General features: G+C 43.0%; 3 protein-coding genes and 1 long non-coding RNA gene across 6 annotated transcripts in view; 2 read left to right on the top strand and 2 right to left on the bottom strand.

Annotated features, from left to right (window-relative positions):
• WIPI1 (WD repeat domain, phosphoinositide interacting 1) overlaps positions 1-28,975 on the bottom strand; it is a 43,122-nt gene extending 14,147 nt beyond the window's left edge. The window contains exons 1-6 of one of the 2 annotated variants that reach the window (XM_044449516.1): positions 28,755-28,975; positions 18,610-18,692; positions 13,195-13,364; positions 10,807-10,903; positions 1,275-1,372; positions 557-649 (exon numbers count right to left, since the gene is read on the bottom strand). In XM_044449516.1, the coding sequence (XP_044305451.1) occupies positions 557-649; positions 1,275-1,372; positions 10,807-10,903; positions 13,195-13,364; positions 18,610-18,692; positions 28,755-28,822 (609 nt within the window). In that variant the 5' untranslated portion in view covers positions 28,823-28,975. The remainder of the gene's footprint in view (positions 1-556; positions 650-1,274; positions 1,373-10,806; positions 10,904-13,194; positions 13,365-18,609; positions 18,693-28,754) is intronic. The other variant, XM_044449517.1, reaches the window with a different exon arrangement.
• Positions 28,976-43,485: 14,510 nt separating this feature from the next.
• On the top strand, positions 43,486-68,561 carry PRKAR1A (protein kinase cAMP-dependent type I regulatory subunit alpha). Of its 2 annotated transcripts, XM_044449535.1 has the most exons (12): positions 43,486-43,614; positions 45,877-45,950; positions 46,433-46,621; positions 55,884-56,057; positions 57,069-57,160; positions 57,738-57,799; positions 60,029-60,075; positions 60,635-60,793; positions 63,221-63,281; positions 64,365-64,486; positions 64,991-65,072; positions 66,121-68,561. In XM_044449535.1, the coding sequence occupies exons 3-12, from the start codon at positions 46,442-46,444 to the stop codon at positions 66,291-66,293; spliced, it is 1,152 nt and encodes a 383-aa protein (XP_044305470.1). In that variant the 5' UTR covers positions 43,486-43,614; positions 45,877-45,950; positions 46,433-46,441; the 3' UTR covers positions 66,294-68,561. The 2 variants fall into 2 exon arrangements, with proteins under 2 accessions (XP_044305470.1, XP_044305471.1); XM_044449536.1 differs by lacking the exon at positions 45,877-45,950 and having other exon boundaries at positions 43,521-43,614.
• A 3,973-nt stretch (positions 68,562-72,534) lies between these two features.
• Positions 72,535-115,776, bottom strand: FAM20A (FAM20A golgi associated secretory pathway pseudokinase). The gene is made up of 11 exons (XM_044449576.1): positions 115,433-115,776; positions 98,583-98,764; positions 95,479-95,529; positions 93,242-93,320; positions 91,927-92,019; positions 88,080-88,195; positions 87,274-87,454; positions 84,131-84,240; positions 81,529-81,610; positions 79,258-79,317; positions 72,535-74,313 (listed from the first exon to the last, which is right to left on the bottom strand). The coding sequence occupies exons 1-11, from the start codon at positions 115,774-115,776 to the stop codon at positions 74,052-74,054; spliced, it is 1,560 nt and encodes a 519-aa protein (XP_044305511.1). The 3' UTR covers positions 72,535-74,051.
• A 502-nt stretch (positions 115,777-116,278) lies between these two features.
• Positions 116,279-205,409, top strand: LOC123033141. The gene is made up of 3 exons (XR_006416579.1): positions 116,279-116,636; positions 135,849-135,933; positions 204,221-205,409. It is a non-coding gene; the product is annotated as an uncharacterized LOC123033141 (long non-coding RNA).
• The last annotated feature ends 29,326 nt before the right edge of the window (positions 205,410-234,735 follow it).

Genomic DNA, 234,735 nt, shown 5'->3' on the forward strand with positions numbered 1-234,735 from the left:
GAAACTATTTCTAAGCATATTACTCCTGGCCATTTCCTGTGTTGCATATAGGGGATGGTTAATCCTTTGCCAGCTACCTCACAGAAATTAGCTTTTAATTCCTCCAAAGCCCCTTGAATTCCCCAAGCATTTCAAGTGAATGGGCTTGATAGTTAATCATCTCTCTCTCTCTCTCTCTCTCTCTCTCATACACACACACCATTTTATAACTGGTTTTCATACATATCTAACATCAAAACAACTCTGCTGCTTCATAATTTATAATAGGCTAGAAGATGACAAGAATTCATACTAACAGTTTTTTACATTCTCCAGATGAACCTTTTAAATATGCAGCACTGGAATACATTTCTCCATGCTGAGGGAAAGTCGAGGTGGCATAAAGCATAAAACAGAAAGAAATAAATGAAATTCTGGAGGCCTTTTCCTGGAGAAAAGGAAAATAATAACTTTGCCAACATATTGAAATGGAAATAATAACCCCTCTATTGCCCTGCACCCCTAGGAAAATCCAAGTACTACTTGTGATTCTCTCTGAGCCATTTTGCCTACTCACCTTTTCAGAAGCACTTGCTAGCTTTGATCCTGTGGAGTTGAAGGCTAGGGCAGCAAGGGGTCCATCATGGGCAGAAATTGAGCAGACATCTCTCTGTTAATGGGTGGGGGGATAAAATTAGTTTAAGAAGCCCAAAAATGTCTCAACCCATGGTTCAGAATTGTGTGGGCATGTGTCCACAGAAAAGCACTACCGCAGACCAAAACACGCACACACGCGCGTGCGCGCGCGCGCGCACACACACACACACACACGAACTTTCGATATTCTCCTAATTGGCCAAACATAACTTCCACTTTACTTTCTAGCAGCCCCTCATACAGAGGCAGCTTGGGAAGGGTGACATCAGCTATATTCTACCAGCATTTGCATTAAAAGGGTTTAGGAATGAGGAGACAACAGTCCCTTTAAAGAAGAGTCCTGCAATCTGGCTCTAGTCCTGCTCTTAGTCACAAAGAGGTTACATTTGTGCTTCTTCAGGTAGGCCTAAGAAAAATTCCTGCCCAGAACCCCGGAGAGTCATTCCCAATGCACCGTGGACAACACAGAACTGGATGTACTTGTTATCTGACTCCTAATTAAGCGGCTTCCTGCGTGCCTAAAACCGAGCAGGAGTTCAGCATGTGTTAATAAGTGGCAGGCTGTGTTGAAAGAGTTTTCACATGAAGTTGTCACTGAGTCTGTGACCCAGCTCATAATGAGCCACTTTTGCACTTACCAAATTGTTTCCGTCATATAACACAATCTCGCCGACAGTTGTGCTACCAGGGTATGCTAAGTAGGAATTGGAATGGTTGATAGAAAGTGCACATAAACCTAGCAAGGAGGAAAAAACAGCATGATCACACAGATGCTGAGCAGGCTGCTTAAGGGCAGCGGCATTAACATGGCTTCAACTGAGGAAGTGCAACCTGCACCATTTTGGCACTAGTCTGAGATGCCGGCTTCCAGCAGGAAATCCGTCAGACTCTGGTGACACCTACAGGTAAGTGAAGATTCAGCACCCGTCAGTGCTTTTGCCCTCACCCAGAATTCATAAGGCAAATTCTGTCCCAAAAAAGCATATTCCATTTTTCTCCTTTCACAAACTTACTAGCTCCTTGATATTACACACTTTAAAAAGAACACCCCATTTGGCAGAATGTCTGAGAGATGCCTCCTGAATTCTTTGGAGGCTGATATTATTATCTGATGCACAACATGCAAACTAAAAGGCAGGTGAGGACATTGGGGGCATTTTTGTTGCCATGTTGAAAAGAGCGTCATGATTTTCTTTGGACCTCTGAACCGCATGTCTGCTGCTGAAAAGCTTATTGCATGGGAGTCGTAGTCACATGGAGAGATGGTTACCTGTCCCGATCAAGCACGCAGTAAGAGCCAACACTACCACTTAGCTGGCCCTGCTTCTACAGATCTCTGAACAGCCACCTTGGGCTGGAATTGCTGGGCATATCACATCACCAGAAGAAACAGGCAAGAGTTTCTGTACACAGTTCCAACAACCATGCAGTAAGCTTTTAAGTGGAAACCATTTTGGTTTTCTAACACACTTTTAGACTTTTCTTTATTTTTATTGCACATTTTAGGTTGCTTTTAATCTTCAACATCCTCTTGTGTATCATTTTTCCAGAACTTTTCTAATTCAACAAGACAATGTGGGTTGAAATTAGGGTTGAATGAGAAGTAGGCCCCTCTTTCAAAGGTTCCTGTTTGATTCCCCTTCCTGAAAAAACAAAAGGAAACAAACTGAGCACTATACGCAGCCCAGCCTGCCACCTTTCTTTCTTCCAAATTAGACAAATTATTCTCCATTAGTCTAAATCACCGCACACAGTTGTTGAGAGGATACAAGTGCTAAGAAGGGAAAACAGAACTATGTATGTCACTCTGTGCTACTTAAGGAAGGACAGGAAGGAACTCAGGGGTGGGGAACATGAAGCTCTGTGGGACTACAACTCCCAGTAGCCAGCAGTTGGTGGTGAAGAGAGTTGCAGTTCTAACACACTGGAGGGGCCATATGTTCCCCTCGCCTAATGTACATAAAGAAATAAGGAGTCTCTCGGTGAGCTGCTGATATATATATAGAAACTGCAGATTCTGACCAGATATTTTTTTCCGATTTATATCCTGCCTTTTTCCTACAAAGGGCTCAAGGCAGCTTACATCATTTTCCTCCTCCATCTTCTCCCCACAACAACAACCCTGTGAGGTAGGTTGGGCTGAGAGTCTGTGACTGGCCCAAAGTCACCCAGTTGGCTCCATGGCCGAGTGGGGACTAGAACCCCAATCATCTGAGTCCCAGTCCCATGCTCTTAACCACTACACCACACTGGCTCTCTTTTTTTGGTCTAACTTCCAGCTGTGTTATCTAGGGCCTCAATTCAATTCCTTAGCCTACCTAACTACAGGGTAGATACCACACTCTTGGCTCCTTGCTGCATGTTTAGCTGGCTCGCAAGACAGTACACACATATATTTTCTCAGAACACCTATGCTCATGGCCTCCTTACCCTGGTTTCCTGGTCCCACAGACTTGCATGAATGGATGCATCAGCCGGTCCGCAAGACCAAGATCACTAGCACCCATGCCAACACAGAACAGAGCAAAGGGAATAATGTCAGGTCAGAGCCTGCTTGTGCGCAACTGTCACACTTGCAAGACTCGATGGGCCGGATGATTAGGGAAAGCAGAAGAGGTGAAGGGGAAAATAGGGGAACACAAACTGCCGCTCACCGGAACGGATCTCTGTAGTAGCCAAGTCAGATAACAACAATGAAAGAGTCAGGAAATAGCTTGAAAAGGAAGCTTGCAATCTGAGACAAAAAAAACCTCCGAAAGAATATTTTAGTAAAGGCTGTTTTCTATAACCAGTAGGAAAGATGACTTAGGATCTAGGGAATTCTGAAAATAAACAAAGCAAGTCAGCAGGATTGCAAGCCGGCTAGAAGAGTGGAAGGGTTAAGCAGGAGAAGAGGCTGTGAAGGGCCTGGGAAAGAATTCAGCTGGACACGGGTGATACAGTGAGAGCACAAGCGGCCCGAAAGCTGCAGCCCTGCCAAAAGAGAGCCCTCAAAGCTGAGGAGCTGCCCTCATCTGGCCTGTTATCAAGCTGTTTCCCAAAGGGCACTTTTCTTTTTAAACTGACTTTGCTGGCTGAATACCAGCATGACCCTTAGTCAAGTAGGACCATGCAGTCTCAAGGAGACGGAAATTTTCAGGGCAGCTCAAGAACAGTCACAAACTTGTCCACCAACCACTGAAGGGAGAACTCCTCTGCCCAGCTCCTCCATGTGTCCAGGCCACAGCCCTCAAAGCTCAGGGCAAGCCAAACCTAATATATATTAGTGGCTAGCCCAAGTCTTGAAAATCGGAGTGCTTGAGAATCAGCATGTCCTCCTGCGGAGTTGGCAGAGAGGATAGACAAAAAAGCTGAGCTACTTTTGAAAATAACTTGTTTTTTAATGAAATATATATATGTTAGATATTAACATGAAAAGGTTTTTCTCTGCTATGAATAGCTCTTGATATTGCTTGTTTACTGCATTTCTACATTGTAGATTTCCATTATTCACATGCATAAACATTTTTAAAGAACGTTCAGCTTATCTTAAAAGTAGCTATGACAACAAAAAATAGAGAAGTAGAGTCTCATGAAAAGTCTCCAAATTGAGTATCTTGAGGATTTAAAATCATAACCTCATATATCACTATTTTAAAAAAGAGCTTTCTTTGTTAAATTCACTTGCAAAGGTTTTCTTAACTCAATTTCTTCTTTAATGTTGAACAAAAAACCCACTTTAAGCCTCTGAATGATTAACATTGTTAGACATGTAATACAAGTTTTTATTACAACTCTTCTCCCCTTTTGAATTTTATCTTCATGGTATTACCACAATATAGCTCTCTTTCTCCCCTTCAGAGCCAAGATACTGCCTACTTAGGACTACGTTAATTAAAAATAACAAACAGTAGACTAATCATGATTCTCCCTTACCCCTAACTCACCAATTCAATGGCCCACAGCTCCTGGGCATGAAAAACATGCCTCAAGTGCAAGAAATGTGGCAGTCTAAAACAGAAAGCAAGCAGACTAGCCTTCTCCTTAGATAAACTTGGGGTGGGGGGTGAGAGAGAGAGGATGGGATGCTCTGCTTGCATTCCATACAGCTCCCTCAGGCTGAGCACCAGCCTGCAGCATCCTTGGATGGCTGCCAGTTCATGCAGGACCCATCACAGATACCATTGCCCTTTAAAAAAAAAAAAAAAAAGTATGAGCTTTGAGCACTGGCCAGCGTAAAGCCACGGGTATAGCTTCCCGTGAACCCCAGGCATCAAGCTGCTCTTGCAGATGCATTCTGTCTAGGATACTGTCAGCTGGTAAGCCACTAGAAGCATGGCCATTTGCTGCCTGCTGTGCCCCCATGGTGTCTGGGGTGCCGCCACAGTTGCTGCCAGGTTCCTACCTTCCTTGAGGCACCACGACTCTTGCAATGCTGCCCGGCCCTGCTGCAGCACAATGCTACGCTACTGTTGCCGCTTTTGCCTGACTACGGAGCCAGCTAAGCCCAGGGATGCCAGTACCTAGAGAGAAGGTTGCCAGAGACACTGAATACCAGCCCAGCAGAGGTGCCCACTAGGAACTGCCTGACATCTGGGGACAGCCCTGGCTAGGCAGAATGAGAATGGAATGGAAGGCACATTCAACTCGGCCTCTCTCTTCTTCCCCCAGCCACATTTCCTCTCCTTGCATCTTGCACACTGCCCTCAACTGCCATGGTTCATCCCTCAGAGTCCACATTTTCCCCTTCTGATATCTGGTGGAGAGGGGGCTTTCTTCCTCCCAAAGCACAGAAGATTTTCTTGTCTACCCCTCCATGTGGAACCAACTTCTATCCTCACCTTCTGCTAGCAGGTTTGCAAATTTACTAATGGCTGAGTGATGATAAACTCAGTTCTGAGACTAAGTTCACACCCCTATCCATTGCTAGAGAGTGCTGGGAATTGTACAAATCTTTTTCTGCCTAAACATGCATAGGATTGCACCCTAAGGGTTTGGTGTGTGAGGGATCTCCAAAGAGGACTATGCTTTGTATATAAATGATACAGAAGATAGAAAAGCAGAATATCTTAGGGTGCTGTCTTAAGATAACTGTGCATTCAAAACTTGTTTAGTCTATTACCAAAGAATTTCTCCAATAAGGAAAAACCTATGCTTTGCCAAGGAGGGGGCATAATGCTAGCAAGTGTCCCTTGTGAATGTCAGGTTGCTCCTGCTGCTACATGTCACAGTAGTCCTGCTACAGGTTAGAGGCAATGATGGCTTGTACTAGTACAGAATGTTCTGCCTGTATTAACAATATAACTTGGCACTGGGTCAGACCTAATTTGGGATTATCAGCAAATGGCAGTGGCAGTGTTGGCCCAGAAGCCTAAGTGATATAGAATCAGCATAGTGCCATCTTAGGACCAAAGCTGATCTAGCAGTATTCAAACTTTTCACAATTTTATGGAGCTTTTCTGCTTCCTATCATATACTGGAGATGCAACTGGAGAAGGACATTGGTGGGAGAGTTTGAAGCAAATGGGTTGAAGCATGAAGCCTCAGAAAGAACCAGGATTTCTCAGTTTCAGGTATTGTTTTGGGGAAGTAACGAAACCTTAACTGCTGGACAAAGGATGCGTTACAAAAGAGACACCTAGAAAGAGCCTCCCTGGAGAAGCAGAGTTGGCTTGCTAGTGTGAAGCTGGTACAAAGAGCTCTCTAAGCTAAACACTCCATCCACAGGGTGACCCATTCACTGCCATCGCTTTTCTGAAAAACGCAAATATGCAGGCCTGCAGTTTTCTCATGCCAGGATACACTATTGAGGACCTGAGTGACAGGAATGTATTTTGCCTCTCAGATACAGTTTGGCAGGCATATTAATGGCCTTGCCCCAACTTTTTCACTTCTGTGGAATAAGACCAGTGTTCTTGGTTGAGGGCAAAAGGACACTGCAGGGCAAGAGGCAAGCTAGCATCTCACCTCCTCTACACCACTTTGTGAAGCCCCAGTGGCTACCCTAATGCAGAAAGGTTGGTTCAGGTTTATGCAGAGCTGTATCCTATTGGATTGAAGTTGATAGTGTGCAGTCTAAATTAAGCCTGCATGGACCAGTCTTTCAGGAGCTTAATGAGTGATGTACTATATTCTGGTAAAAATAGAATAATTCATGCGAGACTTGCAGTTCAGAAATGCCTGCTTTTTTTCAAATACAGGCTTCATGCAAATCCCCACCTCAAAGTTCTGTGGGGGTGGAATTTGGTGATTTCCACTGGGACCGCAATAGGCTTTTTAAAGAATGGTTTCAAAAGGCCCTGCATTTACACCACAGTTCTATTCACTGTCCACTCCCCCAGGAACTTAAAATAAAGTTTAAATAAAATCCAGATAAAATGCAAGGCCAACCCGCACATTTAAGGTAACACATTTGAACTAAAGTGTTGAAGATGCCCAGGGCTGAGGGCTACTGAACCCTCCACCCACCTGTCCTGATCGCCATAGTCCTTCCTCCTGGCATCCTTTTCCCATGATCATGTCTAGCCTCAGCCTCACAGGGCAAGGGGAGAGAAAGGGCCCCTGTGGGCAGCCTGCAGGGGCCGAAAGAGTAGCAAGCAGGAGGAGATCAGCACGCTTTGCCTGCTTCATCCTCAGTGCTTTAAATTACAACCTTGGCCCTGCTGTTTAAAAGGGATTCGTGCAGAACCACATTTGAAGGCACAGGTTTGCCACCACTGGAGGAAGTTGGAGCCCAAGTACTAGTGAACTCAGCAAAGTTACTCTGAGTAAGCAGCCAAAGGATCAGGCTGCCATTCTAAAACTGGATGGCTCAAAAGTTAATCCTAATTAAATCAAATGGCTTTTAGTTCCAAGTGAATATGGTTAGGATTGGCCCAGGACCATCATCGCAGAGCTCCATAGAAACAGAATTGAGAAAAAAATATGATCAAGTTAGAGCCCTTTCAGTGAGCATTATTCACTTCTGTCAATAATTTTGAAACAGAGTTGGAGTTCATTTAAGGTTCAGTGCTCCAGCCACTGGTTGTCTATGCCTTTGTGAGCTGTAGTGGAGGGTTTTAAAAATATCATTTAATCATATCCAAAGCTTTCAATGGGCTTAATCTGCAGCTAGCAGCCATCTGTTAAGAGCCTGAAGTGGGTCAAAGAATAGTTTCCAAAGGAACCCACAAGGCATTCATTTTCTGCTTGTTAACTGTGCCACTGAATCAAGCATACAAGGGTTGGGAAAGGGTCCACTTAGTCTGGCTCACCTCTTATGGACTAACAGCAAGTCAGGTTCTGCTCACCAAGACGTCCTGGTTAGTTGCCCTCCTAGCAGGGCACCAGAAGCACACACAGCCTCCAATGTGGGCTTTCCAGAATCTAGTCTTCTCCTGATGCTGCCTTTACTGGATTCATAGTCTGCCTCTCATCTTCTCTATTAGGACTGGAGAGATTCAGGTTCAAATCCCCACTCAGCCATGAAGCTCACTGGGCAGCAACTACTTCTCAGCCTGATCTACCTCACAGTTACTGGTGTATTCACAATGTGCAACCCAACTTACCTCAGTTAAGTACCAAAGAGCCATGGGCTGGAAGCATAGCAATTGAGGAAAAATAGAAAGGAATGGGCAGGGATGGGGCAGGGAAGATAGCACTGTGGCCATTTCCTCTCCACTGTGACTTCTTGTACGATTTAGCTGAGACTGAAGCTGTGGTCAGGTTTTTCCTGAAAGGTCTTGGCCAAGGCTGCTTGAGGTTATGAAGCAAAAGGGTACGTTTAGCAACTGCTGAGGTTAAATAATCAGTGGTGGGGGACAATGACAGAAAGCTAGTTACTGCTCAATAAAGAAGGATTGCGGCATTTAAAATTGATGGCTACGACCATGATTTCAGGGGTTTCTCCACCAGAAGGTAGAACAACTGGGTGGCCTTGGGATGTAACCTTCAGTTATACCAGACTGATCCAGAGTGAGAGCCAGCTAAAGATTGCTCCTCAGTCACATAGTTGAAAATCCTGCTCTTAGACAGGATGAGCAGCCACACATGACCTTTTCCACACGTGTGCAGTGGGACTATGAGGAATCACGGAATGTGCACCGCACACACAGAAGCCTTCTCCCTCCCCTTCCCCAGGAAGAGCAGAAAAAGGGAGAATAGCTTGGGCGCTCAATTTAAGCGAGAGGCCAGTCATACAGAATGCCACAAAGGTATGCTTTTCTGCAGCCCAGCATCATGTTTATTAAATAAATAATGTATAAATCATGTCAAAGCTGTTCTTAGCAGTAAGCATGCTTCCTGAGCAGTATCTCTAAGGTATTTGCAAAACAATAACTCTAAAATAGTAACTCTGAAGAACATTCTGAATTGGAATACGGAGCTGCTCTGTAGGTTAAAACAGGCTGGAATCTGAACTACTATTCCCCCTTCCAGGGAGATTTCTTCCCATTAAGTATTAAATGTAGTATTAAATAGCCTTCCCCAACTAAGTGTAGCTGTTGACGTACAGCTCCCATAATTCCCATCCATTGACCATGCTGGCTGGAAATTATGGGTCCCAACACATGTGGGGGGAATAAGGTTTGGAAGCATAACAATAGCCAAATCCTAACCATATGAATTCAGTGACATATTCCACTGAACCTGCTTTTAAGAAAACTTGGGATGGATATCTCAATTTAGTAAAAGCAGTCCCTAAGATAGCCATATTCTTCATCCCAGTCTTTACCAACACAATCATGCATGAGGTACAAAGGGTATGTTACATCCTTTGCCACTAAGGATACAGACAGACATTCTACTATTTCACATTTGGGAAAGTATAATTCTCTAGAATCAAAGGACAATCCATATTCACTATCTCCATCATGCACTTGGCACATCAGGTTTTCCAGAATCTCATAAAACTAAAGCTTAACCCTGTGAAAACCCAGCATGTCCAGACAGAGCATGGAGCCTTGTTAGTATGTGTGCACCTGGTTGGGTGGGGAGCAGGAGCAAAGGGTCATGGATAGCAGCCTGGAGATGCAAATGCCTAACTCCTGCATTTTAAAAATGCATGGAAAGCAAAGGGAGGGCAAAAAAAACCACCAGTCACACCTTGGTATCAACTCAAATTGCTCCCTTTCTAAAGTTTACTGTTCATGGCAAATACCAAAGTGTAAGTAGTGATGCAAGATGGTATGTTATAACACCACCGACTTGTGGATAAGGCCAGCAGAGAAATATTGCTACACTCTCTCAAGAGGAAAAAGAAGAAAGAGGAACTTTCAAGCCACATACTGGAAGATATCCCAATATTATGCATAAATCAAAAAGCAAAAACCCTTGAAGGGTAAAGAGTAGAGTGGAAAATGAGACCATGAGGATGCTAGGACTGGGACATGGACAGCAGTAAAAGTTTCTCCCCACCTCACTCTGATCCATCTTGGCCCAAGATAAGTTTGCAGAAATGCAAGTACAAGATGCTAGCAAAATTTTCAGTGTGGGTGCTTCCAGATGAGGCTGTAATATTTCACCCTCAACTGCTGAAAAGCTTCATCATCCTAGGCTGGTGAAAGCATTAAAGCTGGATAAGGCATATGGAAGAAAAACAGAAGATCAGAGACAGAGACTGTAGTGGTTTCACTAGCAGCAGGGAGCATAGAGTGGAGGAGGGGGCCCAACAGTTCTCAGCACAAGGATAACTACCGCTGACAGGATTCCATTGCTTTTTTGGGGTGGAGGAGGGGTCAGAATAGGCCTAGGGCTATAATCTAATTGATTATCCACTTACACTTACACTTACACCTGCTGCAACTAACCTGAAGGAAAAGGAGGAGAAAGCAACCCTTAGAAGCACAGAACCAAATGAATACTTTCTTTTGGGTAACTGAATAAATGAGAAGACAACTTTCAATTTAAGAATGCAGCTAGAGGGGCTTCGACATGGCACTCTGTTGAAACGGGGGCCAGGAAAATAACAGCAGCGGCAACTTTTAGTATTTCTATACTGCACAATAGCTGAAGTCTTCTGGGCAGTTTACAGCAATAGATAAAAGGCAACAAGAATATCATAAAAATGCAGTAACAACAAAGCAACATAAGCTATAAGTAACAATAAATATAATCTTCCTTCTCCTTGAATAATCCCTCTAATGAGCTTCCAGACTTCCTGAACCAAATGCATCTCTCTCAACTTTTCTCTGAGAGAGATGTTTGCTCCCTTACCTGTTGAATTCAGAGGGGTGTCCAGGATTGTTTTCAGAAGTTTCATGTCTTTAATGTTATGAATATAAATAGATTCTTCTAAGCAAACAATCAGTCTCTGCAAGGAGGGGAAAAAACAGATTCAGAACTGAGCAGGTACTTTGACCCAGTGGCCTTCTGGGCCCTTCCAACTGTATGATTTTATGAAAAGGAAATGCCTGAAACATTCAAGAAGCCCATCAAGTCATATCAAGTGCCCTGGGAAGGTTTGTAGCTCAGCTATTCCTTCTATTCCATAGTTACAAATGTTATTTTCCCCCTCTTTTTCTCTCTTTAACTTCAGAGATATGCTTCACTACTTGAAACCACATAAAGATTACAGAACAGTCTTTATGCTTTCTGTCCATGGCATCCAAAACAGCATTGCTGAGTGGCCGCACTAGTCAGTTCAGTGGTGCCTTCCGAACAACATCACTTCAGCATTTTCCAGTGCCTCAGATTTAATACTAGGGTGGTAAAAAGGGTTCCCAATAAAAGGGCATTTCTCAGCCATCTTTATTGGCAACCATGAATTCTTTGAACTCAGAAATACAATTACATGGCATAAAGAACTTCCTATGATACTAAGTTCCTCAAAGAAAGTAGTACTTGTTTGGTCTTTTAAATCCTGCTATTAATTCGTCTTTTTAGAAATAAATCCCCAGTAGTCCTTGTGTGATAGCATAATCATTCCTTCTATTGAATGTTACCTTATTTCCTTACAACCATCTCCTTTCTAAGATAAGCACTCTAGCCTTTGTCTCAGCAAACCTGCTGCAATTCTATGGATTTTTTAAAGGTGGGTTGACCTTTAAAAAGCAGCATTACATACATATGAGGAAACCCTGGGCTGAGAAGCAACCCCACACTTGCTATCGCTCAGATTAGGTGCCAATTCCATGTGCCAACAATTACATCAGGAACAATAAGCTGTGCGTGCAGGAGTTCAAGCACATATATTTCCTCTACATGGCTTTAAGTAGTTGCAGCCTTCCAATATTTTTTCTGTACTATGGGAGCATCCCAGTAGTAAAGAAAGCTGAGCACCCACTTCCCCTACCCTGGTGTGACCATGGAAATCTGGGTATGCCAAAAGGAAGAGTCAAGTAAAATGATTAAAGAGCTTCGCTGCAGGAAAAGGTTTGAGAATATAGGGTGTTTCAGTTTGGAAAACCCATCACTAAGGTGGTGAGGCACCAGAGAGGATCAATACATTCTATATAGCATGGTGAGAGTAAAGAGAGACCTCTCAGGGTTACCCAGCTGCAGTGTAGCTATGGTTACCATATATCCAAGATAAGCAATTGAAAATCCAACACTTTCATGGTCTGCTGGCAAGCCTTCCAAAGGCATTTGTGTGACCACCATTCAAACAGGCAGTGTCCCCCCGCCATGTTTCTAATACAATTGTCCTGTCTTACAAGTGAGGCAGATATCACGGTCATCCACTTGTAATCCTCTTGTGAATTCCCACTTTTCCCATCCTTTTTCTAATCATTCAAGAATCCTGCATGGGTAGCAGAGAGCACTGAAACAGGATCTCAGTCCTTCAAATTAGAAGCACCTGCTCTTACTTCAAAAAAGCCAAGGATGTCATTGTCTGGAACCAGTGCTCAAGATACAACCCAACAAGGATAAGTAACAGCATCTCAGCTCTCAAGAAATAGGTTATATTGACATTTCAGTTCTCTCTCTAACCAACCATGCCCTTTCATAGCTAGAAGCCAAGATCTAGTATTGCCAACATGTGTAACTAATAACGATTCTGGAACCCAAGGGTCTCAGCAATTCAAATTAAAATGATTACTCCCTTTACAAAACTAAGATTTTCCACCAGGGTGTCCAATGCATAACATCAACAGCACAAAAGCTCTGCTGTTATGAAAAATTGAATAACATTGTTCATAAATTTCATGAAATTTAACTGTTAAGGCCTGGAACCATGCTGGATGAAGGCTGTTCCTAACCTACCAAGAGATGTGATGAGGCTACTGTATACAAAAGTTGCCACTACAGTGAAATACTTTATACTACGTATGCTGGGGTAATTTGAAAGGCTGCACCTCAGGTAAGGTTGCCCATTCCCATGCTAGAGGCTTGCCTTTGATTCTAAACAAATGACTATGATGACAGGGACAATATCACAATAATGAATGGCATATAAATATCTAAATAAATGCATATCCCTACAGACATACTTTGTTTTAGTTGTATTAATTCCACTAAGTCAAAGGGACTACTTTGCGCAAAAAAAAAAAAATCTGGATATGCAAGATGATGTCAAAAGGATGAAGTCTAACCAATACATGCAAGACAATTCCCATCACACTCCTTGATGACATAGGAGCAAGCAAAGCCCCTAACCCTTACCTGTCGATTGAGGCGGATGGAGAGGATATCACTAGAATAACTATAGTTACAGATTTCCGTCCCTTTCTTGAAATGGTAGACATTCATCTGCCGAGGCTTTGACCGACTCACCACCACCACCAGGCTGCTGGAAAAGAGGCGCTCTACAATGTAAACATCTGGAATTTCATCTGTGCAGAGCAGGGGAGGAAACAACAGCAACAACAAAAAGAATATGGTTTATCTCTGGCTTTATTAATATGAAGACCACTTAACTAATCTGCATTTCTGCTTTTCATCAATCAGGGAAACTGATTTGTCCAAGGTGGAGAGAGATGGATTTGAAATTTTCAAAAATGGAGGTTCACCATTTCTGATACTTTCTTCTTTTTAGTAGTCATAACAACATTACACCCTGAAATTATCATATTACCTGGCAGATCCCAATTATAATATCTACAATCCCTCCTCCTCCATAGTTTCTTAAAGCTCTGACCATGCAGACATCCCGACTAGACCACCTAATCAGCCCTTTCCACCACCATTTTCTCCTTGCAAACCAACTTTTTGTAACATGTTCTCTGATGAAAAAATCTGGAAATTCTGCAACTTCTGTGATCTTTGAGCTGGCCTAATAAAGATGGATTTCTACTGCATGGGTTTTCCTTTTTTCTTCTTACAAATAATTTGCTTTCTTAAGATTTTGTGTAAGGCAGCATTACTTTTCAAAAGAAGGGGGCAAACATATATGCATTATGCCAATTAAAAAGGACAAGGATGACTTATCAACTTAGTTGTAGCTTCAGTTGGTACAGCTTCTCACAGGCAATGTGCAGGGTTGGGCACTGGGCCAGAGAGCAGGGGTTAATGCATGGGTCCTCAAACTACGGCCTGGGGGCCAGATCCGGCCCACCATGCCCATTTGGACCTGCCGTGCACGCACTGGCACCCACGTGTGCACCCTCCACTGCCCACCTCGCCCTGCGTGTGGGGAGGCAGCGGTTTGCTCACTCGGAGGAAACGATCTCCAAGCGAGCAAGCCGCTGCCTTGCGCGCCCGCCTCACGGCGTGTGCCCCCCACACGCGTCTCCCCACGCACACCCACCTGTGCCTCACCTTACCTCACCACACACACCACTCCCGCCCCCACGCCGGCCCGCGCACATCGCTGGCACCCCCTTTCCGGCCCGCGCCCAGCACCGGCAGCTTTCAGCTGGCCCCTGGTGGAAAAGTTTGAGGACCCCTGGGTTAATGGCTCATTTCCAAAAGGAGTTGGCATCAGTTGCTTCCTACAGACCCAGAAAGCTACTGCTGTAAAGGAGGAGGAGGGGGTATAACAATCTCAAACTGAGCTTTTTGGTCCTCTTAGTAATGGGACATACATCCCAACAAAAAGACAGGCAGACTGATGATGAGACAAGACTGTGTTCTGGAAAAGGAAGGCTCTGTGGAGTGGGTGGAAACTAAATACGTTTTCCAGAGGAAGCAAACAAGATGTACAACACCTATCACCTCTCTGTTTGACAGCCTCAACAGGAAAGGATGACCCGGCCTTTCTGAGGAAAGGTCTCAGCTAAAACTAGAGAAAAGGGGAACATTTCCAGATCAGTTTACATAGGCGGTATTGGATGATAAGGTCTTCTTCCTGGCCACAATCCCAAAGTCTGCTTGCAACCAGGCTATCCTTCCTCACAGCTGCTTCCAGTAAAGCTCATTCACATGGGCCCACAAATTGCTTTTTACAAATGGGGCACTTTCAAAAGGGCTTTCATGTTTGGCAGCTAGTGCAAGCAGCATATGCTGGGGAGCATCATAAAGAAATTACAATATGCAGATGGATCTCTTGGGCATTCAGGCTTTGAACAATGAAATCATGTTCATTGACCCAGTGTAATTGTCATTTTCCTGAATTATCTATAAAAGGAGTTTCCTTCCATATAGGAACCACTTATGGCACAATACGCCACAAGAGAGGTCTGCTAATAGAATTTTAACTTTCTTCAGGAGCCACATGTGGGTTCCAATAGTTTGGCTTCCGCACAAAATCCATTATTGCGGCCTGCAAGACTGGGCCCTGCTAACAGCTTCCACTGGCTACTTCTGCTGAAAGACCTAAGGAAGATACACACAATGATTGACAGTTATTTACTGAGGGAGGTTCTTTAAGTCTCCTCTGAAAATAAGTAACACACCTGCTCAGTTTTCTTTGCTGAAATGGCAATAATTTCTGCAGCATTCAATTTGAAAGAAAATGCTAGAAGAAACATTTCACACTTAAGGTTATTATTTTTATCTGTATCCATTTGCTAATATCCCTTTTTTCACTGAGATCACAAAGAGCTGCTTCAGATGTATCACAAAACCATTGTTCAGTATTACAAAAATTAGCTGCACAGGCAGCCTTTTCTCCTCTGGCACAGGCACAAGAAGGAATTCAGAAGCTTTTAATGGTGGCTTCTCAGAACATCTGAATCCAGAAAAACTGTGGTTAATCTTAACTATGGTTGGTGGAAAGAAGGCAAACTCAAAAAAAATTTATGACGCTAGCTTACTTTCACTGACCATAGGCATCATTACCTACATACTACATTATGGTTAAATTAAATTAAAATGAAATGAGAAATGTCTAATTTCCTCCTCAGGGCTGTGTCAGAAGTAAATAGAGGAAAGCACACAAGCCCAAGGATCATTTGAACGTAGCTATTATGAAGACATACTTAATGTCTTCATAATGTCTTATGTAGGCAACATATGCATAAATATCATGAGCAAGCACCACTAAAGGCAATGGGATTTACATTTGAGTGTAAATGGATAGGACAGTACTAGAAATACATGTTTTCTTATATGTAAAGTTAAGAAAAGGTGAACACAAAATTAATGCTGTGGAAGGCAAAGTTGCATAATTTATTTGCATCTTACCAAATGGTGGCAGGTCAGATTATATTGAACTACAGTGCTACAGCAGGGTCACAACATGTTCCCTTAAGGACACACTTTGGCTGACAAATGTGTATCTTTGCATTTCTCAGTTGCATGATAGCAGGACAGTCAAATTTACAGCCTTTCTTAGGAAGTCTTTAAAATAAAATGGTATTGACAGCCACCATAACGCAGGACAAGCAAGCTTCTCATGGCAGTGAAAAACAACCTTTGTCCCTCTTAAAAAGTGTAAGCTCAAGGATCTCCTTCATTGTGTTTGCAACCCGGAACCAGCTGTGAGGATATGAGCTCTGTGATACACAAGTCAAAAACATTTTAGGTTTTTAACATAACAAACTTTCCAATAAGCCTAGCAGAAATATTGCTCCACTCCTTCCCATAACCTCATGGAAATGGTGGCCCTTGAGAAAGAAAAATTAAGTAATGCTATATGGACAATTTTGAAACAGAGAGATGAACAGTCTTGATCCAGGTAAGGTTAAACATTTGCAAGTCACTTCAATATTAGAGGGTTCTTAACTGATCGTTTAAATCAGGTGTGTATGGGAGGGGCAGGGGGAACTTCAGCTTCCTCATCATTAGCCATGCAGGCTAAGGCTGATGGAATCCAACACCTGGAGCGTCACAAGTTTTATCCCTGACTTAAGACTCAGCAGGCAAGTTGATGGTCCCCCATTTACTGGTTGTACTCATGGTCAAATCAAAGCAAAGCTAAGGGCAGGGTAAGGAGCAATGGTTATGAACTACATAAAGGTAAGCAAATGTAAGAAAGAGGTCCCATTCTAAGCTTTTCAACATTAGAGGAAGCAGGCTAAGAAAATTTTTCAAGGAAAAGATGGCTTTAGCAAAAGGCTGGCCTTGAGTCCTTACTGCTCTGTTATACTATAGCAGTGTTCCTCACTATGTTTTCAAGCAAGATCCACTCCAGGCACTGCCAACAAGGCCATGTAGGGTCTTTCCCAAGCTATTAAGTGGCTCCCCTTCACTTGGGTCAAGCTGTGTACCAGAGTCAGCTGCAAGATTTTTTGGGCCACTCCTGCTTGTCCTCTTCCACACTATCCAAGCAAGCCCTCAGCTAGTTCTCAGGCTCACTTGGCTTTGGACTGGAACACAAAAAGTTCCCACCATTGAAAGAGGGCTTAATGCTGCGAGGTTGCCTAGTATAGGTCCACACTGCACTCCATCACCCCTGCATTCTATTTCCCTCCCAGGCCTGGTGCTTCTGTGGTACATCAGTGCAGCTACCCAGTCCTCCACCACCAAAGCGACTTGGCTTATTGTTCCTGTATCCCCCCTCTTTCCTCACTGTCCCAGCTGACAAGGGGCAGGTCTCCTCACTCCCTACACACAGTAGAGCAGATCATAGCCGCCAGCTCACCACTAAAGCAAACAAGGCAAAGATAGAGAGCTCCTGCTGAAAGTCAGCACCTATCACTAAAAGAAAGAAAGCCGCAAAATGAGTGAATGAATGAAAGAAAAATGTGGACAGTCACACTTGCAACGATTGGGAGCTACCACTATGTAGGAATTGCCAGCTTCCCCTGGTGCCAGATAAGAGAAGGCTGATCTAGTGTTACATCCAAATGCAGCCACTCTGACTCTGCACATGCTTAGGTTACTCTAGATCCATTGGGTTGTATTTAGGGTCAAAAAGTCATGGCTTACATCTTAGCTACTCCTTTAAGTTATCCCCTTCTCTGCCCCATATACCAATAATAGGGAATTCACAAACTTCATGGCCCCAAGAGTCACTTGTCACACCCATACCAGTGATACTGATACATTCTTTCCTCAGCAGCAAGGAAAGAGTGATTGGTATGGGAAAGGAAGTGGAGGACATTCTGTCTAACCCCCTTCCCCCAGTAATCCTCACACAGAAGGCTTTCTAGTAGTTCCCAATGCTTACTGCTCTTTCTTCACTGTAAAGAGTGCTCTGTATGACAGGCAGCCATGACAGGATCAGCGGGAGACTGGTGGGGGAGAGAATGTAGGGGCAGGCTGGGGTCCGGGCACTCAGGGGGCCACAGTTACAGCTTACAAGCAAAGGGTGCAGGTTGTGCACCCCTGAACTACAGCAATATACAGCTGTAATTTCTCAGCAGCATCCATTCCTGCTTGCTAGGTAGGTAAAATTCTGGGAAATGTCATTTGATCCCTACAATTCAGTAAAGATTGCACAGATGTGCATTTAATCTATTCCTGCTTATTTCTGATTGGTCCTGAACTATTACATACTGAAGCTTACTTCAGATTAATACTGGTGTCACAGAGCCCTGTTCTCTGTTAGGCTTCTTTGCACACAACTGCCCCTTTAACACAGCTGCCTCCAGAATGGTTTGAATACAAACAAGGCTGCAGCCAAGAGATGCCATCTGCTTTCTAGCAAGAAGGATAAAATAAAATTGCTCCTTTGAGGCAAATTAAAGTGCTGTAATGCGGAATAAAGCCTGTTGGCAGCCAATAGTTTGTTCGAACAAAGCGGAACAGACTTACTGCTCTCATGGACCTGATCCAGCTGCTCCACAGAACTCAAGGAAAAAAGTTTGTATCCAGTTTTGGTTCCAATGGCCAAAGAACTGCAAAAGACAATATAGACATTAATGAAGTTCAGGATCAGGCACATTCCACACCAATTACTGCTGAAGGATTGTAATGTATTGTTTTCTTTTTTATAGGGAAATAGAGCTTGCAAAAGATCTGGGAAGACCAGCAGAAAATCCTACATATGCCACCTTATACTCTGTGAAGAAAGATGGGATATAATAAATTAAACACATGCTATGCTAATTTAGCTGGAGGTTGAACAAAGGTATATGGTGACAATAAAACTGGACCTACTGTTGTTGGGGGCAGGGATAGTGAGGAGTCTTACAGATTAGGGTAATCATTAAAAAGTGGCTAAGGTTACTGGTCTAATAATCTTATTTTCCATGTTCAAGCAGGGATGCAGAGCATCAGGCCCAAATGGTCATGCTCTCTTCCCCTTATCCCCTTTGCCCCAATAATGTAGTGGTTTCCAGCTTTTGTACACTTCCCCTCCCTGCATTTCTAAATGCTACTCCTAAGACTTCTTTACTGGCAGTGAGCTTTGGTCTAAAATATACTGGTATTTTTTTCTGGCCCTGCCCTTTGTCTTGGGCCTCACCCACCACTGGACAACAGCCCCCAAAAGCTTCTCTGAAGTTATGCATAAGGACCCACATTATCCATGGGGGATAGGTTCCAAGCCCCACACTGGATGTCTGAAAATGCAGACAGTAGTGAACACTACATTTGTGGGGGTCAGGGGCACAGGACCCCTGCAAAAGTGGAAAAACTTCTAATATCTCTAGAGTAGACACAATTGCACCTCTTCCCATGAACAGAGCCCACCATGGCACCATGGTATACAGCAGAACTGCAAGCAATGAAGCAATTGGGAAGGTGGCTTGAGAGCTGGTGGAAGAATATCCAGGCTAAATCTGACCAAACATGCGTAAGATCTCATTATTGAGCCTACTCCATGGTGGTGAAGAGAGCATTCTTCTCCGCTAGCATCACATCCTCTCAGTGCTGCTCAATGGAGCTGTTTTGAGTGGTCCATGGCTTTTATGAATTGGCCCTAAAGACCATCAAGGAGAACCCTTGGCAGCCTGCTGTTACAAGTTTGCACAGCACTTCAAGGATAACATCACTCAGATTCAACACAAATTGGACTCCATACTTGATGCAGTTTCTATAACAAAAGTACCCAGAGCCCCGTCTAGTCCCATTTTATTGGAAAAGCTTCAATTCTTGAGGCCTGATGATATGGACAGGGTGGTTGGACAAGTCTGGCCCTTGACCCTTGCCCGTCATGGCTAGTCATCAAAGCCAAGGAGGCAATGCGCTTCAGGGGCCTGGTGATGGAGAATGCCTCTCTGATGGAGGGTCAGGTCCTGTCTCTGTTAAAAGAGGTAGTGATCAAGCCTCTCCTGGAGGAGACTAGCCAGGAACCAGAAGATTTTAACAACTATAGGCATCTGACCAACACTCCCTTCTTGAGTAAGGTGCTCGAGTGGCTGGTGACTGGACATCTCCAGACATTCTTGGAGGAAATGGACCATCTTGATCAATTTCAGTCCAGTTTCAGGCCTGGTTATGGGTCAGAGACAGCCTTGGTCATCCTATGGGATTGCCTTTGACAGGAGAAAGACAGGGGAAGTGCATCCCTGTTAGCTCTCCTGGACCTCTCAGTGGCTTTCATTGCCATCAACCATAGTATCCTTCTGGATGGCCTGGCTGGATTAGGAGTTGGAGGCACTGCTTTGCAGCGATTCTGCTCTTACCTGGCTGGACAATTCCAGATGGTGTCACTGAGGGATAGCCTTTTAGCCACATGGCAGCTATGTCATGGAGTGCTGCAGGGTTCCACCCTATCCCCCATACTGTTTAATATATACATTAGACTTTTGGAAGAGGTCATCCAGAAGTTTGAGCTGAGGTGTCATCAGTACAGTGGTGACACTCAGCTCCACCTCTCATTCACATCTGATCCAAGTGAGGCAATTTTGACTCTGAACCAGTGCCTGACCAAGGTGATGGACAGGATGGGGGACAGCAAATTGAAACTTATTTCAGACAAGACAGAGGTGCTACTGATAAGTGGAACCTACCCCAATAGTGTTTTCCAAGCCATCCCATGGGTTCTGGCCATGGCAGGACAAGAAACTAGTGACTAAAGTGACTTTACCATGGAGTCCTCTACCCAGAGACTTCTCTGATAAAAGAGATTTTACCAAGGACTGCCCTTATACTGTCAAGCCATATTTATAGTTGTCACAGCTAAAAGGCCCCAATAAAAGGAAGGAAAAGTGCTCAGCAAGCTGGATTTGGCACACACTACTAAATTCTGCACTTGTACAGAATTGCAGACTACAGGAAACCCTTTTTATCTATTGCCTTGTGCAGTCTCCTAACATAGCATTTGTGAAAGCATTCCTGCATTTATTTATTATACAACATGTATGTACACGGAGATGTTCAGAATAAAGTAAGGAATAAATCAGCTTGTGTCCTAAGGGGCACACAAGCTTAATTTAAAGTGAAGCAAAGTGAAGGCAGTGGCAGTAGCAGAGGGAGACAAAAGGATGAACGCAAGCAGATGCAGCAGTGCACAGATGAGGAATGTGTGACTCTCCAGATATTTCTGGACTACAACTCCTATCACAGCTCACTACTGGCTATGCTGCTTAGGGTAGATTAGAGTTGCGATCCAAAAACATCTGAAGAACCACACATTTCTCACCCCATAGTAAACAAGAACTGAGACCAACTCCAACACCAACTCCCACTTTCTGCTCCCACACCACTGGGGACAAAGGGGCTTTGACCCTAGTAGAACTATTTTGGGGTCTTCTGCTCCCTACCTCCAGTGGAAACCCCACTGGCAATACATTTAGACTTTTCACTGGTATAAATGGAGCCTCCAGGGCTGATGCCTCCACATTGCAGGGATCTTCTTTACCACAAAATAATGTTAGCTCCTTTCAGACAATCATCCAAAGTGGTTAAGGTTTGTTCTGCTTGGGTTAAGCCACAGGGTGATTTGTTCAGAAGGTAATATTAGATCTATATCCTACCTTTCTTCCACAGAACTCGGCTGCACATAGAGTTCCCAAGTATATCAGGTTCCCAGGAGGAGTCCCCCCAGGTAACGCCCAGTTTCCAACCTGCTTCAGTTTAGCACAGCTGTACCATGTTCCAGCAACACAGCAATGCTCTTATAAGCTATATATTTTTGATGAATGGAACTATGGAACTATGGGATAACAGTTCTGCAACAGACAGAATGATTGTTCTGCTCTGTGCATACTACTAGGTAAAAAAAAAGCATTACGTCTACTGTTGTCTTGCTGGCTTTCTTACCTACATGACTGCACACTGTAAAGTTGGAAGTTGGCAGCCATGTTAAAATATGCTGACATGAAAACCAAAGAGAAATTTGCATGAAACATGGAAGCATCCTAGCATTTTCCACCAGCGCTCTTTTGTTCAGGTATTCAACAAGCACATTTTCACCACCCACAAGAAAGCAAACTAGTTGTCTACTTTGCCTTCCCTACCTGTCAGAAATATTAGCGTTTACAAGCTAGTCTTTCTATCTATGAATAAGACAGTAATTAGGAGACTGAAAACAAGAGCTGTAGTAAAATGTGCCTTAGGCTGCAATCCTAGAGAGCAAGAGAGAGCAGCAAAAACAGCATTAACTACTAAACTGATAAGCATTATCTATGCCTTGGTTAAATCACATTTAGACTGCTGCAATCTGCTCAATATAAGAGCACATGGAAGAGCATCCAGATGCTGCAATTGGTGCAAAATGCAACAGCAGAGCTGCTAACCTAAGCACAGTTTAGGGGTTACATTACATCACTACTAAAAGATCTGAACTGTTGCCAATTATTTTTCAGACTCAATTCAAAGTGCTGGCTCTAACCTTTAAAAGCTCTAAACAGCATAGTGCCAGGCTATCTAAAGAGCGGCTTGTCTTGTAACAAACCTGCTGGTTATTAAGACTTAGCTGTCTTGTATCTCTGCTTGTCAGATACATGGAATGAGGCCTGTAAAGTGTTTTTAAAGGTGCCAACATATCTCTTTAAACTGACCTTTTATTATACGTAAAACTGTAATACAGTTCTGTGGTTTTTAATATTTTTCTTGATAATTCTGTATGCCATCTTGATAGCTTTTAACAGACAGGCAACATAGTAATAATACATTAATTAAATAAGCCAGGGTTTCTCAGAGTTAGGTACAAGACTCCAAGGCAAGGTTTATGTTCAAAGCCTGGTCAGTTGCACTCTTGCCTTGCTAGGCAGCTGGCTGGCTACTGGACTACATGGGCCCTTAGTCTGCTCCAGCATGGTTCTTCCTATGTTCTTATGACAAGGGCATTATATTTGGTGAGATAATATCATACCTATCTAGCTCCCTGAAATAAATCTTGAATCTAGCTGCCTGCATTTTTGGACTTCCCTTGAGGATGTGGATATATGAATTATCATGATAAATGCCTGCTCTTCTTCATTATCACTACAAAATAGACATTACGCTGACTTTTAGTTTAGAGTAGCTGACTTCCTTATGTGACTTTCTCCCTACATGACACAGGACTTACAGTCAGAGTAGTTAACAGATTTTCTTCACATTCCTAGATTATCTCAATTTTTCTTTCCCAGTTGAAGTTAGTCTTTCTTATAACCTAACAATTCCTCATTTTGTTAAACATCCATCCTCCAGGGTCTATACATATGGTAATCACAGGGTTCAGTTTCTTTCTCTCCTCCTCCTGTATCTTCCAAATCTTCTCTGTACCCCCCCACCCCCAGTCAGACTTGGGATATGCACAAGGGGCTGCTAGTGTGTGTTTTGCACGCAGGACACTATTTCATACAATCCAATTGAATACATAAATAAACCCATGGACTTGCCTATTCACATTGGAAGCAGAGGTAGCTGTTAAAGTAGCTTCATTCCTTAAAATATACATGTACTTTACCAGTAAATGAGGCCTGAATCTTTTTAATATATCAGTAACCTAAACCTCAGGCAAATATTTCCACTACAATATGAACACTATTGTTTCACGGTACTTTCTAAATGTCAGTCTTCCAGAGGTATGCCGGATTTAAAACAAGAAAGCAAACCTGTAAAGCAGGAAATGTGACACAGAACAGAATGAAATACTTCAGTGGCCTTAAGTGTTGTGGGGCACATCCAGACCGAAATAGCTCTAAAGTGCCATAACAAGGAGGCTGCCAAATATCAGCAATACATTGGTCTATCAAGAAAAATGCAGCCATTAGTAGTCCTAAGAACTAATCATTCATTACTTATGGTGGCTTTCTCCTGTCACTCACCTTCCACAAGGACTCCCACCCCCCATGAAAGCCAAGCATCAGTCAAGTTTGGGTTCTTCATTATCCCAGTTCCATTAGTCAACATTTATAACAGATGCTATTTAAGTGCAAAGCACTAAGAGCAGATGCAGTATCATGGTCTACAGCATTTTAGACTGCAGGTGAACAACTTTTTGTCTGAATGTTTTCCTATATGCAGAAAACCTTTCCCAGCACTCTGAAAAAAGAGGTCTAAGTTTAGCCTTCTCAAGATGCTCCCATTCTAAGGGCAGCAGAATGTGCAATGGGAAAGTTCAAACGCCCAGTATTTTACTTGCAGCTTAAGGTGATACAGCCCAAGATGTACAGTGCCATAAGATATTTCTCAATGACAGCCAGTGTGGCACAGCAGTTAGAATGCTGGGCTGGGACTCAGGCGATCTGGGTTCTACTCCCTACTCAGGCATGGAGCCAACTGGGTCACTTTTGGCCAGTCAATGCCTCTCAGTCTAACCTTACCTCACAGGGTTGCTGTTGTGAGGATAAAATGAAGAGGAGGAGAATCTTGTAAACTGCCTTGAGTTCCTTGCAAGAGGAAGAAAGGCAAGATATAAACATAATATAGTAATAGACACACCTCTGCACTGAGTAGCCAGCCTACAGGAGGATTGGTAAAGTCAGCAACACTTATATTACTAGCTGAGAAAGATCAATAGTTACAAATCTGAATAAAATTTGAACCTTGCATTCATGACAAAAGTTTTGGAAGAGCAGAGCTGGGTACATCTCAGCCTCATATTAATTTACTGATTCTCAAATATGGCTGCAGGACCAGCAACATTTTGTACAAGAACCTGGAGTAAGACAAAAGCCTGCTCATTTGCTATTGGTCCTCACATGCAGTTTCCCAATTCTGCGCTTTCTGCCTGGCTTCTAGTTTATGCCTGCAACAACCTCTTCCTATTTTTGAAGCACTCTTCCCTGCATATTTCTTCCTCAAAATTCACTTCACCAAAGAACTTCCAACTTTCTAGACTGGTTTGCCCATTTTCAGCCAATTCCTCTTGGCCACTGGGCCACTCCCAGTGAAACACTACTAAGTTCGTGCAAAATAAGAGCTAAATCGTGGCAGCAATCTTGATGCTCTGATACAGCTTTGGAGTATGGAATGCCCAGGTTTCAGACACCTCTTTGTTCTGGATTTCATGAACAGCATGGGAAAAATCACTTCATAATAGTAGTATTACTTGTAGTATTGCTGAAGTGCCTAGTACAACAAAGACTGCATTAAACTCTGATCAACAGTAGTAGCAGTCACACTTTGGAGTCCCACATCTGTTCTGCAGTAACACTTGTTCTGCTAACAATGACCCAGACAAGTGCAACAATATAAAGCTGTCTCACTGGACTGCTCCATCCAAAGAGGAGTATATCCTGAAGATAAAAAAACACGGAATACTACCCTAATTTCCCAGACCATAATTCACGCTGGAAACTAGTTTGGCCAAAAGCAGGCACATCTGGGAGTCAGAAGGGCAGAAACAAGAGAGTCTTTGTTTATGGCAAATTACAGCTGTGGTGTCCTTATGCCATGGAGGAAAAAAAAACTTTTTCCCTTCAGAGGACAATATTTCCATTAATATTTTACCTGGAAGTCACTGAAATTGCTGGATCTATGCTTTGTCTTGCTTTAGAATAGCAACTGGGCTGAAGCGCAGCACCAGAGCATATGCTCTCCATGCAGAAGTCCAATCCATAGCAATTCTGAAATTCTTGAGAGCCACTGTTAGCTAAGGTAGACAACAGACTACTGGTCTGACTCATATAAGGTGACTTCCTATGCGGTTTTTCTTTTCTGAACCCCCATGCTCACAATAAATAAATGTCTGATTACCAAATTCTGAAGAGACTAGCCATTGTCTCTAGGACCTACTGTTTTTAAGGTTCTAGAAATACATTTATCTGACTACTGTTGGAGAAAGACTGCAGGACTTATGGTCCTTAAGTCCTTAATTCTACATCCTACTAACTTCACTATATGCCATGTTAAATCTTAACCCAATGGCAAGAACTAGATCATTCATATTCCCATTAATGTATTTCTAGCTCAAATGCTGCTTTCCCCTACCTGTTCATACTGGGTCAGTCCACAGGCACATATTGCTCCACAACCTTCCTCAGAAAATGCCCAGTTCCACAGAGTTTACAGCACCTTGCTCAGTATCAAGAACAGGTGTATTGTTCTTCTACCAAGTACAGATATATTGTGGAGTGGTGGCTTTTTACTCGTAAGTGCCTAAACTTCATGCAGTATGGATGGACATATAACTTTATAATCTGTTCAGTGGCAAATTGCACGTTGTTAGGTGCTGACAAGTCCTCTCCAACTTATATGGCAACACTATGAATTAATGCCCTCCAAAATGTCCTGATATTGACAGCCTGCTCTTGTAAACTCAAGGCTGTGGCTTCCTTTATGGAAGTGATTCATATCATTGCTGGTCTTCCTTTTCTGCCTTTGACTTTCCCTAGTGTGGAATCTTCTCCAGTGAGTCTGGGTGGAGTGTTATTTAGTGCACTTTGCTGGAAAATGTTAGCTTCAACCCTTGGAATAAATGAGATGAGAAATATGAGATGGGAGGAGGCAGAATGAATGAGTGTTTGTAATTGTCTGCATTCATTTTGATTCTTTTGCAGTGCTTGCCATTTGATATTCAAACTCAAGCCTGAAACCATGAGAACTTTAAACTTGTTTTTATATGGCTGCAGGGATTGTCAGAACCTCACCAAAATGCTAAGGGGAATGTCCCATAACAAACCCTGCACTAGGGGAATTATAATTTGCAACTGATAGCAAGATTACTAATATAGAACTTCAGACTCTGTCACTTCCAATTTCAGCAATAACAAAAACTGTTTCATATATTATATTAAAACCAAGCATGTCTTTAAGTTTTAGCATGTTCCTGACCTATTATGAGCAAAGTAGTACCTATGTTGATGTTTTTTATCTGTTTTTTTACAGAAAGTTGTGCATTTTCACAGCTTGCTTCTGAAATAGCCTGAAGTGCTTGGTCCTGCCTAATCTGGGAAGCTAAGTAGAATCAGGCCTGGTTGAAATCTGGATGGGTGACTTAAAATGTTGTGAACCACCCAGTGTTATGGGCTGTATAGAAATGTACTACTAAAAAGAAGTTGTCTTTAAACATGTACTTAAATTAGTGTTTGAGCCAGTGTGGTGTAGTGGTTAAAAGCATGGGACTGGAACTCAGAGGATCTGGGTTCTAGTCCCCGCTCAGCCATGGAGCCAACTGGGTGACTTTGGGCCAGTCACAGACTCTCAGCCCAACCTACCTCACAGAGTTGTTGTTGTGGGGATAAGATGGAGGAGGAGAGATGATGTAAGCTGCCTTGAGCCCTTTGTAGGAAAAAGGCAGGATATAGATAGCAATATAAATAAAATAAATAAATAAATATATGCAACCACCTCACATTCCAGGTTAAAAGCAGGAGCACAGTTTTATTATGCTGCATTATGTTACCAGAACCACAAGAGCTTTAGCTCAGAGGAGCAGATTGTAAATTAAAGTTATTATTCCTTTTATTTATAAAATGTACTGCCTGTTCTTTATAAAAATACAAAATAAGTATATTTTAGATTAAATAATGTCTTTGTTTAATGCCTCCTTTATCCAATAGGTGTCCATTACAGTTATTTTAGAGGCATCTTTGCAATTAGATTTTTAAGACATCAACTAGAAGACACTTAGCGTTTAACTTATGAGCACACCATGACAACATTTCCTCTTAAACAAGGCTTCCCTTCCCTTCCCTTGACATTGCATTCACAGCATAAGCTAGAAAAGGTAACCACAGGACAGAAGCGAAGAAGAAAATTAGGACATAACACACTGCAGCCAACATTTAAAGCTGGAGAGTAATGAAAGGAAAACACAGGGCCTTTGAGGTTGGTGGACTCAGATTTCTGAAAATGTTGACCTATTCATAAGATAGTGGAAGGCCAGCTCATACAGAAAAAGAAGAAGTAAGGTGAACTCAAAGGGCTAAGTTACACTCCATATACTGTGGGAAGGACAGGGATACAGAAAACCCCATTAGCTACACTAATCCCTACAGCAGTCTTCCTCAACCTGGTGGCCTCCAGATATGTGGGATGGCGGGCTAAGGGATGCTGGGAGTTGTACTCCCACACATCTGGAGGGCACCAAGTTAATGAAGGCTGCTCCACAGTACAAAACGCGTATCGCGCTGGTTTTAATGCACTAGGCAATGAGACCCTGCTCCAGTGCATTAAGAACTCAAATAGTGTTTGGTCTTCTGTAGATTCGCAACCTAAAGCAGCGGCCAATTAATTTTGTTTACAGTTCTCTGGATCGCCCACACCATCCCTTCTCCAGCCCAGACTCTTTCGGTTAGCCTTACATATCCCCACCCGTTTTCTCCTCCCAAAACCTGATTCCCTCCAGCATGGGGCTGCCTGGAGAGGAGGGCGGCTTTCTTTCGTGGGCTGTGCTCCTTGCCAGAAGGCGGAGGGAGAGAAGGACGGGCAGAGGAGCTGACACTGCTTGGTCCTGCCCCCACCTTACGTATTTATTTATTTAATTTCTATACCTCCCAACAGCTCTGGGCGGTACACAAAGCACATTAAAAAAAACCCAGTAAAATATACCTTGTATAAAAACATAAAACATCATTAAAAGTTTATATTACAAAATGTAAAAGCACATATTAAACAGGTTTAGATAGGTATAAACGTACGTGCAGTCCTGATTGTAGGAGAAGCAGGTCAGCGCCTCCGGCTCCCCCGCTCCGCCGGCGGCCTCCATGGGCCGCGGTTAGCGCCGAAGCCCCGGCCTCGCTCTGGCCTCCCCGCCCCGCGGCCCGGGGCTCGCTGTCCTCAGCCGGCCTTCGCTCCCCGGGCCGAGCAGCGCCCCAGCTCCGGACCACAACAGAAGCGACAAGAAGTCTCCTAGCCACCGCCGGCCCGGGGGTGGAGCCATCTGCCTCGCCGAGCTCTCCGATTGGGTGGCGCGGATTCGAACTGGCCGCCTCGTCCTGTCCCCGCGGCGGCTGGGTGCAGGCCTTGTGTCACGAGAAGGGGCCAGCCCTCCCAGGCCGCGCCCACGACGCCAACAGGGCCGGCCGCGATTGGCCGAGGCGGTGGAAACAGCTGATGGTGGCCACGTGGTTGTGTTGTGGTGGTTGCATCAGACGGGAAGGGTGACAGCCGTGGGCGGCAGGTGGGCCGAGAGGTCTGAGGTGGCAGCCGCAGCCGCGGCCTCCGGTGCCAGCTCTTGCCCAGTGCCGCTTGCAGGCAAGCTAACTTCCGCTAGCAGCTGCATTCTTTGTTATTCCAATAACGACGGCGTGGGAGGTTTTTTATTATTTTGTTGGAGGCTAAAGGTGCAATCTTCGACCTGTCTAAAACTTAGCTTGGTTTAAAGAGCGCGATGACTCCATAATAAAGACTTTAACCATAATCTGGAACAATGTAAGGGTATAATCCTATGCATTCTTTCAGGTAACTCAATCCGGCGTTTCTTCGAGTAAACATGCACAAAACCACGCTGGTGGGCCATCGTCTTTTCTGCACTGATGCGGATTTAGGGTAGCCAATCAATCAACTATTTTCCTTCACTAATGTGGAAGAACCCACTCATGGCTGGAGAGGAGAGAGACAAAAAACATGCAGAAGCAAGTGAACTTGGGGATGGCTTGAACAACCTACTCACAGAATATGTTAATAAAGGTCTTCATGACTATTAATATTGGAATTTTCATGACAAGAGACTTCCTAATTTTTTCAGCTGCCACTCAAAACAGCCCTGTAGAATACACTGGCCCATATCAAACAGGAGGCAGTAAATATTTTGAGAATCTGCAAACTACAGCAGACTAGTATGCTGTAGTCATGACAGGAAACTATTTCTGGGATGGAGCACTATACAAGATGCAGGTTTAGAAAAGCACAGAGTTCCACTGTTTACTAATCATATGTTGCTAAGTAAGCAAGGGTTGGAGCTAAATAACTTTATTCCACAATAGTGGGAGTTTGCTGACTGGAAAACCTTATCAATTTGTGTCTTTTGCAGAAATGGCAAACTATGGTAAACATTTAAAAGTTTTCTTTCTTTTTTTTCCTGCCCCTCTTTTGCACTATCTATACTATCTAACTCCTTCATGGATCACTGCCTTGTCATGGCGAAGGGGCTTGTGTAGCTCAATGAAGCTATGAGTTATGCCATGCAGGGCCACCCAAGACGGACAGGTCATAGCAGAGAGCTCTGACAAAACGTGATCCACTGGAGAAGGAAATGGCAAGCCGCTCCAGTATCTTTGCCATGAAAACCCCATGGACAGTACCAAAAGGCAAAAAGATATGACGCTGGAAGACGAGCCCCTCAGGTCAGAAGGTGTCCAAAATGCTACTGGGGAAGAGCAGAGGGCTAGTACTAGAAGCAAATGTAAGATCCATGAATCAAGGCAAGCTGGATGTGGTCAAACAAGAGATGACAAGACTGAACATTGACATCTTAGGAATCAGTGAACTAAAATGGACAGGAATGGGTGAATTTAATTCAGATGACCATCAGGTATACTACTACGGGCAAGAATCCCTCAGAAGAAATGGAGTAGCCTTCATAGTCAAAAAAAAAAAAAAAGCAGGAAAAGCTGTACTGGGATACAATCTCCAGAATGACAGAATGATCTCAGTTCATATCCAAGGAAAACCATTCAACATCACAGTAGTTCAAGTCTGTGCCCCTACCGCTGGTGCTGAAGAGGCTGAAGTTGACAGGTTCTATGAAGGCCTACAACACCTTCTAGAATTAACACCAAGAAATGATGTCCTTATCATCATGGGGGATTGGAATGCTAAAGGAGGAAGCCAAAAGATAACTGGAATAACAGGCAGGTTTGGCCTTGGAGTACAAAATGAAGCAGGGCACAGGCTGGTAAAATTTTGCCAAGAGAATACAATGGTCATAGCAAACACTCTTTTCCAACAACCCTAGAGACGACTCTACACATGGACATCACCAGACGGTCAACACAGAAATCAGATCGACTATGTTCTCTGCAGCCAAAGATGGAGAAGCTCTATTCAGTCAGTAAAAACTAGACCAGGAGCTGACTGTGGCTCAGATCATGAGCTTCTTGTTGCAAAATTTAGGCTTAAATTGAAGAAAGTAGGGAAAAGCACTAGGCCACTCAGGTATGACCTAAATCATATCCCTAATGAATATACAGTAGAGGGGACAAATAGATTTAAGGAATTATATCTGATAGAGTGCCTGAAGAACTATGGGTGGAGGTTTGCAACATTGTACAAGAAGTAGTAACTAAAACCATCCCAAAGAAAAAGAAATGCAAGAAAGCAAAATGGCTGTCTGAGGAAGCTTTACAAATAGCTGAGGAAAGAATGGAAGCAAAAGACAAGGGAGAAAGAGAAATATACAAACAATTGAATGCAGAATTCCAGAGAATATCTAGAAGAGATAAGAATGCCTTCTTAAATGAACAGTGCAAAGAAATAGAAGAAAACAATAGAATAGAGGGGACCAGAGATCTCTTCAAGAAAATTGGAGATATGAAGGGAACATTTCATGCAAAGATGGGCATGATAAAGGACAAAAATGTCAGGGACCTAACAGAGGCAGAAGAGATTAAGAAGAGGCAAGATTACACAGAGGAACTATACAAGAAAGGGCTTAACGTCCCTGATAACAACGATGGGCTGGTCACTGACCTCGAGCCAGACACCCTGGAATGTGAAGTCAAAGGGGCCTTAGGAAATCTGAGCAACAACAAAGCTAGTGGAGGTGACAGTATTCCAGCTGAGCTATTCAAAATCATAAAAGATGATGCAGTAAAAGTACTACACTCAATATGCCAGCAAATTTGGAAAACTCAACAGTGGCCACAGGATTGGAAAAGGTCAGTTTACATTCCCATCCCAAAGAAGGGCAATGCCAAAGAATGGTCAAACTACCGCACCGTTGCACTCATTTCACATGCTAGCAAAGTGATGCTCAAAATCCTACAAGCTAGGCTCCAGCAGTATGTGGACCGAGAACTACCAGAAGTACAGGCAGGATTTCGAAGAGGGAGAGGAACTAGAGATCAAATTGCCAACTTACGTTGGATCATGGAGAAAGCTAGGGAGTTCCACAAAAAAATCTACCTCTGCTTCATTGACTATGCTAAAGCCTTTGATTGTGTGGATCACAACAAATTGTGGCAAGTTCTTAAAGAGATGGGAGTACCAGGCCATCTTATTTGTCTCTTGAGAAACCTATATGTAGGTCAAGAAGCAACAGTGAGAACTGGACACGGAACTACTGATTGGTTCAAAATTGAGAAAGGAGTTCGGCAAGGCTGTATACTGGCGCCCTGCCTATTTAACTTATATGCAGAGCACATCATGAGAAAGGCGGGGCTAGATGAATCACCAGTTGGAATTAAGATTGCTGGGAGAAATATCAACAACCTCAGATATGCAGATGATACCACTCTAATGGCAGAAAGTGAAGAGGAACTAAAGAACCTCTTGATGTGGGTGAAGGAGGAGAACGCAAAAGTTGGCTTGAAACTCGACATTAAGAAAACTAAGATCATGGCATCTGGCCCTCTCACTTCCTGGCAAATAGATGGGGAAGAAATGGAGGTAGTGACAGGTTTTATTTTTCTGGGCTCCATGATCACCGCAGATGGGGACTGCAGCCAAGAAATTAAAAGACGCTTGCTCCTGGGAAGGAAAGCTATGGCAAATTTAGACAGCATACTAAAAAGCAGAGACATCACCCTACCAACAAAAGTGCGTATAGTCAAGGCTATGGTTTTCCCAGTTGCAATGTATGGCTGTGAAAGTTGGACCATAAGGAAGGCTGAGTGCCGAAGAATTGAGGCCTTTGAATTGTGGTGCTGGAGGAGAGTCCTGCAAGTCCCTTGGACTGCAAGGCAATCAAACTGGTCAGTCGTAGAGGAGATCAATTCTGACTGCTCTTCAGAAGGCCAGATACTGAAGATGAAACTCAAATACTCTGGCCACCTAATGAGAAGGAAGGACTCCCTGGAGAAGAGCCTAATGTTGGGAACAATTGATGGCAAAAGAAGAAGGGGGCGGCAGAGAATGAGGTGGCTGGATGGAGTCACTGAAGCTGTCGGTGTGAGCTTGAGTGGACTCCGGGGGATGGTGGAGGACAGGAAGGCCTGGAGGAATGTTGTCCATGGGGTCTCGATGAGTCAGACATGACTTCATGACTAACAACAGCAATACTATCTAAATATTCTATACTATCCTATGAAATATAAGATACATATACAGTACCACAATGAAAGCTTACCAAACCCAAATCTATGAAAATCACAGCATATCTTCTATGCAGACTTACATTCCTACCCCTCACCTGAGCCCTGATCCCAGTCTGTAAGGAGACTGCTCCCATCCTGCAAGTTTATTTTATAATCTGGAAAAGGCAGAAAGTGAACAAGACTCTTACAGATTTTATTTTCACCAAGGGATTATGAGTGATACACTGGCAATCAGTTGTGAATGGAAGCAGCATTGTTTATAAATTTAAGAATCAAGCAGTAAATCTTGCTTCAAATCAAAAGACTCAAGGGTTAAGGATTTTCCTGGAGTATAACACATATCTGGGTTGGAAAATGGCATGCTAGGAGAAAGGCTACCTGAGCCCTTCTCCCTGACAGGCCAGTTTTCAGTGTGCAAAGGGTCCCTCCAAGGGGCTGCCCCCTGTGTTAAGATGCAACCCTCATCTGCCGCTAATAAGTAAAAGCTTCAGGAAAAGCTTTATCACTGAATTCTGGAACTTGCCTATATAGTTTGATCTCACACATGACACAGAAGATGTCTACTGAATTTAATTAGGCTTATTCCCACAAAGGGGTGCATAGCTATGCAGTGCAGTGCTTACATGCCTACTCAGAAGCAAGCCCCACTGAGTCCAAAGGAACTTATTCCCAAATAAGTGAGATAGGCTAGCAGCCTTTATCAAGATTAGGTGAAAAGCTTAGCAGAAATTGCACCCGGCAGGTCTGACTATAAGTCTGATCTGTTACTAAGATAGAGTCAAATCTATGATATTATCTATTAATCCTTATTGTGTTTTATTGTTATTTATTAAGAATTTACAATGCACAGAATCCTTTACTGCAGTCTTAACAACAAATAGTTCTGTGCATGAAGACAATTTTTATGCATCTTCATATCAATGAAGGCAGATGCACAGGATTCTTTGTCTTGCTCTATCAGGATATTAAGAATGACTCCCCTCTGAAATTTCTCGAGTGATCTTTTTGATGTTCACAGAGGTACTATGAAATAAGATGTGCTAATGTATGACACAAAACCTTCTGTACATTTATCTGTTACCCAGTTGGAGTGAGATTAATGTCAGTGCATTGGCATAATTATTTTTTGGAACTGCTGCCTTGATTTGAAGGTAAAGTAAAAACTGCAACTTTTGAAGAGGGAGGTTTGTTCAGTGTTGTTGTTTACAAGAAAGAATAGTTCAGTTGGTGCAGGAATTGGTAGGAAGAGGTGTGTGTGATTCACAGTTTATGTTTAGTAGCAATGACTAGAGATTTGTGTGGGTTGGTCCATACCTGGAACGAACATGGAACCATGGCTAAAGCTTCAGTTCTCACTTCATTTAGCTGAAAGCAAATCACACTGAATCCAGAGGAGTATACTTCTGAGTGAACATGTGCCAGTTTAGACTGTATAACACCAAAACATAGGATGCTTTCAAGACAGATGGCTCCCACTTCAATCAATTAAATAGATTATAACAACTGTTCTCTCTTCCCCTCCTTAAGTGGATTTTCTGTGATAAGAAAGAAAATGAAAGAAGCGATAGGAAATTACAAATCGAAGGCAGAAAATACTGCACCCCTAGCTAAATTTTTGTGTTAAGGCACACTGATTGCAAAATAAAAGTCTATCAGAAGTACCCAGAGTGAGAGAACTAAAAACATCTTGAAAGCCTTGCTTTAGCAACAGGAATTGTTACAGTTTTCATCACATTTATTCAGTCAAGAGAGTTACAGTGTGTAAGACCTTTATCCAGTGCTTTTCATGTAAGGGTCTCTTGCACATTGCAAGAGAACTAGCCACCACAAACTAGATAAGCATCAACATGTGAGAAGCCAGAGTAATCTGACCTGCAAATCTCAAATTCTGCAACTGCATTGTTATATGCAAGCTGGCTAATATTTAACTTGTTTATCATGTTCAGAGTACAAAACTTGAATAGAGCATAGAGGTGGGGAATAGCAGGAGGACAATTTTTTTTCCGATTTATACCCTGCCTTTTTCCTACAAAGGGCTCAAGGCAGCTTACATCATTCTCCCCCTCCATCTTATCCCCACAACAACAACCCTGTGAGGGAGGTTGGGCTGAGAGTCTGTGCCTGGCCCAAAGTCACCCAGTTGGCTCCATGGCTGAGCGGGGACTAGAACCCAGATCATCTGAGTCCCAGTCCCACACTCTTAACCACAACACCACACTGGCTCACAATTTGGAATGTATTTCTTTTGCCATAAACTTGGGAGTGACCAAGGGAAGACCAGGGCCTAATTCTGACTAGCAACAAATAATAAACCTCAGAATGTGTGTGAATATCCGTATACTCCCTCATACACTTCTTTAAAATCCTCACACACAGAAAACCTCATGCCAGGAAGCTGGATTATAGCCCAGGCTTCTCCCTTACATCCTTCGCTTTTTATGTGTAGGAAACTGCTTTGATAATAAAACAATAAATTGCGCAAGCTCTTCTCTGTAGTCTGAAGTGGTAGTGTCACACGTTCACCACCACATCTGCTATTTCTGGAAACCTGATCTGGGATTGCAGGGTGAAAAACAGAAGTCGTTCCGAAATATTGATAATGGAGGTCTAAGGTGACCTTCCCCAACAGGGCACCCTCCAGATACGTTAGCCTACAGCTCGCATCATTGCTAGTCAGCACAGCCAATGGCCTTGTCATATTAGGGGCCCAAGTGGCCGTCCAACACATTCGAAAGGTGCCATGATGAGGAAGGCTGACCGTGGTTCATGTTACTTACGTCAAGCCATTGCAGGGCCAGTGGCAGAGTGGACTGGCAACCATGAGGTTCATAAATTCGCAGGGGATCCATTGCTTGGCCCCAAGGGCCTTGCTCCTTGCTGTCCATAACTCCTGACTTGCATGCAAGCTGCAACCAGAGCAAAGAGACAGGATATCTTCTTCCACTGACAGCACTGACCCGATCAATGGCTGCGGGGAGAGGTCCAGGGAATGAGAAGTGGTACCTGTGGAAGTGGATTCACTGAGCTGGCATGCAGCCCTAAAGGAACCTTGCCCAAGCCACCCCAAAAGCTAGAGACAGCACTGAAGAAATACTTCCTCTGTCTAATGCTCTTCTCCTTCTAAACTCAAAGCAGCAGTTAGGGGGCTGAAGTCAGATGTGGAGGACTGCTAGTGAAAAGGGAGGGTTGAATCCAGGCTTCCCCAATGTGGAACTCTTGAAATGTGTTGCATTAGAACCCAATTTTTCTTCAGCTATTCATGTTGGAAGTTACTGCAGGTTGTGAAATGCTGGCTTAACCCAGTTGTTTCCAACCATTTCTTTACCAAAAGTAAGCCATGGCCCTCCCAATGGCTTTGGTAGGAAGCTAATTAGGAAGATGCTTGGAGCAGACCTTCTCTGTTACTGCTTGGCCACTCCTGATTTGAACTTTCTGCTGCATTGAAAATCAAAAGAAAAGCATATGATTGGAAAACTAACCATGAATAAAAATCACTCAGCCACCATCAAGTATCACATTGGTTTGAGTGGACATAACAAATGCTTAGTGCAGTCGAGCCCAAACTGGGGGTACCCAAATATTCTTCAGAACTGCAGCTCCCAGTGTGGATTGCAGTTATGCTTCATGTATGAATCTAAGACTGCTTCTAGTGTATAATCTGGTGATAGAATACTTTTACAAATTCTGCGGCAAGAAAGCCATCTTTTCCATTAAACACGCTTTTGTCAGGAAACGCAACCAATCCCACCTGTATGACCTTTTTATTTAAACAATATTTTAACCATTTTTAATATCATTTATAGGTTTTAATTTGCAGCCAGGGTGAATCTGGATTTAATTTGCACTATTTGCATCATGTTTATTTATTGTATGTAAGCCATCCTGAGGCTCATGCGATGGGACTGCATACAAACATTCTAAATAAATAAATAAATAAATGACACATGTCCTTGCCTCATATGTGAGTTTCTAAACACACATTTTTAATATTTGCACTTTGTATTTATGATTTTACACTTTTAAATCCTTGGGGTACACTCAAAGCTAGCTTGTACCAACTTGGAATGCATAGATTGTCAGCTAATTATCAAAAGAGCTATTTTGTGACTTGTAAAGCAAAGATGGGCAGGAAATAGATATTGAGATGCTTTGGATTTCAACTTGGCCTTTGGTCAGGATGGTTGTAGCTTCTGGAAGTTAGGAATACAGTATCTGGCAATTCGGCTTCTGCCCACTCCAGCTGTGAAAGGCTTTACTAATACATGCTGCCACCTAGTGACATCTCAACCTCACAACCAACCTCTCTGAAAATGAAGTCCAGAAACTAAGAGGCCAACAGTATAACTCTCACTGAACTACATTTACTTGATAGTAAACCCCGTGATAAACAATGAAGTGTTTCCCCAGTTGGTAAGATTAGGACTGTGGAACTTACATGCAACCCACCTTTGGCTGGCATGCCTATATAATGTGATTTAATGGCATCCCCAAAACCTTTTGAGCCATGACAATAAACAACTAGAGACTTGAGCAAAATAAACCAGCAGGCAAAATAGTGCCCAAAAAGTAAGAAAAAGAATTATAGCTTGGTCACTTTCTTTGTTTCCATCCACCAGTCCTTCTAGCATCAGCATCATCAATTTCTTTATATAATTCAAGACTGATCTCCTTCCCAAGTGTGGTTTTTAGTAAATCTATATTGATTAGTTGATGGGAGTATCAGGGTGTTACATGTGATTGCTAAGAACACACAGAGAATTTTTATCCATTTGTTTCATTTTTATAACACCCAATAGCTGAGGCTTTCTGGGGAGTTAACAAAAGTTTTAAAAACACACGTTCACACAAACATGTTGGTTATGACCTATAAAGCCCTAAACGGCTTGGGACCTGGATATCTAAAGGAACGCTTGCGCCCATATATGCCCTCCAGCCCCTTGAGATCAGCAACAGATGCCCTTCTCCGGGAACCCTCTGTGAATGATATTAGGAGGGTGAGTACCCGGAGGAGGGCTTTCTCTGCGGTGGCGCCCCATCTATGGAATGCGCTTCCCAGAGAGGTCCGCCTGGCGCCGGCGTTATTTGTTTTGCGGCGCCAGGCTAAGACCTTTTTATTTAAAACTTATTTTAATTGTTAAATTATTGAATTAATTAGGATTTTAAAACTTTTAGCCGAGAATGCATCGGGGGTTTTTTTAATGTTTTTTTAATTGTTATAGTATTATTATTTATGTATGTTTTTATGTATTCTTTGTGAGCCGCCCCGAGGCTTTGTTGCGATGGGGGCAGCATAGAAATGTTCTAAATAAATAATAAATAAAACAAACAAGACTGAACACAATAAAACCACAATAGCAATTGCAACTGAATCAGCAAAGAGGTATAGTAGCAGTATGAGCAAAAATGCAGTATTAAAACTGAAGTTAAAAAGTTAACTGTTAACTGTCAAAGTATTGGGAAAATAAAAGGGTTTTCCTGTCACCAACAGAATACAGAGTAGGCACCAGGCTCATTAGAGAGCTCATAGCTAGGGTGCCAAAACCAAAAAGGCCCTTCTCTTGGAAGCCACTAGAGGGGGCTCCCAGAGAAGGACTCCCAAAGATGACCTCAGTGTCCAGATACAGTGGTACCTTGGCTCACGATCTGTTTCAGGACTCTGGTCATGACCCAAATTTCCCCATGAGGTTCAATGTAAATAAGGTTAATCCATTCTGTGACTATTTTTTTTTAATCAGAAACATTTGAAGCAAAGTGACAAAAACAACAAAAATCACGGCCATCTCCCCTGCACCCCGAGCATGAGCATGGTCATCTCCCCCTGCCCCAGCACAACTGCGATTGCGCCCATCATCCCTGCATGCCCAGGGATGGGGGAGATGGGGGTGATTGTGCTGGAGTGGGGAGATGGCCGAGATTGTGGTTGTGCTCGTGCAGGAAAGACAGGCGTGATCTATGCCATCTCCCCCCCCCCCCCCCCCCCAGCACAACCATGATCGCGCCCATCTTCCCTGCATGAGCGAACCCGTGATCATGGCCCTCTCCCCACTTGGGGGGTGGGGAGAGGGCCATGATTGTGGTTGCCACCCAATGCAGGGATGGCGACTTGTGTCAAATTTTTTATGAAATTTTTGTTTGTGACCCAATCTGGTCGTAAACTGAGGCGTTCGTGAGCCAAGGTACCACTGTACATACATGTAAGATGAGGCTTTCCTTGAGATAACCTGGCCACAAACCATTTAGGGATTTGAATGTTAATACTAGCACTCTGAATCAGGCCCAGACTTCAACTGGCTGTCAATGCAGCTGGAAGGGGACAGGCGTAATATGTTCTCGAAAAATACATTCTTTTAAATCTTTTCTTTAACACAGTGCTAACAAAATTGTGTTTTATGGTTCAGAAAGCCAATCCACACTGAGTTCTATATGTCACCATTTGAATTCAGGATGAAATCTAACTTATGTGTTGCATGCATTGATAAAAATATAGTGATTATTCAATATTAAAAGTTTTCAGGCATTGTATGTTCTATTCCATGCATATCCTTTGGTGTTTTCAAAAGGAGTTTAAGGGTGCATTCCTATGCTGAAGGATGCTGGGAGAGGTAGGCCTTTTCTGTCTCAATGTACACAGGATGGCACCATAAACGAGAAAAGAATTGTTAAATGTCAATTACAAATATCAGGTAGTGCATTTTGCACGGGAGAGGCAATGACATTCATATCTATTTCCTCAATGTGACTAGTCATGCATAGTAAAACCACAAGAGTAGGTCTCATCTTCCTTCCTCTGCTGAATCAGTTAGTATTTTACAAATGAAAATGGATAACTTTCCAGCACTCATAATATGGTACTAAGAATTACTGCTCAGTCGCCCTCCCATTACAAAATTTCAGGGGGAGCTCTACTGTGTCCACTGCATAGTTGTTTTAAGTGTTGTTTTAAAAAATCTCACTGACCCAGAGGACTCTTAGAGGAGCTTGGAAATTTGTTGTTGTTAGTAGCAAAGTGATCCATCGTGACCCCACGGACAACATTCCTCCAGGCCTTCCTGTCCTCCACCATCCCCCAGAGTCCACTGAAGCTCACACCGACTGCTTCAGTGACTCCGTCCAGCCACCTCATCCTCTGCCGTCCCCTTCTTCTTTTGCCATCTATTGTTCCCAGCATTAGGCTCCTCTCCAGGGAGTCCTTCCTTCTCATTAGATGGCCAGAGTATTTGACAGTAAAAAGCAGAGACATCACCCTGCTGACAAAAGTGCGTATAGTCAAGGCTATGGTTTCCCCAGTTGCAATGTAGGGCTGTGAAAGTTGGACCATAAGGAAGGCTGAGTGCCGAAGAATTGAGGCTTTTGAACTGTGGTGCTGGAGGAGACTCCTGCGAGTTCCTTGGACTGCAAGGCAATCAGACCATTCAGTCCTAGAGGAGATCAACCCTGACTGCTCTTTAGAAGGCCAGATACTGAAGATGAAACTCAACTACTTTGGCCACCTAATGAGAAGGAAGGACTCCCTGGGGAAGAGTCTAATGCTGGGAACAATAGATGGCAAAAGAAGAAGGGGTCGGCAGAGAATGAGGTGGCTGGATGGAGTCACTGAAGCAGTTGGTGTGAGCTTAGGTGCACTCCGGGAGATGGTGGAGGTCAGGATGGCCTGGAGGAATGTTGTCCGTGGGGTCGTGACGGGTCGGACACAACTTCACGAGTAGTATAACATAACCTAAAGAGAGAAACAGTTCTCTATATATGAGCATAATCCTGCTTCTAAAATTACCAAAAGTTATGTGCATTTGAACAGCTTTTTTTTAAGTTGTTTAATTTCACATGCACCAAATGCTAAGTTATATCAAGTTCAATAGGATTTACTCCCAGGTATGTATAGGATTGCAGATTTACTGCTTTCTCCTATGCTTGTTTAGGTTTGCTGCCAATCCCCCGCCCCCCCGACACTTTAGACCTTAAGTTCATAGGATGGCCCTCCACAATAATTTTCACTCATTATATCATCAACCATGCTTTTTATTTCAATCTTAATATTTTAAGACTATATGAGTGCTGTAGTCGGATGGTATAGAAAAACTTTAAATAAATAAATAAATAAATAAATATACAGAGTAAACTCTAGTTTTTTCCATATAAGTTATTTTCTCCAGAATGGACACAACTCAATTTTATGATGAATCCAGATGGCGTATCTATTGAGTTTATTTATTTCTAAGCTTCAACTAGCCCCAAAAAGCTCTCTAGGTGGTGTACAACAAGCAATATTCACAATTACACAATAAAACATTAAAAAACATAATTACACTATAAATAACAATAGTAATAATAGTTTAACAGGGATCATTCTAAAAACATGTCAAGGTGAGACAGGCAATCATACTACTATACTAAAATCCCACTAAAATTAATAAACATCTGCAATCAGTTATTAAAATAGGTGAAGGAATGTTTTCACCTGGCACCAGGCAAACTTCTCTGGGGAGTCTATTCCATTCCAAAGATGGGGTGCACACACTTCCTTGAGAGATGGCTCTTTTAGAAGGGCCTCCCACCCAGATCTTATGAGTTGGGAAGATACATATGGGTTTTTCAGGTAACAAGGTCCTAAGTTGTTAAGGGCCTTATATGTTACAACAAGCACTTTAAATTGGGCCCAGGCTTCAACTGTTAGCCAGTGTAGTTTGTACAGAATTGCTGTAATATGGGCCAGTGAGGTGGCACCAGATGCTAATCGTGCAGTCCTGAACCACTTGAAGTCTCTGGACCATAAGGAAGCCCCATGTAGAGTGCATTACAGTAATCTAACCTGGATGTTACCAGTGCTGGAGTGACTGTGCCCAGCTCTATCTATCCCGGTAGGGGCATAGTTGGTATATTTGCCACAACTGAAAGAAGGCATTCCTAACCACCAATTTTCACTGGTTTTTAAAAGTTTTAATTGGCACCAATTCCCCCAGCTCTAGAACAAGTCTTCCTCTTCCTAGCCTTGTAATTCACTGTTGCCTCTTTGCCCCATTCTTTAAATAGTACTTCTTGGCTAGTTAGTTGCTTCCTGGCATTCCTGAATTGGCCATTTAAACAATCAGCTTCTGTTCAGAGGTGGGGCTTAATTACTTAGCTGCTGTTGGCTCTTTTCCCCCTTACTTTTTTAAGCATTTCATCCAATGGATGGCGGAAAGAGAAGACAAAAGAAAGAGCGGTAATGTTACTTTTTCTGTCTGATGCAGCATCACATGTTCCCTCCCCTGATCAATAGTCACTTAAAAATTAAGGTGTAAAAACAGGGTGAAAAAGTACATCTGGCCACTTCTTCCATCAGTTCAGTACTTGTTACTGTGGCAAGGAACCAGGAGGTGGTATAATTAGAGCAGGTATGTTATTTCTGAGCACAGGATATATGAAACACGGAGCAGTTAATAACTATGCCTTCTAGCTCCGTATAAGCCCACACATCACGCGCTTGACGTGTACTGTGCTCCAGGGAAAGCTTTTGCCACCAAAGTGAGATCGTAGATTAGTCTACTCAGAAGTAAGCCCACTGAGTTTACTGGAATTTACTTCCAGGTAGTGAATGTGTCTAGCACTATAGCTTTACAGCACAATCCTATCCATGTCTACTTTAAAGCCCCGCTGAATTAAAACGATCTTCCTCCCGGAAAAGTATGGGATGCCAGCCTCGAAAGGCAATCGCAGGCACTTATCCGAGAGTAAGCCCTACTGGAAACAAGAGACTTATTTCTGAGTAGACATGCATTGGATTGCACGGTTGGTCTCCAAAACCTCCCAGGCATCACAAGGCTCGCCCTGCTTCTGGCAACAAAATAACGGCGATGGCTGGTAGAGTAGTAGGACCGACATTCTGCGGATCCGCGCTTCTAAATCCGTATTTCACGATCTCGCCTAGGACGCCCCGCCCTCGCGGGTTTTGTGCACGGCAAGGGCGGAAGGGACTGGGGGGACGTCGGCAGCTCCGTTTCACCAAGCGGTCTGGCGTCAGCGGATGCTTTAAAGGGAAAGGCCGCATTTGTATGTGGAGGTTATTTTTCGTCTCCCCTTGGGCGGGGCGGGGAGTGAGACGTAGACAAAACGTAGCGCGTCTCCTTTAAGGTTGCCACGGTGACGGTTCAGCAAGTGAGAGCGAGGCTCATTGACGTCAGGCCGGGCGGCGATTGGCGGAGGGCGCTGGGTTTCCGGTGGGGGCGACTGCTGAGGCGGAGGAGGAGGAGGCCCCAAGTCGGGACAGGGGGTGGAGAAGGGGGCCCGAGGAGAGGCCCAGGCAGGGAGTCGTCGCTCGGACCCTGCGGTAAGTCTCGGTTGGGCCTCAAGCCGGAGGGGAGCCCCAGCGGAGCCTTGCGCGAGTGGCGGGAGGAAGGGCGGCGCGCTAAGCTGAGGAGCCTGGCGCGCCGCGGGAGGAGGAGGAGGAGGCGGCGGTGGCGGTGGCGGTAGCAGCAGCAACAGCAGCAGAGGCCTCCACCTCAGGTGAGGCTGGGGCGAAGCGAAAGAAGGGAATTTTCTGTCGAGCTATGGATGGAAATCCTTGAGAGGGGGCCCAGCCAGGCTGGAAACGGGTACCTGAGGTGCCTAGGAGAAAAAACAAGGTGACGAGCGCAGCTTTAGTGGGCGCGATGCTGAAGGAGGGAGGCTTATGTTTAAAAGGGAGGACTCTTGCTGGGCGCGTTATGACTATAATATACTAAAAGCGCAGCGCCAAGAGGGAAGGCAGAACGTTTGATGGGGGCAGTTTTCTTCAAGGAGGGTGAAGGGGGGCGGGGGACAGCAAATCTTAGGTTGCAATAGGGGCAGACTTTTGGGGTGTCAAAGCATGTGACAGTGCTAACGCCAGAGTTGCTGGGGAGTGCGTGCAGAATGATGCCGGATAGGCAAAGAGAGAGCGGGAGGACCTTATGACAAAGCTGTTTGCTTTAATGGTGTTGAGGCCTTTATTTATTCCTGGAAGCAGAAACGACTGAAACATAGCTTGGAAAAACATATTCTGTGTTTCTAATGATCGAGGCAAGGGAGGCCTGCAGGGTTGTAGGAAGAAATACTCTGTTAGAAAAAATAGATTTATATCTTGGGGAGAACTATAGTTGACAACCATTGGAAATGTAACTACTTAATAAAAGCCTTTTTGTGTGAGTATGTGAATGAGAGATGTATTGGATCTGTATTCATAATTGTGGAGGCATGACTGTTCAAAAATGTTTGAAGCAGGAGTACTCTTCGAACTATTTCTCATCTTAAAAACATTTATTATTTGGCAATTTCATGGTCCCACCAGGATGCGTTATATTATCAATGAGGGAAGGGCTAGAAGGAACCTGTATCATTTCATACCCTGTGGTAGTGAATAATCCTTGGCTGGAGTGGCATTTTTTCTTTATAGTAAAAATAGTGCTACCTTTGAAGCAGCCTGTAGCTGCTGAGCTGTTGAGTTTCTCAGTTTTCTTATGCTGTATCAATTAGTGCCAAATGAATTGCACTACCTTCTGGCCGGAAGGAAGCATCTTAAGGGCTTCCCTGTTGTTTCTCTTTATGGAAGCCACATGCAGATATCTTGAAAGAAGATTAGGGTAAGTGATCCAAGGCTGTTATGTTACAAATGCCTTTCTGTGATAGGCTGTTCCTCAGCTATGCAACATTTGTTACATTTGATAGATCAACAAAAAGGTAGGACCCCTTTCACCCATCACCAGCTTCAACATTTTCCCCACCTTCCCATACAATTGCTCATTGTTCAGCGCTTAACTTAAACGAGATTGCAACAGAATTCTACGAGGAATTTTAGGTACTACTTCTGTTTTCTCTGTTAGAAAGGCAAAAACCTCCCAGATTTCTGAAATGATCCTGAAACTTCTAAGAGTCCTTAGAATCCATGTAAAAAATATGTGTTCACATTGGAAATACTTATAAAAACCAAAAATTCTTTCATATTTGTCAATTTCCAATTGTTTAGGGTATATAGAAGCAAAATGTTTTGGCCATTTTTAACAGGAGTTCTCCTTGAAGCTCTATAAACTTTTATTCCACTAAGTAGCATGTTTTTAGAGAACTTATTCATTTCAGAAGTTTCTTGGGGGGTTTTTTTGTGTGTTTTTACAGTTGCGTTTGAGTGCTGGTGTCTGATGCTGTCTGTCAGCAGTGTGAATGCTTTTTCCACAGACTAATTTGCAGGCTGTCATGGGGCCATGGATTTACTCTTGGACAGTTAATTAAAGCATTTATTACTGACCTTCGTTATGCAAGTTGTCCAAACAAAGGGGTAGCTATAGAACTTCAAGGCTATGTGATATGAATGCTGCATCTACACATGTGTACTATATAAACATAAATATGTGTTCTTTAACCTTTAGACTTGTTGCAGGGATTATAGATGACAAGAATGCAATGTGTTTGGAGTTGAAACAATTCAGCATTATCTTTAGGCTGCATAATTCTCAGCAAGAGAAATCAGAGGCATATGTTTATCACAAGTATATTGCCATATGTGCAGTGTATTAATAGGACAGTAACATTTGGGAGTTTGAGTTATTCATTTTCTTACTACTTACTTCCTTCTTGAAAGGTGATACTGGGATCAGCACCCTCTCCTGTAAATTCTGTGCATACCTGTATTTGTTGCTGTTAGCTACAACTCAAGTAAGTGTTCAACAAGTGGAAGATGCTCTTATTTGTTTAAAGCCTATTTTACTAAATATTTTTAATTATCAATTTATTTTATTTTCAATAAATTTGTGGCTTCAAACTGGTGTTACTTGCAGAGAGCTTCAGCTATTGGATGGTATGAAATTTAATAAATATTGCTATAGTAAAAATCTTTTATTTTTACAATAGGTTACTCTAATATATGACTGAACTTGTGAGATTCCTAAGACAAACAAGTTTTTGTTTGTTTCTGCTGCTATGATTTTCTCAAGTAGTGTTGGTTCAGAGTACAGGCAAAGGAAGTGAGCACTGCTTCAGTTTGGAAGCATATAATATTTCTACTGCTGCTGATTGGCTGCGCCTACAAATATTAATGTCTAGTTGCTGAGTTTGTTGAAGAACATTATTGCAAAACAGTGCAAGCAAGGCAGCAGAACACCTTTCTTGGAGAGGTTTAAAATATGCTTTTCTTTCAGATACCAGCCATGGCAGCCTCTAGCAGCAGTACCGCCAGTGAAGAGGAGCGTAGCCTCCGTGAATGTGAACACTATGTCCAAAAACACAACATCCAGCAACTCCTGAAGGATTGCATTGTCCAGTTATGCACAGTGCGACCTGAGAGACCCATGGGGTTCCTTCGGGAATACTTTGAAAGACTGGAGAAGGTAAAAATAAGCCTTTGGGAATGGGGGGGCATAGCAGAACCATTTGTAGTATGCCTCAAAATAACTCAGAATGAATGCTGATTTTGGCCTGCAATATGTCAACATCTTAGCTGCTCGAAAATGAAAATGTCAAAGTGCATTTTGAGTGTATTTGCAATTTGCTTGTTATGAAAACCTTATTGTTTAGTTTTTCTAAGTGGTGATTCAAAAATTAATAGTGGAATAAGCTTCAGGGAAAGTACATAGACAAGTTGTTTCAGTTTGTAAGATACACATGTGTGGGCAAATTTTACCTTCATTTATCTTTAAGAGGTTATAATATATTTTAACTCAATAGTTTTCACAAACACCCATAAAACTGGGCAAAGTTTTTGAATCAGTAGTTTCTGAACTGGGTATAAAAAGGCTCAGGCATAAATGAAAGCAGTACTTTTGTTCTAAAAATCTTACTTTCAGAAAGAAAATAATAGGTTTAATGAATATTTCCATTAAAATAATGGAAGGTGATTGTATGGGATCAGGCTGGCTCATGACATAGAAATGTTTAATGAACTTTTTGATGTGATTTGGTTTAGGCATAGGCAAGGGGCAGCATAGAAATGTTTTAATAAATAAATAAATAAAATAATTATATCTTTTTTCTTGTTCATAAATTAGAAATTCTAGTGTCCAACTTTTTATAAAGGCAATATAGCAATATTGCTGTAACATTGCAGGAATTCTAATTATGCACTTAGTAAAAATGGTTTAATGAATGGAGAGGTAGTTACAATCTAGCTTGAGTATCTGTTCTGTAGCCTTAAAACATGGGGAAGGGCAGTGGCTCGGGGGATTTCATGCTTATGTATGCAGTCTCTCTAGGTAGGGCTGGCTATAGTCCTACCTGAAAAATTGGAGCCAATGCATCCTGTCAGTGTTGAAAACACTGGTCTAGATGGTACTGTGGTCTGACTCAGTACAAGAAAGCTTCTTACGTTACTTTCTCCTTTCAGTTCACATACTTAATAAGAAATAAACTTTTTGCCAATTTAAGGAGGATGCATTTTAAAGAAAAGCAGGGTTAAATTCAGTATTACATAAATGGGCTTCTACCAGTGAACTGGAGGTTCCCTGTGCCCTCCTTTCCTTACATCTCCTGGCATATTCTCTTCTGATCTCCTCCACCTGTCTGGAGCAGTTCCTGTTCCACCTGTGAGGGCACAACCCTGGACCCCTATTTCATTTTCATTTTGAGGGAAATTGAGGAGTACAAAAATTAACAGTACTCTTGGGGGATTTCATGTAATCATGTAAGGACAGAATGGTTGCTATTTGGGTTGAGGTAGTATTGTGTGTAGAGAAATCTAGCACCTGTATTTGTTTTAGTTATGTTTCAAGAGTATCTAATTGGGTTCAAACCTGCTTGATTCTTTGTATTGAGGATTCTTAATTGCATGAAAGCAGGTGCTGCCATAATATAATTCTCAAAACTATATGAGCAATAGATTGAAGCAATCTGTAAGGCATTGATACACTATCAAGAAAAGTAAAATGTGTATTAATTGCCAATAATTAGACACTTTTATGAAGTTTTGCAATTCAAATATGGTGATCTTGTTTACACAGAATGCTATGTATTCATTACAAGTATTTTTGCTTTTGGGGTACCTTATAGAAGGATGATCTCAAATCATTTTTGGGTTGCTAACATACTAGTTGCTTTTTCTTTTAAAATGCCTGATGCGGTGACCCAATTGATCTATGTGGCTGTGCAGCAAGATCAAAAATATTTTTTCCTCTTGTTCTTTGACTGCTCTGTCACTAACAGCTTCTCCCATCACTGTGTCAACATTTTGTGGAAGGAGAGAAGGTCACTAGCATTCATTGCATGGCAGCTGACAACTTAAAGGCAAAACATAAGAGCAATATTTAGTGATTGCTATACTTACTGCTATTTGTTAGATTATTTTTTCTCCCATAGAACACTGTCTTGTGTAGAAGAATTCTGTTCAGATGCTCAGTTTTGTCATTTATGTGCTTGCACTTTCAGTTCAGCCTTTAAGGATGTACATATGAGTGCACAACTACTATGATCAGGAAGACTCTTGTGATCTATCTGGCTTTGCATTTTGGCTTGATCCAAATGTCGAGCTGTGCAGTTTTCTAAAAGCAGTCCAGTGATTGTGCGCACATTTAAGTTCCTGGCTTGGATCCAAAGGTGTCTTGTGCCAGCAGAAAGGACCTTCCGCTCATGCAAGGCAGTATCCTCAGATTCTGGCAAATCCCCTGTCACATTGTAATTCCTTGTGTCCTATCCCACACTGTTGCAGAGGATTCCTCAACCTGAAGAATATGGTGGCCACGGCGGCAGCAGCAGCACAAAAAAATGCTTCATTCTCTGGTTCCAACCCACTGTTGTTATGGACAGTTCTCCATTTTAGTCTAGTGTTGTATGTGTAAAAGGTTGAATTGGTAAATTACTCAGCTGAAGTTTTAGTTGACTAATGGATGTCTATTTGAGTAAAAGAAGTGAAGGATATGCATATTTATTTTAGTCTGTTTTCATTGAATTGAGTGAAAATGATAAAATATGGTCTGGTCTTTGAATAATGTGTGGTGGTAGTTTTTATTTAACTGAAAAGTGATTCACAGAGCTCTAAGTGCATTTTTAAATTTTTATTTAAGAAAGCTTATATCCCACACTTCTACCACAGCTACCTTGTTTGTCAGCTCTCAGCAATTTAAAATTACAAGATTGGTAATGTTGTGTAAACTTAGTTGATTTAGCTTCTAACCAGTATGATCACAAATAGTTCTTCAATTGATTAGATACTCCTCTTTTAAGTAGTTGGGCCAGAACTCTAATAACATTCAGATAGAACCTTACTACAAGATGCATTCAACTTTACATTACCTGTTTAAATAAAGTGAAAACTTGTTCTGGATTGCTTTTACAAGCATTTTGAATAAAGGAATAATAGAGGCAAAACAAAATCTCCAAATAATAAAATAGACTAAAAATTAAAACACTGCCTTTAAGCTTTTAGAAGTCTGTCTTTGCTGCCTTATCTTACAGCATAAAATTATATGAAATATTTGTATCCACCTTTGAGTGCCTCATGATCTAACAGACTTAAAAAAATTGTAATATTGACAGTTTTGCATGTCTTACTAAATTCTGTTGCATCTGATAAGATTGAATAGTGTGGAAATATTGGCAAAAACATCCCTGTGTAATAAGAACATTATCTTCCTTATTCCTTTAATAATGCACAAAATACAAGTATACAATTGAAGGGGCTCACAAATTTAACTTGCCTTAAATGCATGAGAACTTGGGGGAAGCCAGTCTTGTGAATTGTCCTGGGTACTGGAGCAGGCAAAAACTGCAATCACATTACTTTGCTTCTGTCCATCCCAAATCTCAGGTGCATAATATAGCTAGGTGTCCCATGTGGAACTGTGCAAGGTTCCTTGCCTCTGATGAGTGAGTTTTGAGGAGCCTATGGATAAATTAACCTTGACTTACACTATTCTATGCTAGAAGATTCAGGAAATGAAAAGTAGCTTATTAACGATAATTCAAACATTTTCAAGCGAATGTATGTCTGTAATGTATGTGTGGCAGATGAACCACCCACAAACAATATTGTCTTGTCTGGCTTCAGTCTCAATTTATTGGCTGTCATCTACCTTATCTCTCAGTTACACTGCCTAAACTCTGTTTCAGAACTTCAACTGCCTCACCTGTATTAGATGAAAAGGAGAAGAATTTTCTGTGGCTGCTGTTGATTCTTTTATTCATGTCATTTCCAATCATCCAATTTCAGAAAAGAGCTAATATCATGCCTGTTCTCTCTGTATCTGATAAAATGAATGTTAATGCTGCATTCTCCCTGGAGAATGCTTCCCATTGATTTTATGCAGATGTTGAAAAGCATGTTTCATAAGCTAGAGCCCTGGGGATCCCTGCAGCATAGTGCTGTGCTGCAGAGCAAAAATCACCCAGCACTGCTTCCAAGAATTGGGCATGCAAGTAGTAGCAGAACCTCTGTGATACAGCTCCCTCACATCCCAACCCAGGCAACCTATCCAGAAGAATACTGTGATAAATAGGATTAAAAGCCAATTCAGGCCCAAGGAAACACCCAGTGGTGTTGCACTAGCACCGATCCCTCTTCTGGCACAGGTCATTTCACACTGTGGCCAAGGCACTTTCTGTCCCAAAACCAGGGCTAAAATTGATGACTTGTCTGTATTATTTTAGGAGGCCAGTAACACATAAGAATTTATCTAGCAAATTGCATCAATTCTGTATATTGGACTCTACATTCAGCAGTTAGTAAATGCTAACAAGTTTTTAGGTTTTTAATTTTGCATGTAGGATGCATAACAGAAGCATTTAGAAGCTTCAAACATATTCCTGTGCTGGATATCAGTAAATATATTCTGCTATTTACAAATGTTTGAAATAGTACCAGTATTTCCCTTTCCCCAAACTCAGTTTCAGCAATAATTGGATTAGAAATTCAGAAATGTTACAAACCTAAATCCAGTGTTGTCTGCTCCCTTGTTTGCAGTTTTTTAGGACATACTGTTTTCTAATTAGCAAGCTTATCATTCCTAGTTTTGTATGCAGGGTAACTTCTAAAAAAGATGTTATGCTGAACTTAATAGGTCTGCAGGCTCTTGACAAGATTTTAAAGGTCATTATTGCCTCATCACCTATTTATGAGGTGCTAATATGTAGAAAGCATAAGGGAGTTTCCTCAACAGGTATAAGAATGTATTTCTTATGCATGCTTTATTATATAGCCTGAAGAGAAGATGGATGCATTAACTGCTTCAACAAGTCAGTGTATCTTTTCTAGCCAATTAAAATTCAGTTTCTCATATGCAGTTGGAGCAGGTCTGTTATTAGCTATTGTCTGGAGTTGGTTGGAAATGAGATGACTAAAAAAGTCAATAGCAGCCATAGAAAAATCCAAGAACCAAAAATAAAAAGGCTGTACAAATAGATATAGTTCCAGTGTATTTCAAGGAAAAACTCTGTTGGCGGTTATTATCATCTTTGTTTAATGTATTAGAATAAAATCACTTTCCTTGAAATGTGTTGCAAACCATATCTGAATGTGCAGCTATTCTTGTTCAATTTGGTGTTACTCTACTGTTTGAAAAGAATGTACAAGCAATATTTTAATCAACCTTTCCACTAACTTATAATTGGTCTTTGAAGTCCTGACCCAGAGATTCAGTGCTATAAGCTATTTTGAGCAAGTTTTTTTTTAAAGACTTTGAGAATGAACTGTGATAGACTGCATTGCTACCTTTAGACCAGGAGAGGGCAATGTCTAGCACTTGGATGCTGTCTGACCCATTCAGAGATAACAGCATGGATTCCCCTGTGCTTAAGCACTGATCAGAAAATCCATGCTGTTACCACCAGTAATAGATTTGGCAGTAAGAGCAGGATGTGAGTGGGGGATTCATCCATGTGGTGCCTTTCCCAGCTGTTGTGCAGATGATCCTTCTGATACAAAGCTGTTGGGTGGAGCTAAGCACTCCTCTAGCCACTGACTCATTCAAGTAACTTTGCCTGCTTTCTGTCTTTTTCCCATTGGGACAAGATACAGTGTGGGTGAAGTGGCTTAGCTGTGAGTTTCTTCTTAAAGAAACAAGGCCTATATGCATCAGAAATAGTTTCTGGTAGAAATAATGGGACTGTCGTCCTTTTGATGCATCTGCCAGGATCTAAATGTTAGGGACCATGGTCATGTCCTATTATAATTCATGGAGGGCTGGTGGGGAGTGGTAATCCAACCTGCTTGTCCATGGTTGGTTCTCTCTCCTGTTCTAGACCTATGTTTCAGACAGTTATTCATCCTGAAGTTGTGATATGACTTTAGCCAATGTAACTTGTCTGATCCACTGCAAGTTTTTTTGTTTTCTCTTTGGGTACTCTCCTTGATGCTTTATTACCTATCATACAATGTAGATACTGAGAAGATACAGAAATGACCTACTACTCCAATAGGTATCTGTGCTTGGGTGTAATATGATTGGTTGCTTTACATAGCTACTTTAATAGGTGAAGTCATCACAGCATGACTGTAAATTATCTGTAGACAGACCAATATCTCACTTTAGTTTCAGTGATAGGCTAATTAAAAGTATGGCAAATATGAATGTTGTATTTTAAAAAACTCATACCCTGCCACACTTAGCTACAATACCCATATTCAGTGATCTTCTCAGTTATTTTTTCCTAAATTTAGTCAATAGTTTTAATTTTAATAACTTTTGTTCATTTGAATGACTTGCCTAGTTTATAAGGAAGTAAATTAAACCTCTAATAACCCCAAATGCTTAAAATATTGGATTTCTTTTTCTACATCTGATGAACACAAATCATTTTCACAAGTCGTTAACAGAACCACCACAATGTATAAACATTATCAGTGTGTATATACTTATAAGTTTGAAAATACACAATTAAAAGGTTGCCAGATAGGTAATGCTAAGATTAGTACTAAGATTAGGATCATAGAAAGCATTAATCTTAGCACTATTTATCCACTCCAATGGGTTAGTGGCCTGTACCCTTAGAATAATTTTCATTGTAGATAAATAGAAAAAAAAATCTGATATAGTAGATAATGTTGCATTTGGTCTTCAGTGACTGGTATACTTGCCTGGTACTGTTTTGCATAACATGATTTCTTGGATGTACAGTTTAAAAATTTAAATTTTGGATAAGAAATGCATTTGAAGAACTTAGTCTGGCATATCTGTCTATCAGGGTTGTCATGTGCAGACCTTGTGACAGACCTGTACTTGTGTAGTAGCTCTTGGGCATGAGACTGGCCTTCCATGGGTCAGACTTGCAATTTGGTCTATCTTAGACTTATTAGGAGATCAGTGAGAGCACTCTGAGCAACTTGGAGGATGGTTGGGCCATAGTTCTTATATAATGAGGTTGCCTTCTTGAGCTTTGAGGGTGGTGGGAAGCACACAGTGTCAGTAGAACTCAGTGGTACTTTGAAATCTGAAACCCATAGTTATTTAAACACTGCTGGTACTTAGTGTTTAAAAGAAGCTTTTCATCACTTTTGCCCCTTTATCCAAGCCTCCGAATAGTAATGCTTAAGCGCAAGCCAAGTCACTAACCTTTCCAGTTCTGCAAAATTACATCCATTTTAAAATGAAAGCCATCTATAAATAAGCATAATTGTGGTTTAAGTAGATGCCCTTGTTCAGATGTGTGCATGTATGGCTTTTTCTTTTTAAAATGCCTTTTCTTCAAAGTCTGACATGAGGAAGATTTTTTTGTAATTCAGCAAACTTAAATACTATATAGGGACATATTTATCACATCGATTTCACCATTATATCCAATTACAGAATTAGAACGATTCCCAGAGAATCTGAGTAAGCAGTTTGAGGGGGAAGTACAGAAGAGTAAACAAGAGTTATAAGGTTGAAAGATTGGTTAGAGAAAATGAAGAGTAAAGAAATGATACAAGCAATACTGGGACAGGGTAAAGTAACTTTGTATAATCTACTTCAATTAGATTACTGTACTAAAGATTGGTTGAAGAAAATGGTAAATGTAGAGAATATACTAAATTTTAAAACAGAATTTTACAGAAAGAAAACTAAGATAATATGTGGATGAGAGGAAGGACAAGTAAAATTCACAACATATTACTCGAAGGGGAAGATCATTATGATCCTCTTAAAGAGTCTTGGGAAATAGATTTAAAAATAAATATTGGTACTGAAGAATGAAATAATATGTGGGATAAAAGGAATTTTAAAATTTGTGTCAATAAGAATTAAAGAGAATCTTTATAAATTAGTTTGGAAATACTTAACTCTGGTACTTAACTCAGGTTAAATTGAATTATATGAATAATGAATATTCCAGTGTATGTGGGAGTGAGTACATATTTCCATATGTGGTGGGAGTGTAAATATCTAAATTTGTTTTGGGAAGTGATTTTCAAAAAATTAGTAAAATACTGAATTTCAATATTGATGCAGATCTTGGGCTAGCATTATTGTCATTATTTAGAGAACAAATGGGACAAAATACTAAATAATTTATGACAAATTTATTAACATCAGTAAGATTAATAATAGCAAGGAATTGGAAAATAAAAGGTGATTATCAAATAGTTGAATGGTATAAAGAAGTCTGGGATATAGCTATTAATGATAAGTTAACTTGTGATATTAAAAGGAAAAAATGTTTGACAGCAAAAATAATTTTGAAAATATTTGGAGACTGTTTATTGAATATGTCTTAATAAAAGGAAAGGAGTGTGAACCATCACAAGAGTCACTACAGTTCTGGAAAGGAAGTGGGAGCAGGCCAACCTGAATGAATAAATGGTCTTGCATTAAAAGTCATGATTTATTGGTCTGCTGGAGGGAGCACTGATGTTATTGTATTGTTTAATTATGTTTATTAGTAATGGTTAACTAGTAATTGTTTAATTATTGTTTTAGTAATGTTTATGTTGGTTATTATGATATATTAATTGTATTGTTTATGTAAGTTTAAAGGAACGCGGTGGTTAAACCACTGAGCTGTCAAGCAAAAGGTTGGAAGTTCGAAGCCGCTTGACAGGGTGGGCTTTTGCTGCCTTGTCCCCAGCTCTTGCCAACCTAGCAATTCAAAAGCATGTAATGAGAGTAGGTAATTGGTACCACTTTGGTGGGGAGGAAACAGTGCCCCATGACATCATACTGATCACATGACCACTGGCATGTCTTCAGACAGTGCTGGCTCACGGCCTTTGGAATGGAGATGAGTGCCGCCCCCCGATAGCCATTTTGGCTAGTGGAGTAAAATCCTCAGGGACTCCTTTCCTTATGCAAGTTTAATTAATTTAAAAGAGGAAAAACAAAAAAAAAAACTTAAATACTTTGATTTGAATTCTTGTCCTAGTAAAAGGTAGTATTTAATGTACTTATTTTTCAATAGCCATTCTGTAATGTGTCTTTACATAATCATACTTATAAACAGATACTTTCACAGTTTTCCACAAATGTTGTGCATTTGTTCTCTTAAAAATTTGTTCTTGGTTCTCTTAAAACTTAAAAGTGGCGTGCTTCTTTTCACAGGCATTATGAAAGGGGCAGTACTAGTATGGAAGGCATAATACAAAATTTCAAAATGCACCTCAACTTGATGACAACTATTTAACTAGCATAGCTGCAAGAGTGGGAGATGTTTTTCCATGGGTTATTAACATACAGCTGTTTTCTTCTCTTGCAGGAAGAAACCAAACAGTTAATGAGTCAGCAGAAATCAAGCTCCCGTACGGATTCCCGTGAAGATGAGATTTCTCCACCCCCACCCATGAACCCAGTGGTAAAGGGCCGCAGAAGGCGTGGTGCAATCAGTGCAGAAGTTTACACAGAAGAGGATGCTGCCTCTTATGTTAGAAAGGTATTACATCCAGCTGATGATCAGACAAGCAAGCTATACTTCATGGTTTATATGTGCCATTTCCTAGGAAGGTGCCATTAAGTACTTCTATAGGCACATTGTGGTAATGCATACCTAGCTTGGGTGACTCTTGACAGTTCTCACAGAAACCTGGTTTTTTGCATAGTTGGGCTTGCTGATTAATGGATTGAAGGATGGGCAAGAAAAGCAATTCATTAGAAAGAATAGGGTTAGAAAAAACAGAATAATCTTTCCCTGATTATGATATAAGGTCTCCTAAGATATCTACTTTATAATCCTTCCAGCTTGGGTCTAGTTCCAGCAAGCCAAGCACTATGGAGGGTGACCTCCAGGAGACCTATAAGCAAATTTACAAAATCCTTAAAAACCAGTGAGAGTAGAGAGTAAAACGTAAGATGAAAATATAGCCCACAAGATTAGTTATGTGTAAGAAGATGGTTTGCTGGGTGGGTTCTATGAATCTTAGTACCTGTGTTATTGTAAAAATTGTTTATTCTGTATTTTTAAAAACCATTTCTGGTGACAGTGGATCCATGGACTTGACCTAGATTATGAAGTAGTTTCTCAGAAACTTAAAGCTTTCCACATCTTGAGCCTTCTGGCAGTAGTGCCATATTTGGAAAAAAATGGTATATCTATCACCCAGTGAGAAAGAATAAACCTAATTCCAGACAGTCTCTGCTTTCTTGGCTTATGTTTTCTCCCTCAAAACAATTATTGTTTCTTGATTTGTATTGCTTTAATAAAAATTCTTGCCAAGAAGGAAGCACATGTCAAATGAAATTATATGCTCCTTTTTTAATTTTGAAAAACACCTTGAGGGGATCCTTGCTTAGAAAGGTAATACATAAATATTTAAAATAAAATAAAAACTGGGTGAGAAAGGAATAATAACAGAATTCTGGCTTGTTTTTAAAAGTGGATTTGCTTAAACAGCATCTGCTTCAGAGGTCTTTAGTCAAAATGGTTTGGCTGTTTTCCATGCTGCAGGTTATTCCAAAAGATTATAAGACTATGGCTGCCTTGGCAAAAGCCATAGAGAAGAATGTGCTTTTTGCTCATCTTGATGACAATGAACGAAGGTAGGAAAACTTTTTAGAATTGAATTCTCTGATCGTGTATTTAATGCTGAACACAATCTAGAAGGGATGTCTTTAAATATTACATTAACTAGCCATGACGCATGCTGTAGTACCCTATATATAACTTCTAATATAAATAAGTATATTTATATACTGATATCACCAGCAATTTCCTGGACCGTTTAGTTGCACTGAAAATATTTAGAAGATCCACATCAGCACCTTTAGAACTTGAGGGTGGCGAAATGCCATGTAATGGGGCTCTACATGCATATAATACTTTGTATTAGTATCTAAGAATTGGCGGAAGGAAGACTAGGGTACAAATAGTCCCTGCTGACAGCAACAGCTTTACATAGACTCCGTCTGAATATGGCAAGAGGTAGAAAATAAACATAGCCAGTTTAATTCCGCAAACCAAATATTTGTGTGAGTATTTTAGGTTTTTGTCCTCATTCCACAACATACTGAGCAAATCTAGACATTCAGCATCTCTGATAATTACATACTGAATTATCTGTATGCTACTTTCTCTAATATTTGGTTATCTTTTGAGTAATTCTGAAATCTTTTTCAGTGATATATTTGATGCCATGTTTCCAGTCACCTATATTGCTGGTGAGACTGTAATACAACAAGGCAAGTGATACCTGTTTGTAAGCTACTTGGTCGAAAACTGCTTAACCCTGAATGTGTGCAGTTATTTACTACTTGTCTAATCCATACAGTTTGTTTAAAAGTCATCAGACTATATCCCCAGTTTAGAGTTTAACAACTAGATTTCCTTCCTGAGTAGCTGCTTCAGTGTCCTCCTTGACTCACTTGTGTGGCTATGTTAAAAATATCTTTCAGCATTAGTCTTTGTGGAAGGCTCTCTCAAGAGCACTTTACATAGACTAATTTTATTTTTTTAATTTTTCATCTAAATTACAACTAAAATACAATTAAAATAGACTCATTTAAAATATACAATTGCAGTAATTCTTTAAAATACTGTGCCTCCCATCACTGGTTCCTCAAGAAACATGTTACAGATATAAAAACTCATTCAAACATTCTTTCAAGACATTTCCCCTTTCCCAAACTAGTGATTCTTTTGACAGTTCAAATCCTTTCCCTTGTTTTATCACATACACAATAAATGAACCCCAAATCTCATTAAACTTATTTTTCTTTATATGTCCATTTCTCACTTTAATATCACAAGTTAATTTATCATTAATAGCTATGTTCCAAACATCTCTATACCAATCACACAACTGATAATCATATTTTACTTTTCCATTCTTAACTGTAATCTTACAGAATCTATTAAATTTGTTATTAATGCCTTATTACAGCTTGTTTCTTACCAAAAATGGAAAATAAAGCAATCTCAGAGCATATCTTCATAACTGATGCTCTTCTCAAATCTTTCTCATATTGATCCTGTTCTTTTAGCAGTATCTTATGAAATTTATGTACTATTCCTTGCATCCACATATTCTCTTGTTTTTCCTTTTCTACAATCATCAAATTTTGTATAATCCCTGCATCTGCCTCTTTTCTTTATCCGCTCTCTAGTGCAGCATTCTGAATCACATTATACCAAGTTATTTTTCCTTTCCTAACATTGCTTTTATCTCCCCATTTTTAGTCATTTTCTCTAGCCAATAGTTGACTAATTATTTGATTGTTCTTTAATATTTTCTCTAAAATCTCTCTCAAATCTGAAACCCTTTTAATTCAGTAATTGGTGAGATTGATGGCATAAATTTTTCCTTATACTTATTACAAATTTGTAATGTATTTTTAAGGAAATGATTTTCTACCTTTTTAATAATGTTTTTTGTTATCATATTTGAAAAAAAGATTTATCAAGGATCCTTCTAGTTGATAAAATTCTAATTTTAACCATATTACCTTACAGGGTTGTAATATGATATCCAGTCTGTGCCTAAATTGATTTGCTATATAGTATATATCAGAGATACCCAATCCTCCTATCATTTGTAATCGATACCATCTTTTTTATTTATCCTCACTATTTTATCCCCATTCCAAAACTTATTAATTATATCTTGTCATTCTTTTAATTCTTTGTCTGTTATCTTAATTGGTAACATCCGAAATAAGAAAAATATTAGGCAATATTTTCATCTTACATAGCACTATTCTGCCAAACCAAGATAATCTAATCTTTGTTAATTCATCCATTTTCTCTTTTATTTCATTTCACAACTTATCAACATTATTTTTAAACATTCTGACTTTTTAGTAATATTAATACCTAAATAACTTTTGATATCTTAATGCTACATTTACTCCTAATTTTTTCTTTTTCTTCCTTATCACTATTTAATAACTTCATCTCTGTTTTATCTCATTTTATCCTCAAACCTACTATCTCTTCAAATTCTTCCAAATGTAATTTGACCTGATCTAAAGCTTCCTTATTGTTAACATGGTATCATTGGCAGATAGGCTATTCTTAATCTAATTCTTGAAATTATACCTTTTATTTTATTATTCCTAATACTGTTTGCTAGTAATTCTATGACTAAAGCAAACAATACTGGGGAAAGGGGACATCCTTGTCTAGTACCTTGGCCTAGGTATGTGTGCTCCATTATACTATCATTTACTGTTATTTGCTACATTACCTCACTTAACATAGACTAATTAGCATAGTTGTGGTGAAATTGAATTGATCTTTTAAGTAATACATAGGGGTGCAGTGGAAATTTCAATTAATATCTTTGAATATAAAGCTGAAGAACAGTGTGGATATTCCAAATTATTGCGAATGCAAATGTTTGTGGGTGTGTTTATTTTGAGGATGGGTCTCTTCTATATAGCTTCCTGAAGCTTTACTTTTATTTTTTATAGGTGATGAAGGGGATAACTTCTATGTTGTGGATCAAGGAGAAATGGATGTAAGGGTTTTCCTAAACTATATTAATCCATTGCCCTTTTATGCTTTTAGTACTTGTACTACAGACAGGTAATAAAAGGGAAAAGATACAAATCCATGCTGCTAGACTCGAGGGGTGGGGGGATATTATGGGCTGATTTCTCACTCTTGTTCTTGCTTCTTACTCCTAGTTATTTTTTTGTCCTTGCATCATAAATGAGCCTTCTGATATTTGGTTGACAGACCAAAAGTTTCCGGTCAGTCTAAACCGAAACACTGAAATAAGTTGTGTACTGGTAAAAGCTTTCCAGAATTCTTTTCTGGTTGTAGTATTTTATTTACTTTAAAACATACATGGATTGATTTTCTAGTGATTAAAGTAATGTAGAAGTTAAGAGACATATTAATGGTCTAATCCTATACATGACCACTCAGAAGTCAGTTCCATTGAGTTAAATGATATTTGCCCCCATTTAATCAGGTCTAGGATAGATATGAACATCAGCATGTGAGACTTGCAAGCTCTGTTTCCAAAAACATCAATTTCTGCGTGTCTTTAGCTGTGTGTATTGCTTCATTAGGTATATGTAAACAATGAATGGGCCACCAGTGTTGGGGAAGGGGGCAGCTTTGGAGAACTTGCACTGATCTATGGAACACCTCGAGCAGCCACTGTCAAAGCAAAAACTAATGTGAAACTATGGGGTATTGATAGAGACAGCTATAGAAGGATCCTTATGGTGAGTATGTTAACGTTTTGAAAGAAAATACTTTCAGAGATATTATGGCTTTCCTCTTACTGTGTAATAATGTGCTTACGTATTTCACCTGTTTTTTTATTTGTTGCTTTTGGGAGTGTTGTCCTCTACATGTTTAGACAAAAAAAAAAAAAGACCAACAATTAATTGTTAGCATGCCCCAAGCAGCTATATTGGCTGGGGAATGCTGGGAGTTGCAAGAGCTTTTTTCTGTCTAAACTTGAATGGGATTGTGCCCTTAAGCATTTAACAAAGTTATGCGGGGGAGGAGGGGAGTGAAAGTAAGATTCATCACAGTTTTTTAAAAAGTTGAATTCCATTTATTTTAATTATAGAAACCCAGTCATGGCTCTCATTGTTACATTTGCCTGCGCTGTGTCCTGGATGTATAAAATTTACTGCTGGGTAAATGATTACTAGTTTCAGCCATGACTGAAAATCACAAGGAAATCATGTAAATTCTTCGATCATTGTATTGTTTTCTTTATGGCAAAGCAAGATTACATTTGCAAATTATTGTTCATGCAAGTTTTTTCTTAGCTGCTAATAGATGTTGGCTTCTGCACAAAATACACATATGCAACAGTATAATATTCTATTGAAGTCCTTATTTTTCCATTACCTAGAGTTTTTAGATTAGATACTAAAATGTACAACCTCAAAGTAGCATAAAATTAGTTTAAAATTAGAGTTTATAGGTATAATAGATGATAGATATGGAAAAAGAGGCACAGCTTCTACTTTTGCATACTTAAAGTGGAACCTATTATGTTTTTAGTTTGTTAAATCCCAGCTAGATATTTTATTAACTTTCATGCAAGAGGGAAAGCTTCCACATGTGAAGCTGTACGTTCTGACAAATCAGTAAAATATTTTGACAACTCAGTAAAAACTTTCACTTACTGTAATGAAAGTGCCAAAATCAACATCAAAAATTATGGACTGATGGATTTCCCAGAGATATTGGCCAGACATGTTAATAGTGCTATAGTTACATGTATACTGGTTAAGAGAGGCTATAAACAATTAAGACATTTAGGTGGAACCCAAGTCTAGTGGCCTGGACTAATTATTTATTTCTATAGTGTCCCCATAGTCAAAAATGTTTTATGAGTTACTGCAACCCATAAAAACAAGACGATAAAATGCAATAAAATTATCATAAAATAAGAAATTAAAGTTTAAAACAGTTTAAAAAACAGCAAAAATGACCTGTTATGAGTAGTCTATCTTCTTGCTATTTGACCCAGTAGGCTGCATTTGAAACATACAAAAACTTACTTTATGAATTGGATTGCCTATGTCTACCCTTCGTTCTGTGTTGCTTTTAACACAGTGAAACCTTTAAAACTAATTGAAATTGAAATTAAGAATAACAGAAGGCAATGTGAACAAGCTTTAGAAAACAGTTGTCTAAAAAGGAAGAAGAAAGAAAATCATTAATTGTAGTCAAACAGTTCAAATTTCTTCAGGCCCTTTGACCCTCTGGGCTGCCATCTGCTTGCAGAATAGAAACCACTGGTGGAACAGATTTACCTTCCCCCATGCCACCCCCTCCAGTCATCAATGGGTTGGAAGACCTGGTGCAGCAGAATGAAGGAGGGAAAAAAGAAGGGAGATCCACTTGTGTGACCTTGGATTGAACCCTGTTTTATTCAGTATTGGTTTCTCTGTGCTTACGTGTCTCAGTTCTTCCTAGGTATAATAGTTTTCAGTGGCTACTTACACTGATAAGCAGATTTATCTTTGGCTGAAAGGGAAAAAAATGTTTCTACAGACAGGAATGCTTAGGGCCTTGCCAGTGAAACTAAACATTTCTGTTATGCAGAAAGCTTACCTTTAAAAAGACAGTACAGGATGTGTATTTTGATTGGCCATAGATTGCAGATGTACAAAAGACCCATGTGATTAAACCAACAAACTTACTCAACTGGCGATTATGACTCTCTAATATGTATTTGGGTGGGGAACATGATCAGAGTTCACAGGCAACATACCCTGTCTGCTTGGTGAAAGGACTGGTATCAGATCTGCAGAGATGTGCTTTTTAAAGGCTGTGACCTTCTGCACGCTTATCTGTGACCTGTTCAATCATTTATTTAGTAAGAAGCTTTATACATTGCTTTTGCTGCATCAGCATTTGCAGGGTGATGAACAATTAAACAATATAACAATGCATAGCCAAGCACTGTTAAGGGCTATGCAAGGACAACTTTCAAACCAAAACGAGAGAGCAACATTAAAATTAATCAAAAGCAAGGAAGAATCGAACACTTTATTGCTCATCCTCAGCAAGACAGGATTGGGGCATTCTAACCACCTTTGGGATGCTTTGATTTTCTTCAGTGTATTTCGAAAATACTGAACAGAGGAATAATTTTCATATGTGCATGTGGTTTTTTCCTTCAGGGTAGCACATTGAGAAAGAGAAAGATGTATGAAGAATTTCTTAGTAAAGTGTCAATACTAGGTGAGTGACATGTCAGTATTAGACAACTGAGTCTGGCCTTTCTGGTACTACATAGAAGAAAGTAAATATTGTGGCACAATGACAAAAACCTCTGCGACTTAGTTACCATTGGTGACTTAACTGAATCTGGTGAAGAGAACAAGGTACAGGTATATTCTTGTATGTAGGACATGGTTACTGTTTCCTCTTAAGTTCATTTCCCCACAGTCTCAATTTTTATTCTTCTTTTCTCCTTTATTTTCTTCAACTCTTTCATGCATGTTCCTCAGCCCCAAATTTTCTCCCTATTATGCTGTTTTCCCCCCCCAGTTCCTGTTCTTTATCCCTTTTCTCTTTCAAATAACTTGTGCAAGCAGGACTTAATTTGAGCCAAAGCTCTGCTCTAGTGCTTCTTCCAATACTGTGTCTTAAGGGTTTTCCCCCAAATGCTTTGTTGCTCTAACTATTGATGGAAAATGTGTGTTGTGCCTTATTTGCTTGTAAGGATCCCTGGCCCTCTCCGTTAATCAGCTTGCAAATACATGTTAGTATTATTTCAGTATTCTATAAAATGCTGTATATGGCATTTTTAAAGGTAGAAGTTTACCTTGTTTGTATTGATTAGATGATACGAAGGATTATATATGAACCCCTCACTCCAAAATAAACTGTTCTCAAATAATTTGGCCTTTTTTCAGGGAAAGTTTTTCAGAAATCCTGGGAAGTATATAGGTGGAGGAGTTCAACCAAGCCTTTTTCCCCCTTCACTCATGCTGGTTTGCTTCTGAATATTTTCTGTAGTTTTTTACAATGAGCAAGATAATTTTTTGATTCTATGTCTTGCAATTAATAGGGATTGTTCCGTGTTATTGCTAACACCTACTGCCTGGTTGTAGCTACCCAGAGTGCTTTAAAGACTCTTGTCTGAATTGAAGTGATCTGAACTGTAAAATTGTAAAATATGGCACAATGTGAAATCCTTGAAGATCAGGTTGCCATATGCATATTGGTTGGAGCAGTATATCCCTTTGTGAAGTTAACAGGTGATCTAATACTAAGCCTTTATAATAGAAAGTATGCTAAACAGCTGACCTTTTTGTCTAGAATCGCTTGACAAGTGGGAGCGTCTCACAGTAGCTGATGCTTTAGAGCCAGTACAATTTGAGGATGGGCAAAAGATTGTGGTGCAAGGAGAACCAGGAGATGAATTCTTCATTATATTAGAGGTAAGAAGTAGTAGTAACAGTGTTTTATTGTATATTTGGCTGCATTTGTTATCATTTTGGTCATGCATTTTTATTACTTTAGAATCCAAAAAATAAGTGTGAATTGTGAATTCTTTTTTTTAAAATCCTTTTACATACCGTTTGCCTAAATACTGGTTCTAAGAACTTAAATCCATGGTGCAGCAGCAGGTTAAACTGACTCATTCTTTCTGCGGTAGATTTGATTATACATTGAGAATGCCTTTTAAAACAGACCAGAGATCCTGAGTTGGCAGTGTCTGTATATGAATGAATGCTTTCTTTAATTGTGAAATGTGCTTTTGAATGGGAGATAATATCACTAAACTCCCTTTCTGAGCAGGCTTTTTTTAGGGCTAATGGCACAGATTAAACCTAGCTATTTAATAGGGGTGCTTCTGCTTTCTAAATCTGTTATGAAAGAGTTGCTTTTGCATATGGCAGGGAAAGTAAACTTAGTGAACTAACCTTCTAATCCATTTAAAGGGTACAGCTGCTGTGTTACAGCGCAGGTCAGAACATGAAGAATTTGTTGAAGTGGGTAGACTGGCACCCTCTGATTATTTTGGTGAGTTTTCTTGCTTTTTTGAGTTGAGTATTCTTCTGAGGCTTAACACTTAAGGCATTGCAGATTATACAGTATTTCTGAACCCCCACCCCACCCTGTCCATTAATTACTGGCTTCTTTCCTCTTTCTGTCCCATCTCATGAGACAGAGACCTCCCTACCATCCTTCCTAGAGCTGTGCTTGGGTCAGAGAACACATTGTGCCATTGGAAGAAATTGCTCTCAACATGATATGACAATCTGTGAAATTAAAGCCACTGAGGAGAAAAAAAGAATTCAATCTTACATCCTTCATTTTGTAGTTGTGAACAGGGTTTTGACATAGACCACTAATATCCCTGCATCCTTAATTGCCTAGGAAAATTTGGGACTAGACCTTCTACAGTGTGTCTGATGCATCAGAAATACAGTTGCATTATTAAACCTGCATAAACAGATTGTTATTATTATGTGCTTTAAGATAATTTGGATGGGGGATATAATTCATTTCAAAAGAAAGCTGAGAATGGGAAATAGTATTCATAACACCAAAATAGGAACTTAGTCTTCATTCTTGCTTTTAAGCGTGTCTCTGCAAAGATATAACACTTCTCAGTTTTGAAGGCATTTTACTCATGGTGAAAAAGAAAAAGCTTTCTGGATTTCCCTAGTTTCTATTTGCATAGCAGTCCTGGTGGGAAATGGCAGGGGTCTCTGGCAGAGGAGCCCACTAAACCTACCAGTTCTTCAGTTGGTATGGGCAGAAGTGTGGGCTGACTTGTTTTCTGCCCCACCAACACTGAGTCCAACTGGAAGAACAAGAACTATGCCAGCTTCTTCCCCTGTTCCGGAAGTGTGTTTGACTTCCCCGATTTACCCTCATGTGCACTCCAATCACACTTTGCTGATCAAAGGAGAACCTCCACTTCTCTGCCTGGAGGTTTGCAGTATCTAATGGGCCCTTGGATTTCTTCTCCGGAAACAGGCTAATGTGGGACTCTGTTGCTTGGCTTGAAACTACTTTGCTTTGTATTTAGTCCACTTTGAAATCTTCTCTTTTGTTCCATTAGGTGAAATAGCTCTACTCATGAATCGACCTCGTGCTGCCACTGTTGTTGCTCGTGGCCCGCTGAAATGTGTAAAGCTTGACCGTCCCCGATTTGAGCGTGTTTTGGGTCCGTGCTCAGATATTCTTAAAAGGAACATCCAGCAGTACAACAGCTTTGTGTCTCTGTCTGTCTGAAATTTCCCTCCTCCTGCGATACATGCTTCACAAGTGCAGACTGCTTCATTATTCTTGTGCAGAGCCACATGGCCACTGGCTATTGCAGCTTCCTGTCTGTCTGAGGGAGGAAAAAAGATACCAGTTGCTTTTCATGGCATCAGTTTAAATTTTAAGAGCGTTATTTTGGTGCTCCTGATCCCATTTAAAATAAATAGAAAATTGTATGGAGACATTTGCTGTTACTGCTTCTCTCTGTGCAATGTACACTGTCCAACTTAGGCAGTGACTGCCATTCCTTTTGTTGGGAAAATTTCCTAGCACCAAGGTTATTGCTATAGAGTTAAGGCTGTAACAGTAGAAAATTCTTACAGGGCACACATTTCTCATTTGGTGAGTCCTATATTTCTTAGGTTGTGGTCACTTTCTACTCCTTTTAGACAGAGACACTTATCTTCTCAGCTCTACTTCTTGGCATAAATGTTCAGGATATGGGTTACTTTCAGATTGATTTACTGAGATTAACTCCCAGTAAAACCACAAGTACAGTTTGATAGGTTGGTGCACCTGTATCCATATCAGTTGGTTCAAGATGGCTTGGTGATTGTGTGTGGGGTTTTTCTGTACAAGCTTTCGCATTGGCAGATGCTGCCACTGCTGCTGGATCTTTTGCCTGTTCTCAGTTGTGAATATTCATATTTGCCCTTCCTGTTTTTCTCTGTACAAATTCTCAATACCCAACCAATGGGTTGAACCCCTGAATATTGGTGTTGATCCTGGCATGAGAATTGCACTGCTGCTTAGCTAGTGCCAAATAGTGACACCCCATGCAGTGAATGTAGAACAGCAAACTGAAGGGTATGTCCTGCATGTCCAGTCTTTTGCCTGCCACTTGCAATCTTTGCCCTCCCTGTTAATGGTGGAACCAGAGAATTCAGTGGCTCTGTTAAAGTAGCTGGCATTCAGTGTGGACTGAAATATGCAATCACCTTTCGGAGGATGACCTGACTGGCTCATTTGAAAGACAGGAAGCAAAAACCAGTGTCTTGTGTCCTGTCAAACTCTTCTTTCTAAGAGTAACTTTTGTCCAAACAGAAGTTTTGTTAACTTTTAAATGTTCAAAGATACTCAGTCTGAGCAGCTCACTTAGGTCTTTGTTTTGCCCCAGATTCTCATATCACTCTGACAGAATAACTATTTTTGGAAAGTTAACCTTGTTGTCAAGTCTGAAATGTGTTTCAGTATTTACCAGGTTTGTGTTAACAATATTCTGTGTGCACCAAGTGCTGCCCACTAGCTTTATGGAATTTCACAGTTGGATAATGTAGGCAATTCAGTTTCATTATAACATGTAAATTATCTAAAAGAAATTAGTATAGGGTTTTATTTGGGAGTGACAGCAAGTATTTTCCATTAGTTAAGCAACTATTTTTTATGAATCTCATGCACCCAAGCCTTCCACCCACCCTAATGGACAATTGGACCTGGTATATGCCTTTCTGATTTGTTGGCTGTTGAGAAAAGTTTGCTAATCATATTTAGAGTTCAAGGAATAGGAGCCTTAGTATAAAAAAAAACCTGTGGGGAGCTCTTGATAGGTCCACATTTCTAGATATGGATTAAATGTAACATATATATTGTGAATTCCTTCTGTATTTCCTAAAGACATTGGTGAGATAAGGATATCCACCTCTCATCTTCAGGAGTCAGTACATGCTATTTTTTCCTCTAAAACTCTATTCAGTTTGAACCTATCCAGGGATTATTTTCTTTATATTTTTGTTACTTTTGAAGCTTGATCTGATCCTTGTTGAAGTACCAAAAAGATTTTAAATCTTATGTAAGCTAGTTAGAGCACCACAAAAATGCACATTTTTTATATAAGGCTTTCTAATCAAGTTTCACTACTGCGTCTTTTTAGCTTGCTGTTTACTCCCTTTTGTAGTTTTACCAACAAGATTTTAAGATGAACCAGCTATGTCTGAGTTAAATATTAATCACAGTTAAAGCTTTACCTTTGTGTGCAATTTAAACATGTTTGAATCCACAGTTGGTATAGTTTGCCTTAGCTAACATTCAGGGCATTAGAGATAATCTTTTGTTTGTTTGTTTGCTAGGTCACCTTAGCAAATTAAACTCTACTGCCCTAGAGTGCTATAGTAAACCAGAGGACCATTTTTGTATTGTTACCAGACTGTAAGTCTGACTTACTGTATGTGCTAATATATTCCTTTTGTTATAGATTGTCCTAATGGCAGGTAAAGCAATAAAACGATTTAAATTCTTAAATGTAATCAGTGTTTTATTTTGTTCTACAGTATGCTTCAGGGCCATAGTATGCAGGCTGGGGATAGGCTGCATGATTGATCATGCCCTTTCCCCACACAGGCTTGGTGTTACTACTTAAGTTTTATTTACCATAATTTAGGTGCATGCTCATAACCTTGCATTTAAATTCAGTTCACAGCTGTTTTGATTTTTTTTGTAAGCCAAGTAGTTAGGTCTGCGCTGCTCGTTTAATGCGTTCTGAACAAGTTATGGCATCTTTCCTATTCAAGTCAACTTCTGAAGAATATTACTGGCTCCTTTACCAAATTAATTTCAGCTTGTTGGTACTTGAAGCCACTGGGGAAAATGTCTGTTAGATTTGCTTTTATCTTACTAACAAACTCTTCTAAATGTGTCACGCTTGGGTATGATTCATACACCTTGGGCATGTCACTATCATATTGCTTCTCTGGCGGAGAGCTCCATGGGTTACTTCCCACATCACTTTTCTCGTAGGCATAGGCATGGTCTGTGGGTTAAATAATTGTAATATGGAATGCAGTCTTTTTCATGTGATTGTAGATCTTTCTGGAAGTATCTGTACAGTGTGTATTCATGCAGAACTTTTTATTAATGATTCTGCGAGCAGTCTCTGCCTTCATTCTGACTCAACTAGCCAGTATCATGTTCATGTGGGATACATGCCAACAGAAACTCTAGACATGTTGCTTAAGTTAGGTAAAGTTAGGTTCTAATACTGCTACAAGGATTTCCCTTAACAGTCTTCTAGATCACAGCTGCATGCTAACAGAGTGCTTTTGGGACTGGATAAGAATGATCTTAGAATGTCTACCAGACTAGGCCTACGCAGACCTAACCAGAGGCCTGGATGAAGTCCAATGCAAGAGCAGGATATATTCACAAACAAAAAAGCAATGTGTTATTTTTGACCTACATTATGAATAGGATTCAGAGAAGCATAAATGAATCCATGTTAGTAGGATTTAGAGCAGCAAAACGTGTGTGGATAGAGTGTTGTACTGGGGATCCAGGAGATCCAGCTTCTAGTCCCCACTCTGCCATGAAGCTCACTGGGTGACTTTGGGCCAGGCACAGACTCTCAGCCCAGCTTAGCTCAGGGGTGTTCTGAGGATAAAATGGAGTTATGGAAACCAACTTGAGTTCCTTACAAGAGGAAAAATGGCAGGATATAAAAGCAACGTAACAACAACAAAGTGTGAATCTTTAGTCATGCATACATCTTGCTGCTCAACCGGTGAATAGCAAAAATAATACTGAGCTTTGTTTTAAAAAGCCATGTATAAGGCCAGGGCTTTTTTTGTCATAGAATGCACCGGAACAGCGTTCCGGCACCTTTTTTTGACGGATTTTTCCAAGTGATTGTGAATCGCCCTGTTGGGCGCAGCAGGTCGGCGGCAAAAATCATTAACATTGTGCCTGCAGGCTGCTTGTGTGTCAGTGCTGATTGTGAGGGCGCTGCTCGGCTTGGGATCGGTCGTGTAGTCACGCGCTGAGTGCTTACTGCCGGCGGTGACCATTATGTTTATGTGTGTGTAGGGTGACTGGCTACGTGCAAAAGATAAATAAGTTCTTTATTTCAAAAAAAGTGGGTGAATTGAAAATCCTTTTTAGCGTAAAAGTGTGACCCCAAGATGTGAGTTCTGGCACTTTTTTTTTTTTTTTTTTTTTACAAAAAAAGCAATGTATAAGGCTGAAATGGGTTCGTCATTTGGACCAAAAGCACTAAGCATTTCAAAGATAGTGCATTTTTTATGGCTGGCAGTTTACTAAGAGATATAACATTGTATGGGATTGCTGCTTTTCATGTAACTTGCTTAAAAACAGATGTTACAAGTTACAATATTTGTTTAAATATTTGACATATCCAGGGAGTTCAGAGTTTTCTTCAGCCATTTATATGGAGGACTGTATTACACAAAGCCAGGAATGGTGTTTTCTGCAACAGGATAGTCCTCTGGTATCAAATATGGTGTACTCAACCTCAGAATTGAAGAGGAAATCACAGTACATCAAAAATGTATTTTACTTGAGCCCAGTGAATTCTGAGTCAGTGACTCAACACAAGTCTTTCATCCTGCCCAAGTCACAAAGTGACTGTACAGGGAATCCTTTAACCTTTGCTTCACAAATGGGCAAATCTTTGCCTTAAAAACTTAGCGTACTACCAGCAGATTATCAGCAGAGGGAGCTGTAATACAGTGTTAAATAAATAATATTCTATTTGCTCTATTTCATAATTGTATGTTGAGAAATGAAATTCCAGTGCTTGGAGGCCAGCATGAAAATGAAAAGTAGATCACATAATTCATGGGAAACCCTGAGCAGATTGAATACAAATGAAGAATTTGCAATTGGCTTGGACTATTTTGCTGGATGGCTGACAGGATCTCCTTGCTGTTTGGCCTAAGTTGCTGAAAGAGCTGGATTGGTGTCTTTTCACTGGTGTAAAATATTTAACTTGGTAGCATCTCAGGTAGACATGTGCAAATGTTGCCTGCAGTCCCAAGGAGTTACAGCATAAATAGGGCTTTTTGGGAGGTTTACTGATGTCCATAATGTCAAAAATGCATCAGCAATTAACCTAAATTTTCCAAATGTGAAAATATTAGTTTTAAAGTATACTACTATACTTAAGGTGGATGGGATTCAATTACTGGTGGATCTGAAGGGGGGATGCAGTAGGTGGCATGGAGCAATTCTTCTTAACTGTGATAGATTTAATACAAAATGTGGTGCAGATGGGAAAGCAGTTAAAGCAAATGGCCTGACTTTCACAACCATTGCTTTCTTCATAGCCTCATAAGTTAGATACCTGGGCTGAAAGAACTGATAATGCTTGGGTCATTAGGTAGTTCTGTTCAAAGAGCAGCCAAACAGATAAGCAACTGTACAGTCATTATTCATGCTGACAATTCTCAACGCTCCCAAGCTAACCTAAATTGTGGAAATTCTCTGCTCTGGAGTCTGTTTTCAACACCAGGTTTCAACTTTGGGACACTGAAAGTAGTATAGACTGTTGCATTAGCTGCTGCTTCTGGGTTCCTGAGCACATTCAGTAGGTCTCTTACCAGGTTTAAAGCAGGGGGTGTGCAGGATGTCCTCCAAGGTGGGGGCAAGCAAGCCCTTCCAGATGGATTGCAATTCAGAGAAGCTTTTGAGGGAGCATGCATTTCTGAGGTGGGTGGAACCAAGGCAAGAGAGATGGGGCCCGTATACAAGGAAGGTCAGCATACATTCACCTAAACTAATTCTGAGGGCGGGCAGTTCAATTGTTTAGAATGAGGAAAAGACTGTGCAAAAGCCAGGAAGCCATCAAATAATTGGTGGGGGAAGAAGGTGGGACCATCTGGGACTGTAGGCAGGTTGGATTAGGACCCTGTGCCTGAGGTTTCCCAGTCTTCCCCCATCTGGAGGAACGATCGAGATGCCCACTCCCTCTCCACTCAACAGCTGGCCTTTCAAGTAGTTTTAACTGCTGGTGTCTGCTTCAGTAGGCCTTCTGGGAGCCTGGCACTTGGCTGTCTATGCTGATGCAGGGCTTCATATTCAGAATTGCCTTCTTTCACCGAGTAACTTTAGCCACCACTTACATAGGATCAGGAGGCATGGTTCTGATCCAAGGATAGCTTCTATGGAACACTGAAAGATGGCACTTCTTAGATTTTCTTAGCTGTTAACCATGCTCCAGGTCATGCCATAAACTCTTGCATAAGAGAACATGCACCATCTCCTTCAGATCCTTCATACTTTCCATAAACAGTGGGCAACCACACAATGATCTTTTGAAGAGTCACCAGGAGCCAAAGATGAATGACACAGAGAGAAAGCACTTGGGAAACCGCTGGAGGAAAGGACTTTGAAAACATATTTTGCTAAAACATGGCCATAGTACCAGCCATTTTGCCCTATAGCTATTGCCTTCTGTAAATGATTCCAGGCTCCTTGGGCTATGTCAGATTAAATTGTTGCAGCTTCATTCCTATGCATCTTTTCTGAACATACATATGATCAGATTTACAAGAGTATCTGATCCAAGTAGCCCTCATATCGAAATATACTCAACAAGTTCTGCTTCCTGGAGCTATCACTTCTCCTAAGAGCAAACTCATTTGAGTTCCAGCAGGATTGCAGCCAAAATGGGGCCACTGAGAAATGAAAAGGAGGTCTCAGAATGCTTGAGGAACTCCAAGGTTTGCAGAAGTTTAAAAAAGGGGTGGGGAAGACCCTAAGGAGGCATCTTAGGGTCAATGTTTATTGCTATGAATCAGTCCAATGAACACTGATCGTGCTCAGTGGCCATGGATCGCTAAACATTTGGGTGGGAGAAATGGAGAATTAGAAGGGATAGTAGTGATTGGCTGGCACTATGAACAAGACCATTCCATGCTGCAACACTTTGTTGCAGCCCCATCCCTGGACCCTGCAATTCAGATGGTTCTTTAGACTTTGAGCCATTTTATGGGCTTTCTGTGCTTGCTCTTTCACAGACCAGGCTTTCTTGTTTTATAGTTACTATGACAGTGGCTGTTCAGAAGACTCCTGCATGAAAAGCTAGCTCTTTTTGCACTCTAATATCAATGGAGGCTTGCTAGCAGTGGTCATGAAACACCTCTTAAGGGACTGCTCTTCTAATCCAGTTCCTGTGTTGGGAATGCGGTGAGGGGCTGCAAAGATTCAACCGGGGCAGCTGCAATAACTTAGCAGGATAATTAAACGATTGCCTGCCCACTTCCATGCCACTGCTGCCCATTGTCTTCTTTCTTTGCTATGAACCTGAGAGTCAAGTGAAGTACGCAGTGCTACACATTATGAATTGTACCAGAGAAATTTGCCTCCACTTAGCAGCCTAGATGGATGTTTCTTCTTAGGTTCTGTTCTTCAAAACAGTCTTTGCTCCCATTGTTCCCTCCAAAATGGTTGCCACATCAGGAGCAGGATCTGAACTCTCAATATTCTAACACATCATCTCCCACTTTTTTTGCCTTGCTAGTCTTCCTACTATGGTTCTCCACCAGTTCAGCATCCCTGCGAGCTTCCTTACTGGTGCTGTCCTAGAACTGGATGCACGTGTACATGCGCACACACATGTGTCAAGCATGTTTCCCTTATAGTGGTTCCTTTTTATTCCATCCACTGGTTAAAAGGCCAGTGCCCAAGACTGTATAGCAGTGAGAGCCCAGACAGATCCCACAAGCTGCACAGATGCCCCATGATTGTGTGGCTACAGAGTGCTTCATTTCTTCAGGTCTCTTGGAAAAGAGGTGCAAAGTTCACTGGCTGTGATGGAGATGAAGTTCCAGTAAACAGTATACAAACAGGCCAACCATGTAGTTTTTGCTACTACCGCCATCCTAGCAGCTTGCTTAGCCCGGCCTGCTCAAGACCTTCCCCCACAGCCATGCCAACTGTCCAGGGATAGGGGACCATGATCAGCCATTAAGGTCCAGATGCAGAGTCCCTACTAGGCCTCTAGCTTGACTGGGTCATTCTGTCAAAGGCTGGCAACTCCAGCAGCTCAGCATCAGACACAACGGTCTCTTCTCCATTGGCCTCTATGCACTTGTCCACAGCCTTCAGGATGATCTGTAACCTCCTGTCCAGGGCCAAGAGGTGCAGCTCTGTGAGCACAGGAGCCAGGCGGTCCTGAAGCAAGGACTCCCGCATGATATCGCTGAGCCTATAATCCGGCTGAGCTAAGAGCTGCAGCCGCAACAATGTTGTCTTCTTTATTCTGGAGAAAGAAGGGAAAACAGATTTGAGCCAAGCTCTTCATGCAAGCGAGAAAGCTAACCACTCCCTCCCCTGCTTAGCTTCTCCTGTATGGAATTATAAAGTGTCTCATTTTTAATAATACAGACGTTAGGGATGTTTGTATGCTTCTTGTATGTCTGAAGAACTTTTGTGTCCCTCTTTGGGTTCGATTTCACTTGGCACTTAACATCCGAGCTTGCGGAAGTGACTAATGTAATTAGACTGCTCTTTGGCTAACCGAACATACATACTGAGTGATGCTGAAAGGGCAGTATCACGTATTTTGGGAGTAGTTGGAAGGGGGTGAGGGAATAGTGTGCAATAAATAACCCTCAGCATGGCTCTTGGCTGGAATGCAGACTTCAAGTGTGTGTAGGAAGGCACCCCCAATAGGTGAATTTCTCCTTGGTGCTCAAATCCTATTGGCATTCACAACGCTCACAACATCTCTCTCCCTCTGCCGCTCAAATGATCATTTCCTCTGCTGCTCTTCAAAAATGGCAAAGTATTTGGAACACATGCCAAGGCAACGTCATCTGTTTGTGTGTTCTTGCATGTGTGCTTTGGGCTTTTGTTGAAATACATTTGATCAGAAGCTAAGATCTGAGCTGCCATTTTGCTGTACAAGTGGAGAGTGTGTTAGGGGAACAGACATGGAGGGTTTTTTGGAAGGTGATTTCTTGTACTTCCCAGCTGTGAGTTTCTCATTCAGGGGCTGAAAGTGCAGGGTACAAAACTATGCCCGGAGCAGTATTATGCAGAAGACAAGATCAGATGAAAGTTCAGCATTCTGTTCAGACAGTTGCCTGCAGGAAACCCACAGGCAGGACCGCAATGCAACAGCTCACATCTCCCTGCAACAGGTCTAAAGGGGGCTGCAGCCTCTGACACTGGTGGCAATAGGCAGCCATCATGATTCATAGCCATTGACAGTCTTCTCCTTTTCCGGGTGACCTGGGTTTTATTTGGCCACATGGCACAACCCAAGCACTGCTTGATAACTTTGGTTTAACATTTGGTGGCTCTCTAGTCCTTAGAGATGCATGCAATACATGGCTAAACGTGTCTCCCTGTGGTAGCCAGCCTATGTAGTGAGTGATCCTGTCTGTCCAGGGTCACTACACAGATGGATCAGTCCCCACCGTGTGGGTTATCCCTGGGCTGCCAGCAAACCCTTCCCAGTGACAGGCTGTGGCATCATGGGACCAACTCAGGGGAGTGGAGCCACATGACATGGTGTGGGCTTCTAGTCAGGTGGGACATTGCCCACTGATCACCTGCCTGCTGGGAAATAAAGGCCATTTCTACATTCTCTGCCTAGTGCACGCTTGTCCTTAGCGACGATAGTTGCAACTAGACATCTGTTCCCATTTCTGATTTACTCTTCTCAGAAGCGGTAAAGTATGACAAGAATATGTATAATGTATTTAGTAAAATCAGACCAAGTACAAAGCGTATGTTGAAACTGCACGTGCCACAAAAGCTGACTTGCTGCCGCTAGAATATACCTGGGTTATGTATTCCAGCATCGCATGGAAGTGTAAATTGAGTGCAGAGCAGCTGGGTTGTGCCAACTAGCTTTCTTTCTGCTTCTGAGCCAACCATCTACCTTGCATGGTTGCAAATGTGTGGGCAATGAGTGGCGAATCCCCAGAAATTAGATGGAAGGGCATGCAGGATCTTGTTCATTAGCCCCTCCCCAAAGTGGAAGAAGCACTAATTCGAACTGGTTACAGCGCTTCAGGCCCAGTGTCCCTCAATGCAGAAATGTGTGTGAATGTGTGACGTCTACTCCACTCTCTGAATTGCATCTTTTTCTTACAGCCTCATTCAGCTGGATGGAATAATTGAAATTGATAGTATCTGGTTCAGTCAATTTATTCTTAAGCTTTTTTTTTTAAATCCTGTTCTTACAAATCAGGAACATTGCAGAGTATGAAAAATATTACTACATTCATGGTCCCTTCTTTGAAATGCTACATGAGCATACTTATGGATAGGCACCCATTATTTTACATGCTAAAAATAAGCATTTTATATTTAAACAAATTCTAGATATAATCCAGGTATATGTGAGGATGTGATTGCAGTAGTATTGACCACATTTCTGAATTTAGCATCAGCTTTTTCAGGCATAGCTTGCAAAGCTATAAAATCAATTTGACTGGAGGCCAACATAAAAGACGCAAATCCAGTGTGTGGTGCCATCAGCAATGCCAGTTTTGCGACATGACATTTAAGTCTCTGAAAATCTGTCATCCAGACAAAGTCTGGAAGTAATCAGACTGGACAGGGCAATACATAGTCTGCAACTCAACGTTTCCTGACACCAGTAATTCTGACCAAATTGAAGCTGTCTTGACTTTCGATCCTCTAGCATGGAGATGGAGAACCTGTAGTTCTCCAGATGTTGTTGGACCAGCACCAGCCATCACTGGCTTCTCAACACTGCTTTTGCACTTGCCACATGCATATTTCTCAATGTAACTTAGAGGCATGGCATCTAGAATCTTGACTGCCTACACAATTACTTATTATATTTATATTCCACCATTTTTCCTTTCAAGGAACTCAAGGCAGCTTACATGACCCTCATTCTCTCAATTTTCTCCTCACAAGAACCGTGCAACCGAGAGTCTGTGACTGGTGCAAGGTCTCCCAGTGAACTCCATGGCTGAGTGTGGATTAGCATCTAAGGCTCCCAGATCCATATTCCAGCACTCTAACGACTACGCCATACTGGCCCTCCATGTGCCCTCAGATGTGGTAGTTTGGGTGGCGATCCCAGTGGATTCACATGGCTGTATGACCTATCACAGGATATCAAACTTGGGATCAAACAGTTCTTCCCATTTCCAGCAGAAGCTGGTTGGTTGTGCAGGATCCTAATTCTATTTCGCATAACACAAAACACAGTGAAGCACAAGCACCCTCTTCCCCCACCTGAAGCAAAGTTTCATGGTGCATCCATTTGAATGGCAAACAGTTGAACTGAAGAAACATGCCAGAAACTTTCCCAAAGAGGAGCATGAATCCATTCTGGCTTTGCAGCCAGAGGCTGGAAGAAGCACTAACCCCACAAAGACCTGTCTATTACCAGCTCCTCCTGAAGACATCCGTATCTGCGAATGCCTTTGCAGGTTTTTTCTGGAAATGCGAAAGCTGAAACGGGCCCCTGTGCCTAAATTCTAAGTGCATGAAAGTCTGCGTTACTTTCCCTATTTGCTAGGGGTAAAATAAATGCTGCATGCTGTTGGAATGCTTGATGCTGCCATGGCTTGCACACCCCCCCTGAATTTAAAATACTGATTCAGTAAAAGTTTGTGGCTGGCTGACAGGAGGTGGCTATTTCAGGTTAGGCACTAGCAACAGCCAATTTAAATCATGGAGACCTGGAGTTCATTGAAAGGATTTATTGGCAACCATGCAATTATAAGTTAGAAGTCTCACAAAGTGTGAATAATGGCTTCTGAAATTTGACCTAGAGGCTCAATAGAGCTGTATGACGGGAGAGGATGCTTTTGACACCAGGTAGCACAGAAATACAGGGTATATCATGGAAACAGTCAGGTGGAGGGAGAAACCTGGAGGATGAATAGCCCTTTGCTGCAGCTCTTTAAAGGCCTGGCTCTGCTGTTATGCATGGTAATAAAGGAGCAGCCTGGAGAGGATGCAGGCAGCAAGACTTATGAGCATCTCTCCCATCGCTGCAGGGGGACACCATCGTCACAGATGGCGTTCACGTTCTTTCACTCCCTTTAGAAGCCGCTGAAGTCTGGACATGTTTGACAGGGATCAAAAGAAACGCCACTATTTCCTTAAGTGATGACAAATGGCACGTTCGAAGGAGAATGGATGTGCATGCAGGAGCACCTCCGAAGCCTGATGTTTGCATGCAGCTGGGATTTTGCTGTGCCCTGCTGTAGAAATAACTCAGCAAAATGGAATTATCTTGTCAAAGCTATCAAACATTTGAAACTTGTTCCAGAGCTGGGCTCCAGCATGGGGTGCTGGGTGCCAGTGGGGAGATCTGAGAGCTTTGGGCTCTACTACAGTGCTTCCCGGGAGACATCCCCACTGTCCCAAAGGTATCAAGGTGGGGGTACAGGGTGATGCTGGAGAGAGGCAGGGTGCCTGCGACATGGCCTGGATGTGAATGTTGGCTGCTGTGGCGGAGTGGAACCAGGGCTCACTTAGGGGGATGCTGTGCCGGCACGTTTTAATTTCCAGGATCTTGATCTTGTTGGCAACCCTATTCAGCATTTCCAGTATTCCTGTGCCTGGCTGCAATTCCCACTGCAACTGGAGGTGTGTGGATGGGAGATGACTTCTCAGCAGCAGTACATTCTGTTGTAAACTATTTTGGGGTCTTGGATAGGCAATTCAAACCCATGACCTGCTAATGGGCAAGGGAAAATGGCAGCTAGACCCAGTCTGTTTATTCAGCTCAAGGTAGCTGTCTGCATTTTTTGGGCTTTGCTGGGGGGCACAGCTAAGGGGAGTGCCATAAGGAGCACCTTGACTTTTACTTCTACATCCCTGGTTGACTGCAGAAGTGCTACAGCTCAGAGGGTGCTCTGGGGACAGGCCTTTTCCATGGTGGGCAGCATCCGTTAATGATGCCACAAGCATGTGCAGTAGCCCAGCATGGGCTTGGGCATGCACATGTCCAAGATCAGAGCCTCCACTTTTCCAAGTCCCATGTTCCCCCACCATCCCTACTAAACCAGTACATTTGGGAGGCTGGGAGCACTTTCTGGAGCTGCCTCAGGCTGAAACTAAGTATTTCTGTGGGATGGTGCCTGGCAAAGGCATCTCACTACAACCCCTCAGGTGAATCGAGTGCTCACTCGCTTGTTCTGGCTCAGAGAGCTCTTGCTTAGCCTTCTGCTGAATCAAAAGACTCCGAATTGCAAGTACTTACATGCAACACTGTTCAAGTGGAGCCAGGATGGAGACCTCGTCATGGGAGTGCTTCCCAAAGCTATCAGGGCAACAGACAAACAAGTTGAAATGCCAGCTGTGTAAAGTTGCACCCAAGCCCATTTTAGAGACTTCAACTCCCAGCAGCCTCTGTGGGACTGGAATGCCTGGAAAACCCATCTAGCCATCTCAAGGATGCCGAGCACAACAGCATATTGCTGATCTTGCCAGCTTTGGCTTTGGAAACCCCAGTCGGCACTCCTCAACATCTCTCTCATTGTCTTAGCCTACAACTCCCCGCATTCTTGGCCACTGGCCCTGTTGGGTGGGACTGGCAGGAGCTGAGGGCTAAAACTTCAGGGGTCAGCAGTTCTTGAAAGGCAGCCTTAAAAAAAGAGACTGTCCGTACTGGACCATGTATGTCATTCCTGACCTCAGTGGACTACAGCTTAAGGCCAAACTGCAGAAGATGATGGAGATCTATGATCAGGTCTCCCGCTTCTTTAAGTTCTTTGAAAAACCTATTTTAAGTCCTTCTAACAACACTTGCAACCCTCCTTCCCGAACTGGAGCCAGTTGATGGTCCTGGGAATGGTAGGCTTCTCTTCCCCCAATTTTTCCACCTCCCTAAGCTGCTATTTGCCCAGTTAGTGAGACCCAGACCATTTCCGTAAAGGGCAAATAGGAGTTGGGAAGTGGGATTCTCCCTGGGAAAATGTCCCAGTCCCCAGCCAACTCGGAGGCTCCCTGGACTTGCTTTGGGAAGAAATGCAAAAGAAATGGGAGGTCCAGACACGGTTCTCCAGTATCTTGTCTAGTCCTCGCACCAACCCGGCACCACGAGGAACGCACACGGGAGCCTAAGGTCCAGCTGTTCTGTCACCCGGTTCCTCCTCATTTAGAGAAGGTTTCTAATGTGGGGTTTGCCTGCTTGAGAGGGTTTTTGCTGTATTTAGCACTCAGCCAAGGCAAAGGTTCTTGCTTCTCTTTCAGTTTCAGACACTGAGGAATACAACCATACAGAGCTGGCTTTCCAGTCATTTTCTTTGCTTTCTGGGCAAAATAAATTGACACTCGTTTGCCCCAGTTTGTGGTTCCGGAGCTCATGACCTGCTTCCCCCAGTGTGGGTGGTGGGTGGCTGTGCAGCACCCTTCTCCAATCTGATGTCCTCCAGAATTGTTGGGCTGCAATTGCCATCCTGCCAGCTGGGAATGATGGGAGCTGTAGTATAACAACTGCGGGGGGAGCAGGATGGGGGAGGCTGCTGTGCACAATGCCTGTCCGCAATAAAAGAAGTTGTGCTTTTTCATGTTTCACTTATTGAACATTGCTGTGCACGAGCTCTCCCCAAGCTACGCAGTACGATTCTCCCTATGCATTCAATAAGATGACAGCCTTAGCTTTATTTTCCAATATGTCTGAGGCTGAATTTATAGTTCATCACAAACTTACTGTGACTTTATACCTCTTAAGCTGCCCTGGATTTACAGCAAAATCCTGCGAATCCCAGCTTGATGAACATGTATGGGATTTCATAGCAGAGGCCCTCCCAGCACTCAAATTTCCTAAATTCCCTAGTGAGAGCTGTTCAGTCACTTTAGGTTCAACTCAGTTTTTTGTCCAATTTTCTCTGATGCTTACCAAAGACACCCAGATTCCCATTTTCACCTGAGAGTTAGCATGGCATAATACTGCTCTGTTGGGCTGATACCTGGGGGATGCAGGCGCTTGCCCCCACTGTGGGCCAGTCACTGCCTTCAGCCCAACCAACCTCGCAGGGCTCTTGTGAGGATAAAATGGAGAGGAGGAAGACCATGTAAGCCACCTTCAGTTCTCTGCAGAGCACAAGGAAAAAGCGGGATGGAAATGCAACAACAACATTGCATTTATATCCCACCTTTTTTTTTCCTTATGTGGGGAACCCCGGGCAGCTTGCACAGCTCCATTTTATCCCCTCAACAACAACCCTGTGGTGTAGGTTGGGCTGATAGTGAGTGGCTGGCTCAAGGTCACCCAGTGAGCTTCATGGCTGAGTGCGGGGTAGAACCCGGCTCTCTCAGATCCCCTTCCAACACCACACTGGCTCCCCCAGGATCTTTATTATATTTCTTTATTATAATAAATAGGACTTGGAACCCAGCTCAGCATGTATCTCCATATGCAAGCCCTATCCTACATGGGGCATTCTGAGGTTGCATTCGTGAGGCCCAGGAGAAGCCCTTCCTTCCCATCGCTCCTCCTGGCCTACAGGGGGTTTGGTGACTGCCTTACCCTCTTGCATTGTCCAAGTGGAGCAAAAAACCATCATCTCCAAACTTGGTGAACATCTCATAATGATGCCGGTCCATGTTGCCTTTCAAAAGAGAGAAGGAAGTTCACTTAGTAGTCCCTGGAGACTAATGGGGGCTCATGAAGGGGCACAATATTCCAGGTATTTCCATGTTTTATAGCAGGGTTGATTGCACAGAATGGGAGAGTCCAGCCTCTTTCAGCCCAAGAGCCAAAGTCCATTTCAGGTAAGCTCTCGGGAGTTGCATCCCAAAGGTAGGCAGAGCAGAACGAACGGGTACAGCCTTCATATTTTCCCTCTTACTGCAAGTCATTAGGTAACAGAAGAGGCATTTCAACTGTTTCAAATATGTAGAGGGAAAAAACTGCACAGAAATGGGGAAGCCACCAGAGACAGGTGACTAGGAGGAGGATATGAAACCAGAGGAAGGGGCAATGGCTGTGTGGGGATCCCCAGAAGACTCTAGGTGAACAGAGGCGCCCCAAGGCTTTGCATCCCCTGATGCACTATATCTTCTCTCTGCACAAAACAGCTGTTTCGGGGTCACACAGGATTCTTCCTGAGGCATGATGCAGCTACGCAGTTGGTATAGTGAACATGTAACAAATCATGGGCCAGGAAAAAAGTCATCCTCAGCCACCAGTGCCTTCCAGACATGTCGGCTTCCATCTCCCATCACCCCAGCCAGCATACGCATGGCAGGATCTGGCTGGCAATGGTGGATTTGTGCTCTAACACCTGGGGGGTGCCAGGTTGAGGGAGGCTGGCCTAGAATGCCTGCCAGTGCCATCTCATGCATGGCCGTTCAGAAGTGGGCCCCACTGGGTTCTGTTATATTCACTTCCAAGCGAGTGTGCAGATGATGACTGCTTTGTTCTTACTGTGCTGGCAGAATTGCAGTTTGCAGCCAGGGTACTGCCGCTATTCTGCAAACCTGCAGAAAAGCACCATGACAGGGAGGCTATTAATCCTGACGGCATGATGGATACGGGAGTCTTTGTCGGGACTCTAGAATCCGCAACTGTTTTATGGTTATGCAGGGGCTAATGAGGGCAAATCCTCTCTTCCTTCGCATGAAGCCTGCAGAAAGGGAAATCTATTGCCTCGTGACAAGGCCATGGCTTTTATTGGCACTGGAAGACTGATAAAGTGCAGCGCACCACTTGGCCAGCAGGACTGGAATAGGGTGCTTTCTGTAAAATGCTATTAAATATGTAGCAGCCTTCCCCAACTAGCAGAGCTAGCAGGGGGATTCTGGAAGTTGTAGTCCAGTAGAGCTAGAGGGCACCTGGCTGAGGAAGCCTGGCTGGCTTATAAGGGAAGGCTGTGTGTGTGTGAGAAAGTGGTTGTTCCTTTCCTGCCCCCAAATTCTGGAATGATGCACAATGGGATATGGCAAAAAATATGAAAAAGAATAGAGATATGGCAAAAAGTTAAAAAAAAAAACCCAACCCCAAAAAGCTCCCTTGTAGTCTGAAGTGCCTAAGCCTGTATAATCTTGGAAGATAAGCAGGGTCAGGCCTGGTTAGAATCCGGATGGGTGGCTTGAGTGTATAATTCTATGATTACTGCTGTAAACTACCCAGAGAGCTTCAGCTACTGGCAGTATAGAAATGTAATGATAATAAATAGTTCAAGAGAGTTACTTTTGAAGAGGCATGTTCTTATATGTGCGTTCATGTGGTCTTATAGCTAGATTAACATGGGGACAAAATATAACACATGCTGGAAATGTCAACAACTCAGCATGGTAATGAACGCTTCTGTAGGTGCATAAATGACTTTTCAAAGAAGTATATAGCAGGCAAGGATCAGGGGACAGAAACCAGGTTGGGACCCTGGTGGGAAGAAGGGGATTTAATCTGATGCCTCTGTCAGGACAAGCATGGCTGGGCATTTGCCACATGTCCAGACCCTGTGAAGAGCTCCCTGTCACCAGCCCCCTGGCCTTGCTCCGCCTCTTCACTCTTGCAGCCAGGGTGTTCACCTGCCTTTCCCTTTGGCCCAGGCACTGGTGGTGATGGGATGGAGGAGCAGCGACGGCATGGCCTGCCCGCCCACTGGCAAGCTGGCAAGTGGTAGCAGCAATGAGAAAGCGCATAAGGAGCAAGAGCGGCTGGTGGGAATGCCACGAGAAGGTGGACTCCCTGGGGGAGAAGGCCCAAGGGAGCTGCCTTGTCCAAGGGCCCCCAAAAACCTGTACCTGGCATTGGCTGCCATGATCCCATGCCGGACCAGCCCTCCCATTCCATGCCAGATCTCCTTGATTCTAGCAGCTACAGGTGAGAAGAAAAGAGCAGGCAAGGAGGACGCAGAGACAAGTCGAAGCTAGGTCTCTGGTGTACTTGCCATCCATCAAAAGATGCCTGTTTTGTAAGACTTTAGCCAAATCTGTGTACATGTTTAAATTTCTGCATAAGGGCTAAAACCAAGATCATCTAAAAACAACACCATGACACTGCCTGAATTTGCCAGATTATCCCTGAGCCATCAGCATTCCATGTCATAAGAGACATTTGCAACCTTGATGAGGTAGCATGTCAGATCAATGAGATTAATTATTACTTAGCTGTTTCCATTTACCTATTAAGAAGTCAAATACGGCCATGTCAATGATATTGAGTAGCCGGCTGCCAGTGCTGTAAGGATAAATCTCCTTCACTGTATTGCAGTAAAGTGGATTGACTTCCCACCTGTGAGAAATATCAAAGAGGTTAGGGCTGAATGGGAAAAAAGAAGATCCAAAACTTCTGTTCCAAATATACACATTGCTCTGAGCAGTCTGTATGTCCAAATATGCATCCAAATGATACTGAGGAGATACGTTCAAATATAGCGAGTGCTACTAAGGCCCTTGGACCATCAAGCAGAGAGCGGTAGATGTTTATCCTTCCCAGCTTGAAATCTGAGTCTCTTTGCAACTGTCACAGGGAGGATTGTGGGTGTGACACAGCAAGAGAAGAGACGGCCTTCAGCCCAGTGCTCTCCAGTCCCAACTCGACCCCAGACCTGGGGGAATTTTAATGATCTTCCTCCCATTGCTTACAAAGCCCCTTGCCCCTTGAAAATGTCCGAATGCCACAATAGAAAGATAAGAGTGAGTCCTAAATAAGTACCAATTTGCTGTCCTTTCCTGAGACTTGAAACCAGTGGCCTGAGGGGGCCACCTCACTGGGCCTAAATGTTGGGCTATTTTTTTAGGCAGACAGGACTTTGCAAAGACAGACCATGTCAGGGTTTTGCAGAAAAGGAGACACCCAGAAGCCCTGCTCAGGCCTTGGCCTGAAGGCACAGGCCTTAAAGTGGCTGGAGTGACCAGACTGTGCATGCTCACCCCACCGCTTACCTCTCGCGGCTCACAGGCCCCCTTGCTGGACTGGCGAGGTGTGAAAGGGAGCTCTGCTTGTGTTCATCTGAACATGAGGAGGCCTCTCTGTATGAACATGGATCCTACCTTACTGGGGCTGGGGGTAGCATGCCAGGGGTTGTCGCCTGCAGGGCCAGTGTGCATGGCCCTGTCACTAGCCCACTTTAAATCCCCATGCCTGCCCAGGGCTAGAGAGCAGGCTAGTTCTGGGTGCCTCTGGTCTTGTGTACCTTCAGCAGCAACTTCCCCACTCACCTGACCTCTTGGCCCTCCTGGAACACAAAGGGTTCTAAAAACAATTGCATATTCCACTGGGTAAGGGAGGAAAAAAACCCCACCGGCTGCTCCAAGACATTTTTCCAAATCCCGTTCTGATCATACAGCTGACAAGGAGATTCCTAGGAACTGGGACTTCTTGCCCTTCTATATCTGTGTTTGCTTAACCTTTCAGGGGGTGGATTTCTTTGTGACTCTGCAGATTAGGTGCCATCACCTGACAAGTCACACTGTGAAATTCAAAACACCTGGAGGCTTTAGCAAAAGCTTCAAGGTGTGTTGGAGCACAGTATCATCCACACTGGATTTGCTAAAGCCATCCCCAGCCAGATGCCATTCCAATGCCTTGGACTACAACGCCCATTTCTCAGCCAATGCCCATGGTGTCTGGGTATGATTGGAATTGTAGCCAAACATCTGAATAACATCAGAAATAAACAGAATTAACTCTTTCACCAGTACCCAAGGTTTCCACAAACCCGTATTCTACTGCATTCTATTTATGACAGCCCTCATCACCTTTTCACAATTCATCCCTGATGGTGTAACTTAAGTATGTGAAACGCAGATCTTTGCTCTGAGTTTAGGTAACTGTTTCCCAAAGGTTCAGTCGAAGGGATAATCATGATGCAGGAATATCTGACTCTGCTCTCCAAGTGAACTCTTTCCCAAATAATCAACAACCACTTTAATTATTTCACACGCTGGAAAATGGCCCACTGAGACCATGACATGGAAGAAGCTCCATATTTGCGTCATCAAAGATCTCCAGGGCCAGATAAATTGGAAATTGGTTCTGTCTGAGTATTTAAAATCTGCTTCTGCCTAACCAATAGGCAAAGTAGATACAGAGTTGTCCATGCTATATATAGTTGCCTACTTAGAAAAAAAGCACACACCAATGCACAAATCGCAGAAAGTGCACACACACTCTGTATAATTCAGCTGCACCCAATAGTGAAAATAACACAGAAATAAAATCGGTACCTTAGCAAAAGTGTGCAGAAAAAGGCACATATTTGGAAAAAGGAAACACAAAAATATGTATATTGGAAGAGCTGTGTGCAAGAAGACAACTATTTTTGCATAGACTTTGAAAAATAAAATTTGTACATTGATGTGGAATTGGATCAAACACAAGGTTGGAAAAATGCGAAATTAAAGTTATGAGTCTATTTAAAATTTATTACATTTATATCCCACCTTTTCTCCTGCAAGGAACTCAAGACAGCTTACATAATCCTCTCCATGTTATCCTCACAACAACCCTGTGAAGTAGGTTAGGCTGTGAGTCAGAGTATGGCCCAAGGTCACCCAGTGACCTTCATGGCCCAAAAGGAGATTAGAACCCAGATCTTCCAGATCAAAGTCCAGCCACTGCATCACACTTGCTCCCAGGACTGCCCTGAAATCCATAGATTCGCCCATCACTGGCTCCAGGATCTAAGCCCGAGCAGTCCAATCTTGTGTGGAGTTATCTGTAATCTGGGAGACTAGGGCTCAGTTCTCTTCTCTGGCTTTGCCTCTTTGGACTAATGTGATGCCAGGCAATTAGTCCGAGGCACAGGATAAATCTCCAAGTTTTAAAGAAATGTAACTAGCAACTGCAGGGAAGCCTGAAGTTAATTTTCAGGGAAGGGGGAACTTAACTCTCTCCTTGCTATGTTCCTGACAAAAATCATCTCTTCAATGTGGGTTACTAGCTCCACCAGGAATAGCAAATAGCAGCCAGGAGCTGTTTTGTCCAGCATGATGAGAAAGAGTTAAACTCCCCATCTCTGCTCACCCTGGTCAAAGGCTGCTTAGACCTCCTCAAAGACATGCATGTTGGTAGCTTCTGCCCCTAGTTTGGCAGACAGTGAGGCCAAAAAGAGGAGCAAACTAAGCCCAATGGGTTCCATGGGATTTACACTCAGCTAGGGATGAGGGAGAAATTAATGGCTGAAGGTATCTGTAATTTGGAAATGGCACTGACTTCCATTGCAACACCCACAGAATATTGCACACCATGCCCTGCAAAGTGGTTTAGCAGACATGCCAGTTGCAGCAGAAGACAAAGAGAGAGGTCCATTTACCCACTTACTCCTCTTTTCCAGTAAAGGTGTAAGATCGTATCCATGGGTTTGGAATGGAGATCCTTGGCGCCAAGTTGAGCGAAGGGAGGAACACGGAGAGGGATCCTTCTAGCAGGTGAGGGTTCCCACATACGGCGTATTCTGTTTTGCACATATAAGGACACTTGGCAAAGAAACAGACGTTGCTGGCTATGGAGGGAGTAAGATGTATGAGCAACATGGCCAATGCAGGGCTGCACAGTTTCTACAAAGTGGGAAGCCAATTTATGAAACAATAATTGTAGTAAAATCATGAGATTGGCTATGGTTTCAAAAAGGGATACATTGCTAATCCCTGTGACTGTGGAGTGCCAAATCTTGTGCTGTCTAAGTACAAGGCAGTATTTTGAGCATAGATTTATTCTGAATCATTATAAAATACAATTGTTTGTGACTTTTGGTATATGGGAGTAGGAAGCAGAGCAGGCATTAAATGACTGCATTTCTTAGGCCACTTCAGGTGGTCTTTATTGGGGAAAAAGCATACAGAATGTGTGCGGATGATCACACATGGAAATCACTTTTCTTGTGATTGTTTCATGCACTTTGTCTGGGAAGCCCTTTCTTTCTCATAGATTTTCCAAATAAAGAAATATTCACAGCCTTCCAGCACGTGCAGCTTCCACATAATAGATGCATGTGTGATCACTACATGATGGTCTCTGTTGTGGCTCACACACTTTTTTCTAGACAGAAGTTTGATTTGGTTCTTGCACTGCAACATCAGGAAAGTACAGAAAGCTTTACTTTGGAGGCCAGTGCAGGTGAAACTTACCTGGTGAAATAAAAAAGACACTTTGCAGGATTTCATTCTTGGTGATCTCCCAAATTTCCTTTGTGATGTTAATCATTCTCCCAACCACAGGAGGAACCCGCCGGAAATCCAGGATTCTGGAATGTTGGGGGTAACACATGAGAGTAAATAGAAGAAGCGGAGGCCTTTTGCTAATCTATAGGAAGGAGATTCCACTTAATACACTTCCTGAACCGGATCTGGTCAACTTATCCATTTCATTTTGCAAACTCTAGCACAGGACTCTGGCCAAATAGGGCTGCCCACTATGATGTCATTTTCCGTATTCTCTATGTGGAGAACGTCCTTGTTCTGTTTCCTGCAAGGAATTCTTTGCAAGTCACTTGCACTTCATAACATCATCCGGATTACTTTATCATAGTTGGTGAGGCAGTGACGGTTTTCCCAGCTGTAGATAATTTGGAAGGATGACAGCCAGCCAAGACCAGGGTGCAGAATGGCCAGTCTTGCACTGTAGCCTCATGTGGTCTCATCAGTTAAGTCTGGGCTGGAGTAACCCTAGCAGCCAGCAGTCCACAGAGTTTGGTCCCTGTGCAATGGGGAGAAGCTTTGCTTCTGACGCCGGGCTTAAGATCCCTGCCCTGTGTCATGGAAAATGGCAGCAGCTTCCCTATTGGCAGGACAAGACAGCTGTTCTCAGGGTCAGGAAATTTTAGAATAAATGATCATGATTCTTTTTTAAAGGTGGATGGTGGGAGGCCAGAATACTCACTGAGACAAGATTTTAGGGTAAGAAGAGAGCGGACACTCTCCCCTGTGAATATAGGTAGAGGCAGACAAGAATGTCTGACTCTTGACTCATATTCTTAGAACCATCCTCAACTTCCTTTCATTTACTGACACATTTCTGCCATAGATTTGGGGACAGGAGTATTATCTGCCGTTTAAAATCTCTGAATAAATGGTTTTCTTTGTTGGTTAGGGACACGGTATGTACTCTACAGAACTTTCCAGTTTCAGTCCTGGGATCAATGGAAAGAGTTAGGAATGGAAATTATCTGCAACACGCCACTAGAGCCACTACCAGTCAGCATATGACATGAGGGTTGGGGACAATGGGAATTGTAGTCCAACCCACCTTGAGGGCACTAAGTTGGGGAAGGCTGATGTAGAGAATACTGAGCAAGCTGTTCCAATGGTGTGACTCAAACCAAGACAAATTCCTCTATTCCAAATATTCAAGACATGTTCATGAGAACTAGGATGACTAAATGCACAGGAGCATAAGGCTTCTGTAACTGTAGTGTAATTGAGGGAATTGCACCAAGGGTGTGAAGTTTTTTGCACCTTGCATCTGCTGAACCTCTGGACACCAGTTAAAAGCAGAGAAACTCTCTCCTTTGCATGAACCCACTCCTTGAAATAAATGCTTCATATATCCAGAGCATGCTAAATGCGACAGAGAAAAGGAAATATTCAACATGAGTCTCCTAACTCAGATAATGATAGTGTCCAAATCCTGTGCCATAAAGTAAAATATTTGCTGTCACTGTCAATATTTAAGTTGGCAGAACCTCTTCAGATAGTTTATCACCAGTCTCCAGAGCTCATGTATGTTTGAAACTCAATCTTCCTTCTTTTGATCTGTAGTCAGCATAACTAAATCAATCAACTCCCAGATGGTCTTCATTCATTTGACCTCCACTGAGTGAGATGTGCTTTTGACCACTCTCAACAGGACCGTTGTCCGTGTTCCAGCACATCCCCGCATGTTCCTGCTGAAAGCATTAAGTGCAAACGTGCAGAATGGCTGCAGTTGCCCACACGGTTGTACACTTCCACAACTATCATCTACATCAAGGACCATGCTCACTAATAAGTTACCCTGATGCTCTGGTGAAGAAGAAAGCAACTGGATGGCCTCTATATCATTTGAACTACAACTCCCATCAGCTCCAGCTAGCATGGTCAATAAGTGAGCATGAGAGTTGCATTTCAGCACATCTGGAGAACATCAGGTGGCACAATCCTTGCTCTGTAGAGTTTAGAGCAGGGCTGGCTGGGGGATACTGGGAACTGTAGTCTAACACAAGGGATCAGACTGGGGAAGGCTGATGTAGTCTATAAAGGTGCGCCCTGCTGACATGCACTCTCCTGTTAAACCTGGAAGATGGTTCCTATCGGGCAATATCAAGGCTGATTCATTCCACAGAAATGGCACGGAGCTTCAGGGTTTGGTGGTGTCTTGTCAGCAAAACAAAACATTCCTGGTTAGTGAGTCAGTAACCACCAGGCAGACTAATACTGGCAACAAAAGTCTCCGAAAATGCCCCCAGGATAGCTGGAACCGGCTTTTTCGCTTTTCCCTTGTGGAACATAAACACGAATGAACAAACACGGGCTTGGTGCAGCTCAGGCCTTCTGTTACAGCAGGCCAGACACAGCCATTCGCTGTGGCCTGCAGCAGAAACAGGAGACTGACGGATGCCACGGTAGGCTGCCACGTGCTGTGCAGGGCTAATCCACTTCTCAAGATTAGTCGGCTTATTTTTCCAGAGGCAGGGTGTTCCAGGAAAAGCGACGCCTACCTGCACTATGGGGCGATGTTATCTAAGAACTATAAAAGACGTCTCAACAGCAGGTGAGATTTGCCTTACATGTGCGGGGAGCTGTGGGATCTCACAGGAATAGTAATACTACTAATACTACCACTAATACTAGATGCTTACTTCTAAAATACTGTGGCCGCTACACCACCAGCACCATCATCTTGAATTGATGAAGCTCTCAGGATTTTAGAAGGAAAACAATCACATATCAGATCATCCTTATAATGCTTTGGACTTTCTAGGGAAATTGATTCCCTCTCTCCTTCTGCGCTGGTGGCAAATGAGAGCTCCTCTGGCCTGTCCAGGTAAACGGATAATATCCTCTCTCTTTCCTTCTCCAGTCGAGTGCTGATCTCACCTCCCTTCTAAGCCAGGTGAATTAACCCTTTCTCCCCCTAGTGGGACTCAGAATGTGTCACCAGTGTGCAGGTGTGCTTTTATTTTCACATTACATTTCCTTTCATCCCTCTGCTGCGAATGCAGAGGTGCCTGTGACAGAAAGACCTGAAGCTGCCCCGGGGTCTCCCCCTGTGCTCCCTTCGGAAGACACATTGTTCTGTACGATGATCCCAGCCGGCTGGAGTTGAAGAACCTCAAACACAGTCCGTACAGAGGTGTTGTCCTGGCAGAAGTATAAGGAAAGAAGCTGGGAAACTGCCCTATGCTGGATTAGGCCACTGGGACATTACTGTTTGTTTATGTATTTATTTCCTTTACTTAAACAAGGTTGTCCACTGGCCCTCCACATTCATGGCGGCTTGAGGCACAGGACACCCACGAAAGTAGAAAAGCCATGACTATCTCTAGGGAAAAATTGCTACTATCTCTGGGGAACTACACTCTTTGTTTGGGGACACCGTGCTCTTTGTCTCAGTACTCGCCAGCCTCACTCATGTGATTTGTCTCCCTGTGGGCATGAAGACGCTAGAGAGAGTCATGATTTTTCCACTTTTGTGGGGGTCCTGCACCCCTAACTTCCATGAATGTAATGATCGCTATGATCCGCAGTTTCAGACATCTGCTGGGGAGCTTGGAGCCTCTCCCCTGTGAATATGGGGGTCCTGCAGTACTGCCGAAATCTGGATACACCTTCCTGAATCCTGGATCCCAAGCAATCTCTTGCCCTGTGGAAACCCTATCATTCCTCGGACTTTGGCCGTTGCAGCAATTTTTCGGTCCATCAGGAGATATAATAAAGTTTATTTCTAGCAATACCATAAAGAAAGCAGGGAGGAAATTGTCATGTCACTTGGAATTACCTGTCCAGGTGGAAGGCAGCTATTTCTGCATTGTGTCTTTGAAAGTCAACAAAATAGAAAAAATCTTCTGGCGTCTCCTCATCTCGTTTCTGTCTGAAGAAAAGGTAGGGGTTACAAATGGAAAAGAGATTCTCAGTAACAGTTGACATCATTCTTGAGTTTGAGAAACATAGCTGACAGTACATATGGAACCCTGTTTCCTTCCTTTGACCTGATCCCATTTGTTGTGGTAGCCAGAGCTAGCAATTCTGAAATAGCCTCTTCCAGCTCTGACTTAGGGCCAAACTAGACGTGACACCATTTGTGCCATTGCCAAGCGCATGAACTTCTTTTTTTCAGAATAAATGCAGCAGCAGTGGGGAGAAGGGAGTCAGGATGTGGCCCTGGTAATGGTGCAGATGGGAACAAAGTTTAAGCCGGGGTGGGCAACTTGTTTTGACCTACCAGCCCTCACCTTTGGCTATGCTGGCTAGGGCTGATGGGAATAATAAGCCAAAACATCTGGAGGGCTACAAGGTGCCTGCCCAGGTGAACTCCCCCCCCCCCCCGATTGAGCTTACTTCATTGCCCAGCCACTACCTGCTATTTGCACAGGGAGAAAAGCTCCTACCAGTGGTACCTTTCTTGCCAACACAAATAATCGGACCTGACCTGGATTGGGCCTGCAGCACAGGAAAAGTGTTTAAGCTCCTCACAGCTGCTTCAACCAGGGTTCTGATTTGGATGACTCCTATGCCATCTGTTTACCTTGAAACAAGCCAACAACCTTATCCAGGATTAGGAAAACTTTTTGCTTCATGGACACATTTGCTCATTTGAGAAATGGTCCCAGGCACCACCACAAAACGGCTGCCATGAAAAGCATGACAAAGAACAAAGACCCTGCATAAAACTCCATGTGCAAGGAGATGCAGGGCCTGAGCCCCAGGACACTCAACTTCTCCTTCAAGCACATTTTTCCAGTACCAACAGAATCCTATTTCACAGTGCACCTGGCTGCCAGTAAGAAATTGTGTTAATTATTATTTTCTTGAAGAAGGAGCAGTAGGGTATGGTAGAAACCGCCACCGGTTCCTCCACCAGAAACCGAAAAGAGGTTTCTGGGTGTGCATTAGTGCCTGCAGGTGCCACAGTGCCAACCTGTGAGATGATAGTTAATTGTGTGACTGTTGAGCTTGACTCTTAGTTGGGCTGCTTCAAGGAGCCGGCCAGCTGTGGGAATCTATTGACTAACTGTTCAGAGTTGAGATCCCAGAAAATGCCTTTGCACCATTTGACCCTGTAGCTTAAATATAGTCAGGAGGAGCAAGCTTACCTCATAGGTTTAAACATGGCTTTTCCAAAGTCTTGGAACCGTAGAACCAGTTTCAAATGTACTCCGCTGGGCTTAACAACTGAGAAACGAAAGAAAGGCTTACCTCGTCACATTGAGAACAAATGTGGGTTTTTATTTTTGTTCTAAAAATTTGGTTTAGTAATAACCTGATAAGGAATATAACAGTTGCCTCAGCAAAGAAAGAAAACCAGCAGAACTGTTTTGCTTCTCACACCCTCTTGGTAACAGCACGTGAAGGGATATACACTGTGCTAGAAGTAATGCATTTGCCATGGGTTCCATCCTATGTTCATAAGTCCCATTCAAGTCAATGGATCTCTCCCGGGCAGGACTAGCATTGCATAGAACCCTAAGCTTGTGAGCCCGTCAGGTTGGCCTCCTGCTAGGGAGGTCACTTTGGCCTCCCACAACATCTAAGCTCTTTGGGGGAGCTGGCTGCAGTGCTAATACAGATCCAAATAACTAAGCTCTATCTAATCTATATTTACATATTTTAAAGCTGCAGCTGTTTGCTTACCTGAGGTGGGTAGAAGTTTATCATTTCTGGTATGGAAAGAAATGTTAGTGCTCCCTCATCCAGTAATATTTAGATGTGCTGAAAAGCTAAGAGTCTAAGTAGTTTAATGACCACTGGATATTTCCAATTATGTGGCAATCAGGCCATTATTTGGTTTAATGTACATTGTTTTCTCACTGATGAGGACCTTCAAGTATGAAACACCCTGGGAAAGGGCTTTCTAAATGTGTACAGCCTGAAATAGAAACCAGTTTTAACGATGTATGTATGAGTCATTATTGGACTGTTCATGTAATTTTAAACTGCATAATTGTAGTATAATTGTGTTGGTAGCATTTCAGTAAATGTATTCGATACTTATGGGCATGGAGATGTAATCTCTTGACTGTGTAAGTTTTGGATCCAGGATTGGTTTAGGGAAGAATGTTATACCTTGTGTGTCCCATCAGCCCTGCCAGGATGACCAATTGATGATGGGAGCCATAGGGGAAAAGAGCCAGAAGGAGCCAGGCTGGGAAATGAGCTCTAGCACCTGCACTATTACTGAAAGCAAGCAATGTTCTGTATGGGTAGGTTTTCATGTTTCTTATTTTAGATATTTCTACCCAACCTGTCTCTTTTCCATGATTGCTCTGAACTTTCTGCAGCCCTCCTGTCACTCATTCCATTTTTCTGGAGGAGATATTCTAACCCCAGGACTATTCCCAGCACAGTGCCATCATGGCCTATTGGAAGGCATTGCAGATTTCCAATAGCACATGGCTGAACTTCTTTAGGGGTTGCCAAATCTAGCATTTCTATGCCCTTGTGGGCCTGTGGGCAAACACCAGAGAAAGTCTCGGATGGAACAGGTGGGGAATAGCATTTTTTTAAAACTTAGCCATCAGGAACAGATCACAGCACACACATTGTCTCTTTGGTTGGTTTAGGAAAGAATGTCATTATATTTATTATACTGCTTTTTATCCGGCTTTTCCCCCCTCTTGTGAGGAACCATATGAGAGCCAGCTTATATAGCTCCATTTTATCCTCACAACAGCCCTGTGATGAAGGTCAGGCTCAGAGTCTGTGACTGGCCCACAGGCACCCAATGAGCTTTATAGCCAAGTGAGGACTTGAACCTGGATGTCCTGGGTCTCTAGTCCAACCCTCTCACCACCGAGCCACACTAGCATACATACATACACTAAAAAGGCGCAGGGGCAAGGAGAGGCAGGCATCCATTATTTTTTGACATCTGGCCAAAAAGCAAGAAAAGCCCTAGGAGAATGAGAGGAAGTATAGAGTACCGATTAGAGTACAGGACCAGGCAGACTCAAGTGGGGCACTGGCAAAGATTGCAGGAATCCGCCATTGGACCCTTCTGTGAAAGGCCATTCACATGGAATGTGATTCATGGAGTGAGCACTCTGGATCCAACTCAAGAAAGACTTGTACATACAGGGATTAAAGAAATGCAAAAATAAAAACTTGAATGTCCGTGAAACAAGATAGGAAAAAGGCACCATCACAGAAGTACAGTGGTGCTTAAATGTTTAGCCTCACATGAAATGCAAACTAGAATATGCCCCAGGAACAATAATAATGGTGATGGTAACAGCTGACCCTGTCGTTAAAAGGTCTTCATTCTTCTCAATACAAGTCCTGACGTGACACATCGATCAAGAAAGATAATCGAAATAAAATACATTTCACCTACTCTGTGTGCAGTCACAGGTTCCTAACAATGCTTTCTCGTCCTGGCTGTAATCTGGAATGAAAAAGAAAAGCAATGAGATTCATTGCACCGAGGAGGGCTATTGTCTAGTGCATGTAGTACACGGTACCATTCATGTGACTGGCCTGGTAAGAGGCACGATGCTTTTCAGACCCTCACAGAGTGAACAGGGACTATCAGGATAATCTGAGGAAAAAATGGAGGATCAGAGAACAGCAGCTCTCCTTTATTCATGCCAAGGGAGCCCCTGGAGATTTTGGCTAAGAGATTTCAGTGAGAGAAAATCATTGTAAATCACAATTTCCATCAAATTTCAGAGGTCTTGGATATACTGAAGATTAAACTGCACCCAAAAGCAAAACACCCCCTGCAGTGAATTTTAGGAGGAGGAGTCTGCTTTGTTATGTGATCAAAACGTTTTGTAACTCAAAAGCACTTTCTGATAATCTTAAGGTATGGCAGGGGAGTTTGTGTATGTGTGAGCTAAAAATCCCTTTTGGCAAATGTGCCAGAAGCGTCTCCTTGCATCTTGGAGTGGCCAGAAGGGATGCCTGGGGACTGCTTTCTATTTGAAAGCATCCTCAGGTTGAATGGAAGCCCATCACATGCAGGATGCCCCTAAACAGAGAACCGTTCCACTATAAAGAGAAAAAACCGCCAGAACTGTATCCCATCAACATGTGGGTGGCATGATGCTGAGCAGAGCACACATACCAGTTGCGTGCTGGCCATGGGCCTCCACACTCTACTGGGATGGGCCGCACGTCTCTTTCAAGCATAATCAGCATTTTAAAATTCAAACCCATATAATTAAACCAACACATGCAAGTGTGCTGCAAACAGGCGTCCTTTTTTGCCCTCTCGTATGCCTATGTGCTCGCCACTATTATCAAATGGGACTTGGTGGCAGTGGGAACGTTTTTAACGAAAGCAAAGGGATTCGTGCCTTTGCCTTTGACCCACTGAAGTGTTTATAACCATAACTGAGCGCAACTGCAGGAAACTGCCCAAAGCAATCAGGACTCCTGGAAAATGATCAGAGGTGGGGAGAGTCAGGTGGAGCCATTGCATTCCTTTCTCCCTCCCCCGCCAACTGCAGCTCTTCATGGCATTCCTCTACTCATGGTCCTCATTCCCAGGGAACATGAACATGGCAAGCTGCCCATTGGCCTGTTTAGCTCAGGGCTGCCAGTTGTGCCTGGAAGCAGCTCTTCCTCTCTGCCTCTCTGAGAGTCAAGATCCCCTTCTTGTTGGGGGATGGGGGACAGGTGATCCTCCAGATGTTGCACTGCAGCTCCTGTCAGCCCTAGCCTGCACAGCCAGTACTGAGGCATGATGGGAGCTGCAGTCCAAGCACACTGGGGAGACCCATCTTAACGTGAGATTCAACTAGTAACTTTGTGCACGCACTCTTGGGTTGTTTTCCAAGTGTAGTAGCAGCACTGGCCTTCCACCGCATTGTGGCTGGGACTTGCCAGTCTTCTGAGAAGGGAATAAGGCAAAAGGGGATGAAATCAGGTGAGCAGCTCCGCATTGCAGCGCCTGGGCTATTACTGAGGCTGGATGTGCATGCTGGATTTCATTAACTGGACATGCTGCACTCAAATTTATCCTCCTGGTCTTTCATGTGTTCTGTGCAATAAAGGCTGGGTTATGGAACCATGATGGCCTATCTGGAAGCTTTCCCTTGTAAAGGATGCTGTGCCCACGCTGTTGCATTTGTGGTGTCCTTTACAAATCTCCCACAGCAGCTACTCCTGCATCACAAGATAGGGAAGCAGCAGCAGCCACATCCCCATCAAAAATGTCATATTCCTGTTACACGATTTGCTTGCAAGTGGTGTGCAAATTATAAACTGTGTTCTTAGCAAACTCCATGGGCAGAACAGATGGTAAGGACAGGATGGCTGAAGGATTTTTGCACGTGCGTTTCATGTTTGGGCTTGTGCCTGCCACTGGCCTGGGCAGGCCTGCCCATGTAAAGACCATCAGGAGAGAACATGCAGCTGGGAAGTCGATCCTGGGTAATGCCCGGGCTGCCGCAGCAGGAACAGCTGGAAGTACATGTCTCTGTTAACAAAGCCAACAGAACACCAACCGATGTTCCAGTAAATGCCTGAGTGACTGAGAAGTCAATGGGTCCCCTTTTAAGGCTGCTTCCCCCATAGCCCTTTTCTCAGGTGTCACACCAGACGACCCTGTAGTCATTCCAGTGCTCTCTGTGTTACCCGCCCATGCTTTGTTTTCCACATTCGACTTGTGTTGACATTTTTGTAATAATGCAATTGCTGCCACAGACTCTCATGTGGACAGGCAAAGAGCTGTTGGAGCTCTGAAGGGCTCTTTAACCTTCACCTAACACTTTCTGTTTGCATGTTAAGCCCCTTTTACTGAAAGTGAGCAGTAGGGAAGCCAAGTGTCCTGCTTTATAGATGACAGTTCTCTGGTTGGAGGGCTGGCTAGTTCAAGCACAGCCTTCTGATGAAGAATCGTAAGAAGGGAGGGCAGTGGCCTCAAACTGGCCCAACAACACTTTCCCCTTGGACAGCAGAGCAAGCAAGTCCACAGGTCACTGAGTCTTTCTTTTCCACTATAGGGATACGCATTTCTATTTAAATTAGAGTTGTTCCTTCCAAATTTGAACCTACACACACACATTTGCTTACCCAAAGGTAAGACAAACTGGCATCTTCTCTTGTCCTCTTCTTGCGGGATGCAATTCCTACTTTTTGGAAAGGAGTAAATGGCCGTGCTAGAGAGCAGGGGATGAGAGAGGGCTTGGCAGCGTGCCGACGTGCAGCAGCTGCTGGGAACTTGGGTGGGAGGCTGGTGCTGCACTCGTGTCCTGCTAATGCATTTTCCATGGGCAGCTGCTGCGGACACAGGATGCTGGGCTATGCGGACCTGCCGTCTCATCCAGCAGGTCTCTTCTTAGGTCTGTATAGACTGGGAGAGGCTTCTGAAGGTGCAGTGAATAGACTGTGAATCACTAGTCCCACTTGCAGCCTCCCAGCGACCTGCTTCTATGTTTACAGTTCAAGAACAGCCGTGGCTCCTGGGAAAGCCTATTCAGGAAATCAACTTACCTGCACTGATGGTGTCAAAATTTTGCGTATCCAGGAGGAGCTGGTCAATGGCAGGACTGGATCGAGGGTACAAGGCGTGGCGGTCGATGCCCAGGTGGAACTGGAGCCAGCTTGCTTCCTGCTCGAGCTGCATCGCTGAGCCCAAAGTCAGATTGCGCTCCTCCCTGTAAATCTTGTGTCTCCTGAAACAGACATGGCAAAGAAGGTCTCAGTTCTTCCAAAGGGCATGCGCTGAATTCCTTCCCCTCGAGTCGTTCAGTGTGAGTGGCGGCCATCATTCGTAAGGCTCGCTCGCACCAGAGTGACGCACTTCCTGGGGGCAGTGCCCGAAATGAGGAGAGACAAAGATCTCACTCTTCATGAGGGGCAGCGTCAAAAACTGTTCCAGCCCCTCCAAGGGTTGCACGGCATCAGCAAGACCTGCTGCTGGTGCAGCAGGAAACAAGCGTTTTCTAAAGTGATCCTAGAGATGAGCTGAAATGCACACTTTTGGAATGGGGTGGGCCAGTATTCTGTTTCTAGCTGCTTTGGGAAACACTACTGGTAGGTTCTGCTAGTATACAAGCAGCACTGCATGCTGCCTGTAACAAGGCAACGTGAATGTCAGGGCAGAGCGGAGAGCAGCAGGATCACGGTGGCAGGTTGCAAACCGAAGCAGGCTTCTTTGGTTGTGTGAACTGTGCATTGTCCTGGTGCAATTCCAGGTTTCAGCTTTGTAGGGTGGATGGCTTGACTAGGCTGACAATGACCCTACCCAAGAGACCCCATTGACTGCCTGGCCCAGGATGAAATGTGCTGCGTCTGTCTTCTCCCGATTTCTACAGACAGCGGCTACTCACATAAAGGAGGGGCAGAGAACCAGTGCCCTTCCTCATCTGCCTTCATCATTGGCTATGCTGGCTTGGGCTAATGGGAACTGGGGCCACAGCCCCTTCCATTTCTATCACAGCACCAAATCTGCACATCATCTTTAATAGTGACCCAATGTATTGAAATCCCTCCAAATTTTAAAGAGCAATCTTTGCCTTTTTCTGTTTCTGCATTGCTGAATTTTGGCAACAAATTTGGTAGTGACCGCAAAGGGAGAGAGAGGCTGTGCAAGCGAAAGCTCTCTCGGGGTATGTGTTGCTCTGGCTGAGCAGTGGTCACAAGAGGGCCTAGATGTCAGTGGCCAAGCAGACATTATACTGGCAGGCTGGGCTCCAGACCTGAGAAATTATTGCATTTGCTGCCAAGATCTGTACTCTTCTATCTTTGCTTGGCAATTTTAATTATAATTGCCAATTGCTGGCAGCAGCGGCAGTTCCTAGAAGTCTGCTTTATCAGTCGGGGTAATCAAGTTTAAGCTCAGCAGAACAGAGTTGTGCCAGTCTCCAAATCCGCCGGCTGCCCTCTCAACTGCCCTTGCAGGACAATGCACTTTCTGTATGCTTACTAGAAATGTTGCCTGGCCATAAGACAAACAGGATGAGGAAAACCGGCATTTCCTGTATAAACAAATGCCGGGCAAAATTACATCTGGAAAAGCCCGAATCTGCTTTGTGTGGTAAGGAGATGCTGAGGCTCTCCAGTTCTGAGGCTGAGAAAGGTCTTGAACATTTTCATATGCAATGCTGCAGGATACTTTGTGGTTTCGACGAGTAGTGAACCATCATGGGACACCGGATCTTTTCAGACCATAATAACTTGCCAACCTCTTATAAAGATATATATCTAGAAATTGCACACTCGGGTCCACCAATGTTCGTAAATGCACAAGTCATATTGAAAATGCAACGTTGCTCATATTGTTCCTCAAACATGGAATGGAGAAAGCCTATGTTGAGGTTGTTTGATAATACAGTGATGACAGAGTCACGTGAGACTATGGCATCGCCACCAGGTTGTGGAAGGCTGCTGTGGTATATTTATATATTATTGTAATCTGTTTAGAGAGTCTTTGGGCCACTAATGAGGAATATAAATTTAATAATAAATAAAAAACATTTAGCACACTCACTGACTGTACCCCTACACTTGGGTGATGAACAGTGATTTGTTTTGTCCAAGAAGATCCAGTATTATTTTATGGCCAAAGAAATTGGACTTGTTTAGAAATATAGAAACAGAGCGAGTCAGAAGGGGTCTCCTGGGCCATCTAGTCTGACCCCTGGCTCCAGCCAGCTTTGCTCATGACATGCCTATCATGTGCATGTCTGTGTTGGAGCTCCACTTGAGTAAATCTCATCCACAAAGCAGCATTCACAAATAACGCTGCTGAACCGAGAATGGCACTGGTCTCCAGCCTATCCAGTAGGTTAACCAGAAACTCTGTTCCTTCATTCCAGATGTGTTTGTGTGTGTGTGTGGGGGGGGGGAGGCAGAGTCATTGTGATCACTTGAGAAGTGAGGGGAAATCACTCTGCACATGCACATGAATACTCTCAGCCACTTTGTCCAGGGCTAAACTCTGGCTCCATGGAACCCAGGGGAAGGAGGACCATTGCCTTTCTTTCCCTTTCCTTAACAGGGAGTGTGTCCCATGCTTTCCACAATATATAGGATCTAATAATGGCTGTCATTCCAAGTAGCACATGCAAATAGCAGCACGTCGTCAACAACGCAATGGAGATGCTCAGTTTATTTTTGTATTGTGGATTTGGCCCCATAGTTCTTGCGCTGTCAGAAGCATAATAGGAATATATTGACAAAGCACTAACACATGGCCTGACTTGCCAAACAGGCAACATAGTATTGACAAACTAAAATGGCCTAAATTATATGGTGCCTTTCTGTTTGCTTCAGCTGTCAAACCAACCAGACCATTTTTCATGTCGACCTCATTCGCCATCTTCTGAGTCTTGCCAGACAAAATTACACAAGACATGAGACTGTTGAAATGAACAAGAAAGTTTTGCTTGGGTTCTAATGGGCAGTTTTCTGAGAATTAATGCAGAGGACAAAGGAAATGGAAGGATGAAACTCTGGAGGAGTACAATTTTGTTCTTTCAGAGTATCTCATGGTAAACCTCATGGTTTATGTGTCAACTTCCTAGCAATGGATGAATCTGTCAGTCTTGGTTTCTTGTTTTTCTAATTTTAAGTCAATCAGCTTCAAACTTTAAGAATTTATCTACTCTTAAGTTCAGTTTGTGCCAAATTTGGGGATTTTTTTAAAATTAACATGACAGTTCATACATGTTTTATACATTTCTCCTAACACATACATTTTTGCCTGAGCTTTTGTCTACTATGCAGATCTTTTTCCTAATTTAACTTTCTTAATGTAGTACATTAATAACATCCTTTTCTCCAAAATACATATTTTAATGTGTATCTGTAGTTTGCAAAAATGGTCCATTTGCAACCTGTGAATTCTGGGCAATTGTGGCTCCTTTGTACTGACTACCCTTCAAGGTGAGGAGCAGATGTTCACCTATAAAGCCCCGCACAGCTTGGAACAACAACACCTGCGGGAACACCTGTCCCACTACCCCCTTCAGCTGAAGCCTTCCTCAAAGTGACATCTCCAAGGCATGCCTGGAAGAGAGCAATGGAGAAGGGAGCCGCCAGCCTCTGGGTGAACTCACGGAGTTCCACCCAGCACCAACTTTGCCACCTTTTCAGCACCAGCCCAAAGTTAAGCCTGCCCTCTGCTCCCAGGCATTTAGCAGCATATGATGGGAAAAGTTTGCCATTTTAGCAGGTTTAGGTTTTACTGAATTTTTGAAAACTGTTTTAAATGTTGCTTTAGAATTTTATATTGTATTTCATTGCATCAGTATTTTCTTATGTATACCGCATGTGTTGTATGAATCACTGCAGACTACCGAGAGCTTTGGCTATTGGGCAATATAGAAATGAAAAAGCAACAATATTTCCCGAAGGCAGAAAGTTTGAAAATTGCTGTGCTGACACAAAACAATAATGCTTTGCTCAGATGCTTTATCCAATAGGTCCTGTGGTGCTGAAGAATACGATAAGTGGTGCAGCTGCTCATTAAGGGATTAAAATAAGTTCTGGGGTCTGTTGCTGAATGTGAGAGGAAGCATAACAACAACCACAACAACAGATCAACATCCCTCTTTATCCCCTTTTTGCATTTTATGAGCTTCTCCAGCTGATTTCTACATCCTGCAATCAATGCCTAGCTTCCTGATGGAAGCGCTGAAAATATTTGGTGCCTGCAAGAGAGCTCATTGGAAATGCCGTCCAAAGGGCTCCGCTGGGTTACCAGGTGTGATCCAAATGCTGGATGGGTTCAGACAACATGGCAAGCCATCTTCGTTTATAAGTTTATTGTGCTGTGTGAGCCCACCCAGTTTTTCTGTGGAGAACATTTGGAGGGCACGTACATGCTGAACTGCAGCTTGTCTCAGGCTACAGGAGCCTTGCTGGCTGTCTAAGATGCCGTCTTCTGCAGGAAGCATTCAGCTCCCAATTCTTCTGAGAGATCAAGGTCACTGAAATGCAGACCGTTCAAATTCCTCCTGGTGCATTTGCATGTATGCTTATTTGAATGCTCATTGAAATGAGATATCCTTGAAACTGGCATCTTTCAGAGAAGACTGAAAGATCCCTTTGCCTGGGAGGTGGAAGTATCCACCTACTGAATGGCTGGGTTGCCTGGGGAGCAAAAACCCAATGAACACAAGTAAGGGAAACAGTGCAGAACTCCAATCTGCACTGGATTGATCCCGACATAGCCATACTCTGAGCGACACCAGTTGGACAGAAGGCTGCTTTTGCACTCACGTCCTGCTTATGCTATCCTGGGGGCAGCGAGGCTGGAGAACAGAATGTCGGCCGAAAGGGACCCTCGGCTGCATCCAGCAGGGCTCTTAGAGGTGTTGAAAGCAGTGGGACTTCAGCGAGTAAGACCAACCTATGCACCTTTGGTTCTGTATGCACTCTAAACAGAGCTAGCCGGTCATGGTCAGTTGGGGTTGATGAGGAATTTGTGTCTCCCAGGATCCAGGATAAGCCATGTGGGGGCGGCGCTAGGTAACAAAAAGATATAGGGGTCAGGCTGAGAAGAAGTGTGCAGTTTGCATGTGCTAATTTACAAAGGCTCTCTGTGTGTTTTAAGGACTCACGTATTTGTGAAAAGAAAGGTATGCACAGGGGAGAAATTTGGCTTCAGAAAAAGACCTGAGGCAGAAAAAGTCAGATGGAAGGCAACAGGAGGTGAAACACACGTGGACAAAAAGCTACTTATTTGGGGATCTGATGCAGGATGGAACATCGGGGCTCCCGCACCTTTATCTTAGCAAGTGCCCATGGGCAGCAGGATGCTGGGGCAGATGGTCTCCTGGAGATCTGGGGCTTCAAAGAGAAGATCCAGAAGATTCAAAGAGAACATCCCTCCCAGCCTAGTAGGCCATTGCTGAACACCAGCTCTGAGGCAGCACGTGGCATGTAGCCCACGTGTGAATCTCTACAGCCCTTTTGGTGGTCCCTGCTCACTGTCTGCTAAATTGGCCATGGCGGCAGCAAAAAAGCAGCAACTGAGGACCACACGCTTTGTTGCAATCAGAATCACAATCGCAACACCTTCCTGGGAGCACAACTCTTCTAGCAAACAAGCTTTCTGCTTCCTGTGTACTTGACTTCCTTGCAAGATCACCTGAGGTGAACCCAGGAATTGTTCTATAGGCTTTCATAGATTAGCACCTACTTTGTCAGATGGATGAAGCACAGTGATGATGATGCAATGAATATGTGTGGGAAAGACACTGCTTTGCAAGGCGAGCATGAAAGCTTAACAGACGCAAAGTAACAGCAGAGACACTGCATCTGAGTCAGCCAGCTGAGGTTAATGCATCTCAGTCCTGAAAGGCGGATGAACTTACAGGCTTAGGGAGGTCCAGAAGCATCTAACCTTAGCAGTGTTGCACTCACTTTGCAGGGTGCCATGTGCAACATCACTCCCATTCACAGAGGCTTAACAACCCCACACACTGATTCAATCTAAATGAAATTACGTTGCTTCTGTTTACTCTGGGGATTGCTTTGAATCTGTCAAGGATATAAGGGCATTTTCATGACTTCCGCTGATAAATTCACTTAATATCCTGGCATGTTTCACTTGCAGATGTTACTGTGGTTCAGAATCTTAGAAAGCAACAGTGAGCAGACAGATCTATTTGCATCAAATATACACTTGTCCATTTTGGAGTATTTGCATTATAGATACTGGAAATGCAAAACATATGAGTGTGACTTATATGCAAGGCTGTTACTTAGTTAAAACGTGTGGCTGATTAATTTCAGAAACATAGTGATTAACTGATTATACTTGCATAGGGATATATTCTAGGTTTCTAATGAACCTAGATTGTAATAGTACATCACACTATAAAGCCATATTTTGTTCTTTCACTAGAGAGCAACGCCAGACTTATACAGACAGAAGTGAGAGGTACACTTCCTCTGTACATACCAGTTCTGTCTGATAAGGAACAGGAGAACAAGATCACACAGATATTCACCATCCGTAGCACCTTGTTTCAACCAGATGCAATTGGCTCCCCCATGATGGAACTCTTTTGAACCCAAAGAGGACATTCCTCCAGGAGCAAGCTCTCAGAGGCTGCACTCCTCCACTGTGTAGGACTGCAGTCAGATGGGGCCATGCTCCGGAGCAAAAGTGGGCAAACATTCACACACAAACAAGCCACTGCTCAATGGGAGGGCACACACTTTGCAGGAAGGAAGTCCCAGGTTCAAACCCTAGCATTTTCATGAATGGCTGGAAGATGTCTGCCTGAAAACCTAGGCAGCTGCTGCCAGCGTGTGTCAGCAATAGGGCGTTAGGTAGGTCATGGACCTGGCTCAGTATAAGGAACAAAAGGCATTTGGCGAGCAAGACAGCCTGGTCTTCCCAAGCTCTGAAAGGAAAGACTGGGAATGGCGCATGTGGCCAGAAACCTCTCTTGACCCTCTTCTTTCTACTCTGGCAAAGTCGGGTGTGTGGCAAGTGGGAACTTCACACCCTGTACCACTCACAAGACCAACACACTCCTTGTACACGGGTCCTCATTATAGCAGAGTTTGGTTTTCTTCTAGCTGGGCCGGGAGAGCCAAAAAGCACCAAAAGTGAGCCCTGATGGGCAAATGAAAGGGGCTGGTGTGAGCACCATGCCTCATTTAATTAGGCCTCCATCTTTAATGAATCAACCCAAATACTTCCAATTGATGTGGGCTGCAAGCTCATCTATTTCATTTTGAGGGTGAACCCCACTGGAGACTGTGGGACTTACTTCTTGGTAGAGATGCATCAGCCTTCACTGTAGACGTGACCCACTTTGCTTTGAAAGGATGTCAGTTCAGCCCTATACCTGTTTATTTCAAGAGCGAAATATGCACATCAAATGGCACCCTTAATTCTACCACGGTGCATCAATGGACGTCATAGCCTTGCACTCTCATCCACATGATCTTGCAAAGAGCATCCCAGCAGAGAGGTCCTTTCGCAAGGACAAGGGCACTGCATCAGGCGGCTCTAGGATGCAGGTTCAGAGGCAGAGAGTAGGGGGCGCCTGGATACATAGGAGGGCCGCCTCGGCTCAGCAAAGGATCCCTGTGCATTCTTTGCCTCTCTTTCCCCGTCTTCGGTGGGCTGGATGTACACTCCAGAGCACATTTTTCATTTCTTTTCCCTTTGCTCAAGCATGGACTGAACTCTGCCAATTTCTCCCCTGCTAGCAAAAGTAGGAAAGGGGAAATTTACAACTCTTATTTTTGGCATGACACAAAATTGTGGAAGTTCACCCATGGGCAACTGCAGAAGTAACCGTTGGCCATTTTCAGAAGTGAGACTTTTAACTCAGCTCCGTTTGAAATCACTTCCTGATATAAATGTCCAACTGTACATGGACTGGAGGGTCACCTGATTGCTTTACCTTCATCCTACTGATCTAGACATCATTTTCATTTGGCAGTTTGTCTCCAGCTACCCTTCTGGAGCGCCATCTAAAATTTTCTGTGTCCTGTTGGTCTCTCCTTCTCTTTCATATCCTCTTTTGAATATTTTTAAGCTACAGTTTCATTACCCTATATCTGAGGCCAGCTTTTCGCCCTTGACTTCCTACCTGTGAAATGAATTAAAATGTCCCCAAATGTCACCCCTAAATCATTAAATGAACTGGACTCAATAGGGGAAGAATTCTGGTTTTGTTTTGTTTCTAAGGAAATTGCTCTGTTTCCCTTGGATTCATTTGCATTTTGACACCAAAGCAGAGTCAAATTTAGTGTCAGCGCAACCTGCAGAATGGTCCCTGTATTTATGAGTACCATATACTTGCACTTGAAAATGGCTGTAGAATAATCAATACTGTCTCTGTCTTCCCATCATAAGATGCAATGCTAAGTCAATGCAAGGGCAAATGGCTTGTCCGGAGAGCACCGATGCAATTGTGGTAGTAAACAAGCAAAGTTTTTATTTTAAAAAGGACAAGTAGCAAAGGGCAGATAAACTGCAGCAGACAGAAAACATGCACAGTCCTGTTTCCCAGGGTGGTTGGAGTCTGGGTACAATAAGTTTTTATTTCATCTTGTGCAGCCAGCTGGACTAGGTAATCTTCAAGGTCTCTTTCAATGCTGTGATTTGATGTTTCTGCTAAGTGCCAGGGTTAAGCATCATGACAAGCTCTCTCACCCGCTATTTTTTCCTTTTGCGAGCAGTGATGTAAAATGCCACCCTATGAAATCTAATTCCTACTATGGCATTCCCAGGGCTACTTGTTTAAGGAATGTCTGTCCCAGCACTGGAATTTGAATGTGCTCCACATATATTGTCCAGTTGCTGAAACTGTGGACACTTATTCCAAGCGCTTTGTTTAACAGACTTGGGAGGGTGAATCATTGGTGGTATGGAATGCCTGAAATTCAGAAATCTATGGGATCACCTTACTCACTCCTTTTATAGTATCTTAGTTGCCAGGCACCAAGCCAATATAGGGACTCCTCATGCAGTAGCCCGGGGAGTGTTTGTAAGCCTTGGCCTCTTATGTGTCCCATCGCCACCGCGCAGAGAATATACTGCAGGACTGAATCCCAGTTCTGTGCAATGGTGAGAGCACATTCTTCCACCCAAAGCACTGGAGCAGAATTCTGAAATTCTGAAAGTGAGGGGTATACATAAGCCAGAGATTTGTTCCTATACCTTGCTGTGCATAAACTCTCCACATTTGAGGCTTGGGGATCAAGTTCATACATTCACCTGTTTGCTATCCCTCCAACACTTGGTTTTAATTTTAATGTCTGAGTGGTTTGGGCAGTTGTCCAATCCCCTTTTACAGCTACCTAAATTGCTGGCCATCACAATGTCTTGTGCAATTGAATTCCATAATTAACTACGCACTTTGTGAAGATGGACTTCTTTTTATCTGTCCTGATTCTCCCACCAATCAACTTCAGCATTAAATCAGTCTCCACGAGTTCATTTATAATATCAGGTAAAGAACATTTTGAGTGAAGGGGCTATATTGGCTCATGTGTAATTTTGTTGGGGGGGGGCGGGTTGTGTGTCCCTGAGGTGGGGCAAAGTCTCTCTCTCTCCTGCCCCTTCTCTATCCCCTAGCTTTTTGTGGAAGAAGGTCAAATATATTTTGGGGAGGGGTCACAGCTCAGCAATAGAGCACCAGCTCTGCATGCAGAAGGTTCTGGGTGCAATCCCTGCAATTCCAGTTAAAACAGATCAGGCAATGAGGGATGTGAATGTGAATTCCTGTGCTATGTGAATCGTGCTATGTGACTCCCTGGGGAACTGTTGCCAGTCAAAGCAGGTAAACTCGGCTGACTTGGTACGAGGCAGAGGCAGTCTGTCCTAATATAAAATATAAAAAGCGTACCTTTGCAACCAAATCAAACCATGAATCACAGGCAGTCCAGACCACACACACACATACTTTAACTGGGACCCTGAGAGATTCAGAGGTCTGCTGTAATACCTGTTCACACTCGCCATCAGCCTTGCGGTCTGCAGCTATCTGCCATGTGCTCGTGTAATGGCAGCCACAACTTGGCTTAGACTGGTACTTCTGCAACTTCTAAATCAATACCCATTTGCAGGAACTCTGGCATAAACTCATGCTGCTTAAACACTTGCTACTTAGCCAGCCTTGAATATTTCACTCACTCTTATTGTGATTAAGTACAGCATTGACTGCACTTCGAGCACCGTGCCGGATGAACCGTGTGCAAACTCCAGAATGATATGAAAATGAAAACACATCCCTGGGTAAAGTCTATTGGTCTCAGTCTATTTTAGGGCAACCTGAATGCTGGAAATTGCTTTTGCATCACTAGGGAGATCCTCTTGTTAGCATTTTAGTGCTTCGGGATGAATTTTTGTATTTCATTTGCCAGGTTGCAAAGGAGTGGGACATGGGACTCCTATACCTTTCAACAGTGCATAGAAGGGAGAATTTCAGCCCATGTATCTTTTCTGACTCCTGCACAACAAACTGACCAGCCACAATTCCCTCCTGTGTAACTATTAATAGATAAAGGAGCCTAATTTCTGGGACATCCTTTCAGAACGATACTTCTTCTTAAAAAGAGCACAGACAGCATAATCCAGTGTGGCAGCCTCTGAACTCGGAGGATTATGGGCAAGCCATGGAGGTCACTTCCATGTCTCTCCTGACCTGCACGATTTCTAAGCCGTAGAAGTTTTTTTTCCTCAGGCATACAAATAGGAGAGGCTGAGATGCCACCAGATACATTGCAGTGTGGTGGCCCATCACATCGCCCTCCTTGTACCTCCAAACATGCACAAATCTTCAGTGGTGAATGAGGTCCATCTTCAGACCTTGCATGGAGGAACTGCACCCACTGTGCGGTTGTGCCTGGATTGGCATCTGAGTTTCAACCACAGATCACATTTCTGATGTCAGAGCTTGAGCTCCAGCCTTTTGAGACAGGGTCTATATCCACAGGATTGGACCCCAAACCCTCAGATCAAACCTATTAGGATAAGTGGTGAAGAGCCTCAGCTCAAACGTCAGATTCAAAATCAATCCATTTTCCACATTCAATTATAGTCTTTCATGTCTGGCCTTTTGTCCTCTGTAACTTCATGATTTCTATGCTTTGTTTCATTCAGTTATTTGTACAGGGATTTTTTTCCCTTGCCTGGATGTCCTGGAATAAATTATGAGTAATCTAGGTCGCAGGTAAAATTGCCAACATTTTTTTTTCCCCTGGCAGAGCTTCCATGTTCCCAAAGATATTCTGCAAACAATGTTTTCCCCACCACATTTTTATTTATACTAGGGAAAAGCTTTAATTGTTTACAGGATTCTACAACCATCTCTCTCCCTTGAATTTTAGTTCATCCAATCATTAGCTCACTCAAAATGTGGCTGTACTCATTTTTGCTGGCAGAGGTTGGATATTTTGAACTGTTATGTGACAGAAGGAAATTCCATGGGCATAGCCCCTGTGTAATTGCTGTGCTACAACCTGCACCTGATGGACCTCCTCCCGTCACCCAACTGTTAGAGTGCCAGTATTAGAAAAGATTGAGGTGTCAGTCCTCTATCAAACAGTATTTCATAGTAAGTCAGAGAGCATTTAATATGGTAAAGTGTGCCTCAAGTGTACTTCCCCTTGGAGGATGTATAGCTTTTGATTGCACAGGAGCCAAGTGTAGAATTAATGCGTTGCAACAACTGGTGAAGAAATCAAGACTTTGGAAACAATCCTGTGTCAGACTGGCCAAGAGACTTCCATTAGTTAGTCTAAATATACAGAGCTGTTTTCAGTGGGATACCCCAGCACAAAAACCTCTTCCAGTGTGCCATGGCTAGTTTTTCTATGCTTGTTCATCGGTTACTAGTTAAAGACTGCTAATGAGTCCCTTTTGTTGCAGGGCTTCCTTTAGACTGAACTCAAAATAGTGCAGATTCTGACAAGCTTCAGTTAGCATTTGGAAAAACAAGAAATCAGGAAGCTTTGGACACAGAAGGCAATCCATCAGTCAGCTGCAAACAATCTGCACTCACTGGCTAGCTGGTTGCTGTATGACAGCGACCTAATTGGCTAATTTCAAAGATCTCCAGGACATTTTCTCTCCAACATTCATTTCTTTCCCATGGTCTCATTTAACTTTTGCCTCGCCTCTTCCAGCTTGCACTCCCCTCTTTTCTTCTCCTACAAAACCTTTTCAGAGTTGCTCCAGGCATCAGCTAGTGCAAACCCTTGCCAGCACGCTCCCTCTTCTCTTTCTGAAATGGTTGGCTTAAAAAACATGTCCAGAGGCATTATGCTGAGTCCACAGCCTTCAGTTTTGGCTGTAATGTACAGGAGTGATGGGTAGCTCTGAAACTTATAAAGGAAAGCTAGATCAAAGTGCTCCTGAGCATGTACAGAACAAATTTTCCTCAACAGAGGAATACAAGAAGAGCCCTGCTGGATCAGATGAAAGGCCCATTTAGTCCAGCATCCTGTTCACACAATGGCCAACTGACTGCCCATCACTACATCTTGTGGAAGTGAATTCCATACTTTGCCAAGTATGTACTTTGTGAAGAAGGACTTCCTTCTATTTGTCCTGAATTTCTTACCCATCAACTTCATGACCTTGGGTTCTACTTGATGTGACAGAGAGAGAGAGAGAGAGAGAGAGAGAGAGAGAGAGAGAGAGAGAGAGAGGCCTCCCTCTCTACTTTTTCCATTCCATGTATAATTCTCTGTCATGACTCTCCTAACTCGCCTTCTTTCTTGAGTTTGAGTTTCAACATTTTTTATTATTTTCTACTATCTAAACAAATGATTATTCCAAAGACTTCAGACATACTGAGTTCACAATCTTATTGTCTCTACAATTACTATATATTTCAGCCCTAAATGAGCTTCCATTTCCCTAAGATAAACAATCCCAGCTTTTGTAACCTATCTTCTTTGATCAGTTCCCTTTTCCTGCCCCTTTTCCAACTCTATTTTATCCCTTTGAATGTGTGGCAACTAGAACAGCATTCTAAATATGGTTGCACTAAGATTTTGTGTAAGGACAGTATATTTTATTTTCCTAGCTATGCGGGACATGGAGTTGACCTTTTTCACTGAGTCCTGCTATGGAGTCCCAGCAGAGTCTAGGGAAGGGACCACAACTGAGTGGGAAAACATCTACTTTGCATCCAGAAGGTCCTAAATTTAATCTCCAGGTAGGCCTGGAAAATATTCTGGACCCCTGGAGAGCCATTGTCCCTCTCTGCTGACAGTACTGGACCCAACGAATCAATGGTTGGACTTGGCCTAAGGTGGCTTCCTATGTCCCATTCTAAAGAGAGACAGCTGGTCCAACTTTTGCTATAGCCTCCATCTCACACCCTGGTCCTGCCCCTGATTGGCATCTACCTCCTCAGCTTCCGACTCTTCCCTTATCTTCAGCTCTGATCCTCAGGAGAATGGACAAACCTGTCAAGAGGTTATCCTGAATTCAGTGCAGCCTTGTAGAGTGAACAGTGCAGCCGTTTCAGTCGCAAGTCCTATAGAGCAGGGCTGGGCACATGCAGCCCTTGCCTAGCCTTCTTTAACTCTTTCCCTCCCCACATATTTTCCCAGTGAACCCTCCTCACTGAAGCTCCCATTTATCCTAGCAAGAAAAATCTCCCACCACCTCCCAGTTTAAAGAGACCAAAGAGCTTCTGTCACATCTCCACCATTTAGTTTGGCCCCAAGCTACAGTCTTATTTATCTTTATTGTCACATCTCAGTGGTTTAAAGAGAAGTACAGCTATTCCATTCAACTGGAGCAAGGTCATATGCTCTCATTGATTCACTCTTTGGAACTCACACCAGCTCCTGTTCTTACCTTATTATTATTATTTAGTGACACGTAAGCTTTACCGATTAGGGACTAAGTGCAAAATAAACTCGTGGCAGGTTTCTGATAAAGATTTCTGGCTCCCATGCCAAAGTGTTCAGCTTGACTTTTCCTGCAGGGCAATAGTGACCCTGTTCGGTTGAAAGACTGCCGTAAGTTGGCAAACAAGCTCAGTCATTGCACTGTTTAAATGCTCCCCGACACAGCGTCCACTTGCCCCCAGTTAAATGTGGGTTCACCATGCATTTTAAAGGCCAGTGACTGCAGCCTGAAATGCGCATGGACCTGGATGGGCAAGCCAGAGCAATCAGCAGGACTTGCTTGCAAGGAGAAGTGGATAAGCCTGCAGTGCAAAGAGCCGCTTCTTTCCCTTAGAGCTGCTTCTCCCATCTTCATTTCACTCTGCTGGTGAGGTCATACATGCAACCTGGGATAAGGGACTCGCAGACATCACATTTCAAATAAAACCTCACCCAGGTCCCTGATGCTGTGTTGCTTTCAGATATACAGAGAGAGATGCCTAATACTTAGGGCTATAATGTTCCATTAATCGGGTAGATCAGTTTTAAAAGTCCACCCCCCTGCCTCCCTCTCTTTATACACACACGCATGGCTTGTTAATACTAGTACTTTCATAGAGTTGCTAGTTCTACTTAGAGTAGACCCCCCAGTGTGGTGTAGTGGTGAAGAGCATGGGACTGGGACTCAGATGACCTGGGTTCGAGTCCCCGCTCAGCCATGGAGCCAACTGGGTGACTTTGGGCCAGTCACAGACTCTCAGCCCAACCTACCTCACAGGGTTGTTGTTGTGGGGATAAGATGGAGGAGGAGAATGATGTAAGCTGCCTTGAGCCCTTTGTAGGAAAAAGGCAGGATATAAATAGAAAAATAAATAAATAAATAAAATAACTTTGGATACAATTCATAACCTGCATGTGGCAAGGGCCTTGTCAAAAGATAAATTCTTCTTTGCTCTCACCCAGCAAGACTGCCTTGCTCAGGATGACGCCTACTATAATGTGCAAATCAAGGAAAGGGTGCTTCTTGTTTCAGAGTGGTGGTCTAAAACAGTCAACAGATATGCAATCGATCTATTGATTAAACAACTAAAACTAATCTGATTAATCAGCTAAGGTTTTTTTTAAACTGAGGTTGGAAGAGCTAAAAGCACCACTCAGCATCTCTATTATGCTTTAGACAGAGTGAATACTGTAGGTTGAAAAACACATATTGGTCAACTTATAATCTCAAGGAGTAAGAGAGAGCAGCTGCCTTCCCCAACCCAGTGCCTTTCAGATACTTTGTACCATAACTCCTTGTAATCCTCATCACTGGCTATGCCGACTGGGGCTGATAAGAACTGAAGTCCAAAGCATCCTGAGGGCACCAGGCTGGGCAAGTACGGAGTACAGAGGTCGTCACATTCTGCAAGGTCACCTCATCAAACTTACTCTGAACAGCGTGACAGACTCTCAGAACTGCCCACTCCATCCATTTTAGCAAACATGTCTATCCCACTGCAATTTTGATCTGCACCAAATATTCCAGCAAGAAAAGCATTGGCTTTAATCCTGCACAGACAATGGAGAAGCACGACTCCCTCGGGACAATTGTAATCCCTAATCTCAGAACAATGAAGCCCAGCTAATGAACAGGGTTTATGAAATGAGGTGTTATATATGGATGGTGCCTGTGCTTAGCCTGCTGCTATGCTATGCTATGCTGCCCCGTGGGAGGCTCAGGCAGGCTTCTTCGGGTGGTAGAGAAACCAACTAAACGCCCTGCTGCTTATAGTGGTGACATCACGTCAGAGGAAGGAGCTTCTGCCGTGCCTCAAGGAATTGTGCTTTACTGTTAATGTTGTTGCAGTAGGCCAATCTGGGGTCAGAAGAGAGGTGACAGGAATCTCCTGATCTGTTCCCTACTTTAAAGCATCCCTGAGTTACCTCCTTCAAGCTGGCCTCTCTGGACGCATTGGGCCACAACTCCCGTAGATTTACACGGTGTGTTGGATCAATGAAGTCTAGGGAAATAGTTTATGGAGGATTAGCCTGCTCTACAAGCACCACTGCCAAAATTGGGCTCCCCTGTCCACAGCAGCAACACCATGTGGATCCCCTCAGGTCGCATCATGGTGATTTTAGGTGATGCACACCTGTCCTTAAGGCTTCCCACCAGCCAGACAGAGGACCTCTTAACTTCGTGGCCCTCCATCTCCCGGACTGTTGTATTTTGCAGCCCATCCTCAGGACCACCACCTCAGGATGCTGCACTGTTTCGAAAACAGCCAGCAAGGAAGGCAGGGCCCTCCCTAGTTTTGCGGGGAGAATCACTCTCATCCTAGCAAAGTAGGAGATGCGAGGAGAACAGAACTAAGGAGTCGAGGGGGACAGAACACAGCGGACTGTCTTTTTGGTGCAATGCCAACAGGTGAGAAAAGGCCAATCAGCAGTTTCCCACTGAGATGCCCTCCAGGGGTGTTGGACCACAACTCCCACCATCCTCAGCCAGCATGGCCAATGGCTGTTCTGACTGGGGATTATGGGGATTGTGATCTAACACATCTGGAGGGCACTGGGCTGGGGAAAGATGCTCCTGGGACTGTTTAAAGTGGGGAAAAGAGCAGGGGACCCAACCTCCAGTCTCTTTTCCATATGGCCAGCAGCTGTTACCTATGGAAATAGTGCCCCACTAGTAATCTGCTGAAAATCTCTTAAGGCAGCCAACGCCAGCGTTAAAATACGTATTTAATAAAATAAAACATTTCACTTTGCAATTAACTCCTCCACTCCCTCCATATCTACCCACATACACACACACAACCCGTTGTAAAATAAACTGAGAGCCCATCCTATTTCACTTTTGAAGAAATGGAACGCGTTTCTAGCCCTCATGACTGACACACCCGCCCGTTCCCCGCTTAGGGCTGTAGGGAGGGAGGGGGGGAGCCACAGAGAGAAATGGTCACCACCACGTTACTTGTCCCAGGCACGGCGCCGAGCAGCGGCGGGTCACCCACCCCGCCAGGACGACGCACCTGTTCCAGCGAGCCACTTTCCGACGGTAGTAGCGCAGCGCCTCCTGCGCGCTGAGCAGCTTCTCGGCGGGGCCCTCGGGGGCGCTGTACAGCGGGTGAGCGAAGAGCCTCCGCAGCTTGGAGCCCGCTCCGACGGCCTGGCTGCTCTCCTCCCGCTCCGGCGGCCGCGTCCGGGGCTGCGGGCTGGGGGCGGCCGCGGGCGCGCAGGGGCAGCCCGGGGCGCCCGCGTGGGCCCGGGCCAGGCGGCGCCGCACTTGCGGCCAGAGGTGGAAGTAGAGATCGGCGCTGAGCAGCGTCCCGAGCAGCAGCAGGGCGAGCAGCCGGTCGCGGCGGAGCCCCGGCATGGCCAGCCCGGCGCTCGCGGGTGGGGCGCGATCCACGCTCGGGCGGAGCCGCGCGCGCCCCGGAGCGGGGATCCCCGGAGACTGGAGACTGGGGGATCGGGCCGCCGGGATCGTGGCCTCTGGGGAGGGAAGAGAGGCAAAGATCCCGCGGCGGGGCCAAGCCCAGGCAGGGCCTCTGCCCCGCTGCGGCCGCAGGAGCAGGTGAGCCGGGAGGGCAGGCTCCCTCTTCTCGGAAGAGCGGCGAGGCGAGGCGAGGCGAGGCGGCCGGCGGCACCTTTGCCAAATCGCTTCTCCGGGTCTGCCCTCCCCAGACGGGGGGGGGGGGGGGGGGGGGGGGGGGGGGGGGGCAGGCAGGCAGTCTCTGGAAGGATGGAGCTGCGCGGGTGGGGAGAGAGGGAGGGGAAGAGGCACGACTAACCTTACCTACCCTCCTCCTCTCCTCCGCCTCCCAGCCGCGTTCAGCTCGGCGGCGGGGCTGCTGCTCCAGAGGCCGGCGGCCGGGAGCTGGACCTCCTGCCCCCCTCTCCTCGCTCGGCAGCCCCGCGGCGCGGCCGAAATGTCCTGGGCGAGGATGACAGCGCGCACACACGCTGGCCAAGGACCCGGGGCGCGTGTGCCCGGCCTTGGTCGGCGGCAGGGGAGAAGACGGGGCTCGCCCCCGGAGGAGCCGCGCCAAGTTCTCTCGCTGCGGGGAGGCTGGGGCTGGCGCTCTCTCGGACCGGGCTAAGACAGCCGCCACCGCCGCTCTGTGAGGGAGCCAGAGGCGATAGCCTGGACGACTGGCAGAACGCGTGGCTTGCCCGCTCCCTCCGCTCCACATATGATTACCACAAGAGAAAGCCAGGTGTCACTTTTAAAAGGTGGGCATGCTTCCAGTCCTCAGGACGGGGCTTTGATGGGGTTTGAAGGTGGGTTAACCCCTGGCTCTGTCTTTTCAACTCTTTCCCTTGGCATGGGGTATATAATCGTGTGCTTTTACGGATTACTTTTGTGCAAACTTTGGGCTGTTGCTTAGATGTTAGAAATACTGAAAGAATGTTAGAAACACCTGGAGAGTGGCAACCAGAGTTTCATCTTCTTAGTTTCAGTCACGGACAGTTTTACCATTAAGCATAAGCATTATCAGGAAATGGGGCAGGGTATGAGTGTGAAATGGCTGGCTGATTTTATAAGAAAGTGCACAAGGTTAAGAAAAAAAAATTTATTTTGGCCCATGTTTGTCCTTTCATTTTGCCTTCTTATGTTGCAACAATTCTTTGGAATAAGTATGACAACTTACTTCCCAAACCAATTTTCTTAGAAACATTTTGGGATGGGCTCTAGCTGAATGATAGCACACATGTCTTGCATCCAGAAGGGCAACTTCTGCATCTCCAGGCATTTTTAAAGGTCCAGGTAGAAGGCAAGGTGAAGAAGCCTTCCTTGCCTTGGACCCTGGAGAGCTTCCATGTTCTTACTGGGGATTCCGGCAGCAGAACATGCACCAAAGGCACGTTCTGGTCCCTTCCTTCACTTTCTGTAGGAAGATCATTCCAGATGCGCCTCTCCCCTGTTCCATTCCCATGGTCTTAGTTAGGCTCACTAGAGCTCTTTGAGGTCAGAACCGGTGACAGGCTCCTGCTGCCCTGAGAGAACATCCTGGGTTCAGTCCCTGACATCCCCAGGTGGGCCTATGAAAAGAAACCCTGGAGAGCTGCTGCCAGTCGGTGTTGGCAATAGTGGGCTAGAGCAGAGAAGCAGAACATCTGTCCTATGGAGGTTCTAGATCCTTCCCAGGCCCTGCCTCCTTGGCTCTACAAGCCTCCGTCTTCCATCCCTGGAGGCTTCCTAGAAACTTGGGAAGGAAGCAGGAAGGGATCCTTGCTGTGATTGGAGAGAAAAGCAGAGATGCCATTGTGCAGTCACAGGGGAATCTCATGTTGAGGTGCTGGGTAGAGAACTGATCTTCTGGGCTTTCTCCTGAAGTCCTACAGGTGGAGGGAGCATTTGGTCTCTACCCTAAATGGTTCTGCTGCTCTGAGTTAGAAGGGCCAGTATTGAAAATGCAATTTCCTAAGTTTATCACTAACATCAAATAAATAAATAAATAAATAAATTTGGCCCGTTCTCTTCCCTAATGCAGAGTTAAGTATCTTGCACTTGAGTTGTTAGTGGTAAATCAAATCTTAAAAAAGAAAGGATGGGTTATAAGGCTTTAGTTCAGAACAGGAGACAATAAAGGTCTGTTTGAGGGATTGTCTTTAAAGTGTAATCAGTAAGATATTGTGGGGGGGGGGAAGAGGGGCATGGTAATAAAAACTGTGATTACTATGAGAGATTTATGTTCAATCAGTTATTTGCCCCCAGAGAAAGAGGTTAAAGATGGCTTGGAAAGACAGTCAGTTAAAAAGATTTCTTGACTAGATGAAATATCTTCAATTAACATGACTATCTTGGCAAGATTTATGCTTTTCCTTTAATCTTTGTCTATTTGGAATATCACAAATTAAACTGAAAGGTTGGGGAGATTTGGCAATTGCCTTTATTTGGACAAATGTGCATCACAGAATTACAAGGCATCTCATTTGAAGGTATATCAGAGAACAGGGCTTAGCTGCTCCTTCTGCCACAAGGTATTGGCATTCCTGTCTGTCATGTTTGTCACAGGGGGTCTCTAGAGGAGTTAATCACTGGCACAGTTTGAACAGAGATATTTCAAAACCCCATTAAAATATGTATTATGGATGTCCAGGAATATGCTAATTATATAGCATTAAATGCAATCCTGGTCTTTGGGGAATTTAAAGGACTGGAAGATATTTTAATCCAGAGTAAGTCTTTCAATACCTTTTTCTGCAGTGTTGCCCCTGCCCCACTCCATACCTCAAAAATTTTAATTTTGAGGGTGACTTTTCAAGATGATCAGTAATAAGATATCAAGGTTTTCTTCAAAATGACCAGTTAACTGTAATGACCTCCTCTTGGATGCACACCTTACTGAAGCGAGGATTTTTAGAGTGTCTCTTGCAAGTCTGTTCTCCTAGCAGGGTCACCCAAGGTGGAATGGTCAAAGCTGTGGCCCCACACTAAGATGCAGCCAGTCTCTTCATGAGTAATGGTGACACCAGCAGAAGGAATGGACATCTCTGGTAGCCATGGGGTGGAAAACTCCTGAAAGGCAGCTACTGGCCAGTAGTGGTAGCTGAAGGCAACAATCGCAGTGATGTTCAAGCTAACTCTGCCCAGAAGACGGCAATGATACACCCTTACACCCTTTCCGAGTATGAAAACCATATGATCAAACCGTCTAAAATGAAACAAAAGATAGTGCCAGGAGATAAGACTCCCAGGATGGAAGGCACCCAACTAGCTACTAGGGAACAGCAAAGGACAAGCAGGAATTATGCTTTTGTGAATGATTTAACTAGATCAAAGGCAAGAGGAAATCTAGTGGCTGACGTACTCGTACAGAGGCAAAAGGAAAATGTGATGCTGTACAACACATAGAGTTGGAACATGGAACATGGGAAGTATGAATCAAGGCAAACTGGAAAATATAAAGCAAGGAAGGAGATGGTTAAATATCATAGTACTTGGTGTGAACAAATAAAAGTAGGCAGGAATGGGCCATTTCCAGTCAGACAAACACAGTGTGTTTTACTCTGGAAACTGAGTGGCTCTAATACTGAGGCAGACAGTGGGTGATTAAAATGTAAATTCTGACTGAATCATAGCAATTAGAATTCGTGGAAAACCTATCAATATAACTATCATTTAAGTCTATGCTCCAGTAACTTCTATGCTGGAGTAATTGAAAACATATATGCAACATTTATGCTGCATCATTTAAAATGTTTATGGAAGCATCAAAGAGGAAATTGATAACATACCAGAATAAGGCATGCTGATCTTCCTAGGCGACTGAATTCATCCAATGCTGTGGGAGAATTGGTGTAGTAATCAGAAGCAAAACAAAAGAATTCTAGAATTTTGTGACGTCAGTGAGCAATTTATTGCAAATATATACTTCAGGCAATCAAGCAGATGACTGTACACACGGACAGCACCAGATGGCAAATACAGAAATCAAGTGGACTATATAATTTAAAGTAAGAGATGAAGAAGTTGTATTCTCAGTGCCAAAATTATACCATGAGCAGATTGTGCTAGTGACTATCAACTGTAAATATAAAAATCAGAGTCAAGCTGAAAAAGATCACTAACAAAATATAGTGCTGAAATACATTTTAAATAATATTACTAAGAATTAAAAGTGCACATAAAGAACAAATTTTCATTACTGATCTCAACTGACTGCGAGTCAGAAGAAATGTGCACCAAAAACAGGGACTTTATTAGGAAAGAATGTAAAAAGACAATTCCTGTAGCCAAAAAGAAAAAGAAAAAAGCCTAAATGGAAGAAAGAGGAAGCATTCACAATTGTTAAGGACTGGAGAGAAGCAAAAACAAAAGGTGACAGAAATAGGGTCAGAATCCTGAATGCAACTTTTCAGTAACTATCATGTAGAGACAAAAAGAACTGTTACAATGGCCAGTGCAAAAAATGGAAGAGAACAACAAACGAGGAAGAACAAAAGACCTCTTCTAGAAGATCCAAGCAATCAAAGGAATATTTAAACCTAGATTAGGAATGCTGAAAGACCAAGAGTTAACATACTATCTGATCAGGACAAAATAAAGGGAAGGTGGAAACAATATATGGAGGAATTATACAGAAGAGATAAAAAGATGACCAACTTCTTCAAAGAAAATTCTTATGAGGAAGAACATGCAATATTAGAAAGTGTAGTGAAAGCTGATCTGAAAGCACTTGGAAAGAATAAAACATGCAGAGTAATTAGGGTAGCAACAGAACTATTGCAAGCTGCAGAAATGAATCAGACCCAGTCCTGACAGGAATATGCCAACAAATATGGCAAAAAACAAAAAACCATGGTCCACTGCCTGGAAACATCAATATAAATTCCAGTTACCAAGAAAGTAGGTGCTAAGGAGTGCAGCAACCATAGGGCCATTGGACTAATTTCCCATTCAAGTGAAGTGATGCTCAAGGTACAGCAAAAAAGATGTTTGCCCTGTACGGAGTGAGAAATGTCTGTCATCCAAGCTGGATTCTGAAAAGGAAAAGGTGCTTGCAATCATATTGTGAATATATGTTGGCTACTGCAGCACACCAAAGAATTTTGAAAGAAGATCTGTCTGTGCTTTGTAGAATGCAGGAGGGCCGTTGTGCAGAACACAAGAAGTGATTGATAGTTCTGAAATAAATGTTCTGAAAGAAATTCTTTTAGATAGTTCTGAAAGAATTCAGCACTTAATTGTCCTGATGCATAACCTGAATTGTGAACAAGAAGGACATGGACAAAAATCATGTTAGGACAGAATATGAAGAAACAGCCATGTGGCTAATGGGGCGGGTTAGAAATCTATTGGATGCATGCATGCATACATGGATGGATGGATGGATTCTTATAGGCAAAGACAATGGGCACGGGTATATTTTATCTCCCTCTCTGCTCATTCTATATGCAGAGCATATCATAAAGAAAGCTAGATTAGGATTAGAGGAAGAAGAAGCAAAAACTGCAGAAGATACACTAATACGTGAGGCTCTGCAGATGATATCATATTACTGGCGGAAGGCAGCAACAAATTGAAAAGACTCTTGATGAAAGTGAAAGAAGAAATTGCAACAGCAGGACTGCAGCAGAACATCTCTGCCTGCATAGCTATACATGGAGCTAGCATGTTGGGTCACCTTTGCTAAACTGGAAAGGTGTGGGCATGCAGCTGGACGGGTGACCACATACGGAAGTGCATCGGGGGTTGGGCTCAATAGCCTTCTAGGCCCCTTCCAATTCTTCTATTTTGAAAACAAAAAGCATGACTACAGATGAAGTAGTCCGCCTGGCGCCGTCGTTATTTGTTTTTCGGCGCCAGGCGAAGACCTTTTTATTCAAACGACATTTTAATTGCTAATATTATTTGCTTAATTCTTCGGCCAGGGCAACTTATTTTATAATGTTAATGTGTTTTATATTTTTAGTGTTTTATATTTTAACTGATGTTTTGTAAGCCGCCCCGAGGCTTCAGCGAATGGGGCGGCATAGAAATTTTAAATAAATAAATAAAATTATGCAACCCTATTGTCAGCAATGAAGAAATTGAAATTATGAAGAATTTTGCATATTTTGGCTCAGTCATCAAAGGGACACTGCAACCAAGAAATTAGAAGACTGAGACTCGGAAAAGAAGCGATGAAGGAACTAGAAATGATAAAGTGTATGGACCTTTTGCTGGAGACCAAGGCCAAGATCATCCACACTATTATATTCCCCATCCCTACATATGAGTGTGAAAGCTGGACAGTGAAGAAAGCTGACAGTGAAGAAAATTGATGCATTTGAAATGTGGTGCTGGAGGACAGTTTTGCAAGTATCGTGGACTGACACAAAGACAAAGGAACGGGTCCTATATCCCATCAAGCCAGAACATTCCCTGGAAGCAAAACTGATGAAACTGAAACTATCATACTTTGGGCATGAGAAGGTAAGTCATACTAGAGAGGACAATAATGCTAGGGAAAGTTGAAGGTAGAAGAAGAAAAGAAAGACCCAGTATGAGATGGCTTGATTTCATAAAGGGTGCAACAGGCTTGAGTTTATAGGAGCTGAGCAGGGCTGTGATGGATGGGACATTTTGGAGGGCACTCATTCATAGGGTTGCCATAAATTGGAGACAATTTGGTGCATGTAACAACAACAATAAACTGTAATGAAATGCAATTACATGATAATGGAAATAGATTACCATTCTTTCAGTTTCTTCAGCTGAGACATTATATTAATGAAACTTCAAAACAATCAGTTGAGAACAGAAGGTTATGGGAGAAACAACTGCTGGAGAAAATTGGACTAAAAGAGAAAATCTGCAAATCCTGTAATATTATAATGGGAATTAAACAGTGTATGAGCAGTTATTAAACTATTAATTAAATGAACTTTCATACATCTTCATTGCAACTACATTATGAGAGCAGTTAAATTCTGTAGCTGAACTACTTTGTTGGTGGCTAGCTACAATATAACAATATTCTTTATGTAATCCAGTAGAGAAAACTAGTTAGACAAGTCATTATTATTATTCTGAAATGTATGTATAAAATATATCTATAGAAACACCAAATCAGAGGCCTGTCTGCTATATATGTCTTCTCAAAAGCAAATTAAATTGAATTAAACTGCACTTACTTCCATTGTATAAGATTGCAGCCAGAGGGTCAAAATAACATCACCTTAAAAGTATAATGAGGTCTTTCCCCCGTAACTTTTCCTTGTAGAATTGGTGCAGCAGCCCAATCCAAGTTAGAATCCTAGCATAGGGTAGGTTTAAGGGTCTGCACTAGGCCCACCTTATCTACTCTAGAGTGAAAATGAAAAATGGCATAGCTGCTAGACACAAATTTAAATGTTTGCTTTGACCCTAAGAAGAATATAATGTTGCCTGCGATTACTAGAAGAGGCTGTGGTAACCCGCTCCATTTCCCTTCCTACTGCCAGTTGCCGATATATACTAGACAGCATTTCTAAGGAGGCTGGCTGTACCCAGAAGAAGCCGTTCAGCCTGGCCCAGGAAGAGAACCATGGCATCAGAGGATCTGGCGAAGCCTTTGCAGAGGGCTTTAGCTGCAGGTTTGCTTTGACTGCTTGAAAGGTTTATGCTGGATCAGGGCATGGTGGCCTGGAAATCAGTCTGGAAAAAATGACATGAGAAGAAGGTATGCATGCATGAATACTTGATGCAACTTGATAGCAGTTGTAAAAAAGTTATCTAAAAGTTGACCAAAGAAGGAGAGGGAGATGCTTTCATCATGATTCCAAATGGGTCTGCTATTACTGTATTGCTGAAGGCTAGATATCAGTCTTCCGTTGAACCAAATTAAGTCTGTAGGATGCCTGATGGATACAGAACTCTGCATTTTGAGGTGATGAGCAGGGCTCTGTTAAAGAAAGGGAAACTCTCTTGTTAGTTTTAGTGAGGCTTGGGCTACATGCTGTAGGAACCAGTGTAGTGGCAGCACAGGAGAATATCCAGAAATACTCTACTTCAGGGTAAAAAGACGACTCTGCCCTAGGGGGAAGCTTTTGCAGTTGGAGTGAGACTGAAGCAGTCCCCCCACCCCAAGAATGCAAGAGAAGAGTTTGTGTGTTGGTAGGCATAGTTCAGAGTTCCATCATTTTCACTGTGGACATCTAAGCCTACTGAGGAAGGCATCTAATAACTTAAATATTTAATTATTAGAAGACCTCTGGTAGTTTTGCAAGCCATGTTACGTCATCAGCTGAGTCATAAGATGGCCATCACGCTGGAGTGTACCACTTCAGGCTGCTGCCTGTGGGCTTGCATTTTTGCATGTGCCCATATATAAAATTGCCCTGTTAGAGATAACTAGCATGTCAGGGGAAAGGTTCTTGTAGATTTCTTCCTGATATTCCATTTTTGAATCTGTAGGGATTTATTTTATTTTGTAGGGCAGGGGGACAATCCAGTAACAGATGTGTCATTTGATGTTGCTGCTCACAAGTTTCTGTTTATCTGAGCCATGCTACTACACTTATATTCCAGTCTTGTATTTAACTCCCTGACTGGTCACTACAGGTGACCTAGAATCCCATATAGGTGAGTAAACTGCTGTTGAGAGGAGGATAGATTGTTATTTCCCTCTGTCACATGCCAACCTGTTTTATGTGCTGGCTGTGGAGGAAGGAGAACCTTTTCCTCTGTGACCAGCATGGGGACGCAGGCTTTTAATAGGCTAATCATCTTTTTCCCTCATAACTTTTGTGGATCTGTTTACAAGGATGCCACATTCACCTAGAAGCTGCAATTGTGGGTCCTCTTTCCCTATCTACTTTATTTGTGAACTCTCCGGCATTTTAAAGGTCTTTGCATCAGTGAGCAGAGCAATCTTCACAGGGTAGGCTTTGTTAAAACCACAGCAAGTAATTCAGTCTCTAGAGCTTTTCTCCTCATCTTAATAGTTAATCCAGAGTTGATTGTGCAAACTTCATAACCATTTCATTGGAACTTGCCCCTTTGGTGTCTCCCAAGCTGGACTCCTTCCAGTTATATATTTAAATAGATTTTGCAATGGAAAATTTGGTGGCAGGTTTCCTCAGATCCAATTACACACAGAATGAGATATTTTTTCAAAGGAAGGATTAGTTATCAGGATTTAGCAAGATATCGAGGAATCTCATGTAAAATGAATCACAAACTGTAAAAACAGCATGGGTTTTAAAGCATTTATTATTGTGCTGGAAGCCAAGAAGGGGCTCTTTTGAAACAGCCTCCACCCAAAGGCTGAACTTAGCAGTGGATTAAATTGTCATTCTCTCTGGTGCTCTTGTGTCCTTGTCCCTGAATGGTGCCATTGTTGAATCGTTTCTTCACACAGCACTAACACTGAAACAAACAAACAACCACCAGAAAATTGTAAGGAGCAATATAGATGGTCAATCTTTCATTCTTCATAAATCTCAGTACTAAAGATTCATTTTAATAAGTTAATTGAGGAAAATCTAGCTTAAATCTTCAGATATAAATGTCCTGTCACCCTAAGTTTTCTTAAAAGCAGTGCACACAATCCAGTGTGAAATCCTCCCATGCACAACTGATGGAAAGGAAGAGAGGCTGCTGAAGAGCATTCCCACATGCTCTCAAGAGGCTTGTCTTCGATGAAGCTCTCCACTGGACTGCACCCGTGCCATTTTGCTGAGATGCTTCCAATCCAATGAATAAATGGGCAATGTGCTGCTGTGCACTGCTGGGCAGGAATTTTTACAGGGACCCTGTGATACTGCATGTGAACAGAGGCTTTGCTTCAATCCGTCGCTGGTAAATTCATCACAATGGTGCAATCCTAAGCATGCCTTTTCAAGAAGTGAACCCCAGTGAAACACTGTGAGACTTACTCTAGGCGGCCTAAGAGCACACAGCTCCTTTTACTTATGTGCCGGTGGAGACTCTGGCCTTAAGCACATGCTGGGGTTTTCCATTGGCAAGATAAACGCAGAAACAAGGCTCACTCAGAGACGGTTATGCAAAACCAGCCAGTCCACCTTTTCCTGCACTGCAGAACTTTAACCTGCGCATTGCCTGAACATTCTCCCATGAAAACTGCCAATGAGGTGGGTGAGTGAATCTTACTTTTCCCCTACCTTTCTAAAATTATGTTTGCAGAGCTGATTTTTTCTCTCTCCAGGAGAGACATTTGCAAAATCAACACGCCCTCACCTCTGGCCTATAGCACTAAACTGGTGGTCTCCAGAGGTTTGGATCAAGAACTCCCAGGATTCCTGGTGACTGGCCACCCTGCCGGGGACTAATGGGAGCTGATGTTTGAAAAACCGGGAGGGCATCTAGTGGGGGAAGGCTGCTCTCATGGGACCCTACAGCTAGGTGATTTGATTCTGCTGATTGTATAAACTAGACTTGATGTGACTTATCAGTTTTCAAGGCCTTGCCAGCAATGTCTCCTTCTGAGGGTCAAAATCCATGTGATGCTAATTGCATGATTTGCCCCTGGGTGCACTGCCTATTTTTCACAGCCAATCAGTGTGTCCTCTGCCCCTGCCAATCCAGATTGGGATCTAGCAATGGGAGAAGGGAAGATTTAGTTTTTTACCTCCACATATTTCAGTCTTAATTCAAATCAGCCCCTTAGTTGCTCTGGTGGGAGCTTTCCCTCCCATTCAGATAGGAGGCACAGGACTACGGTGGGTGTGTGCGGGAGAGTCACAACCCCTTACCTGCCCTGCCAGTTTCCTGATACAGATGGGCTCCCCTGTGTTGGCTATTTGTGAAAGAAAGATCTTGCACACAATTAACAGGACATGGAGTTTCATGCTGAGTGATCCAGTTCTTTCACACAGAGAGCTAGATACCTGAAAAGAAAACATTTACAAGCTCACTCTTTGTTAGCATGGTGAACCATGTTTGGAGCTTGTGTTTGGACGGGAGGGAAGAGAAACACTTGGGATATGGAATGTTTGGGAGATGAAGAAAGCAGGAATATATTAGGGGTGGCAGTGGGGAGAAGGCATTCACTGGGCAGGAACTGCTCCAGAGATGACTAGTTCTAATTTCACTTATCCCAGATTTCATTTTAGTATACATTGTTTTAATCCTCCCTCAAATAAATCCTTTGTCTATTCTTAACTCTTGGATTAATATCCACACTTAAAGGGTTTGAACACCTGTCTTGCTATCTGTATATTCACAAGCTTGTAGCAGAGTAAGACTCACAGTCTTCTTCAGCAGTGCTTTTCAGTTTCCATGGTGCCAACAGTGGGCAAGTTGCCCATCACGCTAAGCCAGTCTGAGAATAAGCCAGGGTGGGTAAGTGGTTTGCTCCTCACTCCTAAGCTGCAGCTTGCCATGGCTTGTTATGCTCTCAGTCTTCCTGCTAACTCTTGGCACCTAACCTGGGGGCCTTTGTGGAAGAAGTCCTTGTTCCCAGTAACATCAGTAACCATTCTGCAGACTTAATAGGCATGCCTCTAGTCAGGCTTCTCCATTAGGACTTTTCTGTTGTGGGTGTTTTGGAAATAGTAGATATTATTTCTACACTTGTCTCTATAAATTGGTTTGTGGGGTTACTGCCACACAAGGAAACTGCCCCCCTCCTGCATTTGCTTGGCAAATACATATATTTTTGAGCAATTATGAATCTGGCAAAGTGTTTGCAAACTTTTCACTTGGGGGGGCTGGGTTGTGGAATCTTTTGCAAGACTGACTGCCAGTTATTTAGCTCAGTGTTTGATAACCCCACCCTTGATGATGATGTCTTTATCAATTTCATCCTGCTTTTCCAAGCTTGCCTTGTTAGTGAACACTTAAAAAAAAGGGGGGGAGGGTTCATATACTACTGAAGCAATTACACCCACCTGAAAATATGCTTCCCCTTTGTGCTCGTCATTTCCTTCTACCATTCTCCATTGAAAGGTGGCAGATCTATAAAGAGCAGTGATGGGAATTGATAAAAATAAGCAAATTTCATGGCTAAACAGTAATGCAGAGAGGGAAATTGCAAAAACAAAACAATAAAACAGACAAGCAAAAAATACACAAACCCAAAACAACAACAAAACCAAACCATAGCTGTAGATTTTAAATGTGCACACTGATGCAAGGTTGAAAAAAAATAAAGGTTGGAAATGAATTCCAGACACTCTCCAGTGTCCTTTCTTCTTTTTAGGCCTACAGGCAGAGGACACTGACAAGGGATGAGAAAGGATGGCAGTGGCACCAGTGAGGCTGTGAGGAGCAGCAGCGGTTTTTGCTGCTCCTGCTGGGGAGCTCCCTAGCGATTCCTGACAACCCATGAGGCAAACATCCTGCCAGGTTTGGTTATGACAACATTCACTCTTCAATGCAAGCTGCCTTTTAGAAGCCAACAACAAACCATGGGTTTTCAGGGTGGCTTCTTTGTGGAAAACAACCCACGTTGAAAAAGAATGCTCCCGCTTAGATGTTGTGACAAGCTACCTTGAAATAACCCACAGTGACAACTCATGGTGGCCTAGAATGTGAGGCAAGCCAGGCCAATATGGCACCATCTGTTCCCCCTCCTGCCTTCTGTCTGCTTTAACAGTTTAGAAAAGCTTAAGGGGAGATTCAGTGGGGGGGGGGTTAGAGAGAGTGGGAGGAGGGGGGTGTCATACTTTGTCCTCCAATTGTTTGTACGAAGCAGACAACATGAAAACCTAAGAGGAACTGTCCAGATGTGAACAGCTGGAGAACAGAAGAGAAAAGAAATGGCTAAATGAACAGAAGGCGATGAAGTCTGCTGTGCCTCTTCATTATAAGCATCTATGAGAGAAATGCATGGATTTCATGATGGATGAAACACAAGAAAATGAACACCCTTGTGCAATTTTGGGGCTGCATAATGACATGCAGTGAATAAGAGCCTGGGCTGTTTTCTTAGTTTGTTTTAGTGTCAGCTTGCAAGTTCTATGTTGGAATCAATTCAGTGCATGTGATCTGTACAGCTTGTAACTTAGCAAGCCAAACACAGCTCATCAGGCAAATACAGCAGACTACCAGGCACCCGATTAATCTTGAGCTGAATCCAGAGTTCATCATACTTGAGGGAGATCCATTGAATCAGTGAGCCTTATGTTATGACTTACATGAGTCCCACTGATTTCATGTCTTCTACTCCAAGTATGGCAAACTGGATACAAACCTTCCTGTGTTTGCTAGGCTTGCTGGGGCTTAGGGAAGGAAAAAGGGACTGGGTAGGCCATACTAAAAGTCTATATGGTTAGTGAATTTCTAAGATGGCCGGGTGTCCTACTTTACAGAGGACAGTCCTCTGGTTTGGACATCTGGCAGAAGACAGTTCTCCGTTTAGAGGTGTTCTCTATTTGATGGGCCATCCAATCTGAGTTTGGGTTGAAATCAACCTGAAGAAGAACAACTGCAAGGACCTTAAAGTGGCCCATTCGCACCCGGCCCTGGGCAGCAGTCTGAGCAGCCCCACCACTCGTCAGTCTTCTTTATTATGGGTTCCTTGCCCTTCTATTGAAAAAGTAGTTATTATTTTAAAATTTGCACCTACATATGCAAGTGTTATGCAATTGGTTTCCTCTTTTTTATGGTGTACCAATGGCCGTCCTGGTTTCATCCACTTAGTGGGCCATAGAGCAGACCCATGATGCTCTTCCCATACAGCACCTGTTCCTGCCACTTGGGCTCCATCCCTGCATTGAACAGTTATCCTTGTAAGCTTTGTGCATCTCATCACCTTCTTCAGCATGGTCCAGGTGACCTTGACATGGTGCAGGAAAACTGCAGCACACGACTTCTGACAGGGCAATTGAAGCCTGACACCAAAGACTTGGCTGGATTGGACAAACCAGCAGGTGTGGCTCAAGTCACCCCACATTACTTCTTGACTCTTCTTGTGCTGCTTAGGGTTTTGCCGTGCCGAAGTGCTGGAGAGTAGGCCTCTGGGCTCCTGGCCCATGCCCACCAGCCACCCAAGCATCCTTCACTGGCCCGCCTGCCTCCTGCTGCTGCGGGTGCACTTGCCTCTCTGTGCTTTAGGCCAGGTGTGCAGCCTCACTTGGCTTAATTTTGCCTTCAGTCACATAGCCGGCTCTGGCTGCTGATGCGGCATGGCTTGGCCCTATTCACTGCCCGATCCCTGACTGGAGGGCATGAATGCTGGAAGAAGATGGAGATCTCCAACCATTGCCTGAAAGCAGCAGCCATTCAGGGAATGCGCAGGCGGCAGACAAGGTGAGCAAGGTAGCATTTGGGTTCTGTTTTGCTCTTCAAGAGGGAAAGGGATATGTATTATACCTCCTGACAGCACTACATTGATCCCAACATACCAAAACAGAAGGCTTGGTGTAGCCTTGGTCAGAATGTGAATCAAGACAAAAGCAAACCTTTTGACTAGGATCAACCAAACAGTTAACTTTAGATTGCAAAAAGTGACTTGGACAGTGCCAATTATCAGTGTGTTTTCTATTTCCCAACTACTGAATGCCTTTGAACATCTGCAGTGTCATGCCCACCTGCCCCTCTGCATCTGTGAATCAGTAAAAATCTATAAGGCTTCTGTGAGTCATCAGCCAAGTCTTTCACAGAACTTCCATAACCATGAAAAAGAAGCCTTTTGCTGTATCAAGCCTGCCACCTCCCGTTTAATTAACACTAATCTAGCCCCATCCCCTAGCGCAAAAGATGCAAAGAGACTAATATTTCATTCCTCTGACTAGTGAAACTGTTGGGCAGTCGCCCCTATCCAGTTCAGCCAAACATAGTAAAAGCTGAGTATGGTTCTTTATCCTTTTGTTCCTCTGGTCACCCTCTCCATGGGCCACCCATAGAAGCTGTTCATATTGCAACTCTCCAGGTGACCCCTGTGCAGTCAATATTTACTTCTGAGGGTGTTGCATAAATTTTACCACTTGTTAATTTTCAAGAATGTTCCTGTTTGACTTTTCTGTTTTGTCTCCCACAGTCCTTTAATACATATTTTTGTTTTGTTTGAACCTGCCTGAGGTTTGAACAAGAGTTTCTAATAAGCTCGAAAGGGGCATTTCTTTTCCCATCTGTTTAGCCACTCAGATTCACCTTCTTGTGTTTGCCAATTTCTGTTTATTACATTTTATTCCACCCAATAGCCCAAAGGCTCTCTGGGCAGTTGACAAGAACATAATACAAACACAATACAATAAAATAATAAGCCCAATAAAAGCACTAAAGCAACCAATAACAGCAAAGCTGATATTGCCATATCAAGTTACAAACACTGGCACAATAATACAATCCAGCAAGACCAGTGCCGCTATAAAGCACGAGAAAAATACAAGCACGGTAAGAATGTAAATACAATATTAAAACTAAAGTTTAACTATTAAAATATCTGGAGAATTAAAAGGCTTTCACCTGGCACCAGAAGGAGAAAAGGGGAGTCAGTAGGAGTACTCTTTGGAGAGCTGATTCTATAAATGGGATGCCACAGCCAAGAAGGCCCTTACTCTGTGTTGCCCTCCTTGCTTTCCTCAGAGGGCCTCAAGGATGATCTTAAGGCCTGGGTAGGTACGTACAGGAGGAGGTATTTCTTCAAACAGCCTGGTGCCAAGCCATTTAGGGGTTTCTATGTTAACACATGTACTTTGTATTGGGCTTGGACCTCAGGAGCCAGTGCAGCTGAAAGAAGACTGCAGTAATATGATCTTGAGGCCTGGTCACCAAGAACAATCTTGCCATCCTGTTTTGAATCATTTGAAGTTTATGGACTGCTTACAATTGCAGCTGCCCATAGAGTGCATCACAGTAGCCCAGACGAGAGGTTACTGGAGCATTGATTACTGTAGCTAGGATCTATTTTACCAGGTAAGGTCATTGTTGGTAGATCAGCCTACGTGCCACTGAGTCCACGTGTGTCTCTAGGGATAGTTCTGGATCCAAGAGCACCCCCAAGCAACAAACCTTGTTCTTTAGAGGGAGTTCAACCCCAGCCAGAACAGGCTGAATGGCTCCCAACTGGACAGACAACCCACCCACCAACAGCACCTCTGTCTTGTCTGGATTGAGTCTCAGTTTATTGACCCCCATCCACCTGTTACTGAGCTCAGGCACTGATTCAGAACACCTTCCGCCTCACCTGGGCTCGATGAAAAGGACAGGTGAGTGTCATCTGCTCTCTGCTAAAAGGAAAGCTCACTGCTTGCACAAAGTAATGGGATGTCTTAGCTGCTTATCACCTCCTGCAGGCAGAGAACTAGTTCCTAACTCAAGGGAACTCAAGAATCTCTCTATCCAGCTTTAGAAGAAAGGGTGTATTGGAGAGGCAGCAACCTACCAATCAGACAGAGGCATGCATGCACAATTGACCTGCCTCACAAGGCTGTTGTGGCATGGCGAGCTTTACAATCAAGTCCTGTGTTTGTAATGCAGAAAGCAGTTTGCGTTCTCATGGGAACCTATTAGACCTTTTTTTCCCCCCCATGTCCAGTTATTCTTCTACTGTTTGAGTTGGGAGAATAATTACTGTGGAAACTTCAAATGTGCAGACTTGGTAGAACACATGTCAGTGATAATCTCTGCACGTTTCTACTTTCCCCTGACTGAAAACCTGGAGTGGGACTGCCTTGCCTGTGGATTTAGTGCGGAAAGAGTTTTGGCTTGGTTTATGGCTGTGCACGGAGGTGCACCATTGTGCAGCTTCGGAGCTTCTCACCGTGCATATGCTGGGATGACTCCATAGTCGAGCACAGGTCTGTCTGGACAGCCTTTGCCGGTGAGCCTGTGCTGGCTTGCGCGGCAGAAGTGCCTCAGGCAGCATTGGGCAGAGGGTTTAGCTGCCATTATAATCTCCCCTCCATGTGGCGTGGTTACAGGGAATTGTGGGAAATTAAGCAGGTGGCCCTGCCTTGTTTTTGTTTTTCTTTTTAATGAAAGGCCAGGGTGTTCTGGTGGATCCTCTTGTGGCCCTGACAGCTGCCCAAGGTGGCAGTGCAAGTTGTAGTATGATGGCTTTGTGTATTCTGGAGCACAGAATTATTAAGATTGGTATTTTGATAGTAATTTGCTCCTTGGTCTGGGGAGGAGTGGAAACCATACTGAAATTCTCCAGACAGTTCTGTCGCAACCCTCTTTTTAAGACTGTGAAATAGCTGACGTTTTCACAGGCATTCCTAAGATGCAGCTGAATGTTTTAAATCATTAAATTGTTTTTCTGAGTCTGGGATGTAGAATTTTGGCTGCTCCTTTTCTCATTCAGATGAGTGTGCAGCCAAGGTTTGATACACTGTCCTAATATTCCCTAACACTGCCTTCCTATTACTAACATGCCTTCAGGGTTTGGCTGGAATGAAAACCTTGAAGAACTCTTCTCTTTAGGCTCAGAGAAATTATTTTTCGGGTTTCATAGCACTCTAATTCATCCCTGGCATTACATGCAGATGCCTCTGCCATCCTTCCTTCTGGGTGACCTTTTAAGAGTCTGTAATTAGAATTCAGGAAGCAAAACCTCTGGCACAGGCTCCAGATGTGACGTTAGGAAGTGAAAACAACGGCATCCAACCAAGGTGCTTGGCAACTGAACAAGAAATCAGATTTAGTACAGATGTGTTACCCACTCCTCTGCATTATGTGGCGGGCGCCTCTAGTCTGCTTTTATGGCAGTTTTTGAAAGTAGGAATTTTCTTATTCATCCAGAACCATGCTTTCCACATCTGGGGAGGGGGCTCTGAAAGCAGTCTCGAGCTCTGGAGCATGGTCCAGTCGTATTTGGAGCCTCTTTGTGCAGCAAGTTCTCAGGTCAGCACTTCCATGCCAAACCAAATTTCAGGAGCGCGTTCTGAGCAAGTGATGTCTTTAGTATGCGTGTGTGTGTAAATGTGAGTGCATGCCTTCCTACATCTGAAACTAAGGAAGTCAGGGCAGGTGGAAGCAGAATTCTCTGTTCTATCTTCCCCATAGAAGACCCTCCACTCTCCTGAAAGTGCTAGATAGAGGGCCCAAAGACCCTGTTGCATGGGGTGAGCCATGGTGTACAGGGAGAATGGGAGATCCATCCCCTCAAATTGGGCAGAGATGTATTCCATGAGTGCAGCCTTCAGTACTCAGAAGGAAGATCCTGGGTGCAACGCAACACAAACAAGAACATTTGTGCAGGTGCTGTTTTACCGCGCAAGCCTGTGGGGAAAGCTAAAGCAACTTTTCCAGGTTCAACAATCCCGCCCTTCTTTGTGTCTGAATCACTTGCTCCTTGTGTGGGCAGGTTATGGATTTGATTGGGATCCTGCTGAGCAAAAGGAGTTGTATTGGCGAGTTTTAACTGATCACGTTTCATTACACTTTCAGCGGGATGTTGTGTGAAAAGGAGTGTCATTATGCTGGGACCAAGTCCAGCTTTTCTTTTCACATCTCTGCTGACAGCTAGAGAGCAGTTTCATGGCCACCGTGACTGTGCAGTCTGGTGTGGAAATGAATCAGCAACATTCTCAGTCAATAATAATTTCCATAGTAAAAGATGACTGACAGGCGCGACTGTGATCAATATTCTATCAGCAGCGGGCTCTTGGTCTTCACGTTAGGCACTGCCAGGCACTACTTTTTGATTAAGTAGCAGTCATGTTGATTAAGCTTGGAGCAGGCAGGAGCAGGCTAGGGAGGTGTCTTGGGACTGGGACAGGCATCCTTGCTTTCTGTATGTATAGCTGCTCTGATGTGCCTCTACATTTTGCTTTCCCTTTGAAGGTTCATTTTATTTTAAAACATTTGTAGCTTGTTTCAGCAAAACCGAGGTCTGGCCAATGTGATAACTTTTGCAGTAGACATTTCAATTTAGAGGGAGGACCAGACTTGATGGAGTGGACCGAGTTTTGCTCGAGTTAGCTTAATGCAAAGAAAGAAACAGAATGAATGAAACAAACAAACAAAACAAAACAAACATCCAAATAAACCCTGGAGTGAACATAGAATGGATCTACCTAGAATTAAAACAAATTGTTCAGTCTGGTACCACAACAGCAGTTATATCTGTGTCAAGCAGCAGTGATGGTGGTATTTTAACATGTATTTTATATTTTAAATCATTTTAAAGTTTGTTTTAAAATCTGCATTGCTGCTGTTCATCAAAGTCACCATGGTATCTTTACAATTTAAAACTGAGAAGAACAAAGCCTTCTGAACTCCATGAAATCAATGGAGGCTTCCAATAGAGGGCAGAGTATCTCCACAGTGTATTTTGTGAGTGCTGGAAGCCAAGCCCCGTGTGTAGCCCAGGACAAACAGCATGGGCCTGGGACTCCCGCAATCTGGGTTCTAGTCCCTGCTTGGCCATGGGTGACTTTGAGTCTCTACCCAACCTCCCTCGCAGGGTTTTTTGGAGGGATAAGATTGAGAGTAGGAGGAGGACAATGATGTAAGCCACTTTGAGTTCATTGGAAAAGTGGGATAGAAATCTAAGAACTAAGTAACTAATCATCCAGTGGGAAACCCACCATGGCACATGGTTTTCACCCTAGCTGGGGCCTTGCCATTGCTATCTAAATTTTACAGCTCAGATAGGTCAAATATGTTTATACATTTTACATGTTGTCTTTTTGGGACCTCAACATATTTTCTTTTCAGCAAACATAAATTGCTGAATTGGATTTAGGATTGGCTAAAAGTCATGATTACCTTTATCAGAATGGTGATCATTCCCTATGTATAAGTGACAAAATTTCTATCAATATCTGCAAATGTGGCTTTTATGGGGCAAACCTGCATAAAACTGTCATGCACAGTAGAGTCTATTTTCAGAGCATTGTTTAATTCAGTCCTCAACTTCTCAGGAGAATTTGCTTTAAAGTACAGTTTGGCTGTTTTCTAGAACAGCTGCCGCAAATATTTTGCACTTATTCCCCCTTGCACTTTCTGTCATATGAACAAATGTCCTGAAATTGTCAAGGGATCTATAGAAGCAGCACACATTTCTGATGATGATGATGATGATGATGATGATGATGATGATGATGATGTTTTTGCTTTTACAGATATGGTATGCTGGTATGCTGTTTTCAGTACAGAAAGCTTAAATAAGGGTTTTGGCCTGGGATTCTACTCAGGATCTGCTTAGTGGTAAGCAGTTAATGATGTTTCACCCTTCAAACTCAGCTCCCGAGCCCTTTAGACAATCTGTGCAGGAAATATGGAAGAGGGTTGGGGTGAGGCAGGGACAAAGTATCAGTTTACCACACAGTGCCACTTTGTCATGGCCTCAGGACAATGCCAACAGGGTCCCTTTTGATAATGAAACCAGATGCCCGGAGCAAACATTCTTTGGAGACTTTCCTTGGGGAAATGGTCAAGTCCAATCCTGCAAGACAATGAATCCCATAGTTCTGTATGAGTTGATGTGCTAGTTGCTTAAGATCATAGTTATATTACAAGAAAAATAAATGTCAGGGAAGGGCTGGCCACATGAAAACAAAACAAAACTGTTGACTTTCTAAGGGCAGTTCCTATGTATGCGTGCATGTTTTTATGGACAGTTTGGTTAATGAGGATCAATGGGGGTCTTCATTCCTTGTGGTATTTTAAAGAACGCCTAACTATCCCTGGAGGTGCTTTCTACTGGAACAAGCACTTCTCTCTCTGAGAATCAATGCCAGACAGTTCATGGTCCATTTAATGGGTCATGTGTCATGCCACATCTTTGCAGCATCAAGCAGATAGCATTGAGAATGGCAATTTCATCAATCCCATGTCCTCAGAGCATGGAGGGACAGAAGCTCTACATGTGAGCGTGTTTGTCCTGGAAATCGCACAGGGCATTTTTCAGAGACAGACAACACACTATGCATAACGTGCAGGTCAGGGCTTGGCATTATTAGGCAGTTGTAGAGGGCTCACAAATCACTGGGGCTCAAGAGCCCTCCTCAGCCTGCTTCCCCACTTCACCACTGCAACTGGCTTGCTCACCCACCTTTTACTCTGGCCCAGAGGGTTGTGAGCAAATGAGCAAGTAAACAGGAATGGTGAGAAAAAGGAGCTGCTGGCTGCTGCCAGCTCACTTCTTCTCAGCATGGAGAAGGCCTTGTTGTATCTGCCTGCACCGGAGCAGTTAAAGAGGAAGAGCCTGTCATAGAGAGTGAGGTGGCAATCCTGACTAAGTCCTAACATGGTGGAATGCACAGTGGACATACTGTAAGTCCAGATGCTAAAGAGCAAGGCATCCAAAGCCATAGGCCTGGGTTGACGAATCCATCCATTTTGATTTCTTGCAAAAGAAAGAAAAAACCCTCAAGTTCTTTTTCACCTAGACATAGAGAATGTTGTGCTTTTTAGTAAATTTCTAGCAAATGAAGCTACATTCTCATCCATGCTTAGCTAGGAGCTGCCCCCTGGAAACATCCCGGGACTCTGAGTTCATCTTTGAAAACTTACAACCTGAGCAGGGGGCCCTTCTGTTGGAGACAGCCCATGCCCTGCCTGGATGGACAGAGTCGCTCCAATATCTGGGTCTCCTTCTCTGTCTCTGTCCAGGGACATGCTGCAAACAGTCACCCTGCTATCTCAGCCCTCGGGACAGCTGCACAGGGACCATGGCAGCTTCTGCCAATCAACAACTAAAGCAAACGAGCCAAAGCATCTGGTCACTAATATATCTGTTTAATGTCACTGGGATTCACTTAAAAGCGCAAAGGTATCTGTGGGCTGTTATCACTGCTGTCCTGGCTGCATGCCAGAGCTCTTGCCAATGTGGTCAAAGGCCATCCTTGGGGCAATCTGGCCTGGTGTCTATATACCCTGAACTGGCACCCATTTTTGGGAAGAGCCAACTTGGAAGAGGCCTCTGCTCCTCCCACTCAGCTGTTCTCCCATCTTAGAGTCACCCGCAACTTTCATATCAAATGAATGTTGGTTGGTTTAGGCTATAGTAGCTACTCCTTAGGATTAAATCACAGAAACAAACTGGCTGAAGTGAGCAAAATGTTTACCTTACTCTGGCATATGGAAACTGCAATAATGTCTTTCTTTTCAGGGCCAATAAGTGCTATTACTGAAATAGCTACATTTGCAAGACCAAAAGCAGCCTTTAATTTCACAATTCTCAGCCTATGTCAAATTATGAACCTCTTGATAGTATTTTGGTGGGCTATATTTAACTTCTATCTAAGGAAAGAAGAAGGAGAATGGGTAATTCATCTTTCAGTCAGAGAGCTTGATTCTCCCAGCTTTTGAAAAAACGCTAAAGAAGTGTTGTCATTTTGGAACAAGTCACATGATCAAGGATGCTTGCAAACCTCAAAGTGGAGCAACAGCATCATAAAAGAGACAGATTATCTGGTGGCATGCATATTTATGACATCTCCGGTCATAAGGCAGTGCCGGAAACACAGTAAATTTTGTTGATCCACGCAGCTAGGTTTGAAAGAGTTTGTAACTATGCCCTTGAATATGCAAACTTGACAACATATTAAAGCATTTATGTGAGTGAAATTAAAAACCCCATCTTTACATGTTGATCATCACTCATATTAGGATAACCAAAACCCTGTTACAGAAACTAACAGGGTCCCCATCAGATCTGGAGGCCAGAACGCCTTCCTTGTGAGTATTCTGCTGCTATACTGTAGCCCATCCTCACCCTCTGGAACACTGCGATGTTCCAAGAAGGACCAGGAGAATTCACTGGCCCACCTTCTCCCTCTGGAAAATAGCAGTGTGGAACATCCCACCCCACTCCACTCCACTCACAGCCCCTGCAAGAGATAGAGGTCATGAACTGGATTATCTGCCTGACTGTCTGATATGATTCACTATTTAAAAGGCCAGACAATTGTACTTGATTCTTCTGGGAGCCCCTTGTAGCTTGTGATTCTCCATGAACTCAGTTCTATTATCAAGTCACGATTCTCAAAACAGATACAGGAAAAATATGAGCCTAGGCAGTATGTTTATTTGAAGACGCATGCATTGCATAAAAACGCTCTACTCCTGTTTGCAGTTGTATCAGCCCCATGTCCAAATGTAAATAACACTGCTGTCATAGATGGTGGTGGCCATGTGTAAAGGAAATTGGTAGAATGCAGAGCTGAAAAAGTCATTCCGATTGTGAGCATTTCTGAGCATATCAGATAAACATCAGAATTTTGCGCAGCAAGGAACTGATTGCCATGCAATTCCACTGAGTGCTGATTCCACTGAAGTAGTTTCAGAACAACTATTTCAATCAGCACCACACCCTAAAGAGCCTTTTCTCCCTTATATTAAGACACATTGCAAACAGAGGTAATCTGAATATGCTGACAGTGTTCTTCATGGGAATGAGCTCCAGCTTTCTTGGATGGGGTAAACCAAAGAGAGCCTGTCATTTGGATCAAGATGGTCTATTCTGATCCAGCACAGCTACAAAAACACTGCACTGGATGTTTAAGGGTGATATTTAATGGGAATAACAGTAAGCCTCTGAACTCAGGGCATTCTGGGCAGCCAATGCAGGGTGGAGGAGCACGGAAGTGAAGTTTGGCTCTCCACTCCTCCTGCCCTGCAAATCAGCTAGAGGGCTGATTTCAACCATCTAGCCACATTGCTTCAGAGGGGGAGGAAAGGAGGCTGGAGCACCTCCGTGAGATGTTGTATCCTGGTGGCTCCGATTCATGCCTTTCCCTGTCCTCTGAAACCCTTCCCAGAGGTTACTGATATAAGCCCAGAGAAGCAGCTGGAGCAGCTCTTTCCATGCTGGCTGTGAGGCAGAGAGGGAGACCTGAGGATGGATTCCCCAGTCCAAAGTTGGAGCTCTTTTCTGCCCTTGGATCTGGGAATCCAGAGCATCCTGTGGCCCTGTAGACACTGTCCAGGGGCCCTGGGATTGCCCTTCCCATCTAGTTGTTGTGTGCTTATCCAATTGATTTCCCAGTTCTATGAACCCTAAATAAAATCTCTTGGGAAAGATTTGACACAGTGTGATGGTCAGGTGAGCAATGCACTGAAAGGTGCAAAAGCGGATTGTTCTGGCATTACTTGGATCCAGTCTGGATCCAGTCCTCTGATTTTATGAAGTGACACACTGTTAAGTATCCAGATGTCTCACACTGAAGAATTGCCAGAACTGTACTATGATTGTCCTGTGTGCTCTGCATGTACAAGTGATACAATGAATGGGGCAATCCCAAATTAGACATGGGATTACGTGTTCCCTTAAGTAATAGCTGCGTGGCCCTCCAGTCAGGGCTGTGGTGCCAAGGTCAGGGCAGTCAGCCACCCCCACACATTAGTCCTGAAAAAAATCCCCCCACCCACTCCCATATTGCTATTGGCGACATTAAGAACTGGAAGAGCAGGAGGCGGCAGGCTCAGTTTAATATATGAGGCCATCTTCAAAACGTCTGTGCAGAGGAAGTCTACAGAATCATTTCTGTTTATATTGGGAAAGCTCCCAGTCTCTCTTTTCTGTCTCTTCCCTGCCTCAGTCCTGTTTTGCTCTTGCTTTTACTGATATGTAGCTTCTTGTCTGATTTTTTCACCCATCTTGGCTGAGCAATAAGGCAAGTCATTTCTGGAGCCCTTTATATTAGTTGATATGGGTAGCCCACGTTTTAACACCTGACATAACCAGGACTTAATGGCATGGCTTTTTTGGAGGCAAGTACTACTTATAACAGCTTGAGACCTGTGTTGTTTTAAATCCCATTTAAAAGTGCTAGTTCTGGAAAGAATCCAGTAGAAGTTTTGAAAGCAGGAGATATTTTGGTATATTTTTCATAATCTGTATGTCTGGTTTGGATTAAACCATTTTCCACCACACAGAAACAAGCAGCTAGCTTTTATAATAGCAAATGAAACATTCTGAAGAGTAAAAAGTTACTTTCTTAAAACTTTTGGGTGTGGTGCCAGAACTCTCTTGGGTGAGATATAGGAAAGCATATCCCATTATTTATTTGAAGTAATTAATTATTAGAGTGTCTTTAGCCACATACCAATGTTTAACTTAAGCTTCCTTATCAGCTAATCTAGTCACCATGGCTGGAATCCAGCCACAGACATTTGCTAGCATGGCAGGACTATCTTTCCCTCCCTGCTACTCCAGTTTCCTAGCCCTCCTGAGCAAGGTTTGAGGGCGTGTAGAGCGGGGGAGCCTGCAAGATGGAGGGGCAGTTCTCTCTCCCTGTTCTGCTGATGGAAACAGTTCTGTTCATGGAATGCCAGTTCTGGATCCTATCCATTATCTGTATTCTCACCTTCTCTAAGGAGTGCTGGGAGTGAACACAGGGCCTATCCTATTCTATACTCACAATCACCCTTTGAAGCAAATTAAGTTGAGAGAGGAGGAGCAGAAAACGATGAGAATGGAACAGCAGAAGTCTGAAGTCTAATGGACTGTTACTACTTTAGAAGACAGGTGAGAAGGAGAATCTCAGATTGAAATTTTCCTTTTAGGTAAGAAATTCCCTCCAAGTAGAAAATTAGTGGAGCAAGGAACAGGTTAGGCACAGCATTTTCTTTTACTTGCGGAGAAATCCAGGTAGCAATTGGATATTCAGTTTATAAATGGTTATAACAAAAACAGGACAAGCCACATTTTAAAATCTGATTGTTTGTTTAAAAAAAGATTTAAAATGGGATGCACAATTTCAGGTGATTTATTACGGTTTGAAGTAGCAAGTCATGGTGCATCACATTGCCTACATACCAATTTCCTTGCAGAGAATAGTTTTACATATGGGAGCATTCCAAAATGACATCCTCCATCTTCAGCAAGAAGTGATACAGTCTGCTCTGTACTTTGATATGTTGAAATACAGCAAATGCTTTTTAAGTACACTGATGACTTCAATTATCCATTCATTAACTGGATAAGAACATGTTCCAATGACATCAAAGAGGCGACCCTGGTTGGTGGGTGTTTCAGGACAGATGAAAGGAAGCCCTTTTTCACACAGCTAGACCATGGAATTGGCTACCACAGGACGGAGAGATGGCCACTGCCTTGGATGGCTTCCAAAAGGAATTTGACAGATTCATGGAGCATAAGACTATCAATGACTACTATCCCTGATGGCCATATGCTTACTTCCAGTATCAGAGTTACTGTGCCCATAAACACATGATTGTGGGGGGAACATGATTGGGAGGGTTGCTCTCATGGCCTGCTTGAGAGTTTCCTTTACACAGCTGGCTGGTCACTGTGTGAACTAGATGGGCTCTTAGTCTGATCCAGTAGGGCTCTTCTGATTTCGTAACCAAAAAATGTATGCAAGAACAGACATTTGGTCTTGAATGTATGCAAGAACAGGCCACTGAATCTTGTGGAGAGTCTTGCCCTGGACCCCTGAAGTCCCTCCCTAGTAGTGCTGTGACAGATCCAAGTGACCTGCTTCATGTAGCACCATGGAGCGGTTGTGGGTGGTGGTGGTGTGCCGAGCCAGTCAGGAACTCATGTCTGAATGATGCAGCCTGGCTTTTAAAAATGTTGATCTTGTTGTGTGTTTATGTGAGTGTATCTGTGGGTGTGACATCTGGAAATTGGCCTGTCCCCATCTGCTCCAGAAGTGGGGGCCAAATGTGGAGTAACCTTTGCCAGATTGGGGATTTTTAAATAAATTTTATAACCAAGATTTCTGTGGTTCTCCAAGTTTTTGGCTATATGACCCCATAATGATGAGGTGCAAGGCATGCTGACAGCATAAGCAGCAGGAAAAAGGAGTAAAGGGAAAGGAATTGCTTTGTGAGGAATCAGAAGCCTGATAATTCCGACATCGTCACCCTGCGAGCCACCTGAAGAATTTGAAGGAAACATAGCTTGATGACCAAGCTACATTTGAGGTAGTTTAAAACATGCTGCTAATGACCAACCAAAGTCTAGGAAAACATCACAGATACATTACAGGCTATACAAACATGCACAAGCTGGTTAACTACCATGAGCCATCAACCTTTCCTTGAAGGATATGATAAAGGCTTCTCATCTCTGAGAACAATTTTACTAGAGCATATTATCAGTGCCTGTAAAAAGGAAAAGAAGTGATTTGGTATGTTCTCTGAGAAAGCAGGGATGAGTCTGTGTTTCATCCCACAGAAGGAGAATATCAAAGCCAAACAGCATGTCACTCAATGGGGAAGAAGGAAAAATTGATTTTCTGAGCGGAGGTTTGAATGCTCAAGACCCTGGTTATTTTTCGCTCCTTTGGCTGCAGAGAGGTCAAAATTCAGACTTCTATGTATTGGTTTCTTCCTATCCACCACTTACAAAGCACAATGGCTGAAACTGTGGTTTTTGTTTTTCCTAAGCAGATTTGGATTTCTTCGAACACATTAAGCAAAGACCTCCCAGCATCACTAAGAATTAGAGGCAGGGGTTGTGATGACCACTTTCCTGTTCTGTTGAGTTGTAGGCTTAGAGTAGTCCTATTGGAATCATTGAATAACTTAAGTCCCATTCTTTTTGATAGGTCTACTTGAAGTGGAACTAAATCTGGATTTGACCCCATATGTTGATAGCACCAGTACTTTGCAAGGATCTTACAGACATCACTTACATCAGGGGTGGGCAGAATGCATATCTCTGGATGCACTGGACCTCATTTCCCAATATTCCTGATGAGTGGCCATGCTGGCAGGGATTTCTAGGAGTCAATGTCCCAAACATCTGGAGATCTACCTTCTGCCCATTCTTGAGCTAGATAGCAGCAGAATCCATATTACTAGCAAAGGTCAGCCACAAGCATTGGTCTTTCATATTTATCCTGGAGAGAGCAGATAGGCAGAAGCATTAGACCTGGTAGAAACTGTTTATATCAGATCTGGTGCTAAGTGAAGATCTTCCTATCTAGCACTCCTACCAAACTCCTTATGCCATCCTTGTTGTTTCATATGTTCTTGCAACCTGTTGTCTATACACAAGACTCATAGTTATTCTCTGTTCATAAGAATAACATCCTATGCATACCACATTCACTGCAGCTTTCACTATGTTAATATATGTAGGATTGCCACAGCCTAGGGATTGCATGGTGATTGGGAATGACTGATGAGAGAACACTGCAGATTTGATGGAAAAAGCACCATGTTCATCAACCTTCTGGCTCATTTGCAAGATATCCATCTCTAACTGTAGCATCTAGTTTATGGGCCAGAGAAGAAGCTGATAGCAAAGACTGAACTAGATTGAAGTTTCTAATTCAGTTTCAAGCTTGGTCCTGCACAGAGCACCAGTCCTCTTCAGAAAATAGGAATGCAGGACAGAAAAGGGTCACGGGAAGCCATAAAATGGATAAGTATGTATGTATGTATGAAAAGGCTCAGTAAAAACCATTCTGCATATCATCTTTAGAAAGAGCTGACATATGTGCATGTTTGTTGGTAAAACACCTTCCCAAAACAGTGAATAAACTTGTGGTCTGTTGCTATGGGCAAATTTAAGAGATGACATAAACATTTATTCCAAACTATCCCCCACCCCCACCTAGGTTACTGAAAGTTTAACTTTTGTTTTCTGTTCCACACAAACAGGATGTGGCTACTTAAGCACTAAAAAAAAAATCAGAATAGTTTTTTTCCCTCCAGATTCATCACATCATCATTGTTTGTACGCCTTAGCTGCTGTTTGAAGCATGTCTTCATGTTTTAGGGGCTCTGATGCACATCAACTCAGAACAGAAAGTGGTGTCATGGGGAGAAAAGGAAGAGTCAAAGAAATACAGAACATTTCAATGAGTCTAGATCTTAAACAAACAAAACTCAGTACTCAAAGAAACAGAGGCATAGCTCTTACATTTAAAAGAAGGCAGTAATGAAGGCGAGGGGAGAACCAAGTAGTGTCAAAATAATACATTTTATAGGAGTTCTCGCAAACCTGGTGCCCTGCAGATATGTTGGACTACAATGCCCATCATCGCCAGGCATGCTGGCTGGGGATGATGGAGATTGCAGTCCAACACATCTGAAGGAAATCGGTTTGGGGAAGGCTGTGCTTTAGTGTAATCCTTAATTCCTCTCTCTCACACACACCCAACAACAACAAGAACGATGTGGCTGCATTTCTAAACAAAAGTATGAAAACTAAGCCTCTCAGAATATTGTGGGACTTATATCTGAACAAGCAAGCCGTGTATCACCATCGCTTTCTAAATGCCGCTGTATAGTAACACATCAACTTTAGCTCACTGCAGTCATTTTGAGGAGCTATAGTACATTTCTTTGGTCTCTCATATGCCATCTATTTGCCTCAATTTACTTGTGGCAAATTGAGAGGAATCAATGTGTCCAGATAGAAGTTCCTGTTAAAATATTGACACTAGATGGCTACTGGATGCCATTGGAATGCATTGATTCCTTTCCATATTTGTTGTCCAATTATTTTAATATCTTAGGTACAGTGAAGTTTGTCATTAGGTGTTTGTGGAACATGTAAAGGTATCAGCTGAGCATATTAACTAGAAAAGAAAGAAGAAATAAAAGAAATACAGAATTTTCACTGAATCTAAAACAGGTCCTTACAAAAAAGTAACTCAGTGAGTTTAAAACAGTAACTCCCCCGTCCAGCATAAGCAGAAACATTGCCTTGATTTTCAAAAAAATACTTTAAAATATGCAAATTACAAATTTATGTTCCTGTCTTCAGAAAAACTCATTCCTATGCATGGGAGATATGGGGAAGAATGATGTCCTCTCTGAATATTTGTTAATTTGTGTCTGAACTGGAGGTCTGCTTATGATTTTAAAATCTCTCTCTCAGGGTGTGTGTAAATTTTGACTACTGGTTCTTTAAACATTTTCCCTAGTGAATAGTCCTAACTCCCATCCCCAGATACTTTGAGAAATGGCAGCTTGAAAAAAATAGTCTAACATGGAATTTAATGAGCTGAAGCATGGTGGTAGAATGGATCTGGGAGAAGCCTTTTTTAGGCAGAAGGCTAACAGGTAAACATGGGGAAATATAAATGCAACACCAAAAGAGTTCTCATATGTATGCAGAGAGCTTCAGTGAAATCTTAGTAAATTATACCTCTGATTAAGCTACTCATTAAAGTACTGTGGAGAAATTCCAGTATATTTAGGAGCATGGCAGGAGACAGGTAGAAAATTATAGTAATTTAAGAAGCATTTGAAAAGAGGACTGTAGATCACCCCATGTGTCTAGATGAGGGCATTCTACGTGTAAAATCACGGGGCAATGAATAAGTCCATGTATAATGCAAGATGTCTTATTTCTGCTGAAGTTCGCAAGGTGTCAAAGGGACATGATTTCATAGATGACATCATTATTTCATCACCTGATTATATGTTGTTGGAGATCTTTTATGCTCTTGTCATCCTTTTGATATAGATGTACACAGCCCACCCATGAAAGGCTTAACCTTAACTATGTGACGCACATAAAGTATAGAATTTGATACTGCAAGATGTGGTGATGGTCACCTACCTGGTTGGTTTTAAAAGGGGACTATACAAATTCAGGGTGCAGAAAGCGTCCTTGTCTTGGTGGCTACAGGCTAAGCACAGCATCAGAGCCAGCATATCTCTAAACAGCTGGGGAGGACTATCGTCCCGCTTCTGGGCTTCCTATTAGGGCACCTCATCAACCATTAAGGGAAGCAGGCCTTAACCATTAGGGCCTTAACCATTAGGGCACCTCATCAACCATTAAGGGAATGCCTGCTGACCTGGGCAGGCATTTGGGCTGATCCAGTAACACTCTTCTTGCACTCCTATTCATGGTTGTCTGTTCCCAAATCAGGAGACTCCAATCAGTGCTTTTGCAAAGATGGTATGTTCACAGCAGCTAACACAAAGGAAAGGGCTCTTCCCTATTTATTCTTGCATTTGTCAATCTGTACTAAAGGTTGGCAACTTCTGGCCCTCCAGACATTCTGGCCTGCAAATTCTAGCATAGCCAGGAGTTATGGTATGTCTTTAGCCAGATGATCAAGCTGACTGAGATCTGTTTGATCTTAGGAGAGGGTGGATGATGGAGACTCCACAAGTAGCTGCAGTGTAATTTAGTTTATTATAGCAGGTTGAGAGATGTTATAGTCAAGTCCCTAAGCTCTGCTTACAAACACATGTATGTTATGGTGGCCAGTCAGAGTAATAGTGTCTGTCTGGAAGGCAACACATTATCTAACTCTGATCTATTTTGTGGTGAAGGAAGAACAGGGACACTTATGTTATGGTGAGGCAATAAAAGGCACGAAGCTTTCCCACAGCAGGAGAAAGGAAGGTTTAATTTATTTATTTACTTAGACAGAATAGGTAGAGATAATGAGGTTTAGGTGATGACCAGAGGGAACTGGGAAGGAGAACTCTCTTTGACTGTGGAAAGGGTAAGAGGAATTTTGCCAGGGTCAATCCAATTTTGCCATTTGAGATAAAGGAATAGTTTCCCCAGACTGCAAGGAATCCATACAAAATTGATCAATAATTTGAATTCAAGACATGCAGAGGGAGGGAAACATACAGTATCTTCCATGCAGTGAATAAACATATTGTTTGCTTTGCAATGGCGATACCACTTCGGCTCATGGGCCTCATAGCTCTGGGCTGGGAAGTTCAGCATCACCACAAAAAGGTCTCTGAGCCCAGTAAGGTGGTAGTCACCTGAATCTCAGGAGAACCCAATACTCTCACATAAACCTTTTGGGTTCAAGGACTTGGCTTTCCCCTCAGTTTCCAAGGCTGGCCCTCCCCAAATCTCTCTAGTCCCTCAGCCACATAGGAGCACAAGGCTACCAAAGTGAGCATGAGCTCTTTAAAGTCTGCAGTTGCTATGCAGTGGGAGCAAAGCATCTGAAGGGACTGAGTGAGCCAGCCTACTTCAGCCTTTAGTTGCTGATTCCCTTTGCTGGGACAACTTCTCTTTTTAGGAAAGTAGTTTCTACTGTGCAGCACCTGAAGTTGTCTGGATTTTGTCCCCTGCTATGCTCTTGCATACCTGACATTGTTGCAAAAATGCCATTGTCTTTTTCCGGGAGGGTCTCAATTATCAGAATAAAGGGAAGCAACACCCAGTAGAGACTTAATCCATTTATTTTGCATGCAGAAGAGGTCAGCAGCACGACCCATGTCCAAAAGCGAAGCTGACAAAAAGCAAAGGTTTGGGCATGGTCTTTATAGGTTATAGATTGGCAAGTAGTTTGGACTGTAGATGCCCAAGTGCTCTCCAGTTCCAGATTGGCCAATCCTGGCTTCCCACCTCATGGCACCTTTAGAGAGTTATTAGTGGGGTTATGTAGCTAGGTGTTTTTCTGGCATTTTCTAAGAATTGTTTCTTGTGACATCTAGGGTCTTGCTAGATGTCTCCTAGACCTAGTTTGTGGTTAGAGTTAAAGTTTTCTGATAACTGCTTCCCCTTAACACTTGCAATTGTGCCAGGTGTTCCTTTCCAAGCATCTAAGTGTCTTAATTTAGCTTCTAACTAACTGATCTGCAGCCCTAGACATGTAAAGCTTTCACTGATTAATTGATCTACAGCTTTAAACACACAGAGCCTAAATCAGGAGCCACTGTCAGCAGCCCCAGAACTATTGCTAAGGCTACCCAGAGGCCTTTGGCCCATGGCCTGGCCGAGGTCATGGTTGCTGAGTCACAGAAACAGTCTGTGTATGGTGTTCTTGCAAGTTACAGTAAGCAAGCATCATTACAGAATGGCTGGCCTTTTCTAACAATATGATTTGCCTTACTAGACATGACTTGGCCCGCTGAAGGCAACCCCAGCTTCACCACACGATTCTTCTTTACACCAAAACACGTCCATGAGCATCTGAATAATTGGCCTCATTTTCAAGGTACCAGACAACAGGCCCAGATCATCTTCCAGTTCCCAGACCTCTGGAATCCAGAACAGAGAACAGTTTTGCAGGCCGGACATTTTCTCCAGCACGACTGGCCTGCTTGCAGCTGCACAGACAGATTACCCTGAAAGCTCGGAAGCATGGCAGGATGCACCATGGAGTGGCCATCTGCCATGCATTCTTCTGGTCCGAGGGCCAGTTCTATGAGAACTGAGTCATTCTCTCGGTCATTGCTTTTTTCCATTTTAAAAATAGGTTCAGAGGCCTCTAAATTTCACTGGAGCAGTCGTGTGGCATGCGGGTGGGGGAGGCTGTGGTGGTGACAGAAGCCTGTGGGAGGGGAGACCATTTTGACTGGGATAAACACTGCTCCAATCAGTCTGGCAGCCGCCATGCCATCCCACACCCCCAGAGCTGCATTTCAATTAAAAAAAAGAAAGAAAGAGGGGAAGTCAGGAAATCCAATTATTGATCTCCTGCATAACATGTTGTCTGGCCCACTGCCATGAAGTTTACCGCCAGGTTTACCATTCATCTCATCCCAAGTTACCCACAGGGCTTTTATGAAGCAGCAATGGGCTATGTATGGCATCAGATATGCCACCCTTAGCTCCTTGTATACCAAAGGACAATAAATAATAATCTTCAAAGCATTTTGTTGGAACAAGCCTGTGGAAAATGATGGGACTAATGCTTCAGGAGTGGTTTGAAGGCTGAGGCCTACTGTGAGGAAGTGGTTTTGAGTATATGGCTTGAAACACAAAAGGTCGAGCCTTGTCAATGTTTGAGAATCTTCCCAATGAAACTAAAGAAGATGGTTTGCAGATAAAAAGTTCTGCCTTTTTAACAGCAATAGAACAAGCCAGTTTAATTGGCATGCAGGCAAGCCACTGCTATTTCTGCAAACTGTGTAAAGTGACTGATTTTTTTTTTTTTTTAATATTGTGAGCAAACTAATTTTTCTTTTCAGAGTCCCCTGCTGAATCAACTTTCTTCTTAGGCACACAAAACCTTGAGTGACAGCCAAGGTGTCCTTCAGTACAGGGGAAAATTAGTTAATGAAAAATCAGGACAGATAATTTTCTTGAGTGCATTGCCTTTTGCTACCAATTATTCTGCGCTACCACCAAGACAATGATGATGAAGAAGAAGATAGTAGTAGTAGTAAGCAGCAGGAAGGTGCTATGTGTCCTCCTTTAATTAACCCAACACGCTTTACTAGTTCAGTCTGCTGGAGAGCCCAGAGCTCTGGGTTTCACCCCATCATCAGGGGCCATGGCTTTCCTGCAGTTATTCCTGCCAACAAGGTGGCTGCTGCACAGGTGGGCTGGCTGCAGGCAAGTCACAGCAGCCAGAGGCCAGAAGGTGGCAGGATGACCACAGAATGAAGCTTCAGGAACCACTGGAATAACAGAAAGGCCAGGAGGGATAGCCAAAGGGAAGTGGTGGTACCTATCTACTTCCTGCCAGAGGGCCAGTGCATGAGGCACCGATATAAGCCCATTCGGCCTTGGTGAGTACATTTCCCATCAAATTCTCCACCTCAGACCCCCTCCAGATGGCATGGGGACTTGTATGACTGACAACAGGGCTGAGCTCTGAAGGGACCAAAGCTTCCTGTGTGCCTTTAAGATTATGTAGTTATGGTTATTGTAAGCCGTCCAGAGATGCATAGTGATTGGACGGGTTAGAAATATTCCAAATAGATAGATAGATAGATAGATAGATAGATAAATAAATAAATGTTCTCTTCAGGCACGTGCTGTTAACATTTACCTCAGTATTTTCAGTTTCCCATTTTAATTAGATTACCTCCTTGCAAGCAGAGGTTTTATTCCGGCTGAAAATGTTGCCATATCCACCAGTGGAGGAGAGAAAACCCAATGAGGGTTATGGTTAGGGTTCAGGCTAGGCCTATGGTAAAGAACCCAGAGGACTCCCTCTCTACTTGTGGGATGGGGAAAGGTCCTGGTGCAATCCCCATTACAAAAACAAATCTTTCCCAAAGATGTGTATCTCTGCACAGGAGGTCTAATAGGATTCTCTTTGTTTCTCTGAGGTATTTAGGCTTTCCACAAACATAAACTGGTTGAATTCTGTTCTCTTGCCTCAGGGAATCCTTGGATCTGTAGTTCTTTCAGGGGAGATATGGCTTTCTAACAGAAAATTCTCAGTAACCTCAGGAAAATACATTTCTCAAGCTTTTTGTTATGTTTGTGGGGGAAAACAAAAAGTAAATCACCTGATCTAAGGTTGTGTTTGTTTATTTATTTCTATACTGCCACACAGCCAAAGTTCTCTGGGCAGTTTACACAATCCATAAAAACAGATGATGAAAGTGCAATAAATATTATAAAATCAGAACAAAAATATTTAAAAGTTTAAAAACAGATAATAAAAACAGTCAATAACAAGAAAAAACAGAAGTGGGGGGAAGAGAGAGCGAGTGTAACTCTGAGAGAGAGTGACTCAGAGGTTTGATTCTCCTCAAGCCTCTGGGTGGCTGAGTAAGTTGTTAGAAGCCTCAGAAAAGAGGGGCATCTCAGCCTGGTGCCAAAAAGAAGACAGATTTAACACCAGCTGAGCCACAGTGGGAAGGTTATTCCATCGATGGGGGGGGCACCACTGAAAAAACCCTCCTCTTTGTTGCTACCTCCTCACCTGCCTTGGAGTTGGCACTAAGAGGAAGGCCCCAGCGATTGAGTGTAGTGTCCCATTAGATCACAGTTTGGAGATACACTCTGATAGGTATTGTGGTCCTAAGCCAAGTAAGGCTTTGTAGGTTAAAATGAGGACCTTGAATTGGGACCAAAAGCATACAGGTAGCCAATGCAAGGGGGACCAGAACCAGTCTTTTTTGTTTGGACCTGCGGGTCCCCGTTGTTAATCCAGCCGCTGCATTCTGCACCAGCTGCATCTTCTGAACCACCTTCAAGGCCAGCCCCATGGAGAGTGCGTTATAATCCAGTTTAGAGATCACCAGAGTGTAGACTACTGAAGCCAGGCCATTCCTGTCCAGATAGGGGTACAGGGGAGCCAAAGCTGATAGAGGGTGCTCTGAGCTCCTGATGCCGTCCAAGCCTCAAGTGACAAAGGTGGATCAAAGAGCACCCCTAAGTGACGAACCTGTTCCTGCAAGGGAGTGCGACCCCGTCTAGAATAGGCTGAACATCCCCCATCTGGTCAAAAGATTCACCCATCAACAGCATCTCAGTCTTGGCTAGATTGAGTTTGAGTTGGTTGGGCCTCATCCAGTCCACTATCATAGCCAGGCACTGGTTTAGCACCCACAGTCTCACCTACTGTTGATGAACGGGGAGATATTGCTATGCGTCATCAACATACTGATGGCAGCGCACTCCAGAACTCCAGATGGACCTAGTCAGCGGTCCATGTCAGTAGAGGTTGAATAGCATGGGGGACAGAGCAGACCCCTGAGGAATTCCATGCTGGAGAATCCACAAGGCTGAGCAGCATTCCCCGAGCACCACCTTCTGGAGGCAGCCCTTCATGGAAGTGGGACTCCTGCAATGCAGTGCCTCCCACTCCCAACTCCAGGAGGATACCATGGTTGATGGTATGGCAACTGCCAAGAGGTCCTGCCGTATTAACAGGGCTGCACTTCCATCTCCTTTTTGGCATAGGTAATCATACAGGGTGACCAAGGTTGTTTCTGGGCCAAACCCAGGCCTGAACCCCGACCAAAATGGACCCAGATGATCAGTCTCATCCAAGAGTGCCTGGAGTTGACTGGCAAACACCCTCCATAGAACCTTGCCCAGGAAAGGAATGTTCTTGGGGATGAGGTTTATGCAGTTTTAACTAATTATTTCCTTTTCACCTTCATCTCTGATGTAAGGACATGTCAGTCAAGGTGTTCTGTAATTCAAAATGAGCTATGTCAGCAGTGGGTGAGCATGAATTGTTAGTCTTTCTGTATGAAAATAAAATTTTAAAAAGATGAAGATTATCTTTGCTGCAAGCTTATACCCAATTATCTGGGACTAAGACTCACTTAATTCAGTTGGACATGTTCTGAATAGACATGCATAGGATTGCATTGTTAAAGGCTGGAAAACCACAAGTGACAGAAGTGTAGATCTGATGTTAATAACTGATAAGCCAGTTTAATCATTTTGTGGACTATGTCATGATTTTGAGACAGGCAAGACTATTTTGGATACATTCCCCTCGGGTTTAATGTGTGCAAGTAGAGACTGATGCACTTTTCCTTTAATGAGGAATAGTTTCCATAAAGTGAACAAGTACGGGGAGAACTTGGATTCTGCGAAGTAACACGGGTTGTTTAAGAATCTATTTTGCTGGAACCGAACAGTGCTTAGAAATTTGTTTTATGTAATGAAATGCACTCATTCTTGTCAAGAAGACTTGCATATGTGAACAAAGTCACCATCAGTGGATACTAAGGAGCATGAACTGAGTTCTGAGGGACTGGTGGTAGCTACAGTTTGCATCACTGGTCATTATGAACTTTGAGGAAGCTTAGATCAGAAAATGTGTTTTTGTGTTGTTCGTTTTTGTTACTGGCACAGTTCTATCAGATAAGGCCTGTCAGAAATCCTCATGGGATTGTCTATGAGATATAGAATGAATAACATATGATTGATTCTAAGGAAATTTATATGCTTTCATGGGGCAAATGTACTATTAATACATTGCATTTATAGCTCACTTTTTTTCTCTTGTGAGGAACCCAAGGTGGCTTCCATAGCTCCATTTTATCCTGACAACAACAGCACTGTGAGATGGGTTAGGCTGAGAGTGAGTGATTGGCCCAAAGTCACCCAGTGAGCTTCATAGCCAAGTGGGGATTAGAATCCCAGTCTCCAGAATTCCCAGTCCAGCACTCTCACCACTATACCACACTAGTTCTCCAGTGTGGATTAGTATTTATACAAGTCAGCCACCCCGCTGCCAAAGATCTTTGGCTGCCAAATCTTTGTCAAAGATTTATTCACTGGCACACTGAAAGTGGGGTCATCTTCAGAACTCCAGAAGAGCTTTTTTTTTTTTCTTTTTAGATGGGACACAGAGAGCTGTATTTTCCATCTGGTCATTGCAATGACTGCACGGAAGTCTGATTTCTGAAACTTCCATTCTGCGTGGAAACTTCCATTCTTCCATACACTCATGCTTTAGCAGGGAAGAGAATTCCCATTCGATGAACTCATCATAGTGTGAGCAAAGATCCCTGAGAATTGCCCATCCCTCCGGACTGCCTCTGCAACTGTTGCCCCTTTGCGCCTTATACTGAGTGCTATTAACTGAGCATGTGCAAGCTGCGGCATTTTCTGACCCCTCATAGAGCGCTGCTAACTGAGCATGTGCAAATCACAGTATCTTCTCACCAATCAGGGAACAATGAGTTATCTAGTGATTGCTGGTTGTATAAAGGCTATGGCTCTTCCCATTTCTCTTTGTCCCCTCTCGGCACCCACGAGCTTGTGATCTATTTTCTCAATTTTGGAATAAATCTTACCTTGTTTCTCAAGAAACTTCCTGCCTCTGCAAATCACCCCTCCTTCTTTTGGGGTGACAATAGGACTGGCCCAAGAGAGTTTCTGCCTGATGCAAAGCAATCAATGACACCTTCCTTTTGCCTTTCAAATCAAGAACAAGAGATATTTGGCCCCAGAGGCAGAAAATCTCATAAGCATGTCTCCCTGCAATAAACATGCAATAATAAATAAACAAATTGCTGTTCTTTTATGATACCTAAAACCAGCCGCTGGAGGCTACTGCATCACTTTGCCTAACAGTAGGCTTGCCCTGACTTATGTAGAGATAATAATGCAAATCAGTTGAAGGAATCTCCTCATATCTTGCATGATACTATCAAAGAAGAAATGCAACCTGTCCATTATAGTGGACCATAAATTTGATACACTATTTTTTATTTTGAAAACAAGAAAGCTGATGCCGCACTTCCCTCAATTCATGGCAACTTTTCAGGCCACTTCCATTGCTGTGTGAAACAGATTGTAGCCCTTTGAAGCAAATTCTCCTTGACGTATTTTTATAGCACTTCTTTGCTCAGGGGCTTAAGCTTCTCCATAGTTCTGCAGTGCAGCAATGTCATCAGGAGCAACATCTCTGGGGGAATGTTTAGACATCGCTAATGTCTGTTTGATTCAGAAGACATTTCTATTTAACTTCTGTCCTTATAAAGACTTAAATCCTAGCACAGCTTTGATTGTCAGTGCCAAAAGCTGTCTCAGTGTACAACCAAATGGGTTATGCTTGTCTGGAAAAGGCTCAACATGTGACAACTTTCCCATTAAAAAAAGAAGTCTGAACTGCCTCTCCCTGGTGTTTACAATGTCCTCATCATGCTGGCAGGTAGCCACTAGTTTTTATTTAATTTTTAAGGACTATAACTAACTAAATTGCAAAGCAAAGTAGCTTTGGAGAGAGACAAACATTGTTTTTATCTTGCAAAACAAATTTTGGAGTGGTAGAACATGACCACATTGAAATACCTTCCCCCCCTCCCCCTTTTGGCTTTCAGAAGGTATGGCAGGTGGTACAGTGGATTCTCTAGTTTAAAGAGTCTTGCTGCAAAAGGATGCTTTTAAGCTTTTCCATGTCATCCTCCAAGGCTCTCTGTGTTCCTCTTTCTCATGTATCTGGATGTGCACCATCCATTCAACACAAGATGGAGAGTGGTTGTGTTGGAAGGACAAGTACCATTCTGAACAATGCAACCAGGGGGAAGGATGTCTCTCAAGTGTATGTGATCCACAGTACAAAGATAATAAACTAGCTTAATTGTCCTTGCAGTTCCACAGGAAACCCTGGGAACTATAGTCTCTGATGGAGAGAAGAGTAGACATCTGTCAAATGGATTTTTTAGCATCTTCATTATAATATAATACTCAGATGCTCTTGAAATAAACCGTGACAGTGTGGTTACATTCTGAAAGCAGTGATGGGTACCCTCATGTTTGCAAACAGAAGGCATCTAGGGAAGCTTCTCCCCCTATGCATTCACTAGGAAGTGTCAGCTCCAAGGTGCTCAGAGCAGCTTCAAGCAGTGCTTTTCCAGGCCTTCATTTCTCCAAAATGGAGGGCTGAGTGAAGCTGATTCTCTGAGGAGCTCCTGCTACAGGGGGCTCCTGGTGTCTGGAAGCCTTTCCCCCAGGGTTTTGCTCATCCTTTGCCAGTAAGAAAGGTAAGGGGCAATAAATTCAGCTCTCTCTGTGTTCCTGGCAGCATCTGTGAATGTGTATTTGTGGCAGCATGCACACAGTGGCTCCACCTACTGCTGGCAGATGGTCTTGCTCTCTCCTGGTACACGGTCCCAGGAGTCCTTACCTGGGGCGGGGGGGTCAGTTCATTACCTCAAAAACTTATCCACCCCTGTTTTTAAGAGATAGGTGAGGAAACCAGGGCTATTTCAAAGTTGGGAATCCAACCCAATCCATGGCTTGTTGTTTATTCACTTTAGTGGATTGTGCATTGTGTAAGCCAGTCCTAAAGCAATACTCACCATGTGATCCCCTATAACTCCACCATTCTTTGATATCAAATGATTTAAGCAACATCAGATACTATATTCTAATATTTAGAGCTACTCCCAAACCTCAGAAAGTATATGAAACCAAACCTGAAGACAGAATTTAGCATAAACAAAGTGTTTCCAATGTGATTTCCTCCTTCCTTTGCTAAAAAGCAGGATTGAAAACCCGGGGTGATTACTGCTGTTACTGAGATAGGAATGAGGTAAAGATTACAGGGCAATTATACCTGTCAATGCTGTGATTTTGCTTCATAACTCGTTATTAATGTCTTTTAAACTGCAGGATTTTTTAACATAGATGGCAACATTTTGCTTTATTTAGAGGCATAATTAAATAAAGTACTATAAAACTGACAAAACAACTCTTAAAGCTGTAGCTCTTAATCTCTCATGCATCCAAAGTTGTCTAGTCCTTTCTTCATCAAACCAGTCCAAAAATGTATCTCATTTTAGACAGTACTGGAAGCAGCACAAGAGCTAACTAGATGCTTCTGATTATTTAGACTCCCCAGTGTTTCCCCAGCCTGACATCTTCCAGATGAGCAACTCCCATAATTCCTAACTGGTAATGGCCATTCTGTCTGACCTCTGAGGGTTAAAGCCCAACACTACTGGAAGGAAACAAGATGGGGGAACACTGTTTGTGCAAAATGAGGTTGGGGTTAGACTGCATTAGAACAAGCTCCAACCTACATTACAAACTCAAGACCTACTTAGACATATTCTTCTGCCTCCTTTAGTTTACCTGTTTTAGGCTAATCCATAAATATGGAAAGCCACCAAAGTGGAGGTCTTCAAAATGCAGGTACCTTTTTTAGTATGAGTTCTATGTCATCTTCTAGTTGCTGCCACCCGTGGGGCAGGAATAGTTGGAAAATCATCCAGAAATGTGTAGGCTGTAACAGATGCCTCTTCATGCATCCACCCATTGCACTGCCTTCTGGAGGTTCCCCTAGAGCAATCCTGGGTCAGTATTTTGAACATAAGAATAGTCATGCTGAATCAGGCCAAAGGGCTACTTAGTCCAGCATGTTGTTCTCATAGTGGCAAGCGGGGGAGGTCTACAAGACACGCTGTCTGCTGCTGCTGTTTCCAGCAACTCCAATTGGGAGTAATACTGCCTGGAGGTAGCAAACAGCCTTCCAAACAAGGGGCCATTGACTAATCATGACTAGTCATTGTGATGGATTGTTTGTGGACACTATCCAATTCTGATCAAAAGTTTCCTGATTAAAAGCTTTGTTTGAATACAGAAAATTGTGTATTGAAGCTCTTCCTGTAGAATCAACTCTCATAATCCTTTAATACAAATATGTTTAGAGCTGATCCAAGAATTATCTGTAGACATGACATTAAATCTCAAGCTGTTTTGACAAGTGATGCTTAAATGGCTTTTAATATTTCCCAAGACTATAATTCAAAAATAAAACATATTAGCTAGTATGTACTTTCAATTTAAAAATCAGTGCTCTTCTGTTTTGTACCACTTCTTGACAACACTCATCAGTGCCACATTCAGACTAAGAGGTGTGCTTAGGCTCCTTGGTAAAAACATCCTTGCTTTATTTAGGGGGCATATGCAATGGATTCAGCTGGTTTCAGTTTGGCCCACAGCACTTGTTTTAAGGGATGATTTAGAAGTTTATGCAGTGGTGTTACAATAGAGATCAAAATTCTTTCCTTGTATCAAATAAGTGCTTACTTCAGAGTGATTGAAAGTTCATAGTCCATATGCAAATCCACAAACCAGAGCAGTTGGAAACCCTTGATAGCAACCATTTGGGCTCTTTTAAGATGATGTTAGTACTTTCCCCATTTTAAGGATGTAGAGGCAATCACTGTGGGAACTGCGGGAAGACGGCAACCTGAAGTCTTCTTATTTTCAGAGAGACGAGATCTTGAGGGTTTAATCAATGGGGGCAACTTAGGCTTTTTTGTTTGGTCCAGGGGTTTCTTTTTCTCATTTGGCATGTGTTCTTCTGCCAACTCTTCTTCAAATTCTGGGAATGCCAGCTGCATAGATTTTAAGTCAGACTCTGTGGTACAAACGATTCCCTTGCTCATCATCCGTGAAGTCATGGGTAAGTTGCTAGGTAAAGTTAATGTTTCTATCTCCTATATGAATATGGGAAGGAAACACCATAATCACAGGTGCCATCCTTGAAGGAATGATCATGATTAAGGACAGAATATTACCAATATATATGATGACTTGCACAGGAAAAAGGACACAAGTTCCTTTTATGAGTTGCTTATACTCTGTTAGGGCCAAACTAGACTTGGTTAATTGCTTGTATGCTTTTTGTTATGCAACTGTTAGTAGTGGAGAAGCCTGCTCTTCCCTGCAAATGCAAATAGCAGCATCAGAGAGGTAATTTTGTCAGGACTGTGGCAAACATTTCCTTCCACTCTACCATGCTTTCTTACCCAGCAAAAAAGTGTGTGCTGATTGCATTCATGAGATTAACATCATATCTAGTTTGGCCTTACTTAGGAAAATCTAGGCATGGGGATACAGGGTATGGGTACAGGAACAGAGGAGATGGGTGGCGCTGCAAGCAAATGCATGTTTACATACACAAAGAGTAGTTCCCAGTGACCAGCTGTTGGCTCATTTCAGAAAAGCAGTGTTTAGAAGAGCATTCTACTTGTGTGAGCAGAGTAACTGTTGTGCTGAAAACACTTGGGAGAGCATGACTCCTTTTCTGTACATTGAGGGAAATTATTGTTTGCTGGCTTATAGAACTGGAGGTGCAAGCCTGCAGATCTGATGTTATTACCCTGTTCACACAGCTAGACTGCCCACATCAGCAGGGATTCCTGGAAGTGAGCAGTGTGTGGGAAGCAGATTTCAAGCATAAGATCACCAACTTAAAATGAAGGGCCATTGAAATAAATTGGTCTTGGTTTTCACACGAATGCAGCAAGCGTGCTGTGGTCATTTAATAAGTGGATACAGGTATAGGAGTAAGCAGAAAGGAAGAACATCATTTTTGTGAGATACCTAAACAGGGACAGATAATATAAGACTGGTGTTATGGAAAAGGATGAGCTTCTATTCAGTTTAAGTAAGGATTACTGTGTAGCTAGGCACACCTTCTTTGGTCATAGTCTAGCAAGTTAAGCACCAATGATTCATGATGATTAGTCACATGATAACATGATGCATGAAGTTTGACTTATTCAGACTATCAAGAATTACAGTGATTGTGCATGTGTTAATGTAAACATACAGAGAGAAACATGAAGGGTAAGCAGAGGGGAACAGTCAATGGCTGTTGCAGGAGCAGACAACCGGGTGTACCCTACAAGCATTAATATGAGTGTCCATGTCTTACGCACTGTAGTTGCCAATGCATGAAAAGGTGAACAGGCTGTTCCAAACTGGTTGACTATTTTGCTATTAATTTCTCCAAACATACGCCGACGAAACTTTCGCCTTGCTATCCTTTTCAGGAGTCCTTCTTCTAGATTGTGTTTGAAAAGGCTCTAGTAATTGAAATCAAACATAGAAAGAACATTAAAGCTGTTGTACTTTTTGCTATCCAATTTAAGAGTGGTCAGTTACAGATATATCAGAGGCACCTATTTGCAGGGGTTGATGGAATCCTCAGGTGGAAGAGTGACTGGAGGAATGAGCCTGGAGGGAAGGGTGACAGAGGCTGCATGCTGGGCAGTAGCCCGAGTTCTTTGGGCCATGTGGCCCACTGCCCCAAAGCTATCCTGCTGCTTTGGGGTGCAGTGAAAGATGCTGTCCAGTGAGATTCAACTGCCAGTCCAGGTAGCTTCTGCACATTTTTTGTGCTGGTGGTGGGGAAGCCATTGGCCGCCATGTTTTGGAATGATGGCAACACATCTGGAGAGCACTGGGTAGGGGATGCCTGCAATAGAATGCCACAAGCCCAGCAATACATCATACCCATCTGTATTCTTTGGTCACGGCCTATTCTTTTGCACGTGTTTCTGGGCTATCAATTGATTCTGACTTACTGCATACCCTAAATAAGAGGAAGCAAATATGATAAGAGGAGGCAGACACAGTGTAAACCTAAAAGAAATCAGAAGGGCATGGCAGCAACTGTCTCACATCAATTATTGTTCAGATTTTTTTGGCCCACACAATGAAGAAGTAAAGAATCATCTAGAGGATGAGTTACTGTTATTGGTTAAAGCAAGAACACATCAAACTTCCTAAACACATCTACAGAATTTCACAAGGTTAGATTTGTTTTTCAGCTTAACCCATATGTTGTCCATTTTACAAGTTAGGATGTTTCATAAAACAAGGATGGGCAAATCAATGAAATGTCACTGCTGTTGCTATGAAATGCACTTAATAGACCACAGTGGGCCCCAGAGCAGCAAATCTGGGAAACAGGAAAAGATCCTTTTCTCCATCTTTCTCATAATGGAAATGTTGCCCACATGTAGGGTGAACATGATCCATAGTCCTTTCTCCTTGGCACTCCAAATTTGTCACTCTGTATGCACGCAAAGGAGATATTGATATCTTAAGAGCAAAAGTCCTCACCTCTACTGTCTTTCTAATAGCTCAATCTCAAGTGAGACAAGGCTTTATAAGTCCTAAGCAGCACTTTGGATAATACCTGGAAACAGACCAAAAGCCAAGGATGCTGTTGTTAACAAAAGCATCACATGCTTCCTACAATTGGCCCTGGTCAACTGTCTGGTCGCAGCATTTTGGACCAGCAGAAGCTCCAAAAGAACCTGTTTCAAAAGGAGCCTCATATACAGCATGATACACTAGGCCACATGGGTGGAACTGAGGCATGGCTATATTCAATATCTACAGGAATGGAAATGGTTTACATATCAGCTGTGGCTGTGTGAACACACTGTTGTGCATTTAATGCTGTCCTTGTGGATAAATTGTGGATCTGTGAAGTTTTACCATGGTGTTGCTTTGGATCATTGGTTTGTTGGATTTTATTGTCCTATTAATTGTTATTTTAATAGTACTTTTATTGTATATTTTTAAAATCTGTAACCTGCTGAGAGAACCTTATTGGTAATATGACAGGATACAAATCCAATCAATAAATAAAGAAGACTGCATAGCTGCATCCAACATAGGCTGAAAGCTTATTTTCTGATCTCTCTTTTGACTCCCCAGGAGCATCTTTGGGGATCATTGCTGAATCTCTTTCAGCAAAATTCCTTTATCCAGACAAGATGGAGGTACTGTTAGTGGGTGCTTTGTCTGTGCAACTGACTGGTGTTCAACCTTTTTGGGATGAGGATGCACATCCTCTAAAAGAGCAGGTTTTAGGTGCTCTTGGACCAGCTTTAGCTCTTGGAAATATTATTTATTGGTTTGTTTATTTCATTTCTAAATCTCCCCACAGCTGAAGGACTCTGGACAGTTTACAACAATCCATCAATGAGATAATAAAATGCAATAAAATATATCATAAAATGTGTAAAAGCAGAAATAGATTAAACAATTAAAACAAATAAAACTGAACAGTAACAAGGAAAGACTGTAAAACACCCAGGATGGATAATCCTCCTCAGACCCCTTGGGTATCCACATAAGTCTTTATAAGCCTTAGCATCAAGGGCCGTATTAGAAACATAGAAACAGAGTGAGCCTTCCGGGTCATCTAGTCTGACTCCCGGCTCCAGCCAGCTCAGCTCACGACATGCCCACCATGTGCATGTCCAGCCTATCTTTGAACACCCTCACCAATGGGGCCTCAACCACCTCCCGTGGAAGCCTATTCCATACCCTCGGGTCCTGACGGTCAGGAAGTGCTTCCTGGCATCTAAATGGAACCTTGGTTCCCTGAGTTTTGCTCTGTTGAAGTGCGTCCTGCCTTCCTCTGCAGGGGAAACAGGTCTCTGCCCACCTCCATGTGACATCCCCTCACATACCTGTGTGTCGCCAACAGATCCCCTCTGAGTCTCCTCTTCTCCAGGCTGAAGAGACCCAGTTCCCTCATTCTCGCCTCATATGGCATCCCCTGCAAACTGGCCACCAACCTTGTGACCCTGCGCTGCACTGACTCTAACCTGGCTATATCCTTTCTGTAATAAGGGGCCCAAAACTGAGCACAATACTCCAGTTGCGGGCACACGAGAGTCGTATAGAGTGGTAGTAATACCTCTCTCGATTTAGAAGCCACCCTTCTGGCTATGCAACCAAGGCGTGCAAGAGGCGTGGCGTTTGCCCTCTTGACCACCGCATCACACTGCTGGCTCATGTTCAGCCTGCAGTCAACCAGCACCCCGAGGTCCCTTTCATAAGTGCTACTCTCCAGCCACTTGTCCCCTAACCTGTACTTATGACACCTATTCCTATGCCCCAAGTGCAAGACCTTGCTCTTATCCACATTGAATGCCATCCTGTTGTCTCCTGCCCACTTCCATTGTCTGTCCAGATCCATATATGCCCTCCTGCTCCTTGAGATCAGCAACAGATGCCCTTCTCCCAGAACCCTCCGTGAATGATATTAGGAGGGTGAGGACCCAGAGGAGGGCTTTCTCTGCGGTGGTGCCCCATCTATGGAATGCGCTCCCCAGAGAGGTCCGCCTGGCGCCATCTTTATTTGTTTTTTGGCGCCAGGCTAAGAACTTTTTATTTAAAACTTATTTTAATTGTTAAATTATTTGTATTTATAGGATTTTAAATTTTTAGCCGAGATGCACCGGGGGTTTTAAATAATTTTTTTATTTTTATATTGTTATTTATTTATGTATTTTGTTTCTGTTGTGAGCTGCCCCGAAGCTTTGTTGCAATGGGGGCGGCATAAAAATGTTTTTAATAAATAAAATAAATATTGGATCTGGAGTACCTGCTCCTCAGTTGTGGCCACTGCTCCAGTTTTAGTGTTGTCTGCGAATTTGATCAGCAGACTGTTCACCTCTTCTTCCATGTCATTTATGAAAAGATTAAACAGGATCGGCCCCAGGAAAGAACCCTGGGGGACCCCGCTTGTCACTGGCCGCCATCCCGATGATTCCCCACTAATGGTTACCCTCTGTTTCTGGTCAGTCAACCATGCCCTAATCCACTGGACAGTGCTTTGGTGTATCCCTAAACTCCTCAGTTTCTCAGCCAGGATAGCATGGGGCACTTTGTCAAAGGCCTTGCTGAAATCCAGGTATACCACATGCACTGCATCCCCGCCATCTAGCCATCTCAAAACCTTGTCATAGAATTCCACCAGGTTTGTCTGGCAGGACCTGTTTTTGCGGAAGCCATATTGTGTGGCTGTCAGTCTCCCTTCCCTATCTAGCATCTCTAGATCTCTCTCTATTATGAGCCTTTCCATTGTTATTCCTACAATGGACGTAAGGCTAACTGGTCTGTAATTCCCCATGTCCCTTCTACTACCCTTTTGAAAGATGGCAAACTTGGTGCCATTTGGGCCACAGTGGGGAGGTTATTCTGTAAGTACTTTCGAGATACTCTTGAATCCAGCATTGTGACTGGAGGTCACAATTCACTAGCTGGTCCCAAGTCTGAAAAAGCTCTTGTGAGCTGATATACTGGTTATGAACCTATATGAATAGCAATAGTCTACATACAATGATCTATGTTCTAGTAACCTTGGGTGGATTTCTACAATCGGTTTGCTTTTGAAAACTGTCCAGAAACTTCTGTTGGTTGCACTCTACTTGTGGTTTCCCCAGCAAGGCTTAACTGGTGCTTATAATATTTGCAATGCCATATGAAGACCCCCTTTTTTTTAATTCTCCATGACATTCTAGTTCTTCAGGGCATTTGTTTTTATTTTTAAACTATGTTATATGCTTTTTAGATACTAACACTACTGCTGGTTCAATTTTAGTTTTGACTTTCTGCTCCTCTGTTAAACCTTTAAAGATTATGTGCTTATCTTTTATGGCTTTCTACTTTAGTTTGTGAACCATTCAGGCAGCTATGACTACTGGGTGATATAGAAAAGTAATACATACATAGCAACTAGAAGCCCTTTTAAACTAACCAGTGCTCACATCAGAAGCACTAGATCTCCAAATCAACCTGAACCCACCCTGAACAACCAGTTCAGAGTCATTGACAGCAGGAAGGGCCAATGTGTTGTTGCTGTTGTTGTTACCTCGTGGTTCCTTTGTGCTAGGAGACTGTTCAGTTGTGGAGTTGTCAGACGGCTCTGCACCATGTCCTCTGAAGGAGCCTGAGTGGGAGATGCTCTCTGACTTGGATCAATTCTGGGTAACTGAGTCTCTGAGGAATGAAAATAACCTGGAATGTGATAGGAGGCCTGCACATATATTTTACTGTTACCATAAAATTTGCTGCCACCTTTAGGAATCAAGCAATTCTTGGACAAAGGTGATCAGACAACAACCACCTCCACGTCTCTCATTCTGTTTGTGACAACTTAGAGAATCCACTCCTCCATCCATATCTAGAATCTCAATTATCTTTATTTATAATGCTTGCTCCTTCATTCTGCCATGATACCCTGATGGCTCCTACTGTGGCTGCACAGGAAATGCTGGCAGGGTGTAAGGAATTCTTGGCTGTTGCTTGATGAAAAGAGTGGCTTTATGCTGCACAATCATTCATCCTGGGTTATTGTGTCAGGCAAACCCAGACTGATTCTTACAGGGTGGCTTGTTCACTGTGAACAACACACCAGCTGTCACAACTCTGGATCCTTCTAAAAACCTTCCACTTCCCCCACACAGGGATACATATGGTTTCTTCACAGTAGCGTATGCAGGCATGCATGCATATATCCCTGTGAAAAAACTGGTCAGAAATCCCTTTTAAAAGTAGCAGGAGTTGTGACACCTAGCTGTCAGTTTTGACAGCTCCCCAAGAGGGAGTTACCTCACAGTTTCCACCTTCCTGAGGACCTAGAATCTCAAGAAAGTGTGGAAGAGTGATAGGATCCTCAGGGGCACCAGTTCCAAAACAAAGCAACCAGAGGATCTTGCTGCAAAGGGGATGATCAACACTGCCTTCAGCATCAGAGCATCTTGCTGCATACACCAGCTGTGGAGAAGCCTGGGCACGAGGAACTCCTGTGGATCCTGTGGGCAGCTGGCTTGCCACCATGTGAATAGACTGCTGGACTGGATGGACCTTTGGTCTAATCCAGCATGGCTTTCCCTATGTTCTTATCTAATGGTCACTCTCTTTTCACGAGCATGGATGACTCACAGCGTTGGTTTCAGTTGACAGTTATCAAAGTGAAAAATAAAGCTTGTGGCCACCCCTCTGAGACAGTGCCTATGAAGGGTGCCTGTTGCACTTTGCCCAGGTGAGTTATGTCATTTCAGTCCAAACACAGAAGTCTGACTAAAAGAATAAAAGAAAAAAAATGCACATATCTAGGGTACATTTTTTAAAGGAATGAAAAATCAGTGACAGATCCTCAAATGTGTCGCTTGGGCATTTTGAGGGGGCTGACACTAGCTGGCAAATCTGAGATAGCTTTTTGACATCTCTGAAAAGGAAGAAAGGGGACAAAAGCCACAGCAAACTCAAAAGGTCTCTCAATCAAGTCATGGAGGCCAGACAAGACAATCCTGCTGCAGACTCCCATGGAATACCTGTGGGAAGACTAAGGGAGTATGAGAAGGTGACAAACCATATTGAGCCTAATTGCCTGTTGGATTTACTGTGGGTTGTTTAATGAACAGCCCATCCGGCATAGCTTATTTGGAGGGTGAGTTGTGATGTGTGAACATGCCTAAAGATGAATAGATTCCCATTTCGGTGATACAGGCAGGAATTTTATTTTTTTGATCTGATCTGATTTGTGTATAGGTTACAGTAAAGTGTATAGCTTTAGAAATACTTCAAAGTGGTTTACAGGAAAATATTAAATGCTTTAAAATGCACCATACAAATTATATGAAATATATATAAAATCATTAAAACTAAATAGTATGCCATAATTCACAAACCATCTTGGCAGCACACTTGAAGAAGGGCCAGGTAAAGAGATGGGTCTTTAAGGGGTGCCTAAAGCACACCAAAATTGGTGCCTCCTAAATACTAGTTGGGGGACATTTCCAAAGCTTTGCAAAAGGGTTCATTAAAAACTGCTCAGAGAATTGTAGAACTGGAAGAGATCTGGGAGATAATTAGTCCAACTCCCGGCACAGTGCAGGATCTACAATTCAGGATGCAGTTCAGGGTCCGTTTATTGATTTTTGTTTCCTCATTTTCGTCTTGCAAGGAACCTAAGGCAGCTTAGATTATCCTCTTCCTGCTCTCCATTTTATCCTTATCCCTGACAAATGGCCATCCTGTCTGTGCTTAAATAGGTCCAGCAGAGTTCATAAGAGAGTTTGTTCCAGTGTTGAACAGGTAGGAAGTTTCTCCTCATGTTCAGCCAACATCTCCCTGCAATTTGCACCCATTCATTTTTTTCAGTGAGGAAGGGGCACCATGAGTTGCACTGATGAGCTGCATTCTTCCACTGGCACATGCTAGCCACACAAATGGCCACATTAAAAGGCCATTTGTGCTTCCAGAGGTACGTATGTAGGGCTTCTCCAACTCAGGAGCTATCCTGTGCCAGTCAGGACCCCGCTTAACAATTGAGAGCCCTATATACATATATCTGTATGCACTTATGGCAGCTTCATGTACAGTGAACAGGTTGTGTTATAAGCGTGTATTCTAGTGACGGGGTGAGGCTAGCCAATATGACCTTGAAGCCCTGTGATCTCCTCATGCCTTTAAAGAGCTCTCTCAAGAACTACACCTATATTCTTTTAAGAGCCATACAGCCTACAGTTTTTGGTACACATTCTCACTGCCTCTCTATCCCTCCCTTAAACATCCCATCCCTGTGTCCTGCCCTTGCCCTGGGCTGTTGCATGTGCTGTCCTGCTTATTGGGTCTGCCAAACAGTACAGCAAAAATCTGGACAGCTCATATGGAATTGCAAGATCTACAGTTTGGCCCTATTTCCCCCAATTAAGGACTGTAGCCCAGCAACCTTTGCCCCCAATGTGTCTCTGTGAAGGGCCTGGCTCTTCCTGCTGCAATCTTTCAGTTCCTTGCAATATTAGGCCAAAACCCGAAAAAATATCTATCAGACACTATTGTTCTTAAAAGGAGAGGTAAATCCCCCACAAAACCCCGAAGAAGAAAATCACAACACTGCTTGTAATGACCTGGCCCTGAACAGTGGGATGTCAGTTGCAGTGACATGTTCTATGGCTTATGGGGAAAGAAAATTGGGGTAGGGTGGGGAGAAATTCACACCTCTATGCTATATTGATTAATCTGTCTGGCAGCTGAGAAATATTCCTCATACCAATTGCCTTGTTGACTTCTGGGACATCATTATTTTTGCTGCAGGTGGGGAATTATTCACCAGCCTCTGCATGTGTTAATACTGATTCAAGCTGTTATACCATCCTAATGAAGGAAAGAAGAGATGGTCTTGGTCCAGCCTTTAGAGAGGTTCACCTTGGTGAATTCAGAATCCTGCATGTGGTGGGCACTCTTGTGACTGCCTGCTGCCCATCCAGATTCCATGCGGATTGGCATTGACTTATGGCAGACTGAAGGGATCTCTTTTCTCCTTCTTGTCTCCCACTCCACCCTCCTCAAGAGGCTGAACATTTCACTTGATTTTCTAGATTCTGGGCCTAAAAATGATATTTGATTAATACTATGACAGAAACCGCTGTGCTGCTGGGCTGGTTGATCGAAAGGTCGCCGGTTCGAATCTGCACAATGGAGTGAGTTCCCGTTGCTCCGTCCCAGCTCCTGCCAACCTTGCAGTTTGAAAGCATGCAAATGCAAGTAGATGAAAAGGTACCACTTCGGCGGGAAGGTAACAGCGTTCCGTGCACTTCGGTGTATAGTCATGCCGGCCACATGACCAAGGAGACTGTCTGCGTACAAATGCTGGCTCCCTCGGCTAGGAAACGGAGATGAGCACCGCCCCCTAGAGCAGGCATGACTGGACGTAACGTCAAGGGAAAACTTTACCTTTACCTTTTACCAGCCTGGAGTTTAATTTGAAATGTGAATTTCAGTGTTTCCATTCTCCTTAGCCCATCTTGAGTCAGTCCTAGACCACTCTGAATTTTGAACCCAATATTGCAGGCCCTTATTTTGGTCACAAGATCTTCCTTTCTCCTGATTCACACCTCTCAGTGGTACAGAGCCTGTCTATAATAGTTTATTGCCTGGGGTGGGAGGTGGGGGAGAGAATAAAATGGCTTCCTGCTTTGCATTCCATGTTCAAAAGTCAACTGGGCTGGCATTAGAGCCACTATTAAGGTTCTGGCAAGTGGACAACATCCTCTATTGCACCCAAAAAAAGGACTGCTTAGGAGAGCAGAGGCAAGTTATGTGGCACTCAAAGCACCTTCTGTTTACTATCTGGGGCACCCTCCATACTTGGGCTAATGATTGTGCTGGACCTGCATTCGCAGGTGCTTTTAGTTGTGGCTTCCAGCAGGACCACATGAGGAAGGCTATGAGGAACCATGATAAATGTAGGTCCCGTGGTCTTTGGTTGTGCTCAGCAAAGTATAAGGCTTAATGGAGGGCCCAGATATGAGGCCTCAATGCTCCTTGTCAAAGTGGCTCAGAGAGAAAAAGGGGTTTAAGGAGGACTTCTGGTGTGTTGGTGTGTGAAGGCCTCTAGATGAAATCACTAGGCGCATGTTGAGGCTTCAGAGTGGGCCATATATGACTATTCATTTCTAATTTATTTGGAAAACTTATTCTAATGAGTCTGGTGGGAGTTCATTCATCAGTCCTTGACGGAGAACATTCTGCCACATCTTCAAGGGATGCAGTCAGAATATCCATGAGACAATGGTTTAAATAGTCTATTCTTGAAAATCTTAGCCTCAGGAATTCGATATTCCTGAATTCAGTATTGCAGAATTCCCCTAATTTTCCCAATTTAATCCAGTCATATCAGTTAGCTGAGAGATAAGAAAGTTCACCTCTGTTTAGGTCTACTGAAGATACTATACAGTTTATAGGAGGTGTTGGTTCCTTGATTGCACAATTCAAGTGTAATTTACCTGATTTTGTCAGACTGACTTTAAAGACTTCCAGCTTTGTAATTCCTTTGCTGAAATAACTTCCAAGTGAATTAATTTTCACATACTGGGAAGTTGTGGGAAAGGAAACATTAATAACTTGTGATTCCTCTGTACAATGGAAAGAAAAATATGCACTGATACCTGTAAGCTCTTTCTGCATCTGGAGCAACTCTGCTGAAGCCACCACAAGATTGTAGTTCAAACATACCTGGGAAGAAGAGCTTCTTACTGGGTGGCAAGGATTCACATGCAAAGTCTCAGCGGCCTCCAAATGTAGCTCCTGCCACAGACATTGCAATTGCCTGCATTTTGATTTCCTATATAAATTGGCCAAGTTTGTTGACAAATTATTTAGGATGACTAAATAAAAGGGATAGCCAGTGAACGTTAAAATGGCAAAGGCAGTTCAATGTAAGCCAGTTTAGAGCGATGTGCGCTGAGGTGAAATCCCACTTTCAGATAAACATTGATGGGATCAGAATCCGCATGATTGTGCAAGAAGAGGATCTTTGAGCTATCGCGGATAACTCAGTGAAACACTGGGTAGGTTTGGACAACATGACAAGCAATAGTGTGTGTGTGTGTGTGTGTTTGTGGGGAGGGTAACCTTTTTTGGTTTGCTGTGTCATCTGAGCTCTGTATCAGAATGCCCTTATGACAGTGGTGTTGCGCTGAATGGGTGTAGGGGCTAGATGACCCTCACCGAGCAGGAGGGGACATCACCTGCTCCCTGGCTGAAGCTCTGGATGGAGCTACTCCAGCCTCACTTTGGTAAGGACCTGGCTTTGCTCTGTGTGTGCTGGGGAAATGCCCAGTGGGACGGAGCTTTTGCACTCCTGCCCTGCTTGTGGGCTCCCCATTGGAGCCTCTGTGGCCTCTGTAAGAATAGAATCCTGGACTCTGGAGTGACCCAGCACGGTTCTTCTTATGCTTCGACATAAAGCATGTGCTTAATAAATAATAGATAAAACAATGAACAAGCTAACAGACCAGAAAAAAATGTTTCAAACGTGGCTATTACCTACCTCATTCATCCCAAAGGAAAACATTTAATATGGAGAACCTTGCGGTCAAGAAGGTTCAGACCTGTTGCACACAACAAACAGATCTTGTGAAACAAGCTGCAAGCAAGCACACCTAGGCACCTGACTTTCCATGTTTAGATTTTGACTATTAGTCTAGCTCAAGGGCAAATGCTAGTCAAGGACATTAGGCAAATCAGATACCCTGTTCATGCTGTCTGGGCATTGGGGCAACATTCAGTCTGACTCCTCTGTATTCCAGTCAGAGAAAACAAGTGGACACAGTGAGGTGACTGACTGCAGAGGATTGATTGAAGGTTAATAGATTAATCACACTATGATTTTATGTGAAAGACAGGCAACAGCTGATCACTGAGATATTTGAAGATGGGCTTTTGTTAGAGAAAATTATGCCGTGCATCTGTTTGAACAAGAGAATTCGATATTCCTGCTTTTCATTCTCATTTCCGACACTTCAAATATGAAATACATTTGAAAGAATGGGCTATGCAGGGGGTAAAAAAAAACATTGCTGTCTAGACTTCATAAACCAGCAGTGCACACCACTCTTCCCTGAATGTTTGCCATAATATTTTGCAATGTTTCCTCTGAATGGAAGTTTTTTGCCAGAATCTCCATTGTGCTAACAAGATTCTCCTAGTTCCTGTGGCACTTGGCAGCTTATTTTGCTAAGCCAATGAACTTATGGCAAGTAGTCAGTAATGTGCATATCCAGAACTATATACGATTGAAATAGGATGGGCATACTTTTTAAATTGTATTTCCCATTATGGAATGACCATCCTGAGACAGAGAAGGGCGGGATATAAAAGCTAAATAAACAAACAAATGCCAGGAAATTCCCATTAACAGAGTCATTGGCACGCTGGGAACATAATGGGAAACATAATGCATATTCTCCCTCTCCTCCCCATAACCTTTGCAGCCACAAGGAGGAGATCAGAAGTTTTCATTTCCAGTTTTAAACAAACCACACTTATCTGTGATGTCCAAACATGGAACTGTTTGTTTAACCCTAGTTTGTTTAAACTCTAGTTTGTGTTCTTCTCAGTAACTTGGGCTAAACCAACTGCATATCTAGTTCCAATTATTTCATCCCAATGGCAAAGCTAGGGGTCCAGTATTTCCCCAGAAGGAATGCCTCTATTGGTGCCAGTTCACTCTTGTGATCAACAGCAATTCTGAGGGGGCAATATTGATCTCCACCCACTGTAGTTGTGGTGAAAACCAGCAGGGGAGGCTGGTGACTCCTATCTCAGTGGGATTCTTTATCCAGTGCAGTTTGAGCCTTACAGGAACTATTGATGATGCTGTATTTCATCCCCAAAGTAGGTCCACCACCATGGAGCCAGTCCCTCTGGACTGGAGCCAGACAACATGTCCCATCCACATTGTTAGCTCCAATGAGCAGTCAAAGAACTTTTTCTTTTTTCAACTGCAGGAGACTGAACAGTGAAGGTGGTAGAGGAGGAGGAGGAGGAAAGGGTAACAGGAAGTCAGTGGGCAACCAGTATCCTAGCTGCAAAACTTTAGACTGGCAGAAAACAGCTCCAGAGTGAAAAAGCTGTGCCTGGCTATATATTCTTCAGAGAGAAAAAAGAGCAGCAAGAATTCTCACATGCCTCATTTTACAGCAGGGTTACAAAACTAATATGAGGCGAGGGCCAAATTGCCCCCTGTGAGGACTTTCATGGGCTGGAAAGTGGGTGTGGCCATCTCCAGTGACATAATTGGTTCATCCCCACCCATTTTCACTTTCTCTGGGCTAAAATGAGGCAAGGTAAAAGCCAGCCACCTGCACACTCACAGTTATCTCTGCTCTGAGGTAACAGAGATTCTGGAAGCCACGTTTTGTACTCTACAGAATCCGGTGTGGGTCCATGTTCTGCACCAGAGAGCTTAGCTTACTGGAATAGGCCTACAGGCTGTGATACTGCACCCAGCTGTACAGGCTTCTGCTACTTGCCCAATAAACAAAAGCCTAGTTCAGGCATTCAAAAACTGTAGGCGTGGAGGGGAGATGGGGAGATGCGCATCACCCCACTAGTTCAATGAGGAGCTTGTACTGTGCTTGTCTAAAAGCATAGAAGCCACATTCCCATGGGGAGGTCACAGATGAGAGGTGAGAGACTGGCTCGTGTGCCCCTTTCTCCCTTCCATGCTTACAGGTTTACAGGGCCTGAAAAGTATTGAGGGGAGAAAGTGAACTTGACCCGTGTTTCCTTGTCCTTGCCTTTCATTGGTCATCAGTACAGAATGCTATAAATTCTTTGGCCCTAAGTCAGGGAGGGTGATGTCTGTGAGCTCAGGAGCTGCACTTCCAGCCAGAAACCCAGTGGAGCTTGCACACTTCCCCTGCACCAAAATTGTCCCTGCCACAGAAGTTGTGGCAGCAACCTGCCACCAACAATTTAAGGAAGCAAGGCATGAGGGAGTGGGGGCTTTGTTTACAGACAGAATCATGCACCTGGGAGGCTTCTGGGAATGCAAGGCTGCTTCCAAAGAAGGTGCATGTTGCCCCACTCACTTCAGTTTCTTCCCAAATTGTTCATTTTGTCTGCCACCCACTACAGCAACATATTCAGCTGTGGCAGGGGGCTGCAAAAACAACCTGGGAGCTGGCAGGGATGGGAAGGAGCATCACATGGGTTGCTAAATGGTGAAATTGCCTCTCCACTTGCTATAACCTCCAAGATGACCCATTATGTAAAAAACAAACACCCCCACCCCCGCTTATTATGACAAAAACGTTGAGGTTACATTTTTGTAAATTACGCACTGCCTGCTACTTATATCTAAGTATATGTAAAAGGACTTTTGACTTTGCAAAGCTGTATATACTTAAGTGCATTTGGATTTCGGCATGCACCCAGGCAAGTTGTTTTGGCCAGTGTTTCCTCTCTTAATTGCTATTCTCTTACTTTTGTGGGTTTTACATTGATGGCCACATAGTAAAATGCTTAAGTCTCTCCACCCCAAGAGGTCCAGTCCCAGAACAAAGCAAGCAGCTTGCAAATATGACTGAAATAGCTTTTTTAAAATCAGCGCTGTAAAGGATAAGGAATGTGTTTTAACCCCAGGAGCCTGGTCCAGCCATGGCACCTCACTTCAGTTTCAACAATACTTAGGAAGAAATAAAACCACCTGTGTCAGGGAAGCCATGTAGTTTATTGAACACAGTGATCAAATATGGATGCAGAATGTAAACAAGTAACCCCCTCCAAAAAAAAAAAAAAAAAAAAAGCTTAAGCTCCCCTTTTCTGCAGCCACATCGGTTCCTTCAATAGGCCAGGGGATGCTCCATAGACCTCCAGAGCTGCTTATGGAAGGATGCATCAATTCCCTTCTTGAAGCAGCAAGACAACACCTCTTTCCATTGATTTATAAAGTTGTCTTGCTATTTCAGAGCCGGGCAGGATGCACACAGGCTCTAACACCCCTTCCTGGAAGAAGGGGGCACACAGAACTGTTTTATTCTCACAGCAAAAGCAGTGCTTATTATCTACAGAATGATTGGGGAAGGCAACGTCAAGGCGATGACCTCTGGCACGCTTCCTAACAAACGAAAGGCTATGAGGCCTTGGCATGGCTTCTAGAAATTAGCTTGGCTTTTGGACCCTGGAAAAGTTCACCACACTGCTTGTTGGACCTTGATAATCTCCTTGCTGGTACAGCCCATCCAGTACACAGTGCAAAAGAAGAGTTGATTAAGTATCCCATCCCTGAACATTTAGCTCACGAATGCACATCTGAGAAACAAAGCCAAGGCAGGCGTGACATAGGGATCCATGATTAGGGTCATTTGTGGGTGTTTTTCTTTTACTGGGACTAAGAAGCAGCCTAGGTGTCAACTCTGGAGAACAGAGAAGTGGCACCCTAGGTGAGAGTGTGTAAAAGTTTCTTCCTTTGCCATTTCTCAAATCTAAAACACCAATTTCTTGAAACTGCAAAGGAGGAAAAAAGATAGGCATAGCATTTCCAACACTCTCCATGATGATATATTACAGGGATCGCCAACATTATGTTTCATTTGGCCCCATTTTAAAAAGCAATTGATTGTGGTAACATTGCAATAAAATTAAAATAAAACAATCCTACCAATGAATGCTTCTCACCACCACACCTGCTAAGATTTTCTCCCTATGACAGTTCTTTTCAAAACAGCAGCAGCAGCAGCAACAGCAAATACCATTTTTGTTCTGATTAAAACAATCTGTACCGCCAGGAAAAAAAGGATAATCGTTTCTAATTTTCAGGAACTGATACCTTTCAGGAACATGACAGCAACACCAGAAGAATATTTCTGGTCTGAGTGTTTTGAAGAAATTTCCTTTATAAAAGCATAACCCCAGTTAATGATCTGCTTCAGCCTTTCTTCCCCGTTTCCCAGTACTAACCTTTGCAACTCTGCAGCCTCTCTTGGCTGGGAAGACAGAAGGATTTCTAGATGCAACTTGCTAAAGTGCACTGTGCAAAAGCAGGGCATTGGCATCATCCTTGGTTGAACAGCTGGCACTCATTTTGCCTTTGACAGCTGGGGGAAGGCCTGATATATATGCTTTCAAACAGCAGCGTGGATTCAGCAGAGAACCAGTGTTTTAACACACATGTTCACGAGGGCTGTGTTTCTGGCCAACACCAGTAAATATGGAATATGGCCAGGTGACTCATAGACTTGGAAAGCGATACTTAAAGCAAATTGTATGAAGGTCTAGTTGGGCAGAGGATGAATCTTACTTTCATCTAAGCCAGGGGTGCAGGACTCCTGCCTATCTGGGGTTCCAATCTGGTTCTTCACTGGGCCATATCCTTTCTCCCAGCCCCCTCCCCTTTCCCTGACTACTGATAGGTTGGTGTTTTCCTGGCCTTTGTGCAGCTTTTTCACTGTTCTGAAAGGTTTAAGAGCTTGAAGCTAAATGATGCTGGTATTTGGAGGGGGGGGGGGTTGGCCCTGCCCCTTTCATCTTTTGGTCCCACCTGCCTGATAAATCTGTTCCCCTTCCACCCAAGAGCTTCTCTGAAATGACATCTTCCCTCAGGTGGAAAGAGATTCAACATCCCTTATGCAAATGCATGCAAAAATCATAGCACTGAGGTGGGCGCTTAAACTACCTGGGATGTCAGAGGGGAGGTTAGGACAGAGATTTTAGCTCTGTTTGGGAGCTAAAGGCCTCACTTAATCAGAAGGGTCACTAGCTCACCCACCACTCTGTTATGCCCCCTTGCTCAGCCAGACCACAAGCTCAGGGTTTCAGCCATCCAAGGAGCCTCCATGACACCCTTCTGCAGGCCTTCAGTATCCAGGTCTGGGAGGGATGATAGAGGACCCAGATGACATGGAGACAACCTGACCAGTGAGTATGTCCAGACATTCCGACTACTATGTGAGTCCATTAAATGCTGGCTCAGGGGAGAAGGCTCAAAAAGCCTGAATATTTTGGTACGGCTATGGCCAGAAATGTTTTTTTCCCCCAATTAAGAGTTTTAAACTGACAGCATTCTGTTTTTCTCCCCAGGGTACTTTGGAGAGTTCTTTTGGTATGTGGTGGGTGGGTAGGTGAGAGAAAAGAGGGATGTCTTTGCAGAAGAGTCTCAGAATGTTCACCAAATTTCAATTCTCAGCATTCTTTTATGACCTTAGTTCTGCACGTTCTTTTACAGAAAGTCAAAACAGTTAAACTGTTACAAAAGAAATTTAGGCTTGTAGTACAAGTATGCCCCATGTATCACTTTGGTCTGATGTCCCTTTGTATAGAGGCTTTTCAAAAGGCACAGAAGGCTGCAGTTGGGAGAAGGGGAATATCTGATAATAGGGCAATGTTGTATTTCACCCACTCTCTGCAGATCTGGAGGCCAGGTAACAGTGAGTTATTAAGTTAGTGTGTGACCTACCTAATACTGGGTCTCTCCAAATATCAGTGGGACTCTCTCTGCCATTCCCTGCCTTGGGACAGGAATGCAAATTAGAATTCAGGATGGGCCCCACTTAGGTTGGAAGAGGCACTGGGTGGAAGGAGGCCTCTGGAATACACAAATAATGTCATGAATTAAATAAATAAATAAATGAGGGTCATGCCAGGGAACTACAGTTTATGATGGTGCTTATTTAAAAAGAAAACAATAGATTATGCACTTTTCATGTAAATTGTCATAAAAACCATAGGTAAAAGGAAAGGGAAATGCATTGCTCAACCCACTCCTCAAATTTGAGGGCTCCCCTTAAATAGTTGCACCTATCCTGAAACCCTGGAAGGTTGTTACTTTAGACCACCTTTATGCCACCTGTCATTTTCTTAAGAATGATCCACAAGTAACATGGGGAGAAGCACAACATTTTTGGACACCTTCAAAATATAACGGCCCTCTTACACAAAAATCCCTGCACCTATTAATCTCACACAGGGCAAGCTAAGATTCCCTCAGAAGGTGTAACTGTTCATCCTGCAGAGCACTAAGTCGAATCTGGTGGTTGGTGTATAATTCTAGGTCATGTCAGTGTGACTAATTTACACATCCCCTTGGGATTAGGGCCAAAGAAGTTTGTGAGCATTTCAGAATCTCAGGATTCCTTTCCCTTCCTGGTTACTTGCTACTTTCTTTACATGTACTATATTTTTTCTCAGTATTCACCAGCTAGAAGTTTTATTAGGCAGTGTTTCTTTATCCCTTGGGATGTGTTTATTTCAATTTCTCATAGGTGCTTGGGGGACTTTAGTGGCAAATATTCTTTTGTGTATTAAGAGTATCATCAGTGGGACTCTTCAGCTTATATGGCTTATATGATATTCATACCACTGGAGAGCACGTTGTACAAAATGAGCCCAAACCTCCTTTTCACAGCTGTGCATTCCTTAAGTGAAAAGGGCAGTCTGTTTCTTAGCAGTATGTCAGGACTTTGCAATCTGTTGAAGCGCTTGGCAGTTGTATGAAGCTGCCTGCCTGTTAGAACCATCTGTTGCTAACTCCATCCTTGTGTGAAATCCTACCGTTTCACATGTCTAATATTTCAAATATGTGCTTGTTGGCTGCCATGCGAGTTTGGACTGAGCAAAGACTTGTGATCAGGATGGAGCCTCTGCATTCCTTACTCTTTGGGAACTGCCACTTCCTGTTTTGTTTTTAAACCCTGCTGTCGGATCACTGTTCTCAGGTAGAAAAAAAATGGAGTTGCCTTCAGGGATTTGGGTGAGATTTATTCTTTTTTTCTGAGATAGATTCTGTTCTCAAATTTGATAACTTGCATACATAAAACCTTGCGACAGAGCTAGCCAACATGACAGACAATGGAGAATGTCTCCACACCCTTCCAGTGGCCCTTCCACCTTTGTATCAAGCTCCGTGTCATTGGCTGGTTCCTGCTCATGAGGGGCAGGGAAACTCAAAGTGCAATGACACAATACTGCACTTTTTGCAGCATTACAGGGGAGATGTGGAAAAAGATACGTGCAGCACATCTTCTGCATAACATGCAGGCCCAGTACAGATTATTTTGAACCTTGTACTCTCATTCTCTCTCTTCCTCTTTACCCTCCTTGACATACAATCAGCAGATACTAGTTTGTTCAGTAGTTTCAGCAAGCCACTGTTTCTGAATAAGGCAAACTGTGGCTTATGTAAACCATAATTTGTTTTCAAACTAGGATCAGACTGTAGATTTCAGGTCCTAATTTGAGAATACAGTGGATTTTCCATGAGCGACCATTCGTCATGTTAGGATGCAGCAGTAACTGTGCTTTGGCTGCATATCAGAAGCTTTTCATCTGCTTGCTTTGCATTTAAAGAAGAGAAAAAGAAGAAAAGGAAATATATGAACCCAAGGCTTGTGCTTGCTTGCGCTCATTGTTGTGATCTGCTCAGAGAGCTTGGCTACTGGGCAGTAAAGAAATGAAATGAGCAACCAGAACCACAACCATGACTAGCTGTTTGCCTGCACTGGGCTCTCATTTCAGCTTCCAAACCTTTCTAGAAAATGATTACCCTTACCCTTATATAAATTACATTATATTCTATGTGAAAGAGAATATAGCTGTTGCAAGCGGTGGCAGTGAAGAATTGCATGCACCCAACTTTCACATATCCATCATGTCGAGAGGAGCCCTCATGTGTACGATCTACATGCAGCCTGGAAATGCTGCAGGACAGATTTCTGAGCACTGGTGAGGGCTCTGGTGGGAGGACAAAGGGAGGAGTTCCCATTGCACTGTGGGACTTCTGCTAGCATGATGCTGCACTTAACACAATGAGACTTACTACTGAGTGGACAGCAATAGGATTGTGACATAGTACCCACGTCCTTGGTTAAAACAGGTCATTGCTTAAAAAGTATGTGTGAAACTGACTTTGATAACACTGCTGTTATTTTTCTGCTCCTGATAATGATACCATTTCTATATATATGTGTCTATATGTGTGCACATATGCATGTGTGTGTGTGTGTGTGTGTGTGTGTGTGTGTGATATTTTATGCCATCCTATTGCAAAAGCCTCAGGGTGGCTTACATGATAAAATACAAATATCAATATAAATAAATTAGAACAAAGTGTCAACAACATAAACAAATAGACCCACTCTGGCTGCAGTTAAAAATATAATATTAAAAATACCATATTAAAACTTATTAAAATATTGATGAAATAAAAAGTTCTTAACCTGGCGCCGAAAAACATATAATGACGGCGCCAGGCGGACCTCTCTGGGGAGCGCATTCCATAGATGGGGCTCCACCACAGAGAGAGCCCTCCTCCGGGTGCTCTGCCTCCTAATATCTTTCATAGAGGGTTCCCAGAGGAGGGCTTCTGCTGCCGATCTCAGGGGGCAGGAGGGCAAATAGGGAGAAGGCACTCCTTTAGGTACCCAGGTCCCAAGCTGTTTAGAGCTTTATAGGTGATAACCAGCACCTTGAATTGAGCCCGGACTTCAATGGGAAGCCAGTGGAGCTGATAGAGGACTGGGGTTATATGAGAATAACACCCAGTCCTTGTCAGCATCCTGGCAGCTCTGTTCTGCACCATCTGAAGTATCCAGATTGTCTTCAAGGGCAGCCCCACGTAAAGCACGTTACAGAAATCCAATGCATGTGTCACTGTTGCTAGGCAATCTTCCTCCAGGTAGGGACGCAGCTGATGGATTAACCGAAGCTGAAGGAAAGCGCTCCTCGCCACCGCAGTCACCTGAGCTTCCAATGACAGGTCGAGGAGCACTCCCAAGCTGTGGACCCTGTCCTTTAGTGGGAGTGCAACCCTGTCCAGGACAAGGCCCAAGTCACCTACCCAGGAGCTTGAATCACCCACCAACAGGACCTCCGTCTTGTCTGGATTGAGTTTCAGTTCATTGGCCCTCATCCAGCCCATTACCTTGGCCAGGCACCGATTCAGTACAGCCACTGCCTCACCTGGATTGGTTGAAAAAGAGAGGTAGAGCTGGTTGTCATCAGCATACTGATGACTCCACAGCCCAAACCTCCTGATGACCTCTCCCAGCAGTTTCATGTAGATATTAAATAGCAAGAGGAACAAGATGGAACCCTGCATAGCTGCCATAGTGCAGAGCCAAAGTCCCCCAGCACCACCTTCTGGAATTGGCCGTCAAGCAGCAGCACCTATTCCCAGTCCCACCAGCCTATCCAGGAGGATACCATGGTCGATGGTATCAAAAGCCGCTGAGAGGTCCAGGAGAACCTACAGGGAAACGCTCCCCCTGTCTCTCTCCCTGCACAGGTCACCATACAGGGCAACCCAGGCAGATTCAGTACCATACCCGAGTCTGAAGCCAGACTGAAATGGGTTCAGATAATCAGTTTCATCCAAGAGTGCTTGGAGTTGTCCCTCCACCACCCGTTCCAACACCTTGCCCAAAACCAGAATGTTGGCCACCAGTCTATAATTGGCGGCCATCTCTGGATCCAGGGACGCCTTCTTTAGGACAGGCCTGATTACCGCCTCCTTTAAAGGAGCATGCACCTGGCCGTTAATGACCTCCAGGATCCAGGCACCAATCCCGTGTTTGGCTTTGGTCAGCAGCCACCACGGGCAAGGGTCAGGTAAGCAGGTGGTGGGATGTACTTGTCCAAGCACCTTGTCCACATCATTGGGCAGCAATAACTGAAACTCATCCATTAATACCTGACCAGACGGAGTCATTGGCATCTCCCCTAAAGGATCTGAATCACTTATGGAGTCCAGCTCGTGACGAATCTGGGCGATTTTTTCCTTAAAGTCCTGCGCAAAGTCGTCACAATGGGCCATCGATGGTGGTACAGGATCTTTCTTAGGGCCAGGATGTATCAGCCCATGTACCACTCAGAACAGCTCCGCTGGACGGCACTGTGAGGAGGCAATGGAAGTGGAGAAGAATTTCTTCTTTGCCGCCCTCACTGCCACAGCATAGGCTCGATAATGAGCTCGTAGGCGTGTTCGGTCCGATTCATCCCATGATTTCCTCCACCTACGCTCTAGACATCTCCCAACCCGCTTCATCATCCATAATTCAGATGTGTACCATGGGGATGGATGGGCTCTGTGTGGCCGGAGAGGACACTTAGGGGCGATCGTGTCAATTGCTCTGGCCATTTCCCCATTCCACAGTTCAACCAGAGCATCAACAGGAGCACCAGCTTTATCATCCAGAAAATCCCCCAGAGCCTTCAGGGATCCATCCGGATCCATCCAGCTCCAAGGGTGGACCATCACAAGCTGGTCCACACCCTTACAGAGGGAAGGGCTAGCTCCGAGTTCAAATCTCACGAGGAAGTGATCTGACCGTGAAAAGGGAGTCAGACACAAATTCCTCACCCTCAAATCACCCTCTTCCTGCCCCGTCGAGAAAACCAGGTCCAGCGTGTGACCACGTTCATGGGTCGGGCCTATGACATGTTGAGACAGCCCCATGGCTGTCATGGAGGCCATGAAGTCCTGAACTGCCCCGGTCAGACCAGTCTCGGCATGGAGATTGAAGTCCCCCAAGACCAACATCCTGGGGGTCTTCAATACCAGGTCTGAGACGATCTCCGTCAGCTCAGTCAGGGAGTCTGATGGGCAGAAGGGTGCACGGTACACCAGCAGAATTCCCAGTCTGTCTCGGTCACCCAGCACCAGGTATAAGCACTCTAGACCTGGTCTCGAGAGAACAGGAAGCCCTGCGAGGGAAATAGAAGCTCGGTAAATTAAAGCGACCCCCCTCCCCTCTGGACATGGCTAGTGCCGAACTAGATACCTGGGCAGGCATATATAGGTGCATGGAGGGAGAAAGAGAGAGAGAGAAAAAATATTAAAGAATAGGCCTCCCAATTTTGCTGTGAATTTCCATCTCCTCTACTAAATTCTCTTTCTTTCTCTCACACTTGCTCTTTCCCTCATTTTGCCTCAAAACCTAAAATAGTGTCTTGCACTGGTAGTCTCCAGATTGGTGAAATCTGGCAGAGCTATTCAGAGATTAGTCCCTGTGGCTGTCCAATCACGTTTTTTCCAGTATAATTATCTAGAGGAAGTGATTAGAAGTGATGGTTTCCAAGCCAACCACTGATGCTTAGGAATGCTCGAGGAGTTTGATATTATCTTTGTTAGCCCCAGTACAAACTGACCGGATCTGACCTTGCAGATTGGAATTAGGTTATCTACTGCCATTTACACTTCCTGAATGAACTGGTACATTTTGAATGAAAATGTGTTTACAGATGCATTGCTCCAGAAAACACATTTTAAAATATGCATTTAAATGTATATTTTCAGACAGATTTTCAAAAAATCCAGGTTAATGCAGAAACAGGAGGGAAGGGGCTTCTAGATGAACACATGGAAAATTGAGAGACCATTCCTACTAGTAGCATCGTACTGCTTCAGTGTGCAGCATTCAGCAGGGGAAGCTTAGCTTTTACCTCCAATCAGTGATTAGATAAAAGAGCCTGGTTTCTTGCCAGGGCTGAAAGCAGAAGGGACCTAAGGAGAAGAGTCATGATCTGTGAAGGAAGCTTACGGGTTGCCTAAGAAACCTGTATGGACTGGCCAAAGCACTAAGTTATTCCAGCAGAACTTTCCATTTGCTTCTATGTGAAATGCTTACTAGTGGAAAGAAAAGTGATATTTCTTTCTAGTCTCATAAGAAGAGAAGAGCCCTGCTAGATCAGGCCAAGGGTCCATCAAGTCCAGCATTCTCTCCTCACAGTGGTCAACCAGCTGCCAACAGGAAACCCACAAGCAGGACATGAGTGGCACAGCAGCTTCCTGCTCACATTCTCCAGCAACTGGCACACACACCTCAGACACCAGAGGCAGCACATGGCCATCAGGAGTAGTTGTCCTTAATATCCACTATCGCCATGAATTTGTCCAGTTCCCTTTCAAATTGGTGGCTATTGCTAGATCTTGTGAAATTGAATTCCACAGTCGACTATGCACTGTACAGCTAGAGTTGTGTTTCCTCACGATTCCTACCTACATGGGAGTAAGCCCCGTAGAGCTCAGTGGGACTCGCTCTTGGGCAGACAGGCCCAGGGTTATGTTACCAAAGTCTAATGAGTTCTGCGGGTGGTTTCAGCTCACACATGGATGAAACTACCATTTACTTCCACCATTGCAGGCTCAGAATATGTGCAGGCTCCAGGGAGCATCACATCTGGCTTACCTTGTGGCTGCTGGTCCTTGGATTCTGCTTGGCTGGTCTTTGTCTCTTCCCCACCGCTCTCATGCTTTGTGACCTCCACAGCCTCTTGCTCTGGACCTCTGAGAGGCTCACCTGGACTGAAGCGCCACCCGTCCTCACATATTGACTGCTTGGCTGATGTCCTCTTCTTTTTTCTCTCACCTCGGGTGTGACTCCTTGGGTTTCTAATCCCATGAGGAATTAGTATTATTAATTTGCATATGGTATTGGTTTACAAACTGTATTGTTTGTAAATTCTGAGATTCTTCAGAAGAATATTTGGTATTCCTTAAGCAATAATAGGAGGATCAGTAATGGAAGACAATGACTACCCTGAAAGACAGTGCCTGTCATACTGCATTTCTCTTGCATGGAGGAGCTGCAAGAGAGCAATGGATTGCTACAGACCAGATCCCCAGGGCATAGATGGCCACTGCAATACCCAAATGTTCTGATGGCACTCCATGTTGAGGATGCATGCTGAAATGCTTTCCTTTCTGCCAGGATCCCCTGCTACACAATAGGGATTTGGTGCCCAGCATTCAGGGGCTGGTTGTGGAAAGCCTTCTTTGAAGGTAGAAAGCTTGAAAATGGCTGCCTTATATGGTTGAACAAAGAAGTCAGTGAATCCAGCTAAGTTCTATTATCATTATCATTATTATTATTATTTCTATACTGCCCAATATCAAAGCTCTCTCTGGGCAGTGCACTAAGTTCTAATGCTGTAAAAGGAAAGCATGGTAATATAAGGCACAAATTTAGCTCAAATAATTTAAAAAGTGAAGTATTTTCTAAAACAGAAGCGGATATCAAAACAGAAGAATGTGGGTTTCTCATTTTGCAATGTTTCAAAAGAAACATTAACATGACAAAAAGTCATCACAACAGAAATACAACCACTGTGGCTCTTGGCCATAATGCTGGCAGTGTGTAGTGCTTCAGTTAAAAGCTGCCAAGAGGGTGACATTTTGACCTAGCACTAAAAAACAAACCATTCTTTGAGCCATGAACGATAACATCATGATCATGAGTCTGCTGAAGAAGGGCAACATTAATGACGCTCATGTCAGTAATAAATGTATCTCTTCAAATTCAAAGCCTCTTGAACAGTGACTGAATCTGTTTAGGGCATGAGCCTGGGCTTTATGCATGCTGAACCCTGAAATAATTCAGTTTTGCAAATGAGTATTTCTGTCTTTTGCAGATGAAATTGCTGGCATTTAAGGTGGAGCTAAGCAGGCACCCTGCCACTGAGTTGAGCCGAGCTTTTAGTACACTCTGCCTTGCTTGGTGCTTAGCTTGGCCCCATGCCACAGTGGTGAGGTCTGAAGGAAGTATGTGGCTTCTCTTTGGTACTTTGTGGTTCAAGGCTTCTGCCAGAAGTCTGGATAGAGGTCATTTTCCTTCCTATCACATGACAACCTAATTTATACAGGCAAAAACCATGAAGGTGATGGTTTTTCTTTACAACAAGGACTGCCAGCTTCTAAAACAATTGGTGAAAGTGTAACTAGATACAATATTTACATCCATGAGTCTGGATTTTCGAGAAAAGATGTAAATACATGGGGAAAGCATGGAAGTCATGCCCTGATGCATGCATCAGGATGGGTCTAGAAGGAGAGGTGAAAACGATTGCTTAAGTGCTGTTTACAGGCAATTTGAAAGCCCTCACTTTCTCTTCTGATGGTTCTTCAGGCTGGAAGTGTTATCCCTGGACTGTCCTTTGACAGCCCTTCAGACATAGTACAGTGGTGCCTCGGCTCACGAATGCCCCAGTTCACGACCAAATCAGGTCACGAACAAAAATTTCATAAAAATATTTTTTTTTATTTATAGCATTTTTATGCCGCCCCCGTCACAGAAAGCCTTGGGGCAGCTTACAAAGCAAGATAAACACACATAGGATAGACATTAAAAATTTGGAGCATCTCGGCAATAGTATAAAACCAATAAATAAAAACAACAATTAACAATTAAAATATCGTTTAAATAAAAAGGTCAACAATAAAAAATATTGACTCAGGTGGGGAGATGGGGAGATGGCCGCGATTGTGCTGGGGGCGGGCAGGGGCTCCCGTCTTTCCTGCAGGAGCCCAACTGCGATCTCGGCCATCTCCCTGCCCAGCACAATCACGCCCATCTCCCTCCCCCGAGCGCACCCATGTTCGTGCCCGTCTCTCCCTCCCCCCCCCGCCAGCATGCCGGGATGATAGGTGTGTGCAGGGATGATGGTTGTGCTGGGGGGCGGGGAGATGGCCCCACTCGTGCTCGGGGTGGGTGGGGGGAGATGGCCACGATCTTTGTTATTCTTTGTCACTTTGCTTCACATTTTTGTGTTTAAAAAAATAGTTACAGAATGGATTAACTTTATGTACATTGAACCTTATGGGGAAATTTAACTTGGCTCATGACCAGTTTGGGTCACGACCAGAGTCCTGGAATGGATTAAGTTCATAAGCCAAGGTACCACTGTTTTGTCTTCTTTAAATAGGACTCCTAGCCACCCTAGAGCAGGAGTAGGTGCTATCTTTAGGCTTGTAGAATCTACTTTTTAACAAAAGCCTGAGTTCCATCAACTGGGACAAGATGCAAAATTGTGGTTCAGGCAGGTAGACTCACTAATCAAGGAATGGGATGTCTCTGAACATATGCTTAGCCCAGGATTTTCTAATTAGTATCAGAACCAAGATCACAAACTTTTCACACAAAAATCCACTGTGATTTCCCCCACATGTTCCAGCAACTTAATTTGATTATGATAGATTTTTAGACAATTGCCAACCTACTGCCAAGAGAGTCTATGAGGAGATCCCAACCTACTTTGAACCCTTCCCTGTCCTGGAATCAAACTAGCTTTCATGTATCATAAGTAATCGCATTTGTGTTCAACTTATAATATTGTGCAGAAACTTACTGCACAAGCTGGCTGATAAATATACTGAATGTCAAAGACTTGAAGTTGAATCCTCAGACTTCAGTTTCTGAGTTGCTTGATAGCTTTTAACAAATCACAACTTTTCAATCTCAGTTCATTTCAGTCTGCTGAATGGAAATAATGGTCTACCTTAGAGGTATGTTGTACAGGAACATGGCCCACCAGGCTTCATAAAGAATAACAACTAATAACTCGTGCATACAATTAAGCTTTTTACTCATCAGATTGATGTAACACTGGAGTCTCTGAAATAGAATGGTTAGTGAGATCAACTATGTGAGTAACCCAATTATGTATACATGAATGGGGCTTTAACCAGATGAATGAAAAACTGTATATTGAAAGTCATCTTCATATAATGAATTCTTTTCCATTTCTACTTTTTTAAATTTTTAATTTTTACAATGGCAGCCATAGGAAGGCCTTATGTAGCCCAGAAGTATAAGGGAAAAGGTTAACCTTTCATTTCACAGTGGTTGTTCAGTCAATGTAGCATCAAACTAATTGCAAGTGGAATCAGACCAGTTTGGTTCCATTGAAAAAGCTGCAAAGAGTATGGATAACAGACTCCTGAAATTCATCTGATTCCAAATCTTTGGGGGATTGTCAGACAGCTTTATATAAGCATATACTTACGCCATTTTAATAATACTTTTTAACTAACAAAATTATAAATGTAATGGTGTTGCAGGAATGTTTGCTGTTTTTACAGAATTTACTGAGGTAGAAAGCAGCAGATGGATTTTGCCGATGCATGTGATAGTTTCCCATGTATTTGCCAAGGTTTAATGCACCATCACATCAGATAGGTGGCATTCTTTAAAATCTCCAGTTTTGAAAAAGTTCTAATTAAAATTTTATATATTTTTGATATGTTCAGTACATTGCTGGTATGGCTCAAATAAGACAAGTCTGGTATCTTTTGCAATTATTTTGACATCAAATCTTATTACAGCTGAATTGTGGGAGGGAAAGGTGGCTGAGGGATTGCACTCTGAATCTCTTCCATGTATTATCTATGTTCATAATCATAGCCCATGCGACTTGGCTAAGTTTATCCAAATTGAATATAATACAGAACACAGAATTAACCAGAAAATGCCAGGCTAGTACAGTTGCCTCACTACTGTATGCCTGAATTTCTCACTCTGGGGAAAGCCTCTCATGCTTCTCTTGATGGAAATGGCAGAATGCCTCCTTAGCAATGCCAGATTGGACTAAATGCTGGAAAATGTACTGGTTCAGTTTGCACATGAAAGCAATTGCTGCAGGAGAACATTTGTTGGTCTCCTGGCCAGGCTGTACTGTCTTTGTGCTGCAAATTTAACCTCTGAGCTTTATGTAATAGCATCAGCCTGAAAAAATACTGTTGCTGTCCACAAAAGCTGAACAGCTGTGAATATACCCCTGAGATGAAGATGCAGGTTCCACAACTGGCTTTTTCAGAGCGGAAATGAACATTTACAAAATATCAAGGCTGTGGAAACTGTCAAATTTCGAAGTTTGGAGTTTTGATGTTGAAATAGGACCCCAAGGATTCCATGTTTGAATTTCTTCATCAAAATCCAATAGCAGAATTTGAAAGGTGGATTTGTGGGGAAATGAGCCACAAAGTTATAAATAGACAACAAGCTCAATTTGAACAGCAACTGCCCTTGCAACAAATTCCATTTACCTCAAGGCCCACTGATTCAATGCTGCTTGCTTCTGAGTAGACAATAACACAACCAGCACTCAATTTTGTGCATTTTGGGTAGTTTTAGAAGCTGGATGCTGTGCTGTTGTCCCATTCGCGGGGAGGCTTTCTGGTTTTTGTCATGTTATAATACATGACAAAAGTAATACTTGTATATTGTTATAAGGAGCTATATGGACCTTTGTAGTTGAAGATGCAGAGTATAAATAAGCCGTCCCAGGACGTCTGGGATAAAAAAGCTTTTAGTAAATAAATAAATAATTGAATCATTAGAGAGTGCAGGCAAAGTGTACATTTTGTTTGTTAATTTTCAAAAAGCAATATGGATATTCTGTATCAATGACATGCACAATCCAAGAAAGCAGCCAGTTCACATCTTGCATTTGGGCTTAATTCTTATGCCCATTTACATGGGTGTTAGCTGCAGTGAATTCACTGGTGCTTCCTTCTGAATAGACATAAATAGGATTGCACTGCGTTGGTCCAGAATAAAACTTGCAGCAGTTCCAACAGAGTTTTTAAATCACTTGCCTACTGAGCAACCTCCAACTCCTTCTTATGGCTACAGATTGCACAGATATGTGCCCCAGTTGCTTTCATGACCAAAGAGTTTATGGAAACTGGTTGACCGCATTAACCAGCCAAGCTGATGAACCTGAAACAGCATGTGATAACATTTGCCAACATCTTTCATGACAGCGTATGCTTCTTCTGCTCGTATCTTGTATCCTGTCACCGTAATGTATGCAACCACATTATATATCTTGCAAATACAGAGTGTCTTATGTGCATTGTGTGAACAGTTCTAAGAGAGACAGTTTAGTATTGAGTATAGAAAGGTTTGCTGTACTGAAGGCAGAGCTACAGCATGTTCTTGTACCTGAAGGAAAAGGAGATATTAGGTTTTCTATCCCATGCTGGAAGAGCCATCTTCTCACATCTATGGTGTGTGTGCTGGTGGGTGAGGTCTTTTAGACCAGCTAAAGGAGGAGGGCTGGCAATAGCAGCAGTTAAGCTTGTGGAGCCCTCTCTGCCTTTCCATGAAAATAATTTTATTTTTGCCAGATTATGATGGATTTGATCCAAACCTCTCTGAGCACATGTGTTCAAGACTGCTTTGTTATCATTTTCGTAAAATGACCTTTTAACTTTGTAAACAGATGATGCAGTTTTTCTCCTTGATATGGCAGAATATGTAGGAAAGAACACAAAGAATTTCGGAATGATAGGGGTAAGTTTATTGACGCTCTGGTTGCACAGCTTTGGCTGTTTTCATGGAAAGAAAGAACGCCCTCTACCACATGAAGAAACAAGCACCTTAGAAAACATTGTTTAAAATGATTGCGCCATAATCTGGCCCAGGTTGTCTGAGATCTGACGTCTCTTGACAGCCTGTCTGGAATTCTCCACCTGGATCAAATTAAATATGCATACTGATTTTGTCCTTGCTTATCTTGCTTAGTACATGTTGTTCACTTTAAAGGAATCTTCTATGACCTTGATTAATAATTTGAGAATATGGTTTTAGGACACGTATGCTTTAATTTTTTTTTAAAAAATCACAGTTTTGCACACTTGTATTTTCTGCCTAAGTGGCTTGATTCTGTGTATTTCTATCAGCAGCATATTTACCGAACATATTCTTAAAACAGAGGTGAACAATGTGTTTAACGGCTGCCATTTTGCTGAAAGGCAAAGTAGATTTCGCATAGCTCATGTCTGTGTTATAGCTATGACATACAGAAAAACTGCACGGAGTTTGATGGTACTGTGCCTTAGTTGGGGACAGAATGCAGTGATGTTCTATCTAAAGAATCCTTTATGGGTGGGTACCAGTATAAATGGCTGTAGGAATCACAGCAACCATAGAGAGGAGGGAATCTGAAATGCTGTGGGGTTGGATCCAGAGAACATTAGGTGGACAGTTGCTCACACAGTGGAACTTTCCTGGTTTCCCCTTCCCTACAATTATGACATTGCATTTGTATTATTACATTGTCTTCATATCCCACCTTTTCCCCTCTTCTGAGTAACCCAAGGCAGCTTACGTAGCTCCATTTTATCCTCACAACAACAGCCTGTGAGGTAGGTTGAACTGAAAGTGAATGATTGGCCCAAAGTCACCCAGTGAGCATCATGGCCAAGGGGGGACCAGAACCTGGATCTCCAAGGTGTTTAGTCCACCATTCTGACCACCACTGTAGCCTCCCAGTACTCCCCCTCTGCCCACACAAGCCACTCCTGAGAGTCCATGGGTGTTAGATGAGGCATGAGCAGTGCAGCTGCAGAAGGACAAGGAAATCAGAGGGATTTGGCAGGGATGCTTTGTACAAGCAGAAGTGCTTTCATGCCCATGCAAGACATCTCTGGATCCAGTCCGAGGACCATTGTGTAGAACAGAAGTTTGAAAGAAAATGACTGAAAAAACTTACTTGGAATGGGTGAATATTGATGGATTTTTCAGATTCCATCTCTTTTCTTGCCCAAAGGTCCCCTCAAATCTTGCTTCTCTGCTCCAGAGCCTGGCATTTCTATTTGAGGAGCCACTGAAGATGAAAGAATCTGAACCAAACATGTGGTCTTCAACACTCACAACAGTGCAGTGATGGCACCTTCAGGAACAGAATAAAGGCAATTTCATTTGTATTTCCTAGGGAGGTGAACATGGGAAATGGATTTGGAGAGCTCATCCTCTCATATATTCTTCCCTGCCCCCTCTGAGCATAAATGAGATTTTGCTGCCTATTTCCTTTTCCTAGAGGTAACATTTCTTTGCAGTGATGCCCACACTTTGAGCTCAGCAGTCCAGGGAGAACTATCAAATCCTTTCCAAGCTTCTGTTTACTAACAGTTGAAGATATAGATATAGATAAAAATGTAAAATATTTCTTAGCTACCTTTCAGTACAGGAGCACCCCCCCCCAAGGCAGTGTACACTGTATAACGATAAAACTCATGTAAGAGTAAAAATCCATTTCTTGCCATTCCCTGCCTCTTGAAGTCAGGCAAGAGCCAACATTGTACTGTTTTTAGTGCCTCTAAAAACACTCTTATTTCAGAAAGACTATTTTATTTCTATACTGCCCAATAGCCAAAGCTGTTTGTCAACATCCTCAAGCTGTACCTCAACATCCTGATCTACCTGGCCATGGTTTTATGGTTATGGTTGTATTTTTAACATATTGCTTTATTCTTTTACTTGTTTCGTCTTATGTTGTTCACCACTCTGAAATCTCCATACTGGAATAAGGAGTGGTATATAAATCTTGTAAATACTAAATACTAAAACCAATGTGGCAATAAAACTGCAGAAACAGCGAGAGCAGTAAACATTGTAATAATGCCAGCATTAAATAAGCCTACAACACACACCTGCAGCTACAAATCAGTCCAATTTCTGCTTGCAAGAACTTTTCCTAGCTCTGGGTGATGCTGCAATTCTCATGGTGCATTTTAACTGGCGTTTCAATGGTCAAAATTATGCATTTCTTATCTTGTTAGCTCTTTAACAATGGAATTGATTTTTGTACATTTCTTTGTGTGTTTTTAAAAAGAAGACTCACAAAATTTAATAATAGTACTACATGTAGCCGTGTTATGCTGTGGTTAGATTCTTTATATAGATTTTTCACTAAATGCTGACATCCTGTATGCCTAGTAGGAAACTGACAACTGACACACAAATACCACTGACTTAGACCCATTGAAGCCAACTTCACATTGGCCAGTGAAAAACACCTTATAAGAGAAGGTGGACAAGAGAATATTCAAGGTAGGATTTTAATAAACCTCACCTTGAATGAATGAATCCCACAAGAATGTATCCCACAACTAGGGGTCAATATGAATAATGGAATTAGTTTTAAGGATGAGCAGTAGGAAACTGGGCCATGCCTTGGATCTTCCGTATTATTTCCTCCCTAATTTTGACCTATAACTTAGCCAAATGGGACTCAAGTTTCACAACTAAAGAACCATGTTTAGAAAATGAGAATTGAATGCAATTGAATATGGACAGTTCATATTTGGGACTCATTTTACATACAGAAATCAACATAAGATGTCCTTTTATATTGCGCACACACTGAATTAGGCTGAAAAAAGTTTCAAGATGTGTCTAGAATGGGTGCAGACCTTCAACCCAGGATGCCCAGGTTACCACACAGCCTTCCCAAGCCCCCCCCCCCCGCCCCCCACAATCATGAATCATTTAGCAGCTTCTCAACTTTTTCTCCCCATTCTAAAGGGAGGAAATGCCCCCTTAAAGCTTACTTACTGGTAGGAAGAGCTTTAAATCAAAATGTGCTGTAATGTTAGCATGCTGGCTCTGTCCCTGTTGCCTTTGATACTAATCATTGCTGTAATGAAGCCCCCAAGGGTTTCTTTGAAACGGGATACAGCATTTATGCGGCAAGAGTCTCGGCACACCTGGTCTAGAACATGATCCAGCACACCTTTTCAAAATGTGTGGAAATGGAGAATTGTGCTGCAGTGTGCATATTTGCTGACCCATTAATAAGGTCACCAAGCGCTCCTCCAAGGAACAGCCAAGTTGCTTTCAAGTTGGTGATATCAGCTGGTCAACCACTGCAGATCTGGTTGAAACAGGGCACAGATACAGGACTGGACTTTACTGGTTATTAGTCTCAGTTTATACAATTTAGGACAATGAAGGGTCAAATATGTATAAAAGTGTGTAGCTGGGGCAGAAAGAGTACTTCTAAGCATCATGTGGTTTTGAAAAAAACTTTGGCAGTTAGCTGTGAAATCTGAACACAACTATTAGGTGGTTTTCAGGTACAGCTCACTGAAAGCATCTAGTCCTAAGGGATTCGAAACTGCTAGTCTCATGACAATACCCTCAAAAACATAATACATAATAGTCAGTGTTGTGTTCATGCCCCCTGGACTATCATTAATGGCTTGGCTGCCATATCACTTGACCTATGATGCACAAATCAATGGGATGAGCTTTCATTGGTTACATCATGCAATCACTGACACATAACCAGACCTGAGAAAAACCCTCCTTTCTAGAAATCAGCATGTGTGCATCCTTGAAATGTAGCAGACACTGACCAGGCACCAGTCCAGAGAAAACTAGCTGGTACTTGACAGATAACAGCAGCTCCAATAAAGGGCAATTCACACCAGTCCACCCCATCCTCCTCCTCTTTTATGTAAGACACCCTGTCCTCTCCCCTCCTTTGGAGCATCTTCGCTGGTATGCAAGTGTGAAAGATCATGCTATTGTAAGTTTTTACTTCTGAAACCTATTGGAAAGTGTTGGATGTATTACATGTAACCCTCTAATGATCAATGTATAAAAGAGCCAACTGAGGACTTCCCAGGTATGCCATCTGGAATGATTCATCGGCAGCTGGTTATTCTTGAGAATAAATCTTTAAAAGAAAACATTCCCCTGCTGTCTATTTTGGGCATATGCACACCAGGATACAGACCTTTTGGTCAATACCTGTGACCAAATAATTGTAAAGCATTGTGCTGAGAGAGAGAGAGATGGGGGGGGGTGCTTTCATTCCCATCCATCCTCTATTTTCCTTTCTCTCACTACTTTAATCTCAGGTCCACTAATTCTAAAAAGTCATTGACAAGAACATTATTGCACACAGTTCTCACCAGACCTTCTTGGTGATGATGGCTGGATTCAGTTCAAATTTTCCACGAGAGTAAGCAAAATGAAGCAATGATAATTAGCATAAAGCTACTTGCCCTTGATGTCTAATGGAAAGATCTGGAAACCCTTCTTTTCCGCTCAAAGGGCCTTGGGACTCTGAACCGACACTTCCTGGAATACTAACAAAACCTTCTGGAATCTTTCCTTCTTCAAGCTTCTGTGAGGTAGACTGCTATCAAACTGCTTCTATATATTATGGTATACATTATGTTATATATTTTGCAATTAAACCTGAAAAATTGTGGATTTACATGTGGGTATGAACACATTCCAAAATGCTGAGGGACTATTCTCATGATATAAATTTCTGATTCCCTATGCTTGAACTCTTTGTAACATTGCTGAGGTTTCAGCTCAAAAAGCATTTCTCAAGTCTCACAAAAGCACATTTTTCTGTGTATGAATGTTACACCTGTGTAACAGAAATTGTTCAGCTGATATAGCATTTTAAGTTGTGATTATGTTGAGGAGACCTTTATTGGCACTGACCAGCCTGCTTAAATGTCCACTGTTTAGATAAGTGTAGGAAGTGGTCCATTTTCTCTTACTCACAATGTAGAGAAGGTGGGATCGATGTACTGGTGGGAATAGGCCCAAGTGAATGAATGACTGAGTTTGCTCTTAAAGGTATAGAAACATTTGGATTCTTAATGGCTAATGCTGGTCTCTTATGAAGCAGGAATGGGCTGCTCTGTATTGTTGGGTGCACACTTCAGTAAAGTGCTTTTCTTTTTTAAAAATCTTACTGGTGGTTTGTTGCCTCCTCTGGACAGATGGGGTTAAAGTCCCTGACACTCACATTCTCATCTGCACGTGTCCAACCCTTATTACATTTCAGGTACAGATTCCTGAGTACAAATCACACACATATTTCATTACGTGTGACAACTCCAATACACATCCCCTTTAAATACTCCAATGTGAAGTAATTTTGGATTTCAGCACTTTAGAAGAACACACAGCAATTTTTACTAGCACATGCCCTTCAGAACTGATGAGGGGCACATGTATTTTGTGAAATGTGATAAAATGTCAAATGTCACTCTTTCAGTGCATGTCTATAGCTGGAGCCAGGTGCTGAGTGTTATTAGGAATTGTTCTGCTAGGGATTGCGAAGCAAAGGATAGTGGTTATTAGAAGTAAAATGCCATATATTGTCCCCAAAGCAGGAGAACCCTGTCAGATGGAGAGCTTCCCTCGGAAAGAGGAACATGTGAGCGGAGTGTGATTGTAGACTAGGACTGGGCAACTGGCACTCCTAAGACTGTATGTTGCCTTTGGCTTACATTCCTGCAGGTTTTGCCTCAATTTCAAAAGCCTTCTGCATGTAATCTGTCCAGACTTTTGGCAAAAGCAACCTGCCCCTTCTGAGGCACATCCTGCTGGGCAGGAAGGAAGATGGGGAAGAACAAAAGGAGACAGCAAAAAGAGAGAAAAGAGAGTAGCAGGAAGAGAGAGAAAAGGTGACAAATCCACCTTTGGCCCTGCCTACTGCTCCAATAAATCACCAGTAAGAGAATGTGGCCCTCTGTTGAAAGCTTGTCCACCTCTGTTGTAGCCATTTGTAGTTATGCTAGAGATGTGTGTTGAATTTCTGCTTGTTGTCAGCTGATAAAGCTCCAAAAATACAATAACAACACAAACATTGGCTGGGAATTATGGGAGTTGTAGTACAACACATCTGGAGGTTGGAGAAGACTGTTATAGACAGTTGTTCCTTAAACAAGGCCCTGCTTTCAGAATTTAAGCAATCTCTTCTTTCCTGGATTTTATGACTCTGAACTGCATAACCAACCACAGGGGCCATCCTTGTGGTGGTAGTTGTAATAACACTGAACATTTCTATATCCTCTTTTCAACTTCAAAGCATTTTGCAAACATTCATTATGTTTATGATGATGAAAACATATTGGCAGACCAATAATTATTTTCTCAGCATGCTATGATGCCGTCAGAGGGCGAGAAACATTATAAAGACTGTTTACTGTAAACTGCCTCTCTTTTAAAAGTGGCAGAAACAGAAAGTTCTGACAGCCACCCAGGCGTTTGAACAGGATGAGTAAGGTGTCCAGCTGTGCATGAAACAAATACTAATATTTGTATTTTAATATTTCTTCTGGTTTTCTGATTACAGCTCTATGTATCTTGAAACCAATGCCACTGTATGAGCCCTACAGATGTCTTTCTATGTGTACATACCAAGCTTAAAATCTTCTGATATTCCCAGTGGAAAGCACCATACATATAAAACAAATAGGATGGGGGAGATGAAACTGGAGAGGAGGACTCCAAATTTGGAATGCTTCTTTCCTGGAAGGGCTACTTCTCACCCCTTCTTATACCTTTTGGTTGCTGGCAAAGACCTTTTAAGTTTCTCAGAAGTCTGGAATCAGCTGAGTTCATTATTTTATTGTCTCTTTTAAAAATGCTTTATTATTTTATATGTTATTCAGGTCATAACAGCTTGTCATTAATGGTTAGTCTCCAGAAGAGCAGGATATAATTTCACATGACCATACAATTATGGAGTCTTAGCTGTACCAGGAGAATAGCTTCCAGGCAGATTCTCTAAATGACACTTACTGATGAATTGGAGGTACCATAATGGTTGGATTCCAGTCTACTTTCGGTCTACTTTCAATGCAGCAAAGCCAGTCACTTTACCACGTTGCCATTTTCAGCACGTGCTGATTCTGGCCGGTTTCTATATTCTAGACCTATTTCAAAAAAGAACTAGGTTACCTAATTTCTTTTGAACATTTTCTTAACTTACACAGACAAGGATTTCAATGGATGCAAAGAAACAGTTTATTAGAGAGCATCTAATCTAAACACTTTATTAGAGAGCTCTCTAGTAAACAGTTTACTAGAGAGCATCTTTCCTCTCTAGTGTAGTAAATCTTAATGCAGGACAGCCACTCTCTTTTACCACAGCTTTTCATCTGCTGCAGGGAGCTAATACTTGCCTACTTTGCATACCTTACAACCCTGCAACATATGATGAATCCAGAACACACCATGTAGAACACTGGAGAAATGTAAGCTAAGGCCATCACACAGTGAAGACAGGCTTTGCTTCATCAAGATAGGCAACCATAACATATATGGCTGTGAAGGAATATGATCTGCATGTTGAATGGGGCTTCATGATATACTCTGTCCTGCAAGTGATAATATATTAAGGTAGATATTTGTGCTTGGAGTAGTTACTGCTTTCTCCTAGACATCCCGAGAAAGTATCTGGAGTTTGGTGGAGCTTACAGGAGCACCATAGTGCAGGTCTTGATTGGGGAGCGGTGTGAGAAGGACCAACGCTTGGGGCTTCCTTACATAAGGCATTTGTTACAATCTCATGCTTGCTCATGCGCTGTCATCTGCAGGCAGCTTACACAGCAGCATCCTCCAGGGCCTCTCCTGCGTCTTTCCAAGCATCGTTGGGGCCTTTTTTTAGAGTGAGAAAAGTGTAGCATTTCCTGGAAATGGCAAAATGAATTGAAATGGGAAGCTCCTGGTGTGTGTGTGTGTGTGTGTGTGTGTGTCCCCACTATACTGTAGTTCCATCTTGTGTTTGTGTGAAGGAACATACAGAAAGGCAGGATTTAAAACAAAAACAAAAAACCAGGGGTGGGGAACATGTATGAAGGAGTATGTTTTAATTCTGCAAAAATCCTGGAAGCAGAAATCTCAGTAAAGTTGTGGTTTAAAAGCCTCATGTACAGAAGCTCTTGGATTTTCTCCCTCCCCCCACCCCCACCCCTGTGATGGTGTTAATAAATGAAAAGCTGGTTGGTTATTGTTAGAAGTGGAACTTGCAACAAAATGTAGCATGGAGACTTTCTGTTCTGTGTTGCAGTTAGTCAGCTGTGTACATTACCTGATTTCCCCACCTCCTGGGACTTGCCCTACTGTTTTTCTCTTTTTGCCATAGCTGCTTAGGCTTTGCTTTGATACATTCAATAAAGATACATTTAAAAGAGAGAGAGAGAGAAATCAGTCTCAGGCAGCTAATTTGGGGTGGCTTGACAGGGAATATCTGCTTCAGGGACTCTAATTCAAGGACTGTAATTAGTATTATACGCTCCAGGGCAAAACATTTGTGACTGTTCTTGACATGAGAAAGAAAAATGTCCAAAAGGAGCAAAACATCTTGGACTGGTCCTGCTCACTCCAGCCCAAGAGTCCAGATGTTCTTTTTGATCTCTCTCCTACAGAAGACCACTAACTATGGTCAATCTTCCTTGCACTGTGTGTGCACGCGCAAGGGGATGAGTAGCCCCCATTAGAATTTTTTCCTAAACATGTTTTTGTCCCTTTGCCAACTCTGGGTTCCTGTAAGCCTGATCCTATCTCCCTTTTTTTTCTCAATGGCCCCATTTTGGTTCCAATCCTGTTGGCGCTCACCACCTGAATTTCTGTTGGAAATAAGGATATTGCAAAGTCTTAAAGAGAGGAACTATGGCTCAGTGGAATGGCTGAAACAGGATTGTGAAACATTAGAGCTGGATCCTATTAAGAGCTTTTTATTTTTGTTACTTAAAATCATAAAAGTGTGAGTTCTTCCTTGCTGAAATTGCTGGGACTGTGCTCTGTGTTTGCCTAATGGCTGGAACTGTGACTGTATCAAAAGAACCTGTCTGCTGCTGAATGGCACTGCTCATAGTTCGTTGTGTTTTGGCAATGGAGAACACTGTTGCACTATGGTGGCTTTATTCGGTGTAATTATCATCTGTTTTAATTTTATGGTTTAAGCCTTTTATTACAAACTGCTCAGAGAATGATGTTGATGAGTAGTTGTAAGTGAAAATTGCTAATACATAAATTCTGGCAGGGAATATGAAAGGCACTGAATAACAGGTGTGGAAGACTGACCTGTTCCTTAGAGTTTGGGAGAAAATGACAAACTTCTGGGATACCTTTAGAAGTTTTCAATACTGCTATTTTTCCTTTCTTGTGTGAATAGATGCTGTCACTTGGCCCTTCCTCAGGTCTGTGCAGCAGCTATTCAGAGATCCTGGTGGATGTCTCAGGCTTATCTGGCTAGTGATTTGAATTGAGCCACCATGGAGCAAAAGAAAGCAGCTCCTAGACACTTGAAGCTGGCCCTTGTTTCTGACTCAAAGTTTACACAACATGAAGGTTCCCTAAGCTGGTGCCCTCCAGAGATTTAGTATTCAGCTCCCCTCATCCCCAGCCAATGGTCTGAATGCCAGGAGTTGTGGTACAAAGCATTTGGAGGGGACCAGGCCGCACTCTGTAATGCTGAATATCTAGTGCAGGAATTGGTTCTTCTCAAAGCACATGAAAGGGAGACTTTTCCCATCCCTATGAGACAAATGCTTGAAACATGTTAGAACTTCAGATGTATTTTCTGCTTTTTGTGTGCCAAAATGACAGCTTTCTGAATGATTTGAAACTACCACTGCCATATTGGAGTATATTGGTCTGCCTGTCCTGTCACATTTTGAGGAAGTTGCATACATATGTCATGTCTGAACTGCACATATACCAAATTTCAGGGGCTGAACTCTGCAAAGTCAGCTCGTTGCAAAGTCAGCAAAAACTTTTGAAAGCTTAGTGAATCAACAAGGTCCAAGCACCTTTATATATCAGCGGTGCAATCCTATGCATCTTTGGACAGAAAAAAGGCCTATAACTCCCAGCATGCCCCAACATCCATGTGGGGATTTGTAGGTCTTAGGAAGAAGTTGACATAGGATTATATACATAGGAGTGTACCTTTGGTTTATTGTAAGGATGAAAAGATCAGCCCTGTTTCCCTTCTGTGAGCAACCAACATTCATGGCTTTTCCCCTTGCCTCTGTGATAAGGTTGTGCCTGTGCAGGGAGCTGCTGAAAGGCTGTCCCTGCTTCTTCATCACCATGGCTCTTGTTTATCTTGATGCCTGTCTCCACATCCCAACAACAATAGCTGAGCCCTGACAACCTGCCAGTACCTGACACAGAGGAAATAGTCAGTACTGAAAAGATAACCTAATCAAAAGCTTTAGTACAAAGACAAGTGCCAAATACTGCTGCCTGCGTAGCTGCTTGCTACCTGAGGGCAGGTCCACAAAGCATCTCAAATCAAACTTGTAACTTGATGACTCACCACAGACTTTTGGAACTGAATCTGTTGAAAGCATTGTGTCCTGGGAGGTTACCTGTCGGTTTGATATAATCCAATTAAGAATGGCGGCAGTTATTGGCAAATACCTCTTATGGACAGGAAATCAGTGAAGGGGCTTGGCTTGAGTGCTTTACTCCTGTGCACTAAAGGCACAAATTTAAACTGAAAAAAGGCCTACAACTCCCAGCATGCCCCTGCCAGTTGTGCTATGCCAGCTGGGGGATGCTGGAAGTCCCTTTTTGTCCAAACATGCATAGGGTTATTCCCCAAGATGCTTAAATCCAGGGGAAAGAAGGAAGGACGGAAGGAAGGAGGAAACATAAAACCATTATGCTGTTAAACATACTCTCCCTTTAGATGTTTTTAATGTTTGTTAAATTATATATTTTACAGGGTTTAAAGTATATTTTGTTATTTATACGAATACACATAATACTCAGCATGGCATTCACTGAAATAACTAAGACTATACAGACATAACTCCAAATTCTGGGATGGTGGATTATGTTTGAAATAAAGCCACCCTAGAAGGAAGGAAGGAAGGAAGGAAGGAAGGAAGGAAGGAAGGAAGGAAGGAAGGAAGATCTAATTGTGCATACTTAAAGATTATGCAACCCAAGGGAGGCTGGAATGTCTTGCTCTTCTCTGTTGGGGTGCTCTTTTGAATGTGTAAAGGATGCCTGCTTTCTTGCCTCATCTCATAGCACAGCCCTGTGCAACTCTGCTCAGGAGCAAGCCCCACTGAGTTCACAGGCTTTTATTCAGGTATCTGATAATACTGGATAATAGCCTTGTTTATGTAGCAAAATAACTCTCCAAAATAAGAATGGATCAATATCCAGCAAACTTCCACTACATCATTCCTGATGAGGAACAGTATAATATATTTTTAACAGTTGCATTTTGGCAGGCTCTCTCCAATCCTTGTATGAAGTTACCAAAACAGAGTGTGTAGCTCTGCTGCTAAGTTATAGCCCTTCTCCAAATATTATAATGCACACTGAATAGCTGGAGAGGAGCCATAACTTAGCGGCCGAGCACGTGCTTGGCATTCTGCAGCTCTCAAGTTCAGTTGCTGGCATCTTCAGTAATAAGGCTGTAGAGCAGCAGGACCAGGCAACGTCCTCCAGACCTTGGTGTACCCAGAGGTAGACAGTGATGGGCGAGAAGAATACAGTAATAATTCAGCTAAATATAAGACGGCTTTATGCATGCATTGCATCCCCTTGGAAGCAAATTTTCCAAACTGTGAGGCAGCCTACAGGGAGGCTGACAGGAGGTCCAAACAATGGCTGCGTCCTTCTGCCTCACCCCTGTTCTCTCTCCTTGGTCAAACCCTTTACGTTTTAATACTGAATGGTCCTGCCCACCAACCAGAGTGGGGAGATAGGGGCTAATGCTGTAGACAAGATGAGTCTGAACTCTCTGCTCAAGCTGCATCTTTCCTGTCCCTTTTTCTCCTTCTACCTCACCTGGAAAGACAAAAGGATCACATGACCTTCCACTACCTTCTTACCTTGAAAGGCAAAGCATGGTACTCTGTTCTCTTCTAAGCTAAGTGTCAAACAATACACCTTCCTTCTGAACCAAGATATTCTGCATGAACATGCTAACTTCTATCCTTCATGCATGTCATGAATGCACTGTTTGTGAGTAAAGAAACCCTTTTTACTTTTTGTGGTAAACCTTTCAGTGTGGATTTTGATAGATTCAGCTGCAAGCAACAGCATCGCAATGAAACCTACAGTACTGTGCTTTCTTCTGCTGAACCTATATATGACTAAATGTAGAACACGTTCCCAACACTTTTTCTGAAACTCCTAGTCCTGCTTCCCAAGTGTACTTCTTTTGTCACCTTTCTTCCTCTTCTACCTACTAAAGTACCTTTTGTGTAAACCAGGGATGCCCAAACCTCTTTTCACCTGACATTTGAATTCAGTGCTGGAGAAGCACTTGGGAAGGCATTATGGTGGTGGGCATGGCTGAAGGCAAGGTCAAAGGAGCCAAATATATCCCCCCTTTGGTATATACCCCCCACTGCCATAGGATAGTAGTGCTGGAATACCATCATAGTTTAATTTTTAAAGCATATTTTAAGTTCTTACTGCCAGTACCCCTTCATGGATCACTCCTTGTCATGGTGAAGGGACTTGTATCCCTTGTATAGCACAAAGAAGCTATGAGCTATGCCGTGCAGGGCCACCCAAGACAGACAGGTCATAGCATAGAGCCTGACAAAACATGATCCACTGGAGAAGGAAATGGCAACCCACTCCAGTATCTTTGCCATGAAAACCCCATGGACAGTACAAAAAGATATGACGCTGGAAGATAATGCCCTCAGGTTGGAAAGTGTCCAATGTGCCACTGGGGAAGAGTAGAGGATTAGTGCTGGTAGCGCCAGAAAGAATAAAGTGATTTGGTTAAACACAAAAGGACACTCCGTTGCAGATGTATCTGGTGGTGAAAGGAAAGTCCGACGCTGTAAAGATCTATACTCCATAGGAATCTGGAATGTAAGATCTATGAATCAAGGCAAGCTGGACATGGTCAAACAAGAGATGACAAGACTGAACATCGACATCGTAGGAATCAGTGAACTAAAATGGACAGGAATGGGTGAATTTAATCCAGATGACCATCAGGTATGCTACTGCAGGCAAGAATCCCTCAAAAGAAATACAGTAGCCTTCATAGTCAATAAAAGAGCAGGAAAAGCAGTACTGGGATATAATCTCCAAAATGACAGAATGATCTCAGTTCGAATCCAAGGCAAACCATTCAACATCACAGTAGTTCAAGTCTGTGCCCCAACCACTGGTGCTGAGGAGGCTGAAGTTGACCAGTTCTATGAAGGCCTACAACACCTTCTAGAATTAACACCAAAAAATGATGTCCTTATCATCTTGGGGGATTGGAATGCTAAAGTAGGAAGCCAAAAGATCACCAGAACAACAGGCAAGTTTGGCCTTGGAGTACAAAATGAAGCAGGACTCAGGCTGGTAGAATTTTGTCAAGAGAATACGATGGTCATAGCAAACACTCTTTTCCAACAAACCAAGAGACGACTCTACACATGGACATCATCAGATGGTCAACACAGAAATCAGAATGAATATGTGCTCAGTCCCTTGGACTTCAAGGCGATCAAACCGGTCAGTCCTAGAGAAGATCAACCCTGACTGCTCTTTAGAAGGCCAGATCCTGAAGATGAAACTCAAATACTTTGGCCACCTAATGAGAAGATAGGACTCCCTGGAGAAGAGCCTAATGCTGGGAACAATTGAGGGCAAAAGAAGAAGGGGATGGCAGAGGATGAGGTGGCTGGATGGAGTCACTGAAGCAGTCAGGTTGACCTTAAGTGGACTCCAGGAGATGATGGAGGACAGGAAGGCCTGGAGGAATTGGTCCATGGGGTCTGGATGGGTCAGACACGACTTCATGACTCACAACAACAACAACAACAACTTCCAGTAATGAGTCCTTAGGGGAGGCATTGAAGCTTTTAGAATAGGGAGAAAAAGCACACAAAAGCTAGGAAAGCAGGCTGCAGTATGTGAAGGGGGTGTTGTCATCCGGGCAATGACGGAGTGCCAGACTGAACTGTATTTGGTCCCTGGGCTTCAGCTTCAACACCCCTGACACCCCTGAGGAGGGGATAGCCAGCAGGGAGGGAGGGAGGGAGGGAAATTGTTGTGGAGCAATATCAGTTAGTGTGTGAAGGAAGTCTGGGAGGGTGGGCAGGACTTGCTCCTTGGTATTTTCACCTTCAGTACCAGACTGGTAGCTTGTACTGCTTTGAGAGGGTGTTACCCTTAATGGAAGACTAAAAATAATTCTACTTAAGTACAGATAAAAAACATTCTTGTAAACTAGTAGAAAGTATAAATGCTGTTTGCTCCCTCCCCGAGGTGGGGTGGGTGGAGGAACGTTTCTGAGGCCGAGTTGGAGAAACTGCACTTTCAAGGCTTTTGACTGTCCACATAAACCTCAAAGGGACTTTTAATCTCCTCTGTTGCCCTTGGCTGTGTTCACTTGACCCAGCCCTGGAGGCAGCCTCCTGCTGTTTCTCCTGCTGGATTTCTGTTATTGGCATCTGGTAAAATGGGGTGTATCGATATGTAGGCTCAGGAATGAGGAATGCAGGAATGAGGGGGTCAGCTAGGGATGCATAAAGTGGCATGGGGGGAAAATTAAAATGTATTCCTAATTCCCACCCACTCCCTCCATTATAAAGAGTGTTGTGACCTCATTCGACATCTGTGTGATTTAATAAATATACTAACAGACAGCATGTGTCTGGGGCGGGTAATGAGCTTTTGTTTGGCACTAGACAGGCTTTGAATGGGTGTGTGAAAACAGCAAAAGGCCATGGTTGATCCAGCAGGCGTGGGGAGTATTATATTAAAAAGAAATTGATCAGCTGTGTTGGAGCAGGAGCAGCTGCTTTGGCACAGCACAAGGGTGACATGTAGGCTTGCGTCAAAGGGCTACCCTGGAAGGGATTTATAGGGAAGAACAGAGGTGGTCAAGTGATGCAAAGAGCAGACATATGCATATTTTCCTAGCCTGATTCCAAAGGGTAGCTTGGCCTTGGAGGCTGAAAAACTGCACAGTAGAGGTGCTCTTGACCCCAGTGCCAAGTCACACTTTCCTTGGCCAATGGGGATTACACCTACAGAGACTTTCAGAGTCTCCTCAGGGTTTCCTGGCTCTCTGGCCAACTTTTTCCTCCCAGATCTCCAAAATAAGACTCAGAAACAGGACGGGACAGAAGACCAAACCACAGCATGAACTCAGTGGCCTGAGGAAAAGTAGCAGATTGAAAAAGGTTCCTGGATTTAACATCTGGATAAATTGGTAGGAAGGGTTTTAAAAATAATAAAAGGGTGCTTCTAACATCATATTTCCTGCTCTTTGCCACAGGACTTTCCTACTGAATGACAAATATGGAGCTCCTTGACTTCTGATGTTGATTTGCTCCAGATTTCAAGAGCACAGAGGGCTTCACTGTATGCTTCCAGCTGAACTGGGAGGGCAGAGAATGTGAGGAAATGTCATCCAAGACTGGGCTGGGATTGCAAAATCAGGCTGCAATGACAAATGGCACTCTCATTTTTTTAAAGGCATCCTCAAACCGCAAAAACAATGGCAGTGATTTGTGAAGGATAGAAACTATCAATAGCAAATATTGCCAACTGGCTGTATGCCTATGTGGTGCAGGAGTACCCTATGGAGGGAATTACAGAGTGGAGCAGCATGGGTAGCTGCCATTCCTCCTGCAAGGCTGCCATATGCAAGCTTCGGCATCTCAGCACAGGAAAATGCAGAAAGGTGTGGCAGTTGTGGTGGAAGGAGTAGTGGAAATGTTCTTTGCTCTACAGTTTCTTCTGGATGAAAACATGAAATTTCAGCATCAGACACTGCAGGCATGAAACTGCCCCAGACTTTTAGCACTTAAGGGCATGATCCTATGCATGCTGAAACAAACAAACAAACAAACAAAGATCCGGGAACTCTTAGGGTTTCTCAGCCAGGCATTCTAAACAAGCCAAGGTTTGTACCCTAAGAAAGGGAAAGGAAGAACAAAGGAATGTATTATTTTCCCCAGAGAGCACTGAAAAGGAATCTTATCCAAAGTTGCGGGGATTAGGTTGAGGTAATGCAGATCAAGCACATATAACTAGAAATTTAAAGTTTTCTTTTAATCTATATTGTTAGGAAAAATGAGCAAAAGCTCTGAAATAATATGGCTACTAATAGCCTGACACTGCAAGAACAGCTTGAGCCTTAAGGTGGAATTCACATTGCAAGTCTGGCTATCCCAGCTAATGTGCCTGTCCTGAAAGGTCTTCCCTTGTGGCACAGCTTAGACATGCAAACGTCTGCCTATCCTGAAGGTTTTTCTTTTTTCTGTTGTGCAGTCTTAATCCATTCAACCCTTTTGTTTTACTCTCATGTGCATCTAGCAAATTGCATACGTGATCCTCCCTGGATCCCAAATGGATAGGATATAAAAGCATCTTGTCCAGATTCCATCTTTGTAGTTCCTTTGGGGCCTACCTACATGCCACATGTATTTCCTGCATGTCTGAATAAACTGTTAATGTTCTTTTGATTGCACACCCCCAGTGGACTTACTCTCTCTGGTTTTTCTTGTCAGTTTCAGCTAATTTTTGGCTTGGTTACTTTGCAGCTAACCTCTTGTCAAGCTGGTTGTGTTTTTGTTGTTTCGTTTGGTTTGGTTTTTACACAGTTTAATTTACAAAGAGTTCTGGTTTGATCAAAAACTCAATCAGTCACCTCATTAATTAAATTTATACTGCCTAGTTCAAAAAACTCCCAGGGTAACTTACAATACAGAACACAAGAATACAATAAAAGCAATTAAAATATGAAATGCAAATGCTGAAAGCAGCAATGTCTATAAAAAAAGCAGTGTAACGAGAGATAAAAACAAATTTAAATGAAAAGCTCAGCTCTTTGCAAGGACTAGCTTCTATTAGTTGGCAATAACATTAGTGAGGAAATGAATGCAGTAGTAGTTTGTATAAAACTGATTGAAAAGAAGCAGCATACCACAATGGAAGCCAACTCTCTATTGGCAAGGCAATCCCCCTCCCCCCATCTGTGCTATAAAAACGGAATGGGGCAAAAGAAGAGGCAGGCTCTAATTTTTAAAAGAAGCAGCTCTGTAGTTGTTACAAACTGAGTGTTTCAAATAGCTTTTGAACAAATAGCCATGGGGCTCATGGATAGCTAGGCCCAGAATCAACCAGTTGGTATTATATTTCTTCCTGAGCTAGACAGCATGTTTCATTCTCCTTTTAGCCAATAGAGGCAAGGATCAGCTTTAATAAAAACATTTCACACTCTAGGAAAACGAATGTCATGGGCTGTAGAGAGGTTCCTGGCAAAGCATTCAATGAAGGTAGAATAACCTCCCATAATTCCCAAGGGTACAAAATACATTCTCTTAGGGACTGGATCTGTGCCAACAGTCTGAACAGACAAACATATAACTGCAAATTTCTCCTAATGAAGTATAGTGGCTGAGGGTGCAAACTTATTCATGGTTGAACAGAAGTAAGCCTTCCAGCTCTCAGCATGCCGCGGCCAGCACCATATCCTAAGAGAATCAGAGCGGCTGCAGGACCTGTCCACCCCCTGCATTCCTGTTCAAGACTCAGGGGAGCAAGGAGAATTTCTGGTTGAGACCCAGGATACCCTTGCTTGTCCTTGCTCATTCGTGAAGCTCACTGGGTCACCTTGGACTGGTCACAATCTCTCAGCCTAACCTACCTCACAAGGTTGTTGTGAGGGTAAGCATAGGGGAGCTTGGAAAAGCTATTTATTCTACCTTTTCCTTGGAGAAAAGGTAGAATAAATAAACCAACTTTACAGTGCACTTTCCTACATGAGACATTTACTAGGTGCTCATAATTTCCTGCTAATGCTTTTTAGATGACATTGTCAGATGAGTCTGGAACACAATGACGCTTCAGTTTCATTTCTGTTTTTAAATGTACTTTCAATGATTTTTTTTTAAAGCTGGGGAAAAAGTGGTATTATTTTAAAAGCAAAAGAGAACACTTTTTCCACTTGTGTGATTGCTTTATTCTGCTACACCACCAGGCCACCCAGAGCTTTGCTGCATGAGGCTGTTCATTCACTGTATCTATTCTAGGTTTTGTGAAAGAACAGACAGAGGAAACAAATATTTCTTTTTCTGTTACATAATTACTAGGTGGCCTGGTGGTATAGCAGAATAATGCAATTATACAAGTGGAAAAGATGTTTCCTTCTGCTTTTATCAGTGACACCCTATTTCCTTGCTTTTAAAATAGCTGAAAGTGATGTTTAAAAACAAGAGGAAAAGAGTCATGATGTCATCTAAAGAACCTATAAACAATTGTGAGTAGGAAATGATGAGTACACAATGAATTCTCATGCACAAAATTACCTAGACCTTATCTAGTGGAAAAGCAAGAAAGGGAATGCTCCTTATGCAGTGCTTGTATCTCAGTTCTGCAACAGAACTGAAAGTAGTAATTAGCTAATCACAACATCACTGTGAGCTTTTCTGCACAAGGCTATGAATCTGCTGTTCCCACTTCCCATTTTCATGCTGCTGCTTCTTGCTGGGAGATCCTTGTTAGGAGGCTAATCTACACTGAACCACAATCTTGAGGGTACTTTTGTCCAATGGCTAAATGACGTAGACACTCGACCATAGGCCAAGCCACTTTAGTAATTGCTCACACACAACTTAATTTCATCCATAATTTTATTCATCATCCATATTGCATGTTTTTAAAATAATTTATGGCCCCTATTTTAAAATAATTTACATTTTATACACATTTTATGTATTGTTTCAATGGATTTTTATGCAGTAAATCTACATGCTGCTATGTCATATGAAATAAATAAATAAATAAATAACCCCCCATTTTGTTGCCGAACTGAGCGTGGACACAACATGAAGATGGGTTCCTTTCCTGCCCTTCTGCTACATAACCAATAGGTGGCACTGTGGCAAAGGGAAATTGTGTTTTCTTTCATTTTTATAATTCAATGCCACATGTTTCTTGCTCCAAAAACAAACAAGAAAAACTCATAAAAAGTGTTCATTAGACACAGAAATGAAATGGAATGGCCACAACATTGTCTAAATAACCCAGAAACAACTATGAGTAGGGAATGATAAGTGCATAATAATTGCTTTGCTGCGGGCAAGTCCTTTGCCATCTGTCTTTGCCCTACATTTGCAATATGGAGATGATGGTATTAACTATTTGATAGGTTTGTTATAAGGCAGTCATTTTCTACCTACTCACACCCTGAATGAATAGCACCATAAAGCCTTTTTACTGTACATGGATGATATTAATGTCAATGGGGTATCTTAGCCATTTATCATAACATTTTTATACTGAACAACCTTTGAAATGTGGTTTCCTGGAAGTGCGCAAATAATTTAAAAAAAAGTCCACAGTTCTGTGCATGTTAAATTTACATAAGCCTCATTGGGACTTTTGTGTATGTTAAATGTGCAAGGATTGCAACCATAGCACTAGCCTGTGCCCCTCCAGTGACCAAAATGTGACACATGACACTCTCTCTGGTAACCGCCTGTGACGTGGCCCTCCACTTGCACTGGCATTGTCTGTGACTGGTCTCAGCATTCCTGGCACAGTGCAGAAGGTTTGTGTCCACTGCTCTCTGTAACCTCCCCAAAAAGTTGCGAAGGGCACGGTGGGCATTTGCACAGCCTGAGAGCTGTGGAGTTTCTCTCAGATCCAAGATATGCCTGGGGCTGATAGAGTTGGATGGCATCAAAAGTAATGCAGATCTGAAGTCTGAGCCTTTATTTTGAGGTTTGACTGACATTCTTCAGGTTGTCTAAATGAAAATTACAAAAATTGAATCCTCTGTTCTTTTATCACAGTATGTTACCTTGGATTATTTTTCCAAAATATGGTATGAAAGCAAAGGGTCAGAATATGGGGCAGTTTGACAGTTCAGTACTGAGATAGAATTCCATAGAAATTCAAATAAGAGATTTGACATTTTGTTATTTGCATGCCTTTATTCCTGTATTTTTGATATAATAATATTTTTATTCACACTAAGGGCTTATCAAACAGTGTGAGTTTGAATGTGGAAGTTTCTCAGTTCTTGAAATATTTGCTCAAGGTTGGCAAGACAAGTTTATCTAGTGCTGTGTGATTTCTTCTTATTTACTTCTACTATTATGTTAATTTGTCACATTGTGGGTGGGTTTGCATGGCATTTTAAGCTACTCTGGGCTTAACAGTAGCCTGGATCCTTTGCTTTACCTGAGAAATAATGCAGCAAGGTTGTAGTCCTGAGACATCTTCTCCCCACTGGTATCCCAGGGGAGAGTTCAGGAGGGGAGAAGAGCAAGGATGACAGCTGCCCTCAAATGTCCAAGTAGCACATGGGGACATGTGTCACTGCCGATCCTGGCAGAGAGGGAGTGATTTGCACCCCAATTTGCCAGAACTGGCAGCAATGGGAACCAGTGGGTTGAACTGTATTCTGCTTGCCTCTTCCTTCCTGAGGAGGCCCAGCAACATATGGCTCATGCCCACTGGTCCCCACGTGGTGACTACTCAGCAGCCGTGGCAAAAGTGATGGGGGAATGAATGAGACACTCCTGTCTTCTACCTACGCAAGCCCTGAGTGGGGATTGGGCACATGATGACAGAAAAGTCAGTGACAGTTGCCCAAAGTGTCCAAGTGGCAAGACTTCCTGTTGCTCTTGCCAAGCAGTTCTGTAGGCTTTGGGGCTTCACATGGGCTTGTTGTGTCATTTGGATTTTGATGACCTGGCAAGGTCATGGGTAGCTACAAAACCCTAACACAAGCCAATCTTTTGTTTAGATAGTTACCCCATGGAGGGCAGGGGGGAGTACCAGGTTCAGAGTAAAATGGAAGAAGGCTCAGTAAGGCAGTGGGTTAAACCGCATGTAGAGAACCTCCATGGGATTGTCCTCTGAGACAAACTGGATTTGACTAATTCTTTCCTTGTGCATATTTTGAATAAGCTCGTATTCCATGAATTTGCTGGGATCCATGAATTCCTATTAGAACACAGTGGGTGAAATTGACTCTAGATGCAACTTAAAGATGTACAGAATCGACTCTAGATGCAACTTAAAGATGTACAGAATCCGTCCAAGAAAATTTTCTGGTCCTATTTACTATTTTAAAAAATCCCCTCAAAATTCTACGACCATTTTTACCCAAGAAGAAACAGCCAAAATCTTGCATTTTCACTTGAAAGCACCCAAATAAATTTTCTAGCCTTCCAAAATGTTTTTGTCTCCTTCAAAAACACCTTGAATGTTTTGTCATCCAACCCCACCTCAAACATTTCACTTTAAATCAGGGGTCTCAAACTCGCGGCCCGCGGGCCCCTTGCCAGGACGGGCGGGGCACGAGGGAGGGGCCCTGCGGCCTTCAAAGCGCCTCCGGGAGCCACGCGGGATGAGCGGCCCACCACCACCACAATGGTGGAATGCTTGATGCGGCCCAGCCTCACCCAGACTCTACTTCCAGCGGCCCCCAGGTAAGTTGAGTTTGAGATCCCTGATCTACATGAGTCTAGGGCTGATCCTTTGCCTTGGTGTTGCATTATTTACTTATTGCTGCATTACTACACATTTCTTTCACCAGAGAAAGAGGGATATATTTTAAAGGGTTACTTAGCTCATTTTTACCTTGCTCCTCAGCTGCAAATGCTCCTAACATACAGACTGGCCGACTGCTTTTTCAAAGAAAAGCAATGTGGTCCTTGTCCACTGGCTTGCAATCTACAGAAACAACACAGAAGAGAAAATGGATGGTGAAGGGAGAAGGAGGAAAGGCAAATATTATTTTTTCTTCCCAAGCTGGCCCGATAGAATCATTTTATTACACTTCTATTCCACCCAACCGTCAAAGCTCTCTGGGTGGTTTACACAGATTATAACTCTTCAAAATGCAATTCTGCACAGCCTTCTGGGATGGCTGCTGCTGCTGCTGTCGAAGAAGAAGCCCAATGAAATTGGAAGGGCCCTGCTTCCCGTCTCCCAGGCAACTTGCCCTGTTGGAATTCCTTCTGGTCATTTAGATAGGTTCACATTTTATACAGCTTTTCTGTTTGGAAGTGCTACAATAATGTTAAGTAAAGCAGGCTGGTGCCCTCAGATGTTTTGAGCAATACCCTCGATTATTTCCTGCCAGCACAGTCATCGGTCAAACATGCTGGAAGCTGTAGTCCAAAGTACTTGAAGGGCACTGAGTTGGGAATGGCAGATGTGAAGCATGAAAGAAGATGTATGTACATGAGCATCGGTGGACTTGTGGTGAGGAATCCTGATAGCCTGTGGTCCCTTGGGTCCCCTCCCTATGCTGTGACTTTAAAGGTGTTTACAGTGGGAGATACTAATGTGATGCTGGGTGGCTGCAACATCCCAACTGGACTTCGCTTTGGATAGAACAGCATGTGTCAAAGGCACTTTCTTTATTAATTTGTGCATTTTGATGGTTCACTGTGAAACCTGGATTGAAAGAAGCCTTGCTGTCTGTACAATTCATATTAAAAGGAACCACAAATCCAGAGTGGCTTCACCATTGATTTGTGATTCAGTAACATGGCTATGCAAGATATCAGGAAGACAGAAACACACCTAAAGGGAACAGCTTAAGGGGCAAAAATAATCTGCTGGAAAGGCCTAGTGGTGGATCCACTTTATGAAGACTCTCTGATGAGCTGAACAAGCCCTGAAGGGCTTCCATAGATATTGGAAGACAGTTGCAATGGCCAAATCAGATCCTGCTGTTCTTCTGCCTCCAAAGCTATAAGGAACTGTTTTTTGTGGAGTGTAATAAAGCTGCCCCTTTTCCAAAACCTTCTCTGATATGGTGCCTGTATTCGCTCTTGTGAGCTTGTACTAGATTTGTATTTCTAGCCATACATTATGGGGATGACAAATATATTAAGTATTTTACAGCATCCTAAGCCTTTGCTGAAGGTGCAAACAATGGAATTTGAAGTAAATTTAGATGCTAGGAAATTGATTGTGCTGCTTTCACACACTTTTTACCCTGGCCACTCATTGTCTTTGCTTTAGCAGATCTGTACATATCATTGTAAGCTCCTAGCAGAACTAATCTGGGTACTAGCAACAGAATAAAAGAAAACACTTTTCCTGCATTGATTAGCACAGTACAGATGCAATGATCATGAGCTGATGGTCAACTGCAAAAAGTGATTTATCTGTATCCTGAGATGATATTCCATTTCTCAAGACCTATCAGTCAGTTTAATCAACCCACAAGCATTGAACCTTAAATACAGAGACATAAGCAGTTTAGTTGAATCATCCTGGGATTGGACTCAGCTTTCTCTTATCACCAGCAGAACACATACTGTTGACGGGATGGGATGTCCATGTCTTCTTCACCCCACTGCTGCCTCCCATGCAGTCTTCAGTTCTCTTCCTTCAACCCTCCAGAGCAGATCTGGAGGACACTCTGGGAAGGAGGAAAGGATGTGGAAGTCTTATTGCATGAGTGTACTGAAGAAGTTGGATCCAGCCCCCATTCATTAAGCCAGTAATGCAATGTCATTGGAATATTGCACAGAGCTGAAAACACGCACACAACAAAAAATAGAGGACACCTAATAGCTATTTCCCCCATATTCTCCACCCAAGTGGTTTGGTCCATTAGAACCTCTGTGCTGTTTGAACCTCAACAGTGTTACCCACATTTGGCTCACTGTTGGTCTTGGGCCTGGGAAACGTCTGAGTCGCACCACCAGTAGCCCACCTTCTGGGTGGCACTAACTAAGTCACTAAGCTTTCTCTTACTATAGTCATCTAAGGGTTTATTTGGGGCACAATCAAGGAAAGAAACTATTATCAACTGTGATTCAATGGAACAGGGTCAGGGTTAGGGTATGTATGTAGCATATATATGTAGATACATTTATATCTAAATATATCCAGGACCGCCCTTAAGGCTGGCCCGGAACTGGAGCTAGTGCAGAATGCAACAATTCAGCTGTTGTTGGGAGCTGCCCCTTTTCAGCATGCAACTCCCTTGCTGAAGGAGCTGCCCTGGCCACCTATTTGCTACCAGGTCAGGTTTAAAGTTCCAGTACTGGTGTATGAAGCCAGTAACAGCCTGGGACAGGATCCTTGGGAGAGCACCCACTTCCTTATCAACTTGCCCAATCACTGAGGCTGTTAGACCACAGTCCCCTGGTGGTTCTCCACAGATCCAATTAGCAGCTACTAGAGAAGATCCTTAGATGTGGTGGCCCCATTTCTGTGGAATTCCTTGCCCTGGGAAGCCAGGCAGGCACAGTACTGTGCTGTTTTCTGTACCTGCCTTGTCCTGTGAAGCCTTTCTTGTTGACCAACCACAGTTTTAACATTATCCTGTGTTTTAATGTATTGCTTCTATTCTTCTATTTGTTTCAGTTTTTCATTGCTCTGGAATCTGCTTAGGGATACTATTATTGTAAATATATAAATAAATAATAGATATATATTTTTATCCAATCATGTCAGTCCTTTGAAAAAATGGATACTATGATGTTATGGTATGGAGTCTAGGTTTTGTCTAGTTATAATTTTTCTGGATGTATTTAGAAAAAAGTACCAATGAAAGTTCTCACTCTCCTGTCTCCCCCCACCCTTATTCTCCAGATTGCTCTCTGATAGTACTTCTGGTAAGGAGAAGGGGTTAGAAATCCAAAAAGAAGTACTTTTATGCCTTTAGTACATTTTCCAGTCTATGGCCTACTGTTTCATTACTGGGCTGCAGGCTGCTTGTTCTGAGAAGATGGAGGTTACCTATTTGAAAGTAAGCCCTTGATCCTTGCCAGTTCTAGATTTGGTTTAGCAATAATAATGGAAGACAAGAAGGGAAACGCATGCTCCTTCGTTCTCCATACCCACCCCTGACATTTCCAGACACTTTTTCTCAGTTGCGATATGCACATCATTTGATGTCTTCTCACTTGGCAGCTGAACGCATGATCTGACTGCACTGAAACTATCATCCCGTGTGCACCTTGCTGTGTGGGTGCAGCTCCGGCATGGTGCATCACATCTAAGGAGACACATTTGTGAATAGGCACCAGGCCAGTCATATGGGGTCTCTCCTGTGGAGTCAGCAAGGAGAAGCCCCCAGTTCTGGCTGGGTTGCTCACATACCCATTCCTGTAGCACAGGATCACCCCCTGGTGAAGCAGCTGCCATGCTTCAGGACAGACGTGTGAAGAGGGGCTGAAAATGATCACATTACAGGTGGGCTTGGGTGATAGAAAAGGTTGGTCTGCAGTGTTAAGTGTTTAATGACTGCTTCATACATACAGAGCTGATCAAAGGCTAAAGGTTATGCTCATAGGTCTCTGAGGGATACAGATTTCCCTATCCAATTTAATCTCTTTATCAGAATACAAGTATGCTAATAAACAAGTAGGTTCCTGTGTGTGGTGGGATTCTGTTTGAAATATGAATTTTAGATTTGCTTATGTCAGCATATGTATTTTAAATAGTTGCATGAAATATTGTCCCCTGGAAAAACAAATTGTGTAAAATGTCGATTAAATTATACCTAGTCTTTATAAAATAAATTGGTCATTGGGTCTCCATGTCTGTTGGTGAAAATTTTTCAAATAAATGATTTTTAAAAGATTTATCTGCAAAGCAGATATCCCTGCTTGCAGTGGTCATTTTGAGGTTATGCATAGTTGACATGAATACTACACCTGTATACTACAATGATATAAATATCCCTTTTCCCGCAAACAATTCTCTGGAATGCGTTGTGAACCAGAAAATGAGCACTTTGAAGGGAAAGGGATCAGTTTTGTATGCAATACTCTAGCGCCCTCTAACGTGTGAACTGAGTATATAACCTCTCAGATAGATCTCCAGCCTAGAAGCTACCAATAACCGCTGACATTTATTTCTATCCAAATTTATTTTAACTACACTTAAAAGTAGGTTTTTAAGGCATGCATATGATTGCACAATAATTAATTAATATAAAAGAACATATTTTAACTGGTGAATACAGGAAGCAAACCTCTTTTTCTCATATACTTCCCAAATATATAAATAATATTTCAGCTTGCAAGGATGTTTTCTTTGTTGATAGTTACAAATCATACAGATTCTTTGAAATAAATAAAAATATACCATTTTTTATGAAAAAGGAAAATAAACTTTTCTCACACAAAATACCAGTATGCACCTTTATACAGGACAGAGTAACACGAATCTACTCCTTTCAAAACTGTGCTATGATTCAGAGCTTCTCTAACTGGTTACTGATTATTTGTGTCCACTGGAATAAGTCTCAAAAAAGCATATTAAAACAGTTGTAAAACAGATGTATTACCTTATGGACTCCCCCCCCCCCCTTTACCTGCAGCTTTACCCAATTATCTTCATCATTCTTTGCTTTCTTTCATCCTTGACCTCTTTGGCTGAACTTGAGTTAGCAAACATTTGTTCCAGTTGATTTAATTGCCATTTGAGTGATTTAATTCTAGTATTTCTTGCAAATGGAGGTCTTCTATTTAACTTGCAGCAAGCAGGAAAGAAAACACAGGGCAGCTTTGTCTGGGGTCTCCAGTACAGTTCATTTTCCCCTGTCTTGGCATCTGTCGGTCTCCTTACTGCACTCTATTTTTATTTTAGGGTTGTAACCATGGGTCATAATGAAAAAGAAGGTCCAAATATACACAGAGATTACAGCCAGACTGTAAGTATAAAATACCTACAATTTCAGCCTGGATGGATAGACAAAATACTAAAAGCAGTCTAAAATACTGTTTGGCCAGATATTCAACACAATTAATAGATAAAATGTTCTTATGAATATAAGGAGATAACCTAGTAAAAATGACCACTTGATAACTAATGTGAGAAAATGCAGCCACCAGGAAGCAATGACTACATTCTTCTGACCTGGAGAAGTTAGCAGTAATCTGATCCAATAACTTCCTTCTTGTATTACCATAGTAGGGGCAACGTAGGACATGATGCATTAAATCTTCCACCTGATCCTGGCCACAGGACAAAGGTGTGGTTCCACAACACACATGCACACACCCACAGACACACTGGCATGCTGTGAAGTGAAGTGCTGCCCTGCAGAAGCATATTTATTTGGGTTCAAAAGAGTGGTTTTACATCTTGGAGAGCACACCCAACCTTTGCCTTGTTCATAGGTTTTCGAACAGGTTATCGTTCTTGTAGTTGTACTGGGATGCCTTTAGGGAAGCACCCCTGCTCTGCAGTGACCATTCTGTGAGAGCACCCACAACAATCTCAACACTCCAAAATATGCCCAGAGCTAAAATGGTTGGGGAAGGGTGAAATATATGAAATAGATATAGATATCCTGGTCCAACTTCTAGACAGTATCTTAGTTAAGTATAAAGGATATTAGGTTTGATTGTTAGATTGTAGTCTAGTGGTTAGAGTGCTGGACTGGGATCCAGGAGATCCAAGTTCCAGTCCCCACTTGGGCACAAGCTCACTGGATGACTTTGGGCCAGTCACCAACTCCCAGCCTAAGCTACTTCACAGGGCTGTCATCAGATGAGGAGAAACATCATAGAAGCCAGTTTGAATTCCTTGAAAGAAAAAAAGGTGGGATATGAACGAACGAATGAATACTAAAATATACGTCAATTAAAATCAGTATTATGTTCTCTTGTACTATCTTTTTACCTAGTGGCCATATATACTACACTGACCAGAGAGGTTACTGAGAAGACTGTGTGTCCCATGTGCTTTGTTTGTGCCCAGATGGTCGAAATGCTGCACTAAGCTGAATCCTGCAGCTAATATAGCTTTTCCAAGATAAGCATGACTGCATTTTTCACATTTGCATAATATACCCTGCTTCCTGCCACTCCCAAAATGTGCACAATGCGTGCTAGCTCTGTTGATTTTTTTCCCCCCAGCAAGTTACATGTGTTTGAGATTTTCTCAGGCATTTTTGCAATTATATAGTCGAAGTACTAGAAAGGTTATTTTGTTTTTTAAATTGTAGCTGACATTCTCTGTGCTCAATTATACACTTTCTGTACTCACATGGAATTTAAGCATTTGCAATTACAATCAGGATGCTTAGGGCAGCAGCATATATTATAAAATGGACACATTTCCCACATGTAGATTGTCCAATAGGGCAGCTCTGCACATGTGCACATGCGGTGATTTACACCTCATGCATCAACAACTACACAGAGGTTAAATGTGCTGATTTGGAAACATGTGAAGCATCCCTTATTGTTTAGCTATTGTACATGAAATCTAGTAGCTGAACACACTGATGCAGCATTTGAACTCTTGGATTTTAAGTTTTGGGGGATATTGCTCTGCCCCTTGGATTCTCCAGTATGGGGTTATTTGGGGGTCAGTCTTGTCCTCCATGTTATTTAACATCTATGTGAAACTCCTGAATGAGGTCACCTGGAGTTTGGAGTGCGCTGCCATCAGTATGCTGATGACACACAACTCTGTGTCTCCTTTCCATCTTCAGCAGGTGAGGCTGTGGATGTGCTGGACCAGAGCCTGGCTGGATTGTGAGGGCTAACAAACTGAAGCTCGATCCAGACAAGACGGACGTGCTGCTGATGGGTGGTTCTTCTGACCGGACAGAGGGAACCCAACATGTTCTAGATGGGATTGCCCTCCCCTTGAAGAGCAGGTTCGTTGCTTAGGGGTGCTGCTTGCTCCATCGTTGGAGCCCAGGTGGCTTCAGTGGCTTGGAGTGCCTTCTACCGTCTTCAGCTGCTGGCTCAGCTATGCCCCTTTCTGGGCAGAGTTAGCCTTCCATCAGTGATCTATGCTCTGGTAATCTCTGTTAGTTTACTGCAATGTACTCTACATGGTGCTGCCCTTGAAGATAGTTTGGAAGCTGCAGCTTGTGCAAAATGTGGCAGCCAGACTAATAACAGGAATCAGATGGTCTGATCACATTATACCAATTCTGGCCCACTGGCACTGGCTACCCCCATGCTTCCAAGTCCAATTCAAGGTGCTGGTTTTGCCCTATAAAGCCCTACATAGCCTGGAAGCATGATACCTGCTGGAATGCCTCCCCTAAACTTCATCTACCCAGCCACTATGCTCATGTTCTTGGGCCTTCCTCCAGTTGGGCCTTCCTCCAAGAAAGTCTCAGCTGGGGGCAACGAGGAGAAGGGCCTTTTCAGTGGTGGTCTCCCCACTTATGGAATGAGCTCCCCACAAAGGCTCACCTGGTGCTAACTTTACTATTCTTTTGGTACCAGGTAACGACTGTCCTGCACTGGACAAGTGTGGGGAGAGGAGCAGGGCTCTGGGAGCAGGATTTTAGAGGTACTGCAGGGACTGACAGGACTCCTACCGAGAGGGGCCAGGTATCAGGGAGGATGGGAGGAAGGAGGAGGCTGGGAACTCCAAGGAAGGGAAGCGGTGGGAAGGAGTTGAGGTGCATGTACACCTATGCTAGGAGCATGGGCAATAAGCAGGAAGAGCTTGAAGCTCTTCTGGGAATAGGAGGGTATGACCTGGTGGGAATCACAGAAACTTGGTGGGATGAAAGGCAAGTCTGGAATGTGAACATAGAGGGGTATCACCTTTTTAGAGAGGACAGGAAGGGAAAGGGGTGGGGGCGTGGCTTTATACGTCAGGGAAGGGCTGGGATGCAGTGAGATAGAATGCAGCACAGAGGGGGATTTGGTAGAGGCAGTCCGGGTGAAACTTAGGGGTTTTGACAGGGAAAGAGACCTGACAGTGGGGGTATGTTATCGCCCTCCAGGTCAACTTGAGATCCTGGATGATGTCCTGACAAACCAGATTCTAAGGATATCTCGGGGGAGAGACACAGTAATTATGGGAGATTTCGATCTCCCGGATATTAGTTGGGAGACTCTCAGTGGTGACAGCCAGGTCACGTCGCTTCCTGGAAGCTATAGAGGGAGGGTTTTTCACACAGGGGGTCCGAGAGGCCACGAGGGGGGGAAACATCCTTGGCTTGGTCTTGACCAATAGAGAGGAGCTGGTAGATGACGTACAGATTAGGGCAGCTCTTTTGCTTTGAGATCAGGGGACTGGGGACATGCAGCAGGTCGAGCACTAGAAGCTGGGACTTCAAGAGGGCCAACTTTGGCCAACTGAAGGCCAGAATGGGGAAAGACTCCTGGGATGGGTTACTGGAAGGCAAGCGAGTTGAGGAGGGGTGGATGGCACTCAAAAGGGAGGTTTTGGAGGTGCAAGCCTTGACGATACCTCTAGTTAGTAAGGTGGGGAGGCGGAGGAGAGCGCCGCCATGGATGCGAAAGGAGGTGGATAGAGGAATTAGACGAAAGAGGAACCTCTGTAGGAAATGGGTATTGGGGCAAATAGACAAAAGGGTATATTGGGAGGACGAGTCCCATTGCAGAAGGATTCTTTGGAAGGCTAAGGCTGATTATGAGCTGAGACTTGCCAAGAATATCAAGAGCAACAAAAAGGGCTTCTTTCAGCATGTGAAGAGGAAGGGGAGACAAGTGTTGGGACCACTAAATAAGGAGGAAGGAGATCCAGTGACTGATATGAGGGAACAGGCACAGATGCTAAATTACTCTTTTGCCTCTGTGTTCTCCCCAAAGCTGGACAGGGGAGATCTGCATAGGAGATTAGATGAGGCTGGGGATTTAGGGGCACAGATTAGAGTCACCCCCCTAGAAGTCAAGGGGCTCCTCAGGGTGTTGGACGTTACAAAAGCACCAAGCCCTGACGGTTTACACCCGAGAGTTGGCAGGGGTTCTCTCACGCCCGCTGGCCTCCATTTTTGAGGCCACGTGGAGAACGGGTGAAGTTCCAGAGGACTGGAGGGTAGCATCAGTGGTCCCAATTTTCAAAAAGGGTAGTAGAAGTGACGTGGGGAATTACAGACTTGTTAGCCTTATGTCCATTGTAGGAAAAACAATGGAGAGGCTCATAATATATTATGTATATATTTTAAAATGTTATTTTAAATTTTTTGTTGTAAGCCGCCCCGAGGCTTCGGCGAATGGGGCGGCATAAAAATGTTTTAATAAATAAATAAATAAAATAATAGAGAAAGATCTAGTGATGCTAGATAGGGAAGGGAGACTGACAGTCACACAACATGACTTCCGCAAAAACAGGTCCTGCCAGACAAACCTTGTGGAATTCTATGACAAGGTTTCAGGATGGCTAGATGGAGGGGATGCAATGGATGTGGTTTACCTGGATTTCAGCAAGGCCTTTCACAAAGTGCCCCATGCTATCCTGGTTGAGAAACTGAGGAGTTTTGGGATACACCAAAGCACTGTCCGGTGGATTAGGGCATGGTCAACTGACTGAAAGCAGAGGTAACCATTATTGGGGAATCATCAGGATGGCGACCAGTGACAAGCATGGTCCCCCAGGGATGAAAATAAACAGAGACAAGAAGAAATTGTTAGTAAAAAACCTTATGTTGGAACAGAGAAAAACCCTGGTAGAACAAGTAGATCTTCAAATTGTTAAAAAGGTTAAATACCTGGGAATTCTTCTTACAGCTAAGTGTACTACATTGAAAGAAGATAATTATGACAAACTATCTAAGGAAATTAAGTGTGCCTTGGAAAAATGGGCAAATCTGCAGTTATCCTTGTTGGGAAGAACAGCACTAGTTAAAATGAATATATTACCAAAGCTTTTGTTTTTATTCCAAATGATTCCCATAAAAATTGATAAAATGTTTTTGATGATTTAAACACTCAAATTTCGAGATTTATATGGAAAAAGAAGAAACCAAGGATTAAATTAAAAATGCTCCAGGAGGCTAAAGGGAATGGGGGTTTTGGTCTTCCTGATTGGAAGTTGTATTACCAAGCCTCGGTTTTAATGTGGCTAAAAGAATGGATAACTTTAAGAAAGAAGAGAATCTTGTATCTTGAAGGGCGTGACTTGCAGATGGGCTGGCACGCTTATATGTGGTATGACAAGTGTAAGGTACATGGTTGTTTCTCAAATCATTATATTAGGAAATCACTAATGTCAGTGTGGGAAAAAGACAAAAAGACAAAAAAAAAAAAAAAAAAAGACAAAACTGTATACTAAATTACCAAGATGGGTTTCGCCTATGGAAGCTCTCGTATATCCAAATGCATTGAACTTTGATACGATCGTGAGATATGATGATATTTTGGATGATATTAATTGAATTAATGATGGAGGATTAAAATTGAATCAAGAAATACAAGAACAAGGAATTAATATTTCTTGGTGGCACAAGGTTCAAATGCAATTGATATATGCCAAAGATCATAGAATGTGGGGCTTCCATAAGGAGTCAACAGCATTTGATCACATGATTCTTAAATCTGATGAGAAAATGATTAAAAGATTGTACAATTCCCCACTGGAGAGGAGAATGGAAAATGAACAGGTTAAGGAAACTATGATAACGTGGGCACAAAATTTTGGTTATAATATTGAGTTAGAGAAATAGCAAGAACTGTAAGAAAGAAATATTAAAGTAACATTAACAACTTCATATAAAGAAAATCTGTATAAAATGTTTTATAGATGGTATTTGTCACCAGATAGGTTAGCTAAGATATTTCCTAATATGTCAAATGGATGTTGGAAATGTAAATACAAATCGGGCGCTTTTTATCATATGTGGTGGATTTGTGATAAAGCAAAAAAGTATTGGATTAAAATACACAAATGGTTTGAGGAAATGTTACAAAAACCTTTAACATTTAAACCTGAAGTTTTCTTATTAGGCATTGCACCTGATGATCTTAGTAAACAAGCAATGTATTTGACTCTACATGTAACTACTGCGGCGAGGATTGCATTTGCCCAACACTGGAAGAGTGAAGAACTACCTTCTGATGAACTGATTCTAAAAAAGATCTTGGACTGTGCGGAAATGGATAGACTGACTTTGTCACTGAGGGAGAAAGAAGATACAGACTTCTATCAAACCTGGGATTCTTTTTATTATCGGCTAGAGAAACAGGACTATGCATAGACTTGAATATGTTTATAGTTCAACACAAAAAGAAAAAATGTGGGGGGCTGACCCAGTAGGTCTGATGTTTTTGATGATTGATGCTTCTTAGTTTCTTTTTGTTAGGTATATTAAGAATAAAACTTATTCACACACAAAAAAAGAAAAAAAGAAAAAATTAATCTGGAAAGGACTGTTTGGAAAGAAGACAGGATGTCCATGTGTCTGAGCACAATTGGTAACAAAGCATCATTGTGGCCCAACTTTGGGTCTGGTGGCTTCAGAGGGAAGATCTAAAAAACATCCAAAGGAGCCCAGTTCTGTTTGGGCTTTGTCTGAATATGACGCACATCCCAAATTGTTCTTGCTGAATCAAAAATATTGTTTCCCAGATGATACAGAGAAGGGATCATGTTATATTCTTACAAACAAATCAGATAAAGCATTCAAATGTGGCCCTGGAGAAAGACTTGCAAAGAACATAGAACTGGTGAATTTTGTTCACAAAGAACTTTCTGAGAGTGGAAATAGCTAAGCCTGCAAAAAGCTGGAGCACTTTAACTTTATGAAATAAAAGAGGAATAAACAAATAATCGCATGAAGGCATGTGTTTATCATGGCAGAGCTGGGAAAGTGGTGTAGTCTTTTTAACTTTCTCTCAGAAATTGACCATAGCTGTTGTATTAAATTTATGTTGAGAGTACATTTGTTTTATTTAGTGAGGTTATCTGATATATTTATTTTTGATGGCAATCTTTACCCAGCTTTTCAGACAAATTCCTAAGGTGACTTTCTAGACAATAAATAAAATAAAAACACAATAAAGCAAGACAGACATATGTAGATTAAAAAAATCAACATCCAAAGGCAATAGAAAGCTGAGCACTGTTATATGGCTTTGTTTTACTAATAGCATTGTCTGCCTTGGAAATCATGACTGACAGGAGCTTAAATCTTGTAGAACATAAAATAAAGTAAAATATACTGGGAAGACCAATCCAAATACCTTGCAATGTTCACATACGACCTGTAGATGGGGGGCTATGAAAACATATCCAGAAGGTACTGATTCTGTAGGACCCAGATGTTATGCAAAATTCACAGCACAACTGTGCAAGAGCCAAATTTATGTATTAGAGATTGTTTCTCTTCTGAGAAAGAAAAAAAATATCCTGTGACTTTTCTTGGAAAGTCTTTATTTCATTCTTTAAAAATAAATGCAGCCACACAAGAATGGTTTTATTGTCAAGAGAATAGATAAGGTCAGAAGAGTTTAAGTTTTTGTGTGAGAGAACAAATCTACACCCCAGCACAGAACATTCTGTACCCATAGCCTCTGAGGAAGTAGAGCAAAGCTGGCTTCCCGATGACCCCAAAAGGACCCTTTTCTGCTCCTTTTCCTCTTTCCTCATTTCTGTCCTCATTTGACTAAATAGAATTAAGGAGATTTCATGGGAACATTTTTGGTCTTGAGATGTGTTATTCTGGATGGTTTTGGATTTGCTCTTCTTAATTATTTCAAGAAATGCTGAATGTATATGGGCACCAGTTAAAAAACAAAATAGCATGGAAGTAGCAATTTTGCTGGGAAGGGGACCCCGTTCTTTTTTGAGGTGCAATCTCAGCAATGCAATGTGTTTCTTAAGATCTTGCCTGAGTCACATCACAGACACCCAGTGAGCTTTATGCATGGGCAAAGTTGTGAACATGGAGCTTTCTTCTCCTAGCCTGGCATCCTCTCCTCTAACCCGCCCTGACAAGTCCAGCTCGAGCTTTCGGAGGGCCCCAGGCAGATTGCTGCTGCTTAGCAATGGGTGGGTTAGGTAGTCTATCAATAAAGTAATAGCAGTAGTGTGCACCAAAAGAAAATGTAGCAAGAACAACCTTGCTGGTCCACTTCTGGTTTAAATGCGCTGGGTCCACCTCTGAGCTGAGATTGTGTGAGAAATTCACCTCACTTTTTAAAAAATCCAGTTTGTACCTATCGGGCCTAAAAATTTATTTTGGATGTGTTCTGTGGTTGAAGTCCTGACATCTCTGAGCCACCCCAATGTGATTGTCAGACCAAGAAAAAAGCACACTCAATGGCAGTTGGAAAATGTGCATGACAAGTGCACACAAATGTGCTTTAATGACTGGAAGGTGTACACTTCAAACTCGTGTAAAACTGATACAAATATACAGTACTTTGGTCTTCATGCAGCAAGAAGGGAAAACTCACAATCTGCTACAATGTGAGCCTCACAAGTCTGTTGTTGTGGGGATAAGATGGAGAGCAGCAGGAGGAGAATGATATAAGCTGCTTTAAGTTCTTGAAAAAAGTGGGATATAAATCTAATCAATCAACAAGCAAACAAAAAAAATGAGCAACATCTTCACCTTTTTACCAGTTCCCAGTGACTTGAAATACGGGAAAAAGTGCCGCTATGAGACCTGACACAAGGGTTTTCAGCCACGTCAAAGACCGCTTTAAAACGAGACTGCAGTCCTTTCAAAAGAAAATGCAGGAGCGGAGAATGTAAGCCAAGGACACCTGTGCAATTCTGTTTATTTCCCCAGAACAGACACAGAGATCAAAAGCGTACAGAGAAGCTCATTGCGTAAATGTGTGTCATAAAAGTACACTGGGTTCCAAACTCAGCCCTGTTCCAGCTCTATGCCCAGACAGGGTGCAGCAGTTTGTGTCAAGGGGCACTGGACCCTGGGCACTGCCCTCCATGTCCCCACCCACTCAGTTCCCAATCTGCTTGTATCAAGATGACAGCTCTGAGGCAATTCTGTGCATTTGTCTGAACGTGAGCGACGGCTTCTGAAAGATCAGGAGCCCGACTCATCAGAGCTCCCCACTAGGCAGGGGGCACGCACCGAAAGAAGCCCCCTTCAGACCTGCTTGCTCAGCACAGCAATTTCAGGAACCAAGCGGGCAGAACTCGCCCATCTGGACACGATGGGGATGGGGCCGGTACACAGAGGCATAGATTGGCTTGCCCAGTTCTGGCACGATGTCTGAACAAGTCTTGTATACAGTACCACACTGCTCGTGTGCCTCCCTTTGGAGAGCTGGCATTGGATTAGTAGGCTTCATTAGGAGCAATATTTGGGCCTAGCCTCTATCCTTCCTCAACTTGTACATGTGTAAGGAAGTTAAAACAATGCAATATGCCATCGTCTTCCACTGAGCTCATTCCAAAGGGCACCAAACTTTGGTAAGGAAGGCACTCCTGGAGCTCCCAAATGCTCTGAGAAGTGAAAACAGCTCAATGATATGAAACTGCTGGTGACTATTTGCTATTGCTTCCATACAAACAATCAAAAAGACTCTGTTGGTGACATACAGGTACGTGAGGGGGTGTCATGTGGAAGTGGGTCAAGACCTGTTCTCCTCTGCAGAGGAGGTCCGGACACGCTCCAATGGAGCAAAGCTCAGGGAGCCAAGGTTCCGTTTGGACACCAGGAAGCACTTCCTGACAGTCAGGACCCCGAGGGTGTGGAAGGGGCTTCCACGGGAGGTGGTTGAGGCCCTATCGGTGCGGGTGTTCAAGGATAGACTGGACTCACACATGGTAGGCATGTCATGAGTGAAGACAGCTGGAGCCGGGGGTCAGATTAGATGGCCCAGGGGACCCCTTCTCACTTGCTCTGATTCTATGTTTCCAGAAAAGTTGCCAGTTGCTGGAGAAAACTCAATGAATGACTGGAGCCCACCAGAATGGAGCTACTCTATCATTCTTTTCCTGATCCATATTAATATAAAGCCTATACTGGCTAATAGCCAGAGCTCTTTGGGCAGTGTACAATAACACACAAACACAATAAAGTACAATCTAAAATATAAATATCACTAAAAAATCATAACTTTTTACTAGTCATGTAAAACCACATTTTAGCATGTGGATAAAGAAGTTCTTCTGGCTAGACCCTTTAAGGAATGGAGACTAAGAGAATAAGAGAAGGAAAAGAGGAACGGCTTCCTTCAGAACAGCACGTGCATGGGAGCACCAGCTCTCAAAGGCTTCTGGGCGTGCCACTCTGGCCATGCCAGGGATCCTGAACAGTAATATAGACACATGAGCAAGCATATCAGTTTTTGTGTGTACTGCTCAGATAGAGTACAGTTCAGCAGGAGATGTACCTTGGCTAAACGCAGACATGCCAGCTCCCATGCTAAGTAGAAGGACTAGATGATAGATAAAAGAGAGTGAAGGATGAGTAGAACCAAGCAGCCAGTCATTTCCTCATGTTGCAGCTGGTTTTTGTGGTGCCTAGTTACTTCCGCCAAGCAATATTTCATTTGTCACTTATAGAGGTCCTTCTTACCCCTCTGGCCCCTTTGTAGCCTCACGTATTTCAAGTATGGTCAGTTTAAGTATCGCTGTTGTGCTATGGAGGTTAAAGCCAGGAAAAGCAGGGCAGGAGAACTTCTTTCATCACAATCTCAACAGCTCAGATAGGTTCACGCAGCTTGGTCTGCTAAAAATATGCGACAACCCCACAAATGGCTTATTCACACTGAACTATCCCGCCATAGCTGTTCTCAGGTTAAATTTGCAACTCTTCCTTATCTGGGCTTGTTGCACAAACTAAGAAGACTTAGAAAACAAAATCCATTCACGGAATGTTACAATGGAAGGCAATAAATAGTTAAATGTTAATTTCACCTGATCAGATTATGCACATTTCATATTGTTTTAAAAGCAATGAGTTACAGACAAGGTTGGGAGAACTACAGTCTGCGTGGCCTGCTGGAACATGTTTTCCCAACAATACAGTGTTTGGGACAATGGTACATCACGATAGCTTGTGGAAATGTGGCATTGGAGATTTTTTGTTAAAAAAAGAAATAAAAGGGATTAAAGAAAGATATTAACTTCTGATTAATTGAAGAGAGGAATATGAAAGACAGAAGGCATTAGTTTACCATTACTAAAAAGAGTACATACTTATATAAGAACATCACAACATGATATAGCAAAGGACAGTAGTTTTCCCTTGCAGATTTCTTCAGCAGCTGCTGCAGATGTTGTGCTCACAGAAGACACATGATTGACTAAATCTGCCAAAAATCAATTCAATACAAGATCTAGCAAGCATTGCAACTCATATTTTTGAATGCACCTCTTCACTTACAAAAATGAAAATCAGGAATGTGTTCTAGTTCTTTATCCTGTGATAAAGGATAGACACCAATGGGAGACACCAATGCTGCCGTCTGGTCCAAAATTAATGGATGAATTTCAGTTATTGCAGCCTGATGATGTGGAGAAGGTGCTTGGATGAGTATGTCTCACCACTTGCCTATTGGACCCTTGCCCATCTTGGTTAATAAATAATTCCAAGCACGGGATTGGGATCTGGATCTTGGAAGTGGTTAACGCCTCTCTGAGGGAGGATCGGGTACCTGCCCTTTTAAAGGAGGCGGTAGTCCGACCGGTCCTGAAGAAAGCGTCACTGGATCCAGAGACGGCCACTAATTATAGACCAGTGGCCAACATCCCGTTTCTGGGCAAGGTGTTGGAGTGGGTGGTGGCGGGACAACTCAAGGCTCTCTTGGATGAAACTGATTATCTGGACCCATTTCAGTCCGGCTTCAGACCCGGGTACGGTACTGAATATGCCTTAGTCGCCCTGTACGATGACCTGTGCAGGGAGAAGGACAGGGGGAGTGCGTCCCTGTTGGTTCTTCTGGACCTCTCAGCGGCTTGCGATACCATCGACCATGGTATCCTTCTGGATAGGCTAGCGGGATTGGGGGTCGGAGGCACTGCTTTGCAGTGGTTCCGCTCCTATCTCAACGACTGATTCCAGAAGGTGGTGCTGGGGGACTATAGCTCTGCGCTATGGCAGTTATGCCATGGAGTTCTGCAGGAGTCCATTTTGTCCCCTTTGCTGTTTAAAGTCTACATGAAACCGCTGGGAGAGGTCATCAGGAGGTGTGGGCTGCGGAATCATCAGTACGCTGATGATACCCAGCTCTACCTCTCATTTTCCACCAATCCAGGTGAGACTGTGGCTGTGCTGAACTGGTGCCTGGCCAAGGTAATGGGCTGGATGAGGGCCAATAAACTGAAGCTCAATCCAGACAAGACGGAGGTCCTGTTGGTTGGCGGATCGGGCTTCGGAGAGGGTGAATTGAACCTAGTCCTGAATGGGGTTGCACTCCCTCTTAGGGACAAGGTCCGCAGCTTGGGAGTGCTCCTCGACCCAGAGCTTTCATTGGAAGCTCAGGTGACAGCAGTGGCGAGGAGCGCTTTCCTTCAGCTTCGGCTGATCCATCAGCTGCGCCCCTACCTGGAGTACAACTGCCTGGCGACAGTGACACACGCATTGGTGACTTCCCGTCTTGACTTCTGTAACACACTCTACGTGGGGCTGCCCTTGAAGATGGTCTGGATACTTCAATTGGTTCAAAATAGAGCTGCCAGGCTGCTGACGGGGACTGGGCGTTATGTTCATATGACTCCAGTCCTCCATCAGCTTCACTGGCTTCCCATTGAAGTCCGGGCCCAATTCAAGGTGTTGGTGATGACCTATAAAGCCCTAAACGGCTTGGGTCCTGGCTACCTGAAGGGGCGCTTACGTCCATATACGCCCGCCCTCCCCCTGAGATCTGGGGGAGAGGCCTTCTCTGGGAACCCTCCGTGAAGGAAATTAGGAGGGTAGGTACTCGGAGGAGGGCTTTCTCTGCGGTGGTGCCCAATCTATGGAATGCGCTCCCAAGAGAGGTCCGCCTGGCGCCGTCGTTGTTTTTCGGCGCCAGGCGAAGACCTTTTTATTCAAACGTCATTTTAATTGCTAATATTATTTGCTTATTTTATTCTTTGGCCAGGGCGACTTATTTTATATTGTTAATTCGTTTTATATTTGTAGTGTATTATATTTTAATTGATGTTCTGTGAGCCGCCCCGAGGCTTCAGCACATGGGGTGGCATAGAAATTTTCTAAATAAATAAATAAATAAAATAAAGTGTTGAGATTTTTTTCCAGAATAACGAACTACAGATTAATGTACAGAATTCAGTGACCATGCCAAGGTTTGAAGTATCATGGAAGGGGCGAGGAGTACTTCTAAAATGATAATCAAAGTGTTGCTGAAGGGAAGTTGCTATGTGCAAAATCATGAAATATTTCTTGAGATGCTGACTTGCTTGTATCTAGAAGCCTTTGTCCTATCTAAAATATTACTTCTGCTTTTGTATTTTTCCAAGTAACTGTTCATATTCATGTAAACCCTTCTGTTCTACTTAGGGAGGTCTGAGGAATCTGTCTGGGGTGGCAAACTGTCAGATTTCTTGAGCTCAGCTCCCTGGACTCGGTCTGCTTTTCTTCTTGGCAGGAGTGCCCGGTGTTTAGGTGGTGCTTGCCAGGAATCGAACCCCATGCAACTGCTGTGCAAGTGGCATCCCTCTTCCATGACATGTGCGACAGCGTTTGTTTGTGCAGCACATGGCGTGGCATGCACTGTGGAAGAAGGTTGCCAGTTGCACAAACTTTGTTCTGCGAGTGTTTGCAGGCCTGGCTCACTTTCTAAGACAGGACTGAGCAGAAGAGGGGGTCTGCAAATGCTGGTGGAGAGGATTCCATGGAGCTGCATCGCAACCCTGGTGACAACCTTTCTGGATTTGCTCGGAGTGATTCTCTCCACCTATCTCATCAGGATGGATTTTACAAATTGCCACCACCTTCAGATGTGTTAATGGTCCTGGACAAGTTCCCTTTGAGATATGTTGTCGAGGGCTGGTATCAGAGGTGGGCTTGTCTGGGCACCTTCTGTGGGCCCATATTCCAGCACAAACCCCCTGGATCTGCTTCTCCTCTTCCTCATTGCAGCTTGGCTGTTCACCCGCCTTTTGTACTACCTGCCACGCAAGTGCTAGTAATGATGAGAATGGTGGCAGGAGAGCAGGGGGAGCGCAGCCTCGCAACTGGTGACAATATTGCTGAGAAGGAAGAGCAAGAAACCCTCCAAAACCTGGAGTCATCTGCAACCCTGACTCCTATAAAGTGTACCCGCTGCTCAGGAAAATGCAGGGAAGTGTTCAGAATAAAGGGTACTCAGCCTGTTTGTTGAAGAACAAACGAAATGCACTGAAAAGGAAAATAAAGGCAAACATGACCAGCCTAAGCATAGTATCCAAGCCAATAAAAATAACTGATTGCTACACACTGATTTAAAAAAAACCACCATGGAAAATTCAGGAAAATAATTCATGATGACATCATGTAGATGCCCTTTATAAAGAGAATGAACCAAGTGTGGCTATTTCATAGTAGACACATAGCATGGAAGCAGCCACTGGAACTTAGCTCTGGTGCCTGATCCTTTTCCTCCGTCCCTCCTAATACCTTTCCTCTGTGCTGTTTCTTTTAGTAAGCCTGAAGAACTGCTTTATCGTGGTCTTTGTAAGCATGCTACGGGGCTTTTTGAGCTCAAGAGCATGATCAAAATATTTGAAATAAATAAATATTGACTCCAGCTTCTTCTGTGTTTGAGAATTAAGAATATAATCTAGACAAAGTTAAGTAATTGTATATCTACTGGGAGAAAATTAAGGACATGTTATATTCTGCCACTGAAAGTGGCAATACTGAAAAGTGCTTACCTCTGGCTGGAATGTATCCTAATTGTTTTATTATTTAGCTTTTTTTTTCAAGGAATAGAAAACAAGCCAAGAATTCATTAATTTTCTTCAACCATTCTGTCCTTTTCAACAGACAGTGGCTCCAGGCCAGCTGAAGTTACTCATTTAAGTAGTTTCAATGGAACTTGGTCACAACAAACTTTTGGCTGGAAAAAAGCCAGCGATTACATTTGCTCCTCTCTAGCATTTGGGTACTATGCTGCATTAAATACCAGGGAAGTAAAAGAAAGCAGATGTCAGGAAGATTTGCAGTTACAAAATTCGCTTCTTATCTTAGAAATGAATGGAAGAAATTGACCCTGGATTGTATCCTTCTCCAAAGAAGGCATCAAAGAAGCAGAATCTTCACTCACATTCTAATATGCAATCCATTGGACCATTATTGGCGGAAAGTGTAAATGTTACAGTTGTAGGTCGAGAGCCCTCTGAACAAGTCCTGTTGGATTGTGCCCCCCTCCCAAACAGATTACAAATTTATATATGGACATGTGCAATAAATACTTGGAAAAATACCAAAGTAAAAAGTAACAGAGAAATAAACAAGTTTCCATTTCCTGAGGTTTCTTGCTAATTTGGTAGCTTACTCACTTCTCTTTTCCAAATACTTTGAGCTTCTATAACTTTCCCAGTAGCTCTAAGTGCGTCTTCCATTGCTTTGAAGCCTAGCATACATGTTAAGCTTTAGCATGATCAATGACAAAATGTGAATTTATGTTTATTTATTTTCAGGGGAAAAATAGATAAGTCAAAAGAAGGAAATTATGGGCTCCTCCCTCTCCTACCATTTTATAATTCCTCCTGTCAACCTAGTAAAAGTACCTACTATGAAATGTATTTAGATGGCAGCGTAGTTAATGCATTCATGAAGCTAGTCCCTGGCATAGTAAATGACATGAATTTCACATGGAGTTTGATCAGATACATGCCTCTACTGCATTGAATATCTTTAAGGAGTCTGTAATGCAGGAGTGGACAATGGGTGACCCTACATATATTTGGCCAATGTTTCCCATAAGCCCTTGCCATCACAGCCTATGGTGCAATTCTAAGAGCTTTCTTCCTTTTCCTTTTCTGTGAAAAGATTATCAACATGCTTCACCACAAACTGTCTAAACTATGCTATTTGGAACAGGGACAGCTGGACTTCTGGTTTTGAGATGCAAGCTCATTTTTTCTCTTTCGTGGCTTTCTTTCATCTAAGTGATTCTAAAGTAAAAACAGAGATTGTTTATACTTGCAGTGTGCTAATAATATTGTAGAAACCATTCAGCAAACATGATTTAGCAGTTGGTACAATCTTTTCAAGGGTGAATGATCCTTCACTAATTATCTTAATTCCCCAAGTAATTTGGAGGTAAAGAAGGCATTTATGGGATTTACACCCAGATGATGCCTTTGCATACCTGGACGGGAGTTATATAAGTCTTCTTGTATTCCAGTGCCTTGTGTGTGTGAGGGGATAGAGGATGTTATTATATTTCATGTGAACATTATGTGCATTTTTATGCAAGTCCCAGGAAGGTATTTTTTGCACATTTGCTGGATTTTTGTCAGATAGAATTTTGGCTGAATAAATGTGTAAGCTACTTGTAAATATATGTCCTTATATGACTAATGTAAAGACATACAGACTTAATCAAAGTGGCTGCTAAAAAGATTAAAGGTTCAAAAAACTGTTGCTGTAGATTGTGCACATGAGGAACTAAACTGAATGGTTTGTTCACCTTTTTTTTTTTTTTTTGTTCCTGCGTTTCTTTTTTGTTCCTGAAAAATTGTATGAACTCAAGGTTATGAGTTCTTGGGTCATATTCATGGGACATAGTCTAACAAAAATTGTGTAAGAGAGACAAATGTACATTGGTTATATATTGTTATAAAGGAATGCTGCATGCAATTTCAGGTTTTATTGTGCAGTGATTCAGATGGCAATCAAAATGAAGAGAAAGCACCAATACCAGTGTGTGTGTGTGTGTGTGAGAGAGAGAGAGAGAGATGGAAGGCTGAAATGGAATCAGAAAGGTACTATGTCTGTCTGTCTATCTGTCTTTAATGACCCAGCTTCTGCAGGGGTATTTCAGCTCTGCCATTTATTTGGAAAACATGGAACAGGACAGTGTTCCTCATGCAAGTGCCACTAAAGAAAAATCTCACAGAGCACATTGATCTATGAAATGTTGGTTTTTTGTGTGTCTTTGAGACTCCAAACTCTTCTGTTTTCCATTCTGCTGAAAAGAAAATGGGCTCCATTATTCTGCCCACAATATGAGTTCATAGGAAGCCTACTACACTGTCTAATGCTAGCCTCCAGAGTACACAGATAATACTCTGTCTGAATGAATGTGGAACACAATGTGCTTTCTTTTCTTTATCTGACCTATCTGCAGTGCCCTGATTGACAACAGCTGGATATTCCCCAGTGGAGTCTCTTTTTGTTTACCTTCCTCTCTCCTTCATCCTGTCCCAGAGCAACAATGCACTCCCTCCACCTTTTGGGCTGAGCTAATGATTCAGGCTTGCTTAGTTCAAACATAAGAAAGCTGTCATTCGCTGCTCCTCTGTGGATGGCTATGATTATGCTAAGGCTTCCAATTTCTTTTCCACAACTTTGCACAGAGTTAAGCTGCAAATGTGTCTTGGAATGCTGTTGCTGCTGCTGCTTCCAGATATATGCTGATTTATTGACTCGCCTTAAAAACATTCATACACACGACATAGCAAAGTTACCAAATATTGCACTAAGAAATAATAAAAGTTGCCTAATTGGCTACAACAGGGAGATTGTCTTCTGACCATTCTTCCACATTTATGTTATGTCCTGCGTAACGTAAGACACACGGCCTCTTCAGCTCCAACACCTTCTTGATTTCCATAAGTGTGTAAACTTCTAGGTGGTCAAATATGACCTGGGAAATAAATATTTTTATCTTACTCCTGGGGATCATACCACATTTTAATCAAGGGTATGGTGAAACAGTTTTCACTGGAAGGAAAAAAATGGTTCCAATTTGTGTCCAAGCTGGAGGTTTCATGTGTAAACCCAGCTACACAACCTGTTCCATAACTGAATTCCATATTTCTAAGTAATTTCAATTTTGCTACAGGGCCTGATCAAAAAGATCGTTTGTGGAGCAAAATGCCTTTTGCCATTCTCCTATCTGTTGCCTGAAGAATGAAGTGGCTGCTATTTGTTTAAGAAAGGAAGAGGCTACACAAGACCAAGCCATGTGAGAAGCATCACACCTAGTTTGGCCCTTAGTCCCTTATAAGTGTGGCTGCATTTATATAGGCTATCCTGATGGACCATGATTGCCCACACTGTAGAAGCCTTTGTGACTGACACTCCATAGTCCTGCCATGTTCTGCCACTTTTAAGCAGGGGAGGGTAATTCACAACCACTAAAAAGAAGCAAATTGACAAAAAAGTCATGGTAACTTATACAAAAATTTTATTTACTCATGGTGGCCACTTGCTCATTACCAAAAAAGAAACATATCACTACCAAAAGTAAGGAACAAAGAGGGCATAGATTGTATTCTCATGTCATGTAGGTTAAAAGAAGCACCTTGAATTGGCCTTGAAAGCATATGGGCAACCCATGCAAGCAGGGCAGAACTGGTCTTAAATATTCATCCAGTTATTAATGCTGAGTTACATTTGCTAAGCTGGAAAAGTGTGGGCCTGCAGCTGGATGGGTGACCACGAGTACAAGCAGGGTAGAGGGTTGGACTCAGTAGTCTTATGGGCCCATTCCCACTCATCTCCTGTCCTCTCTCTCCTCTCCTCTTCCCTTGTCTCGTCTCGTCTCTTCATCTGGCTTCTGGATTTTGCATAAGCGGCAGCTTCTGAACAGTCTTCAAGGGCAGCCTCACATACAGTGCATTGCTGTAATCTAATTTAAGGATTACCAGAGTGTAGATTACTGAAACTGGAGTGTCTCTGTCCAGTTAAGTACAAAGCTGGTAGAAGGCATTCCATGCCACTGAGCCACCTGAGCCTTAAGTAACAAACATGGATCACAAAGAACTCCCAAGCTACGATGCTGCTCCATTAGAGGGACAAAAACCCCATGCAGGACAGATTGACATCCCTCCAACTAGTCAGAAAAGCCACCCATTCATAGCAATTCAGTTTTATCTGGACTGAACTTCAGTTGATCAGCCCTCATCCAGTCCGCAGGCAAGTGCCAGTTTAGCACATCCACAGACTCGCCTGCCGAAGATGAGAAAGAGAAATCACCAATACAGTGATGGCAGAACACT

The sequence above is a fragment of the Varanus komodoensis genome, unplaced genomic scaffold (genome assembly GCF_004798865.1).
Source record: "Varanus komodoensis strain SLA01 unplaced genomic scaffold, ASM479886v1 scaffold59_1, whole genome shotgun sequence".
NCBI classification, from domain to species: Eukaryota; Metazoa; Chordata; class Lepidosauria; order Squamata; family Varanidae; genus Varanus; species Varanus komodoensis.

Bases quoted from the DNA above. Each gene is read 5' to 3' on its own strand.
- PRKAR1A (XM_044449535.1), top strand. From the start codon at position 46,442: ATGGCAGCCTCTAGCAGCAGTACCGCCAGTGAAGAGGAGCGTAGCCTC. The intron at 46,622-55,883 runs GTAAAAATAAGC...CTTCTCTTGCAG, and splicing joins ACTTTGAAAGACTGGAGAAG to GAAGAAACCAAACAGTTAAT. The intron at 57,800-60,028 runs GCAAGTGATACC...TATTTTTTATAG, and splicing joins TGAGACTGTAATACAACAAG to GTGATGAAGGGGATAACTTC.
- FAM20A (XM_044449576.1), bottom strand. From the start codon at position 115,776: ATGCCGGGGCTCCGCCGCGACCGGCTGCTCGCCCTGCTGCTGCTCGGG. The intron at 88,196-91,926 runs GTAATTCCAAGT...CCAACATTCCAG, and splicing joins GCTGCCTTCCACCTGGACAG to AATCCTGGATTTCCGGCGGG. The intron at 87,455-88,079 runs GTAAGTTTCACC...CTCCCTCCATAG, and splicing joins TGTCTTTTTTATTTCACCAG to CCAGCAACGTCTGTTTCTTT.